Genomic DNA, 288358 nt, shown 5'->3' with positions numbered 1-288358 from the left:
AATTCATATTTCTGCCTTATCTCCCATTGCCACACTGCTCATTGGAAATGGCACCAGCTCCCCAAACAAGGAGGCCTGGCATACCTTCATTTTTTTTCTTTTTTTTTGCAGGTTTCTATTTCTCATTACAATGCCCATCCCAACCCTCCAGGAAAACCGCACTGCCTACTGCCTTCGAGGGTGCATAGCCTGGGGCTGACATCCTGGAGAGCTTGGCCGGGCTCCAGCCACTTGTGGAAATACAGGGCCCCACTGACCTGGAAGCTCTGCCCTAGCTGCCCTTAGAAGGGAAATGGGAAGAGACCGGGGATTAAAGCCCTCATCTCAGGTCAATGTCCCATTCCTGGCGTTTTTGTGAGGTGCCTCTCCGCAGTCATGCCCAATTGTCTGATGATTCAGCAACCATTTATTGAGCACCTACTATGTGCTAGGCATCAAGCTATGTGTTGGAGATAGAATAAATGAAAGGTCACAGCCTCTGCTCTCCATGAGCTTGTCTCTGCTCCTAATGTGAAATCTGTGTTCTTTCTGAGTGGCTGTTGACCTCCTTGTTCTATCTCCTCCTTCCATCCATATTCCAAGCCAACCCTGAAAGTGCAGGCAGAGAGAGCTTGCCTCGTATCAGCTGATGTCTCTGGTATTCCTAGTGTGTGCCAGGCACGATGCTGAGTGTTTTAGAGGTCTTATTTCAGTTCTCACAGAAACATGAGGCAGATGCTATGGTCATTATTCCTATTTTACAGACAAGGAAACTGAGGCACAGAGAGGATAATAAACCAGCAAAAGAACAGAGTCGGGACCTGGTAGAACTCAAGAACTCTGTGCTGCGCTCTCCTGCCTGTGTTGCGAAGTTGGGAGCTCATAGATCAACAGGCTATGGGTTTGGCCAATGGGAGGGGCTCAGGCACGTGAATGACACAACCACTGCAGTCCACCTGGAGACAGAGCTAAAGGAGCTGGCACAGTTGGTGTTAATTGAAGGAAGTCTAGTACACGCTTTTAGGCTTAAGTGATCTCTGCTGGGCTGTGAAGCCAGCAACACTGTTAGGAAATCCAACCAGAGGTGACAGGGCAGGCATCAGGACAAGTGGATGTCACATGGAAAAGGAAAAGCCTAGACACAGGAAAGATGCGACAATCTAGTTGGGATGCTGTTGGTGAGCAGGTGGTCACCATCAGAGAGGCATGGGGCAGGTAATAATCAGTGATTTAAGCAATTCTGGGAACACCATGGCTTCCAGGCTGATTATTACTGCAGGATCTCAGGTGTTAGGGATTCAGGGTCCTAATAAACAGTGCCCTTCTTTGCCGCCTAAGTTTGAATTCAATTGAGAAACAGGAATCAGGCAGCAGAGGCCAAAACATCATCTTTCTTATTGACAATGCTCCTATTGAAGGATTTGGCTGGTGTCTGGAGGTGAGGGAGCTTCCTAATAGTGAACCCCAAAATCAGGTGAACCTATCCCCATTTACGGCAACAGTGGGCCACGCTGGGCCTCCTCCATGGGCATCAGGTCTATTTCATCACAGGGAAGAAAGGGAAGCAGGGCTTGTGCTGTCTGCAGACAGGCTGGCCCCAAAGAAGAAGGCTGGGGAACGGAGCCAGACAGAGGCACCGCTGGCAGAACTGAGATGCAAAGCAGAGGAAAAGTTACAGAGACAAGGCAGAGGACCAGCTGCTTGAGCTGCAACAAAGGTCAGGAAGTCAATGAGTGTTGTAAGGTAGGTTTCCCAATACCGGGCCAAATCCCCAACCCGGAAAATTCACCAGTTGCAACAACCTTATTGGTTACTCCTGTTCACTTTTGCACCCCCATAGACGACAGCACGCATTTCCTAAAATCCCTCCAATGACTGCCCACTGCATGACTGCCAGGCTGCGGACCTCCGTCCCGCTCAGCCCACCCGGTTCACCTCCTGCTCCTCTCTATCCTTTTATTAGTCTCAGCCACACTGGTCTTACTTTGATCCCTTGAATAAGGTGACACTCATTTCTGCTTTGGGACTTTTGCATAGTGGTTCCCCTGCACTGTGTCCCAGTTTTCTGTCGATGCAGAACAGATCACCCCATAATATAGTGGCTTAAAACGACAACTAGTTTATTATTTATCATGATGATTTTGAGGGTCAGGAATTTGGGCAAGGATCAGCTAGGCAATGCTTCTATTCCATGTGGCATGGACGTGAGTCGTGACTAGTACTGAGCAAGGGGTGGGTTTTGTCTGCAGGTTCTAAGACAGTTCCACTCACATCCCAGTCTCTCGGCAGGGATGTCCTGAAGGTTCTGGAAGTTTGGACCTCTTGCCTTCTCCAGGCACTCTGGGGGACTCTGTGTTCTCTCCAGCAGGGGAGTCAGACTTCTCACCTGGTGGCTCAGGGTTCCCAGATGTAGGGTCCCCAGAGACAGGAGGTGGCAGCTGCTGGTCTCTTACAGCCCAGAAACTGTCCCAAAGTCAATCCTGCTGTATTCTATTGGTCAAGGCAGTTGAGCCCAGCTAGATTCAAGAGGTTGACCATAGACCCACCTCCCTATGGGAAGAGACAAAGCATGTGTGGCAGTCCAGGCACAGGGGCTTATGCCTGTAATCCTGAAATCCTGACATTTGGTAGGAGGATTGCTTCAGTCCAGGAGTTTGAGACCGGCCTGGACAGTGTAGTGAGATCCTGTGCCTACAAGAAAAAAAAAAATGACCTGGGTGTGGCGGTGTATGCCTGTGGTCTCAGCTACTCAGTGGGCTGAGGTGGGAGGATCGCTTGAACCCAGGGGTCCGAGGCTGCGGTGAGCTGAGATCACACTGCTGCACTGAAGCCTAGCCCTTCAGTGACAGAGCGAGACCCTGACTCAAAACATAAAAAAATAAAAAATAAAGAACATGTGGCCCCCTTCCGTTAGCTGTCTTCTGAAATGCTCTTCTCCCAGTCTCCACTTGCCTGGCTTCTTCATGCTCCAGGCCTCAGCTCACATGGCACCCCTGCCTATCGTATGTAGGAGGGGTGCTGCCTGCCCCCTCTACCCGCTCATATGTGCCGCCGTTTCTCCTCTTTGATTATCTTCAGAGCTCTCACCAACATTTGGAATTAATTTGGCTACTTGTCTTTCCTGCCTAAAATCTAACTGGCATATGAGCAGGGACATTGTCTTGTTCACTGTTTCACCCAACGGCCTTGAACAGTCTGTGACACGCAGTAGGTCCTCGACAACATCTACTGAATGATCGAAGGATTACAGAACTGAGCAGAGGGCTGGGGGGATTAGGATGTTTGACCAGTAGCACTGTTTTCACAAAGAGCTCCAAGGCTCTGGCATTCGGGCTATTATTCTTGTTCCCCAAGTGTCCCCTAGGGAGGAACAGGTGGCATGCTGAGAGCAAGGGGGAAGTCACATCTGATGAGACTCAGAGCTGGCAGAAACTGAGATACAAGAGAGTATTAGGGCATTTCTCTGTGTCCTGTCCCACCAAGGTCTCGTCCAAACAGTCTAGGCCAAAGTTAGGTGGAGAAGTGGGGGGACATCTGGGAGACGAACAGAGGAAGGTCTGAATACATACAGCACTTACTGTATTAGTTCGTTCTCACATTGCTATAGGGAACTACCTGAGATTGGGTAATTTAAGAAGAAATGAGGTTTAATCAACTCACAGTTCCAAAGGCTGTACAGGAAGCATGGCTGGGGAGGCCTCAGGAAACTTACAATCACAAGGAAGGGGACGGGGAAGCAGGCACATCCAACATGGCCAGAGCAGGAGGAATAGTGAGAAGGGGGAGTTGCTACACATTTTTATTCATTCATTCATTCATTCATTCATTCATTTGAGATGGAGTCTTGCTCTGTCGCCCAGGCTGGAGTGCAGTGGTACGAACTTGGCTCACTGCAACCTCCACCTCCTAGGTTCAAGTGATTCTCCTGTCTCAGCCTTTTGAGTAGCTGGGGATTATAGGTGCATGCCACCATGCCCGACTAATTTTTGTATTTTTAGTAGCGACAGGGTTTTGCCATGCTGGCCAGGCTGGTCTCAAGCTCCTGACCTCAGGTGATCCGCCCACCTCAGCCTCTGAAAGTGCTAGGATTACAGGTGTGAGCCACCGCGCCTGGCTGCTACACACTTTTAAACAACCAGATCTTGTGAGACCTCACTATTGTGAGAACAGCAAGGGGGACGTCTGCCCTCATGATTCAATCACCTCCCACCAGGCCCCTCCTCCAACACTGGGGATTACAATTCCACATAAGATTTGGGTGGGAACACAGAACCAAACCATATCACTGACTAATTTCAGAATCAAACGAGTATATTAAAATACCAGAGGTTATGTGGTCAGATCTCAGCCTACAATCACACACTGAACTGGCGGACATCAGTGCCATCTTGCTGACCAGAGGATCCCAGAGCTTGGACCATTGACCTTGCTGGCACTGAACCCCAATCCTTGAGACCCAGCAACTTCTGCCAGGGAGGCCTTCCGCTGTCCTTGCACTTCTGCATCACTAGCTCTTTTCAAAGTCTGGGATGGTCTCCTATTACTGGCCAAGTCAAATGATACAACCTTACCCTAGCAGCAAGGGAGTGCCTGGCATTTTCAGCTACCAGCATTTCAGTCCTGGCATTTTCAGGATTCACAAGGATGGAGTTCCTGAAAGGAAAAGGCTTAGATTCTGTGTAACCACATACATGCCAAATGGCAGAGACCATGTGAGAAGTGACTGCAGAGCCTGGTCACTAGAATTCCTTCAGCGCAGAATACAGAGAAGCCTATCAGGACCATAGTCACTCAACTGTGTGCTGGCTTCAGGACTGGTGGAAGAGGTGATCTGATAGGACAAAGCAGGCTGCAGCTGACTGGGGAGGGTAGGCACATTTCTGCAATGACATCAACTCCTTGAGGGAGGATTGGCAAGGCCTGGAGAAGCCAGGAAGCGAAGACAAAAGGCCTGTTGTATACACACAAAAAGAATGTTGCCTGGGCACTTCTATGCACTAGACAAATGCTACCAATTTCAAATCCCACTGGACTCTCAGAAGTGCAGGACATATACTAGCCAGTGACTCTATCTGTGGTTCTTAACCTAGCCTGCATATTGAAACCACCCAGACAGCTTTAAGCTGTACTGATGCCTGGGCTCCACTCCAGAAATTCAGATTTAATGGGTCTGGGGTGCCGCACTGGGATTTTTTTTTTTTTTTTTTTTTGAGACAGGGTCTCACTCTGTCACCCACACTGGAGTGTAGTAACACAATCACTGCTCACTGCAACCTCCACTTCCCAGGCTCAAGCGATCCTCCCATCTCAGCCTTCTGAGTAGCTAAGACTACAGGCACACGTCAACACACCAGGCTAATTTTTGCATTTTTTGTAGGGACAGGGTCTCTCTATGCTGCTCAGGCTGGTCTTAAACTCCTGGGCTCAAGCAATCCTTCCTCCTCAGCCTCCCAAAGTCCTGGGATTCCAGACGTGAGCTGCCACGTCTGGCCTGGGATTTTTTATTATTATTATTATGGTAAAATTCACGTAACAAAACGAACCATTTTAAAGTATATATTTGTACATTTTGAAGTAGTATATTAATATCTTAATATGCTATATTAATATTATTATTATGGTAAAATTCACATAACAAAATGAACCATTTTAAAATGAACAATTCAGTGGCATTTAATACAGTCACAGTGTTGAGCAACCATCACCTCTTTCTAGTTCTGTAGTTACGGGATTGGTATTCTGTACCCCTTAAGCAGCCACTCTCCATCTCTACCCCAGAGCTTCTAGCAACAACAGTTCTGCTTTCTGTTTCTATGAATTCACCTCTTCTGGATATTTCATATAAATGGAATCATACACAAAATGTGACTTGGTGTCTGCCGTCTTTCTCATAGCATGTTTTCAAGGTTCATCCATGTTGTAACATCTATCAGTACTTCATTCCTTTCCCTGGCTGAATAATACTCCACTGTATGGATATGCCACATTTTGCTTATCCATTCATTAGCTGATGGACATTTGGATTGTATCCACTTTTTGGCTACTATGCAGAATGCTGCTATGAACATTCATGTACTTTTTTTTTTTTTTTTTTTGAGGCAGAGTCTCACTCTGTGACCCAGGTTGGAGTGCAGTGTCGTGATCTCTGCTCACTGCAGCCTCGACTTTTCTGGGCTTAGGTGATCCCCTGACCTCAACCTCCCAAGTAGCTGGGATTACAGGTGTGTGCCACTTCACCTGGCTAATTTTTGTATTGTTATTTTTGTTTTATTTTATCAAGATAGAGTCTCACTCTGTTGCCCAGGCTGGAGTGCAGTGGTGCGATTTTGGCTGACTGCAACCTTTGCCTCCCAGGTTCAAGCAATTCTCCTGCCTCAGCCTCCTGAGTAGCTGGGATTACAGGTGCCCACCACCATGCCTGGCTTATTTTTTTTGTATTTTTAGTAGAGACGGGGTTTCACCATGTTATCCAGGCTGGTCTCAAACTCCTGACCTCAAGCGATTCAACCGCCTCGCCCTCCCAAAGTGCTGGGATTAGAGGGGTGAGCCACTGCTCCCAGCCTAGTATTTGTATTTTGTAGTACAGATGGGGTTTCATCATGTTGGCCAGGCTGGTCTTGAACTCCTGACCTCAGGTGATCTGCCTGCTTCCACCTACCACAGTGCTAGAATTACAGATGTGAGCCACCGTGCCCGGCCTCATGTACAAATTTTTGTTTTAATGCCTGGTTTCAATTACTTTGATTGTATACATAGGAGTACAGTTGCTGAGTCATATGGTAACTCTATTTTTAACTTTTTGTGGCACAGCCAAGCTATTTTCTACAGTGGCTGCACCATTTTACAATCCTACCAGCAATGTTCCTATTTCTCCACCTCCTTGCCAACAGTTGTTATTTTCCTTTTGTTTTTTATATGGCATTCTAGTGGATTTAAATTGGTATTTCATTGTGATTTTGATTTGCTTTTTTTTTTTTTTTGAAACAGGGTCTTTCTCTGTCACCTAGGCTGGAGTGCAGTGGCTCGATCTTGGCTCACTGAAACCTCTGCCTCCCAGGTTCAAGTGATTCTCGTGCCTACAGCTGGGACTACAGGTGTGTGCCACCATGCCTAGCTAGTTTTTGTGTTTTTAGTAGAGACAGAGTTTCACCATGTTGGCCAGGCTGGTCTCGAACTCTTGACCTCAGGTGATCTGCCCACCTTGGCCTCCCAAAGTACTGGGATTACAGATGTGAGCCACCGTGCATGGCGATTTGCATTTTTCTTAATGACTAGTGCTGAACATCTTTTCATCTGCTTCTTGGCTATTCCTATATCTTTGGGGGAACTGTCTATTCAAGTCCTTTGCCCATTTTTAAAATGAGTTGCTTGTCATTTTTAGGGAGTTGTAAGAGTTCTTTTATATATTCTGGATACTATGCCTTTGTACACCCAGATGTATAAGTTGCAAATATTTTCTCGCATTCTGTAGATTGTCTTTTTGCTTTCTTGCTAGTATTCTTTGATACACAAAAGTTCTTAATTTTGATGAAGTCTGATTTATGTATTTTTAATTTTGTCGACTGTGCTTTTGGTCTCCTATCTAAGAATCCATTGCTAAGTTCAACATACACGCTTGTTTTCTTCTAAGAGAAGAAATTTTCACTCTTACATTTAGGTCTTTGATATTTCGAGTTAATTTTTGTTTATGTCGGGAGTTAGGCACTGGGATTTTTAAAAGCGTCTTCAATGATTCTTTTTGTTGCTGTTATGGTTGTTGGTAGAGAGATATTTATTGGGGGATTTACGGAAGCACGGCCTTCGGTAGCAGCAAGCCAGGTAGATCTTCTGTAATGATTCTAACGGAAGCCAAGGTTGAGAATCACGGCTGCAAATGGCTGAGAAGGAGGGGCTGGAGGTTAGCTATAGATACCTATCTGAAGAAGGTGTGATGGAATTGGGCTGAAAGGCAAGAGTTGGTGCTCTCTGAGTTACCAGTTTCCTTTGGAGAGAATCAAGTTTGCTCCTGAAAGCCTTAAGGAGACATTTAAAGTTATCAGGAGGGCTCATTCCTCTGACAGCTAGAGCTGGGGGACTCCTTTGAGGGTGTCTGGAGTCTAGTTGGGGAGGGAACCAGCAGATGAGGTTAGTGGTTTCCGTGTGGGAGGAGAAACCACAACACACATGTTCTGAGACTTGCTCTGGATAGTCAGCAGGTAGACATTAGGCAACAGCAGGTCTCCCCACACCTGTGTCTAGTAACAGGTGACTCTGGTAGTGCAGCAGAATCACCCTACATGCTTGGGGATTGAATTGTTTTCTCATAAGGTACACTGATTGCTAAGAACTCTTATATGTGACTCATATAGGGATTACTAGCTTTGCAAACTTTAAAAGTCATCTGAAGATAATTTCATTCTTCCTTAATGATTCAGAAGGAACTGTGGCACCTTACAGTGCCTTAAAGCATCTCTCTCAGCCTGTAAAGAAACCATACTCATTGGGATCACTTAGTGTGCTTGTTAAAAATGTATATTTTTGGGCCCTACTCCAGATGATTGAATTCAAATTCCTGCATTTTGGAATTGGATTTTAAAACAAACTCCCATATTTTAAAATGTGGCCTTAAGTGCACTAGTTGAGAACCACTATGATTCATCCCTGTGAACAATTATAGAAGAACTATTATGAGCTTTTAACTTATAATTTGCACATTTGCCTGTAAAATAGGGGGTATAAAGTTCAATTATATACTGTCCTAACAAGTGCATTGGTGTCCACCTGAAAATGTATTCATATATTTGTTCCAAAAAGGTACTAACATTGTTTTTCCCAAATGATTTTGTATCTTCACCTTGTTTCCTGGTTTTTTTTTTTTTTTTTTTTTTTGAGAGTAATTTGTTCTTGTGAAATCTCAAACATCTCTAATAACAGTAATGGATGTCATTCCATCCTCTCTGCATTTTATTTTTCTGCACCTTCATGGTGGGCAACTAATTTTCTGCCAGCTGGTGCTCTCTTGCCAATGCACTTGGCCAAATTGAAATTAAGTGTCACCCATCAGAAAAAAAATACAGCACTATCAGTTGCATTTGTTTATTTTTCTGAGGATTTTTTTTTAATCCTCAGAAATGACTACTAAGTTGGAAATAAACTGGACTTTTCAGATTGTTTTTAAAAAGTCATTTATTTTTAAAATTTATTTATATTTATTTATTTTTTTTTTCGAGACAGAGTCTCGCTCTGTCGCCCAGGCTGGAGTGCAGTGGCGCAATCTCAGCTCACTGCAACCTCCACCTCCCAGGTTCAAGCAATTCTCCTGCCTCAGCCTCCCGAGTAGCTGGGATTACAGGTGCCCACCACCATGCTTGGCTAATTTTTGTATTTTTAGTAGAGACAGGGTTTTGTCATGTTGGCCAGGATGGTCTCAAACTCCTGGCTTCAGGTGATCCGCCCACCTCTGCCTCCCAAAGTGCTGGGATTATAGATGTGGGCCACTGCACCTGGCCAAAACCATTTAATTTAGATGTAACCCTTGTGCTATCATAATTTGAGGGAGATCTAGAACAAAACTGGAACAGTGTGGCAAGACCACAGAGGTGAGGGTGAGCTAGAGCGGAAGGTGCCCCATTTCCTCAGGTATAGCTTATAGGTCAGCAGGAGCACCTGCCCAGCTGTAGAGGCCATTCCACCAAACATAGACACGGAGGTTAAGATGCCGGGTTCCAGATGCTTGGCATGCTCTGACTTGATTCTGCTAAGAACCAAAAACTCAGATATCTAATCCAGAGGGTGGTGTATGGCAGCTGGAGGTTTCAGACAGCAGGCAACACCATGCCATTGGCTAGAGCTGTGCCATGATTCTGGAATACACATACATTCATGACTGTATCCCATCCAAGGCTGGTGATGGCAGGAAATAGGCAGTGAGCTTTGGCACCTGGGGGAATGATGGGGGCTGACAAAGGCACTGGGAACATGGCCAAGCAGGCGATGTTCAGCGCAGGACACAGACCTTGAGGGTGAATGGGGTGAAAGTCACAGGAAATGGGAATTAAGTCCAAAGCCCAAGCAAATGGGCCAAGCAGACATCATGTTCCGGGACTGTGGTGAGTCATAGCATCTACTGTCATACTTTGCTGGACTGGAACTCCTACCAAAAACCCTGGAGATTCATTGCATTCAATGGATGGGTAGACTTCTTGTAAGTAGTATTCATCCATGCTTCAGAGATTTGAAAAGAAAAGAGTATCAACCAATCAAGGCTTCACGATATTTCTTTTTTTTTCTTCTTTTTTAATTCTAAAAAAATATGGGATACACAATATTTCAAAGCACCACACTGAATTGTGCCTGAACCAACTGCGGCTTCAAGAGAGGGAGATTTTTAATGTGTAAGAGAGCACCTTGGTCTCTTTTGATGTGTATTCTCCATTTCTTTCTCTTCTCCCATCATTTCTCTCTTCCTTTCCTCTTCCTCTTCCTCCGTCTTTTCTTCTTCTCCATCATCTCCTCCTCTTTTCTTTCCTTTTCCTTCTCACCTTTCTCTTTCCCTTCTCCTCTGTGTCCTCTCCTCTTTTTCAGTTAAAATTGCTGGGATAAATCTCTAGTCAGATTCCTCTTTTAGGATGCTGTGATTCCCCTCATTACTCACCCCTCTAGGACAATGAACACTCACAGGGAGCGTTTTCTTCTCATGGATATTCCTACTTCTCTTTTTGTTTGTTTGTTTCTGAGACAGGGTGTATTAGTCCGTTTTCATGCTGCTGATAAAGACATATCTGAGAGTGGGTAATTTATAATGAAAAAGAGGTTTAATGGACTCACGGTTCCACGTAGCTGGGGAGGCCTCACAATCATGGTGAAAGCCGTGTCTTCCATGGCAGCAGACAAGAGAGAATGAGAGCCTAGTGAAAGGGGTTTCCCCTTATAAAACCATCAGACTGGCCGGGCACAGTGGCTCATGCCTGTAATCCCAGCACTTTGGGAGGCTGAGGTGGGCGGATCACAATGTCAAGAGAGCAAGACCATCCTGGCCAACATGATGAAACCCTGTCTCAACTAAAATACAAAAATTAGCTGGGTGTGGTGGCAGGCACCTGTAGTCCCAGCTAGTTGGGAGTCTGAGGCAGGAGAATCACTTGAACCCGGAGGTGGAGGTTGCAGTGAGCTGAGATCGCACCACTGCATTCCAGCCTGGTGACAGAGCAAGACTCCATCCCAAAAAACCATCAGATCTTGTGACACTGATTCACCACCATGAGAATAATATGGGGGAAACTGCCCCCATGATTCAATTATTCCCCACTGGGTCCCTCCCACGAGACGTGGGAATTGCGGGAGCTACAATTCAAGATGAGATTTGGTGGACGCACAGCCAAACCATATCACAGGGTCTCACTCTGTCCCCGAGGCTGGAGTGCCATAGTATGATCATAGTTCACTGCAGCCTCAAACTCCTCGGCTCAAGCAATCCTCCCACCTAAGACTTCTGAATAGCTGAAACTACAGCTTCACACCCCACACCCAGCTAATTTTTTTAAATTTTTATTTTTAGTAGGGACAGGGTCTTGCTAGGTTGACCAGGCTGGTCTTGAACTCCTCCTCAAGTGATCCTCCCATCTTGGCCTCTCAAAGTGCTGGGATTACTGGTGTGAACCACCTCACCTGGCCTACTTCCCTTTTACTCTTGTGCCTCCTTCTGGAATGACATTTTCCTTTTCTTGAGGATTATCCTTGAGTCCATTATTTGTGTGTTTACCCAAATGATGAGTGGTGTCATTTTTTTCTTCCTCATTTCCCTAGTCTCTCTCTTTCCTAGCACCTGGCTATTAGATTGACTGATGGTTTCCCCTCTTAGGTCTGGGTCTAACTCAAGAATTATATTCACAACTTCATCCCTAACATCCAATTCACTCTATGGGGAACAAGCCCAGGGTGTTACCCGTGCTGCATTTCACAGAACTTCTTTCTTCCAGTGTTGACCCAATTCACACTGTTGGGATCCTGTATTCGTTCATTTTTCATGGTATTTTCAATTTCTCTATCTACTGCTTCAAGCTCCCTGAAGATGCTAGTTTATTCTAGAAGCAAAAGATACTTTGTAATTGTCCTGTGTAGTTCTTGCGAGTTTCTTGCTCTAAGGTAGGTGGGATAAAAAAAAGGCTGGATCCGCTGCTCTTCTTAGAGTCCTGGTCACTTGCTAGTCACCTGGAGCTTCTTGACTAATCCCAAGAATGGCCACACTGCTCTGCCTGTGTCTCCAGTATTCCCCAAGGCTCTTGTGCCCATGTCCCACCCTCCTAATAGTAATGTTTTTCTTAATCACAGCTGAGCTTGCCACGGTTTCTTTGGACCTTCCTGCCACATTATCTGGTCATGTTTCATTTCTGCTTCCATATATGTAATTTAACTCAGTCCAGGTAAAATGCCCCAGCTATCCAGTTGTGCCTTTCTATGTTGCTGGTGTTTATAGTGGTCCCAATATTTTATAAGTAAAAAGAGCTGATGCTGGGGTGTATAATATTTCAGTGAGTAACAGGTTAGCAAATAGGGTTTCTAGATGTCAGAAAGAGGCAGGCCAATGTCCTACTGCAGAATGGCCATCTGTTTGGGCAAGTCATCTCTCAGAAAGGGAACCTTCTAATCTGGCACTTGCCCTTGCCATTGCCTTGGCTAGGTAGTTGCAAATGACCATGCAGTTCTAGCACTGTACACCTCCAGGGAGCAGTGTCTCTACAGACTTCAGTGGGAATCTCATCTCCTAAAGGTGAGCAGTGCACAACCTGCAAATGTCCTTGGAGATCCTGAGCCTCAATCACCTGGTGATGCCTCTTTCTAACTGTCCATTACACTGTTCAAAAGCTTTGGCACCTCCTGGGAAGCAGAAAGAGATCAGAGTTGGGGGTTTCAGGGTGGGGCTCAAGGGCCAGAGCTCCGTTTCTCCACACCCCTTCTCCTGGTTGGGACCCAGGACATTGCTGCTTGTCTTCTGAGGTCCTCTCAAACATGAGGCTGACCTCCCTTTATCTCAGAAGGTAGAGCATGACTGTCTCAAGAGATGGGGTCTGGACCTTCAATGCACCAAGGGTCAGCCCTGCTTACCAGCCTGCTTCTCCCTGTGGGCCCTTAATCACAAAAGACCACATTTCATTCTCCCACTGTACCACGGGCATTCCCATCAGCTTCTTTCTAGAACAGAAACTAAACAACACAAAATTAATCTTCAGCAGGTGTTCTGTCTGCTTAGGTCAAAGAACTGGTGAACTCTGAGTATCACAAAAATTACTGTAATTAAAACAAACAGGTCTTTCAACCTCAGGCTGATGGCTACTAGTCTCTTCCCTTCCCCATCTTCTACCTTCTCTCTACATAGGATATACTCTTGGCTATATATACTCTCTTGGATATATATCTTATATATCTGAATTTTTTTTTCTTTTTCTTTTTTGATATAGAGTCTCGCTCTGTCATCAGGCTGGAGTGCAGTGGCACAATCTCAACTCACTGCAACCTCTGCCTCCTGGGTTCAAGCAATTCTCCTGCCTCAGCCTCCCGAGTAGCTGGGGCTACAGGTGCACGCCAACATGCCCAGCTAATAGGCATGAGCCACCGCGCCCGGCCCTATAGCTGGCTTTTTTTCACTCAGTGTAATGTATTTGAGATGTATCTATATCATCAAGTATATCACTTGTATATATTTTTTCCTGAATAGTAATTCATTGTATTAATATGCCACAATTTTTTATCCTTTTCTTTATTGATAGATACTTGGATAGTCTATATTTGGAGGATACTATGATTAAAGCTGCTATATTCTTTTATAAATCTTTAAATGGACATATGTTTTCATTTCTCTTGAGTAAATATCTAGTAGTGGAATGGTTCTATCATAGAGTAAATGTGTTTCATTTTATAAGAAACTGCCAGTGGGGTGTGGTGGCTCACGTCTGCCAGCACTGTGGGAGGCTGAGGAGGGCGGATCACCTGAGGCCAGGAGTTCAAGAGCAGCCTGGCCAACATGGTGAAATCCCGTCTCTACTGAAAAATACAAAAATTAGCCGGGCATGGTGGTGGGTGCCTGTAGTCTCAGTTACTCAGGAGGCTGAGGCAGGAGAATTGCTTAAACCTGGGAGGCAGAGGTTGCAATGAGCAAGATGGCGCCATTGCACTCCAGCCTGGGCGACAGAGTGAGACTCCATTTAAAAAAAAAAAAAAAAGAGAAAAAGAAAAAGAAACTGCCAGACTTTTTCAAAGTGGTTTTCCATTTTCTACTCCCACCAAGATTGTACGAGAGTTCAAGATGCCTCGCATCACTGCCAGTTGGTGCTGTCAGTTTTTCCAGTTAGAGTCATTATAGTGGGTATAACATTGTATATCATTATAATTTTTAAAAATCAACTTTATTAAGGTATAATTAACAGAAATAAAATTTACCTATTTATATTTTAATGAGTTTTGACAAATTTAAACACCTATAGAGCCACTACCACAATCAAGATCTAGAAAATTTTCATCACCCAAAAACTCCCCTTATGCTCTTTTCAGTCGATCCCCCAGTCCTGTTTCCAGGAAAAGGCTGATCTGATTTATATCATTACATCACAGATTTGCCTTTTTAGAGTTTCATATTAATAGCATCATATAGCACGTATTGTCTTGTGCCTGGCTTCTTTAACTCATAAATGTTGTTGTGTGTATCATTCATTCCTTTTCACTGGTAAATAGTACTACACTGTAGAGATATATTACATTTTTTATTCGTTCACCAGTTGATGCAAATTTGGATCGCTCCCCCCCCTTTTTTTTGCCTATTATGAATGAATCTGCTGTGAACATTTGTGTACAACTCTGAGTGTACATATGTTTTCATTTCTCTTGGGAAAAAGGTTACCTAAGAGTAGAATTGCTGGCTTGTGTGTAAATTGTGCATTTACTTTTACAAGAAACTACCAGGCTGGGCTCATGCCTGTAATCCCAGCATTTTGGGAGGCCGAGATGGGTGGATCAGCTGAGGTCAGGAGTTCGAGACCAGCCTGGTCAACATGGCAAAACCCCATCTCTACTAAAAATACAAAAATTAGCTGGGTTTGGTGGCGGGCATCTGTAATCCCAGCTACTTGGGAGGCTGAGGCACGAGAGTTGTTTGAACCCAGGAGGCAGAGCTTGCAGTGAGCTGAGATGGCACCATTGCACTCCAGCTTGGGCCACAGGAGTGAAGCTCTGTCCAAAAAAAAAAAAAAAAAAAAAGCAAAATACCAAACAAACAAAACAAAAAAACCCCAAAACAACAAAAAAAAGAAACTACCAAGCTGTTTTCCACAGTATTTGACCCTTTTACATTTCTACCACTGATACATAGCAATTCCACTTGTATCACATCCTTGCAAACACTTGGAATTGTCAGACTTTTGGTTTAATCATTCTAAATTTGTGTAACAGGAGCTCACTATGATTTAATGATGTTGAGCATCTTTCATGTGCATATTCATCTTTATACTTTGTCTTTTGTTAAGTGCCTGTTAAAATCTTTTGTCCTTTAAAAAAATGAGTTTTTTTATTGAGCTGTTAGAGTATATTCTGAACATAAAATTAAAAAAAATTATAAATATCTCCCAGTTTGTGGCTTGTCTTTACGCTTTTTTAATAGTTCCCTTCAAAGAATAAGACATTCAATTTGAAAAAATCTGATTCAATCAGTTTTTTCCTTTTAAAGTATGTAAGTTCTTATGAGAAGGGGTTTCCCCGTGTTGGTCAGGCTGGTCACAAACTCCTGACCTCAACTGATCTGCCTGCGTCGGTCTCCCAAAGTGCCGGAATTATAGGCGTGAACCACTGCGCGCGGCCTGAATTTTTGTTTTACAATAATTTGTATTCATTCCTTTATTTATTTTCCAACCCACTTATTCCAGCTCAGGGTCGTAGGTGGCTGGAGTCTGTCCCAGCAGCTCAGGGTGGACAGACAGGATAGCATTCCATCGCAGGGTGCACTCACACACTCCCACCCACCCTCCTACACTCACTGTCACTCACTTGGACTGGGACAATCTAGGCACAGCAGTGAACCCGAGTGCACTTCTCTGGGATGTGGGAGAAAACCAGCGTTTCCAGAGAAAACCCACACAGACAGGGGAAGAATGTGCAAACTCCACATAGGCAGTGGCCTTGGCCAGGAATGAGTTTTTTTTTTTTTTTTTCTCATCAATGTTATAACAAAGTGATGTTGAATGAAACAACATTATCTGAGGACTTGCTGTGTGGATTTCTTGTGTCCTGTGTAAAATCTTTGCCAACTACCAGATCATGTTTTCTTCTAAAAGATTTATAGTTTTAGTTTTTGTGTTTAGCGCTATGTTCCAGCTCAGGTTTTGTACATGAGGTAAAGCATCGGTCAAGATTCTTTTATTTTTCTCATACGCTGTTTAGATATTCCAGCACAATTGGTTTCAAAGACTATTTCTCCTGCATTGAATTATCTTGAGACACCTGTAGAAAATCAATTGACTATATGTGTGTAGGTCTATTTCTGTTCTCTTAGTCTGTCCATTGGTCTTTATGTCTATTCTTTTTTTTTTTTTTTAAGTCAGGGTCTTGCTCTGTTGCCCAGGCTGGAGTGCAGTGGTATGATCTCAGCTCACTGCAACCTCTGCCTCCTGGGTTCAAGCAATTCTTGTGCCTCAGCTACCTGAGTAGCTGGGACAACAGGCATGTGCCACCATGCCTGGCTAATTTTTGTATTTTTATTAGAGACAGGGTTTGCCATGTTGGCCAGGTTGGTCTTGAACTCCTGACCTCAAGTGATTCACCCTCCTTGGCCTCCCAAAGTGCTGGGATTACAGGCGTGAGCCACCGTGCCCAGCCTCTGTGCCTATCCTTATGCTCATAGCACATTGTCTTGATTACCGAAGCTTATGGCAATATATAAAGTCAGGTATTGTAAACCTTCAAACTTTATTCTTGTTTTTCAAAATAGTTTTGGCTAGTCTAGTCTTTTCCATTTCCACATAAACTTTGGAATCAACTTGTCAATTTTTACAAAAAAGTCTGCTGACATTTTTATTGGATTTGCATTACATCATGTAGATTATCTTGGGGATAATTTACATCGTAGCAATATTTAGTTTTAAAGTTTATGATATGACATAACCCTCCAATTATTAGGTCCTTAATTTATCTCAGCAATGTTTTAAGATTTTCATTTTGTAGGTTTTATACATATTTTGTACTATTTGTCTTCAAGTATTTCATGGTTTTTGAAGTGTACAATTTAGTGGCATTAAATATATTCACAATGTTGTGTAACCATCACCACTATCTATACCTCAAACTTTTATCTATGAATTTGCTATTCTAGATTCCTATTCCAAGTGGAGTAATACAGTATTTGTCCTTTTATGTTTGGCTTAATTCAGTAAGCATAGTTTTCGAGGTCCAATCTGTCCATGTTATAGCATATATTAAAATTTTGTCTTTTTATAGTTAAATATATGCCACTGTATAAAACATACTGTAATGAATACTGTATTTTGTTTATCCATTCATCTGTTGATGGATACTTAACACTGTTTCCACCTTTTGGCTATTGTGATTAATGCTGCTGTGAACATTGCTGTGTAAATATCTGTTCAGGCCAGATGCAGTGGCTAATGCCTGTAATCCCAGCACTTTGGGAGGCTAAGGCAGGAGGATCACTTGAGGTTAGGAGCTCGAGACCAGCCTGGCCTACACAGTGAAACCCCATCTCTACTAAAAATACAAAAAGTAGCCGGGCATGATTGCAGGCACCTGTAATCCCAGTTACTGAGGAAGCTGATGTGGGAGAATCACTTGAAGCAGGGAGATGGAGGTTGTAGTGAGCCAAGATTGCACCACTGCACTCCAGCCTGGGCAACAGAACAAGACTTCATCTCAAAAAGAATCCTATATGTATATCATTTCTATCTCTATCTGTATCTCATCTATCTATATATCTATATCTATATATCTGTTCAGGTCTCTGCTTTCAATTCTTTGGATATATACCTAGGAGTAGAATTCCTGGGTCATATGATAGTTCCATATTTAACCTTTTGAGAAACTGCCCAGCTGTTTTCCACAGTGGCTGCACCATTTTTCATTCCTACCAGAAACATGTGAGGTTTCCAATATTATCTACACCTTCACCAACACTTACTATTTTCTGTTTTTTTCTTAAAATTTAAAAATTATAGCCACTCTAGTAGCTGTGAAATGTTATCTCATTGAGGTTTTGATTTGCATTTCTCTAATGCCCAATGATGTTGAGTATCAGTTCATGTGCTTATTGGTCATTTGCATATCTTCTTTGGAGAAATGTCTATATGAGTCCTTTGCCCATTTTTGAATTGGGTTATTTTTGTGATTTTTGTTGAGTTGTTTATATAGTCTGGAAATTAATACTATATCTGATAAAACATTTCCTCCCATTCAGTAGATTGTCTTTTTTGCTTTCTTGATAGTATCTTTTGATGCACAAAACTTTTTAACTTAAGTGAAGTCCAGTTTATCTATTTTTTCTTTTGTTGCCTGTGCTTTTGGTGTCATATCTAAGAATCTACTGTGAAATTCAAGGTCATGATGATTTACTCTGTGTTTTCTTCTAAGAGTCTTATAGTTCTAACTCTTAATTTTAGGTCTGTGATTCATTCTGGATTTTTTTTTATGTGTGGTGTCAAGTAAGAATCCAATTTCCTTATTTTGCATATGGATATCTAGTTTTCCCAACACCCCTTGTTCAAAAGACTGTCCTACCCCATTAAATAGTTTGGACGTCCTTGTTGAACATCAATGAACATATATGTGAGGGCTTATTTCTGGGCTGTTTTGTTCTGTTGGTCCATATGTCTGTCCTTATGCCACTGTTATGTAGTTTTAATTACTGTAGCTTTGTAATAATTTTTGAACAGAATGTGTGAGCTTTCCAACTCTATCTTCTTTTTTAGGATTGTTTTGGCTATTTGAGACTTCTTGTAAATTGACTCTTTTAATCATTAAACCAACCTTGCATTCCTGAAATAAATGTTATTTAGTCATAACATATTCTTGTAATATATTGCTGGCCTTGTTTTCTTGGATTTTTTTTTGCATATTTTATTGATGATTTTGCATCTAAGTTAATGAGGGATAAGCTGTAGTTTCCTAGTGTTATGAAATCTTTGTCAGATTTTGGTATATGGTGATACTATCCTTATTGAATGATTAGGATATATCTGCTTCTCTTCTATTGCCTAGAAAAGCCTATGAAAGATTGGCATTATTTCTTCTGTAAATGTTTAACATAATTCACCAAGGAAGCTATGCAAGCCTGAAGTTTTCTTTGTAATTTTAAAATTTTGAATTCAATTTCTTTTATATATAGTGCTATACAGATACTCTATTTCCATTTGAAACAGTTTTGATAATTTTTGTCTTTTAAGAAATTTGTTCCATTTTTCTAAGTTGAATTTATTGTTATTATCCTTTCTATACTTTTAATTTTTGTATGTGATTTATCAACTTTATTGAGCTTATAAAAGAGAATCAGTTTTGCTTTTATTGATTTTTTTCTGTATTATTCTTCTGTTTCTATTTCATTGATTTCTGCTTTTTTATATTCTATTCCTTATACTTATTTTGGGTTGAATTTGTTCTTCTTTTTCTAGCTTTTTAAGATGGAAGCTTAGACCATTGATCATACTACTTTTTTTGCCTTCTAAATTAGCATTTAAAGTTTCAAAACTCCCTTGGAGCACTGCTTTAGATGCATCCCACAAGTTTTGTGTCTTGTGATTTCATTTTCATTTAGTTTATTTACTGTGCATTTGAAATTTAGAAGGTATCTTCCTGTTACTAATTTTCATTTTCTTTTCTGTCATGGTTAGAAGATGTATTCAGTATGGTTTTAATCTTTAAAATTTGTCGAGACTTATATTATAGCCCACATATGTTCTATCTTGGTGAATGCTTCAGGTGCACTTAAACAAAAAGTATGTTCTTTTGTGGTTGGGTGAAATGTTGTATAAATGTAGATTGATGAAATTGCTTCATAGTGTTGTTCAAGTCTTTTATTTCCTCACTAATTTTTCCATGAAGTTGCTCTATTAATGACTGAAGAAGAAATAATCAACTCTTTTTCTCTAATTGTGGATTTCTTCTTTCAATCTTTTTTTTTTTTTGCTTCATTTATTTTGAAATATCTCTTTAGTGCAAACACATTTAAGTTTTTTTTTTACAACTGATTGATAAATAGTTCTCTTTATTTAATATGAATTTTCTCTTTTTCCTTCTAGTAATAGTCCTTGTTCTGAAATCTACCATTATTTTACTGTAGCCATTCCAAGATTCTTTTGTTTCATGTTTGTATGATATCTCCTTTATCCTTATGTGGAGGAGTATATTAATTTTCAAATGTTAAACTTCTTTATGTTCCTGGGATAAACCCTACTTGGTCATGAGGTATTATCCTTTTCTTATATTTCTGTCTTCTATTTGCTAGTGTCTAAAAAATCCTGGTCTGTAATTTTATTTTCTTGGAATGTATGTTGGATATTAGCCTATGGTTTTCTTTGCTTTCAATGACTTTTTTTTAGGTTTTAGTATCAGTGCTATGCTGGTTTCACCAAATGTATTGTGAAGTGTTCCCTCTGGCTGGAAAAGGTATTAAAACTAGTATTAATTGCTTGAGTTTACCAAATTATCTGGACCTAGAGTTTTCTTTGTAGAAATAATTTTCATCACAATTTCAATTTCAGTGATACCAGGCCATTCTTTCTATATCTTCTTGTGTCTGTTTTGGTGAGTCATATTTTTCAAGGAATTTGTCCATTTTATATAACTTGTCAAATTTGTTGTCATTTAGCCATTAATAATATTTTCTTATTATCACTTTATTATCTCTGAAATCTTATAGTGTCCTCTCTTTTTTCATTGCTGGTAGTAACTTGTGTTTTTTTTCTGATTTTCTTAATCAATCTTGATAGAGATTTATTAATCTTATTGATGTTTCAAATAGCCAAATTTTGGCTTCGTTTTTTTCATTTCATTAATTTCTGCTCTTTATTATTTCCGGATTTATACTTGTTGTATTTGTTTGTTCTCATGCTGCTAATAAAGACATACCTGAGACTGACTGATTTATAAAGAAAAAGAGGTTCAATAGATTCACAGTTCCACATGTTTAGGGAGGCCTCACAATCATGGTGGAAGGCAAAGGAGGAGCAAAGTCACATTTTACATGGTGGCAGGCAAATGAGTGTGTGCAAGCAAACTGAACTTTATAAAACCATTAAATCTCATAAGACTTATTAGTTTGAGAACAGCATAGGAAAGACCCACCCTGATGATTCAGTTACCTCCCATCAGGTCCCTACCACACATCGGGATTATGGGAGCTACAATTCAAGATGAGATTTGGATAGGAACACAGCCAAACCATATCACTTGTTTTGCATTTAATTTGCTCTTCTAGCTTCTGAGGATGGAAACATAGCTCATTAATTTTAACTTTTCTTGTTTTCTAATATAAGTATTTAAATTTCCCAGGAATCAGTGCTTTAGCTATATCTCACAAGTTTTTATATGTTGTATTTTCATTATCATTTAGTTAAAAGTTTTTAAAACTTATTTCATTATCTTATTTGGTCATTGAGACTATGCTGTTTAATTTCCAACACTTAGGAATTTTCTAGATATCTCATTGTTATTTATTCCTAATTTTAATTTCATTGTGGTCATAGAACATGTTCTGTATTTCAATCTTTTGAAACTATTGACACTTATTTTATGGCCCAGTAAGTGTTCTACCTTAACATTCCACATGCACTTGACAAATATATATATACATCAAGTGGTTATAAGGTATACGCTTCTATAAATGTCAGTTAAGTCCAATTGGTTGATGGTGCTGTTCAAATCTAAATCCTTACTAAACTTTTGTCTGCTGCTTCTGTCTATTACTAAGAGATTGGTATTAAAATCTCCAACTATGGGCCGGTGCGGTGGCTCAAGCCTGTAATCCCAGCACTTTGGGAGGCTGAGACGGGCGGATGACGAGGTTAGGAGATCGAGACCATCCTGGCTAACACGGTGAAACCCCGTCTCTACTAAAAAATACAAAAAACTAGCCGGGCGTGGTGGCGGCGCCTGTAGTCCCAGCTCCTCGGGAGGCTGAGGCAGGAGAATGGCGTAAACCCGGGAGGCGGAGCTTGCAGTGAGCTGAGATCCGGACACTGCACTGCAGCCCAGGCGACAGAGCAAGATTCCATCTCAAAAAAAAAAAAAAAAAAGCAAAAAACAAAACTCCAACTATGATTATAGATTTGTCTGTTTCTTCCTTTGGTTCTGTTAGATGTAGCTTATTTTAATTTTAAGATCTGATATAGATACATGCATATTTAGGATTGTTTGTGGTCTTGATGAACAGAACCTTTCATCATTACGAAATGACCTCCGTATTCCTGACAATATTCCTTGTCTTAAAGCCTACTTTATTTTGCAACAATATAGCCTCATCATCTTTTGCTTTCTGGGTACATGTTCCTTTTTCTCTATCTTTTTACTTTTAATTTGCTGTATGGTGACCTCATGGAGGGCAGGATTAACTTCGTCCCTCAAAATAGGTTTGCATGTCAAGACTGATGCTGCCATTCATAACAAGAGGGTATGAAAAAATTTATTACTCGCATAATGGGACTTTTTCAGGAGAGCAGGGTAGGTACAAGGGGCTCAAGAATGGCTTGAGCCAAGAGGGTGAATGGGACAAGCGAATTTGGTTTATGTTGTGGCTGGGGATGGGCCAGTGTAGAAGACTTGTGTGGTTTGAACTTTCAGTATCAAGGGGACAGAGGAGAGCCTGTGGGCTTTCTTACTGGTTTGCCTGTATGTGGGACAAAAGGGGCAAGGGTGGGGCTTGTAAGCTGTCGGGCAGTTAAACATCAAGAATGCAGTCAAGGCTGAGTGTGGTGGCTCACACCTGTAACCCCAGCACTTTGAGAGGCTGAGATTGGCGGATAAGTTGAGCCAAGGATTTTGAGACCAGTCTGGGCAACATGGCGAAACTCCATCTCTAGAAAAAAATACAAAAATTAGCCAGGCATGGTGGTGTGTGCCTGTAGTCCCAGCTACTCAGGAGGCTGAGGTGGGAAGACTGATTGAGCCCAGGAGGTCGAGGCTGCAGTGAGACATATGTGACCATGCCACTGCACTCTAGCCTGGGTGACAGAGTGAGACCATGTCCCCAAACACCCCCACACACACGGAGTAAAGACAGTTTATTGCAGGATCTAAGCGTTATATTTAAAACTTGTCTCTTGTAAAGAGTTTATAGTTGAGTTTTGATTTAAAAAAATTTTGTCTGGCAATCTCTGCCTTTTAATTACATTGTTTGTTTACAGTTAATAGAATTATTGATATGGTTGGATTGAAGTTTACCAACTTGCTATTTCTTTTTTTTTTTTCAATCTATTATTGCTTCTTTTATTCTTCCCTTTCTGTCTGCTTTAGGTGAATCAAATTTTGTTTAGCATTCCATTATACTTACTTGAATAGGTTTTGTTGTATTTCTTTGTATTTTTTTGTTTTAGTGTTTACTCTGAGGATTAAACCATGCATCATTATTTATTGTAGTCTACTTAGAGCTACTATAATTCTCTTTAAAACTCTGTGGGCTTGCTATGAATTTAGTAGGGATCACATTGTTATACGAAGTGATAATCCCAAATTTCCTCAAGATAAGATCCCCCCACCTCTTTTGTAGAGAGGGATCTTGCTATATTTCCCAGGCTAGTTTCAAGCCCCTGGCTTCGAGTGATCTTCTTACCTTGACCCCGCAAGGTGCTGGGATTATAGTTGTGAGCCGCTGTGCTGAGCCAAGATAAGCCCTTCTCTATCATGAAATTTTTGGAAGGCTGTTGAGGGTCAAAACCCTTACAATTCTTAGAACCTCTGTTGTCAGAGAAGAGGCTGTCTGTGACATGCTAAAATCCTTAAAGAGCTTTTGGTCCAACTGAACAGTTCTTGGAGGTGCCTGTTAAAATCTTTCTGAGGTCTAAACAGACCTCAGAAATGACCATATAATCCCACAGTAGATTTGGTCTTTGCTCTGAGGGCATTTTTAGATTTGAGAATTTTGGAAAGATTGGGAATAAGAAACAGATATTTTTACCCAAGAATTTCCGGCTACTTGATATTTTCTATAAACTTTTAAATGGAATAATTTATTTTTTGGCTCATATTTCTTCTTTTCCACTTTGCTATCTGGAGCTAGAGAATCCAGGCAGTACCTTCAAAACTCTTATTTGGAATTCTCCTTAGGTAAATCAGCCAGATTACTAGGTACAATTTATAATTTTACACATTATCACAGACAACATTTTGCAAAATATTCTACCAATATGTAACAAAGCTTCCTTTCTTCAATTTTCAATAATATTTCCTTCACTTTTCCTTAAGCTCATACTGACAATTCCTCAAGTAATTTGGCTTGTGCTAACAGTTGTTTTAAAGCCTTTCACACTTTCATTATTAACACTTTTTTTTTGAGACAGGGCCTTGCTGTGTTGCCCAGTCTAGAGTGCAGTAGCATGTCCATAGCTCACTGCAACCTCCAACCCCTGGGCTCAAGCAATCTTCCAACCTTAACCTCCCAAGCACCTAGGACTACAAGCATGCACCACCACACCCAGCTAATTTTTTTGTTTTAATTTTTTATAGACATGGTGTCTCACCGTTTTGCCCGGGCTGGTCTCAAACTCTTGGCCTCAAGCGATCTTCCCAACTTGGCCTCCCAAAGTAGTGGGATTAACACTCTTTAAAAGGTTATTCCAACTTCTCTACCCACTTCCTGGTTCCAAAGTCATTCCCACATGTTTTAGGTTTTTGTTGTTGTTGTTGTTGTTTTTGCTTTTGTTGTCACAAAGAACCCCACTCTCTGTTCCAGCCCGTATGGTTGCATACATAACAAATTAACCCAACATTTAGTAGCCTAAGCAACCATTCATTATGCTCATAAATTCTGTGGGTCAGGAACTTGGACAGAACACAGTAGAGATAGCTTGTTCTTGCTTTTGGTATTAGGGACTCAGCTGAAAGACTTCAAAGCTGGGGCCTGGAAACATCCAAAAGATTGTTCATTCAAATGTCTGGCAGTACATGCTGGCTTTTGGCTAAAATATTAACTGAGGCTGTTAGCTGGAGTCTTTACATGTGTGCTCTCCAAGTGGCCTGGCTTTCTTTACAGCATGGTTTCAAGGGCTTAAGAATAAGCATCCTGAAGAGACAGCAAGAGAGAACCAGGTGAAATTTCTATTGCACTTTATGATCTAGCTTTGATTGGTTTGCAGCAAGTCTTTTGCCACATTCTACTCATTGAGGAAATCATAAAGGGCAAATCACAAGGATTTCATCATAATTAGAATCCAACTTTTGAAGGAAGTACAATCTATTATACCTATCCTTTTTGCCATTGTTGTTGAGTATTTTACATCTACATATATTATAAACCCCACACAGTACTATGCTATTATTTTTGCTTTAAAGAGTCAATTATCAGAAGTCTAGCTAGAGCAACCAGACACGAGGAAGAAATAAAGAGCATCCAAATTGGAAAGGAAGAAGTCAAATTATCCTTGTTTGCAGATGATATAACCTTGTATTTGGAAAAACTTAAAGACTCCAACAAAATACTATTGGAACTGATAAACAAATGCAGTAAAGAATACAACATCAGCATATAAAAATCAGTAGCATTTCTGTGTGCCAACAGCAAACAATTTGAAAAAAAAAATCAGACTCTTACTAGGTGTTTGGGGATCTAAATTAGGATCTTCTTTTTTGGACAAGACCATTTAAAAATCCTTGTGATGGCAGTGAAACAGAAGGTACTAGACACTGGAGACTTGCCTTTTATTCCTGTTGTATACCGTGCCAGATACGAGCTACATTTCTTCTGGTTCTTTGTTTGTGAGTAGTAGTCTACCCTCATTCAAATAGTTTCTGAGCCCTACAACAGGTAGGAAACATTGATTTTGTGATTGGGAAAGCGGGTGAAGGGTTTTATCCCAAATCTTGACCTTTATATGTATGACAGGTGACTGTTCTGAGATCAGGAGAGATCTTGAAATTTTTTTTCATTTCACTTATGGCAAAAATTAAGGGCCTATTTATTAACCTAATTATGATCTCCTTTAATCTTATTTGAAATGCTGATAAAAACTTTTCCTCCAATCTCTCATATATAACTATATGTATATGCCCAGTAATGTTTTATTCATTCTATCACCCTTCCTTCTTCCCTTCCTTCCTTCCTTTCCTTCTTTCTTTCCTTTCTTCCTTCCTTTCCTTCTTTCTTTTTTCTCTTTTCTTTTCTCCTTCCTTCCTTCCTTCCTTCCCTCCCTCCCTTCCTCCTTCCTTCCTTCCCTCCTTCTTTCCCTCCTTCCTTCTCTCCTTCCTTCCTTCTTTTTCTTTCTTTCTCTCCTTCCTTTCTCTCTTTCTCACTTGCCTGCCTTCCTTCCTTCCTTCCTTCCTCCTTTCTCTTTCTTTCTCTTTCTCTTTCTTTTCTTTCTCTCTTTCTCTCTCTCTTTCCTTCTATCTATCTATCTATCTATCTATCTATCTATCTATCTATCTATCTATCTAGAAAGGGCCCAAGGCCATCTTGGCTTTCTGGTTTAAGAATGAGCATAATAACTTAGTTACTGATTGCCTTATCTTCCTTCCTTCTCCTCCAAGAATTTGGGTTTCAAGATCTCAGTCCAAACGCCCTGGAGAACATGGACCTGGCTTTCTTATTATTTCCCACTTCGCATCACATCACCATAAATATATTTCTGCATCACTGTTAACAAAGTGAGTTGGTTTCTTGAAAATAATTATGCTCCTTTAAATAAAGAATGTGAAACAATAAATAGAGATATGGTGAACAAAAGACAACATTCAAAGTCTTTTATCAATTTTGTTTGATTCTCATGAGAAGAAAAAATGCTTCTGTTTTGGAGTTGAGGTTGGGGGAAGATCATACTCTACGTGGAGGTAATTTTCCTGAGGGCCTCCCCAATTCCAGGTTATCAAAATCCTTTTTTTTTTTTTAGATGGAGTCTCGCTCTGTCGCCCAGGCTGGAGTGCAGTGGCCAGATCTCAGCTCACTGCAAGCTCCGCCTCCCGGGTTTACGCCATTCTCCTGCCTCAGCCTCCCAAGTAGCTGGGACTACAGGCGCCCGCCACCATGCCTGGCTAGTTTTTTGTATTTTTTTAGTAGAGACGGGGTTTCACCGTGTTAGCCAGGATGGTCTTGATCTCCTGACCTCATGATCTGCCCGTCTCGGCCTCCCAAAGTGCTGGGATTACAGGCTTGAGCCACCGCGCCCGGCCTCAAAATCCTTTCTTAAACATTATTTGAAGTGACCATATAGAATATCTATAGATGCACTAGAATTTACTTAATTCATCCATTAATAATGAACATTTAAGTAGCTTGCTTTTGTTTGTTTATTTTGTATTTATATACATTGCTTAGATGAACACCTTCTGGCAAGGGAGGCAGGAAAATGTAGTTTCCAACATTCTAATCTCTGGTCTACAGGAGGCACCATGGAAGGTGGGAGACCATGCTGGGCAGTTAAACCTCAGGGTTTCCACCCCTGTACATCTCCTTTGCCTGATTATCTGTTCTGGGCATGGAAGGCTTTGATCCTTTGATTATGGTCATTCTACCTTTGTCGTAATTGTTGTAAATATATTTCCCAGTTTGCAACTCACCTTTGAGAGTTTTGAAAAGTCAAATGATGAATTTTTTTTTTCACCATTTGACAAAATGAAATTGGGATTTCTTTTTACTTGCTTTTATGCTTAGAAAGTTCTTCCTCATTCAGAAATAAGATATTCTCTCTCTGTCTCTTTCCATATAATATATGTCTGTCTGTCTCTGTCTCTCTGTCTCTCTTTAGTTTTTAGAGGAGTTTTAGGTTCATAGCAAAATTAAGTGGAGGGTACAGACGTTTTTCACATACTCCTCTACCCCCACAGTACGGCCTCCCCTACTGTCAATATCTCCCACCAGAGTAATACATTTGTTATAATGAATGAACAATTAATTGACACATCATTGTTACCCAAAGTCCATAGCTTACATTAGGGTTCACTCTTGGTGTGGTACATTCTATAGATTGAGGAAAATGTATAATGACTTACATTCACCATTATAGCAGCATACAGAGTAATTTCAGTGCCCTTAAATTCCTCTGTGCTCTACCTGTTCATCCCTCCCTTCCCTGTAACCCCTGGCAACTGCTAATCTTTTTACTGTCTCCTTAATTTTGCCTTTTTCAGAATGTCATATAGTTGGAATCATACAGCATGTAGCCTTTTCACATTGGCTTCTGCTGCTTAGTGATATGCATTTAAGTTTCCTCCATGTTTTTCCATTTACCTACTGAAGGACATCTTGGTTGCTTATAGGATTTGCAATTACAAATAAACATACATGTGTGAGTTTTTGTGTGAAGATATGGTTTCAAGTAATTTTGGTAAAAGTCAAGGTGCGCAATTGCTGGATCATATGGTAAGAGTATGTCTAGTTTTTTAAGAAACTACCAAACTGTTTTCCAAAGTGGCTGTAGCATTTTGCATTCTCACCAGCAATGGATGAGAGTTCTGGTTGCTCTACATCCTTGTCAGCATTTGGTGGTGTCAGTGTTTGGGATTTTGGTCATTGTAGTGGTGTAGGTGTAGGTGGGTAGTGGTGACTCACTATTGTTTTAATTTGCATTTTTCTAATGACACATGTAAAAGGAAAATAAATCTTGGGGCCCCCAAATCGCTTAGCTCAAGGGAAAAGTCAAGCTGGGAACTGCTTAGAGCAAACCTGCCTCCCATTCCATTCAGTCATCCCTCTGCTCACTGAGATAAATGCATATCTGATTGCCTCCTTTGGAGAGGCTAATCAGAAACTCAAAAGAATGGAACTGTTTCTTATTTACCTATGACCTGGAAGCCCTCTCCCTGCTTCAAGTTGTCCCATCTTTACTTTGAGTTGTCCTGCTTTTCTGGACCAAACCAATGTTCATCTTACAAGTGTTGACTGATGTGTCATGTCTCCCTGAAATGTATAAAATCAAATTGTGCTCTGACCACCTTGGGCACAAGTCGTCAGGACCACCTGATGTTGTGTCATGGGTATGCATCCTCAATCTTGGCAAAATAGACCTTCAAAGTTAACTGAGACCTGTCTCAGATATTTGGGGTTCACACACATAGTGTTGCACATCTTTGTATATGTTTACTTGCCTCTGTATATCTTCTTTGATGAGGTGTCTGTTCAAGTCGTTTGCTCATTTTTAAATCAGGTTATTTATTTTCTTATTTTTGGGTCTTGAGAGTTCTTTGTACATTTTGGGTAAGTCCTTGATCAGATGTGTCTTTTGTAAATATTTCTCTCTGTCTGTGGCTTGTCTTCTCATTCTCTACACATTGTTTTTCATAGAGCAGATGTTTTTAATTGTAATGAAATTCAGCTTCTCAATTTCTTTCATAAATAATGACTTTAGTATTATATCTAAAAAGTCATTGCCATTCTTTTTGGAGTTGAGGTTGGGGGAAGGTCATCTAGGTTTTCTCCTATGTTATCTTCTAGGAGTCTTATAGTTTTGCATTTTACATTTAGGTCTACGATCCACTTTGAGTTATTTTTTGTGAAGGGTGTAAGGTCTGTGTCTAGATTAACTTTTTGCGTGTGTGTGTGTATGTGTGTCTGTTGATGTCTAGTCATTCTAGCCCTGTTTGTTGAAGACACTATCTTTGCTCCATTACGTTGCCTTTGCTGCTTGGTCAAAAATCAGTTGACTGCTATTTATGTGGGTCTATTTCTGAGCTTTCTATTCTGTTCCTTTGACCTGTTTGTCTGTTTTCTCACCAATACCACACTATCTTCGTTATCATAGCTTTATACTAAGTCTTGAAGTTGGGTAGTGTTTGTCAGTTGTCTGACTTTGTTTTCTCCTTCAATATTGTGTTGGCTGTTCTGGGATTTTTGCTTCTCCATATAAACATTACAATCAGTTTGTTGATAGCCACAAAATAACTTACTTGGTTTTAGATTGGGAATACATTGAATCTACAGATCAAGTTGGGAAGAACTGATACCTTGACAATATTGAGTCTTCCTATTCATATACATGGAATATCTGGATTTATTTATTTATTTATTGAGACGAAGTCTTCAGCTCACTTTCTTTCTCTCTTTCTTTCTCTTTCCTTCCAAAACATTTAACTCTTTAATCTTTCCAGAATTGATTCTGGTTTATGATATAAGAGAAAGGGTTATATGAGTTTTTATTTTTGTTAACCAAACAATATCTTAGCAACTTTTATTGAATAATTAAAATCCTTAAAAGATGAATTTTTTTCAAAGAGCAGATTCTGAGTTTCTGGTTCATGGCTCTTGACAACTGGTATTCTCAGGTTAAACAGAGTGTTCAAAGATTGGTTTCAATTTTTCAAAAGACCTATCAGAAGACAGTGCATCCATTAAAAAAGTTTATTCATGATAAAACTCAAAGGAATAACTACCTTTTTTTGCTTTTGATTAGAATTCAATCAACTCAATTCCATGTAATCAAATATTTATTGAACACCTGCTATGTAACATGTTCTATGCAAAGTCCTGGATTTTTCATGGCAGTAACATTGGTTAGCTCTTGGAAAAATAGAGAATAAGCAACAATTGAAGTTTTATGAGTAACTTCTTTCAAGACACAAGGTCTATAGAGGAAAAGTAATAAAATGAGAGAACATTATGAGGTTTCTTGAAATCATGGACTATTGAAGCAGTGTAGGGTCAATGAAGCAGTCTCCTTGTCTGAGGTGTTAACTGAGCTCTTTGTCTCATGACCAAGAAAATTAAGGAGCATGGACACCAAGAGTGAGGTTGGAATGAAATTTTAATAAACAAAAAAGGAAAGATCTCTGCAGTGGACAGGGGGCCTGAGAGGGTTGTCAGCTATGAGGCTGAGTCTGGGATTTTTATGGACTGAAAGGGAAGGAGTGTGCTGACTGGTCTGCAGGCCATCTTGGAGAAAGCACCACTCAGAAAGAGGTATGATAGTGTAAAGAACCAATTGGAGGCAGAGGTGAAGTCTTGGCCCAGGACCTTGGCCCAGGACCAATCGGGCTGAAGTGATGATTCACCCTATGTAAATGAAAACTTAGCCCCAGACAATTACAAAAAGGTAGGCATATGTAAAATAGGTGAAAAGTAAGAGAACAGTAGGTGAAAAGTAAGAGACTAAGATGTGCCGAGGAGAGAGAAATGTGTCCAAAAAAGAATGGAATTTGTTCATCTGGGTTCACAGAGTAAGCATTTCCATTCAAGGATGGATGTGGGCTCTTTCTTTCTTTGTTTCTTTCTTTTTTTTTTTGAGATGGAGTTTTGCTCTTGTTGCCCAGGCTAGAGTGCAATGGCATGATGTTGACTCACTGTAACTTCCACCTCCCAGGTTCAAGCGATTCTCCTGCCTCAGCCCCCTGAGTAGCTGGGATTACAGGCACCTACCACCACGCCTAGCTAATTTTTGTATTTTTAGTAAAGATGGGGTTCCACCATGTTGGTCATGCTGGTCTTGAACTCCTGACCTCAGGTGATCCACCCGCCTCAGCCTCCCAAAGTGTTGGGATTGCAGGTGTGAGCCACTGTACCTGGCCAGCGGGCCCTTTCTTATCTGGGGCCTGCAGTTTGATTGTCAGGCTCTTCTTTGTTGAAGGAATTTTGTCAAGGACCCACCTTAGTTGCCTGCCTGACTGGTTTCTTTTTTTTTTTTTTTTTTAATTTATTTATTATTATTATACTTTAAGTTGTAGGGTACATGTGCATAACGTGCAGGTTTGTTACCTATGTATACTTGTGCCATGTTGGTCTGCTGCACCCATCAACTCGTCGTGGTTTCTTACTTTCTTCTCTCTCATTATGTCTATTTATTTTTGTGCACTCAGCACCTAACTCAGTGCCTGGCACCTGGCAAGCATTCCAGTGATTTAAGGAATAAAATTGAATTGAAAAGAAATTCTGCCATGATGAAAAGGCTATGACCCTCAGCATTACCTACATCCTTTCTCCAGTGATAGAGTTTTTAAGCTTTTTGGGGGAGACAGTGAACCAAAATGTTGTATATTTGAGCATATTTTTCTAGAGAGAAGATCCATATTTTGTATCAGACTCTCAGAAGATTCTCAAACCTGCACTCTTCCTAATGAAGAAACACTGCCTTTACTCAAATGTACTCCTGTGAATAGGATTTTGCAAAAAAAAAAACCCCGCATTTTATTCACTGAATTACTCCTGAAGACATAGATTCAGGAAGGCAAGAGGGTATATTTTTCAGAGAAATATCACCTGGTTCTTTTCAGAAGTTCACAAAAGTGCTTACTCCCTTCCCAAGTGCTTCAGAGGCTATTGGTATGAAAAGTACCCCAGATGGAGAATCTGTGCTAATAAAATTCACCACATTGATTAACCAGCCAGAGGTATCGCCTATTCCCCAGTGTTCTGAATGTTCACACTGTAATTCACAGTACACTGTATTCGCTGCCATCGTAGTCTAGAAATGTCTGGAAACTTCCCTCTGAGGTGACATACCTCTGTGAAAACAGTCCCTGGCAGTGCCACAACCACTGCAGGGGATACATGAGCCTCTGGAAAGATCCAACTAGGACCATGTCAGCACTGGCTTGAGAAAATGAAACACATCCCAGCATCCCAGCCCCCACGCTCGGGTGGGACAGCCGCCATCCTGGGTGGGCTGTCTTAGGGTGGTCCGGTTTGCACGAGCTGCTCTGGGCGCCGTAGCCTCCTGGTCACGCTGCCATCTGTGCACATGCACACCCGGAGCTGCTTGGCAACTGCTGTACTAGGAACAATGGGCACTTCTTGTAAAAAAGAACACATAAAAACTCAGGAGTTAGAGCTCATAACTGAAGTTTTAAGGACAACAAGTCCAAATGGTCTAGGTTATGCAGCTACATCTTCAAAGTTATGAAAAGAAATACTAGAATGGGCTTTCCTGTGAAAATCAGTTTTTACCGCAAAAGCACGTCCTGGAAAAACAGAGACTGAGCAGGCCATCTTGCGTTCAGGGTCGGGCTGGGCTCTGCGGCGCGACCGAGGATGTGGAAATGGCCACTAGATGGCGCCCCAATCCAGGCAAATTATCTCCAATCTTGGCAAAGGGACAGATTTTGGTATTAATGCCAATATCCCGGAGGCAAATTAACACAAGGCCTATTGATTCTTCACCTAGATATTTCAGTTTCTGCTAGAATAATTCCCGTCTCTCTGACACCCTCTACTTAGCTTTTTTTTCCCCCCTCAAACAGGCAGCGAAAAAGAAACACCTACATTCCCTCATTTATTTCACGTTTAACTGTGTTCCTAAAAAGCTGCATATAAAGTCATATAAATTAATTACAGCACATTTAGGGAAATTATTTTTACATTATTTTAAAAATTATTTTAAAAATTATTGGCAGTGATTCCTAGCATGTTAGCTGTGGAGTAGAAACAGCCCTGAGTTAGGGTTCGGAAAAGCTGTTTGGGGACTTGGTTCTTCCCATACTCTGACATTAGCCAGGTCTTGGGAAGGTTCAGGGAAGGTGGTCTTGGTTTCTTCACTGAAGTTAATAGTAACAATACCTCATTAGCTTTAAAAAAAAAAAAAAAAAAAACATGCAAACAAAGAACTCTCCTTAGCTAGTGACATATGCTGAAATAATGACTAGTGAAACAAGATGTGGAATTTATGTTTTAAAATTCCAGGAAAAAAAGGAGATGGAAGAAAAATTAGCAAAGTTTTGAAGATGAGTAAAGGTTTATTATCTTATGGAGACTACTTTTGTGTATGTTTAAAAGAGTCTGTAATACAAAGTTAAATACTTCTACTGTAAGCTTGTTGTTTTAAGTATTAAACAAGTATAAGTTACTGTTCATCTTCTCTGACTTCAGTAGTCTGCAAAATGAGGGGTTTGGACTAAGTGAACTGTACTACCCTTTGGCCGTGTAATTTTTGTGAATTTCTACTCTCAGCCTGTCTTGTAAGGGATGCACCAGCCAATACAGATCCTCCGGGTCAGGCCTCAGCTGTCCTTGGAGACGGCTCGTTTGACCACCCTGTCTAAACCCTTGTCCCATGACCTCACTGTTGATCTTGTATTTATTTTATCATAATGTTTATCACTACCAGCATTATGGACCAAACTGTGTCATGCACTTTCCCTCCTCCAACCTCACGTCATATGTTGAAGCCCTAACCCTCAATGTGACTTGCATTGGAAGTAGGGTTTTTTTTTTTTTTGGCGGAGTCTTGCTCTGCTGCCTGGGCTGGTGGAATATAGTGGTGCCATCTCAGCTCACTGCAACCTCTGCCTCCCAGGTTCAAGCAATTCTCCTGCCTCAGCCTCCAGAGTAGCTGTGATTACAGGTGTGCGCCACTATGCCTGGCTACTTTTTGTATTTTTAGTAGAGATGGGGTTTCACTGCGTTGGCCAGGCTGGTCTCGAACTCCTGACCTCAAGTAATCTGCCCACCTCAGCCTCCCAAAGTGCTGGGATTACAGGCATGAGCCACTGTGCCTGTCCAGAAATAGCGTCTTTAAGGAAGTAATTAAGGGTACATGAGATTGTAATGGTATGGCCCAAATCTTTTAAGACCAGCACCGTTCTAAAAAGAGGGAGAAATACCAGGGATACACACACAGAGGGAGGACCATGGGAGGACACAGCAAGAAGGTGACCATCTGCTAGCCAAGGAAAGATGCCTTGAAAGAAGCCAACCCTCCTGACATCTTGGTCTTGGACTTCAGCCTCCAGACTGTGAGAAAATAAATTTCTGTTGTTGAAGCTGCGTAGTCTGTGGTATGTTGTTCTGGTGGCCCTAGCAGACTAATATAACCAGAAATTATCTTCCTTGTTTATTTCTTTTAAATCCAACTCCCCAACCAGAATGTAGAGGCTGTGTGTCAATGCCTGGCACATGGTAGAGTGCCAATGCACATATGCTAAATGCATACATGAATGACCTTTCGAATGCATTACAAGCACTCATTCTACACGTATTTATTTTGCAAAGAAAAGTCCTTTTGCCAATTAGAATGATCCTCCTTGAACAGTGAATTTTATAAATGCTAAGTAGAGAGTCTTAGGTCAGAAGGCATATATGCAGGAGGGGACAGTGCCACTACAGACAGTCCCCAATCATCCTACTTATCGGCCTCACCTCACGAGAGGCACCTTGAGTCATTTAAACAGCTCAGTTCTGCTTTAGAAACCAGGATATTCTTCTCCGGGGACGATGCCAGGCTGCAAATACACACTGTAGCAAGGCTGAGCTCTGTCCTGTTTGTTATAACCTACTAGATACTTTCATCAAGAATTTACATTATCTGAAGCTAAAAATGAAACAATTCAAAACCAGGACAATCCTGTTCACAGTGCTGTCAGGGTGTTAGAGGAGAGTTCCCTAGGACCCCAGAATGGTGTCCTCTGGGAAAAAACAAAACAAAACAAAAACGTTAATTACAGTTGCCATTTTCAGAATTAAAAACCAAAACAAAACTGCTTACCATCACATTTTGTTTATGTTTTCTTCTACATCTTGGTTTTTATTTTTATTTCGGGGGTTTCGCCATGTTGGCTAGGTTGATCTCGAACTCCTGACCTCAGGTGATCCACCTGCCTTGGCTTCCCAAATTGCTGGGATTACAGGTGTGAGTCACTGCGCCTGGCCTGTTTTATATATTTTTTGAGATAAGATCTCGCTCTATCGCCCAGGCTGGAGTGCAATGACATGATCTCGGCTCACTGCAACCTCTGCCTCCCAGGCTCAAGCAATTCTCCTGCCTCAGCTTCCTGAGTAGCTGGGACTACAGGTGCACAGCACTGCACCCAGCTAATTTTTTTTTTTTTTGTAGAGATGGGGTTTCAACATGTTGGCCAGGCTGAATTCAGGTGATCCGCCCGCCTTGGCCTCCCAAAGTGCTGGGATTACAGACATGAGCCATCATGCCTGGTCTATTTTTATTTTTTTTGAAAATAGGATCTCACTGTGTTTCCCAGGCTAGTCTTGAACTCCTGATCTCAAGCCATCCTCCTGCCTCAGCCTCCTGAGTAGCTGGGATTACAAGAGTGAACCACCATGTCCAGTTATCTTGTTTTTTTTAAATAAAGTTTTTATGTTGGATTAACCCGAGATTTACAGAAAAGCTACAATGACAGCAGAGAGTTCCCACGTACCCTTTGCCCATTTTCACTAATGTTATCATCTTGCGTGGCCATGATACCTTTGTCAAAACTGAGAAACCAACATTGATGCATTACCATTAACTGAACTTCAGACTTTGGACTTCACCAGTTTTTCCATTTGTGTCCTCTTTCTCTTCCATGATCCAGTCCAGGGGACCACCTTGCATTTATTCATCACGTCTCCTTGGTCTCTGTTGGGATGTGACAGCTTCTCAATCTTTCCTTGTTTTTCTTGACCTTGATGTTCTTGAGGAGTACCGGTCAGGCGTTTTGTAGAATGTTCCCGTATCTGCGTTGTTGGAGGCTTTTGTCATTATTCAGCTGGGGTTATGAGATTTTGAAAAGGATACTGCTGAGGTGAAGCACCGTTTTCAGAGTATATCAGGGGTGTGTGATGGCCACACGACATCACAGGTGATGCTAATAGGATCATTTGATTAAAGTCACATTTGCAAGTTTCTCTCCCGTCACGTTACTCTTTCCTCCTTTTCTTCAGAAGTTAGTCACTAATTCCAGCCCATCCTCAAAATCATGGAGAGTTAAGCTCTACTTCCTAGAGGTGGTGGTGTCCACGTGTGTTATTTGGAATTCTTCTGTAAGGAGAATTTTTTCTTTCTCATGTACTTCTTTATTGAATCATTTATTTATATCAGTACAAGCTTATGTAAAAAAGAACTATTTTAAACCATTGGCACGATCCTATCCACATGTAAACAGATGCTGATTTACTAAGTGGTTAAGAACTAAGCATTAACTGAAATGCTTCTTAAGGTGAGAGCAGGACCAGTCTGGCTGTCCCAGGGGGTTCCAGGCCTCAGCAGGGCCGCCCTCTGCACTCTGCTCCTGGGGCCTTGGGGCTGAGCTCTCAGTGGCCCCTTTGCTACACATCCTGGCCCAGCTGATCTTATATCCTGTGATGTGATTTAATGCTACCCTGCCCTTACTGGGGGTCCCCAATCTGCCCTCCTTTCTGACTCTCTTAAGTTAAACTTTGTAGGGGGTTAATTTTAGATTTATGGAAAAGTTGCAAAGAAAGTAGTGAGTTCCATTGTATTTCTCCCGCGATGCCAGTGTCTCCCATTGCTGTCATCTTACATTATTCTGCATATTTGTGAAAACTAAGAAGCAAGAGATACAGACGCCCAAAGGATGGGCCCTACGTGAGTACCCCAACAAGTTTCATGTTCAGACAGGAGCTGGTCCCAAGAGACACCCATCACAAGGGGCTAACGATTGTGCCCCAGATACTCTTTAGGTTTGAGGAAGTGCTTCCTACTTTAATACTATTTTCAATGAGGAAAAATTGATTTTAATAATTTAGATGTTTCAAAACATCAACCCTCTTAATAGATATCTGCATTCTTGGATAACATTTACCTTTAATCCAGGACAGATTTCCATTCTCTAAGATCCTGACACTGCTTCCTTTTCTAATTTTTAATATTTTAATGAACACATACACACACACACACACACATATATATATATATATATTTTGGATGGAGTCTCACTGTGTCACCCAGGCTAGAGTGCAGTGGCGCGATCTCAGCTCACTGCAAGCTCCGATTCCAGGGTTCATGCCATTCTCCTGCCTCAACCTCCCGAGTAACTGGGACTACAGGCACTCACCACCACTCCCAGCTAATTTTTTGTATTTTTAGTAGAGACGGGGTTTTGCCATGTTAGCCAGGATGGTCTGGATCTCCTGACCTTGTGATCCACCTGCCTTGGCCTCCCAAAGTGCTGGGATTACTGTTGTGAGCCACCGCACCTGGCCACAAATATGTTCCTTTAAGTTACTGTTGCCCTTTTTGGCTTTATAGTCTATAATCATAGAGTTATTAGCTTTCATTTTTCAGAATACAGTGATTAAGGATATTTTATTTCCCAAATTCAGTACTACTAACATTTATTAATTACTGCACCTGCTCTACCCTCCACATTAGGTCAAACATTACAGGGGCTTAATAAAAAGGCATAGACCCATGTACAAGAAAGTTAAAACCAAATAGGAGGGATGTTTCAAGAATGATAAACTGACCCTGCCACTTTTCAGTAAAGCCGTTTAGTGACTTCCAATTACTGTCGAGATTAAAATAATGTCCTTAGCATGCTTTCCAAAGTCCTTCGAGCTCTGAGTTTTCTTATTGTCGTCCCTCTCATCTTCTTCTTCTTCTTTTTTTCTTTTTGGAGGCAGAGTCTCGCTCTGTCACCCAGGCTGGAGTGCAGTGGCATGATCTCAGCTCACTGCAACCTCTGCCTCCTCTGAGTTCAAGCAATTCTGCTGCCTCAGCCTCCCAAGTAGCTGGGATTACAGGTGTGTGCCACCAGGACTGGATTTTTTTTGTATTTTTAGTAGAGACGGAGTTTCACCGTGTTGGCCAGGCTGCGGTCGAACTCCTGACCTCAGGTGATCCATCCACTTCAGCCTCCCAAAGTGCTAGGATTATAGGTGTTAGCCACTGAGTCCAGCCTGGTCCCTCTCATCTATTGTGTACCAGCCAAGGAGAACCTTCCTCAGACCCTTGAACGATGACCCGCCTTATCACGTGTCATCTGGGTCTCAGGGTAGTGACGCTTCTTCAGGGAGCTGCTCCTGGACCTGGGCCAGGTTAGACCCCTCCTGCCTGTCCTCTCAGAGCTTCCTGGAGTTCTCCTTTGCTAACTCTCAACCCATTTTTATGGTGCCCGGCATTGAGAGCCTACACTCCCTGGGTGTCTCCAAGCTCCCTCCTCCTGGCAGGGGCTCCATGCCTTGTTCTCTGTGGTGTCTGTGGTGCCCAGCAGGGACCCTGGGCCAGTGTGTGCGTTCAAGAAATATTGTGGACTGACTGAATGAATGAGTGAGTGAGTGAATGGGTAAATAGACTGACAGATATGTGGATAAGGAGTATAAACGAAGTGGTTTTTGGAGGTTTCAAAAGGGAAGGGCATTTAGTTGGAGAGAATGGGAAAATCCCAGGTGGAGCTGGTGTCTGCACTGTCTGGAGGGAAGAAAAGGCTGAGTTGAGGATCCAAGATACTGCTGATGAGAATCAGCACAAGTGTGAGTGCAGAAGCAGGAGGGGAGGGACGGTTTCAGGCAACAGTGAGGAACCATTGAGGCTGAAGTCCAGGAGAGATGTGAAGGAGAAGAGGAAAACCAGACCAGATTACGCCAAGGGAGCCTGGTTTACAGGACCGATGGGAGATGAACATAATAACCAGCTAATAACTATGTTAATTTAAAAAATAATTTAAAATTTTTTAATAGAGATGAGGTCTCACTATGTTGCCCAGGGTGGTCTCAAGCTCCTGAGCTCAAGTGATCCTCCCACCTCAGCCTCCCAAGGTGCTGGAATTACAGGCATGAGCCACCAGACTCGGCCCAATTAATAGCTATTTTAAAATGGAACACGACACCTCATGAAACAGTGAGCTTCCCATCAGCACAGACATGTAAGCAAAGACTTGATGACAAGCTGTCCAAAAATATTGTGATGGGCATTGCTACATTGGATCAGAGTTTCAACAAGATAAGAATCCTAAAGTCTCCTTCCAACTTCAGGTTCCCAGACTCCGCAATCCCATTCTGTTCTGTGGGTCGACAGGAGGAGCTGCAGGTCACTGAGCACGAGGGGAACGTGATGAAACTCAGCTGCAGGGAGGCACCAGTGCGGTGGCTTCGGGAAGGAAGGTGCTAGGCTCCATATTTGGGGCCGGGGATGGAGGTCAGACCGGAGGTATGAGCAGGGCACCATCTTCCTAGGGAGAAGAGAGTGGAACCTGTGGATTCCATGGAGAGGGGAAGAGGGTTGAGGGTGGGAAGAGGAGGTGCTTCCCTGAAGGCACCTGCGGAGGAAGGAGAGGAGCAGGCTGGGAGAACGGAGGCATGTTCGGGGGGGCGCAGAGAACCATGGCCACACGGGCAGCGGGGAGAGCTGCTCACCAAGGGATGTCATTCCTAGGGGTCAGGTCCTGGGGAACAGGCAGGTGGGTTGCAATGAGATGATGTGCCTTTCTGAAAGCAGTCTCAGGAGACCTATAGGTGAGAGGCCAGATTGAAGGCAATAAGGAAGGGAGGGGGCAGGGAGGGTGATTCATTTCTGGAAGCCGAATGGGAAAGAGCAGAAGCTGGAAGAAGTGCAGGAAAGGAAAGAGGAAGCCTGCTCCTGTGTAGATACGCAGTGAAGCAGGTGGAATCAGGCGAGGGGAGGCACAGGAGGCAGGGCAGAGAGTTAACAGCTCGCGACGTCCCAGAGGAGGGGAAGTGCTGGATGAGGGTTGGTTTTGGCAAAGGGGATGCTGGCATCTTGGCCACCTCTGCAAGGCTAGAAGAGGATGCAGGAATTGGAGGGTAAAGATTCAGGGACTGGAGGGAGGAGGGAGGAAAGCAAGACTCATCTATCTCCATGAAATAGAAGAGGAAGTTATTCCTAAGGGTGAGGCCAGGTGCCTCTGGAGGAGGGGACGGGGTCTGGAAGAGTTTAATAGTCAGCAAGAAATGAATGAAAGAACTACCGAGCATCACTGAGAGCTTGGCTGAAGTGAGCATGGCCTGGGAGTGGACGCGGCAGCAGGGTTTTGTGGCATTTCCTTGACAGTGAGAGGCAGCCAGGGAAGGAGATGAAATAAGTCTCCGGAGGCTTTCCCTGGGTTGGGAGTCATCAAAAAGGAAGGGTGAGGTAGAGACATGAGTGAGTTCAGGAGACAAGTGAGTTCAGGAGGGATTGGAATCTGCAAGGAGGAAGACAGTACACTCACAGGGTGGAAAGCAGGAAAGGGCATGGCCATGGAGTGGCACCTGCGGCACCGAGTCTGGGGCGATGCAGCCACACAGGCCAGCGCTCTCCATCCCAGCATGGGGACTCCCCAGCACGCTCAGCAGTGGATGGACACTAGGACTTGGGTGGTGACAGGGAAGATGGTAGATGCCAAGAGGATGGTCTGCAGGGTACAGGTAAGCCACCTTTTGAGGGGATCTCTGAACTATTTGGGGAAGGTGGTATCTGGGATTCGCAGTGAGGTTGAAGTCAGGGATGACAATCTTCTAAGAGTTTAATTGTGACTATTTTTATTGCCTCGCTGGTGTGGCCTGAGGATATAGAAAACAATGACCTTGCCGAGGAACTGCCATGACAGTTAATATGAGAACATGGGTAAAGCATTCACCCGGTGTTGGACTCATGGTGGATGCTCTGTAGATATCAGTTTTCTTTCTACCATGTGGTCAGCATCACACTAGATCTCATAGAGAAACAAAAGAAAGAATACAGCTGGTGCAGTGGCTCACACCTGTAGTCCCAGCACTTTGGGAAGCCAAGGCAGGAGGATTGCTTGAGGCGGGGTTGGAGACCAGCTTGGGCAAGATAGCAAGACTTGGTCTCTACAAAACATTTTGAAAACAGCTGGGCCTACTAGTGCACATCTGTGGTCTTAGCTGCTTGGGAGGCTGAGGTGGGAGGATCACTTGAGCCCAGGAGTTTGAGGCTGCAGTGAGCTATGATGGCACCACTGCAGCCGGCCGACAGAGTGAGACTCTGTCTCTAAAAAAAAGTAATCAATTGGTTTTTAAAAATAAAAGAACAAGTGGGCTCTGCTTTCATCAGATGCTCACATTCTAGCTGGGAAGAGAAAGCCCAGGTGGAACACACAGGATGATCCCACGAGGCAGAGAAGGCTGTGCTGTGTCCAGCTCTACATCCGTGAGCAACAGCCCCAGTCAGCGTGGTTATATCACAGTTATATGCCACACCAGGTAACACTAGGACACAGGGGAGGACGAGAGTTCAGCAGAGAGAGGTTGGCGAGGGCACAGTAATTCTCAAGGGCTTCTGGGGTGGTTTGATCTGAGGTGGGCCCTGTAAGAGGAAGGTGGAACTTAGCTAAAGCAAATGATGGTGTGTGTGCACAGCCAGAGGATTGGAACTGGTCAACATGCAGTTTGTTTTGATGCATCAATGTGTATTTAACAGCAATAATCATAATAATACTGAAGACAATGATGATGGGCAGGTACCCAGTGCTTCCCACGTATCAGATACTGTGCTAAGTGCTCTGCGTGTGCAATTGTACCTCCCGGCAATCCTGGGACATGAATCACTGGGGTTCTTTGGTTGCAAGTAACAGAAACCTTACTCAAGTCAGTTGGAAAATAAAGCTTTATTCCAGCTTGCAGGGCAAAGACTTGCTGAAGAGTGGGATCCTCGGGCAGAAAAACCAGGAGGATGAGGAAGGGCGGAAGGAAGACACCAACGCCACCCCCATAGATGGCTCTCCCATTGAATCCTTTATGTGAACATCCATAAGCCTATGAATCTAGGGCCTGTCTATTCCTGGGAACCTCCAGAACTGGCAGGGGCCAGCTGCATTTGGCAAAGGCGCGTGCCTCTGGCAGCAGAAATTCACAAGCTCAGTGGCGCTGACCCAGGGCCGGGCTCCCTCCCAGGATGCCCCGTTACCGGCACACGCTCGCAGCCTTGCCAGTTGTCAGTCTCCCCAGGAGAACCAGGCATAAACACAGGCTTTGGCTGAGGGGACCTGCTTTCTGAGCTGAGGTTTGTGGCCTTTGGTTTTTGTGTTTTCCCAGTTTGCATGTCTGTAGTCTTAGCCTGGCCTTCTTCTTTCATTTCCTTTCCACAAGTAAGTACAAGCCTCTCCTGCGTGTCCAGCCACATGCAAAGTGCTGGGAACTGGCAGAGAGGAGCCTAGAGTGGGCAGTGCAGCATCCTTCACCCCTCCCTCTCCGGGCAAGCGATTCCGCTGGGGAGACTTGTGTGTTCTGGTGTTGGTGGTGGAAGAAAATCAAGATACAAATAATCCAGTTTCTTACTGTTCTGTCTTTGGACTCTGGCTGATGGTTCCAGAAGCTCTTATAGCGACTGAAGCAGGTTTTTTTTAAATTTAAATTTTATCTTTAGAGTTATGTTCTTGCTCTGTTGCCCAGGCTGGAGTGTAGTGGCATCATCATGATTCACTGCAGCCTCAAACTTGAGCTCCAGCAATCCTCCTGTTTCAGCCTCCTGAGTAGCTGGGACTACAGGTGTGGGCCATTACACCTGGCTAATTTTTAAATTTTTTTGTAGAGACAGGCTCTCACTATGTTGCCTAGGCTGGTCTCAAACTCCTGGCCTCAAGTGATCCTCCTACCCAGGCCTCCCAAAGTGCTGAAAGTACATGCACGAGCCACCAGTCCTGGCCAAACTACTGAAGTTTTTGATAAGCCACAACCTAGCTACTTTTGAGCAGTTGATCTACTACCCTCACTCCAAAGTAGCCCTATTTGTCTTTTGTAGTTTTGCATTGTTGCATTGAGACATTCTCCAGAGCAAAAGGAAAGTGGGGGCTGGTGGCAGGAGGCGGGACAGAGCAGGGGACAGGGTGTCACACAGCAGTGAGGATACTGGGGACTGTCGCAGAGCAGGGGGCAGCGTGTCACACAGCAGCAAAGGTGCTGGATACCGCCCCCATGCCCCTCTCTGGTTTCCTGAAGTCCAAGTTCCAGGACTGTTAAGAGTGGCCTCCCTAGACCCCTGCATCACACACCCTGCTTGTCCCTTGGCCCAACAGACAGGCTGGGGCTAATTACCTCTGCCCCACACATGCTGCATGACCTTGAGGGAAGCATTTGACCTCTCTGGGGCTCTTCCCCTCTCTGTAAAATGGGGTTAATAGCATTGACCCATCTCAGAGAGTTAGCACAGGAGGCATCACTAATAAAACTTGTCATAAAAGCCTTTGTTCCCCCAAGGCTCAGCAGTTCGAGAAGGAGCCTGGAGGCTTGAACAGCAGCCCAGGGAACAGCAGCCCAGGGGAGAGGGAGCTGCTTGGAAAGCAGAGGTTCACTCTGTGAGCCACAGAGCAGGGAATGAAGTCCTCCACCGCCACACAGCCTGCACCGAGTGCTCCTCCCTTAGGGCTGCACAGAGAGGGACAGGGTGGCTCCGGCCTCTGACAGTGGCCAGTGCCAATGACCCACACTTGGTACCTCTGCAGCACTCACAGGGGAGATGATATGAGCTTCTCACACTTGTTGTCTGTCAAGTCCAAGAGTCTGTCCAACAACATTCAGTTGGAAGTTACGTGCATGAAAGAAAGGCCAAACTTGGCCAGGAGTTTGTTTTTGTACAGAGAACAATGGTCAGAGAATGCGGAGCTCCGAGGTGAGCGACTGAGCTGACCACAGCTCCCTACAGAAGGCTGACCTGCATCAGAATTGTGTGTGTGTGCATGTGTGCGAGTGTGTACATACGTATGCATGTGCATGTATGTGTGTAGGTGTTTTGTGTACATGTCTGCATGTGGTTTGCATGTATGTGTATGTATGTGTGTGCATGTGTGTGTGCATGTGTATATGTGTATATCTACATGTGTGTACTTATGTATGCATGTGCATGTATGTGTGTAGGTGTTTTGTGTACATGTTGTCTGCATGTGGTTTGTATGTGTGTATGTGTGTGTGTGCGTGTGTGTGTGCATGTGTATGCATGTATATCTACATGTGTGTTTGTGTGTGCACGGGGATGGCTAGAGGGAGCATAAATGTCTGTATACCTTATCTCAGGCCTTCTCAGGGTTGTGTCGAAGTCAGTAAAAGCTCCCACGACTCTTCCCCAGCAAACATTGCTGACTTTGAGATGCGGGCAGTGGGTACAGGGGTGTGTGTGCTGGGATGGTGTGGAGAGAGGTTGTCACTCGTGAGTCAGAGCCCTGCGGTCCCTTCCCTGGAGGGGGAAGGACAAGCCATTCCATGCTCATAAGCCAAAAGTTGCCCATGCTGGTCACCTTTTGATGCTTAAGATTTTAGACATGCCACAAATGTTCCAGAACACATCTTAGTGTTTTATATTTATGAAAACTAGGAAAATCTTTCGAGTTACATCTTATCAAGATAGTTTTTCAAAATACATATTTCAGAGTAGCCTTTTGAATCTTTTCTCACATTTCCAGCTAATAGACATGTTGTCTTCCTTGCTACTTTTTCTAGTATTATTAATTGAAATTCAGTGGATGAAGCCCAGGACTAAAAGCTGGCGGGCTTCGGAATGCGGTCCCTGAGCCAGACAGCTGTGTTTGAATCTAACAGGGTGCGTGCGTATCTGCATGCCTTATCTCAGGCCTTCGCAGGGTTGTGTCCAAGTCAGTAAAAGCTCCCACGACGCGTGCCCAGCAAATGTTGCTGACTCTGTTTGGCCGTGGGGAGGTTACTTGGCCGTTCTAAGTCTTCATTTTCTCATCTGTAGAATGGGGGTGCCTCATAGGAATGTCATGAGGATTAAATGAGTTGTTGCAGAGCTTCCCAGCCTATGTGCTGATGTGCAGTTTACTGTGAAATATGCACCCCCTCCAAGGGGACAGGGTCTGCTACAAGGCCCCAGCTACCAGTTTTGGGTGGTGAGCAGTGCTGGGAGGGCTGGCTACATAACCTATGGGGCCAAGTGTGAAAAGTAAATGCAGGGTCTCTTGTTAAAAAATCGTTAGGAATTTCAAGTCAGTGACAACAGAGCATTAAATAACTGCAAGGCCCTTCTGAGCACATGGCCCTCTGCGGTCACATCGGTTGCAAGCCCACGAAGCCAGCCCTGCCTGCAGGTACTGAGCATGACGAGTGACGTAGGCACTGGCTTCGCTGCAATGTGCTGAGGGTAGTCCTGCAGGCTGAAGTCCTGAAATCAATGACAACAGCTGGTGCTGAATGCTCCTCTGCCCCTCCTAGCCAAGGGGCCCAGGGGCCATATGGCGTTTGTGCTCTAGGTGCCCAAGGTACAGGTAGGGGACACAGGTGTCCTGCAGGTAGCCTGGCAGGGGACATAGGTATCCCTGGTATGCCCAGTTCTAGGTGAGAGACATAAATTTCTGCCTTGGCTGGGCAATGATGACATACATTTGTAGTCCCAGCTTCTCAGAAGACTGAGGCAGGCAGGTTGCTTGAGCCCAGGACTTGGAGGCTATAGTGAGCTATGATTGTTCCAGCTTGGGTGACACAGCGAGACCTTGACTCCAAAAACAAAACAAAACAAACAAATAAAACCTCTGCCTTTGCAAATCAGATGCTTGTCTGTCTGTGGTCTTTGTGCCCTTTTAAAATGTCATCTAAGCAAGCTGCAGGGTAACCACCCCGCAAATGCACATACATTCTACAAATTAGAGTTTCATCATGAAGTTTTTCTTTGAGAAAAGTTTGATGGAGTTCTGCTGCTCATAAGCCAAAAATCACCAACGCTGGTCGCCTTTTCATGCTTTATATTTTATAGATGCCACGAATGTGCCAGAACATGTTTTAGTTTGTACCTTATATTTATGAAAACTAGGAAAGTCTTTTGAGTTTCATCTTACCAAGATAGGTTTTCAAAATATGTATTTCAGAGTAGCTCGTTGAATCTTTTCTTACATTTCCAGCTGATAAATATGTTGCGTATATAGACCTGTCATTTGTATATGGTTTGTTTGGCCTCACCAAGTCTCATGTGGAAATTTGATCCCCAGTGTTGGAAGTGGAGTCAACGGGGAGGTGTTTGGGTCATGAGGGCAGATCCCTCATGAACTGCTCAATGCCATTCTCATAAGTTCTCATCATTTAGCTCCCACTTATAAGTGAGAACATGTGGTATTTGGTTTTCTGTTCCTGCATTAATTTGCTTAGGATAATGGCCCCCAGCTCCATTCATGTTCCTGCAAGGACATGATCTCATTCTTTTTTATGACTGTTTAGTATTCCATGGTGTATACGTACATATTTCGTTTATCCAATCTACCATTGATAGGCATTTATGTTGATTCCATGTCTTTGCTATTGTGAATAGTGCTATGGCATAGGTCAGGGAATGAGTGAGTTCTCACTCTTCGTTGTTGAAAGCAGCCTGGCATCTCCCCCTGACTCTTTGCCTCCTCTCTTGCCATGTGGTCTGCACACACTACCTCCCTTCACTTTCCGCCATGAGTGGAAGCAGCCTGAGGTCCTCACCAGCAGCAGATGCAGGCACTGTGCTTCTTGTACAGCTTGCAGAACTGTGAGCCAAATAAAACTCTTTTCTCTGTAAATCACCCAGCCTTGGGTATTCCTTTATAGCAACGCAAACAAACACAGCCAACATTATTACAAAAATTCCAGTGTTAAGGCCAGGCGTGGTGGCTCACGCCTGTAATCCCAGCACTTTGGGAGGCCGAGGTGGGTGGATCACAAGGTCAGAAGATCGAGATCATCCTGGTTAACACGGTGAAACCCCGTCTCTACTAAAAAATACAAAAAGTCCCAGCTACTCGGGAGGCTGAGACAGGAGAATGGCATGAACCTGGGAGGTGGAGCTTGCAGTGAGGCGAGATCACATCACTGCACTCCAGCCTCGGCAACAGAGTAAGATGCCGTCTCAAAAAAAAAAAAAAAAAAATCCAGTGTTATATTTGTCAGTTAAAGACTTTATGGATTCTTTAGCTATACTTTATTTAGATTATTATTTCAACGTGTACATTTCTGAATGGTTGTAAAAATGGCATAAAACTTGTTACCTATTTGAGTGAACAAAATTTCTCCCCAAAGGTGAACATCAAGAATTCAAGTGATCATCCTTAAAGAACAATTGGGTCAGGGATTGTGCATAGCCAATTCTTTTTTCTTTTTCTTTTTCTTTTTTTTGAGACAGAGCCTCTGTCTGTCACCTAGACTGGAGTGCAGTGGCACGATCTCAGCTTACTGCAACCTCCGCCTCCCAGGTTCGAGTGATTCTTATGCCTCACCCTCCTGTGTAGCTGGGATTACAGGCACCTGCCACCACGCCTGGCCAATTTTTGTATTTTTAGTAGAGATGAGTTTCACCATGTTGGCCAGGCTGGTCTCAAACTCCTGACCTCAAGTGATCCACCTACCTTGGCCTCCCAAACTGCTGGAATTACAGGCGTGAGCCACCGTGCCTGGCCATGCATAGCCATTTCCAGCGTAAAATGTAACATTAAAAAGATACGGTCAAAGAAGCAAACATTTGGAAGTTTTATACAACGTCAACATTGAATATCTACCCTGTTACTCTGCATTTTATTTTTGTCTTAATTATAAAATGTAAATTGAGTGTAATAGATTGTTTCAGATGGCACACTGGAGGGGAATAGTTTACCCCAGCTTACCCTGGTGTGCTGTATCTCTGGTTTCATTTTCTTTGAGTGCCACAATGTGGAAACGGCTGGGAAGCACAGAACCACAGATGTAACGAGCTTCCTCCTGTATAGCAAGCAGTCCATAATATTAATTATGCCGTTAATGCATTATTGTCATCATTATTATACAGATAGCATGGATAAAGCTCTGAGCGGGTTGTCAGAAATTGTGAGTTGGAGGCATGCTTTTCTCATAAACTACCTAATGACTATAAATGAGTCCGTTTATCTTCTTTATGTCTGCTTAAAATGCAGATAATATTGCCTGCTCATCCTGCCCAACTTGTGATGTTATGAGACTCAAATGAGAAACTCTACATCAAAAATCTCTGAGAAATATGAACTGTTTTGCTGGTTCTGTTATTTCTCTTTTTCAAACTCAGTGCTATCCCATCACAGATGTCTATTTAAATTTAAATTGATGAAAATGAAATAAGACTGAAATTCAGTTTCTCAGTTGTGTGAGCCACATGCCAAATGCTCAAAGCCACATGTAGCTGATGGCTACTATGTTGGACAATGTGGCTTAACTACTCATTGCCCTTTAATGCACAGTGGTCACCCCTATGTTTCTACTTCCTGCCCATCTTGTGAATCAGATAGGAAAGATTTAAGTTCTTATATAGTCTCAACCTATAATAGGTATAAAGTGTTAAAGATCCTGACCTCTGTCACAGCACATGTCATGCACAGTCATGCAATCGTCTATTCACAATTGCATAGACATGGAATCAACCTAAATGCCTATCAACTGTAGACTGGATAAAGGAAATGTGGTACATATACACCATGGAATACTAAACAGCCATAAAAAAGGATGAGATCCTATCTTTTGCAGGAACATGGGTGGAGCTGGAGGCCATTATCCTAAGCAAATTAATGGAGGAACAGAAACCCAAACACTGCATGTTCTCACTTATAAGTGGGAGTTACGTGATGAGAACTCATGAACACAAAGAAGAGAACAACAGACACTGGGGTCTACTTGAGAGTGGAGGATTAGGAGGAGGGGGAGGCCTGAAAAACTAACTATAGGCTGGACATGGTGGCTTACACTTGTAATCCCAGCACTTTGGGAGGTCGAGGTGGGCAGATCGCGTGAGCTCAGGAGTTCAAGACCCACCTGGCCAACATGGTGAAAACCCATCTCTACAAAAACATACAAAAATTAGCTAGGTATGATGGCATGCACCTGTAGTCCCAGCTCCTTGGGAGGCTGCAGTGGGAGGATCTCTTGAGCCTAGGAGGTGGAGGTTGCAGTGAGCCTAGATCACGCCACTGTACTCCAGCCTGGGTGACAGAGTCAGACCCTGTCTCCAAAAAAAAAAAAAAAAGGAAGAACAACAACAACAACAACAAAACCGAAAACAAAAATAACTATGCTTATTACCTGGGTGATGGAGTAATCTGTACAGCAAACTCTCAAGACACACAATTTACCTATGTAACAAATCAGCACATGTACCTAAAATAAAAGTTAAAAAATTCTGATCTCTGCTTCCTGTGGTATGGGAAGACGCCATTGCTAGCAGGATGTGCACCTTGATGGGTTTGTTTTGAATTCCCTGGCACCTCTTACCCGGATACTTGGCATTTTCAGGTGGCAGAAGGGCTGGAGAGTTATCAGCAATATTAGTGGAAAAGAAAGCTACCAGGGACAGCGAGGGTTAAATCCAGGACTGTGGCCTCCTTGCTTGTGATGTTTTCACCATCCTGACTGCCATCTGATCTTTACCATGACTAGATGTCACCGTCAAACTTTTTATTTAAATAACTCTCAAGGACTCTGATTTTTTTCACACTGGTTAAATACATACCAAATGATGGTAGTTCAAAAGGATTACCATCCATCCCCCTACCCACACCTAGAATTGGGCATCTGTTACCCCAACTATATGTGAGAACTACTTTGCTGAAGTTTTGGAACATAATGTGGCTAGCCAATCGATTTTTGGAATCTGCTAGAGTCATGACTGTTGCTACAAGGGCCCAGTGGAGAAGAAATATGGGACAAACACTGTGTAGTGCCTTCAACTGTGGGTAAAATATATTTGTGTCACTTCCCTATTTCCTCTAGGACATATCATTGTGGGCCAGGGTGTATTTGCATGACTGTCTTGAGGGGAATCTTTTCCCTGATCCATTCTGGAAGAAAATTGTGTTTCTTTTGGCTGTCAGTTATTAGTCAGTCAAATCTGCTGGGGCAGTTTAAAGAAATGCTGACTTTCCTCATTACCTTTGGAAAAGGCTCAAAATAGAATCATAGACTCCATGAACTCCCAGTGACCACATTTTCTTTTACATACAGACGGCAGTTGCAAAGACAGAAGTGACACAGTGCAGGTAACTACATAACTGAAAGTTCTCTTGCTGCTTTTTAAAAATCATGGGTTAGCAATATTTGCTACAGACAAAAATTTGACACATAAGCTTTTTTAAAGTTTAGTAATGTTTAGAAATAAAAGCTGACTTGGATAGTATTGTTTAAACATCAAACATACCTTTTGGTATACCTTTTGCCACAGACAAAAATTTGACACATAAGCCTTTTAAAAGCCTGGACAGGCCGGGCACGGTGGCTCAAGCCTGTAATCCCAGCACTTTGGGAGGCTGAGGCCAGGCGGATCAGGGTCAGGAGGTCGAGACCATCCCTGGCCCAACACGGTGAAACCCGTCTCTACTAAAAATACAAAAACTAGCCAGGCCCGAGGTGGCTGGCCTGTAGTCTCAGCTACCCGGGAGGCTGAGGCAGGAGGCGTGAACCCAGGGAAGTGGGGCTTACAGTGAGGCGAGATCACAGCCACTGCACTCCAGCCTGGGTGACAGAGCAAGGAGCTCTGTCTCAAAAGCCTGGTCCGGTATGGTGAAACCCACCTCCACTGAAAATACAAAATTACCTGGGCATGGTGGTTGCATGCCTATAATTCCAGCTACTTGGGAGGCTGAGGCGGGAGGCCAGCTTAAACCGGGAGGCCGAGGTTGCAGTGAGCGGAGATCTTGCCACTGCACTCCAGCCTGGGTGGCAAGAGTGAAACTCTGTCTCAAAAAAAAAAAAAAAAGAAAGCTCAGTAGCGTTTAGAAATAAAAACTTGAAGCTTGGATATATGTTTTAGGAAATCGTAGATTTAGAAAAATTAGCAATTCTCTTCTTACCTTTCTAACTGACATCTATTACGTTGACAGAAAGCACAAACTTTTTGTTTGTTTGTTTGTTTGTTTTGTTTATGAGACGGAGTATTGCTCTGTTGCCCAGGCTGGAGTGCAGTGGTGTGATCTTGGCTCACTGAAACCTCTGCCTCCTAGGTTCAAGCGATTCTCCTGGTCTCAACCTCCTGGGTAGCTGGGACTACAGGTGCGCACCACCATGCCGAGCTAATTTTTTGTATTTTTAGTAGATACAGAATTTCACTGTGTTAGCCAGGATGGTCTTGATCTCCTGAGCTCATGATCCGTCTGCCTCGGCCTCCCAAGCTGCTGGGATTACAGGCGTGAGCCACCACGCCCGGCCCAGAAAGCACAAACATTTTAACATGAATCCCGGAAGCCATTATTTCATAATACAATGTGTTGTGACCCATTGTTGGGGTGTAGAATTGCTGGTCTAAAAGACAGTTCAACTCTTTCAGCGTACTTCTGCTGGTTGTTTAGGTTTGACATACCCTTTTAATTTCTTTATGATCCAGTGTTTCATTTGCTAAATGGAAATCATTCTTCCTTCTGTAAGTTATGTGGCTGTTGTGAAGTCAAGATGGGATAATAGATGGAAAAGTGAAGTGCTCTGCCAACATTACAACCCGCAACCCACATACAGCTGAAGTTTGTTCTCAATTTTCTGTGCTTTGCAATATCACCCATTCTTCTTGGTTACTTAATAAATAGGGATCTAAGAAGTGGTTCTTTCTGTCACTGGAATGTGGCTTTGTGTTTTACTTGGAGAAGCTGGAGAGGGTGGAAAGGACAGTAGCTGAGGTGATGCCAGTGCCTTCTCATTCCCACAGTGAAGAGCTCATGCTGGTTCTCGACTTCATAGAACCCCTGCCCCCAATGCCACCCACTTAATGGTGGAGACAGTTGAGGAACTTGGTGGGCAGACAAACTCCACACTTACTGCTGTCTGAGGACTCCGTTCTCCAAGGTAGTAACATGCTGGCAACAGATGTCTTGATAAGAGGGAGTTGTGTGCAATGGCCCATGCCTGTAATCCAAGCACTTTGGGAGGCTGAGGCAGGAGGATCACTTGAGCCCAGGAGTTCAAGACCAGCCTGGGCCACATAGTGAGATCTTGTCTTTACTTAAAAAAAAAAAAAAAAAGGCTGGGTGAGGTAGCTCGTGCCTGTAATCCCAGCACTTTGGGAGGCTAAGGTGGGTGGATCACTTGAGGTCAGGAGTTCAAGACCAGCCTGGCCAATGTAGTGAAACCTCATCTCTACTAAAAATACAAAAATTAGCCGGGTGTGGTGGCATGGACCTGTAATCCCAGCTACTCAGGAGGCTGAGGCAGGAGACTTGCTTGAACCTGGGAGGTGGAGGTTGCAGTGAGCCAAGATCGCATCACTGCATTCTAGCCTGGGCAACAGTGCAAGACTCCTCCTCAAAAAAATAAGAGAGAGAGAGAGAGAGTTGGATGAGTGTGAAGGCCCTGCCCTGCCCTTCCTTCTCTCTCTTTTGCATAAATCTTTGCATTCTTGAGGGTCCCGCAGCTCACACAGCACTAAGGAGCATGAGAATATCCTGGAGTGATGCCCCACAGGCTCACTCGGGAGGCTACTCTATCAAACACACCCTGGGCACAGTTACCTATTACTCTGCATTTCAAACCAGACAAATACAATTGAGGACGTTGCGCTTCTTCCTCTGGTTTTGATAGAGCCATTCACTGGGGGAACATCCCAATCTGTTCCCCTCCTCATTCTCTACATTGACTTTATTTTCTTGCTGCAATCTTGCTGTACTCATTTCCTGTGGGTGCCATAAAAAAGTACCATGCTGCTGGCTCATACAGCAGAAATGTACTGTCTAGAATGTATTGGCTGGAAGTCCAAGATCGAGGAATCAGCAGGGCTGGTTCCTTCTGAGGTCTGGGGAGAATCTGTTCAGTGCCTCCCGCCTGGCTTCTGGCAGTTGCTGGCAGTCCTTGGTGTTTCTTGGCCTGCAGAAGCACCACTCTGCTCTTGCCCTCATCTTCACATGGCGTTCTCCCTGTGTTTGTGTGCATCTCAGTGTCTACATTTCTTTCCTTTATTTGTAAGGACATCAGCCATATTGGATTGGGGCCTACCCCAGTGATCTTACTTTAATTACATCTGCAAAGGCCTTATTTCGAAATAAGGCCACATTCTGAGATACTAGGGATTTAGACATTCACCATGTTGTGGAGTGGGGCAGGGGAGTCAAATGCAACCCATAACACTTGTCTTTAACCAAATAATGTTTATTAGGAGCAAGGGTGTGAGAGGGTTAAAAAAAAAAAAGGGAAGAGATGAGGAATAAGGCTGAGGAATATGTGGAAGAGAAGTGGTATAGCCAAAGGAAATTGGAAGAAAGAGATACAAACAGGATAACTACCCAAGGGCAGGGTTAGGGCTCTTTTTTTTTTTTCCCAGATAGGGCCTTGCCCTGTCACCCAGGCTAAAGTTCAGTGGCTCATAGCTCACTGCAGTCTAGAACCCCTGGGCTCAAGAGATCCTCTAGCCCAGGGGTGTGCAATCTTTTAGCTTCCCTGGGCCACATTGGAAGAATTGTCTTGGGCCACACATAACATACACGAACACCAATGATAGCTAATAAGCTAAAAAAAAATTGCAAAAAAGAAAAAAATCATGTTTTAAGAAAGTTTACGAATTTGTGTTGGGCTGCATTCAAACCCATCCTGGGCTGCATGTGGCCTATGGGCCACTGGTTACACAAGCTTGCTCTAGCCTTCACCTCTCTAGTAGCTGGGACTACAGGCATGCACCACTCTACCTTGGCTAATTTTAAAGTATTTTTGTAGAGATGTGGTCCGGCTACGTTGCCTAGGCTCGTCTTGAACGCCCGACCTCAAGCAATCTTCCTGCCTGGGCCTCCCAAAGTGCTGCTATTATAGGATTATAGGTGTGATAGGTGATTACAGGTGTCCCTGCCATCCCCCTGACCGGCAGAAATGTTTTTATCTCTTTTTTTTTTTTTTGAGATGGAGTTTTGTTCTTGTTGCCCAGGCTAGAATGCAATGGTGCGATCTCAGCTCATTGCAATCTCCGCCTCCCAGGTCCAAGTGATTCTCCTGCCTCAGTCTCCCAAGAAGCTGGGATTACAGGCATGTGCCACCATGTCTGGCTAATTTTGTATTTTTAGTAGAAATGGGATTTCATTCACCATGGTCAGGCTAGTCTCGAACTCCTGACCTCAAGTGATACACCCACCTTGGCATCCCAAAATGCTGGGATTAGAAATGTCATTTGAGGGTGGAGGGAGCATAGAATGGAGGGAGATGATGTGTGTCAGTTGTTGCCCTGAGACCAGCCGTAGCAGCAGACCTATCGTTTGGCTCATTCCTCTTCTTTCTGTGTTTCCCTTGAAAGGGAGACCATTCCAAATCCCAGAATGGGGGGGATCTTGCTCCATGAGAGAGGTAATCGAACGGCACAAGGAGTGGACTGTGGTGGACACTTTAGTAGGCCCTCCCAATGCTCCTTTGGGACCTGAGCACTCATTGTTCCAGGTGCTGGGTGTGTTGGCTGTTGAAGGTCTGCAGCTGCCTCCCTGTGAGGGAACTGACCTCCGTGGAAGGAGGCTGCCTCACCCAGGGTTAAGCTGCCTTCTCCTGGTCAGCTCACATCCTGTGACCAGTTGATGCAGGAGTACAAAGGTCTAGGCTTTTTGCCTTGATTTGGAATTTCATTGCAGAGCCATCCCCATTTCAGTTTTCTTTGGCCCATCACAGTTAACTTCTCCCTGTGCCCAACCTGACTTCTCTCACTCTCTCTTATTTACTGTTGACAAGAGCAGTCCACAGTAAACTTCCTGCATGCCAGTCTCTGGCTCTGAGTTGGTTTCCCAGGGAATCCAGGCATAGTATTATTGTTATTATTTTGAGACAGAGTCTTGCTCTGTTGTCCAGGCTGGGGTGCAGTAGCATGATCTTGGATCACTGCAACCTCCGCCTCCCAGGGTTATGCAATTCTCCTGCCTCAGCCTCCCAAGTAGCTGGGATTACAGGTGCACGCCACCACACCCAGCTAATTTTTGTATTTTTAGTAGAGACAGGGTTTCACTATGTGGGCCAGGATGGTCTCGAACTCCTGACCTCAAGTTATCCACCCACCTCGGCCTCCCAAAATGCTGGGGTTACAGACATGAGCCACTGCACCTGGCTGAGGCATATTTTTTCTCTATCATTCTTTCGCCCTATCACTTCTCTTTCTTCTCCATTTCCCTATGCATAGGGTGATCATATATCCCGGTTTTCTGGACTGTCCTGTTTTACTCCTGTTAATCTGTTGACCCACCTGGCCAGTAGCCCCTTTCATTCTCAAAAGGGTCCTGATTTTGACTATAAATTATGTGACCATCCTACTAATTCATCTCTTCATCACAGATGTTTTCTTTATACTTACTACATTTTACTAGGTGCTGGGAATACAGAGTTGAATATGAGATTCCAATCCTCTGAGCCCATGCTCGAAATTCCTGTTGAAATTGCCAAAAGAATGTAATTTTTAAAAGCCTATTATTGCTGGAAACTAGAGAAAGGTGCCATTCTCAAATCATAAACTTCAAGCAATTTCTCCAAGACATATTATAGGCATGAATGAATGAAGGAGAGGGTCTGCCTAGACAGGTGTTTCCTTTGCTTCATTTCACGCATTTTCTACAAATGAGAAGCTACCCAGGGACCAGTGGGAGTCACTCCACCAGCATGCCCTAACTCAGAGCAGACGGACCTGGAGATGGCATGGGGAGCTGAGTTCTACCTGTGCCTCCCAGCTGTGCACTGGGCACAGGGAGAAGCTCAGGGTGAGGGCCTACCCTGACATGCATAATATTCATCTGTTTGGGGATGTATCCTAAACACGGTATGGGTGTTACAGAGATTGGCCCTAAGGAGGGCAGAGGAACCCTAAATAAAACATCACTGTTCCAGTTAACATTAGGTTGCCCTAAGAAACATAAAGATAAAACTCTCAGACATGGGCTGGGCTTGGTGGCTCATGCCTGTAATCCCAGCACTTTGGGACGCTGAGGCAGGTAGATCACCTGAAGTCTAGAGTCCTAGACCAGCCTGGCTAACATGGTGAAACCCCGTCTCTACTAAAAATACAAAAATTAGTCTGGCATGGTGGTGCACACCTGTAGTCCCAGTTACTTGGGAGGCTAAGGCATGAGAATCACTTGAACCTGGGAGGCGGGGGTTGCAGTGAGTAGAGATTGAGCCACTGCACTCCACTCTGGGTGACAGAGTGAGACTCCATCTCAACAAAAAAACAAACAAACAAACAACAACAAAAAACCCCAAAACCCTCAGACATGAAGATGAAGCTCCTTGGTACGGCTGCTTGTAGTTGTAGCTGCCTTCCTGTTCTCCATAGGCCATTGGAGCTTAAATCTAGAAAAGTAAAATGCATAATAACCTAAAGCTTCCTATTCTTTTTTCATTAAGGCCTGATCTGAATAAAAATCCATCTGGGACTCAATCTCAACTCCCGTTACCTGAAAAACAATACAAAATTGCTAAACTATATCATCATCGTGTTTTATAGATGAGAACAGTGAAGCATGCAGATGTTAAGTAGCTCACCCCTAATATTCAAATTCACTCCCCTCTGTAGGAAGAGCACTGAATATGCAGTCCTTAGATGTAGAAAGAGAATTGGCGGTTTAAAGAAAGAGATCAATTTTATGAACCATTGTAGAACTACTGGAAAATAACACTAAACATCTTAAATTGTCATTTCAATGAGAGCAAAAATACTGGTAATTAACACTTAAAGATTCTAGACAATTCTTGGGAATTTTTACCAAACAGAACTATAATGGAGGCAGTGATACTCTTGCAAAAAATGATAATATGCACATGTCATTTCCAAGAAACTTCTCAAATACTGAGAAATATAATTTTTAAAAGCCCATTATTGCTGGAAACTAGACAGAGGTGCTATTCTCATATAATAAACTTCAAGGAATTTCTCTAAGACGTATTACAGACATGAGTGGATGGAGGGGAGGGTTCATCCATACAGTCTTCAGTTCTATCTAGAAGAAGAGCTGAAGACTATGTAGACTGTTGTTAAAGCACCCTTTCCAAAAAAATTATCACAAGCTCATGTCAAAGCTTTATTTCAGATTTGCCCTGGGGAAAGAAGGTCCTGAGCCATCCATTGCAGATTTTTTTCTTGGCAGAGGAGTTTGTAGAAAAATACAAGGCAGTGCCAGTTAATATTATCAGACCCTTCTCAAGACTGACAGTTTCGCAGAAGATGTTCTTGAGTTCAATAAAGTCTACCAAAAAATCACACAAGAATGCTAATTATTTCCCAGAAGGAATTATAAATTATATCCCATACATAAAGAAAATTCTGTCCCAGACTATATTTGGGACAATTTTCTTTCCTACTATGCTATAAAGCATTTGGTGGTATAATAGTTCAATTATAGCTCATTTAATGGAGAAAACAGAATCTGGACCACTATTTTAGACAATGTTGCAAGTTAATTTCATGTGCATGAAATTAAACATGTGGATGTAAAAGATGAAATTAAAAGTGTAGGATTTTTTTGTGTAATTTTGAGGTGTAGAAAAACTTTTTAAGTAAGATTCCAAAGCACAAAAGTGGACGGAATTGACCAGATAAAAATAAAGCATTGCTAATCAGCAGAGAACAACACTGACCAAGTTACAGACAAATGACAGATTGAGAGATAATATCTGTAACATCTAAAACTGACAATTAACATCTAAACATATAAAATCCTTCTGCCAATCATCAACATCAACAGCAGCAGAAGCAGCAGCAACAACCATCTCCAAGGCTGAAAATCCAGTGGAAAAATGCTATCAATAAGTGGTTAATTGGAGGGAGAGCAAAATGGTTAAAAAGTGTCTGAAGAGATGCTCAACTTCACCAGCAATCAAAGAAATGCACATTAAAAGAACAGCAAGATATATCTTTATTCCCATCAGATCTGCCAAAATTAGAAAGTCAGATAATACCAAAGTTTCTGGTGCACTATTGATAGGAGTATAAATTAGATAAGTCTGGAGGAATAAAAATAAAACAGGACATTTAGGTTGGTTCCAAGTCCATTGCAGGGTGGAGGGCTAGGGGAGGGATAACATTAGGAGAAATACCTAATGTAGGTGACAGGTTGATGGGTGCAGCAAACCACCATGGCACATGTATACCTATGTAACAAAACTGCACATTCTGCACATATAACCCAGAACTTAAAGTATTAAAAATAAATAAATAAAACAGGATGCAAAATGAAAATATTCAGCTCTGGCAATGGGAAAAATTGTTTCAGATACAGAAAATTAAAGTTATAGCAGAATGCAAGGTACAGCTCTAGGTAAAGCATTTAAAAATATTAATGATATAGATTGTTTTATATAAGAATAAAAATTATCCAAATATACTCAGTAAGCGATAGAAAACCTGAATAAATCATTAACTATCAAATAAATTAGATAATTTATCAAAGGCTCTATGGGAAAGTTCTGTTATATATATATTTTTTAATAGAGACTTGGGGTGATCTTTCTATGTTGACCAGGCTGGTCTTGAACTCTTGGTCTCAAGCGATCCTCCCATCTCGGCTTCCCAAAGTGCTAGGATTACAGGTGTGAGCCACTGTGCCTGGCCAAGTTCTGTTAATTTAAAGAAAATATAGATCCTATGCTATTTAAACTAAACTTGTATATTAAAAAAATCATAGAAATTATTTTTACAGAGCTTGTATAACCCTGATACCTAAATCTGATGAGCTAGTTCGAGTTTGGCATAAGAAGTAGAAACTCTTCCAAACATCATAGAAGAAGAGATTTTAAAAAGGGGGTCTGGAGTTTGTAAAATTGTTGGAAGAGTTGGAGAGGCAAGCTTCAAGCAGGGCCTTCGAAAATGATCCACAGAACACCAAAGAAGTAAATCTCCAGGACAGAAAGGCACAGAAGAGGAGATGAGAATAAATGACGGATGTCAGGTGAGTAAATACACAACACACCTGCAAAGACAGAATTAACATGAGAAAACTGCAGATCAATCATCATTTTTCCCTGGAATATAAATTTCTCAGGGGTGTGGACTTGGTGTTGTTTACCACGGTGTCCCTGGTAAGGTGAGTGTCTGATAAATTTGTAATGAATGCATAAATGGTTAAATGACCATGTTGGGCTTATTATAGAAATTCAAAAATATGTCAATATTAAGTATATTAATATCATTAATAACAATAATAGAAAGATGAGGAAAAGTCTATAATCACCCTAATGCGTGCTAAAAATATATTTGATACAATTCAACATCTATTTGTAATCAAAGTTCTCAGTAACCTGAGATAAATCTGTACTTTATAATATCAGACACCAATCATCAACTAACAACACATTATAAAAATATCCACAATATGCAGACACAAAATAAAGTGTATCTCTGATACTTCTACTCTTCACCATTGTATTAGAGATCCTAGCCAATGAAACTAAACAGGTAAAATAAATCAGGTTTACTTTACTAGAAAGAAAAAGACCAAACTATCTATCATTAAGTAGGTGATATAATTGTCTACTTGGAAAGTCTAACTGAATCAATTAAGAAACTAGGACAACTAATAAGAGCTAAGAAAAATGTCTGTGTGTGTAATAAATGAACAAATTCTCCATATTTCAGCAATAATCAGGAACTATAATAGAAAAAAATACTCACAAACTACCTAAGAATAACTCAAACAAAATTTGTGGTGGACCTGTATGAATAAACTACAGGGTTTATTTATTATTTTTATTATTTTTATTTTTTATGTGAGACACGCGTTCACGATGTTGTCCTGGCTGGTTTTGAACTCCTGGGCTCAAGCAATCCTCTTGCATTTGGCCTCCCAAAGTGCTAGGATTACAGACATCAGCCACCAAGACTAGCCAATACTTCAAGTTTTACTGCAGGACATAAAATAAAATGTATAAACTAAAAAGCATGTGGTTTTTCTAGTTTCTAACTGAGTTATAAATTTCCTGTTCTAGTTTAAAAATCTCTCTCTCTATATATATATACACACATGTGTGTGTGTGTATGTGTATGTGTATATATATACACACACACATATATATATACATATATAGAGAGAAATTAAGGATTATTTAATAAATGCTATTGGTACAACTAAGAGTTTAGTGACAGAAGTTTGATTTCCACCTCTTAATGTAAATGGAAATAAATTTCAGATGAACTATAGTTGATAAGCAAACATAAAATATTTTGAATAAAAAGGGGCCAGGGGTGGTGGCTCATGCCTGTAATCCCAGCACTTTGGGAGGCAAGCGGATCACTTGAGGCCAGGAGTTCAAGACCAGCCTGGCCAACATGGTGAAACCCAGCGTTTCTACTAAAAATAAAAAATTTAACTGGGTGGTGGCGCATGCCTGTATTCAGGAGGCTGAAGCATGAGAATCGCTTAAACCTAGGAGGTAGAGGCCGCAGTGAGCCAAGATTGGCAACAGAACAAGAATCTGTCTCAAAAAAAAATAAATAAATAAAATAAAATAAAAGATTTTGATTTTTCAGTATCTACAGCTAATCTATTTAAATTAGCCTTCTAAAACTTAGTCTTTATTGTTGAAAAGGGAACCAACCAAGACCGTAATGAACAAATCTATTTACTTAGGGCAAAAATTGTAATGAAAATAGAGAAATAAGAAAATATACATCAATATTTAATTTATCTTGGAATGGGGAAGGATTACCTGTGAAAAACACAAAAGGAACACTTTATGCTTTAAAATTTTTTATTTTTAATTATGGGTACATAACAGGTGCTAAATTTTTTATTTTTATACACAAAAGATATTATAAAGAAAAACATGGGTAGAGTTGACTACATACAAGTTAAAGACCTATTGCAGGACATAAAATGGGCTTGTCTAAGTCAGGCACGGTGACTCATGCCTGTAATTCCAGTACTTTGGGAGGCTGAGGCGAGCGGATCACTTGAGGTCAGGAGTTCGAGACCAGCCTGGCCAACATGGTGAAACCTCATCTCTACTAAAAAAAATGCAAAAATTAGCCAGGCATGGTGGCACACGACTATAATCCCAGCTGCTCAGGAGGCTGAGGCAGGAGAATCACTTGAACCCCGGAAGTGGAGGTTGCAGTGAGCCAAGATGGCACCACTGCACTCCAGTCTGGGTGACAGAGCAAGATTCTGTCCAAAAAAAAAAAAAAAAAAGGGGGGGTGGAGGGGAGCTTTTCTATTTGCCTAATCCAACTGCCATTCTCAACCCACCCTGAAGTGCCTCACAAAGGAGGCACTTGCTTTCCCAGATAAACGTCTGACTGTGGATGGCCACATGACTCAGTTATGGCAAAGGAGGCATAAGGACTGCTTCTGGAAAAGCTTCTACTTTGCAATCCACTGGGACAAACCTGCTGGTGGCTCTGTTCCTCTTGCTTCCTGCCTTGAATGTGCGCCACTATTGCTGCTGTATCCTCCGCTAGGAGGCAGTGACGGTGAGATTGAAACTCAACATGCAAAGCAAATGAACCAGATTTGTTTGTGGCAACCTAACTTGGGGCCATCTACCTCCAGGCTTCTTGGTATGTGAGACAATTAAATGATTTTATGGCTTAAATTGCTGTTAGTCGCTTATTTTGGTACTTGCAGACGAAAACATTATAACTAACTAAAGTACATCTATATTTCTGCCACCAAAAATGTATAAATAAAATTACCAACAAGCAAAGGTGGAAAAAAATATTTTCAACATACATGATAAATTAAAATTCAACATCCTTAATAAAATAATGTTTAACTCCCCAAAGATGTACACTGGCCAAAAAGTGTATGAAAAACAATTTCCCCTTACTGGAAATTCACTAAATATAAATAAAATACAAATACCAAAAGACATTTCCAATCTATCAAACTGGGAAAATTTTAAAATAAGACTATAACTTCAAAGATTCAGGAAAGTTGAGGGGTGAAGGCAGAAGGGGTAACCTCAGGTATCGCTGGCAAAAGTGTATATTTAGTCTTTCAAGAGGCCAAATTGTCAATCTGTATCAAGGTGTAAAAACATGCAAAGTCTTTGATTTTGCAATTTTACTTCTAGGACTTTATCTGAAGGAAAGAATCATAGTTATTGAAAAACTAAGCTACAAGGATGTTCATCATAGTGTTGTTTATAACAGTGAAGATTAGGAGCAACTTAAATGTCCAATCCAATAGACTGGTCAAACAATTTGTGGTATGGATAGTGAAATACTATGCAAATATTAAATGTTACTGTAGAAAAATATTTAATGGCATAGGGAAATATGCTATATTAAGTGAGCCAACAGGTTACAAATCACCATATAGTCTATGCTCCCATTTAGAGTACTGTATATAGAAATCTGTTTAAAAGAAAAGCTGGGAGAAAACCTATCCAAATATTAGCAATAGTTGTTTATGTTGATGCCATTGGAGTCGGTTATGAATTTCTTTTGTTTTTATTTGTATATATTTTTCTGCAATAAACATGCATTGCCTTTGCATAAAAGATGGTGCAAGTTTTAAAGGGTGTTCTAGTTCTGAGGAATGGAAAAGTTTGGAACCTCACCCCTTAACACCATCCCCCTCTGCCGCGCACCGCAGCCTCCAGTCAGCCACCTCCTCGCTGACAGTGTCTCGGTTCTTCCGCCCGTCAGCCAGCTTTCCTCCCTCCCAGCTTCGTTTAATGCGGGCTCAGGAAAGCGCCGCTCGGGGAGCTCGGCTCTCGGGAGACAGAGACCGGTAGTGTCAGGCGAGCCGTGTCTCTTCCTAAGGAGGGCGCAGGGCGAGTAGGGGCTCCCCAAGCTCTCTGTGAACCGCTCATCGACGGGGGTTTGTCATATAAACAGAAGACCCATTCCAGAGCTCCTCGCGATCTTCTTCAATTATCTAGTGAGTTCCGCGATCCATCCCAGCATGCAGCCGCGCAGCGAACCACAGTTGTGTTCGGGGTGCGCCCTACCCAGTGCCACCCGCACCGCGGAGCCCCCAGCGCAGCCTCCTACAAATGAAGTCGCATTCCCTCCCTGGGTAAGACCCCGCTCGGTGACCTACGGTGCCTTCTGATGCCTGTGTGCACCAAACAGCTTCCAACGCAAACAAAAAACTGAGCACCCACTGTGCGATCGAGTCCCTGTGGCAGGCAAAGGAGCTGCAAAGACAAGCGAGTCAGAATCCCTGCCTCAGGAGCGCATAGGTCGGGGGAGAGGAAACCCATCCCCATAGGAGACTCAGGACCCAGTGAATTCCATAAACAGATGTGATCATCCTCATCTTACACCTGCAGATGCTGGAGGAAAGCAAGCGTTTATTGAACACTTACTGCGTGCCAGACACTTTCGCCTAAGCTGTCTTATCCTTAAGGCAAGCAAAGCTCTGGGGAATAAATATCCCCATTTTACCAGTAAGGGAGCTGAAAGAGGAATAACATTCCCATTTAACAGGCTAGGAAACTGAGGTTCAGAGGAGTAAGATCAAATGCCAGAGACCTTATCAGTAAATACCAGCCTCTAACCTGGGTCTGCGGAAAAGTGGACCTCACGGCTTGTGAGGGTTTCTGGGCGTTTAGTCCAGCAATCCCTACGCGGCGAGGCCAGCATTGCCCTATAAACGTTGCTCTAAGCACTTCCCGCGCGGAGGGACTGTCTGAAAGCGGTGACCCCAAGCCCCGTGACCCCCGTCTGCTCTCCTTTGGGAGAAAAGAGTAAGTGGAATTGTGTTGCCCTTCGAGGGCGGTAGGGAGCTGCCTGGCCAGGAGAGTGATCTCTGTTTTCCCAGCTGGCTCTGAGGGTTTCCGCGGGTGCCACGTCCCGTGCGCCCTGGACCCACTCGTCCCGAGATGATTGCCCGGCTCCCGGCAGGTGAGGGGGGGTGGGGATGGAGGGTTCTGTGAGTCAGAAATGGAATTTCTAGGCCTTGGGCTGTGTTTGGGGAGATCCCATGATTAGAAGTCCAGTTTGCACCCTCAAAGACGTCTTGAAACCCGTGCACTCTATGCAAATGACTTTCCTGGATTTTCTCTCTTGCCACCTGAGGTGTGCCAGTGTGGGTGGAGGTGATCGTGGTGGTGTGCGAGTACGTGTGTGTGTTGGAGGAGGAGGTTACCCAGTGCTAAATGGAATGAAATTCTAGATGGTGCCGTATTTGCAGCTGCCCCCCGCCCCCAAAGTCTCCCCCCTCCTCAGATCCAGGAGGCGGGAGTCGCGGAGGCTAGTATATTATGGAAAAGAAAGTTGGATCTGAAAGCCAAGGATGTGTTTGTGGGGGCTTGGAGGAAAAGGCAGCCGCGTTGGCAGGGACGGCAGTGAGTGGGAGCCTTTTGTCACCCCTCCCTTATCCGAGGAGGGCCCCGGGGCGCGCGGGGCGCTGCGTGCGTGCGTGCGGGCCGGGTGAGCGCTTGTGCATGTGTGTACGTCAGTGTACGTGTGAAATGTGGCGGCGCCGGCCGCAGCAGAGTGTGCGCTTGGTAAAAATATGAATAATCAACACATCGCTCACACCTCCGCCGCGAGTCGAGCCGGGAAGGAGCTGGGAGGTCCCTCGGGCTTTCCCCTGCCGGCTGGCGGGCACTGCCAGGAAAAGGGGTGCATTTCAGAGTAGCTCTTCGGTTATCACTGAGCTAAGAAACCGGGGGGAAAAAAAGAAAAACAGTCACATTTAACTTTTTCTTTCTGAAGGCCTTCTGTTGCACCCTATTGTTATTAGAAATGGAAGATGGGGAGGATCCTTGTTCCCCATTCAGCAGTTGGGATGCCACTTGTCATCTCCCACCCTCATTTTACTCATCTGTAACATGTTAGGGGCAAACAAATCAATAACTTCCACTTGAAGTGTTGCTGTGAAGTTTAAGATCGAGAAAGGGCTTGGGCAAGTCCTGCCTCTGATCGTTAGTACCTTCCTCTCGGTCTTCCCGTTCACGGAGACCAGCGTGATCAGGCCTTTTAATGCGGGTCAACTTGCCCCCATCACTGCACCTTAAGTAGTGATGACAGATGCCACCGCCTTCGTGCACAGTTCCTTGAAAGGGGCTGCAACCGGCCGATTTACCCCAGCACGGCCCCCAGCAGGGGTTTCACGTGAAAGTCACCCCTCCCACCTGGGAAATCGGGTCCCCAGATTCCCGTGGAAGCTATCAATCACTTCTCTCTCCAGACAGCCTGCCCCGCAGCACACACACCTCCTAGGCCTCTATTTCCGCGTGGACACCCGCGCTCCCCAAGCTGCTGCTGCGAGAATTTGTTCTCTTGACCTTTCCGCTTTGCTTCCTCGCTCCTTCTGCACGCGGAATAAGGGGATGGGAAAGAGGGATATTTCCGAAGGAGAATACTAGGGGGAGGAGGAGCAGAGGAGAGGAAGAGGAGGAGGAAGACTTTCTGGAGTTGCCAAGTGTTAGGGTAGAGTTGAATCTGGTTCCTCCAGTCTATTTTGGGTAAACTCACTGCAGTGCCCCGGCTGGCCTCGATACAACCGACATCAAGTATCTCTAAAACGTTCCTCCACGACTCAGTACGACTCAGTACGACTTAGCATTTCTGCAGCTGTTCCCGCCCGAATCTCCTTCACTATGTGAAAACAAAAGAAGCGAATCCACTTCTTACGCAAATTGTCCTATAAGGGAGCTGTTTGGTATTGACGGCGGAGTCCCCCTGAGATACTTGTCGTGCATTTATGAATAGTTTCTTTTCTCCCACCCTCTCTAGGGAATTCACATTTATAGAACATACAAATCTAGTTACCGGAAGAAAATGCCAAAGTTGCAATTTGGTGTGAGAGTTAATGAAGTTAGATATTTTTTAAAAAATCATTTCATAAAGAATTGTGAGTTAAATATTCGGCAGGTCTCTGATATGTCAAGTAAAGCTATTTCTTTGTAGTCGGACAAAGAGTAAAGGTTCCAGTTTAAAAAATAAAAAACCCAAAATTGTAAAATTCACGTTCGAAGAGAGGCCACGGGGACAGCCACTTTTTCCATTTATAAAACCCAGACTGGCTCTCCCTGTGAATCGAATTCCCCGGCTACTGGTCTGGCTCTGTGCTTCGGCGCAGGGGGTGTGTGTCTGGAAGTGGGGGTGAAGGTCGTATTTAGGGGTGTGTTCTGACATCTCTGAATTCACCCCAGCGTCCTGCCAGACAGGATCACAGCCAGGAGAGCAGTTGCTAAGTAAAATTTCCGAACCTCTGATCGGGAGGAGAGACTTGGCGCCCAGATGACTGGACAGGATGAGACTGGGCAAAGGGGTTTAAAACCAATTACGAGGAAATCGAACATATCACACTGGGTTACAGACAGGTTGAAACAGGAACATGAAAAGAAAAAAAGGGGGGGGGTCATTTGGGTAGGGTAAATGAAGAAGAGGACAGGGTAAAAGACACCCCCAGTTTTGTATAAATAGATTGTGAATAATTTTAATCATAGTGTTCTTTTTGGATTTTTCTTGACCAGGGCTAGAGGCAGAACCGAGCTCTTTGGTCGGAGCCTGAGAAGCGCGTGGGCTCCGCCGCCCCGCGGGACTGCGCTTCCCGGGGCCGCAGCTGCGCCTGCCGGGCCCCCGCGCGGCTCCGGGCGGGTTTTGTGTTGCACGATCGAAAAGGAGGTTTGTTTGCGTGTAGCTGGGGGCGAGAGAGATGGGAGCGACCCTCCAGGCGCAGCCGCCGCTGCTCACTCCCCGAACCAACGCATGTTTCGCGCGAGTGACGGGCTCTGCGCCCATTCCTCCCCAAAACCTACACAGACACAATTAAGCCCAACTGGACTGGCCAAAATGCTACCACGCTGGGCCCAGGGCAATTCTTGTCCCCTCACGCTCGCGCAGGAACTCCAGCCTGGCCAACAATGAACTTCAGCTCCTTCAGAGAGCCACACAGGGAGCCATCCCTGGAGCTCCCATCAACATTGTCGCGGGGGGCGCCCTGAGCGCAGCCTGCCAGTAGTGGGGAGGCCCCACTCTGTCAAAGTTCGGGACCACGGCTCCCCCAGATTGCCTCCCAGGGGAGGAGCACCGTGGCCCCTGAATGTCTGGGAGGAGCGGTTGGCTGGGAGGAGGGGCGACCGCCAAGCGAGGCCCGTCTGTTTTGGGGCGGGCAGCAGGGAGCTGGGAGAAAGGAACAATTCATTCGCTTCCTGAGGGGGCATAATTTGGGTGGCAGCTGTTACCGCCGAGAAAAGCTGGCGCCCTCGACCCTGACTTTGCCCTTTAACCCCAGCCAACCTGAGCCTGAGGGGTAAACTGTTGGGGCTCGGCCCAGTCCCACTGCTGACCAGAGGCCTCTCCGGGTGCCCTGCGCACCTTTCCGGGGCAACGTGAAGGTGCAGCCCATCCAAGGCCCCTTGAAAAAAAAAAAAAATCACCGGGCTCACTGGCGTGTCTTGAAGGGCTCACGGCTGTTCCACACTCTCTGCCAAGGAACTCAAGGCTTTGACCCCGCTGGGCGCAGACCCCAGACGAAGGAGGCGGGGAGTTGCTTGAGGTTCGAAGAGATTTATAAAGAGAGACGGTGGAAGACTCCGGGTGGTCAGTTTTTGCTGGGACCGAAATTCTCCTTAAAACCTGCATGTAACAGAGAATTGCCGAGTTGAAACAGGGCAGTGAATCTCATCCCTACAAATTTTCCTCCCCGCCCCTTTCTTCCTTTGGACACTCCTGTCTTACTTGGCTTTTTACGAGCCACCCTATCCATTTCCCAAACGCCCTGTATGGCTCTCCCGCCCCTTCTAGTCCAACAGGGAGGACAGAGCCAGAGCTCTGGGGTCTAGGTACCATAGTCAACACAACCCAGAGGCGGGGGTTTTATCTTCTCTACCTTCCCCCAAATCAATGACCCCAGCCCCTGGATCCCGGGGCCTATGCGGAGACGGTCCGTGCACCGGCCCCCCAAACTCCCTAACCCCCTATCGGGTTTCAAGCGAATCTCCGCAGTTCGGACCAGCGCTTCCTGGTCTCAATCCCGGAGGTGGAGGCGCGCACCAGTCCCTTCCTCAAGAGAGCCGAGTTTTCTTGAAGTGCAAGCTTCCTGTCAGCCCAGGCAAACCAGTTGCATGGTGCTGTGTCCTCTAGCGGCAAACTCTAGCAGTTCATTTGTGAGCGCTCACCTACACCTAGGGGATCTGGTCTCTCAAATCTGAGACCTAAGAGGGAAGAAAGTGCCCTGAACGTAGCCCAGGCGCTCGCAAATGCCCTCCCCGTAATGAGGCCGGGAGACTCGGGCGCAATCGCTCGAACTACGAACAGCTGATTGTCTCCTCCACAGCAGATGGTCTTTGAGCACAGATTTGCATTCATTGTCTTCAAATCTGTTTTCGCGCTGGTGTTCTAGATTTCAGCAGCAGATCTATGCACAGATCAGAATACAAAAGGAGAAGCAAGAAAATGACACCCAGCCAGGAGGATGTTTAATAGGCACCTCGAGCAGCCCCGCGCAGCTAAAAAGCCGTCTAGGGTTTCAGCTGTTCGGTGAGGCTGCTGCCACCGCCTCCCGGCCACCAGCGTAGCGACCGCGCGCGGTGGGCGAAGTTTCCGCGAGTCTCCCGTCCCTTCTCACCCACTCCCGGTAGCTTCGGGAACGGAGAGGTGGGGAGGGAACTGGAGGACCCGCAGGACTACGCCCGGCCGCTTGCGCACTCAGCCCGCCTCGATCTGTCAGCAACCTCTCCTCCACACGGGTGCGACTGCTGCTCGCGCCCGATCGCCCGCGGGTGTTTTCCTTAGCTCCTGGACCGTTTTCCCCTGCATTGTATTTGAGCAGCACTTGCGCCTCGCTTGTCCACCCCACTCCACCTCCCGCCTTCATTCATATGTTCTCCACTCTCAGCAACGTGCAAGCCGCACACAACATCTGATATCACCATGGAACTCCAGGAGACCTGCGGGAGCCGTTCAGGGAGCTGGGTGTTCTGGGGGACGTTTGCACAAAACATAAGCATATGTGGCCACGCTCACAAGCATGCACACAGATCCGAACCCCGGGAACGAACGTGCCTCCTGGCAGGCTACAAAAACCTACATCTAGAGGCAAGATTCAGGGAGGCTTCCCTCAGCCAGGCCGAACCCCTGCGTCCCCAGCCCGCAGAGCCCCGCTACCCTAAGTCAGTGCAGGGTGTGGGGGACCCCCAATCCTGCGCACGCACACGGGGTTCGTGCAAGGACGCGACGCCCGCAGCTTTCTGTCCCCTTTCACCTCCCGGAGTCCCGGCAACGCAGAGCGTGGCGCGCGCCGCCTGAGGACGTCGGCCCGGCTTGCCCGGCGCCGGCCAATCCCGCGCGTCCATGCAAATGAGGCTCCTTATCGGGCCGCGGCTCCGCCTCCCGCGGCCAGGGCCGTAGTAACCCATTCATGGGGCCCGCGCGCGGCTGCAGCCGGGCTCCGTGGCGCTCGCAGCCACCGCCTCCACTCGGCTCCGGGTCTTCCCCTTCCTTTTACAACTGATCCTGTTGGGGATTTTTTTTTTTTTTTTTTTTTTCCAAATTGGAACTGTGGGGAGGAGCAGGGAGGGGGTATCTGGAGGAAGGGCAGAGATTAGGCAGCCATCAATTTCTTCCAGTTTCTCCCAGAACAGGTGATGCTTCTAAATTGTGATCACTTTCAGGAGGCAGCGCTGCAGCTGGAAGGATGCGAGCGACCTAGGGTGGAGGGGCTGAGGCGGCAGATCTGAACTTACGGAGGATAAGAACCCGAACTTTGGCTACATCAGTCCGCACCTCTCCAGTGAAGCAAAGGACGGGTTATCTTTTTTTTTTTTTTTTTTCCCTAAGACTCAAACTTGGGCACTTGATCCCTTTTCTTGGATTGCTTTGGAGGAGACGATTTGCTGGCAACGTTGGAAACAGTCAGGACTGTGTTGCTGTAACTCTTACTTTTAAAGCGACAGTAGAGGATCAGACTTTTTAAATGTTTGGGATTCAAGATACTTTAGGAAGAGGACCAGCTCTGAAAGAGAAATCGCTGGGCGCCGAGATGGATTCGGTCAGGTCCTGGGTCCGGAATGTCGGAGTGGTGGACGCTAATGTCGCAGCGCAGAGGTAACGACACGGCCGCGCAATTATTATACTCTCAGTCTCTCGCTCTTACGGTCTGTCTCTCCCTGTGCACCCCCACCCCTGCTCCCCGTGCCTTTCTCTCTCCCTGTCTCCCCATCTGTCGCCCAGGCCCTGCGCTCTGGGGCTCGCCCTCGGGCAAGCAGATCGCTGCAGTCAGGGGAACGCTCACCCGGCAGCCAGCACTCGAGTTTCTGAACTGCCTGGGTTGTAGGCGTTTCTCTCCTACTCCTTTACCGCAGTCCACTCTTTGCAAGGAAAAATAACAAAGTAGCACCCAACATCTCCCAGTTTAACCGCTAGTCTTGCAAGCGGAGCCGGCCTGGCCCCGAGCAGAGCGTGAATACCGGAGCTGGCAGTGGCGGCGCGGGAGAAAAGCTGGCTTCCTGGCCGCTCCCGGCTTCGCCACGCCGCCTGCAAGCGCCTACCTCCCGCATCTTGCTGGGCGATTCCTGGAGGCCGGCGGCCAGAGGGTGGCGGCGGGGAGAGGAGCGGGAGAAGCCGGAGCGGCTGCCGGGGAAGGCGAGGCGGCCGGGAGCTCTGGGAGGGGGGACAGGCTGGAGGGTCCCGGCTCAAAGATAAAACAGTGAGCCAGACGAACGGAGCTGGGGAGCTGGAGAAAAGAAGAGATTTAAAAGAAGAGAAAAGACGGAGTCACAGTAGAAAGAGTTGCGGAAGAAGAAAGAGGCGAGAAAAGGCGACCGGCAGCCAGACAGGCTCAGGGATCGCCAGCCTCTGGTTTTGCGGATCCCTGAAGGTGACTTTGTGTCTAGGCGTCTGCGTGCTGGGATAGTAAATACCATGTCCGGGGTGCCACCCTACGAAGACATTACGGTCCCATTCTCTCATTACCACTACTGAGTTGGAATTTGTGGCCTCCAGGTCCTTGTCTGCGAGAAGGCAGCCCTTCTACCCCAAAGAGCCCATGAACTTCTTCCAGGACCCTCGCTTCCCCGGCTGCCCTCCTGGTCACCCACATTTAAGTGCCAACATCACACGGAGAAATGAGCCCTTTCCCAAACTGGCCAGGTGTCCCGGGTAGAGCGAACCGGCCTCCATCCTTGGAGGAGAGGAAGCAGAAGTCTCATCGCTCCGGGACTTGGGCCGGCGGCCGCTCCCTCCCTCCCGTGGACCGGGGCGCGCGGATTTCCCTCCGGCAGACCGCACAGCGCGGCGGTGGCCGCAGCTTTCCGCAGCGCTCCGGGACTGGCCCGCCCGCGAGCTGAGGGAAATAAGGCAGCACCGCAGAGTCCGCTGCGCCGCGCATTTCCTTGGGCTGACTCCTTAAAGAAGCCTCCCTCGCTTTCCTTCCTTCCCGGCATCGAAAAGTTTGCTGAAGCTGAAACAGGCAGAGTGGGGGAGATCTTAGCTAAAACATCACCCCTTTCAAAAGAGTGAATGAAGGCGCTTGCGCACCGGCGTTCAACGCTGGGAGACCCCAGCGCCGCAGGGCAGCTCCCGCAATCTGTGTGCTCGCCTGAGCCCCAAGTCTTCGGTGAAATGGGATCTGATGGTCAAGTCGGCTGTGACTGCGACCGGTTGGCTGGAAAGTGTGTGCACACACTTGACACACTCGAGGGCGCCTTCTGGGCCCCCCAACTTGGGTTTCACAGTCACTGGGTTCGACTGGCGCCGCCGGAAAAGGCAGCTTGAGTGGGGATCGCGTTGGCCCCAGGAAAGGAGGTTCTCGCCCTTTAACGGTTTGGTTTTTCCCCACCTAGCACCTCTGGGAGCGAGGGTCCCCTATGTTGGTCATCTCATTTGCGGTGGCCAGCGATCCCCGGGGCTGGTCACGAGGATTCCGCCCTGTCTCTGTCCCAGGCACAACTTTTCGGAAGAGCGAGGCAAGCAGCCCAAGGACCCAGACTTGGACTCTGTGTTGCTCTCCCTCCTGCCCCTTGGGGTTCTTACCCACTACTTTTCCCAGTTAGCATTTGGGCGTTGTGGGCAGTGGGTCCAGGACGGGTAACTCGAATTAATACGAAATAAAAGGGTCGCTTCTTCCAAAGCAAAGGAGGCACTTATTCCCCTAACCCTGGGCCCCAGCTCTGCATCCTTATACACCCAGCAGTACCACCTGAGGGAACGGATGGAGACAGCCCCACGGTATAGGACGCGAGCCACCTCCTTAGGGGACCACTCTGGGCCTCTGTCGGCAGCCCGGGTCTTTCAGTTTCCACTAAAGACGGGATGGTGAGTGGCCCAGCGGTGGGATGCCGGACCACTGGGTGGTGTCAGAGACCCCAGGCATCAACCCTGCCACCCAACCCCCGTGGCCACGGTGACTCCTTTAAGGAGTCTCCTCTTCCTTATCCGAATTGGAAAAAAAGCCCGAAGGGTTCAGAACTCTGGACCTGGGAAGTGGACGCCTTACCCCTCTGCATGTTGTGGGCGGTTAGTAACATTGCCTTTTTGTCCTTCCCCGTGTCTTGTGTCCCCCGTTTGTCTCCCTGTGCAGCGGGGTCGCCCTGTCCCGGGCCCACTTTGAGAAGCAGCCTCCCTCCAACTTGAGGAAATCCAACTTCTTTCACTTCGTCCTGGCGCTCTATGACAGGCAGGGCCAGCCGGTGGAGATCGAGCGGACTGCTTTCGTGGACTTTGTGGAGAATGACAAAGTAAGCGGAACGTACCCCCCAAACCCCGCGGTCTAATAACTCCCTCTTTGCGAAGCACTAAAGATTCCATCTGTCACTCTCGCGACACTTTTTCACTCGCATCATCAGGGATGATAAATCGAGGCTTCTCACCCCCAGCCTCTAAATCAGTCGATTTCCCGAACCTCCTCCCACCCCCACTCCCCCCACCGGTGCTGGAGGAGCGCTCCCGGCTCTGCGCACCGAGCCCGGCGCCCTTAGTAGCGCCTGGCTGTGGACTGACGGAGGAGCAAACGCCCTTCGAACTAGTTAAAAAGTACACCCAAGGCCGCCGCTCCCCTTCTCTGGGTTAATTTGAATTATTTTGCACCTGTGAGAGCCAGGTGGGCTGAGTTGCAGTACTAAGCGGAAACCGGGAGCCCAGCCTTGGCCCGCCTTCGGGCTGTGCCTTCTCTCCGTTTCTGTTCTCCAAGGCAGCGCCTCCTCCAAACTCAAGCCTGGAACTGGGGCTGGATTCGATCTCAAATGAAGGACAGTTCGCTGAAACTCATGTGTGACCAAAGGAAACTCCCTTGCCCTTTCCGGGTCTCCGTGTCCCCAGCTGTACAATGTGAGCTTTAGAGCAGGCCTTCCCAAAGTCCCTCCTAAACCTGGAACTCAGTCCCTGAGCTCGTGGCCCTGTGGGCGCAGTCCTTGCGGGATAGGCCGGAATGCTGCCTTTCCAAATGACAGGTCCCTTTCCTTTTCTGCCAAAGGAAGCCCTGGGGCTTCCTGAGGACAGACAGAGCCCGATGGGTTGGGTGGTGCCTGTTTACAGGCAGCTTTGGCGAGTTGTCCGGTTGTCGCAGGCTCAAGGGTCACACTTCTGAGGACATCTTTAAGGGAGACAGAGGGCTGGAAAGGGTCAAGTGGCTTCGAGTCTTGGCAAGTTTCCGGGGGCGGCCAAAGACAGGCAGATGCTCGTGCCCTTTGACCTAGGGCTGAATAGGGGTTGTTCGAAGCTGCCTTTTGATGGGGAGAAGGGATGTGGGGTGGGGATTCACTGTCTCCTCTTTCCCTCATTTTGGGGGACTGGAAGGCAAGGGAATCGAACGCTGCCTGTCTTTTCAGGAACAAGGCAACGAGAAGACCAATAATGGCACTCACTACAAGTTACAGCTCCTCTACAGCAACGGTGAGCTCCTCTACAGCAACGGTGAGCCGGCGCCTAGCAGCCGGCTTCTGGGCCGCACGCGTTGATCTTGCCATGATCACTCTCAGGAATCGCATGGAGCCCAGGGCGGCGGGAGGCTTGCCTGGGACAGGGGATTGGGAGGTCACCGTCTCCAGGGCGGCTCAGCCTGGAGAGGCTGCTTGGGCCTCAGACTCATAGCAGAGACGGGTTTGGGGTGTCCGGAAGGGGCTCCACGACCCTTGACTGGTGCCTGTCCGGTCCTCGCAGGTGTCCGCACGGAACAGGACCTCTATGTCAGGCTCATCGACTCGGTCACCAAGCAGGTGAGCCCAAGGCCTCTTGGCTTCTCTTCACCTGTCTCTGACCCGTCCCCCCAATCCCCCCAGTTTGTTTCTCACCTGCCCCTCCTCCACTATTTCCTGGGTCAGACTCCACAGCCCCCCTCCACGTCCCCCTCCCAGCACCTTGTCCACTCGGGAAATTTTTTTTTTTTCTGTCTCACCAAGTGACCTGTTCTGTCTGACTCAGGGAAACCCTGGGGGCAGTAAGAGGCGAAGAAAAAGGATGGAGAGGAAACAATTATTGGGAGATTCAGTTCCCCCAAACATTCCATTTTGCTAAGAATGATGTTCTCACTGGGGCAAACTTCTGTATGCCTTCAGTCGAGTCCAAACTCGGCAACCGCTCAGGTTGTGCGGCGGGCGGGAATTCCTAATGCAGTGGAAGGCAGTGGGAAGTAAAGCGATGTTGTGCTTGTTCTGAAGTCCCTTCTTTCCTTGCCCCCAACCCCTTTCCACATCTTCCTTTCCTGCTACTACCTCCTTCACAGCCCATCGCGTACGAGGGACAGAATAAGAATCCGGAAATGTGCCGAGTTCTCCTGACGCACGAAGTGATGTGTAGGTAAGAGCCGCCTTTTCCCAGGCCTTCCTGGAGAGCCCGCAGGTGCTCCAGCCCGGCCTTGGTGCGCCGCGTTCCCGGGACCAACTTTCAGGAGTGAGGGCTCGCAGCTGAGAGGCCTCGCGGGCAGACGGGCGCAGAGTGTAGATCCACGGAAACCCTTTCATGCAAGTGTCTTGAAGCATAGCCGTTAGGACTCAGAACGACTCGGGACTCCACCTCTCTGATGTCGCAGGAGTTTCCTTCGGCCACGTGGAAGGTCTCCACTGTGCCCTGGTCAGTGGTAGTGGTGGAAGCGGGCTGGGCAACCCCGGGCCCGGTTTGGGATCAGCTGGAGTTCCCGCCCGGCCTCTAGTGGTAGATTTCCAGGAGGGTCACTTGTGGAGTTAATGAGTCAAAGCCCTGGAACGACTCCTCGTCTGGGCGAGGGACCACCAGAGGGTCCAGCGGCTCATTTCTGGGGTGCTTCCTGGCACCCTGGCACCTGCGGTGATGCGGGGGCGTTTCTTCCTCCCGGGAGGTTGCTCTCTTCGGAGTTCACGTGTTAGGGGAGTTTCTCAGGTCAGAAGGAACTACCTGGAAGAAAAATCTGTCCAGTTCCCACCAGTGCGTTAGGAGGGGCAGGGAGAGGACCCGCTGAGAGATCTGGAGTGTGGAGCAACAGCTGGATTCTGATGTTCACGTCTTGAAAGATTCAGTCTACTGGCCTTCCTGCACCTTTCCCGTCTTCCTTTCAGACACCAATCCATTCCACCTTGAGTCCTGTGCATTACTCCCTTTGTTTTCTGCCTGCCTGGAAGAAAATTTAAAAAATCAGAAGAATTGCATCCACCCTTATTATTTCAACAAATGTTTATTGAGTGCCTAGTATGTGCCCGGTGTCGGCTGGGTGCTGGGGATCCCACCGCAAACAAGATATAAATAGGAAACTCTGGAAAGAGTGTGGCTATTTTATTATGAAAATTTAAATGTCTATTCCATACATGCTTTTCTTCCTCCAAAAATCTCTGATTGGAGGGAAAGCCTCAATTCTTCCTTACTTGGCTATTGCTTTAGTGAATGTCTCCCAACTCCAGACTTAATAGTTTTGGGTAATTGCAGGTTATCTGATTTAGTGTGTACTGTTTTATGGGCAGCTCCCTGAAGCCCTGTCTCCCTCCCCAACCTAGTCAGGAAGAAACCATAACAATCAGACATGTTTGTTTTGGTTTTGACCAAGTATTAAAAAAACAAGCTTTCCAAATGCCAGTGGCTTCAGCTGAAAGCAATGGAGGCTTCCTTGCTGAAGTAGCTGGGGGAAGACATTGGGAGGAGTAAGAAGATAGATACTCTACTATCTCAGGGACCTTTGATAGATTTGTTCAGAAAGAAAATACAATTCTGAGATGTACTTTATATAATACCTAGATTTAAATAGAACGCTTTGATTAGGTTGGTTAGTTGAAGGGAGGTTTTTCTTTTTATGCCTTTGTTTGGAGAGATTACTTTCTGAAAAGGAAAGAAAACAAAACCAAAAACTGATCCATTGTCTAATGAATTATACCTATCATTTTAAATAACACTTGCATGCCCCATCCAGCTGTAGTTAAGACTGACATTTTTATTTTTAAGCCCAAACAAATCCTCCTCATTTTATGCTGTTTAAGTAGCAGCATCAATTTTTAAAGCCTCTAGTTTAGTCTGCATTAGTAACACAATATAAAAATTTAATGTACTGTAACTTCTCTGTGTTGGAGACCTGGGAAGATGCTCTGCTGTTTTCTTCCCAAACTAGAATTTAAAATAAATATTAATTATGTGTAACTAAATGATCCATTGAATGGATACTGTCTGCAGCATATGCATGTGTGTGTACACGTGTGCAGACGAGATGGGTGATGGCAAATATTAGATGCATCCAAAAGGGAAGTTCTCATTCCATCTGTCAGAGCTGGTTGATACTTCAGGAAGGGTGAAAAGTTCCTTCTCTTACATTTTAAGAGCCAGTTGTAGCAGTCAATGATTGAGAGATGACTCAGGTGCCCTGTTTCTTGAGGGTTACTGCATATACTTAGTTTCATTTGCATAGTGTTATTTGGCATACCTGGGCACTTCCCCGGATGGTTTTAAGTTCTGTAATCTTTAGTAAAAGGCTCATAAATCGGTGTTTAGCTTTGAATAGGGAACAAAGCAGAGACAAAATAAATCTCTTTAGGAATAACTTTTTCTCCCTTCCCCAATGGTCTCTGCTCCTCTCTTCCCTGCTTTGGTTCATTTTACCAATTATTAGCAAGGAGAAATCTAGTTGTTATGGCGCTGCCTGCCACCCCCGAGCCCTCAATGCTCAGAGGGTTAAAAGATATTATAATTTGAACAGAAGTCGTCTCAAGGCCTACAGCTGGCTAATAACAGAGTTGTATTGAGCTCGAGCAAACCCCACAGCTGTGACTTTTCGCCACAAGGCGCAGGCTAGACAGGGCCCTAATCAGATGGGCCAGCCGGGCAGTGGGGCCAGTGTCTTTATCGGCCAGATGGTGTGAATTTAGACACTTTTGTTATGCAATCGCAGGGAGGAGTTGGGGAGAAGAAAACAAAACAAAAGCCACCATGCTGTGCGCTTATTTGAGTTTGAAATTAGAGACAGATTTTTGAAAGTTGAAGGTTGAATTTTAAAAACTATTTTGGAGGGGATAAGAGACACACTTGCCGTGAGCTGGAGTTTGGCTGACTGGACACCCTCCGTCCAACGCTGGGGCTTTTTCCCCTTCCTCAGCCATCTTTTCTCTTTCCCTTTCTGAAAAATGCAGGTATGATTCAGGATTGTGATAAGAGTTCTCATGTTTCCCCACCTCCCACTTCTAACTTGTTTTATTTTTTTCTCTCTCCTTCAAAGACTCCGGGTGGAGATGGGGAGAATAAATTCAGTGTTTCAAGTAAAACGTTTTCCAAATAAGTACTAGAATAAAATAAACCAAACCACGCCAGAGAGAAACAGTGGAACAGCTTCCATTTTCATTCATTAAGAAAAAAGAGCACCTCTGAGTCTCTCTGGGGTTGTTACGAACACTATCTTAACCTATTGCCAAGCTCAGTTTCCTCTTCTCTTTGTTTTATTATTTTTTATCTTAGAGTCAGTTTTAGAAAACACTTACTGAGAATGTCAGACTTGCTTGTTGGAGAATAATCCTAGCCTTTTAACTAAAGTAGCTGAACCTGAAGTTGGTCACTCAGGCTTTGTCTACACAGCAAAGGGAAGGCAGAATTAAATTTATCTGAGTAATTCAGGGACCTGGTTTGTTAGCTGTTCCACACTGTTTGGGGAGTGTAAGTTCACAAACATCTCAGGTTCTCCACTTCCCATTGCTTGTGCTAATATTGCTGGCGGGAGGACTGAATGCCGTTAAAAACAAAGAATGACTAGAACATATTAATGAGAACTTTTCTCTAAAAAAAAAATATAATAATTTGCTTTGGCCAACTCACAGACCTAGAAAAATGTTAAGATGGGCTCAAATGGGGCTAATTCAACCAAGTTCTATTATTTTTATACCTTTACTATTATAGTTCAATGGCCAAGTGAGTGTCTTCTATGTATGTTTTGTGCTGAATATCAACATTAGAGATGATATTTAAATATGTTACTTTTGGAAAATGGAGGATTGGATCCTAAAGTTTATCTGCATTTTTCTTTGAATATCATTTCTTCCCAAGTTCATTCCCTACGTTATACTACACTGGCACCAGGCTTACATTTTTATCTGTTTTTCTTTTCCTCCAGAGGAAATCCCCACGGAAGGCAGCTGAATTGAGCTGAACAATTTTGCAAACTTACTCAGCCCCCTCAGAATCATTCCTACCCAAACTAAACAGATTGGCACATTCTGACAGTGTGTGCTCTTGTAATTAAATTGTACCCGGCATTGCACACATATTTGGGGTTAGGTTGACATGCTGGTGATGTCAAAGGGGAGAGTCTTGCTTGAAGGTCTGTAGGTAGCTAGCATGTATGGGTCTTTTGAAATTGTGTTGCTAAGAAAAATGGTTTGCCTTAACTGCAAAGGTATTATGTTGACATAAGCAATATTCTAGAAACAGGAAAGGTGGGAGAAATGGGTGGGGGCGTAGGGATTTGGGAAGAGAGACAAGGGCTTTAGGAGGTGGGAGAGCAGCTGGCCTGCATTTTTATTGGTGTTAATCTTGGGATGGATTGAAATTTTAAAAGTTAAGACCTAATATAATTTCAAAGGCCAAATATTATTTCAGAAAGTCCCAGTGGCAAACTCTAGTATTTAAGAAAGTTGAGACCATTTTTCTTTTCCTTTCTACTAATTTGATTAAATTTCTTAAAACCTCATTGTGCCCATTTGCTGCAAATGTTTAAGCATCTCTCAAGTATATTTCACTTTCTGAGGATGGTAGACTTATTCACTGGCGAATCCACACCCATGAAAGAGATGGGTTTAAAAAGTTTTAAGATATTTATGTTTAATTCTTGGAGAACCAGAGAGGGCAAATGAGCTGCAGAGAGCCACAGAGCTAGGACTGGGGCTGGGCATGGTGGCATACACCTATAATCCTAGCACTTTGGGGGGCCGAGGTGAGCAGATAGCTTGATCCCAGGAGTTCAAGACCAGCCTGGGCAACACAGCAAGACCCTGTCCCTACCAAAATAAAAAATCAAAAATTAGCCGAGTGTGGTGGTGTGCACCTGTGGTCTCAGCTACATATGGGAGTCTGAGAAAGGAGGATCATTTAAGCCTGGGAGGTTGAGACTGCAGTGAGTCATGATTATGTCACTGCATTCCAGCCAGAGTAACAAAGGGAAACCCTGTTAAAAAAAAAAAAAAAAAATCTAAGACTGGGTTGGTGTTAGGCCTTTGGGTTCCTGCTGTCACATGACTTCCCTTTTTTCCTTATGTGATCACCACTTTCAAAGGGTGCTCATGGAATCCCCTAGCGTCATGAACTTAAACCTAGAAGAGACTCTAGAGAGAATCAAATCCAACACTTCCACTTTATTCATAAGAAAGAAAAAGCCCAGAGGGGTTAAAGACATATGACTAAATTTGTGAAGCTGGTTGGTGACAGCTTGGATATCAGAACGCTGATTCTGAGTTCAGCAATCTTCCTAAGGTATCGTGTCAAACTTAGGCTACAGAAAAACTACCATGGAAAGGGCAATGCTCACATATAGTTTGGTTATTGTTAGCGTGCTTACTTCTTAGGCCTATTCTCCAACCAGTATGGATGATAAGGATTTTTTTTAAAAAGCCATGTCAAGGCTACATCCTTAGCCAACTATAGTTGATAGTGGACCATGTGCCTGAGATGAGCTGAGAGGTATTCAGAAGTCTGTACCTCTGATAAGCAGCAGATGGGCTACCTGGTTGTAAGGAAGTGAATTCCCAGTGCTTCTTACCAGCAAGCTTTCTTTGCCCTTCTCACATTGGTCTAGGTATTTTCGAATAGATACCTTTGGATTGCAGTGGTTTGCTCCCCTCTCAGGCCCTAGGGGGTACTTTCTGTTTGTTGTCATTGCCCCAGGGGATCTTCTTTATCTCCATCTCAGCTAATCCTATCAACATTTATTGAGGTCTTTCTACCAGGTACTCAGCACAAGGGGGACATCTTGGGAAGTGGAGTTTTCAGAACTGGGACTTACAAACAGTGGGATACCATTTCTGTTTCCGACTTGGTGAAAATTATTGGAGCTATCATCCTACAGCTCCTTGCCTCATTTTCCTCCTATTTTAAAATGTATACCATAGTTCTGGTCTTCCTCTTTAATCTTTGAAAAATGATGGAAATAAGTGAATGAATAAATGTTTATAAAGTATACCAAGATCTCTGGAGAAAGAAGTTATGTAAATAAGGTTTACAGTAATCCAGGCAGCTATTTACAGTCTATTTTATATATTTTCCTTCTTCTCCTTTCTTCAAATATTTATTGAGCCACAAAGACCTAAAATAATCATAAAATCATTGAATAGCAACCTGGAAGCGACCTTATTGACCTTTAAATCCAACCTTCTGTGGTTCTGATTACAAATATGGGTCATAGGAAAGTTGAGAATTAGCTTCTAAGTCATAGAGTGAGAATTTGAGTATATTTTGGCTTCGGGTTCAGTGTTTTTAATTTTTTATCTTATAAAACATGGTCACAAATCCTGCCCTCAAGCAGCTTATAGTTGGGAAGCTACCTTAGATTCATTCTGTTTTTCCTTCAACTTTTACTTTAAGTTCAGGGGCCCATGTGCAGGATGTACAGGTTTGTTACATAGGTAAACGTGTGCCATGGTGGTTTGCTGCACAGATCAACCCATCACCCAGGTATTAAGCCCAGCATCCATTAGCTATTCTTCCTGAGGCTCTCCCTCCTGGCACTACCCCTCTGACAGGCCCCAGTGTGTGTTGTTTCCCCCCAAGACAGATTTATCTTTGTGAATGTTCTTGTGGCCAGGTGCTACAGCTTATGCCAGTAATCCCTGCACTTTGGGAGGCCGAGGTGGGCAGATCACCTGAGGACAGGAGTTCGAGACCAGCCTGGCCAACATGCTAAAAACCCATCTCTACTAAAAATAAAAAAAGTTAGCCAGGCGCGGTGGTGCACACCTGTAGTCCCAGTTAGTCAGGAGGCTGAGGCAGGAGAATCACTTGAACCCAGGAGGTGGAGGTTGCAGGGAGTCAAGACAGAGCCATCGAGCCACTGCACTCCAGCCTGGTGACAGAGCCAGACACTGTCTGGAAAACAACAACAACAACAACAACAACAACAACAAAAATCCAGAATGTTCTTGTCATGTGCTCATTGCATTTTCTTGATTTAATAAATTTCTTTCATTCTTTTGGTTCCTTCCCAATCTACAGTCGATGCTGCGAAAAGAAAAGCTGTGGAAACCGAAATGAGACTCCATCGGACCCGGTCATAATTGACAGGTAGGGGGAAAAAGTGATTTTTCAATCATTTGCGGTTCCTTTTCTTCATGAACCTTTTGAGTACTGATCCACGGAGCTTTGCTGTCAGGTTGGTTTCATGTTATTTCAAGACACTAAACTCGTCCAACAAGGGCCTCCTCATGCTGGCCTTTCTTGCAAGAAGCTAGAATCTTCCTTTGGAACACGTTTCTGTAAATCTGTGGCGGAGTCTTTTCCAGGTGCACCAGCTTCAGCCTCAGAAGTAGTATGTGTGGTGCAGGATATAAGCAATGGCGCCTCTCCTCTCGGGCAGGGTATGGTCTCAATCAGTTTTCTAGAAGAGGCAGTGTGCCCCAAGTTAAGTGGCACCCGCTTCATTATTCTCCATGATTGCTGTTTGGCTGGAAGATTATCAATTTAGATTATGGTTTAGGGGATATGATAAGCTCTCTGTTGCGCTGAGGGAGATTCCTTTCTACTACGGAGGATTGCATTCTGGGTTCTATGTTATATTCAGAATGGGAAACATTCTTTGGGACAAGACACTAATTCACTGAAATGTGATTTAGGCATCCTCAGCTGTCTGTTTTTGTGATTGGAAACAGAACTTACAAACCAACGAAGAAATACCAAATTAACTTCCAGCAATCATGTAATTTTTAAGAAACCCCATATTCCCACCCCTAATTTTTTTCTCTTTCGTTAAAAAACGGAATAATTCCCTATTGCTTCTTTCTTTGGGTTTTCACATTTCTAGCCAGGTCCTGAAATGGATTGGAGAGACCACAGTCTCCAAAGTTGTTATTCCAATATTCCAACGAATTCTCAGTTGGGAGAATGGAACCTCTGGCATTCTTCCCAGAAAGCCTGCTTGCTTTCTTAGTGGAAAGTATAGCATAGCCTAGGAACTGAGGAGGCTGGAACTCTGATCTTGTCCTAGCTTCTGACCTTGGACAAAGCACTCAGCATCTCTGTTCTTCAATAATGTAATGATGGGTTAGGGAGTGCTGTCACTGCTGTAGGCTTCAAGAGGCTACTGAAATATCAATGGCAGCTTTGCAGTGTTCTCTGAGATGCTTGAAGAGGATGATAGGCAGATATAAAATGTTTGTTGGATATGTATAGTGTCTTTGCCATTTTAGAAGTTTCCAATGAGCTGCATTTTAGGGAGCTATTGGGGTCGCTCTGGTCTTTTTGAAAGTACGGAGAGGCTTAAATATAGAGAGTCGCAAGGACTATTTGGAGTCAGTCATCTTCCTCATCTTATAGATGAAAAGTCTGAACCCTGAGTGGTGGCATGACTTGCCCGTGGTTGCGCAGCTGGTTGGGCAGAACTGGCATTAGAACACAGCTGTCCTTACTTCCAGGCTGGGTGCCATGGCTCATGCCTGTAATCCCAGCACTTTGGGAGACCGAGGTGGGCAGATCACTTGAGGTTGGAGGCTTGCGACAAGCCTGGTCAACACAATGGAACCCTGTCTTTACTAAAAATACAAAAATTAGCCAGGCATGGTGGCACATGCCTGTAATCCCAGTTATTTGGGAGGCTAAGGCAGGAGAATCGCTTGGACCCAGGAGGCAGAGATTGCAGTGAGCCAAGATCATACCACTGCACTCCAGCCTGGGTGACAGAGAGAGACAGTGAGACTCTGTCTCAAAAAAAAAAAAAAAAAAGAACACAGCTAAGCTGTCCTTACTTCCAGACTGTGCTCTCTCCATGGCCACAACCTCATTCTCCCAGCAGTTTTTCTGTCCTGATGAGTTGGATCTGTTCATTTCTGTTTCCCAGGGATTCTCTGGGAGACTGGAGGCATATGAGAGCAGCCTAGACCCTGTCCTTTCCGGCCTGTCGACTGAGCTCACTAATCTTCATCTAGTCTTTTCTGCTATCTTTAGCTTCTGTTTTTAAGAAAGTACTCTAATCTCATGACTGTTACATCCTTTTTTGCAATAAACACCCTATAAACCAGCTTTAGAAATGTTTGCAAACCTGTAAATACTCATCTGAACCTTGCTTCTCGTAAGTACACACCTTAATGGCTCTGCACTAAGCAGGAGCTCCTACTTTAAAGAACTACATCTAACTGCATTCACCGATAAAGTTGAATATGCTCATGTTTTCTTCCTATGTAATACACACACCACATGAACAAAAGAAAGTATCTTTGCATCAATAGAAAGAAAAGATTTTCGTATTAGGCGCCTTCATAGTTTGTGCTAGCGTGCTTTAAATTCTTCTGAGAAAGTAGAAATTGTATCTTGGCTGCAGATTACGAGTTTTATGTGACTGTGGCCTTTATTTTTACTATCCTATGCACAACAAAATAGTCCAGTGATGTCTCTGCATCACTCGATATATGCGTTACTTCCTAAATGTTGCATGTCTACACATGGAAACATACATACCAAAGGGTACTATAAATTGTCCAGTATCAGGTTTTAAGGAAGCCCACTTTACTACAAACAGATGCATTTGTTTAGCTTGCTTATGGTAGGGCTTTTGTTTGAAGATAACTGTTCTCTCACTGAAACCTTGTCTTATCGCTCCTGAATGTCTTTTGGGTTTACCTTAGCCTTCTTGCCTTCATTTTCAGAAGTAAAATGGCATGAAGCAACCTGAGCACCATAGTGGGATCCCATCTTTACAGAAACTAAAAAGGTTAGCTAGGTGTGGTAGTGCACACCTGTGGCCCTAGCTACTCGGGAGGCGGAGGTAGGAGGATCACTGAGGCCCAGGAGGTGGAGGCTGCAGAGAACTGTGATCATGCCACTGCACTCCAGCCTGGATGACAGAGCGAGACCTGTCTCAATAAATAAATAAATAAATAAATAAATTTAAAAAAAGAGGTAAATGGCATGAAGTCAGGTTTCCATTTGTTGAAGGTGGGAATGGTGCTCATAGTATCCACTGGTTTGGATCAGCCTTGCATCTGGTCTCTGCGTCCATCTGCCAACTCAGTGAGTTCCCTCACAAGCCCCAAATGGGTGCAAAGTAGTCTATTTTGGATTTCCTCTGCGTAAATATAGAATTCTGTTCTTTGCCCTTGTTCCTATAATGCCAACTAATTATCTCCTCCCCCTTCTCACCTAACCTCACCAGATGCAGTTAATTTACACTGTCTGTCTTTGCATTTTCTCACACAACAGGCACGCTCCACTCTGGCTCAGAAGAAGTCTGTTTATTACCTTGAAATGTGCATGTTCCGGGGAGAGGGAGAGGATGGTTCCCCAGCTTTTCACCACCAAGGACCCCTTAAGCTTCCTCCTTGGTGAACACAGGGTTTTGCAGGACTTTGCCTTCCAAACTACTATGGACAAGTAATAATGCAGCTATAATTCCATTTTTATTAGTCAAAAACATATAACAAAATGGGAAGGAAAAACATCTCCTCTCAGAAATGCCCTTGATACCGTCAGTGGCCAATTAAGGGTTTTTGATTGGGGTGAGATAACCAGTGTAACCACACTGACTTGGGAGGCTTCCAGCTCAAACACAAAACAACTTGACTTTCTGGTGAGGCCATGTGACCATATCCCGGCAGATCTTCTGTTTCCAATAGGCTGTTTGAAATATGAAAAATCACTTTGACTACTTTGTGGCCCTTTAATTGAAAACCATTGGAGTTTACAATAGGAGATCCCCCATTAAGGACTTAGTTCTCCATTTCTCAGGACTTAGCCCCAGACTTGGAGTTTTTTCCCCAATACTAAATTTATTTCCTGCCTTAATCTCTCTCTAGAAACATAAATTTATTTTCTATTTTCAGTTTTTTTTTTCAGTATGCTTGTGTGAATTCTTGGGCAACTATGCCCCTCTCCAAAAGCCCAGGCCAAAACACAGTGCAGCAGGACTTGCTGCTGAATCAAGGGTCTCCTGATTAATTTTTAGTATAGAAATCCAAAGTCCCCATCAGGGGAAAAAATCCCCAAAACAGAACAGAACAAACCAGAAACAATAATGAAACATCATCCTTACTGTGGTCTTCAGCTGAGCTCTTGTCTATAAAGGCCTGTGTGGTAAATAAAAATAAAAGGCTTAAATGGATTTGCATTTGTGTTTTGGAGGGAAGCTCTAATTCAAACTTGGTTGTTATGGACTGTGTTCTCTTCAGACTCTCTTCTCTATCTGGAAGGTTCTCTGATGATCCGGTGAGCCTCTGGGGGGCTCAGGATAATCTGGTGATCTGTGAGAAGAGGGCTTTAGGGATACTCTGACTAATGTGGGAGAAGGAAGATGAGTCCCTATTGTTCCTGTCCTTGTCAACCCCATAAAAAGTCAGATGGATAGAGAGGGCAAGAATTTATTTTGAATCTTTGTAGGCTATCCATGTGTGTACTGGTAGGATATTTTCTAGTAAATAAATAAAAAGGAGGTCTAACCTATTTCTCACACACTAAATATCCCAATCTTTTGTCCCTGGACATTGGTCTCATATATTTCTGAGCTCTGTTCCCAGGAGGACCATTTTAAGCGTTGATGTGTTTTTGTTTATTTTCTTTCTTGAGAAATCAACCAAACAACAGAATGACCTTCATTCAAAAGGTTTATTCAAAAAGATCTGAATAAACTGAGGTTTAGCTGCCCATGAAGGGATTTCCTGACACCATTTTCTTTTTCTTTTGAATTAATTATGGTAAAATACATATAAAATTTACCATCAGTCATTTTAAGTGTATAGTTCAGTGGCATTAAATACATTCACATTGTTGTGCAACTATCACCACCATTCATTTATATAATTCTTTTCATCTTGCAAAACTGAAACTCTGTACCCACTGAACAATTCCCCACTACCCCCTCTTCTAACCCCCCCAAAAGCACATGGAAACCACCATTGTATTTAATGTCTCTGTGAAGTTGACTACTCTAGACACCTCACGTAAATGGAACCAGGTAGTATTTATCTTTTGGTTTCTGGCTTATTTCACTTAGCATCACCTCAAGGGCTCTCCATGTTGTAGCATGTGTCAGAATATCCTTCCTTTTAAAGGCTGAATGATAGTCCATTGTATGGATGAACCACATTTTGTCTATTCATCTGGCAATGGGTTGCTTTGACCTTTTGGCTACTGGAAATAATGTTGCTGTGGACATGAGTATCTGTTTGAGTCTCTGCTTTCAATTCTTTGGAGAATATATGCAGAAGTGGAATTGCTGGACTATGGTAATTACATTTTCATTTTCAAAAAGAACTTCCATATTGTTTTCTACAGCAGCTGTACTATTTTACGTTGCCACCGGTGTAAAACACCACTGCTATTTTACATTGCTGCCAATGTAAAATAGTACAGTTGCTGTAGAAAACAATATGGAAGTTCCTTATTGTTCTTCCATATTGTGCATAAGCACAAGCAAGGTTTCCAAATTCTCCACATCCTTACCAATACTTGCTTTTTAAAAAATTAAAAAAAATTTTTTTTTGAGAGTAGTCATCCTGACGGGTATGACTCTTGTTTTTAATGATGTTTTCCTCTTCACCATCTTGGTGTGGGCATTGTCATCTGCTGGTCTCATCTTTGCTCCAGGCTTGTCATTGGCCCTTCTCCTACTGTCTAACACAGTCTCTTCCTGCCTCTCTCTGCTTCACGGAGTACCTTGTTCTACTGAAGCATACGTTTGGATCTACTTTCCCCTGGGGCGTACTTGTTCTTCCTCTCTCTCAAGTGTATTTCTTCACTCCAGTGAAGTGCGATTTGTGGGATGGAAACTTTTAGAGAATCACTGCAGAGATGGAATTTTGGTAGTAGTTGGAGGTGAGCTGCAGGTGAGATTTATATCTACAAGGTGACCTGTGTCTGCAAAGTGACCATTACCTCCCTTTCCTCGGAAATGGGCAAACCAGATATATCAGTAGTGTTATCTCCTGAGTGAAGACTTCTGGCTCTGAGAAGGATAGATAAAACCAATAATAACATTGATCTAACAGTTAATTGGCACTTATTTTATGTTGGGCATTGTGCTATGACATTTGTGCTAGTAAAATAATCTGAATTCTCAAGGTTGATGAAAGTCTCAACTTTGAAGGAAAGATCAGCCTTAAGGAGTTATGTCACTCAGCCAAGGTCACATAGTCAGTTTGCCTGTGAAAGTGGAATTTAGTCAATAGGTAGAAATTACAGAGAGAAAGATTTTGGTATAATAGGAAGAAAAACTGCAGAGTTAAGAGCAGTGAAGATGGTAGGGCCTGGTGGGTGTGATCTGGAAGAACTGATAGGAACACTGGAGGGGGAATCTGTTATTGTAGAAGGAGTGGGCCCTGTTGGCCCCTGAAGTAGCATTTAACTTGAGATTGTGTGAGTCACATTCAATGATGTGACAGATTTGACAGAATGTCAGTTCTCGGCGTGACCGAGGAGTGGGTAGTGCAGTGCAGCAAAAAGGGCCTTGGATTAGGACCAGGAGACCTGTGTTGGGCCCCAGAACATTCACTAGTTAGCTGTCTAATGTTACAGAGGTCAAGAGTTGCCACTCTGTGCCTCAGTTTCCCTATTTGTAAAATGAAGTGCCTTGGGTTCATGGGTGACTAATATATTACCTTCCAGTGCTACTTTCTCTGATTCTTGCTGAAGCCTCAAGTTTGGGGGTCAGGTGTGCTAATTCATCCCTGCTCCTCAGTAATTTACTGGAGTTATTAATGTATATGTCTTCTCTGTCCAGACTCTTCATCTCCAGTATGGGAGAACCCAGTACTGTGAAGAGCCCACAGAAACCTGGCCCCAGGCTATTAAAAAAAATTTTTTTTGAGACAGGGTTTTGCTCTGTTGCCCAGGCTGGAATGCAGTGGTGCAATCATAGCTCACTTCAATCTCAAACTCCTGGGCTTATGTAATCCTCCCGCCTCATCCTTCCAAGTAGCTGGGACTACAGATGTGCCACGATGCCTGGCTATCTTTTAAATTTTATTTTTTTTTATGGAGATAGGGTCTTACTCTGTGCCCAATCTGGTCTCAGGAATTCCTGGCCTCAAATGATCCTACTACCTCAGCCTTCCAAAGTGTTGGGATTACTGGTGTGGGCCACTGCACGCAATGTATTTTTTTTTTTTTTTTTTAAGTGAAAATTTCATTCTCTCAGGGAGGGTTTAGATTTTCTCAATAAAAACCACAGATTATTTATCCAATATGAATGCATCATTCTTCCATGATCTCATTCCGCTGTTTCCTAGCAAAACCATCATTAGTTTCTTGGCCATTTCAGGGAATTACAGGTAAGGTAAAGGACTCTGTAGCTGGGAAAGAGTGTCCCTATGGATTGAAGCTCTTCACTGGAGGACACTGCAGCCAAGTGGTAAAAAAGAAACCAAATTTTGTTCGAGAAAATGACTCTCCTCCTCATGATTGCAGAGGTGGTGCTGCAAAGTTCATTCAAGTAATTGGGTTAGTGTTTAAGAATTACACTTATTCTGCTTGCCTGGCCAGCATCCTGACACTGGAGCTTTAGGATTTGATGCAAACTAGCTTAGTCGTGTATAAATGGGCTCGTTGCCTCATTTATTCACTTGCTAAGTCCTTGTGTTGTTCAGTCATCAGGCAAAAAATATTTGTGAATGGCAGTGAGAGATCAGGGAATACAAGAGGCATGGTTCCCGCTCTTACGGAGCATACAGCATAATAAGCACCCAAATAAATACATGGAGCATACAGCGTAAATAAGCACCCAATAAATACACATTCACAAAATACAAAAAGTGCTCCGAAGACTAGGTCAATGGAAGGTAGTTGGGTCCCAACATTCTTTCTCTGTGAATCCCCCTGTCCAGAACACAGATCTTGAATTTTTCCTCTTTTCTCCCTTTGTATACACTATCTCCACCTGGAATACCCACCCCAAGCACTCTGCCAATATAAATCCTATCCCTTTTTCAAGACCTAGTTCAGATTCTACTTCTTCAAAGATATTAATTCTTGTAGTGAAAATCTTTTTCCTTGACCCTTATTACAAATACTTACTCTTGTTCAGGGGTATGGGCATTATTTATTTATTTTACCTATTTCATGCTTGCTTTACATTTCCAATTGTATTATAATTCTTAGATATCAGACATCACATGCCATTTAAATCTTGACGCCAATATTTATTAGCTTTGTGATGGTGTTAATAATACCTCTCTCCTTGAGGAGTTGTGCTACATACATTAATGTAAGGTGCCCACATAGTGCATGATACAACAGATGCTTTAAAAAAAAGTCAGTGCAATTATCCTGTATCTCACGTGGCGTCTTTGCAGTGGCTTGGATGCTACAGACACTCCATAGATATTAATTCACAGATTAATCTCTGACTGCCAAGCATTGAAGAGTTTGGGTGATTGAGTCTACTGCCAGTTCATATAGGACCATTCCTGTGACTTCCTGCATTCTACAACCTCTTAGTGGTCTTATGTCCAGTGGCAGATAGGTACAGAACAGGCCCAAGAACAGGTATCTAGGGTTGTGAAGCAGAGTGAAATTCTTACTTATATTTAGTAAATATTTATTAAAGGCCTATTGTGTCATGGACCTTGCAGGAGGTCTTAGGGATAATAAGATTGAGTAAACAGAAACCTTTCCCATTAAGAGCTTGGGGTTTATATGGAAAAACAAAGGAGGTGCAGATATGAATATGATGCTATGCAAAATGCAAAAAGTACCATAAAAGAGATAAAAGGATAAGCACTCTGGAAGATCTGAAGTGCGGAGATAATTTCCATCGTGGCAGAGATAGGTGGGGTGATGGCTATACCTAAATATTTACAAATTGGGGCCGAATTGCCTTCTAGGAAGAAAGTGTGTTGGAAAAGACACCTGGAAAGGAAAGAATTTCCTAAACCTGCACATAGTTTTAGAGGTACATGGGTACATGTGAAGGGAGATAGTAAGAGAATTTGGAGACAGTATTTGGGCCCAGATTTTGGAGGACTTTATATGCCCATACAAAAGTATTTTGACATTACTTTGTTGGTGATGGAAGCTGTAGAAGGATTTTGAGTTGTGCCATTTCATGATCAGGCTGGTATTTTGGAGAGAGAGAACTCTGAAGATGGATTGGAAAATGGAGAATGAAGTAGGGGAACCTGCTAGAAAGTTTTTTCCCTGCCAGATACTCTGGTATCAGTCACTGGAGGGAAAAGGTCCTTTTTCTCACCTCTTTACACCCTGCTTCCTACCCCCCCCCCCCCCCCCCCGCGTACACTCACCACTCCAAAGCTTTTGCTGATGTTGCCACTTGTCCCCATGAGTACGCGTCTTCTTTGTTCACTGGGAAGCTCAGATTCGTTGCAGGGAACTGCTGTTATACCATCTGGCAATCTGTGAATTTTTTAGTAGCCTGGATGTTTGTGAGAAAGCAGAAACTCAGGCCAGAATCCAAACCATTTATAAGTAATTCTTTAGAAAAGAGGCAGAAAGATGAAAACCAACTCACCATGACTGGCATTCTCTCATTCAAAGCTCTTGCCCAAGACCTCTGGATCAATTCCCAGTGAAAATCCGAGGACCAATTGGATGTACATCATTATTAGAACAGATGATGCCATGCTTCAACTTCCAGCTTCTTCCTTATAAAATTGTGTGTTGTGATTAAATAGCAGATTTGCTAGGAAGTGGATGAGTCAAGGAGCAGAAGAACAGTACTCTAAAATTGTGCTATGCTGGAAATAAGAAGTAGGTATTTCTTTTTAGAAAAGGCATCTCTTTGCAAACTTATCCAGTTGGCTTTAGGAGGAACAAAGGTCCTGGAGCCTGGGAAAGATTAGGATAAGACTATATATTTACCCAAAGAGGACTTCCCAAAACTGCTGGTTATTATCTTTCTTCTTCTATTGGAGTGAACAGGGCTGGATAAGTTCTTTGGGTCTATTTTTGACCCAGCTAAGAGACTGGCATGTCAAATGGTTGGGAAATGAGACCTGTATACCAAGGAGAGAAGGAAGTTATCCACAGATGATTCACAGATTTAGGATTCTACCCACTAGGGATTAACTAGATGATTTGTTTGCAAATTAGAATCTTGTCAGAATTGTTCTTTGTTGCTGTCTTCTACACATTGACCTAGAGTTGAAATCGGAGGGGACATTTGATCAGAAAGAGAAGTAGCTGAGTGATGAGAGGCTCCAAGCTTGTCAGCCAACCTAGACCAAAGCTTATAAGGAGTCAGCATTTCATTATTCTGGACTGGGTCACTGATGAAATCGTTGTCCTCCAAGAAGTTTTGTTGTAAACTCAAAATTTCCACTGAAGGCAAACTTTCCTGGTCCTCTCGAGACCACCAAGGAGCAGGAGCTGGTGAGAAATGCAGCCGCTGCCCCCATTTAACAAGAGCCTTTGAGAGGGAAATAAGGGGAGAAATTCCTAACTCCACTGACGTGATGACAGAAATGGAGGAATTTGCAGAGATGGAACCAACACTTTGGGACTAGTATCTTAAAAAGCCGCTAAGTAGCCAGGACTTTTAAAACAGAGAACTCTCAAGATGGCAATGAGATGGGGGCTGGGGCTATTTGTCTTTGAATGCTGCTACTTCCATGTAGCCCCTCCAGAAAAGCCCCATGGTGGGTCTCTATGGAGATAAATGGTGAGCTGTTTTGGTGCTTTATGCACAATTGTACAGGATGTTCTTCTAATTAATTGAAAGCGATGTGCACAATTCATTTTAGCTACAGACTGGAAATCTATCCCACATTACACAGTAGAAAACCCAATTGAAGATCAACAATTTCAGGAGCTGTGTAGCTGGTCAAAGACTCAGCTAGGATAAGAGATAAGGTCTCCAGCTCCCAGAACAAAACTGGGGTGGTCTCTGCAAGGAAAGGGACAAGAGAAACAGCGGGTTTCACATAGAATAGATTGTGGCTGAATTACAAGGCTTCTAACTGCACTGAAGGCTTGGAGGATTTACTGAAGGTTTGAGGATTCATTACCTTTCAAGCACATGGCTTGGGGCAAACTGATGGCATTTCACTTTACTACAATCAGTGATTTTGTGTGGATCCCATTTCTTACATGCAAAAAGTATTTTCTCACTTCAGAAGATACACACAGGAAATAGATTTCTTACATGTGAGCTGAGGACTCAAAGTGGCTGTTGTTCTCATAGTAGATAATAACCACAGTAAAATTTGATAACAGCACTGGTTTGCTTACTCCTCTGTCATTCATTCATTCATTCATTCATTCATTCATTCATTTCTTCCCTTTCATTGAATCTAGAGTTGCCATATTTAGCAAGTAAAAATTAGGATGCTATTTAAATATAAATATCAGATAAACATGAATGATTTTTTTAGTATGTATATCCAAGTTAAATTTGCATTTCAGATAAACAATGAATCATTTTTCAGCATAAGTCTGTCCCATGTAATATTTGGGATATACTAATACAAAAAATAATTCATTGTTTATTTGAAATTTAAAATGAACTGAGCATCTTGTATTTTATCTGGCAGACCTATCTGAATCCTAGTTTCTTATGTGAGGAGTTGGAAAGTAATGGTCCTTTGTCAATGTGTGGAAGGGGAGAGGTGTTGTGTGGCCATAACTGACCTCGGCCAATCGGCATATGCTATGGTTCCTTTATTTTAGTGATTTTTAAATCTTTATCTGGGGCTCATAACCTTTGCCTTCTGATCTATGCAGAAGCTGATTCACACGTAGGAGATTCATTTAAAAGGCAGACAGGTGAGCAGAAAGCATTATTGGGATCCATCAGCATTTCCCTCTCTTTGTCAGTTTCTCCTCACAGACTCACTCCTCATGTTCAGTCTCTTCCCTCCTTTTTTGTCACCTCTCAATGCCTTGGTCTCATGGCCTGTCTAGACCCTGCTTTATGGACTTGTCACCTCCCCTGGATTGCTTTTGCTTAGTGTCCACTGTCCAGCCCCTGTGCACTTTAATTCTGACTTCCCTAAAAGCCTTTGTTTAGCATTCCCCAAGTCTCCTTCTCCAGCGCTTTAAACATGTGGGATTGTTTAGGCGCGAGTGATAAATTGCACAGAGTTAAAGGTGAAGGAGAAGCTCCACTCTCCCTTCTTGGTTGTGGCTGACGCTTGAACAAGAGCCAGACTTTACTTCGATTTAACGCTAACAGTCTGCTTGATGCTTGCCCAAGCAAATATAGAGTGGCTAATGCATTTTATCCTCCAGCTGGCAAGGCACAGGATGAAGAGTAACCACCCTTTAGACCTGTTTCTGGATAATGTAGTGAACTGAAGAAAAAAAAATCTGACTTTGAAAATATGATGTCATGTAGATTCAACCTATGTAGAAAAGGATGGCACAGTTAACCCTACCTCTGCTTTCTTTACTTGCCTTTAATTCACCACCCTTGTCTCCATCCCCTTTTTTTTCTTTTGTTTACCTTTCCTCTTCCTGCCTTCAGTTTTTGGGCCTCCCTTGCTTTCTATCCATTGCCTTGCATTTCTAGTGGTGTCTGACCTTGATTCCTACTCAGGCAATCAGAAACATTTACCTTAGTGACTTGCACCCCAATGCCTTTCTCCTAAAGACCTCCCTTTCTTCTTTCCACTCCCTGATGAAGAATAAAATGCTAGTTTCACTGTAGGTGTCCCGTTTATAACTCTGGGCTGGCGATTTTTACTTCAAGTGGCGTCCATTGAGCTTGTAAATTGTACTGGATCAGTGAACCCATAATGAGACCTCCAAACCCAAACACTGAAAGTCTGCTGGGATTTTATTGTTCATAAAGCTTCTTCCCTGGGGAGGGATAGAGTCATTAGGTGTGCACTGTGTTTAATATTTGGTCATGACAGGAAGCAGTAATTTTCTATTTTTATGGTAGCTTCTGAGTTTTTAAAGCAATTGTCTAATTCCCATCACTGAGACAAGAAGCAAATTAGACAGTGAGGAAAGCCTGAGTGACGCTGGTTTGGGTTGGGGCACATCTTTCTTATCTTTCTCCATCCTGTGCCTGACCTGCTCCACCCCGATGGCCAGCACCTGACTACACATGGGCCCACCTTATCTTTCGAGCCCCCTGAACTCTTCCTGTCAGGTAGAAACATTCCTTCTCTGCAGAGAAGGTGGAGCTGTGCCTCCCCACTTCTTAACCCCTGGGAAAGTAGGCAGTTTTGAACGTGATGTCCATTCTGAAGATTTTCAACTTAATCCAGCTTAAAGGTAGCTCCAAGTTGCAGTGTAAGGTCTCCCTGCCTCTTGGGGTGGGAGATGGCTTTGGCTTAGAAACTTCTGAAACAGAGACAGATCAGTTGCTCTCAGAAACCAAGCACCCAGAGACGAGGAGAGAAAGAGCTGTTGGTGAGTTTGCGTGGTCACCATCAGTTGACCAGGCTGACCCTGATGCCAGAACAAGAGGTGGGAATTTCTGAGGGCATGGGCTCAGCTGCTGTCTACCCACATCTGTACAGGGCCATAACCAGCAGATGACCCTATAGGTCCTAGGGCCAATGATCTATTGGATTCTGGCTGCTGGCCTACCCTGACTGTGGGATTTGTAGTGCCATGGAACCAAGATTTTATGATGTAATTCCAAGGACAAGGAGGAAGAAGCAGAAGCCCAGTTGCTTGGATTGAGATCTTTTCTGTCTGTAGAATATCTTGGTCTCTTCAGAGCGTTTTCCCTAGTAGAAAACTAACATTGAGGCTTCAGAGACCTGCTTCTTTGGGACGCCACAGCCAACCTTTTTTTTTTTTGAGTTTTACAGGCTCAGTGGGAACCAGCTGAGCAAAATTATCATGCTGGATCTGGCCCTTAAAGCTGTGGAACTAACTCTTAGCTGTTAATCAAATGGGATGACCCTGAGAAATACTTCCTAAAAGCTTCTTGGCATTTGATGCCTAAACTTGTTGCACATTAGAGAATTCCAGGGAAAGTTAAGAAACCTTGGCCTGAAGGCAGAAAGCCTGACCCAGGGAGTAAATGAAAGCCTCTCCTTTCCAAACTGAAAATCATGCATACTTATCCTCTGAAGTATGTTGTCTGCAAAGTGAGAGGATGCCTAATACCTTCCCAGTGTTTGGAGGTTCTTTGCCTTTTTTTTTTTTAATTGCCATGGATCCCATTGATGGTCCAGTGACTCCTATGGACCCATAATACTAATGTGGCTTGTCTACATTTAAAATGGAAGGAAACGGTAAATGTTGGTTGGGGGTCAGTGAAGATAAGATGTCATGTTTAACCAAGTACATGGACCTCTTCACACTCCAAATGCCTGGGAAGTGCTACCAACCATACATCAGCACACGGTGCTCTTTTCCTTCCTATTCCATTCCCAGCCCTTTGTTTCTCTCTCACTTCTTTACAGTCTCTCTACTCCCTTCCACTTACAGGCTTTTCTCTCCTTCCTTTCCTCTCATTTTATGTCTGTCTTGTTTTCTGTCTCTCCTCCCTCTGGCTCCCATCTTCCCCTCCCTAAGTTATCCAGAGCTTCTAGGGGAGCCAACTGACAGCGTGTTTGTCAGTAACTTAGCCTTGGCTGTTCTGTGGCTCTCAATGGGTCATTTGTTTGCTCCTGCGAAGGGGGGATAAAAAAAAAAAAAACAAAAAACTTTTCCAACCTATGAGGTCTGTTGTCTCCCTAGGGATCCTTGTTTGAATCTTTGCTGTAAGATTTTCTTTTTTCCTTCTACGAAGTACCAAAGAAATAATTGCCTTATCGTTAACAAACAGAACCTGGCTCTTATCACCCCATACCCCAGAGCCTTGGTGCGAAAGTTGGGCCGTGCCAAGTGCATGCATTAACCTGATACGCGAAACCCCCTTTCAAAGCCAGTCCTTGGAGGATGCTCATTGAGGGCGTTTTTGTCGAGAGGTGGCACAGTGAAACCACTTATAGCTCTAGGTGCCAAAAGAGATTGGCTGGCGTTTACACCCCTGTTACAACAAAAAAGAGTGTATTTTTCTGGGAGGAACATTTTCAGATTGTTCTAATTGTCACTGGCAGTGAGCAATACTTGGAACTTGAGTCTTGCAGTGGCCTTGCTGGAGTTTCCAAGCATCCTTTGGCACAGGAGATTTTTTGGTTGTAAGGGTATGCTGTGTCTGGTAAAAGCAAGCAGATTATAAAAAGGATGAGGCCTCGCTGCCCACGTGGCCGTGTGAGAGGACAGAACATGCCCTGGAACTCAGACCCAACTGTCAGCACGGTTCTGCATTTGTTTTGGGATCCCAGAGACGTCCTATGAGAGCTTATTTGCATCTAGGAACAGCCCCTTTGCTCTGACTTGTTCATAGTCTATTTTATCAAAAACAGGGATGTTCCTCTGGAAACGTTAGATTGTGGCATCTCACTTAAATCAATGGTATCATTTTCAGGCAAACCGACTGTCAGGCTGCTTTCTTTCTCTTGCCATCTAGTCACAGAGCAACACAACTCCTGGGGTCTTTTGGGTGTTTAGACAGGGTGGGCACACGAGGGACCTGGAACATCTTCACTTTCAGGTCAACATGAATTGTGATCCTTTAAAAAAAGTTTTCCCTATTGGGTCTCTTTTATTAAAATAAATAAGCGAACTGCATGGCAAAACACACGTGTAAAAGATGTACAATGTTGTATAGGCATTAGATACTGACAATGAGTCTGGAAAGATCCTAGGGGAAGGTTATGTTTGGGGTGGCGGGAGAAATCCTTCTCTTCAGCATTTCCCAGCATTCCTTCTAGACATCTGGTTCTCTCATTTTCTGACTTCTGCCTTTTAAAAAATGTAACTCCACTATTGTCATTATTTTTTATTATTTTTAACCATTTAACTAAACGTGCTGAATTGTGATTCCACATGACATCTTGTCTAAAACTCATTTGACCTTCAAAAGTGATGACCTTAACCAATTTTTACTGGCAAGTGTCTTGACTTTATTACTCAGGAGACAGTTTATTTTTGTTCCTTAAAGAGAGAGTGAGCAAGAGAAAGTGAGCTTTTCTTGAGATCAAAAGGAGGGAAAGAGTGAGGAGGTTCTACCCATCCATCTCTCTACTGGAGCAACATTTTTCTCTTTCCCATCCTGTTTTATTATTATTCTCAGTGTCCTTATAAAAGCATAAATAAACAAGGTGAAATCTCACCCATGCCTCCTGTAGTCACATTTCCCTCTTAAAGCATTCAGGCCCTGCTCTGTACTTTGAAATTGGATTGCTGAGTTGGAGTATTGTCTAATGTAACCATTGTATTATTTTCTTTGGCCCAATAAGTAGAGGCCAAATTGGTTAGATTTTGAAAAACGAATGAATGTGCAAATGAATGAATGCAACTGGGTTGAGTAGTTCTGCAATCCAATTTTAGTAGACATAGGTGTGAGTTAGAGGAATTAACTTTGCTGATATCTGCCTCCTGCTGGTCTATATCACTAAAAGCAAATATGATGAGGCACAGTGGTGTGCAATTGGTAGACTCTGGGTAAAGAGGCCCCAAGTGGAATGAGCACAATGAATGAATCGCTGTTCTATGTTCAGATGGGGTGGAGTGAGAAAAATCAGTAGAATAGAGTAAGACTGTGTTACCCCCTTCTCCCTGTACTAAAGAGCTGGTTTAGGTTTCTGGCATCATAAATCTCAAAGACCTGTGAACTATTGGGAGACAAGAACACTTAAGCTTTAACATCCTACCTGGGAATGAAATAATTTTAACCTTTCTAGGTTATTTGAGGTGATGTGTTGGGAAAAACATTAGGGCCTTGATCTGGAGCATTTTTTTTTTTTTTTTTTTTTGAGTGGGGCTTCTTTAGGTGGCAGCGGGGGTGAGGGCATTGTGATGTTGGGGAGGGACCACATCAGGTCAGGGCTAAGGAGCTGCTGCAGCTATCTGCTTAAAGCTGCTGCCCTCAGGGTCTCTTCTCTCTTGGGAATGTAGGCTTCATTGGCCTAGGCTTTGCCACATGTCAGGAAATGCAGTGATGGTTGGACAAAGGATTGACCAAGTCACCAGGAGTTTGTGCAGAAGCAGCCTTCATTATAGACCAGGCTAAAAAAGAAATCTCCTTCACATATGTAGATTAAAGTCTGGATTGCTAGAGCATTAATAAATACCATTTATACCATTTGCAACAAGAGTGACTGACTTATAGCTTGGAGCCTCAGCTTTAATCTCCATGTCGCCCTATCCCAATGTTCTTACTCTCATATCCTCCCAAGATATTGAAGGCAAACAAGGCTGTTGATTCAGTTAATCAATCAACTACTTGGTCAACCCACAAATGCATAGCGAGCACCTAGTTGCACTCAGCACTGTGGTAGTAATGTGGGGGTGGTGAGAGGATGTGAAAACTGCCGGTTAAAGATGAAAGGGCATGCCCTTGTGGCAGGGAAGAGGTGAGGATTTATGCATTCTTGATTCTATCCAGGTTTATTTGTGTGCCTATGAACTCTTAAGACACATTGCATGTCTCTGGGGCTCAAACTTAGCAGTCAGTTCTGGAAGTCATGTTGATAATGTTGCTGGATTGTTTTTTCTTCTGTGGTCACTATTATTTTCTTGGCTTACCCATCACAAAACAGAGGTCACAGCACCATGACCTTTTCCTGGTGGAATGGACTGCTTTAGAAGTCACATGGCCAAGTTTGTATCGGGGGTCCACATTTGTTTCCTCCACTCTTTTAATCAGAATGCTCATTTAATTCTATTCCAGCACCTGTTCAGCAATTAACACCCTACGATTTGCATCTTACCCTGACATTTGCTATCTTTCCAATTAGTTTTTATATCAGTATAATTAGGTAGGGTTATTACAGTGCATCAAGCAGGGTCATGGTTATTCCCAAGCCTTTAAGCGCTTTCCCAGATTTGTTTAGGGAAGCCACTAAGGGCAAATGGTTGATTAGGATCACTGTTTTTCTTCTTCATTCAGATCAGGAGAAAACTGTTTCCCCATGTGGCTCATGAAAGATCAGGGAAATATGTCAACCTATAAGAATTAGTATTATGTAGTTCATGACTTTTGGGCGAATTTACAGAGGATTATAAATAAGGTGTACAAGGTGAATGTACTACAGGCGTTTTCTATGCTGGGGCCATGACAAGGTCCTCTCATTGCTTGCTTTGGGTGATCAGTGGCAAGGACAAAGAGAAAATGTTAAGGGAAATCGAAACCCTCAAAGTCAACTTTTCAGTATTCTTGTGTTTCTGAGAGAAAGAAATGCTTTCTTTCTAATAGTGCAAAGGAATAAAGGAAAGGCAAATTCACATTCAGCCAGTATTTGTATTTAAACTTAACTTTGATTTTGTAATTTTTACCCACCTAGGGAGTACCTGAAGAAACAAAACCAAAAAGTCTCCACCAAAATAATACTAATAAGTATAAAGTCAGAGGGCAGAAGCTTTGCGAGATCCATTGGTATATCTCCTTATCATATCTCGGAACTTGAAACAATGCCTATATTTATAACATAAGCACGAGGGAATTGTTGCCTGTTATTAAATGGAGTGTCCAGGAGTGAATCTTTGATAAGTTAAGATTTAAAATATATGCCATTCATTAATATTATATATTATAATGTGTATCTATTATTTCTCCACATATGCCTTATCAAATTTATAGAGTTTTCTCATGTAGGTATAGGTTATTCATAAAAGTAGAAGTCAAATTTCATTTCACCTAATATGAAAGTCCTGGAATTTTGAGAGTTGATAATTGTTGGAAACAGACGAGGGCTTTGAACTCTTTTGGAAGAGCTTAGGTTTTGGTGGGCCCAGTATTGTCTGTAGTGGTGTCTGACTTCCATGGTTTGAAGGAAAGCGCTGGATGGTTTGGGAAGGTGTTATAGCAATATCCGGATGCTGCCTCTGATACAGTTGTTGGAGAAACAATGCCATGATTGATGGGGGATGTAATAATGCCAGATTCCTCGGGGAGAGAATTTTACACTGTCTGATTTCATATCGACAAGGTTTTCTTTTACCTGTGATACAAGATTGCATGGAGTCATCTTGTTGTGTCTTGCCTTGATTTTTTTTTTTTAATAGTGGGTGAAAATGTGATTTTAGGGTAGTGTGAATCAGAAAGCCAGGGAATGCACATTTTTATAACTGGAGTACCTCGATTTGCTATTTGGGGGTGCCTGAAATGAAAAATTCCAAGTACAGAATTGGGATGCTCTGAATGTTTCTGCCTTAATTAAGGAGAGGAGAGAGAGGTGCAGGATGGAAGGAAAAGACAGATGATTAGAACCGCCTGATATAGCAGAAGCGCTTCCACACTGCCTTGATATTCCTTCTTCAATGCACTCCACTTAGAGCAGGCACCCAGCAAATATTATTTAAAGGGATGAGAGAGCCACTGGGAAGACCACAGGAACTCGTGAGGGCAGGGTCAGTGGGAGAAGCAGCAGGAAACAGTGTGGCAAGGTGTGATCTGGTCTCTTGAAGAAATATGGGAAGAAATAGAACTGTTTTGCCCCTGGCTGTGATGGAAGTGACAAAAACTAATGGGGAAGTCATTGTCATCAGTTAATTCACATCTATTAACTGGGACTATATATTTCAGTGTGAAGTTTGGGGTCAGATGTCCTTTGGATCTTAATGTCCCTTTAGTGAGACACTCCTTCCAAAACCAGCACTTCTTAACCCCCTTCCCCACTTAATTTTCCTCCTAACACTCTTCGTTAACTAGAATGCCATATATTTGACTCATTTACTTGTTGATTGTCTATATTTCCAACCCCCCCACCCCACCCCACTAACTCCCACTACTCTGCTACAGGTGGGCAGGGATTTTTGTCTTTGTTTATCCTTGGCATCTAGAATAATGCCTAACACCGAGTAGGTATCGATGAGTATTTGTTTAATGAATGGATAACAGACGGCCTGCACCGTGGAAGACTTTGTTTGATGCTTCACAGAAAAGGTCAGCGGTACGGAGTTGCTGAGTGTACACGGCACATGCTGTGAGCAAGGAGACAGGGACAGCATTTTCTTCATCTGTGTGCCTCGCTAGGATCACCTGTTTGAAATCTGGCAAACGCCGCAAATATGGAAAATGTCTCAGAGGCAGAGCATGCATACATGCATAAAATGGTAACTCTGTCCATTAGCGGAAAAGCTAAGAACCTTATCTGCCCATCTCTGCTCACACTTCATCTTTGTCTTCATAGATTTCGTCTTGGAATGCAAATGCTCAATGCTCTTGTTATAAATGCAAGGGCCTGTTTTATATAGGAGATACTCACTGTAAGAAGAAGGCAAGAATAAGAATGAGAGAAATAAGCTTAGTATGCGTCAGGAATTACTGAAATGATTTTTAATTTAGGGTTAAGGCATATTTCTCCAGCTATTTCAAGTTAGTTATTTTTGATTGCATTTTTCCTTGTGTAATATTCCTATAAATCCCTGTTTTCATATAAAGTACACTTATTTCCATGTTCCCTATACTAGTAAGTATAATATGAACCTTAATATGCATATTTATATACACTAAGCAAAGGCAACCTTCCACAGAAAATCTCTCTCGTATGTTTTACCTGTGGCTTTCTCTCCCCCAACCCACCTTTAGACTTTAAGGACAAAAATAAAATCTCATTCCTTTAACCAAAATGTGTGACACAAGAACTCTAGGGAAATGATATGCTTGCAAAGAAGTGAAAAAATAAACAGGGCATGAATTTTTCTTTGCTGTCTTAGAATAGGAACGAATGGATTGGCTTCCTAAGGTGATGAAGTTTCTCTCCCCGCTTCAGTTTTCTCAGACTTCGGGGTCTTTCAAGGCTCTCTTTGTTAAGTTACTGCAGTGAGGTGGGAAAAGGTTAACCCACTCAGGAGGAGGCATTCCAGGAGGGGACGCTTGCCCGGGCATCCGTTTATGATTGATGTCACCATGCTCCTGGCTGTGCATGTGTCCCAGAAATATGATAACGTGATGCTTTTTTAAAAAAAAAAGTCCAAATAGATGCTATTCTCCCTTAAGACTGCTGACAGTTGGAGAATCATACCAGGGAGGGGTACCACAGAGTAGTAGCAGTGAATGAGGACTTGATTCTGCAAAGACACATTTCCAGGTCTTGCTCAGGGTCCTTTTAGTCAATGGTACCATCCCATGTTTACTTATGTGTCAGTTTACTAAAGACCTCCTGGGAAGCAGATCCGCATTTTAGCTGATGTCTCTGGCTTTGAGATTGTGGCATGGTCCTGGTTACAGCATCAGACCGAAGGAATACCTGGTCATTAGTATTTATTATTGGCAAACTTGAAAAGTTGAGGCAGGGAGAAAAAAAAAAAAAAAGAAAGCCACCTGAAGAGAAATGTTTATTGAGAATCCAATAGGTGAGGACAGCATTTAAAGCTATTTAAAATGAAATTTAAAACCAGGGAACTAGAGGCATGTTCCCCACACAGAAAATATGAAAGGAAAATGATTCTTGTCTTCCTCCTCCTTCTCCTTCTCTTCCTTGGTCGCTGCTATCGCTTTCTTTTACTAGAACAAGTTAGTTGTTTCATAAACACAACCTAAAAATAAGAAATCGTATCGTGTATGAGTGAGAGCAAGATTAGCAACATAATCAATATAAACAATATTTCCAACTGTATGCAATTTCCTTGGGAACAACCCCAAGTTACCGGGATGCAATTTCAATTGCTTTGATAAATGTGGTTTGCCTTTATCCATAAAATGCTAAGCTGATCAACTGCTGAGCTGTTGCTTAGAGTCCAAAGCAGTGGAGTTATTAACTTTCGCTGCAAATATGAAGGTAAGACTACCTTAGAGATATGGGTGTATGTGTGTGTGTGTGTGTGCTGGTGCATGTATAGGCACACACACATACGCACACATATAAAACAAAAGTTTATGCACTTACTTTAAATAATAATGTTTATGGACATTTTTAGGGCAGGCAGGTAAATAGCTACACATCGGTGCCCATGTTTGTCAATATCTTTTAAATATCCATTCATGGAACGCTCGGTGATGAAGGACAGAAAGAGCCGCTCTTTGAGTCTGATGTATCTGCAGGCATCAGGGAATGTTCCCCTCAGCACGGTGCCCTCGTATCGAGGGAAGGCATTCCAATATGTCATAAATAAATAAATAACATTTGCCGTTGTTTATAAATCAATTAATTTGTAAGTTGAAAGGTCATGCAAAATATTTAGAGCTTTCCGAGGCAGCTCTCAAGCTGCAGCACGGCGGCCCAGCAGCAGCTGTCACGATTGTGCTCCTCTCGGTGCTCAGCTGCGCGTCGCTGGGTATTTTCTGCCGGGAACGGGTGACCGCTTGATTAGCCGCTACTGGGTTTTGTTCAACGGAGAGCTCTGCATGGTTGCATTTTAACACCTTCTCCACTAAGCAGGAGGCCAGCACAGGGTGCTAAATTCCTGTCTGTGGCTGTCTGTGAAATAAATCTGTGTGTTGTGCCGTTCCAAGCTGTCAGCAGTGGTTCGCCCTGATGGGCCCCTGAAAGGAGTTTCCTTTCGGTCTGTGGAGCAGTGAGCAGCCACTAGGGAGCTGTCTTTAGCTCAGATTTCAGAGTTAGCTCATTAGACCAATAACAGCAGACACTCTCTTAAACATATTCACAAAGTTATATTATGAGAAGGCGGAAAAAATGCCACGGCCAGACAATGCTAATATTGGGTTTCCCCCTTCCCTTTTGTACCAGCCCAGATAGGAGACAGGACTCCATGACCTCAGGCTCCTTTTCTTTCTGTTCCCCCCGACTTTGCGTTCTGATGTGTGGCCTATCTCCGTGACAAGTTTATTTATAAAAGCAAAGTTTCTTCCCTTTCTGGGTAGGCAGTATCTCTCATCCATTTTCTCCATTCCTTCTTAATAGGAGTTCGAGCCAATGGTATCTGAAGTGGAGGGCGTCCAGTGAAATGATTATTCCATGTCCTGGCTTCTCTCCTTGTTCTTTAAATGCATGTTTTTCCTCTTGGCTTAGGATGTCAGCAGTCTCTTCAGATATTTATGTGAGATTCATGAAATGAAGCCAGTCACTGAATTTCTAACTGGGGTGTTTCCCTGCAAAACAGTTTTGTCTTCTACCCTCTATTTAACTTGTTCAGCTCTTCTACTTTAAACATTCCAGAATTTCTCTGCCCAGCTGTTATTGGCATGCGATCACTATAATGTAGTAGATACCACACAGATGCCGTTTGCCAAGAATCTCGGATACTTTTAATTTGCGGGCAGTATTTCTTAGAGAATCATAGCTGGAAGAAGCAAAATAGAGTCACTACCCAAGTTGCCCGTGTTTTGCAGTGTTTGCATTTCAGTAAAGGCTATCTACCTTTTGCATAATTATTCAAAATAATTTTAAAAATCAAATTCTTTTTGCCTGATGAGTACTAAGCACATGCTTGCTTTCTTATTCTTGCAGTTATTTGTCATTATGATGTGTGATCTGATTTGTGTCTGGTAATGCTAGTTTTACGGTTACGCATAGATCTGCCTTAAGAATTCCCTGGTGCTCACTTGGATAGAACATGCTGAATATGTTTATACTTGGCTTTAGCACAAAGGTGATTCTCTTCTTTCTGGGAAAAAAAAAAAGGAAAACTCAGGCAAAGTATGTTCAGCCATTGTGAAGTAATTCAAGGAAAAGGAAAGAAAGAGCAAAATAACTTTTTTCCTCTTTTATGACAAACTCAAACACCCACTCCGTGGTGGTTATTTTCTTTTTTTCTTTCTTTTCTTTCTTTCTTTTTTTTTTTTTTTGCTTTTACTCATGGATAACTTAAAAATGGCTCAACTTGAAATTTTCCATGTGTCCACGAAAGCTCCTGGGACTTCTGAGGATATGTAGGCAGGAAACACTTCAGAATATATAAGCAATCAAAATTTTGTTTTCAGTTTGTGAGCATGCTGTATAAAACATCACAAACTTTTTGGCTTAACAACTTTTCCTACAATTTTACACACACACAGCGTGTGTTGTTGTTTTTATTTCTGCTTTATTTTTGTTTTTTTTGAGAGGTTGATAAACAGGGGTAAGAGTAGTTGGGTTATTCTAGGCATGGACAGTTAACTATGTATTTCTATGCAGAGTAACTTTTTTCCTCCTTTCTGTTTAGTTTCTAAGGAAACAAAGGCCTGGGATATAAAAAGCAAACATGATAAAATGCTGCTAATTTAATATTGGCAGTTAAATTTCAGGCAAAAGGAAAAAATCAAATGGGAAGCTTTAATTCTCCTAACTGCACTTAGCACTTTGCAATAGAGAATTTTTCTCTATTAATTACAATGATCTCAGTCAGTACTTTGTTGGTTAATGTAGTAGATTGATGGGCTGAATACCTGTCTTGGAGTCCTTGGGTTCCAACACTGTGTGTCTCTGTGGCACCACCAGGCTGACGTTTTGCTCTTAAATAGTCGCTTAAACATTTATTTAATGGGCGCGGAACATGACCTTCCCAGGTCCTTCCCAGCTGAGGCTTCTCATGGTGATCAAGGCAGGACTTGTTTTGCAGTATTGTTGGTCAAATGCAGAATAGAACAAATGTGAAGGGAACCACAGGAAAAGGAGGAGAAAATATGGGAATGCAGGTATGATGCAGATTATGATTTTTCCATAGACTTCTTGAAGACTGGCCTTGTACTTACAGCTGAGGAGAGGTTGTGTGCTGTAAATACTGCTTGGGAAAATAGACCCATACCCGTGTATCACTGAAGTCCATCTTGTATGCAATTGGTGAAAACTAATATTGACCTGGAAGATCTCCCAGGCCCTGCCGGTCATGATGATTGCATTGGAATTGGGGACAGAGTCTCCCAAGTGGATTCAAATATTAGCCTCTGTGAACAGCCCAAATGTAGGACATTTAAAACTATTTCACTTGGAAACTATGCAGTGATGTCTTCTTTTTTTTCCGGGAAAAATGCTGAGATAAAATTATTATTTTTTTTTTTAGGGAAACCTGCTGTACTTTTCAAGTTATATTAGGCCAGTTTATATCTGTAATTGGGAGCTGCTTTCTCTGTAGTGTGTGTGTGTGTATGTGTGTGTGCACACATGTGCAAAAAGTGCAAGTGTATGGGAAAGCGATGGTTCTTTAGGGGTCAAAATCTGTGTCTGATCCGGGAATCCAGGATGACTGCAATATTGCAGCCTGGCTCCCGCTCTGTGGTTTGAAGGCTTGGTGTGAGCCTAGGAGCTTCTTGCAGGGGTAATGAGTGTTATTGTCTTTTAGACTTCTCCATATTCTCAGTGAAACCCTTCCCCAGCAGCCTTGACTCGTGCTTTTGTTTTCTAAATGAGACTGTTTTAGTTTCCATCCATTTCTTTAGCTGTTTGTTTGTTTTACAAATGGACCATGGATTAGATGATTAAAAAAAAAAAAAACTCAAATGAAATAGAGGAGAACAAGCAGTAAATGACAGTATTGGCAGGAAAACATGATGAAGCAAATTGCATCTCTAGTTTCCCAATGGGACTCGATACCAAAGTGATTCACGTTTCGTGAATGAAGAATGTCAGAGGCCACAGGGGGTGTTCAGGGGCTCCCTCAAGGCTGTGGAGTGAGTCAGTGCCCCAGGCAGGACACACGGCCTGGCGTCCTGTCCACTCACCAAGAGGCCAGGCTCTCTCCCTGTTAATCCAATAATTTAAAACATCAGGGATGGAAATGATCAGATCGCAGAAGAAAACTTCACGGAAACAACGTGGCTCCAAAGAGCCAGGAGAAGCAACAGTTCTCTTTAAGTCACACTTCATCTCTCAGTGAGAATATTTCTTAAGGATTGTGTGTATTACCTCCATCAATTTATTTGCTTCTGTGGCTGTCTAGAAGGGTCTGCTCCTTCAGTACCCGAACAACTTATTTATCCCTTCTGTTGAGGTAGACTATGCTGTCATCTGACAAAAGGTGAAAATGTAAATATGGCCAGAGGAGTGTTTTTGATAGTAGCTATATTGGATTATTGACCAAAAAGTATGAACCGAGTGGGTCCTGCTGTGTTCAGATTACTCAGTCCCACGGCCTTTAAAGGGAAAAGAAATTACTGTGGTTCTGAAGATTCACAACACAGAAGTTAAAATCCTATTTCCAGTCTCTTAAAAAGGAGGGATGGGGACTTGGCAGTGTGTCTTGTCTCACTATAGCCAGCATCAGCCTAGCTAGTGGGCTTCTGATTTTTGCTTTGAAAAAATCCCTGCTGGGCACTGGCAAGGAGACAGTGTGATGGAAATGTAATTAACTGAACAACGTAGTTTTCTCATCAGGAAGAATATAGAAGGTTGTTTATTTAAATATAGACTCATAAGGAATAATACAACAGAAAATTGCAACCCCACATCCATGAAGATGTTCATTCCATTGCTTATTATCTAGAATAGCAAAGACCTGAGCAACCTAACTGCTTCATAAGAGAAGAATGACTAAGCAAATGATGGCACAGAGATTTGATGCACTGTTTTACAGAGTCATTGAAAAGAATTATAGAGGCTGTCTAGCAATGTGGAAAAATAAATGTTTGGTGAAAAAGTAGAACACATGTTGATCTCTATTGTAGATACGACTCTGTGCAATGTGCCTACATACGTGCCTGCAGGAAGCAAGGAAAATCAGAGTCAGTGGTGAGGGTGGTTTGATGATGGCCCTGGATCTGTTTGTTACTTTCTGTTTTTATTTTCTATCCCTAATGTAATTATAAGCAATATTTCAAAGAAAGATCACCTGGATCAGCTTTTTGAGGACCTGCCTTAGAGTATGTTTTAACTTTTTATTCCCACTCTGCATTTGTCTCTGTCCAAGGATGTTTGGCTCCTTGTGAAAATGAACGTTTGTTCTGCAGAAAGGGCATTTTTTTCTTGTGTTCGGGAGGGAGCAGAGTGCCAATGGAGACATGCTACATGGATGCTTCAAAGCATGCGTCTTTCTTTCTATCATCTTAAATTTTTTTTTTTTTTTTTTTTTTTGAGACTCGGTCTTGCTGTGTTGCCCACGCTGGAGTGCAGTGGTGCAATCTTGGCTTGGAGACATGCTACATGGATGCTTCAAAGCATGAGTCTTTCTTTCTATCATCTTAAATTTTTTTTTTTTTTTTTTGAGACTCGGTCTTGCTCTGTTGCCCACGCTGGAGTGCAGTGGTGCAATCTTGGCTCACTGCAGCCCCCTACCTCCCAGGCTCAAGTGATCCTCCTACCTCAGCTTCCCATACAGCTGGGAGTACATGCACACACCACCATGCCCAGCTTATTTTTAACATTTTGTAGAGATGGAGTCTCACTGTGTTGCCCAGGCTGGTCTTGAACTCCAGGGCTCAAGTGAGCCTCCTGCCTTAGCTCCCAAAATGCTGGAATTACAGATGTGAGTCAAGGTCCCCGACCTGTGGACATCAAGATAGAAAATACCTCTCTCTCTCTATATATATATATATCTCTGATCTATATCTCATATACAGCTATATCATATATATATAGCTCTCACATATAGCTATATCCTGGATATAGATGTAGATATAGATATATCCCAGCTCTTCTTTAATATCTAAGTAACTTCTTAGCAGTGTTCCGTAGGTTTTCCCATGACTGGTAGGAAGCACAATAGACAAGAGAAAATCCTGTACTTTAATTTGATTTTTTTGCCATTGAACTTGTGTTTCTGGGCAAGTGGTTCTTCCCTTTGTGCCTCAATGATCCTCTTTCTATTTCTTGTCCACCTCAAAGGAAGACTAGCCACCATGGGACTGTTGTATATGGATCCCATTGTTCTAGATAAATGAAATTAAAGATAATTCTGTTGTATTCTTTAGGAATAGACTCTATTTTATGGAATGAGGTGGGGCTCAGTTTGAGCTATGGCACCCATCTGTCAGCCCTGGTTACGAAGTTACTACTTGGAAGTTGAAGGGTTTAGGTGCCTTTTAGGGGACTGTTATATTTTTTTAAATGATGTGATTAATTTTGGTCATGGGATTGATTTTATAGACAGCACTATAAAAGGGACCACTTTGATTTTAGCCTTGTGTGTGGTTTTTTTTTTTTTTTTGAGACAGTCTTGCTGTGTCACCCAGGCTGGAGTGCAGTGGGGCGATCCTGGCTCACTGCAACCTCTGCCTGCCTGGTTCCAGCAATTCACGTGCTTCAACCTCTCAAGAAACGGGGACTACAGGCGTACGCCACCACGCCCAGCTAATTTTTGTATTTTTAGTAGAGACGGGGTTTTACCATATTGGCCAGGCTGGTCTTGAACTCCTGACCTCATGTAATCCACCTGCCTTGGCCTCCCAAAATGTTGGAATTACAGGCATGAACTGCTGCGCCAGACTTATTTTAGCCCTATCTTAATAGTCAAAGTAAATTATACTTCGAGTACAATTTGGAAGTTGGGCATCAATGTAAACCATGATACATTGTACTCTGATCATCTTTCTTGCAACAATTTTACCAAATGTAGCAGGTTTAGAGACAGATCATTCACTGGGCTTGAAATTATGGTACAAAAAAGTCAGGAAACAACAGGTGCTGGAGAGGATGTGGAGAAATAGGAACACTTTTACACTGTTGGTGGGACTATAAACTAGTTCAACCATTATGGAAAACAGTACGGCGATTCCTGAAGGATCTAGAACTAGATGTACCATATGACCCGGCCATCCCATTACTGGGTATATACCCAAAGGATTATAAATCATGCTGCTATAAAGACACATGCACACGTATGTTTATTGCGGCACTATTCACAATAGCAAAGACTTGGAATCAACCCAAATGTCCATCAGTGACAGACTGGATTAAGAAAATGTGGCACATATACACCATGGGATACTATGCAGCCATAAAAAAGGATGAGTTTGTGTCCTTTGTAGGGACATGGATGCAGCTGGAAACCATCATTCTTAGCAAACTATCGAAAGAACAGAAAACCAAACACCGCATGTTCTCACTCAGAGGTGGGAACTGAACAATGAGATCACTTGGACTCGGGAAGGGGAACATCACACACCGGGGCCTATCATGGGGAGGGGGAAGGGGGGAGGGATTGCATTGGGAGTTATACCTGATGTAAATGACGAGTTGATGGGTGCTGACGAGTTGATGGGTGCAGCACACCAACATGGCACAAGTATACATATGTAACAAACCTGCACATTGTGCACATGTACCCTAGAACCTAAAGTATAATAATAAATAAATAAATAAATAAATAAAAGAAAAAAAAAAAAGAAAGGCCATTGTTTAAAAGATTTATAATATTGGAACCAATGGTAACAAACTCCACATATAGATTTTATTTTGAGTAGTTTTAATCCTTTTTTTTTTTTTTCATGTCAGTCTTGTCCTAAGGTCTTTGGACATGGGGAATATACAAATTCAATAATCAAACGACACCTAGAAGTTAAAGTCCTCCACAGAGTGGAAGGAAAACACCTCTCCTAATGAGACAGAAAACAAAGATGAGAGAGTTTTAGAGACAAAGAGCTTTGCTACAAACTACCCCTGGTCCCCCAGGAGCCCAAACTCTTGCTGGCAGGAGAGAGCACTTTGGTTAATCCCTAATTGTCCTCCTGGTGCTTTGCCAGAGAGGTGATTTTTCAGGAGAAGGCTATGATGGTTCAGCTCAGAGAATGTATGAATTTGGTGGGGTGGGTCGGGTCAGTAACGATTGCCCTCTGAGTTCTCAGCAATCCTGGCCATCGCCTCTTCCCCGTGGACGAATGATGGCCCAATGTTCTAAGCCGAATGACCTCGCAGCTCCTCAGTCAGTTTTCCTGAACACTTTCCAGGTGGAGATTACCTCTTAGGGCATCAGATTTCAACCTGAGCTTGCCTCAGGCTAGGGAGAGGAGCCCGCCACCCCACCAGTGCTCCCATAGGAACCACAGTGCAAACTCCATTCTCCTGAAGCGGGATCTGATTCCAGAAGTTCCAGTGCAGGAGTCTACTTACCTGCTGCCTTACCCACATAAAAGTCATTGTAAACAACTTTCATCTCCTTCTTTTGGGGACAGGGTTCGGAGTAACAAGAAAAGTTGAAGCTGTAAGAAACATTTTGCAAACTCTTTCTCACAGAAAATAATCTAGTAGCAGTGATGGAACACGGATGGGGAAGACACAGCAGCTCTCAGGGGGCATTCAGATCCTTTCTAAAAGGGCCTAGAAGTTTTGGCCACTTTTTTTTGCAAGTTTTCCCAGAGGCCCAGGGCCCAATACATACTTAGGTATCCATGGAACCCTCCCAGTCCGATGTTACCCAAAGCTCCCAGAGACTCCCAGGGTGGAAGCGGAGGAGCAACTCTGGATTGCCTCTCGGAGGACAAGTGACCCATTCTGCTTTCCACATGACCAGTCAGGAACTTCCTGTGTTCCTTGGGATCCTTGTCTGCAAAATGAGGCTGAGGACAGGGATGAGACCTTCCCCAGATGAAAGCTGTCTGGGAGCTGTCTAGGCCACGTGCCTGCCTGCCTGCCTATCCCGTTGGCTTCAAGATCAAATCTGCAACCACAAGCAGCCACGTTCAGACTTTAGAAGAGGTTCCACACCCAGGGGGAGAGACGCAGCCGGGAAGAATCGGGCCATTACTACCCTCATTATTTATTTCTCACCCAGCACTCCAAAGCCTGCAAGGAAAAGAAGGCTAATTCCCTCCGCATTTCCATCCTGCAATATTTACTCCAAGCCTGAGCCTCTGCCTGTTAATGTTCTCTCTGAGGAACTCTACTTGCTTTGAGGGAAGGGCCGCAGGGAAATAGAACACAAAGGGAAAAGGAGGCAGAGAAGTGCTCAGCCCCGGGCCCTCGCCGAAGAATTGGCGCTGTCATAATTTACACACCTTGTCTAATGCACAGCACATGTCTGGGCTACAAAAGGCGTTGGGTAGGCTTGGCGCTGGCTGCCTCGCAGTGAGCCTGCTGGGAATGTGTCAGCAATACTCTTAACGATGACAAAGTAGTTCATCAATAATTTTTTGCCTTACACCCTTATCTAAGAATGGAGCAACAAAATAAAATTCGTCTCCCATCCAGCCCTCCCCTCTGCGTGGTCCTACCCATCCCTCACCCCACCAGCAGATTTCATGTTGCCTTAGGCAACATGGCCACAAGCTCAAGCTCAGTCCCAGAAGTGGGATCCTGGCCCTGGGCTGGCACCTTTGATTCCACTTTCAGGCAAGCAAGGCGCCTGGGATCCTCATGTTCCTTTGCCTGAACTCTCTGTTCCCTTTGTCTGTGCTAAAGTCAGGTGGTACTGAGGCCTTTCTGGCTATTGTGCCTCAGAAAAGGAAGCTCTCTTAGTTTTCATCACGATCCTAGTGAGTTTAGTGCATTTCAGTTCATTTTTTATGTGTCATCCCCATTTTGGGGTTCCTATGTGAGCAGGATTGTTAGGATCCAGAGGCTGTGTGGGAGTGGGCATGGAGGAGGAAACTTAGGTAGAGCAGTTCTTTTTAAAAATGCAGAACTGGGTGTGGTGGCTCACACTTGTAATCCTAGTAGTTTGGGAGGCCGAGGTGGGCAGATCACTTGAGGTCAGGAGTTCCAGACCAGCCTGGTCAACATGGCGAAACCCCGTCTCTACTAAAAATACAAAAATTAGCTGGGCATGATGGCATGTCCCTGTAATCCCAGATACTCGGGAGGCTGAGGCAGGAGAATCGCTTGAACCTGGAGGTGGAGGTTGCAGTGAGCCAAGATCACACCACTGTACTCTAGCCTATGGGACAAGAGCAGAACTCCATCTCAAAAAAAAAAAAAAAAAGCAAATAAACTTATTTTCCTTTATATGTATGCCATGTTTAATGGAGAGATTATTTAGAATTATAGATATTGTAAAAGAAAAGAAAGCACATCTGCTAAGACTAACTGAATAATATTTGGCAAATATGTAGATATCTGTTCAGCTAGATATTGATAGATGTCTTCATAGATGTCTTCCAAGTATCCATTTAGTTAAATCTCTTTCCATCAACCTCTTTTTCTTCCTCTGTCTCATCCTTCCTCCTCCTTCACCTCTCTTAACTTTTTCCAAAGGTGGGAGCTGGTCTTATAAGACACAGACTATATGTCCCTTCCCTTCCCATTCCAGTGCTGGATAAATGTCTTGGCAGGATGATGCCCTTTGAGGGCCCAGTGAGCTGTTGCCAAGCACAGTGCCTGGCACTTAGCATGCACGTGGTGCTCATTGGGTTACATTTTAGCACATCTTTTTAGGTACCCCAAAGGCCATAAGATTGCTTCCCATGCTAGGAGTCATTTGCTAAAGACTGCATTATATCTCAAGCTTTTGTTAACAGTTATGGCCCCTTGTTGAGGTAGGTTTGATTTTTGCGTCGACCTCTACTTTCTAATTTCAATTCCTTGCTCGCTTCCTGCAGTATGACCATTGGCAGTCTATCCATAATACAAGGATTTTCCTTTATTTATTGGGTTAGCTCCTCGGCTGGCATTTTTACGGTTATGTTGTGCCTGTTGATTGTTGTTGGCTAAAGAACAAACGCCTGGCTAATGTCCACAGGGAAGAACAATTTGCAAATTTATTTTATCCTTTTGTTGATATTTCAGTTCCAAAGGCTCAAGGTTAGTTTGCTTAACTAATGCGTTATCCCCTTGATCCCAGGTGTTTCCATATGACAGTGTTGTCTAGGCTTGGCTCCCTCGTGTGACATTCAGGACTTGCGAGGACGCACACATCCTTATGAAATACTAACAATTCCATTTCTTAGGGGTTACAGAACCAAGATATAGCCAGCTGATTAAAGCAACAAATGAATAGTGAGTTTATTTATGCGTCAACAGGGGCTAGTTACTGAATTTGTCTTATTTTTCTCATACAATATGGCCTCAGTACTGGTGATCATGGCTGTTGCTGGTGGTTTCCGGGCTGTAAGTGCAGAGACAACAGGGACCATGTCTTCCCCATCTTCCCCAAGACTCACCACTGGACCCAAAATATGTTTGAGCTTCATAAAGGCCACTTAGTGATATTGATGATGATGGTGTAGCTAGCATTTGCATTGCTTTGTAATTGAGCAAGCCAAACTGTGGTGCCCAGTAACAAATATACACATCACTCTGTATCTCCCCTTGACAACACAAAGCCAAACAGAAGATTGGGCCTCTCCCAATTCCCCTGTGTGAGGAGGATTTGGGAGTAAGGACTCAAATGCCAGATTCTCATTTGACTGTAACTTAGGAAGTTCTAGGACTCCGGAAATACCCTGGGACAATAAAATTGTGATTTCTACAATTTTCATGGCCCACTGTTACGAGTTTCTAGCTGCTCAGGAGTTTTCTGCCGGGGTAGTCAGGTGCCTTGTTTTTGAGTTGCTGGTGCTACTGCCTTGAGTTCTGAGGTCCCGTGGACTGTGGCAAGATCCATTTCAGAGACTTTTGATGTCTTGGTCCAAGTGGAGAAGGGTTTTGAGCCACACAGCTGGTACTAGAGAAATTTAGTGGGAGGTGAGCAGCAAAGAAAACGATGAGGAAATAGAGAACTGCTGAAATGTGATGGTAGAAAAACTAACAGAGAAGAGCTGAGTAGACAGACCGAACACGATGATAGAAAGAGAGAATGGAGGGGAGGAACTTTCACAGGAGAGGGTGTGTGTGGATATGGTGGAAGGTTTGGGAAGATGGGAGGCAAAGGCAAAAAAAAAAAAAAAAAAACGAAAGACAAGATCCAGAGTAAAAATGTGAAAGAAAGCAGAAGACATGTAGGGAAATAGGGAAATGCAGGAGGAAATTAAAAACCCAGATGTAGAGAGACGAAGACTGCAAAGGGAAGAAAAGAAAAGGAATGGAAAATGAGTACAGGAAAAAAAAATCGCAAGTTCTCTTTGAGGGAGGTAAATAGGGCATTCGTCAGATGAGAGTTTTCATGAGACATGCTGCATTAACAAATGACTCTAGAAAGAGAGGGCTGGAAAATTCAAATACATCTTTATCTGATGAGTTTTTAAAAATAATATTTATTTATATTTTCATTGGCCCCCAAATCCACAGAATGCGAACCAAATCATCATGAATGTGTGTCTTGAGGAGAAGAAAATAGACAAAAATGATGGTGGCAATAGATTGTTTTTCATTTTCCATTTCAGAGACAATTTAATAACAATTTGGCTCGGATGGTTTTATTTATTTTGCTTTCTCTTCTCAAGGGCCTATTGGGTACATGTCTGTTTTTCTCTAAGCTTGTTTATAACTAAGAGGGAACCTAATCTTCTACTTCAGTAACATCAACCTAATTTTCTCTAGGATCCTGAGTTTCTCTCTTTCTTCTCCAGCCCTTCTACAAGAAATTGGCCACATGTCAGTCTTTTCCTTTTCTTGAAAAGTTTTTTCTTTCCCTACTAGTTACTCAGTGTCGCTGGCAAGTGGGACCCGGTATTTGTTTATTCAAAGAGAGACGGTGGTGACGAGTGTATTTCCTGTATTGTGAAATCTGAACTCATCTGTGCTCTTGTAACAAGATATCAATCTTTTGTGTAATGCCAGGTAGTGTGCTTAATTGCCCTCTTGTAATGTGTTATCCCTGAGATGATAATTTGAGTTATTTCTTTGTTAACCTTTACACAGCCAATAACAAATTAAACATCATTATCTGAGTTTAAAATAGGCTGTAAATCTCTAAGCCCTGGTAATACTCAGACACTTACAACCGGGGAGTCATAAAATGACATTAAATGACACTCTGAAACACAACCCAGAAAGTACTACAAATAAATGGGAAGAAAGTAGAACGTCACCACCGGAGTTTACATGGAAGGATCCATCTGAATCACCATGTGGAGATAATTCAAATGACAGCAGTTTCGCCCTAACAAAACCGCCCAAAATGCACTTTCTTCATCTTTCTTCCTACGGCTGGTGTCCCTTTCAGAGTCGGACATTCCTTCGTCTTCTATGGCTTGAAATAGCACGAGAAAGATTGAGTTTGCTTCTCCTGTGCCATCAGTTTCTCTCTTCTCCTGACACTGATATCCTTGTCTGTTTCCTTCACACCTATTGCTTGAACCACCCATCTGGTCACTTCTCTTGTTTTCCCTCCCACTGCCTGACATTGTAAGTCATCTCTCCTTCACGACACTGTGAGCTTGCGAGTAGAATTATGTCTTGCTCTTGTTTTGTAGAGTAAGTGTGCCACGACCCAGGGATGGTGATAGCAGCTAGGAGGGATGGGGAAGAAGGTCTAAGAAGACCTAAAAACACAATTTCATTAATGTTATTCACATCTTCTCCAACTTTATTTTTTAGTCTATTTTGTTTGCCAAAGAGCAAGAGGGATAAAAGTCTCTAGTTATAATTATTTTTCTGCCAATTTATCCTTGGAATTCTATGTATTTTGATGTATATTTTTATTTATGATTACTGTGTATTATTATTAATGTTAGCTCTTTTTATTATTATAAAATGAGTGTTTTTACCCAGTTTCATGCAGAGGAAACTGCTATTTGAACCAATATTGCTGTTCTTTTTCTCAGATTTGTTTGAAAACTGGTTCTATGGGATTGCAGCATGGTCTAACTGAGCCTTGTATATCCACTAATGGCCAGAGAGAGAAACTGCCTTCTCAAGATAGCATTGAAACTATAGTTAACAGTAGAACAGGTCTAGAACTCTAGCTTCCAGTCCCCAATTTGAATGTTCTTTCTGTTATACTCCATGTCAGATGGAGATGGTTAGAATGGGTCTGTTTGATTAATTATTATTATTTTTTTTGAGAGAGGATCTGGCTCTGTTGCCCAGAGCCAGAGTGCAGTGGTACAATATTGGCTCACTGCAGTCTCAACCACCTGGGCTCAAGTGATCCTCTCACTTCAGCCTCCTGAGTATCTGGGACTACAGGTGCACACCATCATGCTTGGTTAATTTTTGTATTTTTTATAGAGATGGGGTCTCGCTGTGTTGCCCAGGCTTGTCTCAAATTCTTGAGCTCAAACCATCTGCCTGCCTTAGCCTTTCAAAGTGCTAGGATTACAAGTGTGAGCCACAGTGCCTGGCCTCATTTTTTTTCTTAAATATTGCATGAACAATGGTGATAATCTGAGAGAATGTGTCTTTGGGACTTACCAACCTCAGTGGAATGAAACCATAGCATGAAATAGAGTGGATTTTAGCACAGAGTGGGTGGGAGGGAGTGGGTCGCACCATACCGTACCACCTGTGAGTTCTGCTCCAGCTGTGCGGTCTCCAGGATTTCGTGGTGACCCATCTCCATGACCTCCTATGCTTTTTGTTTTTTTCTGTTTGCTTGCAACACAAAATCTTTGCTCAAAGGCTGCCTAATAAAACTTGCAGTTTTATGAAAATTATTGCAACATCTTGAAAGTTTTATTCTGAAATTTAGTATTTTCCTAAAAATAGTGGATTTAGTCAACATTTTTATACTTATTAGCACATGATTATATGTAGCATTCTTCACAATTTAAAAACATCTCCCCCTTTAACTATAAATTCTGAATGTTTTTTATTCCTAATGAGGTACTTGCCTTTGTGTTCTCTTTTTATCTCATTCTCTTACCCTCCTTCCTCTTATCCTTGGCAGAAGTTTTTCTAGTTTATATTTAAATTATTTAATTTTATTGTCAATTCTGCTTAATTATGGTCTACTTTCATCTTTGTTAATTTCATTATTCTGCTTTCTGTGGGTTTATTTCATTTTTAAGTTTCTTTGATTGAATTCTTAGTTTATTTTTTAGTTTTTCTTTTCTTTTTTTTTTAAAAAAAACAAAATACTTTGGGCTATGCATTTTCCTCTGTGTGCAGTTTTGGCCATGATTTTTCATGAGTTTCAGTAATTATTTTTCTGGTTGTCATTTTTTTGTAAGTACTCAATTTGCAGTTCTGATTTTTAAGTGATTGATTTGTTAATTTGTTAAAATTTAAGAGATTACCTTAAATTATTCAGTTTGGTTAGAAAAAGTGATTTGAACAATTTTTGCCTTTTGGGATGCTGGAAAAGAATTTCATTAATGTTTTTCACATCTTCTTCAAACTTCCTCATTTTTTTTTTTTTGAGACAGGGTCTCACTCTGTTGCTCAGGCTTAGAGTGCAGTGGCACGATCTTGGCTCACTGCAACCTTTACCTCCTGGGCTCAAGCCATCCTCCCAGTGCAGCCTTCCCAGTAGCTGGGATGATAGGTGTGGCACCACGCCAGACCAATTTTTTTACTTTTTTGTAGAGATGGTGTTTTGCCATGTTGCCCAGGCTGGTCTCAAACTCCTCAGCTCAAATGATCTGCCAGCCTCAGGCTTTGGCTTCCCAAAGTATTGGGATCACAGGCATGATCCATTGTACCTGGCCCTACCTTGTTTATTTTTTAGTCTATTTTATTTGCCAAAGAGCAAGAACGATACGTTAAAATCTCTAGCTATAATTATTTTTCTGCCAATTTTTCTTTGGAATTCTAATACTTTAAAATTTATATTTTTGATGTATTTATATTTATGATTACTATGTATTATTAATATAAATGTTAGCTCTTTTTATTATTATAAAATTAGCTTTTTTACCCAGTTCATGCATTTTTTTACTTTTAACTTTACTTTGCCTACTCTTAGTTTTGTGACCTCTGCCTAATTTTGGTGTTTTTCTCATAATCCCTTATACATCTTTTTGCTTATAATTTTTTATTTGGGTGTTTTTTTAAAAACTGTTTATTGAGGTGTAGTTTACATACCATAAAATCCATCCATTTTCGGTGTGCACTTCAGTGATTTTTCATAAATTCATGGAGTTATGGAACATCTGAGTGTTCTTTTAAATAGCATACATATTTTCAATCTAACATGAATATTTTATTCAATTCCCTTTTAATGGGAGAGCTTAACTTATTTACGTTTATTGTTATAGCAGATATTTTTGGTCATGGATCTGTCATCTTGTTCCATTTTTTTATTGTTTTTAATTTCTTTTATCTGTTGTATTTTTGTGTAAAGATGTTTGCCTTAAATCTTTCAAAATACGTTGGAATGTATGTATCTTCTTTTTTTTTTTTTTTCGAGGCAGAGTTTCACTCTTGTTGCCCAGGCTCAAGTGCAGTGGCACGATCTCAGCTCACTGCAACCTCCGCCTCCCAGATTCAAGTGATTCTCCTGGCTCAGCCTCCCGAGTAGCTGGGATTACAGGCACGCGCCACCACACCCGGCTAATTTTTGTATTTTTAGTAGAGATGGGGTTTCTCCATGTTGATCAGGCTAGTCTTGAACTCCTGACCTCAGGTAATCCACCCACCTCAGCCTCCCAAAGTGCTGGGATTACAGGCATGAGCCACCATGCCCGGTGTATATATCTTCTTTAAAAAATTTTTTTTTTCATTACAAGGAATTGAAATTTTATTCCAGGTATTTATTTATTTAATTTTTTTTCTTTCTAACTTTTAAGTTCAGAGGGTACATGTGCACATTCATTAGATGGGTAAATTGCATATTCCTGGGGTTTGGTGTATAAATTATTCTGTCATCTAGGTAGTGAACATAGTACGCATAGGTAGTTTTTTTTCCCTACCCTCCACCCTCAAGTAGTTCCAGTGTCTGTTGTTCCCTTGTTTGTGTCCCTGTGTACTCAATGTTTAGCTCCCACTTATAAGTGAGAACATGCAGTATTTGGTTTCCTGCTCCTGTGCTAATTCACTTAGAATAATGGCCTCCAGCTGTATCCACATTGTTGCAAAAGACATGATTTTGTTCTTTTTTCATGGCTGCATAGTATTCCATGGTGTGTAGGTACCACATTTTCCTTATCCAGTTCACCATTTTGGGGCATCTAAATAGTTGGTTTGATGTCTTTACTATTGTGAATAGTGCTGCGATGAACATACATGTCCATGTGTCTTTATGGTAGAATAGAATGTATATCTTCTTTAATATTATTATTAAATTTTCTTCAAAAAGTTTTTTTAGCCTATATTTCTATTAGCATCAGTCATAAGTGGAAGCCCTATTTCTGTTTGACACAATAGTTTTATAAAATTTTGCCTTACATCATTCCTTTACTTTTCTTTGTTCTGTTGCCATTTCTTAGTCTTTTTAAATAATAAATTTAGCTACTATATCCAGATTAATATAATTGTATCAATTTTTCATATATCTTCCATTTTGATCATTATTTTTAATATTTAAGTTTTATAGTCATATTGATTATTAGGCTTACCTCTATTTTGATTGGTTTTAGTGTTCCTCACTAGTCCCCTTTATATTATGATATCTGCATTTTAAGTTTTTAATTTTGCTTTATTTTTCTGGTGTTGGATTGCATTTTTAATAATCTTGTCAAGAAGGGTATATACGTCCTATGTTTTCTGACACTTTGAATACCTTAGAGTCTTTCTCTGAGGTCTTCCTTTACAAAATAGTGGCTATCAAACTCTTAGGCCATACCATTTTCTAACTATTTAGACATTGCTCAGTATATTCTAGCATTTAATGTTGAGATAGGAAAGTTTGGGTACACCTATATTTTCATCGATTATTCCTGGAACATCATAAGCTTCCCCCCCCCCCCCCCCCAAATACATAATGGACATATAAAATTTGCATACATTTCTTCAGCTCAGAAAAATGTTCCTGTATTACATTTTTTAATGCTTCTTCTATTATATTCCTTTGTCTCTCACCTCTGTGTTCTAGGGAGAATCTCAAGCTTGCATTCCACAGAGTGGTTGCAGTTTCCCCCTGGTTGCTGCGTGAAGAATGGACTGGAAAGTAGCTTGAGACAGAGTGTAGCAGAAATGCAACTGGGAGAGCAGTTAAGGTGGCTCTTACACAGACATAAAAAGGAAATGAGCATGGCTCAGACCAGGAGGGTGGCAGTATAGATGGAAAGAAGTGAATGAAATTGAGATGCATTTTAGAAGTAATTTTCAGTGTTGCTATAAACATGTTTCCTTTATGTTGCCTCTCTAGGTCTTGTAGTAAGAGGCAGGGGAGACTGCATAGGGGCTGTTAGCAGAAGGTCATTTTTAACTGGAAGTCTGCTAACTGATGTGACAAATTTATAGGGAAGAGGAATCCTAATAGCTGAGCATTTGCAAAGTGCTTAAAAATTTATACAGTGATGTCTCATTTGCACCTCTTATTCAAAGGTGGTTGACAGTGCAGACAGAGCTAAGAAAACTAAGGTTCTGGGCAGTTCATTGACTTGCTTGAGGCCACTAGTTAGTAGAAAAATAATGACCTCATCTTCTGTTCTTCAGGGGAGTAGATTTTCCACTTTCCCAGTGTATTGAGAGCCTTTGGTGTCCACAGGGACTTCGGAATTATTATGTCATTGAAAGAGGTAGAGGCAGAGAAAGGTGGTGGATCAACTCAGCACACAAAGCTGGGCCCCTTTCCCCCACACATTGACCAGCACAGCTCCGCTTTTGCCTGTGATGTTCTTTAAATTTCCAAATATGATTTTTTTTTAAGACAAGGTCTCATTCTTGTCGCCTAGGCTGGAGTGCAGTGGGGCGATAGCTCACTGCAACCTCTGCCCCGTGGGCTCAAGCCATCCTCCCACCTCAGCCTCCTGAGTAGCTGGGACCACAGGCATGTGCCACCAAGTCCTGCTAATTTTTGTATTTTTTTGTAGCGATGAGGTCTCACCATGTTGCCCAGGCTGATCTCAAACTCCTGAACTCAGGCAATTTGCCTCCCTTGGCCTCCGAAAGTGCTAGGATTACAGGCATGAGCTGCCGTGCCTGGCCTTAAATATGAAATTTTTGATTTAAAGAAATTCTGTTGCCTTTGGGTTTGATGGGTCTGTGGCTTTAATACAAAAAGCACTTGAATGCTCTCCACTCTCTTAATCTAGATTCTGACCAAGCGCACCACCAAATGGAAGTGGCATGACAACCATGAGACGTGTTGTGCAGTTCCTAGTTCAGCTCCACTGAGCTGGTGTTTGGAAAAGACTTTCTCCACTCCTGGCTTGCATCTGTCCTTGGCCTATACACTGCCTTTTGCTTTTTTTTTTTTGAGACAGAGTCTCGCTCTGTTGCCCAGGTTGGAGTGCAATGGCGCGATCTTGGCTCATTGTAACCTCTGCCTCCCGGATTCAAGCAATTTTCCTGCCTCAGTTTCAGCTGGGATTACAGGCACCAGCCACCATGCCCAGCTAATTTTCTGTATTTTTAGTAGAGACAGGGTTTCACCTGTCAGGCCGAGGTAGGAGAATCGCTTGAAATCAGAAGGTGGAGGTTGCAGTGAGCCTAAATTGTACCATTGCACTCTAGCCTGAGTGACAGAGTATGACTCTGTCAAAAAAAAAAAAAAAAAAAAAAAAAGATTCATCATATTGATATCTGCATCCGCAGTTGTTCCTTTTTCATTGCCAAGTGGTATTCTGTTGAATGACTCTGCCACAGTTTGCTTAGCTAGTCTATTGCTGCTCAGTGTCTGTCAACATGAATTAAGTGGCTGTGAACTCTCCCTTTTGTTTTTGCTGCCCCTTATTTATTTTTTTTTAGACAGAGTCTCACTTTGTTGCTCAGATTGGAGTGCAGTTGTGCGATCTCGGCTCACTGCAACCTCGGCCTCCTGGGTTCAAGCGATTCTCCTTCCTCAGCCTCCCAAGTAGCTGAGATTACAGGCACCCACCAACCATGCATGGCTAATTTTTCTATTTTTAGTAGAGACAGGGTTTCACCATGTTGCCAGGCTGGTCTGGAACTCCTGACCTCAAGTGATCTGCCCGCCTCGGCCTCCCGAAGTGCTGAGGTTACAGGCATGAGCCACTGCACCCGGCAGTCCTCTATTTTCTGCCCCTGTTTCCAGACCCCTCCCCTCTTTGTTTCCAGAATACCTTCAGAATGCACGAGTAAAATGGAGGTGATAATTTCCAACTCACAGGATTGCGGTGGGAAGAAAGTGAGACCATCTATAAAAATCTTCCAGTTCAGTTCCTGGCACACAATGGGCCTTCAATAGGTGGTGGTTCTGATTAGACAGAATAGACACAAAGGCTTCTCTCTGCGAGGCTTATTGTGATTGGATTTCTGCGATATATTCTTGCTCCCTGGCTTTTGCCAAGTGAACCCCCACCTATGTGCTTTCATTTATTCCCCTAAAATCTCACCCTTTCCTCATGAATTAAATAAGGATAAAAATATAAACTTTCCCAGTATTATTGGAAGAGAATGCTGAGGAAAAATGATGGCAGAAGAGTTTGCAAAAGAAATAGCGTCTCCTTTTTTTTTTTTATTCACACTACTTGAGTTTTGCAAGAAATTGCTTCGAGATCCTTGGATGAGAAAACTGTATTCAAAAGCCAAGAGCTACAGTTTGAGGGATATCCTTTTCCCAGACCCATTAGCTGCCATTCAGCTAGGACTTAGCAGTTTCCACTGGAGCATAAAGAAGTTTATTTTACCATTTTAATTTGGTGCTGCTTTATTTACCCTGTTTGTGCTAACCCAAATTTGGCATCCACTCTGTACTCCAAGTGCTAATTTAAGTGACATATTTCCGTTCTGCCTGGGAAGAATACACAGAAGAGCTGAAAGACGTGTGTTTATAATTATAAGGTACCGTGTTGGCTCAAACAACATCGCATAGCATATGGGAACTATGTGGGCTAGTTAGCAAAAGTTTATGCTGAAGCCTGATGCTGTTTGGCTGAGTTTTGTAAACTCAGAGTTGTTAAGTTGTATCTAAGAAGACATGGGCTGAGTCAATTTAATATTTCCAGGCTGGTCCGTTGTGGTGGTAAGGACGGCCCCTTTTCTTGGCTTGAAAGCTCAGAGGACTTGGATTCTGTGCTATAGTTAGTAGATTTTGTTGGGATAAGAGAGGCAGGCTGTTTTCTTACAGCACAGTCTTAGAATCTGAACATGAGTGCTTGGCCCCAAGCTGGCTAAATCTGGCTTTTAATTTTTCTTCCCAGATTGACATTGAAGAGGGTTCTTAGATTATACTGAACATTGCTCATTTTAAGCTTTCTGTTTAAAACAACATTACATATGATCTTGTAAAGTTTTGACTTAACAGACCTTTCTTATTATTATATAATATAACAATCCACATATAAAAGGGTATTTTCAACTCAGAGGAAGGATGTGCTGGTATAGAAATGGGTCTATTGATTGTGTGTGTGTGTGTGTATAACCCATAGCTCTGTATTATATACATGCAGGTGTGTAAGGACATTTATTTATATAACATGATTGGCTGTGTAAAACTGGAGTTTCAGTAAGACGTCATTGTACACCTACTGCGTGCAGGTAGATTAGATCTTGCTTCCTGATCTCAGGTTTCCTTTTCTACCACAACCTTCAAGGCTGGGAAGAGGAGATGACAGGAGAGAGCCACTAGGGACGGAATCCCCAAGCCAATCCTAATGCAGCTTTAGGCTCTAGAAGTTGACCCCCAGGCCAAGTGAACTGGTAGAGAGGAAAGCCATTAGCTCTCAGTGGAAGGCTTCCTGGTGAGGCTGCCTTGCTGCTGCTGTTGCTTCTGATGTTTACTCACTGGTGAGTTTAGGAGCAAGGCCACCCATGGCTCTCTTAGCCAGAAAGCCAAATCCACTTAGCTTACGGAATGGGAGCCTCGTGTGCCCATCTTCCCGTTATTTACGTGGAATACACAATGTCTTTCTATTGCAGGCATACTGGAAAGAGACAGGCTCAGAAGTTTAAACTACTTGTAAATGTGGGAGAGTTGTCTGCAAGCCATTTGCATTGTCATGTATCTGAATCATGTTGATTCCCAAGCGCCTCCGGCATATGAGGCCAAATGGTAAAATGTCTATAGTCGCTGAAACCGCCTGTTTAAGTGGATATTTATTTAAAGAATCAGAGCTTCCTATGCCAAATAACATGCTTTATAAATCATGTCTTTTTTCATCTTTAGAGTGGATTAGATGAGGTCTTGCCCTTTTACAAGTTTGCTACGACACAGATCTTTATAACCCAGATTTGAATGTATTGCAAGCCAAAAGCTTGCCTTGATGTCACATGGGAGATGGTGAAAGCTGCTGTGATGTGGCATTGGCCCATCCTATGAGTTTGTTATCTGTCAACACCCAGCAGAGAAGGGCCTCTTCCTACTACTTCACCACCCATTCCTAATGAGTCACATTTAATTCATCCTTTTCCGTTTCTAAAGCATTCTCACATGCATTTATGCCTGTAATAACCTTCTAGGGAAGCTACTATTAGCCTTATTTTATGGAACACTGAGGCCCAAAGAGGCTAAGACGTTTGTGCAAAGCCAAATATTTTGTCAGCAAGTGACAGAGCCTAGGTTGCCTGACTGTAAGTCCAATGTGCTTTCCTCTATACCACAACCATCCCTTGTATTTGGATATCATATAATTAATTTAGTATAATAGGATGATACAATGTTACTAGTTTCGTTTTCATGTATTAGTCTTGTTTTGCAGAACCAACGTGGTTTTTTGGAAAGAGCTGTGGATTTGGAGTCTAAAGAACTGAGTAGGAGTTCTTGCTCTTCCACTATTTAGTTATGCGACTTGGGGCAAATCAATTCTGAGCCTCGGTTTTCCTCATCTGCAAAATGGGGCTAGTAGCAAATGTCTTGTGAATGCTGGAGGATGGTATCTGATAAAGCATTCTGTAAAATAGAAAATATTATGCAAAATGTAAAATGTTGCTCTTATAATTATCTCTCCAACTAGATTCTAGATTCCTGGCCGAATTAGATCACACTGCTTTTCTATTTCTATACTTAGCATAATGGCAGCTACATGGAAGTTATTCAATAAATAAGAGCAGATGATTTATTCATTGATCGAAGCTGAGATCATGCCTCCTAGTTGCCTTGTTTCTCATCCCCAGCGCATAACGTGGTAACACCCCAGAGATAAGTTTTGGCAGATTAAAATATGTTCCTTAATACATGTATCAACATTCATATTTGTGTACATGGACTTATAAAACTCATTTAAACATGTGCATGTGTGATCACCTGGAATATTTCTGTATGTTCATGGGGAATTCTCCATTAGTAGGGGCCCATTAATGGCTGGAGCATAGGGAATAATGGAGCCTTGGGAAGATCAAAGCTTGTCTGCTTGTCTCTGGTCATTGTGGCTCTGTGGGCAGCTCTTTGATGAGCCCAGGGCTCTCAGAACTGTGTTAAGAGCCCCAGGGTGGGAGTGTGTGCTCTCCCCTCTTTATTTCCGTTCTATCTACACTCCCCAACCTGCTATCCAGTGAGTGGCCAAATGGATCCATGGACAAGAAGTGCTAGGCTGGGAGGGACCAGCAATCCTGAGGGATTAGGTCTTTTGAAAAACTGCTGGACACCACTAAGCTGTCCTTGGAATGTACCTATGTTATGAAAAAATTCAGTGAATTATGAGAGTCTCTATAAAAAACCTAGCAAATTGGTAGATCTCCTCAAGACATGACAGTGAAGATGATTATGAGTTTTGTATATTACTGTAGTATATACCTGTGTGGTTGTGTGTCTGCAGACATACAGCTACTACCTGGATCCCACATGAATTCTTGAAGCCCCTGAGGGCAGGGGCTTCTAGGGAACACATTGAAAGCCTTTTGGAGGGCATTGGAATGGGGGTGGGTTCTTATGCAGTTTGTGTTAGAGCAGAGTAGCACGATACAGAAGCATTCAACCTGGAAGTTAGGAGACCTGGGTTCTGGTTTGATTGTATTATTCTTGTTAAAACTTAACCTTTGCGTGCCTCAGTTTCCTCAGCTGAAAAGCCAAGGCAGTAATCTTCACTCATGACTGTTGAAAGGCATGGATATGATACCATTCATAGACGTGCTTAGAAATCTGTAAAGTGTTGAGCACATATAAGGTGATATGATGGTTGTGTTTTGAAGGCGTAAATGACTTGGAGAGCCAGCCGTAGAGTGAGGAAGAGAAGGACTCTTGAGACTGCTTGGGGTCATCTCCCATACTACTTACAACTGTGTGACCTTGAGCAAACTACTGAGCCTCTCTCTGTGCTTCAGTTTCCTCATCTGCAAAATGGGGGGAAATAATAGTACCAACCAGTGTTTGAGCACACAGTTAAGGTCTCAAAATATAATATTTATATCATATGATACACCAATAATAACAACTTAAAAAAACTGACTTTCAAATAAAACATATTATAAATGTTATTATTGGTGTATCATATGATATAAAACAACATAAAATGTTTAATTTTATTTAATATAAAAACATTTCTATATCTGTGATGTTCATATACGTATCATATTATCCATATCATATATAACTAAGATTATTATCCAATAAATATGACTCTTTGGTAAGTCAGATTCTAACATCGTTGCTTTCTCTGTCCTTACCCTCACCTCTGCTTCTGTAGCCTTATCTTCCTCTTCTACTTTTATGAGAAAGATGCAAATTATCATTTTTGTTTTTTTAATTCCAGGGTAAAATCTAGACCAGTGGTTTTGGGATTGTGCTCAGCAGAGCCTCATGGGTTACAGAAAAGTGTCACAGAGCTGGTGGGGGTGGTGTGATGGCCAGGTAGAGGCCTGGGCTCCCCATTTTGCCTTTGGCAGAGCCTTTGTCCACATTGGGCTTCTTTACATGATTTTATTTAACAAGAGAGTTCAGTTGCTTAAAAATCTTGGAATCTGCTGGCTTACGATCAACTCTATTCTTATCAATTCAGCTTTTATCTTAGGAACCGTCTCCACCCAAGTCTATTACAACTGACAGAGTATTGTTAGTGATATTGTTGAAGCACAGAGTATTGTGCCATCCCCCTAAAAAGTCAGTTTTTTAAAAAGTTGTTATTATTGGTGTATCATATGAGGAAAGTAGAATAATCCAATTGAAAAAGATTTATAAAATAAAGGTTGACATAAAAATGAACTCTCAAATGAACAGTAAGCAGCCCACTGAATTTAACCAAGATTTTCACACAGCCAAACATCAAGTAAGGTGTATATATTGAGAAACTGGTGAGTTTGGTGCCATGGTGGACATGACAGAACTGCCCCTGTCTTTGCGAGTTTATAATCTAGGAAGGGTGACAGTTTGGGGGCACTTAACAGCAATTCAAAAGACATGTGATTTCACCTTCAACAATGCTTCTGTAAATACTACAGCCCAGTGAGAGAGAAGTTAGAGTAGACCGCGTTAGTAGTAGAAGAAAGCTTCATGAAGGAGCTGGGAGTTGAATATGGGTAGAATTAAAGTAGGTGAGGGGCATTTTAGGTGAGGGCTATTGCATGAACAAAGGCAAGGAAGGTAGACCCAGCCTGATAAATATAAGCATCCAACAAGAGACTCGATAGAGTCAGAGACAACTGTTATCTGAAACATAAGCTTCAAGAAGGCAAGAACCATGGCATATGCCCAGCATATAGTAGTTGCTCAACAAATATGAGTTGTAGAAATGAATGCATATCTAAGGCTATGTCACATGTAATCATTAAGCTCATGAAACCTTCCCAACACCTCGTGTACTTTTTTTTGTCTTTTTTTTTTTTTTTTTTTGAGACAGGGTTTCACTCTGTCACCCAGGCTGCAGTGCAGTGGTGTGATCATGGCTTACTGCAGCCTCAGCTTTCTAGGATCAGGTGATCCTCCCACATCAGCCTCCCCAGTAGCTGGGACTACAGGTGCATGCTACCATGCCCAGCTAATTTTTGTATTTTTTGTAGAGATGGGTGTCTCCCTGTGTTGTCAAGTCTGGTCTCAAACTCCTGGGCTCAACTGATCGGCCTGCCTCAGCCTCCAAAAGTGCTGTGATTACAGGCATAAGCGACCGTGTCTGGCCTCACTTACTTGTTTAAATAGCAAGATTCTCACACTTCCTGTCTACCTCAATTTCTCCTCTCCTGGCTGAGCCATGAACAATCTTTCAGTGAATGTCAGGGATTTGAGAATGACCTTTACTATATACCTGATCCAACACTTTGTTTTACGGAGGAGGAAACTGAAACCCAGAGAGGTTAAGTGACTTACCCAAGGCCACACAGCCATTTAGTGGCAGCACTATAGTGGTTTTTTTTTTTTTTTTTTTTTTCTGTTCAGAAGTCTGACTTCTCAAGTATGTGCCTGGCATTGTCATTAGGGCCAGGTTGACTCTGGAAACCTCTCTACTTCCCCAGAACGTTGGTTCTACATTGCTGTCTGGAGGCCTCCCACCTGGGTTTACTGATGGGGAAATTTTATGTGGATATCATATGCAAGTAAACCTGTGGCACTGTATATTTTATATATAGCTACTGGGTATTTCAGAGACGGCTGCAGCTAAATTCCCAGCCAATTCTAAAGGGCACTCTTACACTTGGTGTTGGCAGAGAAGTGAGGGGAGGCTTAGATGCATGGAACCATGGAGGGCTTTGAGACCTTGTTGGAGGCTTGAGTTATCCTGGTTAATTTCCAATTTGGTAAGGTTCTTCCTGGTTGCAGCCCATGCCTTGCTCAGTTCTGTTTTACCACTTTTCAAATATACAGTAATCCCCTGTCTCCCTTAAGAGCAGAGTTTACGGTCCCTAAGATCTTCTGGAGACAGAAGAAAGATACCTTTTCCTTTGCTTATTGTAGAGCTATGATTTTTTTTTTTTTTTTTTTTTTTTTTTTCAGAAGCTGAGTTTTTAAAGAAGTTTCTCAGTTTCAGGAGGTGGGTGGATAAAAATCTTTGAGAACACCCAGGAAGGGTAGCTGCGGATCTGAGCTGTGCAGATCTCACTCTATAAAAATCTCAAGGCCTCCATTGGAAGGAAAAAACCTTAGGCTGTTCCCAAAATGTAGATATCAAAGAACACTGGGCAAATTTCATTACCTGGAAGCTGGGGGTTTCTGGGGTGCAATCAGGCAAATGGGTCTTATGGATTTTTTTCAAGCTCTGTGCCTTGTAAATGTTGGAAAACCTGGATTTTGGGGTATGTTTACATATGCTTTTAATTATATAGTTAATGTAACTGTGTGCTAATCTGACATTCTCATTAAGTCAGCCAATATTGTTTCAGTAAAACAGTGGTTCACAGCGCTCTGTGAAATGCCTGAGTTGTTACAATCTTCCTAAATTTGGAAGACCCAGGCCCTTCTCGGTTTCGCATTCCAGAAATAATTTATTTAGATTCTAGTTTACACACAAGTACACATGGAATCACACAAAGGTACACACATTTTGGTTTACTCTTTCCTCTCTTTGACCTTGGTACCCACAACCATGTGCTGTTACAGGAGAAAGCCCCGCATGTGGCAGGGTGGCCAGTGTTGAGGGAATGCCGCTATCCACTACTAAAGAAATGCTTAGTTGTAATTTTCTGGGAAGCAGTCATTGAACAGTTATTTTGGGGTATCTTTTAAATAGCGCCCCACTGACATGGAAGGATAAAGTTCGCAAAGCAAAGCTTTTGATTTTTAAATCGACATTGATACCAAGCAGGGAAGTCCTTTGTTATGTCTTCAGCACTCGGGTGTCAGCTGATCCATATGCACTGGTAGGCACACCCAGCGAGTTTTCATAATTCATAAGCAGAGAGGCCCCTGATGAGCAGTGGCTATACACAGCTAGAGCCCGGGGTTGTGCTGAGGAAGCTGGGGCCGGCTGGGGTAAATGCTGGGGATTGGAACTAGGGAGTCCTGGCTTTCCCTGTCATTCCAGCTTCCCCGGTAGTGTTAGGAACCCACAACCTAGTACCAAATTAGTTCCCGGTGGACGGCTGGGGATGAGGGCAGGAGAGTGAATGACACTTTCTCATTGGAGGCAGTGCTGAGCCTGGAGTCAGAGAACTTGTGTTTAAGGTTTTCTTTTAAATTATAAAATGAAATAACAAAACAAAAAAGTCTGAAGCATAGAAGAAGAAAAAGTCGCTGTAACTTTCAGCCCTTTAGCATCATTATTTTCGCTTTTGTGTGTCCCCTTCTGTCTTTTTCACAGGCGCATTTTAACATGTTTGAGTCCGCACGATTTTGTGGTGTTATTTTAACTTTCATACTGAATGATGCACATTTTCCATGCTCTCATAGACTCTTCATCTTTTTAAAGTGGGAAATACTATTCCATTGGGTGGGTAGATATGACATAATGTACATGACCATTTCTACACTGTTTTTGATATATGGGAGTTCCGTCTTTGGCTTGTAAAAATGCTATGATTTGAATGTGCTTGTGCATGCGGAGAGGATGCGTTTGTGATTCCTGGTTCCACTGGAGGTTGGCTAAGTGATTTGTAGAAAGCCATTGGACCACTTTGAATCTTATTTTTTACCAGATAATTGAGATTATTATACCTATTTTATCAACAAATATAAGCCTTATCCATAGAAATTTATAAATTTAACATAATTTATAAAAATATGTTGATATATAATTATACATTTGTATATACTATGTTTACATATGTTATAAAATAACAGAGCACAAATTTTTGCATAGGCCACTCTTGTATGTTTCTGTTTAATTACATGGTGGGTTCTATAGTCTGAAAACCAAAATAATTTAAATCACCCTGAACTTTAAAAAAAGAATATAACACTTTCCCCCACCACCTCCCAGAGGTAGAGCAGAGAGAAGGTGCTGGGAAAATCGGGCAGCACTGCTGTATTACCATTCTTAAAAGCTTAGGGGCCACAGAGTAGCTTCAATGATCTTGGAAGGTGGTATAAACGCAGATCAATGAAATCGGCATACAGTTCTCCAACCTCCTTTTAGATAGAAATTTCCTTCAGTGTCCTGCCCATGGAGTCTTACATTAAAACTCTTCCCCTGGGAATGATCTGATTTTCACCTTTCACTCCCCATGACCACTTTTTGGTGGAGGTTCAAGGGGCAAGGAGTGAGGAGGAGGGTGAAGGGATGAGGGGGCGGGGCCACAGTTCTCTGGCTGGGGCCTGTGCTGTGGACTCCAGCTGACATAGTGTTCAGGCTCAGTCCCACCCAGCCAGCGTTCTGGGAACTGGGAGAATCAGCAGTTCAGTGTGGGTGTTCTAGGCAGTTTTCTCACCACTTCCCATTTAGCAAATGTCTGAAGAAATAGCTCACAGAATTGGCAGTGGAGTTCAGAACATTGGAGTATGGGAAAGAAGAACTTCAACTGTTTTTGAAGCATAAATGGGAACTGAAGCCCAGGTGTCCGAGCGCAGAGAACTAAAAATGCCCATCCTAATCCAAACTCTAATTGGGTCAACTTTATATGTAATATGAGGGGCTTAAATCACAGGAAACCTCTCTCCGTGACAAATGCAGCCAGGTACCTTTTGTAAAGTTTAGTTCATGAGCTATGTTAGACTCTACCAGACAGCCTTTGGTTCACAGAAACTTTTATTCTATTATCCAGTTATGAAGCCCTTAATTTGCATTTAACTGTCAGATTATTTGGAAAATTTACATCTAGATCTTTCCATTTAAGGAAAGGAGAACTGAGCGTCTATTCCATATACTGTTTTGCTGGATGAATAACTGCACAGATTTTTTTTTTTTTTTTTTAAGATGGAGTCTCACTCTGTCACCCAGGCTGGAGTGTACTGGTGCCATCTCAGCTCACTGCAACCTCTGCCTCCCAGGTTCAAGTGATTCTCCTGCCTCAGCCTCCCTAGTAGCTGGGATTACAGGCACCTGCTACCACTTCTGGCTAATTTTTGTATTTTTGGTAGAGACGGGGTTTTGCCACTTTGGACCAGGCTGATCTCAAACTCCTGACCTCAGGTCCACCTCGGTTTCCCAAAGTGCTGGGATTATAGGCATGAACCACCACATCGGGCCTTGCACAGGTTTTTACACTGGAAAATGCAGATGCATGTTGTCTGACTGCATTGGTTCACACATTTCCCTCCCACTTCTATTGCCCTATCCATTTCATTTTGGAACCCAGATGCTCCATTTTGCCTTGCAACAATTGACACGAATCACAGAGCATCAACTTCATACTCTTGATACAGTGCTAGGTGAGGGAAGATGGGATGGGGGCAGGAATCTGGTCAAGGTCTAGGCCACTCCTGCTGGCTAGAAGTTAGAAGCAAGGAGATGAAAAAAAATGCACGTGCAAAGAGAGTGATGCAAGACAGCAGAGCATTGAGACCTCACTGCATGGTTGGCACAAGGTGGTGGCAGCCAAAGCAGGGATCATCAGGGAGGATGAGAAAGGAGGCTTCTGGGGCAGAGCAGGGAGGAGCAAGGCTTAGAGAGGAACAAACAAGAGATGTTCTTCAAGTTTCAGGAGCTGGGAACCAAAACTGTGTGGTAGTTGAAGTTCTCTGCTCATGGACTTTCTACCACTGAGCTGGTTACACCTTCCCCAGGACAGGTCGCAGTTACTTCAGGGGTGAGGGGGCCACCCCCCACCACAGTGCTGGGGTTGCAGTTTTCTCATGGGTTCCCAATGACACCCCTCCCCCACTGCTTTCCTCCAAGGCATTTAGCATCTTTTTTTTTTTTTTTTTTTTTTTTTTTTTTTTTTTTTTTGTAGTGGTGGCCTCCCAGTGTCATTAGGCAAGTCAAAGGTCATCGGTCTAGAAATTGACACACTTGACCCATTTCCTTTCTGCGCTGGACCTGGAGTCTGGAGCAGCTCCCCCTGGGACCATGTGAAGGGCTTGAAGCCGAGTCTTCAGTGCTTTCTTCCCATGAGGTGTATAATTCGATATTTATTGCCTCTCTCCCCAACAAGGTCTATGATGCCACTGGGATCCATTCGGTAAAGAATGCTGATCCCCTTTATGAATTTTTGATGGTGGAGGAGGAGCATTGGAGGCCACTGGGGAACCTTGTGAAATGGAAATGTTTTTTCTTTTTGATCTTTCTTTTTCTTTTCTTTCCTTCCTTCTTTCCAGCACGCTTACCGTTGTTGCAATGTCTGGACTTCTCTGAATGTCAGTGTGTACTCTCTTTAAAAGAAGGAAGAATCATAGTTCTTTAAAGCAGCAGCCTCAACACCTCCTTACACATTTAACTGTGTTTACAACAACAGTGGAAACTTTATTCAGGAAGAGAGATGTTCAGGTCAAGAAACAAAAATTCAAAATAAAACAGAGCAACAAATAAGGTCCACTCTGGAATGGGAGAGGATAAAGGATGCCCCTCCCACCCCCGCTGTTCCGTTTTTTGGTGGTCTGAGGGGGTAGCACTCAAGGGACTGAGAGAGTCAGGATCTGTATTTCATTGCTGAGAATTTGACAGCTACAGTGCAAAGCAATACAGTCCTGCTTTTTATTAGCCTGTGTGAGTCCAGCACAGAATGAAGCTTTTTTTTTTTCTTTTCATTTTTCAGAGGTAGAAGTTTTTGCCAAACTATGAGATGATTTAACCACAATTTCCTTCCTGAATTTTTTTTCTAAAAGGGGGGAGGGGATAGTTGGGTGGGTGTTATTGTTTAATACGATTTAAACAGGGTCTCTATTTTGTGGCCGGAACAGCCTTTCATGCCCTTTATCTGTACTGGGATTTCAGCTGGGTTTTTATTTTGGTGACATATGGCCCATCGTATAATAAAAAGAGACGAACCATTCAGATTTAATTTGAGTGGCTAAGGACGTCAGAAGGGCTGCAAGGGGAGGCTGTACCTGAGCTTTCATTTGTTTTAAAAAAAAACGTGCAGAGAAGTTGAGAAGGTGACTTTTGGAATTAGTTTGGTTTGGAGGCATTAAGTCCCAGATCAAGAGAGAAGGTCAATTTGTAAGTTTGGGAGATATGCCAGCCCTGCTCGCTCTTTTATTGGAGAATTGCCTGTGGGGCCTTTCAGAGTATCTGCCCTTCAGGGGTCCTGTGTTCCACCTGCTTCCCCCTTAAACAGGGAAATGGGCTTTTAAAAATATTACGCAGCACGCCACAGCCATCTCCTGATCCAAATGCCGTGTGGCATGACACAATGTGACTCGAGGGCCGGGGGCAGGGCGAGGGTTTGCAGCTGCCACACGGAGCCCGTCCGGTGCAGGGACCATTTCTTAGCCCAGCGTGCAGTTCCCTCGGAGGCCACGGCCCACCTGGCCTCCACATACCCTGGCAGCCTGCCCAAATCATTTTCTCTCCTTTCAAACCCAAACACTGTCATGGAGGAAATGCTTTTTGCATCTGCGGGACACACAGCAACTTGTGATGGTTTTGTGTGCTTTGGGTGTGACAGTGACAGAGTCAGCAAAAAGATTCGTGCAGTCACACAGGAATCTCACCATCGTTTTCTACGTGAATCCTTCACACGGGTGTGTTTTCAGATGAGCTACGGTATTCGGAGAACCCTCCGTGTCACAAGATAAGGGTGCTGCGTGGTTTGAGCAGCCCGTTTTCCAGCCTGAAGCCACTGCAAGCTTCAGAATGAACCCTACCCCTCCTCCCCGGCCCGCCAACGTCAGACCCGTTATTTACCTTCCATGTCTTAGTGCGCATCTTTGGCATCGTCTTTTACTAGCTTTCATTACTGCATGGATTGTGTCCACTGTGCACTGAAGGGCCCCTTTGTGTTGCTTCCGATTAACTGCAACGACAGCATTTGATACCACTGCATTTGATACGGCACAAGGAGGAAGGCGCCTTGGTTATGTTTCCTTGGGCAAAGCACAGGCCATGGCGGGGTTGAGTGTGGGGGTCCCATTTCCTGGGTGAGCTCAGGCTCTGAACCTGCAGCCACAGGGCTAAGCGCACCTTTCCTCTTTCATTCATGTGGGGCTCAGGAGGGCTGCACCTTGTTTTCTTTAGTTCCCAGAGACAGCTTGGTTTCGACCATTGCTGCGACGCCCCTCATCGCCATCATGGGATAACCAGGATGACCATCTCCGCCGCTCTTCTAGCCAGCTGCCAATAGCATTCCTGATTTATTTGGAGCAACTTGGAGATCCGCTGCTAACAGCCATCTTGATGAGAAACAGCACTATAATTGCCTGGGGAGAAAGGCAGGCATTTAGCAGTCGTAAAAGAAAATCTGCCCACCACCAAACCAAATGCCGCTGCTCTCCGTCCATGTGGTGGCCACCTTACTCCCCACCGGAGGCCCCTGGAGGCGGGCCTGGGCCTTCCCTGGCTTCTTAATCCTCTCCATTTTGAATCTGGGGTTTGCCTTGATTCTTTCTTGTTCCTCTGGGGGTAGACCAAGCACATGGGGAGGGGGCTGCAGTATTCAATGCATGCTTTCTGGGGCTTCCAGTGTGATGAGGGTTCGGTGACAGGAGCTTCTGCCGGCCTCTGGGGCTGCCCAGCAGCCTGTGACCACAGTTGATCAGCTGGGGGTTTATGGTGCTCTCTCCCTCTTCAAAGTGACAACGGGATAGGGCCAAGAAAAAAAAAAATTACAGTAAAGCTCAAATCAAACCAAAAGTCAGGCTAGAGGGGAACATAATGAAATAATAATGGTCCCTAACTTTTTCCCCTTCTGTGGGCATCACAGAGGTTGCTTTCTTCCCTCAGGTACTCATGTTGTCTTAGTCTCTGTCTACAGTCCCCAACTCACCTTATATTTCTGTAGCTAGGAAAATGTGTCTTTGACACGTGTCACAGAAGAAACTGTCAGCCAATAGTATTTGTACATCTGCACTTCAGGCAAGGAAGTCAAAGCTGACTTGGAATGAACCCTGTTCATGCCAGGGGTCAGATCAGAGAGGACCACCACTTCCTTGCCCGGGAACAAAGGCATAACTAGCTTGTTTGAAGAAGGTGCTTTCTTCATGCTCTTGACCTCCTTTCTTTCTCTTCTTCCTCCTCCTCTTGCTCTTCTACTTACCTTCTTCTGTCATGGTCAGAACACAGCTGGGGGCAAGAGAGAAAATTCAGGGTTTTGTGGCTTGGCAAATCAATGATCACTCCTCATGCATTTATCAAGCACCCCTCTTCATGTGGGGTGCTGTGTAGAAAATGTGCAAAATCACAGGCCTTACCCGCTTTAACTGGGGAAAGGAAGCTCGTGTTTGATAGAGGAATTGGGTTCAGCTGGGCTGAAGTGTCTACGGCTCTGTCCAGGATTAAATGAGATAAACTATGGGGAAGTACCTGATCCACTGGGGGCATGCGATGTGCACGTATTAAGGGGATAGCTCTGAGACCCCGCCCTGCCCTTCACTGCACCCCCAAGCCACCTCTCCCTTGCACAGAGGTGCCTGATAGTCAGAGATTCATGCCAGGGAATGAGGGCAGGCTCTGGGTTTGGAAATGCCTCTGCTGTATTCCCTAATCAGATCTCAGTCAGATAACAGCTCAGACCTGGGAACATGAGATTTTAATGTGAAATGAATAAGTACCCTGAGACTGAAGCTTGTCACTGCTGCACATCTGGAATCACTTACAGCTGGGTAAATTCACTGGGAGCTGCAACTCAAGAGAACATGGAGTTTAAAAGGAGGTGCACAGCGCGTTCCTTTTAATGTCTAAACAGTCTGATGTTGACAAGCCTTTCACATTAACCCCAAAGTGGCAAAGTTTAAACCCTTTATTATCCGATTCTGTTTGGCAAATCATTTAGAGGCTTAAGGGTCTGTGTTTACCGGGAAAAGGCCAATCTTTATTTTTGTCTTCTTCCAACACAAGCAACCCTAATGTGTACACATTTATGTTTACTTAGAAGGTTTAAAAGACCTTCAGCATTAAGTGAGAATCAGGCTAGAGAAAAAAGTTATTTTTATTTATTTATTTATTTTTAAGAAAGCCCCTCATCTCTTTAGAACACAAAAGGCATGAGCATTGCAAACTCTGGAAACTATATCAGATTAACAAATAAGTAAAGAAGAAATACAGGAAATCGTTTCCAAATATTATTAGTCCTCAGTCGAAATATATTGTATCTTGGCAGCTCACCGCAACTCTGTGTCATTTTCCTAAGGATTTGCCCAGAATGTTATGAGTGACTCTAAAGATGGTGAATGGTAGTTTGGGTTCTATTGGGGACTACAAAATATTATGGAAGTTAGAAAGCTTAACAGTCGAACAGTGCTTAATAACCATCTCTTGGACCTGTTTCCAAATTGGCAAAATTATATAGATCTGCATTACAGCATGTGAAAGAACATGGAAAAAGACTGCAAGTGGTTTCAAGACCTAGATTCAATAATAATTTCATAATTTTAACCACATCCATGAAAAGCAATGAAGACGTTTTAATTTATCTTCATAAAAAGGATGATGCAAGAGAGTTGAATTTTTAATTTTCACTGGAGGAGGGTTTTCATAGTAATTGAATTTATTATTATTTCATTTTAAAGAAGACCCCAAACTAAGAACTTGGGTAAATCTGACTCTACAGAAGGGATCTCTGTGGACGTTTCTGGCATTGGTTTGAATCCTATCGAAGAAGTTCATGAAGATTAAGATTGCAGCATAGTTTTGACCACAGCTGTTCATCCTTTAGATGTAGTTTTTAACTTTTCTTTGGCAGCTGCTCAAGTTCAAATCTGAAATCACCAGTTATCAACTTTGCTGGAACAGAATTTTCAGATTCTGGGATAATTTTCTGCATATTAACCCTCCGTGGTAATCGTGTGCACTGTGTCAATCTTTACCACTCGGGATACTGTAGAGTTACTGTAGAAATGAAAATAAAACTTTTTAGAATGTTGCTTGGGAACATAAATACTCATTTAATATAATCCTGCAGGTCTGGGTTAGGCAAGCAAAAGATGAAAGACTCTTAGAATCTTGTTTACACAAAAATATTTCCTATAGCACAGTTTTTAAAACTGAAAATGAAATCAGGCTCTGTACATTTCAAATATTTCATTTAATAAAGCCAGTGCATATGATCGCATATTAAGAACCTGCAAAGCATATTATTCAACTGATAAAGGCTTAGATGTGTACTTAACCCTATCGCACTATTTAACCTGGAAAAATGTGCATCTGAATTTTATCCTAGAGAAGTGATAAGAAAGGAATCTGATACTGCTTTCAGTGTCTGTCTACATTACATTATGTGCCTGTGGTGTGTTTTACTGAGCCCGTTGATTCTGTACCAACTAAACTTCATCGAGAATGAAACCTCCAAGGCCTTTTCAGCTTTGCATGATGTAAACTGCTGTAAAATTTGAAACATGTATCGTTTCTTTCATTTTCCCCTGTAGTCCCTGCTCCCCGGGCTGAGCAGAGGATGTGATTTTCAGCGCAGTAGTTCCTGTGTTAACAGGAGCTTCTGAGGCCAGGATGTGAAGTTTCATTTTATTTTTTCTGACTTGGGTGTATGGTGTTTTAGGAGTGGGATTTCGAGCCGAGGCTGCAACGGCTTTAACTTTGTGGTCTCTGATTAATCTCTTTGCTTTGTGTTTCTGGTAGAAACACCACCACCACCGAAGGTAACGCTTATTTGAGAAATGGATGTCAGCTTAGTAACAAGAGGGGCGGGGCAGCCGGTAGCTTGATTGTTCTGGATGAGCTATCAGGGATCTGCTGGGAATACTGGTGTTTTGACCCTGATGGCCCTCAAAGTGCTGAGTGTGGAAAATGGGAAGTCTCCTCGGATCTCAAAATGCACAGGATGTCAGAAAAATGCAGTTCTTGGAAAACTGTATTTTTTTGGCTAGAGTAGGATGGGGGGCAGGGGGAGTTTGGCAGGAAGGAAAGCAGGGACTCATAATTATTTTGCTGTCCAAGTTCCAGTGTCTTTATTGTTACTATATTTGTATATCATCAGAAATATTTTTTAAAATACGAACTAAAATATGTTCTAAATCACTTAATTGAAGAGCCAAATTCTAACTCAGTTGTTTGTTTAGTCCACACCACATTAAAAGTTCAAACTAAGATTTTACCAAGTTTTCTGGCTCTAGGCACTAATTGATATCTAAATCAGCTTTTCCCAGTCAGGTAAAAGGATAGAAGTTTTCACTTTGATCACTGGGATACTTCTCCAGCAATTGTTTCAGCTATAGTCAGTGTAAGGAGATACAGTGTACTTGGATGAAATCTTTCATTTACTCTTACTTTCTGGGGATGGTCAGGCCTGCAGGATGAAGCCACTGGTTGCTCACATCAGCAGTGGGATGACCGGAAGTCAGTGGGAGATGCTGGCAAGAGCACTAGGTGAGGAGTCTTGGGTCCTGGAGCCTGGTCTGGTTTTGTCCACTCCATCTGTGACCTGTGCCACTTCCCCTTGGTGCTTAGTGAGCTCATTCGTAAAATCAGAGTCAGACAACATGATCTCACCTGCCTCTTCCTACTCTAAAATGTGTGTGTTTGGTAAGAACTGTAAAATCTTTTGCATTGTTTCCATTTGGAATTCTCATAGACAGAGATGTGGTACTCAGATCTCACATTTTCTGGAAATGAGCAGAGAGCCCTATAGGTTTTCTAATAGAAATGAAAAGCTTAGGCTGGATGTGGTGGCTCACACCTGTAATCCCAGCACTTCGAGAGGCTGAGGTGGGTGAATTGCTTGCTCCCAGGAGCTTGAGACCAGCCTGGGCAACATAGTGAGACCCTGTCTTTATAAAAAGTACAAAAATTAGCCATTTGTGGTGGCGCATACCTGTTGTCCCAGCTACTAGGGAGGCTGAGGTGGGAAGATCGCTTGAGCCCAGGAGGTGGAGGCTGCCGTGGGCCGTGATCACATCACTGCATTCCACCTGGGCTACAGAGCCTGACCCTGTCTCAAAAAAATAAAAAGAAAAACAGACTAGCTTCAAGGGGGAAAAACAGTCTAACAAAGCAGACAGATTTGAGGATGGAAATATGATTTGAGAGTTGTTATTTTCTTTTAAGTTAACTTTTATTAGCATGTAGTTTGCATTTTTAAAAAAGTTAAATTTGTCCCTTCGCTGACTTTGCCCACCTTTGGAAATTCCACCTCCTCCTAAATTTTCAAAGGGAAGTCCAAAATATTGCTTAACTGTGCATTGAAGCCAGTCCAGTGTGGTAGGAAACAGAAGATCTGCCCTGTAAATATGATCCGGAGTAGAACAGGATCAAAGGCACTGAAACGGCTTCAGTAATATTCTGTTTAGGGGACTGAGGCCGGGCAGGGGAAAGAAAGGTAATTAGCTAAAAGGATGGAATCAGCATTTAAAAATCCCCAAATACATATCTTAATGTTAACTTTTTATTTTTATTTTTTGAAGTCTGCCCAAGTTCATATTTACCTGAGAGACCAGTTGGCACCTAAGGACAGCCTGGTTCTCTCAGGTAAATAACAAACACTTTGCAGGCCGCCTAATTGTGTTCCATACCCTGGAGACTGCAGGCCTCCCGGGTAAATGCTGTGCTTTGGAAACTCAATGAAAAAGGAACACACAAATGTGCATCCAACTAGAGCCCAGGGCAGAGCCTGCAGAGGAAACCAAAGCTCCCACTCTTGGAGTGGGACAAGGTTGGGTGGGAGTTGGGGAAAGAGGGACTTACTTTGAAATGTAAGGCAAGCTCAAACATGATTTATGAAAAAGGTTATTTTCAAAAAATAAAAAAAGCCAAACTACATTGTATTGCATATTGTACCTGCTTGTTTTCATATGAAATATCATCTCCCCTAGTCTTTGAAATACAGCTTGTATTGCCTGTGATTTTACACATTGTGGCCCACTCGGCCCCCATCGTCCCCACGTATACTTTGAGCATGAGGCACAGTGCCTGGGAACATTGGGCCTGGGTCCCGGCTTCCTCATCTTCCTGTGTGACCCTCAGCAAACCACGTTTCCTCTCTGGCCTCCTTTTTGTTGGTCTGCAAAATGAGGCAGGGGTTTCCATAGTCTCTTAAATCCTTTTTTTGCTCCAACAGTCTATGAAATAATCCAGGGATTTTGCGTCAGGTTTAAAAGTCGTTATGTGTCCATTAGAGGTAATCTCACGCTGCCCACCCAGATTCTAAACTTTACTTCCACTGATGACAGAGGCGGTTCATTCAATCCTCCCAAACCACACCATCCCCATCCAAAATATACCACCCCAAAGCCACCCCCAGAGGAAAGTGCTGTTTGCTGGCGGAAGTCAGAGGCAGCTCTTCCCATCTCAGACCCAAGGCAAGGGACGGTGCCTCCCTCAATCCCTGGTCATAGGTGAACCAAGTTTGTAATTTTTGGCTCCCTCGGGTTCTGCAAAGGAGGGGACCTTGTGATCCGTGATTGCTGTCATCAGGGAGAGCCTGTCTGACGTGAGGCCTGGAAAGCCTCTCTCCAGGTCAGCATGCTCCTCTCTCTTGATTTCTGCAGCCTAGCTCTCCCCTTTGCATTCCGGGGAACAGCCACGCAGTCCCCACTCTCTGTCCAGGATCCTTGTCTGTCAGCTGGAGCCAGCTCTGCCACCCCCTTGCAGAGCACTAACCTTTTGATTTAACTTATTTGCCACAGCAGGACTATCACCGAAAGGGGAACAATGCGCCCTGGCCATCTGGCCTTGGCCGCCCGAGGCACCCAGCCTTGCAGCCCAGGGTTCTTGGAGGGGCCGCTGTGAGCTGTAGAGATTCCCACCAGCCTCCCTAGACGGGTGCCCTATTTTTGTTTTTTTGCAAATCAACCTTTTAAAATCCAGATGCAGGCTATAGCCAGTGACTCAGAAAACCATAAATAATACAGCAGCCTTAGCTCAAGGAAAAAAAAAAACTACACACACACACACACACACACAAAGGTGTATCTATCATTATACTTAGCCAGTAACAAGCCAAAGGTAAAGTTTTGTGGTTTTTTTTTTTTCTTCCCCATGACCCTTAAGCAAGTGTGACAGGCATTAACCTATCAATATTAGTGAGTGATTTAAAATACCAACCAACATTTGCCTGCAATAATTTCTGTTGTAAACGGCTCCTTCTGGGCCCTCCTACCAGTAATTCAGCGCTCATAAATCAGAACCCAGAACGCGGTGCTTGGCTCTTGCCCTGGGCGATTCTCGAGGTCTTTTTTTGGGGGGTGGGGTCTGGAATCCATTCACATTGTAGTGTTTCCCTCTTGTCTCTGCTGCCACCTTCAAACGGGGCATTGAAGAGAACATGGGTCTGCGAAATGAGACTGAACTCTGTTGCCCAGGATGCCTCCGAACTTTATTCTGGTGACAGGAAGTACTGGCTTCTTTTTTCATCACTCTTTCTGGACACACTGTCAAGGAGCTAAGCTGGCTTTTGGTGGAGGGAATTCCATCTAGATTTTTCCACATTAGCCAGGTGTGTTGGAAGGTCCACTCCAAGATGGGAATTTTTGTTGAGGTGAAACTGCTAAGAGTGGAGGTTGCCGGGTGCGGTGGCTCATGCCTGTAATCCCAGCACTTTTGGAAGCTGAGGCAGGAGGATCGCTTGAGCCCAGGAGTTCAAGACCAGCCTGGGCAACATAGTTAGACTCTTTCCTACAGAAAACATAAAAAATATTAGCCAGGCATGGTGGCATGTGCCTGTAGTCTCAGTTACTCAGGAAGCTGAAATGGGAGGGTTGCTTGAGCCCAGGGGTTCAAAGCTGCAGTTAGCTGTGATCATGTCACTGTACTCCGGCCTGGGTGACAGAGCAAGATGCTGTCTCTAAATAAATAAATAAATAAATAAAGTGGAGGTTGCAGATACAAGAACAAGAAGAGACGGAGAAGAACAGCAGAAGTGAGTGACCCAGCATGAGGGAAGCAGGCACAGGGAAGTAAGAGGTGATGGAAAGTTCTGGACAAGGCGTAATGCAAGCACCAACCTGGCCAGAACCAGCAGGCCTCATTTCTGCAGGCTGCATCCTTCTGACCCACATTCTGGCTCGCAGAGGCAACTTGGGTACAGTCATGCAACCAAATAACATACCCACTTCAAGTAAGGTAATTTCTTTAGAGTTAAGAGATTTATTAGGGGAGCCTGAAGAGTGGGGAGGGGGTGTCGGGGAGGGACTGAGACCCATCTGGTTTGTTGTGGGTCTTTTTTTATTAGAAGAGAAAAAAAATCGTTCTGTGGGTTCATATGTCTAAGGAGAGCTCAATTAAAGTTATTTGCTGGAGCTTAAAATATGCCCGCACCTGCTTCAGCGCCAGGCTCTGAGACCGACACATGCTCCCAGAAGGCGGAGCAGATGAAGGCTCCTGTCGAGGCGAATGGAAGAGCAGGGGACAGACTTTCACTCATGCTTTGGTACCAGCCTAGGATGGGGATGCCAGCAAGCAACCCGGAGGCAGCGTCCTGGTTCATCTGGAAACCAGAGCCTGTGGTCAGCCCTGCCTGGCTGCAGTCCTCTGCAGCTGCCTCTCTGGGTCAGGAGGATGCTTCTCTCTCTAAGCAGACTGGAAAGAATAGATCCAGCAGAGGGAACGACATAAAGAGACTGCATTACCTTAACCAAGTCACTTGCATCTCTGGGTGGCCCTTTCCTCTTGATACTAGGAAGGTCATAAAATCTGTTCCAGAGCTTCGTGGTGAGGATAAAAACTAATAATGGCTAACATTCGCCATGCATCACACACTGTGCTAAGCCTGCCTTACACATCATCCCGTTGACTTTTCACCGCAACCCCAAGAAACAGGTATTGCTGTCAGGCACGGTGGCATGTGCCTGTAGTCTCAGTTACTCAGGAGGCTGAAGTGGGAGGGTCACTTGATCCCAGGAGTTCAAAGCTGCAGTGAGCTGTGATCGTGCCACTGCCCTCCAGCTTGGGTGATAAGGAAACTGGTGCGAGGAGAGATTTTGCCTGGATCCATCTGACCCCAAACCTGACCTTTGAGCCACCCTGCCTCAAAGGAGACTCATGAGTGAGAAAGAAATTCCGAATAATACAACGATAAAGTTACTTGCCCTAAGATGGGCTCTAGTGAAGCAAACATGCTCTCATTGAATATGCTCTTTGCCCTGTTGCCATCTCAGTTTAGAAAGTGTCCTCCCAGGATGGATGCCCAATGGATGTGGGTACTGCACTTCCTGTCTCCCGGAAGGGAGTCCAGACCTGGAAGAACTCGGAAGGGTCAGCGGGCCTTCACCCCTGCTCTCAAAAGCACAGGAGAACTCTGGAGACAAGAGTCTCCATTATCTTCTATTTTCTGAAACAGGTGATTGATCTCAGAGCCTCGCTTTCTAGCTCTCAGGGCTTGATGAATTCTTTTATTCTGGATTCCTAGGCTTTTCACAAGAAATGGAGCCAGTTTTAGACACCAAGGAAGGAATTCACGAATGGGACAGAGAGGAATTTGCTAGCTCTCATTGATGGAGTTTGTCATTACACAGACCTGAACCTAAATCTTTTTAGACAATTCCTCCTTCGGGGTTTCACTTTGAGATGTCTTTTTTTTTTTTTTTTTTTTCAGCCCAGAGGTCTTTTATTTTATTTTTTTAACACTCATTATGCCATGAATTCATAGGGAATAGGTTCCAGCAGCTCAGGCTCCTTCCCATTGGTTCTCACAAAGTGTGCTTCTCTGGGTGGAGCAGGTTGGCGCTTCAGTTGAACCCAGGTACCTTTCTCTTTGGCTTCTTTCTTTTTCTGATCATTTTCCTTCACGCGTTTCAGGAAGCTATCTCAGCTCTTAGAGTGCTTAATGTGCTCAATACGTACATTAATTCTCTTGGCAAGAATCTTGCCCTTAACTTCTTTGTTTACAACAATGCCAACAGCAGTAGACTCTCCCAGTTTTGCCATGGTAACACTTGTGGGGCATTCCTTTTTGAACGGTACCCATTCCCTTGATGTCTACGATATCACCTTTCTTATAGATTCGCATATACGTGGCCAAAGGAACAACTCCATGTTTTCTAAAAGGCCTAGAGAACATATATCGGGTGCCTCTCCTCTTTCCCTTTGTGTTCGTCATTTTGGCAAATTACTGGAAGATGGCGGTTCCGGCTGAAAGGAAAAGGTGTCTCCAATCTGGGGGAGAGAATCCAGAGATCAATGACCATTAATCTCCATTTGAAGGGGACTTTTTGGTTGTGTGATTCACTGAGATTCTTTTTTTTAAAATCAAAACCTTTTGATCATTTTAAGTTTTTAAAAAAATTATTTGTGGTAAAATATACTTACCGCCTTAACCATCTTTAAATGTGCAGTTCAGTAGTGCTAAGTACATTATTGTGCAGCCATCACCATCATCCAGCCTCAGAAATTTCATCTTATAAAACTGACACTCTGCTGGGCATAGTGGCTCGTGCCTGTCATCCCAGCACTCAGGGAGGCCTAGGTGGGCATATCACTTGAGATCAGGAGTTCAAGACCAGCCTGGCCAACACAGTGAAACTCCATCTCTATAAAAAAAATACAAAAATTAGGTGTGGTGGTGCATGCCTGTAATCCCAGCTACTGGGGAGGCTGAGGCAAGAGAATCACTTGAACCCAGAGGGGTGGAGGTTGCGGTGAGCTGAGATCATGCCACAGCACTCCAGCCTGGGCGACAGAGTGAGAATCTGTCTCAAACAAGCAAACAACAAACAAACAAAATCACCTCACAATCTGTACCCATTAAACAGCAACTCCCATTTTCCCCTCCCCCCAGCCACTGGTAACCACCATTCTGCTTTCTGTGTCTATGAATTTGACTGTTCTATGAACCTCATGTACGTGGGATTATACAATATTTGTTTATAACTAGTTTGTTTCACTTAGCGTAATGTCCTCGAGGCTTATCCATGTTGTCGCGTATGTCAGAATTTCCTTCATTTTTAAGGCTGAAGACTATTCCACTATATGGTTATACCATATTTTTCTATCCTTTCATCTGTTGATGGACACTTTGGGTTGCTTCCCCCACTTGGCAATGGTGAATCACACTGCTTTGAACATTATACAAATGACTCTTCAAACCCTGCTTCCAGTTCTGGGGAGATAGAGACCCACAAATGGAATTGCTAGATCATGATTCACCGAGATTAGGTAGCTGTGAAGTGTCCTGTCCTTCATTAAATAGCCCACCCATGTGCAGAAAAAAGTACTGACTACAGCCTATACTTCGGGGACATTTAAAAAGTTTTTATGCTGATTCTCTCAGTTAAGCTGCATACTGTAAGTGCATATTGTATGCATGTACAAACTCTTGAGTATATACTGTGTGTATATATGCTGTGTGCACCAGGCACTGTAGTAAGTGCTTTATCTGGAAACCTCATTTAATCTTCTGAATGACACTCCTATTTGGCAGGTTCTGTCCTTACCCTTGTTTTACATGTGAGTTTCCTGAGGTTGAGAGATTAAGAAATTTGCCCCAGTTTTAAGTGGAGGAACATAAACTCAAACCTAGGCATTCTGACTTCAGAGCTGCAGTCTGAGTTGCTACTCTTTGCTGCATTCATGGAGACAGAGTAAGGAAACTAGTCCTTCAATGCATCCTCACTCTTGCCCCCAACACACATAGATTTATGATTTTTTGATTTTACAATGGTGTGAAAGTGATATGCGTTCAGTAGAAGCTGTACAAACTCCCATACAACCATGCTGTTTTTCACTTTCAGTACAGTATTCAATAAATGACGTGAGCTATTCAACATTTTATTATAACATAGGCTTTGTGTTAGATGATTTAGCCCAACTATAGGCTAAAGTAAATGTTCTGTACACATTCAAGGTAGTTTAGAGTAATAAGCTATGATGCTTAGTAGGTTGGATGTATTAAATGCTTTTTTGATTTGTGATATTTTCAATTTATATTGAACTTATTGGGATATAACTCCATTGTATGTTGAGCATCTGTACATGGATCCAATTCTCTACCCAAGAAAGAGCTCCGTTTTTCTTTGTATCTTCTAAAACTTAGCTACAGATTTTGAAGCTCTTGCCTTAGCCTCTGTTCTTAGCAATGGTTTAATAAACATTCATCTTTTCCTTTCCTGCCTCTCCCAATGTCAGTTCCTCTCTAGCAACATGCCGTGTGCACCATTAGTTGGAGGTTTGATTTCCCAAATACATAGACCCATCTGCATTTCATTGCATCATCTCTGATGATGAATTTGTTCATTAGCCTCCTTCTCTCCATTTATTGTAGCGGCATGCATGGCAGCTTTTCTATGGTTACTTCTATGCATTGTTGACATTGGCTCTAGGATTTATATATGTTCAGGGATGGTGTCTGGGCAGGCCCTCTAGTGACCGTCTATAGAAGAGGATCTCTGGCCAACCATGTGACGGGAAGGGCACCACAGCTTGTTGTGGCTGTAGCTTTGTTGCCTTGGTCTGGAGAATTTCTCCTTGCCTTCTCATACACCCCAGCATGCTAGCTATCTGGATTTGGAGAGAAAGGTATGTGGGCTGCCTGGCTTTACTGACTCTCTTACTACCCAAATGGCAAGAAGGTTTGCAACAGGAGAAGGCAGGAAGATCAGGTTCAGTCTTTTCTGAGGAACTCAGAGAGGAGAGGGGCCAAGGCGCTGTCTCATTAGGATTTTGAGAAAGAACTTGGGCTTGTTCATAAAGACCATTCAGAAACCTCTGTCCTATGCTTTGTGTAATAGAATAAAGCCCCCTCAGAGTTAACAGCAAATCTCTCAGGTTGCATTTACCTTCTTGCATCTACGGTTCCCTTTCTTTCTGCCTAAGTAGATATGCTATTGTTGTTTGCAAGGGTGTGGATGAAGGTAGAGTCCAGGAAGTGATTTCCTCTGAGTCCCAGGAGCTTCTAGGAAAAGGCTTGGGATGGTGTGGGAAGAGTAGGGAAGAAAAGCAGTGCCCTGCAATACGTTGCAACCACACCCCTCCTTCCTTCCGGAACAGGGTTGAGTGACTTATGCCACATACACCTGTTCTTAAATTGCCAGGTGATGAATCAAAATCTCCAAAAGCCTAGGCAGCCTCATCCCTGACTTGGAAAACCATGGATTGTCTCTAAGCCTTTAAATGCTTTGTCTCTAAAGCCTCAGGCCTTGGGCAAAAGCCCTCTTGCCCTTTGAGAAGGAGCCAGCCTGGCCCGGAGTTGGGTTGAATGGGTATCTCTGGTTGGATGACTGAACGTTACCTGTCCTTTTTTTCCTTCAACTTCTCCTACCTTGCACTGTTGCAACCTCTGCCCCAGATGATCAGTTGGGGAGGTGACAGTCCTCCACATTTAGTCATTCCTGGGTGAGAGGCTCCTTGTTCATAGAGTGCGGGGGCCAACTGCAGTCAGGATAACTGAGGGCAGGACATGCTTTGCTGATGCTCTAGCAGAGGAAATTGCAGCTTTGCTGCCCTTGGCCAGGTACGGATTGTTGGGGTTCACTCTGCTCTACTTGATCTGCTGTTTGCCGTTCTAGTAAATGCCCTCCCCATCTTTCACCCTGGGAGGGCTGTGGTGACTGCCTCAAGAGGTGACTCTAGGGCCCTACAATGAGTTCATGGGTGAGGCATGTCTCCTTCAGCAAGGGACCCTAATGTCCTCTGGTGGCCCTCATAGCAATGGTCCGCCCTTGTGTCTTTAGTTGGAATGGCAGGGATCAGACTACCCACAGTCAGTTTGAGTTTGTACCATCTCTGGTGTCTGTCATCTCCTGCTGAAAGTTGACAGATAGGATTTCTCCGTGAGTGCGTGCTTACGTTTGTTACATTTACTTTTCACTTCATATATTATTTTTGGCAAGTGAGAAAATATAGAGGACTTTCAATCTCCAAAGTCGTTAGCATTTCCATGCACACTGGATTTAGACTCAGCCTTGCCCTCGTTGGTGAGCTAGAGGAGATCAAAAGCACCCCAAATCTGCATATAAGCAAAGCAGTCTAACCAAGATCTGTCAGCGAGCGCTTTTAATGTTGCTTAACAAAATATGTTACACAAAATCTTTATAGACTGAATAGGTACTTTGAGTTCCAACAAAGTAAAGCAAAGTAAACATTGCTCTTATGGGAAATAAAGTTCTATGTGGTTAGGGGCAGGGCTGTGATTAATTCAGTGGCAATGAAAAGTCCATGAAAATATAGTAAGGTTACTAGCTCTGCTTGAGAAACAATTTAATATCTGCTATGTATTAAATATATATGTGTGTATATATGTTTTAATACCAAATGATGGGTGGTGGGAGAAGAACTGGTATTTCTCATCTTTAATTATAAATTAATGTGCTGATGCTCTAGATATCATAGCTCCATCAATTATTGATGTTGACCTCACTACAGAAATCAGTAAGGAAAACAGAGTGATGAAAGGCAGCATTGAAGAGATGAGGACTAAGTTTCTATGACAGTCCCTCTGTGTGTGCACGCATGCGCCTGTGTGCAAACATCTGCATGTGTATGTACATATAGATAACTCAGTTTACCTTTACAACAATTATCTACTGAACTGCAGATTTCTCAGAGCTCTCGAACTGTAGCCTTGTCCAAAGTGCATGCCTTCATAATGTGCATTTTAACGTTAAATGGTTTTTAATATTCTACATATGGTTTCATGGTTTTAACTCTCCTCTCTGGGAATGAACAGGGCTGTGGTATTATGAATAGTGGACCGTGTCCAGGACACCCACTTACTTCCCTACATATCAAACATGTGGCGCTCCCATTAAACATGGAACTGTCTCTAGAGATTACAGTTGTCCTATCTAATCCAGTCCTGTTTTGTTCCCTCGACCCGGATTGAGAAGGATACATTGTTCTCATACATTCTTTTTTTAATTAAATGCAGTGGACATGTCACGTCCATGAAATATTCCAGGTCTGTTTTCACATCTGTGGTCATTTTCTCCTCCTCTCCTTCCATTTGGCTTTTTGGAAAGAAAACCAACCCTAAATGTATACTTGGATTAATTGATTGGTTGTGTGCAATTTGCCAGGACAGTTTAGATATGATCTTAATTTTTTGTTTCTAATCCCAACAGAATGTTCTCTGTTGCTGCTCTTTCAGACACTCACCAAAGCTCTCGTCATTCCTGTCCAATGATTGTTTGAGTATGATATTCTTATTCAAATTGGTTCATCCAAATTCACTTCTCCCTCCCCTTGTACTGGGGTATGCAAGAGAACCTTTAGGTGCGAGGTATGCCTGTGTGTGTTTTAAGTTGTAATTGCTGGGATCATTTGCTAATTGATCCTATTGATACAAAGTATAAAACCTTCTATATAGACAGCACTTCATCAGCAGCAAGGAAACCTGATATCCCATAAAATTCTCCATTCAATTATAATTTTAAAATACTGGAGTAAACTCCTAGCAATTCACAAGAGGCTAAACTAGAGCCCCATTAGAAGGGTACTACAAGTAAACATTATTAATTATAAAAAATTGCCTAAATTAGATTTTTTTCACACCTGCTTCTTGCTTAATTAGCTAGCAATCCACATATTCCATTCAATTGAACTCTTACTATTTATTCAAGCATACTTGACATTAACATACTGTTTGATGTTTGATATCCTCAGTTTTAATTTAACCACATGACAACAAATGGTGTTTATGAAATACCAGTGAGCTGGAAAAATATCCTGTGTTGTAGTCGCACATGGGAGTGAATAGAGAATTTTTCTTTTGGAAGGGCTTGATGGCAGTAAGAAAATGAGACCCTCATTTTGTTTAATTTTTGAATGTTCTCATTCCTGTTCTCTATCACACCCTGTAAGAGGGCTTTGGAAGGTCCTGCAAGGACAGCATTGGGGCTTTGTTGCAAAAATATCCTTGAGAGCATTAATGATGGAAAAAAGTACTGTGCACCTGCTGGCACTTGGGAAGAATTTTACAGAACTGCCCTCCTATTAAAAACAACATGGCCATTCTTTAGGGATTAAAGAAGAGGGTGGCAGGTACGTGAAGATCTTACAGCTAAATAGGGCTGTCTGGTGTCAGGGAGGAGAAAAATGAAATGCAGAGGCCAAAGGCTAGAAAGAAGTTGGCCATTATCATGAGTCATTTTCCCTATGCCTTGGCTAAGCCAAGGTAACCAAGTAATTCCTGGGGTGGACCTGGCACTAAGGACCTCCTCACTGTGTTGCTTTCATACCTGAGAGTCCAAACTGATGCCCTGGAAACTGATATCAACAGGAATGGGATACACAAGTTCAATATAAACCTGCCAACAAAGGCCTTGGACTTGTTATTCGGAGACTCCCATGTCTAATTGGATTTATTCCTCAAACTTTTCCCCTGCCCCTCCAGAAGAGCACACGAGGGAGTTAGTGGTTGTGATTCCTGTCAGCCCCTTTGTAATGCGAGTACCTTGCAATCTGGTGATGAAACTCAACTTGGAAAATTCCCTGGGCCAAGAGACAAAAGAGAAAATTGTCTCCATAATGTATTGATTCTGACTAATGACATAACTTGTTGTAGGGGATTTGGATTGATAGCCACTGGCTTGTCTCCAGTAAGACACCATGTTACATCTGACTCTGATCAAACTGTCTGTAAATCACTTTTAACTTGGGTCCTGTAGATTTTGTGTTCACACCACAAGTACGGCTTGGGTTCGACATCATTATTCTTCGCTTGGACTGTCTTTGTTTAACAGCCACTTAAAATTTTTGGCTGCTGGTGAATAGAGAAGCTTGTTAGCTGAGGAAAACATGTTGATGTCACACACTTGCAGGATTTTTTTTTTTTTTTTTTAAATTTTGGTCAGGCTGTGTGGATCCAAGAAAGTGTGTGGTGTTACCTGTAATAGATGGATGGCTTTAGGTTCAGAGGCTAGATTCAGATATCCCTGGATAATAGTTGGAAGTTGGAAGCCATCTCTTGGGACCTGGCATATTTACATTAGGGCTGATACTTCTTGCTTCTGGAGGGGCTTGTTATTCTGGGATGAACTTGTTATCCGAGATAGCCCTCTTTGCAACTGAGGTCCACAAAAAACCAGGTGTGTCAGAGAGCCACCACTACCAACACCCTGCACTCATATTGCTTACAATCTTCCAGGAAATGGATCTTGGATAGGATTTGGAATCAAGATTTCGACTCCTTTTTTGCTTTTTTATTTTACTCTTCATGCACAGAAACACATGACCTCAAAATACGTGTTTGAATGGAGAAGAAAACAAGCAAGACTTGTACGTGGCATTCAGAATGCATGTTTCTCCCCAGCCCCCTTGTTATATGTGTTTAAATTAGGCTACTCTAATAAATTTGTATTCGTTATGCCCAGGTCAGTTGGGCAATGGGTAGAAGGGCGTTCTACAACTGTGGAAAATATAGCTTGGCTTATATATTCTTAAAGGACAGTTTGGAGAAGCTGTAATCTCCAGAAAGATAATTTTATTAACATTGAGCTTTTAACTTGATAAGAATAACGGCAAATGAATTTTCCACCTGAAGGGGAATTAGATACCTCCATTTGGTTCATTTCTAACTGTGGGTGCCCCTGGTGTATGAGCCCCTTCCAAAAGTTCTCATCATTCATTTCTGTTAAAGAAAAATTCACAGTTTAGGAAAACCAGCATTATGAGGAGTCATCTCCAAGTTGGTGATTATTTGATTTTTTTCTTAAAACCTCATATTAGGGCTGGGCGCCATGGTTCACACCTGTAATCCTAGCATTTTGGGAGGCCAAGGCAGGTGGATCATGAAGTCAAGAGGTCAAGACCAGCCTGGCCAAGATGGTGAAACCCTGTCTCTACTAAAAATACAAAAATTAGCCAGGCATGGTGGTAGGTGCCTGTAGTCCCTGCTACTCAGGAGGCGGAGGCAGAGAATTGCTTGAACTTGGGAGGCTGCAGTGAGCCAAGATCGTGCCACTGCACTCCAGCCTGGGTGACAGAGTAGGACTCCGTCTCAAAACAAAAAACAAAAAACCTCATATTTGAAGTGAGATTGTTTGAAATATCCCATAAATAGCAAATTATAAAATTTATTTTAATTACACCAGGGAAATGGAATTCCTATCTTTTACATTTAAATTGTAAGCCTTCTGTTATAGAAAATTTTAAGACACATGAAAGTAGCGAGAATAATATAAATGATATGTACCATATAATTCTAGCTCGTTTCACACACTTTTTGGTTTTTACTTGTTATTTTCTGCTATTTTTCTTCTTCATGCATATGTGCAATGCAATATAGGGTACAAGACACAGCTCTTCCCCACCATGTGCCATACATATAATGAAAGCAGAGCCTTGGGGTGTGTTTTTATGTTGATCAGTATAGGTACTTATGAATACACACATACTTAACACTTTTATACACATATGGATAAACACATTTTTATATTTATGTGTGCGCATTTATATCAGTAGCGTTATTCTCACCCACAGGTTTAACCGTCTAACACAGGGGAATTGAAAGAGATGAGGAAGATACCTTTAAGTGGACTTATTTAATTACATATTATAATCTGGTTTTCTAAAGAATTTAGCAGTGATTTGTCACGGTGAGAAATAATTCTGACCACCCCAACAGCTCCATCTCTTGAGACTTTTTGATAATGCTCTAGAGATGAAACAGCATCAAAGACCAAGGGCTCTTGAATATGCAAAACAGTGTCGGTGGGCCATTTCATCTTTCATTAATTCATCTAGTGTGAGGTGCATCTACAGGTGCCCCCAGCAAAGCAGAAAATGTACAGTAACTTGAACGTTTTCACTGGGGCCCATATTGATTGTTGATGTAACCAGTAGCACCTCTACAACTTTAGTCCCTCATTCAATATCTTGAGGAGATCTGATAGATATTTATTCTGGCTATTTGTTCATGTGTACATAAAGATTGTTTTCCAAAGCAGTGGTTTTGCTCTGCCTCCCATGGTTGGGATGATGGGCAGTACTACGTGTTTTACAAACTTGCTTTTAGGGGCTCTGTGCTGAGTTCTGTGAAGACAGCTGGCCCTTAGGGCATAATTGGTGCTTCAGTAGGAATCCCATTTCTTTAGAAATAGACTGCCCATCTGACAATAGACTTTCCTTCACTCAGGCACTCAAGTAAGGTCATGATGTTGAGGACTCTTGCATCTTTGAGCAAGGGTGGAGTCTGCCTATCCTGACTCAGAGACCCCCAAAGCTGGAGTAACAAAGAGTGGGTGTTCATTTTCTCTGTGTGGCCAGTGAAGTTCTCCCTGCTCCTCCCCTCCTTAGATACATGAAGATCACTGCTTTAGGGAAATAGACGCATTCAAAGGTAGCCCCACCAGAACCCAGGAAAGGTGAATAGTCTGGGAATTGGATTATTTGTGTTTATTCTGCTCTAGATTTACCCTTGGATATGCCCCTGAGCTGTTGGTGTCTCATCCATAGAATGGGACCGTACTACCTAATCCTTTAAACATTTGGGATGATTTTCTTTTCTTGCCCCTGGATGACATTTGCTTCTGAGACCTCCCCATTCCTGACTGTATGCCCTTCCATTTCGGATGCCATGTTTTGGACGAGACTCTGGAGATGTAATTCTAGGCAAGGAAACCCAGACGGAAAGGGTAAGGAACAGAACTTGGGGGCAGACACATCAGGACCTGGGGCAAAGATATTTGTGGCAAAATGGCTATAGTGCCGACACAGCTGGCTGCTGAGCTATGGATTTAGGAAAAAGAAAACCCAGATCAAACCCTCCCCCAAACAACAAATGAGAATCAGTCCTACTATGGGAAGAAAAATGGTGGTTACCATTTCACACCACAATTCATTTGCTTATAAAAAGATACCTTAGGCTGGGCCTTGTGGCTCATGCCTGTAATCCCAGCACTTTGGGAGGCTGAGGCGGGTGGATCGCCTGAGGTCAGGAGTTCAAGACCAACCTGACCAACATGGTGAAATCCTGTCTCTACTAAAAATACAAAAATTAGCCAGGCATGGTGGCAGGCACCTGTAATCCCAGCTACTTGGGAGGCTGAGGCAGGAGAATCGCTTGATCCTGGGAGGCAGAAGTTACAGTGAGCCGAGATCACGCCACTGCACGCCAGCCTGGGCAACACAGAGAGAGTCCATGTCAAAAAATACTTTAAACAAGCATTGTCTCTCCTTAGAAGCCAGAAAAGCAACCTTATGTTGCTCCTGGCTTTGTAGAACAACCCAACATATTGAAGAAATTCCTGAGCACCAGAAAAATGGAATGGCCATTCCTCCACCTTTACAAAAAGTCCAGCCTCAGCTCATCCTCCCCTCAGGGTCTGTGTCATTGTCCTTTGGCTCAGCCTAACCTGATGAGGTTCCCAAAGCCCTAGTCCTGACAGCAGCCGTTCAGCTTCGACTGAGGCTGATGGTGGCACTTAGAGCCGGGTAAACAAAGCTTCCAGACTCGATTTTATTTTTCCTGTCAAAAAGAAATGGAAAGAGGCTACTTCAGATTCTACTGAAGTCATAATAAAACTAGACCCACTGGGTCACCATATGTGGGGGGAAGTTCTCCTGGGCCTTAGTGTACACACTCAGGGAGGGAAATAAAGAAAGGGAAAGCCGCCGTTCTACTGGCAACTGTCGTTAGGTAGTATAAACAATGGCCCGTCACTGGCATGGAGTGGAGGCTCAGATTCCAATAGCACTCAACAGGGAGCCTTCCTTAAAAAATTAGAAGAAGCTGGGCTGGAGTTGGTCCATGCTGGGAATGGCAGAAGAAGCAAAAACAAGAGTAAATGAATGGAAATTAAGCAGCAGGAAATGGGGATTTGGCACAAAGCTGGAATTTGAAACTGCAGAGAGGTGTCAGTGATAAGGTTGTATAAAGTTTCTGGCCAAAAAAAGAGAGAGAAGGAATGCAGATGTGTTCATTGAATAAAGTGCAGATGGAGAAAGAGGCAGGAAGAAAAAAAAAATGCCGGGGAAATCATAATAAGTGGAGGTACATTTCTGTTTAGCAAAACTTTAAAAATTATTCTCCCTGCATGTCTGGATGAAATTGCAGGTTGGTTCAGATTGTTCCAATCTACTGGAGAGATTAAGGCCACGTTTATTTACTTTTACCTTTTCCTGCTCTGGGCAGACTGGGCTGTTTGTGCTGGGAGGCTCTGGGCAGGCAGAATCCAGGTGTGAGTCTCTGTTTGGAGTCTGCTCAGGAACTGCGGCCATCAGTTCCTCTTTAGACAGAAATAACTGGGATGTCTCTGGAGAGCTTGAATCATTGTGCGGGTTTGTTATCTGTCTGGGAGGCTCATGAGAAGACATGCAGCAAAGAGATCTGACCCCTTGCACACATGCGCCCTTTCCCTTGGCTGTGCAAGGAAGTCTGGTCTTTTGTGTCCTGCCTGCCTTCCTCACTCCCATCTGGCAGGGCTCAGTTACACTTCTCTTTGGCTAAAGATAGGCTGTGCATCACAGGGCAATCCTGTGTTTAAACATCATCTTATTTGGTAACTAACAGGCTGAAATTGGCCTCTCCAGTTGTACTTTGGTCATGAAATCATGGCTCACTATAATCTTGAACTCCTGGACTCAAGTGATCCTTTCATCTCACCTCCCGAGTAGCTGGGACTACAGGCGCGTGCCACCACACCTGGCTAACTTTTATTTTTATTTTTGTAGAGATAGGGTCGTGCTATGTTGCTTAGGCTGGTCTTGAACTCCTGGGCTCAAGCAATCCTCTTACCTTGGGCTCCCAGATTGCTGTGATTACAGGCACGAGCACTGTACCTAGCTGGTCCCCTCTATTTCTTGTGCAGCCTTGGATGTAGTTAAATAACTCAAGGGACCCATTCCAAGCACGAGTTGTTCCATAGGCAGTGGGGATGGGAGGCAGTGGAAGTGGTGAAGAGGTGGCCTGTGGCGGAGGGGGAAAGGTCTCTAACCCTGAACTAGCAGATGGGATGCTGGTCCAAGTCACTCTACCATCCTTAGATGTCAATTTCTCATTTTCCCAATAAGACTAACGCCTACCCAATGTATTTTAGAGCCTTTGTTTGGTGAAACTCTTGTGAAGACATGTGTATGAAAGTACTCTGTAGAATACTCTGTATTATCTTATGCAAAGCATCATCATCTTCGTTATCTGTGGGAAAGCAAGATTTGCTCTTGGAGGAGAAATGGCAGTTTTAGCAAAGAGGTGAGGTGTCTTGAGACTGGAAGGCAGTCTGGACATACGATTTTCAGAGCCTTCCTTCTTTCAAACCGTAAAAGAGGGTGCTTTTGGATGTATACTTCTGACCCCTCTGTCCCGGGGTTTTAAAAGCAATGTAAGGCACAGCAATACATGTGGCCCTTGCCAAATATTCTCAATCTGTCAGTGTGGATATTGGTAGATGCACAATGGTGGGTAATGCGTCAATCTGGCTTCCTTCCCTAGATGAGCGGTGTTTCCTTGGGGACAAGCACAAATGTCGTGTTTTCTATATCAATGCTGTTGATATAATAGTCTGGATTACCTTCAGTTCTGATTGTGTGTCATCTTGGGAGAGGATACTGTTTAAATGTTAGTGTTGAATAATGAAAATTAGGTGAGGAGTGGAGGGTGGGTGAATATTAAAATGTCGCCATCACAGTGGCCCCACCTGCCCTGTAAGGCCCTGTCCCTGTCTGTCTACTTTCTCTGCTGATTCTGGGTCAGAAATACAGCATGTTCTCCCTTATAAATGGGAGCTAAATAACTTGTACACATGGACATAGAGTATATAATAATAGTCATTGGAGATTTGGGAGGGTGGGAGAGGGTGAGGGATGAGAAATTACTTAATGCATACAATGATACAATGTACACTATTGAGATGACAGCTGCACTAAAAGCCCAGACTTCCCACTCTGCAATATATCCATGTAACAAGAGTACTTGTACACCTTAAATTTATACTTTATTATTATTATAATTATTATTTTTATTATTTTGAGAAGGAGTTTTGCTCTTGTTGCCCAGGTTGGAGTGCAATGGTGCGATCTCAGCTCACTGCAACCTCTGCCTCCCAGGTTCAAGAGATTCTCTAGAGTAGCTGGGATTAGAGGCATGTGCCACCACACCCAGCTAATATTGTATTTTTAGTAGAGACAGGGTTTCTCCATGTTGGTCAGGCTGGTCTCGAACTCCCAACCTCAGGTGATCTGCCCACCTTAGCTTCCCAAGGTGCTGGGATTACAGGCATAAGCCACTGCACCCGGCCAGCATTTTTTTTTTAAAGGGATAATGCTCTCCCTCCCCATCCCTGTGCAGACCTACACACCTGCCCATTTGGTACCACACCTATTAGGGGGGACAAAATGTACATTCATACTCCAATTCCTTTTTTAAAAAAATAAAGATGGGGTCTTGCTCCATTGCCCAGGCTGGTTTTGAACTCTTGTTCTCAAGCTGGGCTTACAGGTGTGAGCCACTGCACTTGACTAATACCTCAATTCTTGGGAGCGCAGCATTTCCTTGGGGACAAGCTATATTCCCAAACACAGAAGGTAGTCTCATCCAAAATATTAACTTATATTCACCAAACACAGAAGGTAGCACTTAAACGTAAGCAAGAATGAGAGTTTCAAGGGGCAAATCTAGGCACAACTGTAGTTAGGGACAAGTGCCCCTAAACATGTCTTGTGGCTCAAGCTGTTGGGAGCATAAACAGGTGACTCCCCAAGCTCTCTCCTTTTTCCTTCTTTCAAATCCTTTATTTTTTCTCCTTTTAAAAAATCAATAAGCTATATAAAAGTATAGAAAATGTGTTAAAATAACAATCTTTTAAGACTATCTTTAGAAAAATCCATCTTCTTTTTTTTTATATATGTGCCTGGACACAGGAATATTTACATTTATATACTGGTAAAATCTCTATTAGGTTATTCATTTTTAGGCCCCTCTAAAATGCTTAGAGTCTCACAAAATACATAATGCTACCCACAAAATACCTCTGGAGCTTCTCCCTCTCCTCTAATTCTCAAGGCCCCCGCCTGAATTTAGGGCCTTCCTCTCACCTTGGTGAATAGAATGACTTCCAAGCTGGTTTCTTGCCTCTAGGCCCTTCTTATACCCGCAGAATTAACTTCCTAGAGCACAAACTTGACCCTCTGCTTAATGCCTGGCAGCAGCTCCCAGCACCTTTGGAGGGAAGCCCTGTCCCCACGGGTCCTTGTCTGTGGGCCCAGCCAGGCTCCGGGAAGTGTGGCGCTAGCGTGGTATGCTCTTGTCGCTGTGATCAGCCCTGGCTTCTTGTGTCTGCTGTAGTCCACGCTGTTCTGGGGATGCGCTCTGTGCCCTCCTCCAACCCTCTCTGATCCTCCCAGCACCTACGGCCCCGGTGCGCCTTGTTTACAGCAGCTGCACAACCTGGCGCGCTGCGTTTGAGTCCTTACAGCACAGACCCCGGGTCCCTAGCCAGCCGCAGTCACTTGGTGAACAAATTAGGCACGGCTCCTACCTTCGCAGAGGCATCAATCCATTCGGGGAAGGCAGCCGTGGTATAATTAAAAGTGCAATGAGTATCCATGTCCTCCAGCACTGCGGGGTGCCATGGCAGCAAATAACCAGGGGACCCAGACAGGCTTGCGGAGCCATGAGGGCTTTCTGTGCCAAGGGAGGGATGTGGATGAGCGTCCTGAAGGCTCCCTGGGGGAAGGGGCGGGGGCGGTGCTGGAGGTGAGTGGGGGCACTTTCCTTGAGAAGAACCTTGAACTGTCAGTACGATCCAGATAAGCATGTGGGAAATGGTGGTGAAACACGACGTTTCCTCCGCATTGATTCCCTTCACTGAAGGCCCTCAAAATATGTAAATTTTTTTTTCTTAGTGCCTCAGAGCTTAAGGCATTTCTGAAAGCCAAGACCCATTGCCCTTGGCTTCTGTCTTTCTCTTTGGACCTGTGTTCTCTGCACCTGGCAGAGATGTACCCAAAGAAGTAGGAATGGGCTCATCTGCCTGCACGCGAAGCTGGGGGCGCTGAGCGGAGCGGCAAGGTGCCCTGTGGCTCTCCAGACTCAGGTGGTGCATTTAGCAGCAGGAAGCCACCAACGGGCAGCCCTCTGGGATGCTGTGGATGCCAGAATGGAGGCTCCAGGAAAGCAGTTTGGGTTCCCACGTAGCCCGATATCACTCTTCCTCCGCCTGAACTATTTTGAGACATTCCTGCCATCCTTCTCTCTCCCACACATACCCTTAATATGACTAGAATATAGCTAGTTCGAGCTAGCATATGTTCTTATAATTATGTTGCTAGCATGATAGATTATTTATTCTACTCACTTTTTTTTTTTTTTTTTTTTCCTGAGTCCCTGTACTGTGTAACCAAGACTAAGGAGCTTATTTAAATAAAGAGATACTAACACACCTTGACAGCAGCCTATAAAAAAAAAAAAAAGGAAAGCCCCAACCTTTAACAGGTCTCAAATCTGCATCCCATCTGTTTAATATGCAACCTAATGTGCTGCTGGGAGGCTCAGTTTCCTGGCAGCCGAAGGGAGAACCAGAGGCTCTGTCTACTAAGCCGCTGATCTCTGACGGTGGAGAGCCTTTGAGTGTCCAGCTCTGTGGGATGTTGCCCTAACTAGGCACTGTCATTCACCTGGAGGAGGGCTCAGTGAGTGGGCTTTGGATCCAATAGCACTGGAGCCAGAAGGAGCCTCCACAGCCCTTGGGGCAGCCTTCTCTTATTGCTGATGGAGAATCTGAAGCCCCAAGCACAGTGTCTTGCTGATGGAGAATCTGAAGCCCCAAGCACAGTGTCTTGCTGATGGTGACACAGAGACTCAGTGAAGGGTCAGATCCCGAATCAGCTCCTTGATTGCATTCAGTGTCTTTTCCCTCTGCGGTGTGGGACTGGAAGATCCATGGAAATGGTTTCCACCACCCAGTCTGGGAGGCAAGCAGAAGCCAGGAATCAACCACTCCATCCATTTCCTGTGACTTCTCTGGGGAGGAGTTTATCTCTTTTCTTTCCTGATTGATGCTTAGAAATGAAATGAAATCCAATAAAAGCCTATATTACCACCTTAAGGAAAACCATGTTTCCATTCATTCCTTTAATCATTAATTCAACTAATATTGACTGAGTGTCTGTTGTGTGCCAGACATTGAGGACATGGTGATCAATCCAAGAGAGCTCCTGTCCTCCAGGGCTTTCCAATATGGTGAACGAATAGCTAAGTAAACAAGGCGTTATGGTCCACTCACCATGGTCAAGAAATGCCACAGCGGTGTGTGCAGAGCTGTGAAGCACACATGGTCTCGTGGAGGCACAGAACAGGGGCCCCTACTCCAGGCTGTGTTAGAGCTATGGGTCTTAGGGAAAGCCCCTTTCTTTTGGAGATAAGCTTCTTGATCTCCAAACTGGACCAAATGGTCTCTGTGAAGTTTGTTTTTCTGTTCTAACATCTTGAATAAGGTGTGATGGGAAAGAAGAGGATGGGAAAGAAGTACAGGAAATATCTCAGGCTTCCATAAGTTTAAAGCCTAATTAGGAAAAGAACCCAATACTTATAGAATAAGTAGGAAAAAAAAAAACCCAAAGCCTCATTCTGTAGTTCAAAGCTATGTTATTTGATATGTACAATAGATACTAAGAAAATTCAGAAAGTGGGGAAAGTAGAATGAGTTGGAGTTGGCAGAAAGAGCCGTGTGGGAGAGATGGACATTCACTTGGGTTTGAAATAGAACATAAAACTTGCATAGATGAAGGGCTGATGGGGGAGGATATCTAGACATGAAGAGTGAGCAGGGGAGATTAGCAAAGACTGCGAAAAGGAGTGAGCAGGGCAGGTTGGGCATGAGCCAGAAGGTGAAATGATTTGTAATAGCTCCTAACCTAATGACTGCCCGGCCACTTTGCAAAATCCCCATGTAGACAAGGTGAGTACGTGTTCCTGTTCACCCTGGACAGTCCTGGTTCACATTTCTGTTGGCCTACTGTAATTATTTTTTTATAAACTATTTATTATAATTTAAAATTTATTTAAAATAAATAATTTATAAATGAATAAATAATTTATAAATAGATAAAATAATAAAATAATTACATTAGGCCAACAAAAAATAAATAAAAATGTATAAATAAATAATTACAGTAGGCCAACAGGCATGTGAACATACCAGAGTCTTGCTCTGTTACCCAGAGTGGAGTGCAGTGGCCAATTATGGATCACTCTAGCCTCCAACTTGTGAGCTTAAGCGATCCTCTTGCCTCAGTCTCCTGAGTAGTTGGGGCTGCAGTCACAAGCCACCATGCACAGCTAATTAAATAATTTTTTTTTTTTGTAGACACAGGGCCTCACTATGTCGCCCAGGCTGGCCTGGAACTCCTGGCCTCAAGCAATCCTCCTGCCTTGGCCTCCCATAGGGTTGGGATTAGAGGCGTGAGCCAGTATACCTGGTCCTTTTTGTAATTTTTAACAGAGTCCCCTTTGAACACTTTTCAACATGTTCATATTTAAAAATGATTAATATGATTGAAAATGATTAATGAAATATGAATCAATACATGATTAATGAAAAATGATTTCTGACGAATTCTGAATGTTCATCTTGACCTTGCCTGTTTCTCTTAGAGTACATTCTTGAAGTCACTGCTTTTCCTTTCTGTGCTTTTCCTTACCTGTCTGTAAAATGGGGGGAATGCTTGGTGCTTTCCCTTCTTCCTGGGAACATATGGAGCCAAAAGACATCTTCAACCTCATTCTTTCCTTGCTAAATTTAACAATCTACCCTTAGCTACAGAGAACTAAAAACTCTCTGATCTTTGCCCTAGCTAAGTGTGTGTATTCTCTCCCTTCCCAAGTGAATTTCCAGGTTCTCAGAGAGTCCTCTTTGTCTAAAAGGGTTGGAGCACTGAGTTGGATGACTTGGAAAGTATTTAAAAATTATTTGGACAGAGCCATCATGAAAATACCAGGTGGCCATTGGGAAGTGAGGGGGTGGATTCTATCCAGTGGTGCCACCATTTATCATGTTCAATTGGGTGGGCCAACTAGCATTCTGGAGCAGAGAATAAAGGACTGTACGTTGTGGGACTTGGTTTTGCTCTCCCAGCTGGTAATCTCAGCTGGGACAGGCCTGGGCTCCAGCTCATGTAATCACTCCTCAGGCTCCTGTCCAGCCAGCAGGGAAGATTCTAGTTGCTGGCACTGTCGATCCAACACCTATTTATGAGTACTAAATTTGCAAAAATAATATATGAAAATGAGGTTGTGTGTCATTTCAGCATGTGTTCTATATAATGAAATAAGATGGTGATATCAAATTACTGGCTAATTTAATTGCCTAGAAAAATTAATTTCTAAAAATGCCAAATAATTTTCAAATCAGAAGGATTAGGGAAGCAGCATCTATTTTTGATTTTCAGCTGGGGAGAAAGCTATACAGAGATTTTACTTTTATCCTTTAAAATCTATAAACATTACTTTGTCCTGGGCCGGGGTATCAGCCCATGAAAAAGGAGAAGAAAACCTTTTATCTTCATTTTATTTGGAACTGTACTTATTTTTTAAATTCTCTTCCTTTTTTTTTTTTTTTTATCAATTTGTGTTAAAACTGTAGAGGATTTGCCTCATTGGTTAACAGCTTTACTGGCCTGTGAATTATGCATTTATGGTACAATTCGAAGTACCAAGGGATGAAAAGATGGTCTAAAGTTTGCCCAAACGTCAAGATCATGGTTCCATGACTGAGGCAGAACAACTGGGAGAAACCTTGGACCCTCGGTCAGTGGCTTAACAGACTTTAACCCATTCCTCCTTGAAGGAGACCCAATCCTTTTGTTTTTAGTCAGGCTCCAGTAAATCTTACCCCTGTGCAACCACACTTAGGTGCAGCAGTGGTTCCCTTTGTCACCTCTTTGATGCAACTAGATGAGATTCTCAAGGCAGTGGCCAGTGGCGGCCTGGGTATCTGCCTCAGCAGCCAGGAATTTTCAGGAGCCTGGAAGCATTTAGATTCTGGGGACCTCTGCATTGCAGATGCATTCTTCAAGCAAAGATTCCACTTGTGCTTTCCAGCCTTTTACCGGAATTGAGAGACAAGTCCAATTTCATTGTACATTTCCATTACTTTTTTTAAAAGTGTGTAAATCTAATACGAAGTAGGCATCAGGAATGGCAGCCATCTTGTTTTAGGAAAATACGGAGTTTGAGAGCCTGCTGCAAGAGCTTAAAAGAAGAGAGGTCTTGGCAAAAGTAATGTAATCTAGCAAACATTCTGTTATTCATCAGTGAGGGATCAAAGGAGCAAACAGCTCAGTGGGGCACCTCATTTCAGATGCTCTGATTAAGGGGGCCATAGTTTATTGAAGCTGGTCTTTGGATGATGATCATTTATATGGTTCTAGACTGAGACTGACAATCTCTGCCAGTGTTGTCTTCCTCAAGTAGAATCCCAGATCTTCTTGGCCTCGTGCTTGCCGGTACAGTTTTCATTTCTAAAGGTGATGAGGTTAATATTGCTAGAAATAATGATTTAGCCCTTACCTGATTTAAAACATTTCACCAAAACTGTCATCCTGTGTGGTACTGATGAATGCCCGCAGGTCAGCTCGAGGCAAAACTGTGAAGTGGGCCAAGTTTATTTTCGACTTTCCTGACTGCCTCCCCAAGTGGTCACCTTCCATTCTTTTCAGGCCACCTGTCTCTCCTTCTTTTCCCTCACTCCCATGAGTTCCCTCCCTCAACTTTCAATACTATTTTTCTCACGTCCTTACTTTGTTTTTTTTCCTGATAACGAAGGAATTATTTGGAAACCTCATTCATACTAAGGTACTAGTGTCTTCTTATATTGCCCTTCTTAGGGATACTTGCATTTTAAAAGGACCTCATGGAGAGGACCACGTTCAAACCCATGGAAGGGATTTTTGGGGCAACTTTTGAGCATTGGTAGAAAGGATGTTTTGTCAGGGCGCACCTCTTGTAAACTTTTTACCTAGCCCAATTAGTAGTTAATGAATTGTTAATCTTTGAGTGGTTTGGTTTTTTGCAAACCAAAAGAGGACCTATGTTAAATATAACAAAATTTTAAAAAAATGATCAAACTTCCAATGTGATTATGGGGGTCCTCTTAGCAACCATTCGCTGAAAAGGGGAAGACAGCAGGATGTAGTAGTTACAGAACGTGCTGGAGTCAGATTGCCTGGCTCAAATTGTAGCTCCACTTCTTTCTAGCTGTGTAACCTTGGGCAAGTTACCTGACCTCTCTGCACCTCAGTTTTCTCATCTGTAAAATAGAAACAATAATGGTTATGAACCTCATGGGGTGGTTATGAGGATTAAACAAGTTAATGTGTAGATAGTATTTGAGAAGTGCTTGGCATATGGTAGGCATTTAATAAATGGTATTGATGATGATGGTGGTGATGATGCTGACTGCAAACATTTGAATAGTAGAAGAGTATATCTGTGCAAGACCTGTTATTTTTTCAGCCCACGATTTTTGGCATGTATTTGGATTCCTGGATGACTCACACGCAGTAACACACAGCCGCCTAGGGGTCTGCAACCATAGTTAGAGTTTGGATTAAAGCCACACCCTTGCTGGCCTCATTTTGCAGAGATAAGGAAAAGCTGAGGCAGCCAGCATCAATGTAGGATTAGACTTTGGAGCTCCCAGAGTTCCCCAACCTGGGAGTTCTGAGAGATATATTCATCTCTCAGTTAAGGCTCCATTTATTTCCCTTGTGTTCAGGGGCTCAAGGAGGGAACCACTGTTTCCTTTACTTTATGAGTCATGGTTCTGTTCTGTCATTTTGGGAAGGGCCTCAGGCCCCTCAACAGTGTCACCACTGTGCAATTATCTTGAGTGAAGGCACACAGCAAAGTGCATTTCCTTTTTAATGTAGTTATAAATGTCGCGTCACTTGGAGATTTAGAAATCCGATCAGGAATTCCATTTCCTAGTCAAATAGGGTATAATTAGAGTGGGACTCTGGGCCCATCCCTCACCAGGCACTGTAACTGGGGAAGAGGAAGCAAGGAGCGATTCTGCTTCCTTTGGATCCGAGGGGCATCTGGAAAAGGAGAGGCATCATCTAAGCTCAAAGCCATAGAGCTGGTTTGCTTCCCCAGAGCAATGAGGCCTGCTCTCCAGAGAAATAACAAGTTACAGTTTTCATTCATCCACAGAGCCCTTGCGCTGGGGTGGAGGTATGCGGCAGGAAAGACAGTGCACCTTGTCATTTTTGGTTTCTTCAAGACAGGCCAAGGAACAACCAAGTCATTTAGAAACTTGTTCCTTAGGATTAGCCCCTGATGAGATCCTATGTCCAATGTACAGGAGGCCTATAGGATAACTCTATGAAGGAATGAATGAATGAATGCTTGGCCACCTAAGCCTTTTGGAGGAATCTTCTGGCAATGTGCATGGCCTTAGGACACATTTATTATGCATCTTCCATGTATCAAACCCTGATCCAGGGATAAAGTTGTGTGTCATTGTCTTCTGCTCTGCAGCTGGGGAAACAGACAAGGAACCAAAAATGACAAAAGAGAAGGTCAGTGTTTATCAAGGTCTGCACTGAATTTGTAAGAAGGGCTTCTATTTCTGCCTGGGTAAAAAGTAGATTCCTGGGTAATTTTCCAGAGTGGTTGATGCCAGCCTGGATGAAGATGAAAAAGGGTTACCTGGGCAGGGAAGAAGGGAACAGCAGCCCAGGGAAAGGAACATACTCGCCTTGTGCATGTGCAAGAAAGAAGGGGAGTGTGTCGTGTTGCAACACTTCCAATAGGGTGCGCTCAGGGGTATGCAGAACACTGAGGCTGCAGAGGGTGGCAGGGACCAGACCATCAAGGGACTCCTAGGCCAAGCAAAGGTGTATGGATGCTGGTCTGAATGCAGTTGTGTTGGATGTGAGTGGTCAAGAACTGAAAGTCTGTACATGGAGATGTGATCTGATTGAACTTCCCTATGACTAGGGCTACAGCATGGGTGTATTAGTCTGTTCTCACACTGCTAATAAAGATATGCCCAAGACTGAGTAATTTGTAAAGGAAAAAGGTTTAATTGACTCACCATTACACATGGCTAGGGAGGCCTCACAATCATGGTGGAAGATGAAGGAGGAGCAAAGTCACATCTTACATGGCAGCAGGCAAGAGAGCATGTGTGTGGGAACTCAACTTTACAAAACCATCAGATATTCACTATCATAAGAACAGCATGGGAAAAACCCACCCCCATGACTGGATTACCTCCTACCAGGTCCCTTCCATGACACATGAGGATTATGGGAGCTACAATTCAAGATGAGATTTGGGTGGAGACACAGCTAAACCATATCAGTGGGTCATGGATTGAGCATGGAGGAGACAGCCTGGAGGCAGGACAAACAAGTAGGGGACCATCATCAGTAATCCAGGCAAGAAGAGCTGTGTGAGGACTAAAGTGAATCCAATCACATTATTGTATTAGGGATGTTTGTTAAATAAGTAGAATTTAGCTGAGCTAGTCACAAAAAAAGTAACCCTGTGAGATGATAGACTAGCTAATCCTCTTTACTACAGTAAAAATTTTACCATCTCTGTGTGTCCCATAGTATGTTGTAAGCCTCAAATGGATGGAATAACATTTATTGAAAAACAAAAAGAAATGATGGAGACCTGAACAAAGACAGTAGCAGCAGGGGTTGAGACTAGGGAAGGAGTTCAAAAGAGATTTTGAAGTTGAATCAGTAGGATTTGACTGGATATGAAAAGGAGGCAGAGAGACTTGTCTGGGCTGCTGTCTAGGTTTCTCCTGTGATGCACAGGTGGTCAAAGAGGGTGTTGTCATTCAGTGAGGATAGTGTAGGAGCAGGAGCTGGTTTGGGTAATGGAGATAAGGTGCATGGAGGGAAGAGAAGGATAAACGTGATGCCACCTCTGCAGAGTCCAGAAGAATACATCTTTACCATTAGTGACAATTGCCTCTCACCTGCCATCCCAGATGACTGCTGGGAAAACTGGGAGGTCTGTGGTACTTTTCCATTTTCTTTTCAGTCACTTCACTCTCAGCAAGCATATCTAGGTCTGGGGTAAGACACCATGCTAGGCATTAGAGATACAGTTATGAAGAAGGTACAGGTCTTGCTCCCATGGTGTTTGCATGGTGGTCTCTTTCCCGTGCACACTCCTTGGCCTGCTCATCTGTGTGCACAGTCCCATACCCCACTCCCAAAGTGATTTTCTTCTTAGTTATTGCCTCATTCCACATACAGTGATTGATGAGAAAGGCATAGAAGATTTGGCTGTTCTAAGTGAGTTTAGAGCTTTAACAGGAGATTCTAGAAGTTGAAGAACTCATTATCAGAAATGATTACTTCTGACAGTGGCATTTCCCCATCACACCAGGCAGTGAGAGAAGTGGCTGTAGTTTGGGATAACTTCCTGTTGCTCTGACAGGCAGACTGCCTAGGTGGTAGCTACTCTGCCACCTTGGAGAGTCCTTCCAGTTCCAACCCCTTGCTCATTCTGAAACCAGACTTCAGCATTCTCTATTAATAGTAAAAGGCTCTCCCACCTTTAGAATGAAAGAAAGACCATTTCAGTAGGTTTAGGAGTCCTGAGTGCTTCTAAACCTCCCCAAATATAAACTCTCTCTCCCCTGATCAATTTAGCCACCCTCCAGCAGCAGTAAAAATTTAACAGAGCTGGAATCAGAACCACCTTCCCTCCAACTCTGCATTTTCTTTTCATAATTTCAGTGACAGACCTATTATTCAGGCGCCTTCAAAGGATTGCATCTTCAGAAACAAATTCCACAGGTTCTCATTGTACCCCCGAAACCAAACAGACCAAGCAGAAGAGGCCTAGAGATAAAGAGGAAGAAAGAAATAGTTGGTTCTATGTGAATGATGCCATTCCTCCCATGTATTGGTACTTGGGACAAGAGACACCCTCAGTATTGAGTGAACCTAGGGAGGCTCTTTTTACTTCCCTAACCAGGTGATACAAGATGCTTCATTCAGGCCAAGAGCCAGAGAAAAAAAATAGAAAAAATGCAGACGAAGGAGGCATCTTTGCCTGGGTTCCCTTAGCCCAGCTACCCACAGAGTTGCAGAGGGGAAGAAATGTTAGAAATTTTCTGGTCTGAACTATAGTACTACAGAAATATAGAATGGGGGAGATATAGCTTAATAGAAACTCATGTGAAATAAAATACAGGTATTGAGTTCAGCTTGGGAGATATAGCAGAAGAACACTGAAAAATTGGGGGAGCAGCTGGAATCATGCAGGCTATGAAGTCAGGTGACAGGAACCGTAGCTCTGCTCACAAGGCCTGAAGAAGCTTGGAACATAGGAGTCTGGGGTGGGAAGTCAGGGGAGGAGGGGGGCAACAGAACAATCTTTTCACGCTTGAATAATTGTCCCATGGAATAAGAGCAGGCATCAAACCCTTTGGCTTTAAAATCTACTCCATTGCTTTGTTTTACTTTGGAGAAATCTAAAGCCTAGAGGGTTAAACAACTTTGTCAAGAGCAGGCCTGAACACTGGTATCCTGTCCTACCAGAGGCCACTTATCAGATACCACTGACTCCATACCTGGGTATACAACTGCATGTAATAATTAAATCACCATATGTGTGACTAAATAATAATTAATAATTATAATAATTAAATAAATAATAAATAATAAAAATAAATAAAAATAATTTAAACACCATATATACATATATACTTATATATACAATATAATATATATACACAATATAATTGTTATTACATACATATAATATGTATATATAATTATACATAATATAATTTATAGACTAATATTGTAATATAATATTCAATATATAAATCGTATATATATTCTATAATATTATATACTATATAATTTTCAAATATGTATTTATTTGAACGCCTACCATGTAGAAAGCCCTGTGCTAGATGCCATAGGGATTTCAAACCGTATACATTGACCTCTGCCTGCAAAAACGTCTAGTCTTATCAGGGGAGTGAAGACTGAGGCCCACGAGGGATGAGCTGCCTCCACCAGGCAAGACAATGGCCGTCTAAAGGGAGATGTAGGTAAGAAATGCTCTTACGAGTGCAGAGATGAGGGAGATCACTTTGGTGGAATGCTAGGTTATAAAGAGATGTTTATAAACTTTAGGATATGAGTTCATTCTAGCTTGCTATCATCTACGTCTTTTCCTTCCGTTAGCTCGTAGCTCCTTCCAGAGCTGGAACCCTGCCCTTTGCTTTTTCTCTTATCTCCATAGAGTACCAAATATGAGCCATACACAAGTGCTTAGCATAACTTAAATAGAAAACTATAAGGAGTTGACTTTTTAAAATAGAGATTTCCTCTTTCATAAAGCTCATCTGTTCAGATAAGAGCCCATTTCCGGGGATGGTTGGAGACCAAGAGTCTGGGACACAACTGGGACCCTGTTCTCACCTAGGTTTTCTCTCTCTGGCTGAAAGCTGACAGACATTTGTGAGGCCTCAAGCTATCAGGGCAGTCTTGGGGATTACCGGGTATCTTATTCGGCTCTATGTATTTCCAGCAAAAAATGGGAGGGAGGAAAAGGATGTTCCAAATCAAAATAAGCCCGTCTGATAGTGTTTTGGTGTTTCAGCTGAGAATTATACTGGAAAGAACTATATTTTTCTGGGGTTGTCAAGGCTCCCCAGCTAACCTCCACAGTTGCTGTTTTAAGGGATGAGGAGTTTTACCTCACCCATGAGGAAGGTCCCTGTAACTGAAGCAGTCACCATGTTTTCTGAGGGTAAACCAGGTACAAGATTCTGTGCTAGCAGGGTGATATAGAGGAAAGGACATAGAACTAGGAGGCAGGAACCCTCAGGTTTTAAACATTTATTTTAAAAATTTTTTTTGGAGAGACAGGGTCTAGCTCTGTTGTCCAGGCTGAAGTGCAGTGGCATGATCATAACTCACTGCAGCCTCAAACTCCTGGGCTCAAGGGATTCTCCTATCTCAGCCTCTGAAGTAGCTGGAACTACAGGTATGCATCAGCATGCCGGGCTAAATATTTTTCTTGTATTTTTTTTTTTTTTTTTTTTGTAGAGACAAGGGTCTTGCTATGTTGCCCAGGCTGGTCTCGAACTCTTGGCCTCAAGTGATCCTCCCACCTTGGCCTCCCAAAACACTGAGATTATAAGCATGAGCCATCCCGCCTGGCCTTTTTTTAAATAAGATGTTTCAACTAGGTGACCTGTGAAGTTTCTTCTAGTTTCACAATTTTGTTCCATAGGAGAAACAAGTATTTATTCACTCAATTCAGACCCTGCAGAGTTGCGACAACGTGCTCAGCCTTGAAGGGAGAAGAGCCCTGGGAACTTCCTCATTAGGGAAAGCTCTAGTTTTCACGGAGAGAAATCCTGAGCTCCAGGAGGTTACCACTGCACTGAGGTAGACCATGCACCACGTACTCATCAGTGACAGGTCCTATAGTTCATTCCATGCAAAAATCTGCAAAGAGGTCCGCGAACAGCAGAAGAGCGTGGAAAATGCTCATTAAGCTCTATGGTGCCCAGGAGGGAGCAGGCCCTAGGTGGGGAGGTGGGTGAGCCCACAGGAGCGAAGGGTGTTCCGGTTTTCACAGCTGCTCTGCACCTTGGCCACCCCAAGCTCCTCACTTTACTGTCAAGAAAAGGAGATACGTGCAGAATCTCCAATTTAGGCTGAAGTCTAGTTAGACAAGACTTTCAGTTTTCGTTGCCAGAATGACTTTGCCATATATGTCACTCTAAAGCCGCCTGAGGAGGGGGCTGGAGTTAGACTCTGCCCCGGTGACCTAAGATAGCAGTTAATCTCCACGGAGCCTCTCCATAAGGGGGATAGGCCCCACGGGGACGTTGCGTCCATTTACTAATGACTGTAAAAGGCTGTGAAAATCCCAAGTACTGGAGGAATGCTGCTCACAGCAAAGGGAGAAGGAAAACAATGTAGTTCCAGGACATTGCAGCCTGAAGACTTTCTCTTTGCTGGGAGGAGCAATGTGGACACTCTAAGTACCCTAAATACACTGACTTGATCACTGTGCATTATATACATCTGACAGAATTGCACATGTATTCCATACATTTGTACCAATAATAAAAAAAAAAAACTTAAAGAATACAGGTTGCTGGAGGTAGATTTAAAATGTCTAGTTTTCCAACGGGAAGGCATGCGAGAACCATTACATGTTCCCAGATGGGGCTTGTGGTTCCCCCTGCGTGTTTCTGGTGCCCTCTATGCTCACCTCTGTCTAGGGACTCAGTACATCATCCTCTTACAATTTTTCTCCAGTGTTTATCTTCACTGGACAGGGAGTTCCCTGAGGACAGGAACCAGGCTTTCTATTTCCAGCCTCTAGCACAGTGCTTCAGGTAATAGATACTCAAGTAAATGTTTGTTGACTGAAGAAGTGATCCACAGCATGGACTAAAGTGGATGAGAACCCTGGGCCATCTTAGGAATGGGAATGGTTCCTTTTGAATATCCACACTGCATTTCCACATGTTTATCAGGGTGTCATAAATAATGATTTGGTGAGAGCAGGAGGTTTTATAAAGCAGGGGAGGAGGAGGAGAAGCACCTGTAGGGGCAGGTGTGGGTCTGGGTCGGGCTCTCTGATGCAGCCAGTGGTCCAGGACCGCTGAGGAACCCTTCTAGTCAGTCTGCGTGTCTTTCACACCCCTCCGTGGCTTAGGGCACAGACTAGGGGCTCAGACGGAGGAGGAGTCATGGTTCCCATTGCCCCTTCTTTTCTGGACTCCTTTGCCCAGAAAGAGTCAGATGGGAAAGATGAGCAGAAAGGAGGGGAAGCACAGCTGGGCACAGTGGCTCACACCTGTAATCCCAGCGCTTTGGGAGGCTGAGGCGGGAGGATGACTTGAGGCCAGGAGTTTGAGACCAGCCTGGGCAACACGGCAAAACCCTGTCTCTACTAAAAAAACAAAAATTAGCCGGGTGTGGTGGCAGGCGCCTGTAATCCCAGCTACTCAGGAGGCTGAGGCAGGAGAATCACTTGAACCCGGGAGGCAGAGGTTGGAGTGAGTCCAACTTGCTCCACTGCACTATAGCCTGGGCAACAGAGCGAGACCCTGTCTCAAAAAAAAAAAAAGAAAAGAAAAGAAAAAAAAGGTTGGGGAGCAGCAATTGCTTTGGGGTTTGGGGGTGGGGAGGCCCCAGGGACTGCAGAGGAACGGCTACTACTGCTGCCATTAGTTGCCTTCCACTCTCCACACCCATGAGGTGTGATGTCATACTCCATCAACGAACCTTGGAAATAATGCACGAAAATATGTTTTAGACATAGAGTGCCCTATCAATAAAAAGGATCCTTATAATTGTTATTAAATCTTGCCAGAGTGAAATATTTCCTCTAGGATGAAGTTGTTTGGCACATGGGAAAAATAATCCCTGCCGTCAGCCTTGCAAATAGCTAGCAAACATTTACTAGTCTACCGTGTTTTGGGGGGAGGGGGAGGCACTGGTGGCTGGGGGTCTCTCTCTGTATATACATATTCCACATGCCTTCCCTCAAGAGGCACATGGAAAATGTAATGAATGAAATCATTCTTGCATTCACCTGGTTTAAATCATTACTTGCCAGTTCAAGTGGGCGGGTTGCCTATTTTAAGATCTTTGAGGAATCAAGCAGAAATCAAAGTTTTCATTTCAGATGGCCCACTAAAAAGATGACTGCTCCAAGCCTTGGTTTCCCTTCTTTTTTTTCTTTTTGTAAAATGAGGATGGAAAGAAATAATCACAGAGGTTCCTTTCTATCTCTGGTAATTGATGAACCTCTATGGCTAATAATGTTACATATCTCTGGGATGTGGCAGGAAATAACTAAGACTAAGTGCGAATGATTCAGAGATCCTGAAAGAAAAGCGTCAAAGGAACAAGTCTCCTGCATGGGGTCTGCCCTGAGTTACAGCCTTGACTCTTCCACTTGCTAACTGGGGGGACATCGGCAAGTCACGTAAACTCCCTGTCCTTGGTTTTTGCATCAGTAAAATGTGCAGCTAGTAATTCCTACCTCAGAAGACTACTGTGAGGCTCAGAAGAGGTATATGAAAAACTTCTGTGTAAAATATTCTTCAAACATAAGTCATGGCAACCCTGGTTCTGCCACTAGCTTTAGTAGAATGTAGGGGCTGCCCAGATCTTTTTTCCCCTAAGGTCTCTTCCAGTTCTAATAGTCTATTCTTTCATCATGATATTTCCAAGTGTTTTTGTGAAATACCCTATTGGCTTGCTATATGTTTATAATCAACAAGTGTATAATATATTGGAAGGGGCTTAGATATCATTTGCTCCAGCCTACTAAGTTATGCAAAAATTATCTTTATGGCATCCTTGACAATGGGTTCTTTATCATGATGGAGAAATCATGCCTAACAAGGCAATCTATTTTGATTTTGAGCAGCATCATACTTTCACAGGTTTTTCTCAAATTGAGCCAGATCTGCTCCCTGGTAAATCCTACCTACTGCCCCTCATTTCTGTTCTCTGGAACTGTGAACACTCCAAGCAATCAGTAGTCAGTTTTATCTCAAACTCCTCTATTTGTTAATTATTCTTTCCCTGATTCAGATATGGAGAAAGAACAAAAGTTAAGTGATTGGTTTCTGGTCATAGAGAGGGACGCATTAGAGTATGACGGGAACTTGGAGCTCTAGGGGTTTGAGGTTGTTTCTTAACCCTCCTCAGCCACACAGAAATAGTTTTTGAACTTCTGCAGAGAAGCCCCTGTTCCATTTTGCCAATAAACCACAATTCGTTGCTTTGTTTTGGAGTCTTCTGTTTAGCCAAATGTTTTCATTACATTAATTGTAAAAGGTTTTTCGGGCTGACCCAGACTGACTCACTATCACACAAGTGCACACACACACATGCAAAACACACACACACACACACACACACACACACCCGACATGTAACCAGAGTGCTGTGTCAGGAAACTCTAGGAAAAGCTGTCATATGTTAAGTTTTTTTCCATTAAGCTTCAAACAATATCAGGAAAATAGATTATATGTAAACATAGAAGAAATATCTCTAAGTTTTAAAACAATGTTCTCAACTCAAGTAAATCCAGTGATGTAAAAGAAAGCAACTAAGAAAAGAAGATCACAGAACAGAGAAGTTTGTAGAATTTGAGCTTTGTTTGGATAAGACATGGAATATCATCCTTGGTTGCTGATTTTTTAGTTTTTGATTTTTGTCTTGAGCATGAGGTCACCACATAGAAAAATGCACAGTAGTGAAGTTTGTGTAGGACAATGGGGAAAAGAGAGAGACTGTCCCATTTCCTAACTGTCCATGGAGGGGTTCCCAGGTCTCTGGGAAGCTCAGCTGTAAGAGGAAGAAGAACAGCAGTCCTTGACTCCTTGATGTGAATGGTGAGCTTTGCGCTTTGGAAGATTCTGTAGCATCCTAGAGAGAGAGCTATGTGGGTGACTTAGGAACCCCTGTCCTTCTCCCAATACCAACCATATTGTCCAAGTAATGAAATTGAGGCCCCCAAAATCACAGGGACTTGTGACCCACCATTCAGCAGAGCCAAGACTAGAATCCAGCCCTGAAGTCTTAGTCCAGGACTCTTTATACTGCATCCGTGAGCAGAGTATTTGACTTCCTTCTTATTGCCCGGAAGATGGAAACCCTAAAAACAGTGGTCCCTTCCATTCTTCTGAAAGCATGAAGAATTATGCCTTTCATTCAGGCACAAAGAAAATCATATCATGATTTCTGTCAATGATCATAGCTCAAAGTCACAATTGTTTCAGATCTATTTCTCATATTTAGACTTGGTATCTTACATGGTTAAGGTATTTGTCTTCTATATTTGCTGTAAATGAAGGAAGAATTTTAACAGCTGTCCAACTAGAGCAAGAAAAAAAAAAGAAGAAAAAAAACTAGGCTTTTTTTTCAAAGTAAGAGAGGAAAAATAACATTAACACAAAGGAACATTCTTACTAAGAGTAGGTGGAGAAAGGCATCTGAAAAATAATACCTCAAGATGCATTGAAACATTTTAGGGAATTAGGGAATTCTGATCTCTTGAAAAAAAAAGAAAATTAATATTAAAGACAAGCTGTGAGTTTCCATCTGGCCTTGCTGCTTTCCACTAACGCTTCCATGACGGAATTCATCTGTCCATCAACTGTCAAAAATTCTCCTGTCAGTAAATCCCACGATACCCCAGCAAGCCCACCCCGCTCAAAATATTCCATGCCACAAACTATTCCGAATTCTGAATCCTTTTTTTTCAGATCTCTGTATTATAAGACATAAAAGTTGCTGCTTTTTTTCTTCCCTTTTTCTCTTCCTTTTCCCAACATCTCTTTCACCCCACACTCTCTAGTATGGGGGTAAAGGGAACTTGGGTTGGAAAATTTGGGGAACCCTCAGCTATTGAAGATTATGTTCCCACCAAGTCTCTTCTAAGCTTTTTCACTGGAGTCTGACAACAGACAGCCCACATCTGTTTTAAAACACTGAGTGCTTGTGAAGTGTGAACTCCCCACTGTTTAATGTAACTACATGACTATTTAATGTACACAGTGGTAGAGCCACTCAGAATGCCAAACTGTTGTGACATGCCTGAAGGACGTATATAAACATAATATACTGTGGTTTATTGTGACAAAGAACATCTATGCCACAAATAGGAAGATCTGTTTGCTTACCAGTGTAGTCCAAATGAAGAAGGAAAAACATGTACAGTACCCTCTCCCCTGTCCCATCACCCATGTCAATAGTGAAATTGATACTGGATTGATGAAACAATACATCCAGAATGGGCATTTTATAATGTCCTACTGTAATACTTTTAAGTCCAGGATTTTGAAATGAGTCATTCATTAAATTAATCTGAATATATAACGCAGAGGGAATAGAGGGGAGGTAGAAAGTCACTAGAGGGAGGGCTGCCGAGAGTTTGGCCTCTTCTAGAAACTTTGTTCCCTTGTATGGGTAGAGGGGACATTTTCGGATGGCAGAGACTTGGTGCTGCTTTTGGCCAACTTGGAGATTGTAACTTTCTGTACATTGTTACCCATGGACAAACAGCCATGGCTGCTGCTTGTGTTAATAAACTAAGAGAAAAGATATCATGGCTTTGCAAATGCATTTCATTTTTAATATTTCCCCCAAAGGTGGATGCTTATATCTTCTGACATCTCATTAATCAATTGATCAGAATCTGTTCTCTTACATCTCATTGTTACAATTCTAATTAACCTTTGCTGGTTAAATACTTGCCAAAAATCAGCTCCAATTGTCATCCCGTTTCCTCTAACCCAAGCATTTCAGTAAAAGCTTTTCTTTCTATCGGTCTTCAATAGGAATAAAGTGGAGAAGAACTATACTGTGTGTGGTATCTGTTGCTTTTTAAGGGATTTTGAAATTCTAGAATAAAATCTTTAGGCATGAAACACAGATGAAGATGATACTTTTAGTGAGCCTCCAGAGTGTAGACAAGGGTATTCTTATATATACGTTTAGGAAAGTATTAACCTTTTTAAAATTCAAAGTTACCATTTCTCAGAAAATAATTACTTCCATGGAAGACAAAACATCCCAAAACAAAACAACAACAGCAACAAAACCCTCTTGTAAATGATACTGAGAGAGAGAACAGAGATCTAGTTTTAAAATAAAATTCAAACAGCTATTGTTGTTGACATTTAAGTTATACTGTTTTGGTACAGACTAATATTCAACTTCATCCAATATTTCTAGATTGAAAATACCAGTGCAAAGTCCTGGTCATTAGGAAAACTTACTCCTGCCTCTGATTATTACAATTTGGGGTTCCCGTGGTTTGGATATTGCTATATCCTGTGGCTCACATAATTTCCCTTAATAACTTAGCAGTCACTAAGGGAACAAATCTGAGAAGGCCTTTATAAAAAGCGGTACCCGCGTTCCTGTTTGCCTTAGAACTGCAGCCCACGTCCTGGAGCATTGGGGGTGCTAAAGACTTTTCTTATAATGGAAAATTTAAAAGGACAGTTTAAGGAAAGCTCAGTAGAGGAGCCAAAGATGGAGAAATTCAGCAACACAGCAGTGAGGAGCAAAACCACTTTTGCAGAGCAGGGAGAGTTTTGGTATAAGGTCTTTTGGGATCAGATTGTTGCTTTAAAAATGTGGTGAATGAGCCAGTTTTGCTTCCACATGATTTCACAGCATACTCTTCTCTACTCCTCTGCTGCCTTTAACCACACTGAACACTGCCATTCCTGAGCAACACTTCACATCGGCTCCTAATGCGGAGAAGTTTCTGGTTACACGGCTGCAGTTACTGTCTAACGTTACCACCCTTCCACAGCCGAGCGGACTTGAACAGGCTTTTATTTTAATTTCCTTTCTCCCGCCGGTCACAACTTTGGAAGGCCACGCAAGCCTCGCCACACAAACAGGGTTAGTGCCTCTTTAAGGAATATTTAAATTGCATTTCCTACTGTCAGTTAAATCTCATCAATCATGTTTTTAATTAAAAAGAAGGACATCTACATCCCACTTTCGACTCAAAGTGCATAATGAAATTGTAGATTGGGGCAGGGCTGGAGAGTTTCAGCTTTGCTGGGTGCATTCAGCAGAGATGCGGGGCAGGTCAGGAACACTGGTGCATATGCAAGTGGCAAACAAATAACACTCCTGATAGGGCCGGGTGACATGTGTCAACCCTTGTCATTGAGAAACAAGAAAGGCAATGTGCCCAGACAAAGGGTAGGGTGGAATCTCTACACACTGGCAGAACCTGACCCACGCGTAAGGGCTTTGTGTAGCAGATGCCGTTTCTCATTGTTCTGTGCCTCCCTCCCCAGTACCCCTGACAACAGCCACTGCCGCTGGCATTCCACCCTGACATCTGTTCAGCTTTATTGATGCGGCCCTGGAGGAATTCCCAGTGTAAACAGGGAATTCTCTAAGGGAACCCCATGTTGTAAAGGGATGAGCTGCATAATGCAAAGATTTAACCACTATTTAAAGGTGTGACACTTGATTGAAAGTGACTTGCTTTTTCCCCCCTTTCCAATCCCACCTCCCTCTCCACCCTTAACTGTATTTGGCACCAACTGGCTGCAGCAACACCCCCAATCGCTTTGTTTTCCTGATGCATAACTGTTAGGAAGAATGAAGGATGGGGGGCCTTGGGTACCACCGTCCAAAAAAGCCACTTAAAAAAAAAAATTTCTGGGTTACAGTCAATTGAGTCTAGTTGTCGCGTTGGGATCCTGCCCGCTGCCCACCCACACTCCTGGAGAGAAACAGCTTGCAAGTCGCTTGGTCCTGTGGCTGAAGCTAATGGGGTGGGCTTTGTGCTCCTTGCTAGAAGCAACTGTGGCAGTTTGCAGTCCCTGAGCAAAGTCTGGTGGTACTAGTTCTGGCAGTGCTAGAACGTAGGGGATTTGCCTTTGGGATTTTGTGTTTTTGGCAGTGATGCCGAAGGATATTAAGAAGGATTTTTTTTTTTTTTTTTTAAAAAGCAGACCTGATGGGATACGCGATGCATCCGTCATTGCCCCGGCAAACATACATGTGCTCTAAGGCACCTCTGAAGTGTCACACTCTCACTCAACTTCCTGGCCAATGTTCAAGTACAGGGAGTGTGGTGCGAGCTCCAGCCACGCACATTGTGTCACTTCGGTTGAGCATGCAGAGATCGGTGAATAGGGCCCTGTGCAGCAGGACCACCTCTATTAGCAGTGCACTTGACTTGTGATACGACATGGACAGGGTCTATTTTGTGAGGCCGTGGGCTGAATTTGGATTCGTGTGGTTCCAACTCTCTTCCCTTCCAAATGACTGGAGGAGAGACAAAATTTGAAAGCGGCAATGATGTCCTCCCGCACTGTTTCAGAATAAATGAGGTTGTGGGTTACCATCATAAGGGCAAAATAAAATAGAATTATCGGAGGATGAAGTCAAAAGTCATAAAGGGAAATCCATCTTTCTAAAGGCCTGAAGTATTGCTGACCTATGTTTTCAGAGAACAGATATCAAAAGCAAGATTGGGGTGTGTGTGTGTGCGCGCATGCGTGCAGATTAAAGTCAACAATAAGCAGCAGCCTGCTCCTTTACCTGGAGTCCTAAGATTTGCTTTTAGCTGGCCATTCTTTTCCCCTCAAAGGGAGGTGCACTTCCATTGTATAAGGCAGTGAAGCTTTAAGAAGCCAGCACATCGCTCAGGAATGCAGCCTTTCCTTCCCATTGCCACAGATTGAATTTTTACTTAAAACAACCAAAACCCTCTAGAGAGATTTTATCTTTAAAATGAATTTATGTATTTTCTTCTGACCCAAACGATGTATGGTCATTTTAAAAAATATGGACAAATAAAATAAAATGAAAATGGCCCATTAACTTACCGCTCAGAAATAATTGGTAATTATTCCAGGTTTGTCTCTTCTCTCTCTGTCTGTATTTAAACAAAAACGTGATTATCTTATGTTTACTGTTTCGCACTTTTTTTTTTACTAGACTATCTCTTGGTATTATTAGATGTTATTCTATAACATAATTTAAATAATTATGTAGTATTTCTTAGTATATCATAGTCAATTATCCATTTTGGGACAAATTTGTTTTCCACCATTGTATTTGTTATAAACAATGCTGCAAGGAACATCTTTTGTAGATAAAGCTTTGGGTATATCCATGGCTTTTTTTTTTTTTTTTTTTTTTTTTTTGACAAATTCTTAAAATAGAATTCCAAGGTCAAAGGCTGTATGCATTTTTAAGACTTTTGATCTATATCGCCATATTGCCAGAAAGATTGTACTAATTTATACTCCCACCAGCAGTGGATCAGAGTTCCTCAAATGGAAGTCTTCAGGGCATATTCCTGTGTGTCCCCATAAGGTGGAAGTTTGTGTGGTGAAGCTACAGTCCCTTTTCCATAGATGCATGGCAGCATCTCTAATTAATGTGTCCATTCTTAATGCTTTCCCATCTGTATTTCTCTACATGCAGTGATTGAAAAATACCATCAACAGCTAAGTGCTGATAGATGGTTCAGAGTCCAGCAATGTCCTACTTTCCTTCCTGTCCACTTTAGAGTGAAAAATAAGTTAACTTTGACATTTTTAGTAGTCGCAGATTTAAAACAAACTGGAAATAGAATGCAGGCCCAGTTCTAAAAAGGACACGCGAACGCTCCAGCGTGCCTACAAGACCTGTTGGAAGGGGGAGAAAACAAAGCAACTCACAACGTTTCCAGTGAATGCACTTCCATCAGAACGTGCTATTGATGGGCTGCCCCTTTAAGCACAGTTTGCCTTCACTGAGTTTGAATATACCTTTTGGGATTCAAAATAATTTTGCAACAGTGGATACAGACCTTCTTTATGTGTTATTGGTCTGGGAACAGCAACAGATTAAAAAAAATATTACCAGGTCAAATAACAGCTGTTATTATTAAGTTCAGCTTTTATTATCAATTTTGCCAGTAGATTCCGGCAGTGAAAAAAAAAAGTCTGCTTCTGAGCTTTTTACTAATCAGTACTCTCATTTTGCTAATATTCTAACGACTGTCAATTTACTTCAGTGCCGCCATTTGCAGAATTTTCCAATTAGCAGCAAACCTGTTCCACCTTCTCCTGTAATTACTGAGGACTCAGTTCAGATCAGCTGCGGCCAGACAGCATATGATGTAGTTGCCAAAATCTGTGCAATGTTGTTTTTAACCTTTGCATGTGCTGGCACAGTTTTAACATCTCTGTTTATAGGCAGGAGGCTTCTGCCGTAGTGGCATGTGTCAAAATATCAAAATTATTTTTAATAAACACACGACGACTATGAAAACACAAATAGGAGCATATTTGGGTTTTGGATGAATTTAATGTCTGCTCCAGATTCAGTAGCATCCCCCACTCTGCCCTTTCTTTTTTTTTTTTTTAATCAAGAGACTTTTGATAAGGAACAATTGAGAATTGCTGAATTGTATTAATTTCAACCCATTTCCTTTCCTAGTTAAAAAAAAAATATTAAAGAGTCTGACAATTTAGAATGGAGGGGTCCTAACGATCATTTATCATAAACCTCTCATTTTTATAAATGAGGAAACTAAGGCTTAGAATGGAGGAAGGACTTACCTAAGGTCACACAGCTACTTACGTGCAGATCTGGGACTAGAACCCAGGTCTTCTGCCTCCAGTCCAAGGTTTGTTCCACTAAAGCATACATTTTCCCCCTTCTCCTGGTGGCTTCTAAATATGGCAGAAGACAGAACAGGGAAGCCTCACCCAGATCCCTTGTTTCATAGAATGCCTTGCTAGCAAGATCAAAGCCAATCAAACTCTCTGAAAGCCGCCTAAACAGCTGACATTGCAGTAATAACAATAGTGCAGCAATAACTATTATTGCTACATGAAAAAAATATATTTAATAATAAGCTCATTGATTTTTAACAACATATCTGTGTTGCCTAATTGATGGGAAGTTGTATGTTTGTGTAGCCGTTGGGCGTTATGAATTAAATATGGCCGTCTTTCCTTGAGGGGTTCGTGTCAATGCACGAAAGACGGAAGATCTACATTTCCCCCAAGCAAAATAGTCCCCTTGTACCAAAGCAGGGAAGGCTGAAATGCGAACAAAAATAAAAACCATCCATCACTGTTTATTAAGTGCTGCTACTTGAAGGTAAAAGGGATATTGAACTGTTTTTAAATTGGAAGGAATGTAGCTGGACAAAATATTGATGGTAATATTAGCTAGGTGACAAATTTTATTCTTTTGTCCACATTCATCAAAGGAGCAATTTGGAGTGAATTATTCTCTCCATGCCCATAAACCAATTTTTCTTCCCTTTTTATTTTTTAAGCACACATGTTTATTAAGGAACAGGGCATAGCAAGGATGCTATCTTCTGGTTTAAGTCGTCCAAGCCTTGCTGCATGAGTCAAAGGCTCCACAATTGCTTTAGACCAGGCCACGCATTGATCTTCAAGGTGCTTATATTATTATTAAATTTTATATGTGCTTAAAGATTGAGGCAGACTGCGTCTGTTCCCACAATTTAAAAGAAAAGGGGTGGGTCAGATTTGATTTCATTTTTAGCTGTGGTTTTCAAGTGGAAGTTCTGAAGCATTTATTTATTTTTCCAAATTTATAGTGTGCCCCTTCAGTCCAGTGTTCACTGGCTGCTATTCAATGAAAACATCCAAGTTTCTATGGCAAAATGGGCTGAGGCAGGGAAATGAAAATTGAAAATGTCGGCTGACAATGGGGAGAATTTCAATAAAAATTTAGTTTGAAGTTTCGTTCGCTTCAACTCTGTTCGACTTCAAGTCATTTTTGTTTTTGTGAGGCCATATAATCTCTGAGACGTTTCATGAAAATCTTACCAGGCAGTCCATCGTACTCAGTGATAGAGGGGGACTGCTGGACTTAAGACTCAATCCAGTCCTCAGTGTTGTTCTATATGCCTACTGTGTGTCCAGAGCTGGCCAGGAGGTTGGCATCCCTAACTTCTTCATTTGGATTTCTGGAATCAAGCCTCTTTCATCCTCAAATGTGCAGGTAGCCAAAATGACAGTCTCTTTACTTCTGACAGATCTCATCATCCCAACTAAAGTCAGTCATTGAGCATCAGAAAGAAGTTTGTTTGCAAGTACATTTATAAACCTAAAAATCCCTTGGATGAGGCTGCTGTCAAGCTGAGTGGATTTTCTTGGATGTCATTGACTTCCATAGGTATCTCTTTCTCAACTAAATGAGGACACTTTTAAGGAAGCTGGCTGGAGTTAATCAATCAGTCGATCAATCACCAAGATTTTAATGAGTCCCTGCAAGGCACTAAGCAGTGGTGACATTTATGTAGCACTTTTCGGTAGCCAACGCACTTTCCCACGTATTGTCTTATAGATAGATATTCTTATAGGTAGATACGAGTGAGGCTTAGAGAGGTTCAGTGGCTTCCCTAAAGTCACACAGCTAGGAACTAACGAGGCCTACTTCAGATCTTCCAGAACTGTTTTGCCTACACTACTTGAGACAGTGCAGGTGACCATAAGATGACCAGCCAGCTTCCTTAAAAGTGTCCTCATTTAGTTGTGAAGGAGATAGCTAAGTCCCAAATGAGTAGTACGGTCAAGAAGTATACCTGATCCTGGATGAGCCTTGGAGATGTAACCTGAATAAAACCGGAAGTCCATGTGTCCCTGCCACAACATGATGTCACGCCCAAACATTTCAGCAGCTGAAAGTAATTGAAAGCGGTTCTAGTTTTTCTCTGTATTTTTCATAGAACATTGAAGTAATTATAGAAAATTCACTTCATAGGATATTGCCTCATTATTTTGTTCTCCATTCGGCTCCCGCATTAGCCACCGTAAAGTCTATAACCCTCATTCTCCATTGTTCTTCCCCAGTTCTCACCCTTACTTTTTCGCTTCTGTTTTTTCCCGTCTCTCGTGTGTAAACCTTAGCCCTTTTTACCACAATTCCACCATTTTCCCACTGATATCCTGATCTGAGCCAGGCCTGCGAGCTCAGTGGTGGGGAAGTGGGTGTGTGGAGAATAAGACTGTGAAGACTCAATCAGGATCAACATTGCCTTCCTCGTGTGTGTTTAGACGTCCCAAGGAGGGAGTCATTGTGGACCAAAGGATCCTGACTTACAAGGCAGATGGCATTTGTGTGTGCTCTGAAAGAGGAATAGAACTTAGAAGACTTCTTAAAGCACACATGCTTATTAAGGAAGATTTCAAAAGTGGAGAAGAAAAAAAACCTACCCAATAGGAAGAAATGAAGGCACATAGTGAAAAAATCTTGAAATAGAGAAGCTCCTTGCCTTAAAAACAGAAAAAGCCCACAATAAAAAGCCTCGTTGAGTGTCTGCTCTCAATAAACATCGTACTAAGTGCTGTAAGTCACCATAGACCCTGATAAAATATGTTCGGAAGGGAAAAATTTGCGCTGATTACTTCTCTCTCTAACAGGAGTTGGATTAGGACAGTGTGTTTTTTTGTTTTTTTGTTTTTGTGTTTTTTTTTTTTTTTTTGAGATGGAGTCTCACTCTGTCGCCCAGGCTAGAGTGCAGTGTCCGGATCTCAGCTCACTGCAAGCTCCGCCTCCCAGGTTCACACCATTCTCCTGCCTCAGTCTCCCGAGTAGCTGGGACTACAGGCGCCCGCCACCTCGCCCGGCTAGTTTTTTGTATTTTTTTTTAGTAGAGACGGGGTTTCACCGTGTTAGCCAGGATGGTCTCAATCTCCTGACCTCGTGATCCACCCGTCTGGGCCTCCCAAAGTGCTGGGATTACAGGCTTGAGCCACCACGCCCGGCCACGACAGTGTGTTTTAAACAGCAAAATGCAGAGCCAGGATGCCCTGTTCACATCCCATCTCCACCATCTGGTAGCTGCGTGACCTTGTGCAAGTTCCTTAATTTGGGTTTCCTCGTCTGTGTAAAATAGGGACATTGATGTGATAATATCTCACAGGACAGTCGCGAATATTTAAATGAATCAACATGAGCAGATCGCTGCTCAACACTCAAGAAGCATTAGTTGTATTCTTCACTATTATTAGTTGTAATATTACTTTCCATTGAAATCTGTCTGCGTAGTTCTTTTTGAACTGATTATAATAATATAATACAACTCCTGGCTATTGAGTGTGGAGATAGAGGCACCTCACTATGTCAGCAGTTAATACATGAGATTTTGTTTAATCCTTGAAAGCATTCTGCATGGTAGGGCCTTCCTGCGTAGCAAGGAGGGACTCTTTCCTAGTCGGTTTGTAGTTTGGCCAAACCTGGTCCACTTCCTGGTGGAAAGGGATGTCCTCTACTTCCTTTCTCCTCTCCATCTCCCTGTTTGTTTTTGTTTTTTTTTCCATTTAAAAATCATTTTATTATTAATATCATTATCCCATGTAGCCTAGTGCCTGTCATGTATAAGGAATGTCGGTAAATACTCCATTTGAAGCTTCTTTGTACACATTTCCATTGTTAAATAAACTCTGAATTCACATAAAAAGCTGAACTTAATAACTCATATTTCCTTCTCTTGTAACAGGCACGTATTGGTAAAATATAAATATTCTTGGGCTCAGGCTTTGTTCTAAGGTCAGTAATTGATCACATGGTACAGCTCTTGACAATAAAACCAAGAAAGTGTCAGCCAGTGTCCTGGCATGAGCTAGTGCTGAGGTGGGAAGCAGAAAATTCATGTTTGGTTTCTGGGCCAAGGTGGGGCAGGAATGGTGGTGGGGAGAAGAGGACAGGGAATGAGTCAGATGGGCGCAGACGAAAGATCTGCATGGGTTCTCTTGCTGTCTCTTGTAGCTAACCCAGATAAGTCTTAAGTTTATGAAGACCAGGTTTCTAAGAGGTTCTGCTCTTCCTGCAGTATGTGGAAATCTAGCATGTGCATCTTAGATGCTAACGGTCTAAAGAGAGCGGGTGCATGTCTCAGGAATCCACACTAGCTGTACTTTTAATTTTTTCAGTATGAATTTCGGAAGGAAAAAAATTGCGCTGATTACTTCTCTCTCTAACAGGAGTTGGATTAGGACAGTATGTTTTAAACAGCAAAATGCAGAGCCAGGATGCCCTGTTCCTGAAGAAAACTAAGAACAACCTAAAGAAAAACTTTTATTCTTGCAAGATTTTAAATTTATTCCTTTTCTCTTTTAATTAGGGGAAACCCATTTCTAACAGATTCTGGAACTTTTGGCTACCTTTGTGTGGAGGATAGGATAGGAGACAAGCCTTGTTCCTTATTTGATGGACTTTTAAAAAATATATATATATATATATTTCTATTTTCGTCAAGTGGAGTAAATACATTCTGGGCTTTTCCTGAGGCAATGTAGGCCAGCTTTTATTCACGACAGGGCTTTCTTAGTAGAGTTATGTAATCCTTGTAGAAGAGTAGAGGATTTCTCAGAGAAGATTTTTTAAAAAATGCAATACTTGACACACTTTAATTATTTCTGCACTATAATAACAATATCATATAAACCCACACTGTTTAGGACTTCAGTTCCAGTTGAGTACATTTTAGCCTGATATGTACAAATAAGAGTGTTCTAAGGCCATAGCCAAGCCAATCACAGGACTCTTCTGCTATCCTCTCCCTTGTTCCCCGCCGCCTTCTAACACTCAGAGAGAAGGTCCTATGAGGTTTAATGTGCACCAGGAACTCCAGCAGGAGTTGCCCACCCTACCAGAAAGGACCACATTATTTGGTGGTTTTAGCTTCTTTTGTGTTTTCAAGTTTCTATAGTGACAGAAGTTCTCTCTAGAGAGGACATTTCCTGTTGGTCCTTGTATGAGCCAGGGTTCTCCAGAGAGAAAGGACCAATAGGAAATGTATATACATCATATATATGATATATAGTATACATGATGTATATATAATATATAATATACATATGATAGGCATATAATATATAATATACATATGATAGGTATATATTTATACATATATAAATATATATGATATCTAGATATATATAATACACAATATCTAGATATATATGAGATAAGGAATTGGCTTATTGTGAGGTGGGGTGGGGTGGGAGCTGGCAAGTCTGAAATTCATAAGACAGGCCAGCAGGCTAGAAACCCTGGCAGAAGTCAATGCTCCAGTTTTGAGGCAGAATTTTTTTTTTTTCTCCAGGAAACCTCAGTTTTTGCTCTTGAGGCCTTCAACTGATTGGATGAGACCCACCCACATTATCAAGGGTAATCCCTCTACTTAGAGTCAACCAATTTGTAGATGTACCTTCAGTGTAACACCTAGATTAGTGTTGGACTAAGTAACTGGGTGCTAGAACCCAGCCATGTTGACAAGAACTAACGATCACAATCCTGAAACTCTTTCATCTACGGAATGCTTGGACTTCTGAATCTTCTTGCTGGCCCAGAAAAGATCATGTGGACTTCCTCCTTCATTCCAGGGGGATAATCTGATCTGTTGGAGGTCCTTTGCTGAGACCTTCAGGGCAGTTTGGTCATTTAAATTGCCTCAAAGGTGATGAATAGAACCCTCGAATGTACTTTCAAAGTCTTGCTGAGAAATAAATCAACTCCTGTTTGTGTTGAATGGTAGTAAAATCTCTTAGGAAAGAGCCCGGGAATGTGGAGGGGACTCATGCTTCTGGGAGTTTTTATGCCTGGACTTTGACAAAGTGGAACATATGGAGGAATCAATGAGTGTCATAGAGATGGAATCAATATGCAGACTTTCTGACTAAATGGACACCCTCAATACGGCACACTCTGAGTCAGAGAAGGTGAAGCATAGAGACAAAGATACATCCACATTGTGAAAGTGTAAAACCCATGTCCAGCTCACAAAGGCAAGAGTCTTCACCTTTCTGAGCCATTTCCTAAGAGACTGGATCATCATCTCATCTAAGCAATAGTTTATTATTTCTTAGCCAACTTGGGAAGATTATTAGAAAGGTGGGGGTGAGGGGAGACACGTCCCAGGCCCGACACAATGTCTCCAAAATACCCTCTTTTCCCAGTGAAAGTCAGGGAGCCAGCCTGCCTTGGATTCAGGGCCAGAGAATACACAGAAACCCTCGACTTCTCATCCAGGCCACCATATGGCGAGAGCAATGAGATCCCCCTCCCATGTTGTATTGTGGTCCACTGGTACCTGGGGACACAGAGCCCTCACGTGGTGGTCTTGCTTCATGGTAGAAGGACTTGTAGTTCTCTAGTTCTCTTAAGCCCTTTGAGCTGACCACGTGTTTGAGGCAAGACTCTTTAGAACACCTATTGGGACTAGGGGACTGAGGGATAGCAAAGAAATAGACAAAGGGAACATATCAAGGAATTGGCTGGTACCTGCACATATCAGTTGCACTTCAGGAAGATTTATAACCAGAATCTGTGAATTTCCAAACCCAAATATAGTGATAGTCACATTTGACCTTTAAAAAGCATTCCCCACAGGGGCTATAAGGGCTCTGCAAAAAAATCTTCCTTTCTATCATGAAAACGAAAAGCTGCACGCTTTCTCCTTTGCCCCAGATCGACTGTGAAGGGATTTGAGGCCCCACAGCCCATCGTGACTCACAGGCAGCTGCTCTGACCTGAAGTTTGCACAGACCTCCAAAGAAGACCATCCAGAGGCTCGGCTGCCCAGTGATTAGGCCCCAAAGAGTGATTCTGTGTTCCTGGCAATCGACACACACACATGCACAGGCACACATGCACGCACGCACTGCACAAAAGCAGGTGAAGTGCATTCATGAGGCTTGGCTGAAGTGATGTGATGGTGGGTTGGGGGGTGATAGTATACACTCAGGAATTAGAGAAACGAAGGCTGACAAATGATAACTTCCTCGGAGCCCCCTCTGCAAGGTTTCAGGTGCTCTGTTGACATTTTGCCGTATGTCTGCATGTTACACTCACTGTAAGGCACCTCAGGTTCTTGGTGGAACCCAAGACTCTTGACCATTGCCCCATTTTTGTCCTCACAAGTCACACTGATGACTCCTCTCAGCTCCTTCTGTGCACCCCAGGTTTTCTGAAGTTCTCAGGACTATTTAGGGATAAAATATATCACAAATATAACTCTTCAAAATTGCAGGAGTTACAAGGGAAAAGATATGTCAGAATTTCCAAAAAAAGGAGAAGAATATTCTCAGGACTGAGGTGAAAATACCACCAGACCCCTGAGTGTAGTGCCCCGCTCAGTTGTGTAATCCCAACAATAGGAAAATGACCAGGGTCACAGAGCTGCTGGGGGCTGTGAGAACAGGACTGGCTTTTGAAACCCCTGTGAAGATTGTCTCCCCAGGGCCAAAGCAGGTGTTTCCAAAGCACCCAAAAACAGGTCTGGGAAAAGGCTCAGTCCTCTGTTAAAGAGTGAATTCCTTATTTTCTGTGCATCTGGTGTGTTTTCGGGCACCAGTGGGTACAATTGTAGCTATATAGGCGCTTCCAGGGGCAACTTGCTGCTCTGATATTCAGCATGGGTGTTAAAGGTGCAGAAATAGCTGGACTTGCAATGTCTTGTGCCAAATCATGTATTTGCAAGAATCAAAATTCAGGTTTAGACGTCTGATTACCAAACCACAGAACTTAAGGATTAGTCATGCTAATGAAAGCCATTTGGCCCTGTTTTCTCTGCGAACAAAGCTATCTGTGTTGGTTCATTTAATCTAGCTTATATCTGGCAATTATTGATATTAAATTGATTTAGTGTTTCCAAAGATGTTTCAGACACCCAACACAAAACTCCCAGTTTATTTTACAGCTGAATACAGAACATGAATTCCTTCCTGATGCAATCAGCTTTTCGTTTAACCCCTAAAGTGTAAGCATTGATCCCTCCTTAACTTGGTGGCTTAATTACCAACCATCGCGCCCTCCTTCCATGTAATTTATTTTCTGGAAATAAACAGAACCCTGTGGGTGGAGGGTCACTTGCCTAAGCTCTGGGGAGGATCACTTTTACTGAGTAGGAAGACAATTGCTAAGTGTGTCGTGGTTACTTACCAGAGGCTGAATCTATGGTAGGAACATTAACGATATCTGCTATTTCGCAAGAAAGTTCTAAAAGGTGTTCTAAGTTGTTTCCCAAAGCACCTAGGTAATTCTCCCATCATCTCTCAGAGGCATTACCCAATTTTACAGGGAAGATATGTGAGGGAACTTGTACGAGGGATGACAGTAGGCAAGTGAGACACAGAGAGGTGAAAATATTGTCAGTAATATAAACTGTAATTGAACATGAGTGCCTGCCTCTTAAGTTTTATCCTCTAGGTCACACTGCCTCCTACATTACATTATCGGTATTAACATAACCATGGGAGATTAATTTTATAGATCACATGAAAAGCAGATGACATTTATCTTCACTTTTCAATGCATCATCTCATTAGGAGAAGCATAAACATTCAGCCCAGGTTAAAAGAGTTAAGAACAAAATTAATCCGCTAACTGCTTTATTATTAAAAAAAATCAAAGTCAATCAGCCTTTATCTACCAAAAAAGGCTTTGTTATTATTGTATTGGGTTAGAAAATTTTCCTAACAGAACAATAAGCTTCCAAATGAGGACAAATTGTGAAAACCCATGAGCTGGCCCTCACTAGGCCTGTTGGTTGAATTATATCAAACTTGAATAAAAAAGTGCTTCTGTGCCCACGACTTTGGTTAACAAAGCAGGGAGATGGGAACAGCTTTTGATCAGTTTAGAACTTGTATTGCAAAACGAAAAACACAAAACAAAACTTGAAGCAGGCTTATCACTAGGAGTGATGAAATCTGCTTTTTACATAGATATATATGTGTGTGTATGTTTACAAATAGAATCGTTGCCTGGTTGTGTGTTCAGCATGATTTTGATGTGATCATCCTGGCAAGCTGAGAGATGGTAAAGAAAACAAAACAACCTGATTTTTTCAGGTTCTGTCTTAATTCAAGGCACGGTCTATCAGGAGGAATGGTGGAATCGTAGCTTCAATTTGGGTTGAATGAGAAGCTCATAAATTCTGACTCATGTATGAAACTAGATGACTTCTTTGTCATGGTGTTGGGCCACAGGCCTCTCTGGGCCATTTCTGGGAGTGCTTATCCTGCCTATAGGCTCGCCAGGGAGAGCCTGATGTCAGATCCCTGCACAGACTGGCCTTTCTCCCAGCGCCGCTGGAGCGACTCCACTGTGCGCCTTCCCGAGGGACCTGTGGCTGTCTCTTTCCCATGCTTCCGGACCGCGTCCTGCTGCTCACTTGAGTCCTGGCAACTCCCTGAGAAAGCAGAACAGGCTCTGTGGCCTCTGAGTAAAGGGCTGAGATGTTTTACTTCCAGGTCAGCTGCTGATTCTCCAAGGGATGCATTTTTTTTTTTTTCCTTCAGTAGTTGTATTCCATTATTCACTGTGTAGGGAGAAACCACAAACCCAACTCTAAACTCCAGGGTCAGGAAGAATCATGTCAGTAAAATGGTCTCTGGCTTTTGCAGATTATTGGATACTGAGCATGTCAATTAGGCCTTTCCCCACCACTGATGTGAAAACATTTGTCATTTATTTAATTCTCTGCCTCATTCCAAAAAGAGCTTGAGAAAGTTCATTTGGTTTATCAGCACTCCTTTCAAAGGCAGTAGAAGATGAGAGAGCCAATGACACTGAAAGTTCCAACTTTTGGGGACTAGATGCAACTTTTATATTTTTTGTGTTACCCTGCCTTTTATGATATACATGGATGTGAGTGTGTTGACTTAATAATGATATCTGTTCTGGCAGAGGAAATGGGTGGCTGAACTATTTTAAAGTTTAGGATCTATGTAGATATCTAAAAGCCCCACATTCTTTTCCTCAAGAAAGGTTTTCTTATTTGACTCATCCTTATTATGTGATCTTAAGTGAACGTACTGTGTAGAAACACATTTCTACCACACCAGGCTTTGAGAACCAATCTCATTTGATGAAGGGTAGGAATAAGTACCTAAAATAAATGCTAATTTTTAGAAATTATCCAGATTTATAAAACATGGTGTAACATAAAACCAGGTTTTTGTGTTTTGTTTTTAAAGAAAAAAAGCAAAAAACAGCCTCATCAATTTGGAAGTTATTTGGAAAGCTAAAGTTTGGGCTGGGCTCAGTCAAGCACTTTTGAAACTTCAATATAAATTCAGGTTCTGGTTTTCAGCGAAGTGGGGCTGATATTTGGGAGTCCCATGAATCTGCCCCATTTACATTGAGCCTTTCTTTGAACCTGAGTGAGAAATCCTCGTGACTCCAAATGGGATGGGAGATTTCATGCCTAGCCTCCATTTTTGAAATAAGATGGCTCAGTTTCACCTTGTTCTAAGAATCCAGCATATTTCTGAGCAACAGTGTAATATGGCATGGAAGGAAAGATGAGAAATTCCAGGTACACAGAAGCAGTGCCCAGGGGCTGTGCCTGTTCTCACTGGGCGCATCCTGGGGTCTGGTGTAGGTTCTGGTTCTCCCGTGAGACTTTTCGTTTGAGCAGCAATTTTTTAAAGAGAAAATGAAAGAAGAGATTCTGGACATCTACTTAGGAGCAAAGTGAAAACTAATTAGGTAGTGTCCTCTGCAAGATGACCAGAATCAGCACAAAATGCAATGGTATTACAGAGAATAAAGAAACGTGAAACAGATAGCATTCTCTTGTGGTATATTTAAAAAAAAAAGATTACATTTTTGGTACTAAGATGTGGAAACCTCCAAAAAGTTGATAATTCCCATAGAGTTAATAGAGGCTTTAGGATCAATAAAGTTCGAATCACAAAGAGAACAAATAACTGATTACTGATTCCTGGAACGTTGTATAGATATAGGGGTTGGATAGAGCTTAGACCGATGTGATCATTGTCTACTCCATTGACTATACTCTGGAATATTATTAGCCTTATCTGAATGCCTTTTGTATCAAATTCTTGACCTGATTTTTGTCCCAGTTTCCCTTTTATATCATCTAGGTTTAGTTCTTCTTTAAGGAAAAAAAAAAGTTAAAAAAGTTCTAATGAAAGCCGGCTGACTCTACTATGAGTAATATAAGAAAATCTGTTTTGCTTAGGGAACGACAAAATATTGAAATACCTGGTTTTATATTTTTATGTGGGTTTGGCAAATGTGGTCTGAAAGTGGCTAATATGATACCTGACCCAGTGTTAGTAGCTAATGATAATTCCATATGTACCAACTGCTACCTGTTAGCCTACAGGTGCTTTCTTTTTTCCTTTTTTTGGCACAAAGGTGTATGCACTGTGAATGTGGATCTTCATGGCTGAAGTGGCAGCAAGCCGCCATAGTTTTCAGATAAAATTGAGCCTAGCTGTAATTACTGTCTTAGTTTCTCTATTTCAGTCATCCCTTCTTCCCAACTTACTGCCCCCCCCCCGCCCTGCCGACCAACTTTTAGGTAGCACATAAAAAGCACAATACATCACTCAGAATTTGCAAACTGGGGAGAGAGCAAAGATAGGCGAGAAAGAAGGAGGCAGAGAGACTGTATCACAAGAATAAACTAGAAGTGAGGTGAATGGAGGAAAATCCTCCTGCCAAAATAAAAATGAGAGAAATTTTCCAGAATGTGTATATTAGGTGAAAAAAAAAAAAAAATCCATTAGCTAAAGTGCAGCTTTGTTAACTAACTGCTTTATACCTTATTGCTTAAATGCCACCAAATTTCTCTTTCTCCCTCACAGCTGATTAGGAATTACTCAAAAGCTGACTAACTCTGCATGGGTCACAGTCGCTTTCTCTCCACCTGCTCTCCCTGGTACATAGTTTGAAATTGGGTAGGCAAAGCTGAAGAAAATAGCCAAACGAAACACAACCCCAAACACAAAACCTCTTGCCTGTCAGTAGGTGGGACTTGCTTGAAGGACCTGCCTAGCTCTTTCTGACTCAATTCTGCTCCAGTCTCAGGCCAGTGCTTTATGGAGTAAGTGGCGAAAGTCACCATTTCGCCCTGTGAGTTTAACCATTAAGCACTTTCTTGCTTTATAAAAACAGACGCGCACGTGTTCCTGACTACAGGGAAACCAGGCCTCCTATTATAACCACTCAAAACGGGATATGAGGAATCTGAAAGAAAAGCACAATAGTTTCAAATGACTTTCTTGAAAGGTGAGGGCATTATTAAAGATTTCCATGACCCTTTGTGTATTCTTTTGAAAGAAAATAATTTTGGCCTCTTATTAGTCTTATTATTCCAGCTGCTGTCATGTTCCTTCCGAGAAACTACTAGAAACACAGAAAGCTCTTTTTTGTTGAAGCTTTAAAAAAATTCCTGAACCATTTAATCTCTTTAGATGGGTACTGATGCAAAAGCTATGGTTTGGCTTACAAAAACTCTCCGAAAGTGTTACGTTTCCAAACTACCCAAGTAATAACATTGCTTAACTCTGAAAACCTGTGACAGCCTTTTCCAGGTGCTTTCAAAATATTTTTTGCACTTGAGTTAGTTGTTGCAATAGATAGCCCCAGGAGGTAGCTGTCCTGGGTTCTCCTTCCAGATAAGGAGAAGAGAAGGCAGCTCACACAAACGTCTTTCGGGGAAGAAGCAGAAACAGTGCCCCTGGCATCTGCCCCCAGCTTTGGCCAACAGCCTCCGAGGTGCTGGTGTACTTTTCAACTTTCTTAACTCCCAAGCTAGCTTATCTTGTAGCTTTGTTTATTTAAAAAAATTTTTTTTTTTTTTTTTTTTTTTTTGGCTGCCTGGTATTGAGAAGGTGTGTTTAGTACGGTAATGAGCCTGGGAAAATGGTTTCCATTCTTCAGAAGTTTCTATTTATAGACTCACTATAAAAAACTGAGTTAATAGAAGGCTAGGCACATTTCAAGTGGCTTCATCTTTTTGACTTAACAATCTTTTGGCCACTGATGGCACAGTGATTTAGCTGAGTGGAAGGGCCAGGGAGCTCTCTCTTTGCCCTAAAATTATATTTCTCCTCTCTTTGAAGGTTGACTGACTTCTCCTTGCCAGAACATGCATTTCCCACTTTCTTCCTGGAGTCTTCCTCAACTTGCACGACCACTAAGCTTCCCTTGCCCTTCCAGATTTCCACCCTGCTCTGAATTTTCTAACGAGTTACCTACCCAAACCTTGGGCTCTCCTGATCCTGGTTTATTTTTGGGAGACAAAATGAAGCTTGATGCTTGGTTGGAAAACTCTATAGTTTTCACAGTGCACAGATGCATACTTTTCTTTGAGACTCCACTCTCCAGCATTAAAGAGAGACCCTTCATTGTAATAATTACCGAATGGATACAGTCCTAATGGAACTTAATTGTTTCCACTAGATGGATCTCGGGTGTTTTTGGCAGCCAAAATGAAAATGATTCCAAATACCATCAAAGGAGCTTATAAGCACCCAGCATGCACAGAGTGTTTTGATATACAGTGGAGTGTTAATATCATTATCTCTCCTAATACAACATACGGTTACTTTAATCCTTTCCCGCCTCTGTGATCTTGGAAGATCCGACGGATAGAAGGCAAAGAATAAAACATTATATACAAGGAGACAAAGGGAGAATTAGTCCCCATCCTCTGGATATGACTTTTTTTTGATTGTTTGAATGTTGGCTTCAAATATGTACCTTTATCAATACTGACTTCTGTATCTTCCACGCTAGTTTGAGTTTGTATGCGACATCAAACATACCTTTTCACACATGTTCTTTCCAGATTTTTTTTAACACTTACTTAGCAGTTTATAGAAGGAAGTGAATGATCTCCTCAAGCTGCTTACAAATTAAAAAAAAATCTGTGCTTATTAATTATGCAGGATTAGTCTAATTATAATTCAGCAAATTAATTAGCGACAGAAGGTGTTCTGAAACATTGGAGTACATTTGCATGTTAAATGGAGAGGCTAGTCTGTAATATATGTAAATTTATGCATGGCTTCATAGTTTAATTTAAAAATTTGCAGCTGCATATGGTATGGGAGCAGGTGAAAAGTCAGTTTTAGTTTAATGATGCTAACAAACATTGGATGGTGTCCTGTCTTAGCAAGAGAATGCACTCATATCTGCTAATCTATGAATCTGTCATAAGAATATAACGTTACATAGAGGCACAATCTCAAGGTCATTGGAGAGTGAACCCATAGGTGCAATAGGTATAAAGGTGAAAACTGCAGAGAGAAAATGATGCCAGGAGAAGCCCACACTCTGAACTTTGTCCGCCACTTTCTCCAACGTTGCATGTTGCGTCATTCCGCCTTAGTTCAGGGAAAGTAATGCTCCAGCCTGAGTAAATAGGGGTATCTTTTTGTCTCGCTGGTATCTGTTCTGGCAGGTGTGAAATAGTTGTCCAACCTTGATTCCCTTTCCAAATCTCCACATTTGCACTCCATTTCAATTTCCTGGAGTCGTGGGAAAGTTATTACCGAGTTATGAATTAATGGTAGGGTAGAGAGTTTTACACATTGGCCTCAACCATCTGGCAAAACAGTAAAACCAGCGGACCAGGCAGCAGCAAAGGGCTCTGGGTGTAATTGGTGTTCACTGCTCAGCCTAGCATAGATGAGCTCTGCCGGGAGGGCAGAGAATGGGAGGGGGAGGGGAAGGATGGGGAAGGCAGGATGGGGAAGGGGTGCTGAGAAAATGGGACGGTGAGGACCCATTAAGCTGATGGCTGACTAATAACTTCATTTCTCTCCTTCACCCGAGAGTCATGGTACTGGAAAGGGAAATAGATTTGTATTCTGATTCTGAAGTCTCACGGAAAGATTTTTTTTCTCAGTCCGTAGTATGATTCAGTTTTGCTGAGTTCTTTTTTCTTCTCTGGATGAGAAGACAGAGGAAAGGATAAGGGCAAAGAAGAGGACATGGGTTGTTTCTTTTTTAAAAAAGGAAAAGATGGAACCTTGTGCATTGCAAAGAGCCCTCCAAAGACATTTTATGAGAACAATTAGAATTACAAACATGCTCTTAGTGTGTGTTTCATTCCAATTCAAGCCCAAAGAGTTCGATTATTATTTTCATTAATGGTGTCAGACTTTTATCTGAGTACAAAAACAAGGACTTTTCCTTAGAGATTTTTTTTCCCTGTGAGCCTCATGGTGTCGAGGAATAGAGTTCAGGAGAATGAAGATGCGTCTGAATATAGAAGGGGGGGAAAAAACCAAAACCACAAACACACAAAAACCTCCCAACATCTAACCCCAGGTTCTCAGAAACTGTAGTGTGTTACCAATCAGAAATAAGTGGAGAATCAAAGTGGCCCCTTGTTTTTGCACTTCAGCGGCCTTTTACAGTCAACTGCTTGCCATTTGGGATATGGGAGACGTTCCCTTCAGAGGAAATCGTGAAATTCCTTTGAAATGAAGTCTATCGGTATGGAGTCAGGGAGTCAGATTTACATAGTGGGGGAAGTAGCTCCTTCCTGATACCTAAATGAATGCAGCAGATTCTACTCGGGAGGCAGTGTGTTCAGTAATGAAGGAGCTCTTGCCAAACTGAAACGCTACTTCCAGGGACTTGAGCACGGAATAGAAAGTGACTCGATGGGGCCTGTTGCCAGTCAGAAGCCAGCATATTGTGTGGGTAGCTCTGAATTCTTTTGCTGGCCAGGGTTTACTGAAAGCAGGAATGAGGACTCCCATCCACCACTTTTTGTGTTGTTGTGGTTCTTTTTTCCCCTACTATCTGTGAGAGCGGATTAATTACATGTGGTTTTTTTTTTTTTTCTTTTACTATCTGTTTCTTAAAAATTAAGGGAAGTTCTTCCAGTGGAGTACATATTAATATTGGAGAGATAAGCAGGGTAGAGAGGACCAGATTTAAATTTGTGGCAACTCCTTCTGGAATAATTTTGTTTGGAAAATTGTCTGTTTTAAAATGTTGGGGGGGAGAAAGGGGCAATACATGGGAAGGGATCATAAGGATGTGTAGAAAAAGATGAAGAAGCAGACTTACTTTGTACCAGGCATTTACCCAAACACTTTGCATGAGTAACTAGTCCTCCCTATTGGCCTTGAAAGGTGTTTTTTGTTTTGTTTTGTTTTGTTTTGTTTTGTTTTGTTTTGTTTTGTTTTGAGATAAGAGTCTCACTCTGTAGCCCAGGCTGGAGTGCAGTGGCACGATTTTGGCTCACTACAACCTCCGCCTCCCAGGTTGAAGTGATTCTCATGTCTCAGCCTCCCAAATCACTAGGATTACAGGTGGTGTGCACTACCACACCTGGCTCATTTTTGTATATTTAGTAGAGACTGGGTTTTACCATGTTGGCTAGGCTGGTCTCAAGCTCCTGATCTCAGGTGATCAGCCCGCCTTGGCCCCCAAAGTGCTAGGATTACAGATGTGAGCCACTGCCCCTGGCCATAAGGTCTTTAATTGTTACTGAAAGTCCCTAATTTTTACAGTAAAAATTAAATCATCATCATCACCATTGTAGAAGCCATGAAATCACATGGGCTTGGTATGGACACCCCAATTAGTTGCCGCATATAAGACTGAAATTATCTGCTACCAAAGGCATTAGCTTGTTGGTCTATTTAAAAATCTCCATCATGGAGATCCTGCTCTGTCCCTTGGGTAAGTGCTTCCAAAATTTAGCCTTGGTGACTTGATTCCCAAAAAATGTTTTCCAAGATTTAATTCAACTTCTTTCATTCCACGTTCGATTTTCAGCTTTTCCCCTCCCATTGTCTTGATAGACAAATGGCCCTGAATCTTCCTCATGCGCTTGAATAATCTTTTTTTTTTTTTTTTTTTTTTTTTCCTGAAAAGGCTAAAGCTATTTGGGTTATGCCATCTTTGGACAATTTGGGTTCTTGGGAAGTTTTGTTTTCTGAATATCTGATAGATTTACTTATCTTTTCCTTTGTGTCCTCCAAAATAGTCACAGAACTTCTAGAGAGTGCACTCCCCAATAGGAATGGTAGATATTTTTATTCGTTTGCTTATTTTGTTTAGCAACATGAAGGACTGCACTCTTATTCCAGCGAAAGGGAAGAAAATGACAGGATTCCCCTGTGTGGATCAGTAAGGCAGTTGTCCCGTGAAACAGTGTCATGTGGCAACATGTTCAGCCTTTTTTTTTTTCCCCAAAGCTTGGCCAAGCTTTCACCAGACCAGCATTTTGCTAAGAGTCAGACAGACTGACTTCCACTCTTATTTTTTCTGCTTACTAACTGTTTTGCCTTGGGTAAGTCATTTAACCTTTCTGAATCTTGTTTATCTCCACTGTAAGGTGGGGATGAATTTTCCTACTCCCAAAGTTGAGAAGATTACATGAAATCATGCCTGGCAAATAATATAAGTTCAATGAATATAGGCTATTATTAATTATAATTATTATTTCATCATAGTCTTTTAGGCAAGAGGAATTTGAGAAGTTGAGTGTAGTTGGAAATAAGAAAATTTATTGCTTAAAACGTTTCTGTAAAGTTAAATTTTTCAGATCTGAAATGGCCTTTTATTGAAATAATCTGGGTGAACAAGCATTAATGGTAATAAGTCCCTGCCTTAGGAATGTCTGTGGAGATTAAAGATTCTATACCTCTTCTGTTCATGTGTTTATTTTTACAGTTTTGGGGTTGTTTAACTAAATGGATTTGATAGAACATCAGCTTACAAAAATGAGTTTAAACTTCATTTCGTTTAAGCCTAAAGAAGCCAGTAAGTCAAAACTATTAAGTCATCTTTCCTTTCCATGAATCTTCTTGGGCTTTTGTGCCAGCCACCGGCCATCTTGCCAAGCAGATCTCAAATACTAAGCCAAGTGTTCTCAGATGCGTCATCACCAAGTTACTGTAGGGTGTAACAAGAGCCCACTGGGAGCTTGACCTCCTGGAGTCTTTTCATTCTTGTGGACTTTAGTCAGAGTCTTCACAAGATCTTTAAAGCTTCAGGGCCCTTTGTAGCCTGGGCTGACACCTCAACAACCAATAGATGTATCCAACGTACTTATCTCCAGGCCAAGGCTGGGTCCCACTTCTAACCTTCACCTTCCCTAGGGCTGCCTGGGTGTAGACTCTGCTGGGGGATCTTGAGGGAGGAAAGGATGTTCTCTGTTGTTGGAAGGATCAAAGAAGATATTACAGTGAAGATCTAGATTACAACTAGAACATCATTGTTGAGATTTTCTCTAGTCTCGGATGGAAAGCAATCACTTGCGAGTTTTCCTACCATACAAAGCTGAGTGAGCTACTATGAGGGCTGTTCTTAGAGTGAGAAAATGAACTCATGGGTGTGGATACCCAGTAGGCTTCTCAGTCTGGTGTGAGAGCTTGGATTGCCTAATCCCCCAAAGGATGTAAACTTGTGGAGAGGATCCTAGAAGAAGAGAGGCAACTGCCCATTCCTTTCAAATGTGATTCTATGACCCAGCTATCCCTATATTGCATAGTTCTCAGAAATGGTATGAGAGTGTTTTAAGGGAAATGGGCTATCTCCTTTTCAGAAACATGCACAAACAGTGAAACTCAATTGTATTTTAACTTATTGGGTTGAAAACAAGGAGGTTTAACAGCTAATCCAGACAGAAAGTGTCTTCTGCAAAATAAATGAACACACGTGGTTAAGTCCCTATGTGGTTTGTGAGGCCATATCAACTGTATGTTTGACTCAGTCTTTAGTGACCTAGCCTGCTTATGTGACCATCATGGCAGAGAAAGAGAACTAGATACAGCATCCCCTCTCTTGGTCTTTGGAGAGTCTGGGGTGTTCTCATCTCTGTGGTGTATAAAATGTGGCCATATCATAGCAGAAGTTGTTTCCAGGGTAGGCAGAATTAGATTCTTTTTTAAGGGAGTAATGAACTAAGTTTTCAAAGTGAAAGGCATTTTGCATATTATTTTGTATACAGTGAAACTCTGTATAATGGTAGCTGTTGACTACTAAGTTCACATTCCTTCGATGTGAATTACCTTTTTTTTTTTTTTTTTTTTCCTGATACGGTCTCACTTTGTCACCAGGCTGGAGTGCAGTGGCATGATCTTGGCTCACTGCACCCTCCACCTCCTGGGTTCAAGCGATTCTCCTGCCTCAGCTTCCTGAGTAGCTGGGACTACACGTGCTCGCCACCACGCCCAGCTGATTTTTGTATTTTTAGTAGAGACAGGGCTTCACCACGTTGGTCAGGATGGTCTGGATCTCTTGACCTCGTGATACCCCCACCTCAGCCTCCCAAAGTGCTGGAATTACAGGAGTGAGCCACCGCGCCTGGCCTTATGGACTTTTTTTATATTAAAATTTTTAAGGAGGGACTAGATCTTGTATTCCAATTTGGAGGTAAATTGAATGACTTCTTCCATAAATCCCAGAGAAATATTGTGCTGGGTTTTGTGATAGACCATTGGTGAGAATTCCAAGTCTGTCAAAAATATTAAGTAGTTACCTTTCCTGTGATTTCGAGCCTCCTGTCCCCACCACGGAACCTTAACTCTGCACAGTATTTGTGCATCTACTTTGAGATGGGTGGGATGACGGAAGACGTGTGGAAGCCACCTACACACTTTTACTGTATTCCTGAATAGTACAGGATATTCCAGTATTTTAGAGATCAGAGAGGAGGGTATTCAGTAATAGATTCAGGGGTCTTCAGACGCATTTCAGAATCTGGGGAAACATATTTAAATAGTTTGGTTGGGGGATCCTTGGCACCAAGGACTTTGTTTGCCACTGTGCCTGAACTTTCTGGCATACAGAGCACAATACATATTGATCAAATGAGTAAGTAAATAAATGCAGCAGAAATTTTCAACATTAAGCATTTAGTTCCATGTTTCCATATGTCTACCTTTGACCTACCGATTTCGACTTGGGACGCTGCAGTCTCTTCAAGAAGCCAGAATATTTCACTTTTTTTTTCTCCTGATTTATTCTTCCTGTTACGTGTGTGTGTGTGTGTGTGTGTGTGCGCCATTTTTAGACCATTTTGAAGTATTTGTTTTTAACAGGTTTATTGAGATATAACTTACATATTACAAAGGGCACCCATTCAAAGTGTGTAACGCGATGGTTTCTAGTGCATTCACCGAGCTGTGCAGCCATCTTCACAGTGTCATTGGTGCAGGAAACATGCAACACCACATGGAGCTTGTTGCCACAAAGATCCAGGCTTCAGTCCTTGTGTTCACCACTTACAAGCTTGTGATCTTTGGCAGGTTTCTTAAATTCTTGAGGCCTTCATTTTGCCCAGCCGTAGGATGATCCGTCACTCATGGGGTTGTTGTGAGAATGAAATACGGTATTGTGTATTGGGCAGAGAGTGGCTACTCAGCAGACTGTGTTTCCCTCCACTCTGCGACCCCTGTATCCTTCAGCTGCTGGACCGTGCAGGATGGCTAGAGGGGACGTAGGTGGCTCTGATCTGTGATATTCCTGAAGCACCCTCCCTGCCTCAGAAGCAGAGAGAAAGAGTCCTAAAGGGACAGTGCAACTCACCCAACAATCTGCCCATCAGCCTCAGGGCACCGCCCACTCTGGACAAGGCGTCACCCTGGATGTCTATTTGCAACCTGTCAGCTGTCCCCACTTACTTATTTTTCACAGTTTTATCTTGGTGGGTTTAATCTACCTCTCAGAAACCCTCACTCCCACCTCTGCCACACCCACTCAGATTTCAATAAGTCGTGGTCTCTTGTTTTCAGTGGTTTCTTTCCCCACTCTAACCCTTTTTGGAAGGTTCTCAACTCTGTACATTTTTCTTTGCAGTCATAAAATATTACGGTTAGAAAGAACCCTAGAGATCCCGTTCAACTCCTTTGTTAAGAGAGAACGAATGTGAGGTAACTTGGTCCCGGGATCAGTTCGTAGCCACAGGTCAAGGCTAACCCTTGGGGTATTTCCAACGATCTGTGGAGTAAAGGAATGCTCTGGTCCATTCTCCTGCCCCACTGACCTAGGGACCAGATTGCTATCTGAAGGTTTGAGATGATGCGTTGACTCCTCTTTCGATCCTCTTCGTCCCTAACACAAGGATAAACCTGTGGTTGTTAGTGTTTGCTCTTAAGGAATGGATCAGAAGCTTTGTCGTGTGCAGCATGCTCCGTAGTTATGATATTTACGTCGTCAACATTGTTTGGAGAAAGTGGAAATAGACTTCATCCTGATGAGAATTTGCACATTTGGTCTGAATCTCATAATTTATTTGGGTTTCCCGTTTCTTAGTGGAGAGCACTGACATTTTCCAGGCAGCTCTGGCTTCGGAGGGATCTAGACCCAGGGGATTTGGAGAGAATTTGTTCCCTGTAAGTTACCCCGTGGCTAAATGGATGGTATGATTAGTGAAGGTTTTGTATCAAGACGCTGAGCATGGTGGATGGAGAGAGTGGAGGGCAGAGAACCAGAAGACACCAGTTAAAGGAAGAGAAAAAAAAAATGGAGATGTCAGTAAGCCCCAGAATTTCTTTTAATTAATATCTAGATCCATATATTTAAAAATCCAGGCCCTAATTTCTGGTGCAAGCCATTTAGAAGTAGCAATACCTTCTTTTAGGAGATATTATATAATGCAAGAGAACTTTCTGCCTCTTTCTGTCTTCTCTCACTCACCTCCCTCGTCCTCCTTCCACTTAACCTCCCCTTCTCCTTCGTGAACCCAGTGCTAAGTCCTTAGAGTGCATGGGGCCGTGTAGGTTACAAACTCAACCCCCCAGACAAGTAAAAAGTCAAACTAGGTGTTTTCCATCCAAATCACTGTTAAGGGTCCTAATTTAAAATGAATAAAGCCTTTCAGCAGGCTCCACGGTTCCCTAAATCAATTTGATTTTATGTAAACATTTATCTCTTTTGCACTTTTCCACCTACCACACCATTCATATAATAATGCCTTCATGAACATTAATGTTTTCACCAGATACATTTTGGAGCGGGGAGTGGGGGTAGTCTAACACACACAGAACGCATTACAAGGAGCCCAGTTGTGGCAAAACTTTCCAGAAATCAAGGGCTAAATGAGAAAAAGCACTCCATTTGGGTTTAGTAGGGGAAAAATGTAAATTGTAAATTGCCTCCGGGAGTGGTTGAGGGCCAGTGTGGGGTGCAGTGGGGGCTATTGTTCAGAAACACACACGAGTGGGAAAAGGCAATATTTGCGTGCATTGTGAGTGTCCGTGCCTGGCTCTGAACGAGTGTACAAATGGAGGGGATCTTTACCCTTCAAGAAATAAAATGTTTGAATTCTGATCAATCTTTACTGAGATAAAAGCAGCTCTCTTTTCTAACACACTCTGGTGACCCGGGCAGAGATGCCACTGCCTTTCAGAAAGCAGCGGCAGGTTGTGAATTTGAGCACTGTGGTCGGACAGCCATGCACAACATTTTCTCTGCCTTATCCTTCCACAGATCTCTTCCATAAAGACCCCAACACCTCCGGGGCACAGGAAGCAAAGCCCAACCTCCCACCCACCCTATAAAAGATTGAAAGAGAGAAGTGAAAAGCAGATGTTATAAAATCAGGAAAAAAATATTTAGCTGTTGCTTCCAAATTCACACTCAACCTTATTCATGGGAGCATGTGGCCAAATATTTCTAGCAAACAGAGTAAAAGAGCCTCAAATACAGAAAATACTCTGAAGAGCCAATTCCCCTTCTCCCCTCCTTTGTCGTTTACTGTTTATCTCCTCATCAGTTTTTTAAAGTGATAAATACATTTAATTGGAGAGCTATCTAATTCTTTTGTGTGATTGTTAAACAAAAAATAAAAATCAGAACGTTGCAATGAGAACACTTCACCAACCATTGCTTTAGAATAGAATTTTTGGAAGCAGTGTTGATTTCTACTTATTTTTGTTTGTAAATCCTGAGGAAAATGTATATCTTTTCCTTTAAAGTTCTAATTCAAGGCATGGATGTGAGAGTTCTGAAGGGACTTTGGGACTGCGGTAAAATTTCGTTGTCATAGTAACAGAAAGGGAAATAGGCCTAGCTCACCTGGGACTTTAACACTGCAAAAGCTGGATTTTTTTATTTTTTTATTTTTTTTAAGGAAAAGGACTCTGCAAGTGAAATAAATGAAAAACTTACTGTATTTTGAAACAAATTTTCAAACATTAACTAGGTGAATTGCTGGAAAGGCCACTTCTGCCACTTTTCTTGGTTAACGTAGTTGCCGGATGAAAGATGCCCAATTTTCAAATTGTACAGATAGGCCATTTAAGAGAGAATATTGGCTTCAAGAAATATGTCTGACAAATGCTAACCTCAGACCATGATTCTGTGCTTTCGTGTTTCTCTGAATAATCTATACATGATCTGAGAGGGACATTCACACTTCTTACTAATCATAAAAACTCTGGCATATACCTGCACCGATGGACTTTCTCTTTGGAGGATAACATACCATTTTCTGATTTTGTAAACATTGGTTGAATATATCAGGCCATCTTCACGTATGAGCATGAAGGTGTCTGGGGCCAGTGGAGAGCCACACAGACGAGACTCTCGCCCTGGGATTCTGGGGTCAGGTCCTGCCATTTTTAACTCTGGAGCAAGACTTTCTGTACAGCAGGGGTCACTGCTGCATTTGAAGCCTTTTAAAAATTTTTTTCCAAAATGAGTGCTCTAGAAACTCCGGGGGCCAGTGTACAAACCAAAGCCCACTTTGTGAGCCGCTTAACAATCCCCCACAGTGATGGGGAAGCGGGTGCTGGGCTTCAGATTGAAAACATCCAAATTTGCAAATTGCAGAAGGTCAGCAATGTTCCTTCACAGGCAGGGCAGGTTGAAATTCCCCAGATCTGAAATATAATCGCTTTCAAATCAAATCTAATGGAATGCAGCTATATTCTCCCTTAAAAAATGTTTACTGAAAAATGTAACACATTGCTTTCTCTTCACAGATTCTTTTTAAAATTTTTCCTCAAGTGCAATCAGAATTGTTTGAAAACAGCAGGAAACCCAAGGGACATGAGACGGTTTCAGGTAAGGGGCCCTGCAGATCTTTCCTGTTAAATAAGTCATCCTGTTTTCTCTCTCCTTCTCACTCTTTTTATTTTCTTTTTCTTTAAAAATTATTATTCACTGCTACTGCTAACAATACAAAAGATAATGGTAAACGATGACCCTCAGCCACTAGCGCCGAGAGTGTCTTCATCTTGTAGTGTTTAAGCTTTCTGCCCCCATTGCCAAAGCCCTAAGGGGAGAGGCACCAACCGGTGCTGGAGACTTGATTTTCAGCCCTCGGGCTGCCCACTGCACACACAGCTGCCCACAGCAGGAACCGTGTTCTTGATATTCAGCCACCTTGGGATTTTTCAAAGCAGCTTCTCTGTATTTTCTGCAAGCAACAGCCCCTGTCTTCCCTTTTCCACCGGTTAACTATTCAGTGGTCTCTCTCTGAGCTTTCTGGAAGGCAGCAGGCCAAGCAGCGTGGTCACTTTAAGATCGCAGCGTGACAACAAGACCCACGGGACGGTGACCCAGCTGCCTAGCAGTTAAATCTGCCACCGGTTTCATCACCCTTGCCACTGATGTACTGAAGAGACGAGCTAATAAAAACAGAGCGAGGCAAAGTGTATCAGGCTGGAGACGAAAGCAAGAGCAGCTCCTCTCGGCCCCCTTCCTTGAGCCTTGAAGGACCCGTATTTAATTCACCAAATGGCTTTCCTGCCACTCACACCCCGTGCTAGATATGTGGCACCTCCTCCTCCATAGAAAAATTAAAAACAGGTTAAACGATAGTATGCAAGCTTGAGACTTCAAAAAAGAAATCCTCGCAGCAATGAGAGAGATGGGGAACCTTAGCCTCATGCTTCGGGTGAGGCACGTGAGTTTCCGGAAGGTTGAATAACTTGCCCCTAATCACAGTAAGTAGGTGGGAAAGCCCGGAGCCAGGAGCTGGCGGGGGTTTATTTGATCAAACTCTTTCCAGCACACTATGGGCGTGCGACACGTTGCAGCTGCTAGGTTTATGCTTTGCTGTTGTCTTCCTGAAATTCTGAATTTTATATATATATATAATATACAAAATATATACATATTATATATGTATATATGTATATATTATATATACTCAAAATATATGTATATATTTTATATATATATATATATTATATATATAGTATATAATTATATATTATATAATATATATTTATATATAATATATACATATATAATATATATATTTTGAGACAGGGTCTCACTCTGTCACCCCGGCTGGAGAGCAGTGGTGTGGTCTTGGCTCACTGCAAACTCCGCCTCCTGGGCTCAAGGGATTCTCATGCCTCATGCTCCTGAGTAGCTAGGACTACAGGTGTGCACCATCATGCCCTGCTAATTTTTGTACTTTTCGGTAGAGACAGGGTTTTGCCATGTTGCCCAGGTTGGTCTTGAACTCCTGACCTCTCAAAGTGCTGGGGTTACAGGTGTGAGCTACCGCATCCGACCCTGAATAAATTTTGAACAAGGAATGTGACATTCATTTTTTATTGAACCCTACAAATGATGTAGCTGGTCCTGCTGGAGAGTTTCTGTGGTTAGGCCACAATCAGACAGATGTTTAGGAGCAGAGCCATTCAAGAGTTAACAGGGAAGATGGCCAAACACAAGGCTACTGAGAGTTACTTTGAAAAACAATCTAGTAGTATTATTTTTTAACCCCATCATGGCTATCAGTCTTGCTGTGACAGGAACATTTTTTGTTACAACACTTAACACTATTAACGGTCTCCCTTTAAAAAGTTGGAGACTTCTTCTCTCTTGGATAGGCTCTTTCCCTGCCTTTTTTTTTTTTTTTTTTTTTTTGAGATGGAGTCTCACTCTGTCACCCAGGCTGGAGTGCAGTGGTGTGATCTCGGCTCACTGCAACCTCCGCCTGCTGGGTTCAAGCAATTCTCCTGCCTCGCCCTCCTGAGTAGCTGGGACTACAGGCACATGACACCTTGCCCAGCTAATTTTTGTATTTTTAGTAGAGACAAGGTTTTGCCGCATTGGTCAGGCTGGTCTCAAACTCCAGACCTCAAGTGATCCACCCACCTCGGCCTTCTAAAGTGCTGGGATTACATGCATGAGTCATTGCTCCTGGCCCTACTTTCCTGTATGAAGACAAACAGAAATAAAATCAGCCTTCTTGGGGGATCAAACAGGAACCTTGTACATGGTGGAAGTTCACTGTGCTCAGTATTCCAAATAAAAATGTAAATAATTGCAGTCCAAAGAAGAGTGAAATTCAAAAGAATTCCAAAGTGCCTCCCTGACCAAAGCTTAGCTTCATTTCTGGAAGATACAGAGGCAGAGAAAAGAGAGTTGGCAGTTTGGATATTTGTTCCATCCTATTTTCTACCAGCATTTTCAAAGAGTTTTAAATTGGAGAATGTGAGGATACTCATATAAATATGAAGAGGCTTCTATTGTAGGAGAATGTCTGCTCATTTTCTTTCTCCCAAAGTTTAGAAATATATTCAGAAAACAAGTACATGCTAATATTTCCTCTGCTTCTTTAGTTGTTTATTTAAGTGGGGTTTTCATGGTGCCTGAGTTTTTCACTGGCATAGAATAAATATTGTTGATCTCCAAATGATATAGAATTGTCATCCTATGTGAAAGTGTTTGACTTTTGCGAAAACAAGGGCAAAAAGAATTGTTTAGACTTTATGGATTCTGTGATTCTCTTATTTCTAGGGTAGAGCTAAAGTCAACTGGTAATTTGTTTGCATTTTTTATTGAGATAAAATTAATATAACATACAATTCGCCATTTTAACCATTTAAAAGTGTAGAGTCCAGTGGTTTTTAGTACATTCACAGTGTTGTGCAACCAGCACCGCTGTCTAATTCCAGAATATTTCTATCACCCCAAGAAGAAAACTCACGTCTCCCAGTTCCTGTTTCTCCCCATTTGCTGACAACCACCAATCCACTTTCTGCCTCTATGGGTTTGTCTATTCTGGAAATTTAATATAAATAGAATCATACAATATGTGGCTTTTTGTGTCTGTTTTTTTTTCTCTTAGCATAGTGTTTTCAAAGTTCATCTATGTGATAGCATGTATCAATATTTCATTCCTTTTCACAGCTGAATATTCCATTGTATGGATATATCACATTTTAAAATTCATTAGTCAGTTAGTGGACATTTGGATTGTCTCTACTTTTTGGCTATTACAGACAATGATGCTGTTAATATTTGTGTACAGTTTTGCTGTGTGAACATATGTTTTTAATTCTCTTGGGTATACAACTAAGAATGGAATTTCTGGGTCACATGGTAACAGTTTCTGTAGGTTTTCAAGGAACCGCCAAACTGTTTTCTATAGTGGTTGCACCATTTTACACTTCCACTAGTAATGTGTGAAGGTATCAATTCCTCGCCAACACTTATGATTTTCTGTTTTAAAAAAATTCTAGTCATCCTATGAGTGTGAAGAGGTATCTCATTGTGGTTTTGATTTGCATTTCCTTAATGGTTAGTGATTTTGAGTACCTTTTCATGTGCTTATTACTCATTTGTATGTATTCTTTGGAGAAATATCTAAATCTTTTGCCCATTTTTTAGTTGCATTATTTGTCATTTTATCGTTGAGCTGTCAGAGTTCTTTATATATTCAGGATTACTGGCTCCTTCTCAGACATGTATTTGAAAATATTTTCTCCTGTCCTATGAGTTGTCATTCACTTTCTTGATAGTAGTGTACTTTGGTGCACAAAAGAATTGGCAATTTTTTTTTTTTTTTTTGAGACGGAGTCTCGCTCTGTCGCCCAGGCTGGAGTGCAGTGGCACGATCTCGGCTCACTGCAAGCTCCACCTCCCGGGTTCACGCCATTCTCCCGCCTCAGCCTCCGAGTAGCTGGGACTACAGGCGCCCGCCACCACGCCCGGCTAGTTTTTTGTATTTTTAGTAGAGACGGGGTTTCACCATGTTAGCCAGGATGGTCTCAATCTCCTGACCTCGTGATCCACCCGCCTCGGCCTCCCAAAGTGCTGGGATTACAGGCTTGAGCCACCGCGCCCGGCCGAATTGGCAATTTTTATACTGTACTTAGCTTCTACTAAGAATATAACCTTCAGTGAAAGCTCTCTCATATAGAGAAGGTTATTAATAAGAAAGGATTAGCAATATGCTATCATAGTCAAGTAAGAAACTTAATTCAGGTTCCAAATATGAAACAAAACCAGAGAGAGTGCATACTCATGGTGGTGGAACAGTCATCTGAATGGATGATGACTTTCAGAAATTCCTAGAATATGTATCTCACTCAGAAGGACAAAGATGGTCATTTAAAGCCATATACACATTCCTTCAATTCTCTACTTTTATGATATGGTCAAACATAAATTTAATATGAAGGATTCTTTCTTGAGGATTTGATCTGAATGGAATAGAAATATGAAACATTTCTAATCACATCCTGAACTCAATAAAACTCCCTCCTCCTTCCCTTATCCCCCAAACACTGGTGGAACCTGGATTCTTTTTACAAAAAATCATCCAATCAGCCCAAAATTGTTACATCAAGATTATTTTCAAGCTTGAACCAATCCTCTCTTTAATTCCATTCAAGTCCTAAGTATTATAGGACATAAAAAATACTTAGTGAAACACAAAGAGTTTTGACCCTTTTAACCCTTTTTTACCTTTTTATGGGGGGGGGGCAGACCCCTTTAAGAATCTGGTAAAAGCTATAGTCTGTATCTCATCAAAATATTACATTTAAAGTTTTAATTAAAATTTCAGGGGTCTCCAGACCACTTGAAACATCTCAAGCTTCCATGGACCTCTAATCTAAAGAAATGGCATTCATTTAAAATCCAATAGGCATCCTTCATGTAAGGTAACCTTTAACAGTGGGGATCTGTCCACTTAGGACTTCTCCTGGTGATCTCTCATCCACTCTCTTGACTTCAAATGCCCTCTGTTCCTGGATGATTTCTGTATCCATATTCTCAGACTTCACCAGAGCAACAGGCATATAACGCTAGCTGCCTCCTGGGCATCTTCCCTGGATGACTAGCGAGCACATGTTCAAAACAGAACTCAGTGCTTGTTCCCTGATTCATTCCCTCCTCTTTCATTGTCAAAGTGCCGCTTCCTCCTCCTAAGTATCTACTAAATCCACCTCTTTCCTGAAAAGCTGCCATAGCCCGTCTTTATTCCTCCCCTGTCTAACCCGTCCTCAGCATGAATGCCAGAGTTACCTCTTAAAATATGTCATGATGCTGGGGAAAGTGGCTCATGCTTGTAATCCCAGCTCTTAGGAAGGGAGAGGCAGGAAGATAGCTTGAGCCCAGGAGTTTGAGACCTGCTTGGGGAATGTAGTGAGACCCTGTTCTTCACAAAACAAAACAAAACAAAACAAAACAAAACAGACAAAATGTCATGAGGATGCCCCATTTACCCTGATGTGATTACTATACATTGTATGCCTGGATCAGAATATCTCATGAACCCCATAAATATATACACCTGCTAAGTACCCATAAAAATTAAATATATACACCTACTAAAATGCGTCATGGATATCGACTGTCCATGGACACAAAACTTGGATTTAAAAAGGCATGGCTGAGAAGGCTGCTCAGCCTCTGCCTACCTGGAACACCTGCCATGCCTGTCCCAGAAGTTCTCATCTGCCCACTGCTCACCACATACCCATCTCTGATTTCTGTTCCATCTGGGAAGCTTTCCATATGTTCACCCTTCTGCCTGGGAACCCTTCACCCCTCTCCAACTTGTGACTCCTTTTCATGCTTTAAGGCTACAGCTGAATGTCACCGCCTTAGTGGTGCATTTTCTGACTCTTCCAAGTGGAGTTGTTGGTTCCTGGGTCCGTGCCGACGCACCCTTCCCTACAGGCCCCTACCCTGCCAGTTATCACATCATCTTGCAGTTCTTGTTTGTCTCTCCAATAGACTGTGTGCTGCTTGAGGGCAATCGGTATGTTTTATTTATTTTTGTAGGTATTGCCAATGTCTAGCACAATGGCAGGCATTCTGTAGGGCTCAATAGATTACTATTAAATACATTTTCAAGAGAGCAAAAGAGAAAAGGAAAAAAGAGAAAAGAAACTTAAGATTTCCAGGGCTCTCCAAGTATCTAAATCCATGGGTCATGCATGCGGAAAATCACTTCTGCCCTCCTTGAAATGGAACAATTAGGTGAAACACCCAGATTAACAGCTCAATGAAGGAAAGGAAAAGAAATGTATGTCTAGTTTAAGCTGACAGGCCTGTTACGACATAATGAATCCCATTCTTTATTTCTTTCTGCTTGTGTGGGCGGAGAGCAGGCAGTTTTAAAATCCAAAAGAAAATCAAGCTAGGAAGAGAAAGTCAGGCACACGGTCATTTCCCACGTCCAAATCCTAAAAATCACTAGGAGTTGACAATAATTTAGAGCTTTTTGTTGCTAATTCACTGTCATAGATGGGCTGGCTGGGTCTGTTCCAAGTCATAGTGAAAACATAGAGGTACTCATTCATTTATTCATGGACGCAGCCAATATTACTGATGAAATTCTGTGCGCCAGGCACTCTCCTAGGTGCTGGAGATACAGCAGAGAACAAATCATAAAATTCCTGCCCTCGAAGGGCTTGCGTCCTAGTGGAAGGATATAAAAAATAAATGAGTGGTTTGCATAGCTCAAGTCTGCTTCTCTGTGATGTTCAGGTGACTTTCCTGGAAGCAGCGGGCTTCTGCACAGTGCCAGCTGTGTTCTTGGTGCTTCTTGGAACTCAGCGGCTTGGTCAAGTGTAGATGTTTGTGGAGCTAAATGATACCCACCATTATCGTAACAGCAGGTGCTGAGGCTCTTCTGAACAGTTTTCTGAGCCTTCCACCGCATCACCTATTATAGGACACAAATGTCATCAGATCTACTTGAGATTGGGAGGCTTAGAGGCCTGAATGCCCAGTTTCTACCCTCTGCTTCAGAAGGACTTCATTTTAAAAAGACATGATCACTGGGTTGTTCTCCATCCTATGGGCAGCACCAGCTTGTACATTAGGTCATTGTGGACTTAGTAGCATTCTGGAATTGATAACCTTGACACATATCCAACCTTAAAATCATTAATTTTTTTTTTTTTTTTTTTGAGAGCAGATGTCACTTTTTTGCTCAAGCTGGAGTGCAGTGGTGCCCTCTTGGCTCACTGCAACCTCTGCCTCTCCAGCTCAAGCCATCTCCCCACCTCAGCCCCTTAAGTAGCTAGGACTACAGGTGTGTGCCATCAGGCCTGGCTAATTTTTCTGTTTTTTTATGGAGACAGGGTTTTGCCACATTGCCCAGGCTGGTCTTGAACTGCGATCAAGTTATTCACCCATCTTGGCCTCTCAAAATGCTGAGATTACAAATGTGAGCCACCACACCCAGCCTAATTGTTTTATTGATACATACTGTTTGTAATCTTTATGGGGTACATGTGATATTTTGTTACATGCATTGAATGTGTAATAATCAAGTCAGGGTAGTTAGGGTGTCCATAGTCATTATCCATCATCATGAGAATTGATCATTTCTCTGTGTTGGGAATATTGCAAGTTCTCTCTTTTAGCTAGTTTGATATGTACAATACATTGTTGTTAACTGTAGTTACCCCACTCTATCAAATATTAGAACTTACATCTTCTAACTGTTTGTACCCATTAACCAACCTCTCTTCATCCTGCCAAATCATTTTTATTGAACTTCACTCTAACTGAGAGCTTACTTGTAATTAAGATAAAGGTGCTTGCTTCCATTTGCTGAACTTCCCTGAGAGACCCTTGGGTGTCTCAAATTTACCCCCTAAATTACTCCCTATTTAGATTAGGTCCACCAGAATAATCATTTTTAATTTACAGAGTCGTGCTAGGGAGAGGACTGAGATATATGTGCAGGTCGTGCCATCCTTGGCCTCAAGAGATATGTCAGTAGATGTGGAAGGACAGACATATTTCTTTTTATTTCTTTTTTTACAGACAGGGTCTCACTCTGTCACTGAGGCTGGAGTGCGGTGGTGCAATATTGGCTCACTGCAGCCTTGGTCTTTTGGGCACAAGTGCTCCTCCTGCTTCAATCTCCCAAGTAGCTGGGACTACGGGTGCATGCAACCATACCCAGCGAATTTTTGTGTTTTTTGTTGAGACAGGGTTTTGCTATGTTGCCCAGGCTGGCCTCGAACCCCTGGGCTCAAGTGATTCACCCACCTTGGCTTCCCAAATTGTTGGGATTACAGGTGTGAGCCACCACACCTGACCAGACAGACACATTTCTAATGAAAGAAAAATCATTCCAGGAGTCAGGCTGGGGAAGGCTTCAGTGCTGAGTTGGTTCTGGGTTGCACACAAGCCCAGGATGGGCCTGCTGGAAGGGCATCTTGATGGGGATTTGAAGGGTTCGAGGGAAGGGGTTGGAGCTCTGTGAAAACACACCTGGCACATCTTCTGGGCCTGTGAGAAAGCAAGAAGAAGCGCACGGTGGGGGAGAGAAGGGAACCAAGGGCAGAAAGATCTGCCGGATGGGAATGGAGAAAGGAAGTGAGGTCCCGTTGGGATTGACTGGCATCCACAGGGTGGTTGGATCATGTGAGAGGCCTCATGCCTGTTGCTGCAACATGCTGGATGCGACGAGTGCAGAAGAACGATGGGGGAAATGAATGGCTCTGACAAAGACACCTCGTACACACAGCTGGGCACGAGCCATTAGTCGGGTTTACTAAACGACGCGAGAGCAAAGGGCATGGCTACTCATGTCTTGGAAAAGAGCCAAGCTCCATCCAGCAACCCCTTATGATTTTTAAACCCCCAGCTCTTATATAAAACTTTTTAATGGCACCACCATCTATTTTCCTTAAATAAAAAATGTTGAATGTTTCTCTCACACCCGTTGGAGAGGGAAACGAGAGTTTAAATTAACTCCAAATGGTAAAAATTTAATACAGCTCCAGCTGCCTGCAGGTTTCTTCAGTTCACATCTTTCAGTGTGAGAGCTGCTCCAGCTGCTCTGTGATCTCATCTACCATTTGAAATCTGCAGTGCTACTGAGCAGCAGTTTTAAAGCACATAATGGAAATCACTTGACTTATGGCCTCTCTGATCAGCAGGTGAGTCTATTATCTGATGATAAAACAAACCAGATAGTCCGAGTTAAGAAATCATAATTATCTATTTGGAGTCAGAAAAAAAACAAAAAAAAAAACAAAAAAAAAAACCAAAAAAAAAACCTTGGAGGGTCGGAGGATCTTTCTCTCAGTCCAGTGCTGTAAGCTTGGGGAAGGCTCTCTGGAGTGACTTCAAGCTTTTATCTGATGTTAGAACCTTCTGCCGCCTCCACCCCTAAATTTTGATGTCTTGAATGGGAACAAGAATCAGGGTGACAGAAATCTTGACTGACTCACCCAGGAAATGAGTTTTGAGTTCTTTGTAAAAGGGCAAGGTGAGAAATGAAAAGCAGTAGTTACCTGGGGAACTTTTGGGAGAGGATATGTCAGACTTCAGTGAGCTGGAAACACAGTCTAAATGCTCAAATATTTTAAGGGACTCTAATTTGGACACAACCTGCCCCTGAACCCATTCCAGGGCTATCGAATGCAGAACTTCCTGGAAAGCAAAGTGTTCTTAGTCCTGCAATAAGAGTGCATAGTTCCTCAGCTGCTTCCAGGGCCTGTGTGCTCCTGATTTTTGATAGGCCACAGGTGATTCAGGCTGTCCCTGGGGCTAGAGCTTTGTAGGCAAGAATGCCCAAGCCAAACAAAGAACTGCATCAACTATGTTATGGCTCCCCTGTGGCTCTCAAAACTTTCGCTAGTAAAATATTGCCCTTGACCATAACCATCCCACTTGGCACAAATTTTAGATGGGAAAAGCAATGGGTTAAATGGAATAAAATGAGGTAGGGAGGGAGTAGCAAGTATCTGTGACCTTTAAAATGAAGGGACATTCAGTATTGCAAAGCAGATGAATGATCTTCACACTCCTCACTGATATGAAAAGTTGATTTTTTTTTAATTGCCACTGGAATTCTCAACTGGGTTTTAAAAAGCAAGCTCTAAAAGGTGTTTACTCTAAAGCCAAATTGGCCAAAATACACCAGCAGAGAGCTCTTGGGCATACTACTTCCTTTATGCCAATTAGAATTTTTTTAGGTGCCAGAATAATCATCTTAGTAACCTCAAGTTGTGTAATTCCCCCAATTCTTCAAGGCCTGTTCTTAAATCTCACTTTCTTGATGAAAATGGCTGTGATCGCCTTCAATTCACGCTGATTCTTCCCACCATTGGGCCTCTACAGTACACAGTGGCCACACAGCTCAATCCTCCATGACAGATTACCATGCAATAATATTTTCTGATTATGTCTAGTGTTTGCTATGCTTTGTCCACTGCAGGGTGAGCTCCTTGAGGCTGCGACAATATTTTCTATAAGCTTCCATTGCATGTAGCAGAGCACCTAGGGGTCCCAAAAAGTACCCAATGACTGACAGAAACACAGTGCTGGTTGGTTCCTTAAGAAAGTATCTTCTCTAGTTAAAATGAAAAAAATAAAATTGAACTGTTATTCGACCCAGCAATCCCATTGCTGGATATATACTCAAGGAAAGGAAATTGTTTTACCCAAAAGACACACACATTTGTATGTTCATTGCTACATTATTCACAACAACAAAGACATGGAATCAACCTAGATGCTCATCAATGGTGGATCAGATAAAGAAAATGTGGTACGTAGACATCATGGAATACTACACAGCCACAAAAAAGAATGAAATCATGTCCTTTGCAGCAACATGGACATAGCTGGAGGCCATGATCCTAAACAAATTAACATAGGAACAGAAAACCAAATACTGTGTGTTCTCATTTGTAAGAGGATGTCCATTGGTTACCAATGGACATAAAGATGGGAGTAATAGACACTAGGGATTACCAGCAGGGAGAGAAAGGGATGGAGAGGACTGAAAAACTGCCTATTAGGGATTATTCTCACTACCTGGATGACGGGATCATTTGTATCGCAAACCACAGTGTCACACAACATATTCATGTGATAAACCTGCACAGGTACTCCCTGAATCTAAAATAAAAGTTGAATTTACACACACACACACACAAAGTAAAATAGTTAAATTACTTTAAAAACTGAGTACATTGACCAGTGTTTAATTTATATTCTTGTCATCAAGTGTATCAGTTTAAACTTGACAGAATTAAAAATATGTATGTTTTTTAAAAAAGGAAAAGAACACATCTTCTCAGGAGTAATACCGTTGATGCCCAGTCCCCTCTCTGCTGGAGTAGTCCAGAACCTCTAACATCTGTCTCTATGGCAGTCAACTCTGTGTTCTCCTGTCTGGGACTTGATCCTTCACTGAACAGAAAATTTAGCCTTTGGGAATATGAAACAACAACCATTGCTGAGAATTCTGGGAATTCCTTTTAAAGAAAATGACAAAATCCATGCTTGTGGGGTAGGTGTTTAAAGGTAATTTTGGAGACTCTGGAGTCCTGTAACAAAGAAGAATCTGGGCCTTAAATCTGGCTTGAAAATATGTGTGCCAAGAATAAAGTGGTAGGGCGGAACAAACTGCAGTAGCCCATTTGTTTGTTGTTAGCTTGGATTGAATTAATGGAGGCTTAGACAAAACTGTGTCATTAGATTCACCTTGTCCATGATGAGAATTTGGGATTGTGTAAAAACCCGATGTGTATTTCTCCTTGCAATATGGACTTGCAGCTTGGTTGCCCGCCATAGCCAGAAGTCTGTCTTGATTTTCTCTGTCCCTTTAATGGTTTCTGTGTCCCTTTCCTCCTTCCACAGGTGGAAAATAAAATCCCACATAACAGTTATGCTTTGGGAAAGCTGAAATAACATATATGGCAACTGAACAGTTATAAGGGAAAAGCACATCATGAATTTAATTCCATTTCCAGATGTAAAATGTCATAAAGAATTTTTTTTCCATTCTTGGCAAAATAACAGGAATTTTCGAGACCATTTTATTTAGCTGAGTGTATGTACATTCATAAGTAGGGTATCAGAGTCTTCAACGTGGAGTGTGCTATAAATGCGATGTGTTATAGCTTTACTGAGATTAAACTACGAAAGGCCCCACATTCAGCTAGGAGGTGCATGACCCTCATTGAAAGGGTGGGGAACTGTGTCTGACTAATGGTAGAACTTGGTGTGTTTTCAAAGCAAGGACTCTGGCCCATATGGGGAGGTTTCTAACCAGTGTAATTATTCTCTAGTGACTGCAGACATTGGAATTGTCGTCTGTTTCAAAGAGCAGATCATTTGGTCATTCCACACATTTTTCATTTTGACTTCTCTTTTTCTTTTAGCCTCTTTGTATGAGACTTAGGGTCTTTGTAGAAACACCTGGGTAGGAGCTGAAATAAGCCTAGCTGGGAGTAGGGCCCAACTGGCCATTCCTCAGACTTATGTAATTCAACTAAATCATAAAGTTAGAGCTTTGAGAAGGATAAGTACTTAAAACACACACACGCGCGCGCGCGCGCGCGCTTGGTGTTGCAAAAAGCCAAGGACATTTTAGAGAAAGGCATAAAAATAACCCAAGGGTGGGAATAAGTCAGTTTGGTAAAAGTCTCCATGGCACATGCTATCATTCTGATAACTAAAGAAATAACTCCTCTATTGGAAAATTAGCTGTTCAGGCAGATTAACGGATGTGTCCACCTGAAGGGTGACTCCCACTGTGGCCTTTTATGAGCAGGAAAGGGCTCCTTTACAACTCAGCTCCTGCTTTGTATAAATTATTGGAGTGAGGGACATGGGAGAACTTTTGGGTAATGAGAAGAAAAATAGAATTTGAGAAAGCCGATCAGTTTTCTTGAGTACTGGTAGAAGACTGCTAACGTATTTGTAGATTCCGTTCTTAAAACTTTCTTGTATTTTTCAAGGGAAGATACAGACTTTTTATTCATGTTTCTATTTCTGTATAACCAACTAACACTGCCATATAATTAAATGATTTAAAATGGAACCTACCACCGTCACTCTCCAATTGGTCTGTTTATTGAGTTGGTGTTACTAAAAATGAGAAATCACATCAAAAAAAAATAGGGAATGGCAGAAAGCGAAAACCACTTTTATTTAGGAAAAAATGCAAGCAATTTCAATTGATCCTGATTTCTCTCTCTTGGAACCTTGGGTTGAAGGTACTTTGTCCTAAATAAATTGGTTGTTGCTTTTGCGTTGAAATGTATCAGTTGAGGAGAGCTATCATTTACCATGACTTAGTTTTCAGATCTGCAGGCTTTGAGCTATAATACAGATATATCAACTCTAAGAAATAAATGAAAACTGTCACCAGTGTCAGCAGCAGAAACTGGGGGTCCATCCCACGCAAATTATGGACATCTGTATTCCTAATTGGCATTCTTTAGGGCCATGCCAGCAGAATGGCAGTGCCAATAGAGTCTGACAGCCTTAGAAAAGACGCGTTATCAGGTCTAGGTGACAGGAGACGATGAGGCATAGAAGTTCCTTTGTATGGAATACTCTCCGTATGTTTGCTAATATAATGCTGTTGATTTTCAGTTTCAGGCATCTCCGAATGGCACCTTTTATCCATACACATTTGCTTCTTTTAAATCAGATCAGTTGATCGTAGGTGAATAAGTGGTATTGATGGTTATATGATCAGAAGACCCTTGGCAGAGATGCATACAAATAGTTAACAAGGTAATGGTAAGAAATGTTGACCTTGATTTGTTTAGCTAAGATGTAAAGATTTTTGAAGGTCAAAGGTGTCCTTGTGTAGTGTTTTGGAGTCTAACTGTGCCTGACCCTCTAACATTAAGCTGCTGTGGCCTGCAGTTTTGAAGAGTGAAGCAAACCAGGGGGAAAACGAGAAGGGGGAGAGAACAGGAAATGGAGTGAGGTGTTTCAGGAAGTTGTCAGGGGTTGACTGATTGATTCCAGATGGGAAGGGTCAGCCTTCGTGACCCAGGAAATACTCACTAGGGGAAAGAAGTTGGCTTGTGGAAGGGGAAGGCCTGGGAGTAAGATGATGTTGGAATGCGCATTCCACTTCCTTTGGTCCTAAAACATTCAGAAATCTTAACTTCTCCAAATAGACGAATATCAGCGTTGTCATTGTTCATCAGTAAACAGTGAAGGAATTTAAATTTGAAGTTTTGACTGTACCAAATATATCTTCACCTGTATAATGTAGTTCATTCTTCTAGAAGTAAAGCAAATGTATGTAAAAGTCAGTATTTAAGTGCGTGTCTCTATGTATAGAAACAACCACCAAACAAGTCTGGTTTCCTGTTGCGGAGTTTATGAATTAAATCCATCGCATTTTGCAAATTCAGTTGAATTGGCAGGCTCTTCCAGCTACCTCACCATCTAAGATATTTGGAATATTAAAACCTGGAACTTGCCTCATATCTATATGTACAGATGCACACGCACATACATTTGGACATAATTTAAAATCTTGTAATAAATTTTGCAGACACTGACATAATTCAGGTTAATTCCCTAGCTGTCATGAGAGGCCAGCGTGAGCCAGCAAGAGATTAAAATTTATTTCTATTGTTAATAGAAAATAATGAAGTGCATCTGAACCATCAGGGTATGTCATTCGGGAAATGTTCACTTTGGAACTAAGTCTCACTCCACCCAAATGGACAATGATGAAATCAGCTGGCTCGTGAAAGCCCCATATTTTGTGGCAGGAACGCGTGGGGAGTATTAATGGATGGTATGACAAGGGGCTTGTGGAGTGAATTAAAGCAACCTCAGAGAGAAGGCTGTTTACCTCCACGCAGTCCTCAGAGAGGGCCCAGGTTCCCCTTAGTGTGCATAGGAAAGCTCATTAAGACTTAATGCCCACGGCTGGGCACGGTGGCTCATGCCTGTAATCCCAGCACTTTGGGAGGCTGAGGCGGGAGGATCACTTGAGGTCAGGAGTTCTAGACCAGCCTGCCCAACATGGCGAAACCCACAAAATACAAAAATTAGCCTAGTGTGGTGGTGGGTGCCTGTAATCTCAGCCACTCGGGAGGCTGAGGCAGGAGAATCGCTTGAACATGGGAGGCAGAGGTTGTGGTGAGCTGAGATCAGGCCATTGCACTGCACTTCAGCCTGGGTGATAGAGCAAGACTCTGTCTCAAAAAAAAAAAAAAAAAAAAAAAGAGAGAAAAGAAAAAAAGGAAGAATTAAAGCCCAAAGCACCCTCTCCTTGTTTTCTCTCTTTTTTTTTTTTTTCCAGAGATGACAGTTATGTCTTTGAAAATGCATTCACACACACAATTTGTAAGAGTGGTTTGATTCTTCTTTCTTCTCTCTCTTCTCCTATTATTTTCGGATGGTAGGCAATACTATCTTCATGTTCATCTTAACCTCATGGCCATGAGGCTCTACCTCTCCCTTCGGCTGTGACATGACCTTGTGTTTTGCTGAGATCACTTTGATAAGAACATGAGAACTTGCGGGGAATGATGGATGCTGCCATCTTAATGTTTGCCACTGTGTGATAGGAACTTTCTGGAAGGAATTTCCCCAGATTGTAACATGTTAACATGGACACAATTGAAAACAGACCCAGCACTAGACAGGATGTACTCCTGAATTGTGAGCAATTATATTGATAATTTTCTGAATGACAACTGAAGTTCCTTTAAGTTTATTCTTTGAATCTCTGGGGCCTGTCACATAGTAGAAGCTCAGTCAATTATCTGTTGGGTTGGATGACTGACACTCACTTATTCATGTAAAATTTTGCATAAGTTACCACCATGTTCAAGGTGTGAGACTATATGAGATGATTTGTGGACTCATGGGTTTTAGGGATTTTCCCAAACCTATTACGCTAAAAATATGTAATAACTTAAAAAGATGTCATTGAAAAACTCTTTAGGGCAAAGAAAAAAATCAGAAAAGTATTGCTTTGCTGGTGGTGGAGGTAGGATGGACTGGGAGGGAACACAGGATAACTTTTTGGGGAGATGGAAATAGTCTTACTTCCTGATTTCAGTGTAAATTGGACAGCTAAGATTTGTGCATTTCAATGCATGTAAATTTTACCTACAAAAAAACCCAAACCTGTGATTATTATCATTGTTGAGTAGAGGGTTGGGAGTGGGTGGTGGTAAACAGTAGTCCCCCCGCCCACTTTTGAGGTTTTACTTTCTGTGGTTTCAGTTACCCAAGGTACAGTACAATAAGACATTTGGAGAGAAAAAGAGAGAAACCACCTTTACATACTTTTATTTCAATATCTTTTTACAATTGTTATATTTCAAATATTAGTTATTGTCATTAATGTCTTACTGCGCCTAATTTATAAATTATACTTTATCATAGGTATGTATAGGAAAAAGCATATTATAGGGTTTGATATTCTCTGAGGTTTCAGACTTCCACTGGGGTCTTAGAGCATAGACCTCTTGGATAAGGGGTCTACTGTAGCTGAGATGAGAATGGCAATATTTTGACAATTCTTGAAGCTGAATGATAAGTACTGGGGATTCATTATGCTATCCTGTTTCTTTTGTTTGCTTGAAATTATTCATAATAAAAGGTTTTTGAAATGCTGCCTCATTCCCTCATATTCAGAGGTAAAGTAGGGCTGGGCACTGTGACTCACTTCTGTAATCCCAGCACTTTGGGCGGCCGAGGCCGGTGGATCACTTGAGGTCAGGAGTTCAAGACCAGCCTGGCCAATACGGTGAAACCCTGTCTCTACTAAAAATACAAAAAGTAGCTGGGCATGGTTGCAGTCATCTGTAATCCCAGCTACTTGGGAAACTGAGACAGGAGAATTGCTTGAATCCGGGAGGCAGAGGTTGCAGTGAGCTAGGATGGTGCCACTGCACTCCAGCCTGGGCAACAAAGTTAGACTCTATCTCAAAAAAAAAAAAAAAAAGATATGGCAGGATCAAGCCCCCTGCCCTCCATTTAATAAATAAGAAAGGACAAATACATGTAGAATATCAACCGTTTTAATTTGGGAGTAGACAGGAAGAGTCATTTTTAAACACGACTCTTCATTTTGTACCTATTTAGTGCCCTTTCTCAAAAGGTCCATACGTGTGTGAGTATGTATATAACAAGTTATTGTTCTTTTCTCAAAAATAATAATAATAATGGCCAAGCATAACTGATGTGAACTGAGAAGTAGACCCATGTCTAGAGTGGCTCGTGTTCTGGGTCAAGTGATTCGGTGGGAACACCACCCAGGTCTTCTCCCTTCTGCTATGCTTGGTCAGCCTTTGCTGATAGCCACTTCTTTGAGCTTCTCCCCCACCCGGATCTGCAGTACACATGCTGGAACTTGATTCGATATCAATCTTTGTGCTACTTGTTTCCTGTGTTAACTATGATTCTCCAGCCAGAAAATGAACTCTTTGAGGTTAGGGACCATGCCTTGTAACTGTTGGTACCTATTTCCTATCTGCCTCTTTCTAGGACTTCCCCCAGAGCTTAGGCCATGGGATAACCTCTGTGTGTGAGTAATGTCATCTATCTTATGGTCTGGTCAAGCCTAGCATGGGCAAGGCAGTTAGGACACGAATGCATCGCAGTTTGGCACACACAAAGCACTATGCTGAATCCTTTATATATATTGCAGGTCGAGTATTCCTTATCCAAAATGCTTGGAACTAGAAGTGCTTCTGATTTGGGGTTTTCAAATATTTGCATCCTGTATTTACTGGTTGAGCATCCCTACTCTGGAAAATCCAAAAATCCAAAATACTCCAATGAACATTTCCTTTGAGCATCATGTCAGTGCTCAAAAAGGTTTAGATTTTGGAGAATCTTGGATTTCAGATTCTTGGACTAGGGATGTGTGCCTGTATCTCATTATGCCTCATTTAAGCACTGTGAGATACACATTGCTATTTATATCTTACAGATAAGAAAAACTGAGATTAGACAAGATTAAGTTTTTCATGGTTGCAAGTTAGGCGACAGCAGGCCTAGGATTTGAATTCTGTTCTTCCTGACTCCAAACCCATGTTCTCCCACTGCTCCACACCACCTCTCCCCTCGCCCTCATTAGATGCTACACGTCCTGTGTTTTCAACACTGAATTATGGCAACCTTATCTTCTCAGCAAAAGTCAAGGCATCACTGCCACCACTCTCTACTGTGCAGCAACACCACAGACAATTCACCAGCCGGCATCTCAGTGCTGGGCATGATGTCAGGACCCGTCTGAAGTGCAAGAACCCATTCCGGAGCTTGGAGAAGTGACTTTCCAGCTGGTGTGTAGATCTCAGCTTCCACGTGGCACACAACCAGTTTTCTGTGGTGGAGGCTCTACTGGCAGTGGTGGTCCAGGTCTTTTGATAGAGAACCAGGTTTCTGGAAGCAGCAGGCAGATAGCCATTTTCTCCACTTCATTACATGGGTGTGCTTTGAGCAAAGATTCTTGACAATGCATGGATGAAGGGCAGCCACTTTTTCTGTAAAGTTCTGACATAATTACAGAAGGAGAAAACTCTGTTGAGTCCCAAGTTCTGTCCCATCTCCCCTTTGCTATATGGAATTGTGGCAAAAAAGAATTTTGGTGCATTTGCTACTTTATGTGAAACTAATTCCACTGCACCCGCTTTTTCCTTTTTCCTTTCAATATGCAGGTTGTGTTGTCAACAACAGTGAACGTGGATGGACACGTCCTAGCTGTTTCTGACAACATGTTTGTTCATAACAACTCCAAACATGGACGGAGAGCAAGAAGACTTGACCCATCAGAAGGTAGGGCTGCCTGCGCTCAGCATAGTAGACACATGAAATTCTCCACGAATTTCCTTGTTCGAACTTCAAATTTATGTCTCGCAGTCAGAGAAGAGAAAGTACACAGGACCATGTGTGTTTTTTTCTTAACGAAGTTGTAAACACGGACTCCAGCCTGCTCCACTGTAAGCCCCACACGTCTACCAGCCCGTGCCAAGTCCTCATGCCTCCCACTCTCTTCCATTCTGTTCTGTGTTTTCCTTTTTGCGAGACGGGCATTTCAGGCAAACGTAGACCTATGACATCTTAGTTAAACAGGAACACTGCAGTGCCAGACATGTATGAATAAGTGTCAGATGTGCCCTTAAACAGATTGTAGGCAAAACAAAACAATGTTTGGAAAGAAACTGACGCTAATTGATTTTTGTTTGCTTGGACAAGAAGAAATCATGGTCTGTTCTGGGTAGTTTTCCAAGTGCATTAAAGTAATTAGAAATACTGGTAACTGTTAAACTTCAAGTTGTCCAAAAAATTCAAGTATATCGATGAAGATAACTGACAAATCTAAGTAAATTCCATTTTAGTTATTCCCCTTCCTTCTGCACGCCCCAACTCAGTGGTATAGAAAGACCTTATAAGACAGAATGTATGGTCAAATTAGGCTACTATTCTAGTGTGATGTTTTGTTATATATTACCACCGAACCCCCACCTCCCACGCTAACTCAGCCTGAAAATGTATCTTGTATCATTGTAAACAGGAATTAATGAACTGAAAGAAAATGATTGAATCAGTAAAGAATTTGGAGTGGTGTTAATTCTCCCACAGTGAGCACTGAAAGGGGAGAAGAAAATCCCAGAGTTCAGGACTAGGAACCCATCCAGTTTCTTTTGACTGATTGGATGTGATTGACTGGCTGTTCAAAGGGGGCTCATGTTTTTGGAGTCCTGCCAAAGTTCTCCTCTACCTTTGACCCTGTCAACTTTGGAAATGGAGTGATGGATTGACTTTAGTTATGGCCTGAAAACCATATTGGGTTCCTGTTGGGATATAAAGTCCAGAGGCCTGGAGCATATGGAAGAAGTGGGGAAAATCCTTCCTACAAAGTTAGTAGAGTGATTAGAAATTGTCTCTTGATAGAGCTGAAAAAAGCCTTCAACTATGATAGATTTTGCTTTCTCCCTCTCTCTCTGGCCCATTAACAGGCCTTGTAAATCTTAATATCTTAGGGCAGAGGAGGTGGGGAGAGAAAGGGGATTTACACATTTCCAGTGTGATCAACTTATAAAAATATGGGCAAAAACAACAGGGTTTTTCAAACACCCTTTGCACAATTGCCTAAGTGTTTTACTTTTTCATACATAATGGTCAACTCATTAGGCTTTAATGACTCGGTGAAAACCAACAGCCAATTAGGGAATGATGGCAAGTCAACAAATCTCAGCTTGAACTTCTTGGAATGACCAACAGCTTTCAAAAGCAGCCCATCCCCAGCACTCTAAGCTTCAACCATATATGGTGTCCAGCCCTTCGAATGCAAGGGCATTTTTGTTTATTTGTGGTTGTCCAATCCTTTGAAGGCAAGGATTCTTTTTCTTATCTGTGGTGGGGGATATCACAAAAATTATACATGAACCTTTTTTTGTTTGTTTGCTTTTAGCTCATCAGTTATCATTAGCATTATTGTATTTTATATGTGGCCCAAGACAATTCTTCTTCTTCCAGCGTGGGCCTGGGAAGCCAAAAAGTTGGACACCCATGAAAGAACAAACCTGACTTTTTCTTTCCTGTCTTCTTAGCTACCCCCTGCATCAAAGCCATTAGCCCGAGTGAAGGCTGGACCACAGGAGGAGCCATGGTCATCATCATTGGGGACAACTTCTTTGATGGTCTCCAAGTGGTGTTTGGGACCATGCTTGTATGGAGCGAGGTAGGCAGAGGCACCAGGCTTACTCTGATTTCCTTTCGCCCAAAGATTGTTTTGATTTGGGAAACTAGTCATTCCTAGAGCATCAGCAGCACAAACACCAAGGGTAAAAAAGCATAGAAGTCATAGCAAATCGGGCATGAGTTTCTTAAGAAGATAAGTATCCACTGAAGTATTATTTAAAATGGTGAAAACTTAGAAATCTAGAATTGTAAAGTGATGGAATATCACTCCACCGTTAAAAAATGTTTTGGAAAACTTCAAATGATACAGGAGAAAGGATATGCTCACACTGTAATACTAAGCAGAAAAAAAATAAGGATAACAGTGCCTATGGATGTAAAATCTAGTTATATAGCACACATTTATAGAAGGGTACTGGAAACAAAACAAATGTTGATATTGATCATCTCTATGATGTTAATTTTTTAAAAATATTTTTCTATAATTTCCAAATGTTCTAAATTGGATGTGTTTGACTTTCATCATAATATAAAACATTACAAAAAGATCAGTGACAGTGCTAAGTTGGAGTTGGAACTTGCCAGATCAATATTTGAAGTCATAAGCAGGATAGGAGTTCAGCAGAGGAAAGGATTCCAGGGATGAGGGTGGGGTTGGTAGCAGGAGGTGAGAGGGACTTGGGCTGGGCTTGTAGAAATAAAGGACCTAGATTGGTTGAGTTGAGAGGAAATTCCAAGGTTGTGGGGCAGGGGGTGGGGCGTGGAGAGAGAGAGACACACACACACACACAGAGGGACGGACAGAGACACACACACACAGACAGACAGAGACAGGACAGGGATGTTCAGAGTGTATTTGGAGCTAGAAGTACTACAGTTAGAGTAGAGCAGAGAGAAAGCAGCCCCTGGGGAACAATAGTGGGAGATGCTGTACACCTTATGTCCTTGGTGATGGCTTGTCTAATGGGTATTTTATTTCCCTGCCTATTCATTTCTCAGCTAATAACCCCTCATGCCATCAGAGTACAGACTCCTCCCCGGCACATCCCAGGCGTGGTGGAGGTGACATTATCTTATAAATCTAAACAGTTCTGCAAAGGAGCCCCAGGAAGGTTCATTTACACAGGTAGGTGAGAAAATGATGCCAAGAGAGGCCGGCTTCTGGTTTGCCTTTGCGCTAATTCCCAGTATCTGCACTTTATAATCATCCTGATGTTTCTAGGTCTTTTTACTGGTGTGGAAAGAGTGAGCTGAGTGATAGATGTTGAATGGTGATGTGAAGGTTCACTTCTCAATTAGTATTTTATTTAAGCAACTTCTGCATGATCTGGGAGATCACAGCAGCTCATTTCAGGAACACACCTCTACAAATTTAACTCTGTTGAAACCATGCTAGAACCGTCTTTTATCCACGTGGTCAGATTAAACAATGGACAGTTATTGGCTGTAACTACATTTTCTTGAAAAGATTCAAGAGAGTTGCCCAGTGATGTTGGAGAGCAATTTGAAGTATTTTAAAACTTCAAGAAGGTAAAAATCATATATTAGTCAATATTTGTTGAATTTCTACTTTGTATCAATTGCTTTTTCTAAGAGAAGGATATGGATGACATGTAAGACATGATCCCTTCCCCATTTGGAAGTTTAGAAACTTTTGAAGGAGACAACGGTATATTGCGAAGAACAGCTGGTGAATTCATAAATTTGAAATGTTTGGTATTTCCAATGAATGGAATATGAGTTTCAGAAAGACAGAGTCTAGTATGGGCAAGAGTAATGGGGTGAGGTGCCAAGGAAGATATGAAAATTGAAGACCATATTTAAGGACAGGGAGAATTTGGACGGGCAAAGAGAGAAAGGGAGAATGTTCTCACTGTGGTAATCACATAGGCAAAGGCCACAGGGTGAGGTGAGCACATTCCTACAGGACCAAAAGCTCGTCTGACAGCTGTGGCAATGCATTTTGTACTTACACTGGAACTTATCCTACATGTGCTGGGCATGTGGAGTCCGTTTTCATGCTGCTGATAAAGACATACCTGAGACTGGGTAATTTGTAAAGAAAAAGAGGTTCAGTGGACTCATAGTTCCACATGGCTGGGGAGGCCTCACAATCATGGCAGAAGGCGAAAGGCACATCTTACATGGTGACAGATGAGAGAATGAGAACCAAGCGAAAGGGGAACCCCCCTGTAAAATCATCAGATCTCGTGAGACTTATTCACTACCATGAGAACAGTATGGGGGAAACTGCCCCCATGATTCAACTCTCTCCCACCGGGTACCTCACACAACACATGGGAATTATGGGAGCTAAAATTCAAGGTGAGATTTCGGGGGAGTCAAACCATATCAGCATGGGAGGGAAACAAAGCATAAAACAGCTTAAAAACCTTATGTAGTACCTAGTGTAGTCAAATTCCTAGAGACGGAAAGTCAAATGGTGGGTACCAAGGGTTAAGGGAGGGGAAATTGGGGATTTGTTTAATGGGTCCAGAGATTCAGTTTTGCAAGACAAAAAGAGTTCTGGATATGGATGGTGATGATGGTTGTACAGCAATGTGAGCTACTTAGCCCAGTTGAGCTGTACACTTAAAAATGATTAAGATGGTAAATTCTATGTTATGTGTATTTTACCACATTTTTTAGAAGTTAAAAACAAAAGAAGCCTTGTAAGGGAATTTAGACTTGACTTGCCAGGAAATAAGAAGGCATTGAGGGTTTCTGTGCAAGGAAGAGTAACTCAAAGATAATGTCTTCAAAAAAAGAAATGGTGTTGATATAAAGACTGAGTTAATTGGGGAACAACCAGAGGCAGGAAGATCAATGAGGTATTATACTTTGACAGAGAAAATAAAGAGTATAGAGAAAGAAATACATAAACCAAAAATTATAGCAGGCATATTATAAATTTTTAATAATATTATTTTATAGATACTATAGTCTCTCATTTGCACTCTGATTCCTACTCTTGTTAAAATGTCAATGTCTGGCTAGCTACCAATTAGGAGTAGATGGAAAGAGGTAATGTTTAGGTCTATTTATTTAAAATTCAGCCTTTGAATTTTCTGTCCTGAGATAAGCACATCTCAGGTGTTATTTTCTGTGGATCTATGGGAGATTCTATTGCAGTCACAATAAAAAAAATTACTGGTCCAGCTCCAAAGGGATGTAGTTCATTCATTCAAACTAGTATTTATGACCTGCCTGCCATGGGCTGGCACAGCTCTAAGCTCTGGGGTATAGAAGGGAGGAAGGTAAAGCCCCCATCTTCATAAAGCTTATATTATAGAGGGGAAGACAGACAAGAAAGAAAATAAGTGACATAATTTCAGATAGTGAGAAGTAAGGGAAGGAGAGTGAGGGAGGGTTGGGCAGGCTGGTTAGGGAGGCCTCTCTGAGGAGGGGACATGGAGCAGAGACCTGAATCCCAGGATGGGGCCAGCTGTGGAAATCCATCCCCCCTTCTCTCCTTCCTCCGTCCTCCTCTCCATCCACATTCCCTCCTCCATTGCAGGAGCTCCCTGGGGCTGGGTTTTCCATTTGGTCCACTGGTATTCACTGGAGAAGTGCTTGGAAGTCCATGAATCTGGGGGAGGGGGTTGTCACAGGTAGAGGGTACAGCAAGATTACAAGTGGGAGGGAGCCTGGTGTTGATGGGGAAGAGCAAGAATGCCCGTGTGGCTGGAGTGGAGTCAGTGGGGAAGAGAGTGATGGGAGATGAGGTTGGAAAGTCAGGCAGGGCAAGGACTTTGGATGGGAAGACATGGAAGGTGTTGAGCAGACGAGCAACCATCATCTAGACAGGATTTAAAGCCACAGGACCGGATGAGATTACCATGATAGGGTGGAGAAGTCCAAATATGGTGCTTGGGAACACCAGCATGCAGGATTAAAGATGACAGGAGGAACTTGGGAAGGAGCCGGAGAAAGAGTGGTCAGAGTAGGAGGAAACCAGGAGCGTAGGCTGTCCCTGAAGTCAGTTGGAGAGTGGGTCTTGTTCCAGGACACTTTTTGCATGTAGAGCTTCTGGTATCTCTAGTGTTTCAAAGACACCCGTAGACGTGGGTGATGGAGCTGGCCTATAAGGAGATGGGTAGGTATCATAACAGGCACATTGCAGTCAATCCTCAACTCTCTATTGAAGTAAAGAACAATCTCAATAATAAGTAGGGCCATTGATGTAGACGTTTGGAACCAGGTGTTGTGTACGTGTGTGTGTGCGTGTGTAAAAGGGGTCCTCACCCTCGGCCACACTTTAAATGATCAGTGCCTAGGTCAAACCCCAGACCAATTAGATATGAATTTCTGAAGGTAGGACCCAGGTAGAAGTGTCACCCATTTATTTACTCAACAAACACATGCTCTGAACACACAAAATCAATAATATCAGTACACCTCTATCAGCTTACAGTTCTAGAATGGGAGATGACAAAAGTTTAAAAAAAAAAAAAAAAAGGGGAGATGGCTACTGTTACATTATAATAATTAGATTCAGCCCCTAAAATAAAAACAGGGTTATAGGGGCACTATGCAGGGAGTGACTAGCTTTGGGCAATCAGGGAAGGCTTCCCAGAGGAGGTAATAATAGATGACATTTTTGAAGCAAAGTAGGAATTTGCCAGACAGAATGAGGAGGCTGTGGTCGACAGATCTTGGAAACACAGTACCTAGCAAAAGAGGAGCCCATACACCTGTGAAAATAACAGATGTTATGTTATATGTAAATTCAAATAATTTGAGAGATTAAGGGACTATGAAGATCATCTAGTCAAAGACCTTCTTTTGCAGGAGAGAAAACTGAAACCTAAGCAGAAGTGATTTGCTAGTAATTGCCTGTTGAATTAAAGATGGCGTTAGAACCAAAATTCAGGCCTCTGGCCATCGTGCCTGGTGTCTTTCTGATGCTACTTTAGCAAGTCGTATCAGAAAATATCTCTGTTTTCTTCATGTGCTGAGACATGCACAACTTTTGCGTGAAGTGTATATTTATTGAGCAATGCTCGCTGTGCTCAACATTGAGCTCTATGCTGGGGCTATCGGAGAGAAGTCAAACCAGTGTTTCCCACCTTCCTGACATTACAACGCGCTGACGTAAAGGTGAACTGCTCATGCTCTGGAATTAGATACCTGGACTCATAGCGTGGCTTGCCTCCTGAATTGTTCTTGAATCTTGGGGAAGTGACTTAACCTCTTTTTCCCCCGTCTGTAAAATGGGCTACCTACAGAGCTGAGGACTAAAGGATACAGGGCATGGCAACTGTGGTGGGCTGGCAAAGGTTTAACAACGGGCTCTTCAGGAAGAAGGTGATTTTCTTTTTTAAAGCATGGGTTTATACCATTTACTGATTTCCATGGTCAAATACTCTCACCATGGCAGATTGCAAGTTACCACTCAAATAGCTCACAACGTTCCTGAAAACTTCACCACCTGCCTTCACAAGCTGGTGCAGCCAGGTCTCTTGATGGAAAGTACCTGGGATAGAGAGTGGACAAAATGGCCCATATCTTATTAGTCAAAAAGTGGTTTATTATTTATATTATTCTTATTATTACTGAAATGGGAAAAGTCCCCTTGTCCCCCTCGCAGGGTGTGCGATGGGTCTGTGGCTCCCTTGTTCAGTGTCCCACTGCTCAAACCTCTAGGGGAGCATGCACATGGGCAGGCTGTGGGGCTCTGACCCCATGGCAGTGTCTGGGGTGAATGTTTACAGCTGAAGCCCCAGTGGGGGTGTGTTACAGGTGTTCTTTTAATTTAGCTTTCCATAGGCGGCTTGTGTTACTCACCTCAATTAGACCCCTGTCTTATCACAAGGACAGAGGGCTTTCATATTCCAGGGTTCTTGCTTTGGTGTAGCGGAACAATGGGATCACACCTGGGCTTGGAGAATGAGTGCAAGGTTTTATCGAGGGAAGGTAGCTCTCAGCAGATGGGGGAGCCACAAGGGAGATAGATGGTTTTCGCCTGGCCTTTCGGCAGCCCAGGTTCTCCTCCGACTGCCCCAGCCACATTCTGTGTTGTTCTGCCGGTCGGTGGCCTGCCAATGCCTGTCGGTGCGTTCCTCTGGATGTCCAGCTGGCCAGGTGTTCCTCCGCTGATGTATGTCTGCCTTCTAGGGTCTTGGGGTATTTATAGGCACAGGATGGGGGCATGGCAGGCCAGGATGGTCTTGGGAAATGCAACATTTGGGCAGGAAAGCAAAAATGCCTGTCCTCACTTAGGTCCATGGGCACAGGCCCAGGGGTGGAGACCTAGCCAGGGACCATGCCTTCCCCTCCCCAGCACTTCTGTTCCCCACTTCCGTACCATTTAAAGGTACCACACCCTTCCTTTGCCAGCACTTCTGTATCATTACCACTAGCCTTATCAGTATGGAGACTGACTTAAACAAGGAATTGCAAACCTGATGAGGACTAAAAGGAGTTGTGTAGGATGCTGGGAACATATGCCAGGGGAATTGAACCTCCTTAAACTGAGTTGATGGGGGGGATTTAGAATAGACGAGAGGAAACAGTATGTGCAAAGGCCCTGGGGTAGGCAAGAACATTGGATATATTTTATGAACAGAGCAGAAAGAATAAGTTTAAGAGAGGCTGCATTCAAGCTGCAAGGGAGGGCAGGGGCCAGGTCACATCAAGGCTTGTTTTTTTCAGCTCTTCTTCAAGCGTGGTGGGAAGCTTTGGGAATATTGCCACCATCAGATCTGCCTTTTAAAAGATCATTTTGGCTACAGTGCAGAGGATAGCTTGGAAGCCAGGTTGGATGCAGGGAGGTCACTTGGAGGCCAGTGGGGTGGCCCAGGCCAGAAATGATGGTAACTTGGAGCAGAGTGCTGGCGGTGGGGACAGGCAGAAGTGGATAAAATTTAGGAGGTAGCATTGACACAACTTGATTGATTGGATGGGGTGAAGGTTGGGGAGGGGAGGGAGGGGACAACGCTCAGGTTTCAGAGTTGAAAAATTGGGTGGGTATAGTTTAGAAAGTGATTTTTTTTTTAAGGTATAACGTGCTAAGGGAGTTCAGAGGAAGGACAAAATACTTCCAGCTGGTGGAGAGGTGGGAAGATTTAATATTGTAAAGATGTCGATTAATGAATACATTTAACACAGTGCCAATCAAAATACCAACAAAATGTTTGGGGAAACTTTACAAAAGTTCACCTGGGAAGGAAAGGTGCTAAAAGAGGATTTTGAAAAATGAGAGGCCCTTGCCCTGCCAGACATTAAAACCTATTTTAAGTTTCAATAATTAAAAGAATATGGGGCTTTGTAGGAACATACAGAAATGTCATGCAACAGAAGAGAACATTTAAAAAATAAACACTTTGCACACATTAAGGGTATAAATACTTAGGTATTAGTAGGTGAGGGAAGCCAGGTCAGGTCAATGTAGAAAAGATGGAATGCTTAACAAATGTGCTGGGCCAACTAGTTAAGCATTAAAAGAGACAGTTAGATTTTAAATTTCATAGCATATAAACTAAAATGTATTCAAATTAAACATTTTTATTAAAAATGTAGACATTTCAGAAGATTATAGATTTAAAGAATAATTATCATTTTGAGACTTGTGAACATTGAGGCTAAAGACAGGCACCATCAAGCAAAAGATATGATTACGTAACAGGAAAATGTTTGCGTCAATATGCCAGGCATTAAAGGGAAAAGGACAACCTGAGAACATATTTGCTCTACGTGGCCTATTATCTTAGCTATAAAAAGATTTTTTCCTTTATTCAGAAAAAAATTTATTTCGTGCCTACTGTTTGTTAACTGCTATGTTATACATTGTGGAAAAAGAGGAGAACGTTAGGTATCTTAGAAATTAAAGAGGAAAAGACAAATACCCAACTAGAAAGCTAGCAATGAACATCAAGAGTTAAATTCAGGAAGGAAGACAAGTAAACAAATAAACCTTTTATAATAAAAAAATCCCAACCACATTAATAAATAAATGCAAATCAAGGCAACAAGATCATCTTTTTTTCCCTATCAAGTTGGCAAAGATTTTCTTTTAAACAAATGAAAATACTCAGGTTGACAAAATTCAAAGACAATGGGGACTTTCTAAGATACTACTGCAAGATACTACTGCAGGATACTCTAGACAGGATTTAAAGCCACAGGACCAGATGAGATCGCCATGGAAGAGTAGAGAAGTCCAAATATGGCACCTTGGGAACACCAGCATGCAGGATTAAAGATGACAGAAGGAACCTGGGAAGGAGCCTGAAAAGAAGTGGTCAGGGTAGGAGGAAACCAGGAGTGTGGGCTGTCTCTGAAGTCAGTTGGAGAGTGGGTCTTGTTCCAGGACACTTTCTGCATGTAGAGCTCTGGTATCTCTAGTGTTTCAAAGACACACCTGGACGTGGGTGATAGAGCTCTAAGGAGATGGGTAGGTATCATAACTATCTAAGATACTACTGCAGAAGTGTAAATTTGATAAGAGAACACCTGAAGATGTATGTGCCCTTTGACCCAGCAATTCTACTTCTAGAAATGTCTACCTAGGAAATAATTGAGTTTGCTGGAAGACCGTTCATGGGAGTTTATTATAATGAAAAATTGAAAGTATCCTCAGTGCGAATCTTAAAACCAAACAAGTTGTAGTAGGGAATTTCTGAAATAATCCTGCAACCGAGGAAACACATCTAGACTAATACTGGGAAGTGTACAGTTCTGGCGACTGGGAGGAACAGAGGCGTTGACATGCTGGAGTCAGCTCACACAGGCTCACGAGAACTGGCAAAGTTTCAGCAATTTTGCTGTTAAATTATGTAAGCAAATTGAACATTATGTTAAAAACAAAGGTAATACATACTCAAGACTTGTCCTTTCATACTACATTAAAAAAAAGAAGAAGAAAATATCCTCATTGCACATTAGGGGATTCATTAAACAAATAAGAGAACATCTATACTTTTTTAGAGACATTCAAAATAATGCCATGGATGGATATTTATTTACATGAAAGGCATCTGTGATACGGGTTTTAAAGGAGCTTTAAAATAGTCTGCATGATATGACCCACTGTTTAGATATATGAAAAATGAGTAGTTTTACAAGCAACCCTAGTAGGGTACAGAATTCTGCATGCTGAGGTGTTAACAATGGTGGTTTCTCAGTGTTGTTGTTATTTAAATTTTTTTCATGTTGCTTACTTGTATCTATTTTCTAGTACAATTAAATAATTTAAAAATTAGAACCAGTCGGGCGAGGTGGTGGGCGCCTGTAGTCCCAGCTACTCGGGAGGCTGAGGCAGGAGAATGGCGTAAACCCAGGAGGCGGAGCTTGCAGTGAGCTGAGATCCCGCCACTGCACTCCAGCCTGGGCGACAGAATGAGGCTCCGTCTCAAAAAAAAAAAAAAAGAATTAAAAGAATAAAGTATGGCACAATATAGTGTCACACGTTTAAATACTGAAACAATGCACATTAGTAAACTTGATTTTTCAGGTACAAAGTATTTCTAGCCTGATAGCTGGTGGTACTTCTTCCAGAAACTGCCTTTGAGAAGGAAGGGCCTTCAGGGGCAGTCGGGGTGAGGAGGGGAGGGACTCAGGAGTTTGTTTGTTCACAAATAAAGAAGAAATCAAAACTACAAATGCTATCAGGGATGGCTCAGGAGTCTGGCCACTCTCTCGGAAAACTTCCACCCCGAGGCTACTGAGCGAAGTACCGCCTGGGTTGGCGGAAACAGGAAGCTGATGTCATCCATGGAGGGTTCTAGACCCCACAGGAAATGCTTTGGTGGCCTCCTGTCTTTCCCACTGAACTGGCAGCTACTGACATGAAAAACCAATTGCCTCTTAATCCACCATCAGTGCTTCCCCAGGAACCTGCTGATGGGCTGTTCCACCTCAGAGCTGAGTCTTCACTCAGGTCACCTGGAGAGCCATGTCCTCTTCCCTAGGAGGAGAAGGACAAGGCCCTCCCGTCTTTCCAGCCACCCTGAAGCACTGACCCACGCACCCTGGACGCCTGGGCCGCTTCACTGCAGGACAGTGCTCCTAGGCTGCCGTAGGCCTAGACGAACCACTCAGCTCCAATGGCAAGGTGGACAAAAAGTCATTCTGGTTCTGGAGGAAAAGGCAAAACTTGAAACCTAGAGAGTTTAAAAAGGTGCAGAGTGAGTGCTGTGAGCAGGACAGGATCTGAGAGGAGATGCATTGGACCAGCCGGAGGCGCTGCCTTCAGGGGCTGGCCTTGTGGTCCACTGCTTGTGTCTACTTTCACCCGATCACTGACCTCTCTGAGCCTCATTTCCATTATCTGTAAAGCTCTGGTGCCAATTATGCTGTTACCCAAAGGTGTTTCCCTAATTTGGCCGATCATAAGAATTATGCTTGGCACCATTCTAGACAATACCAAATCATACTCTTCTGACAGAGTCTGGGAATCTGTATTTTAAACAAAGAAATGAGTTTGAGAAACCTGAGTTCTGCTCCTGAGGCTGTTGGAGAGGCTTTCTGGCCTATAAAGCACTCCACCCATGGGAGGGTTCTTATGAGACTGGGTCCGTTCACCAGGAACACAATATTAGTGTTTACTCTTATGTAGAACCCTCTAGAGGGAGAGTCCTGCAGGAGACTCCAGAGAACCTTTCCTCCTTCCACCCGTGCCCCACTGCACACACTCTGTGGTCTGTAGTCCAACGGTTGACATTTTCTGTATCCAAGGATACACCACCATGACAGAGCCAAGCCCATTATTAGGTGTACCTGGTTAATTAGCCACACCCGCATGGTTGCCACTGCCAACCACAGCACAAACAACCTCAGGGCTCTGAAAAACAACACATTTTCTTTGCACATGTGACTTTGCAGGTCTATTTTCCACCAACCATTGTTTGCTAACGTGCAACTTGCTGCTGCACAATTGAGAGAGCCACATGAGAACAGGGCTCATTAGGGAAAGTCCAGTTGCCTCTTAACTGGTTTAAGACCTGGAGGAAGTATGCCAGGCTAGGCAGAGAGAAGAGGAGAAGAGATCCTCTGTTTTCCTCCCAGACTTTTCCACAGAGAACTGGCAATGCAGAAAAATAATCCTAGTGGGGCACCCAATAGAACCACAGTGTCTGGTTGTGCAGAGACTTCTTGGCTGTCTTGACTTCAGGTGGCAGCGAGTATGCAGGGAGAGGATATCAGAGCATGGTATTTGAGGGTGGAAAGGTCATTGTCTCTAACTGTCAAATCTGCACCAACCACAGAATCCAGGGCAAAACACAATGTGTGAGGACATGGGGGTAAATGAGCATAGCTTTTCACTATTGTTCCTGTGGTTCTTTGCAGAACCTGGGCTACACATTAGACAGCTGGTTAATAAGTCTTTTGTAAGTTCTATCATAAGACAGAATAATAAGCAAAAATGACAGTAGTTCAATAATCACATCTGTCATCTATTAAGTACGTAAGGCAAGGCTCTGTCCTACAGGCTCGAGTATCACCACCTTTGTCTGTGATGACAGTTCAATGAGTATCTCAACTTCATAGTTGAGATCCTGCTACTTAGAGAAATTAAGTCACTTGCCTAATGTCACCAAGCTATGATGAAACCTAGATGTCTTATTCCAAAGTTCTGCTCTTAACACCTAACCTGTACTACTTCTCAATACTGTACAGTTTGTTAGAAAAAATGATACCAAGGCCATCTGTTTGGTCTTGTCTTGTTTTACTTGGCAGATGATGCCTTGGCTCTCAGGCTGTGACTCTGGAGAGGTGCACAGGAAATAGGCTGTGGCTGGTGAGCATGAAGGGGGTCTCAGAAGGTGCCTTACCTGGGCCCTGGTTTTCAGATTGCAATATGGGAATATTTTTTCTACTCTCCTGAGAGTGTCTGAGAATCTGTATTTTATTTTAGTTTTTATTGTTATATTTTAAGTTTTATTTTACTTTAAGTTCTGGGATACATGTGCAGGACGTACAGATTTGTTACATAGGTATACGTGTGCCATGGTGGTTTTCTGCACAGATCGATCCATCGCCTTGCTATTTGCTATTATAATGCACCCTGCATGCATTAGCTACTTGTCCTGATGCTGTTCCTCTCCCTGCCCAACCCCACCTGCCAACAGTGCATGCTGTTCCCCTCCCTGTGTCCATGTGTTCTCATTGTTCAGCTCCCACTTATGAGTGAGAACATGCGGTGTTTGGTTTTCTGTTCCTGTGTTAGTTTGCTGAGGATGATGGCTTCCAGCTTCATACATGTCCCTGCAAATGACATGCTCTCATTCCTTTTTATAGCTGCATAGTATTCCACAGTGTATATATACCACATTTTCGTTATCCAGTCTATCATTGATGGGTATTTGGGTTGGTTCCAAGTCTTTGCTTTTGTGAATAGTGCTTCAACAAACATATGTGTGCATGTTACTTTATAATAGAATGATTTATATTCCTTTGGGTATATACCTAGTAATGGGATTGCCAAGTCAAATGGCAGTTCTGGTTGTCGATCCTTGAGGATTGAGGACCTGTCTTCCATGGTGGTTGAACTAATTTAGGGAATGTGTATTTTAAAGAAATGAGTTTGTGAGACCTAAGTTCTGCTTATGAGGCTGTTGCAGAGACTTTTTGGCTTATAAGCACTCTACCCATGGGAACGTTCTTATGAGACTGGGTCCTTTCACCGTAAACACAATAGTAATGCCTGCTCTTAGGTGGAACTTTCTAGAAAACTCAAAAAGCAGGAGTCATGAAGGGGAGGCTCCAGTCACTATGATGTGCTAGTCTCACAGCCTGTGAAGTGCCTTGAATTCTTTAGAAGTCATAGAAATTATCCTCTCTACAAATAACTGAAGTTGCAGGAGGCCAAGAAATATGAACTCCACATTTTTATTAAGCTTGAGAGAACTTGGCGCCGGGGCAGGCTGTTGTATAGAAGAGAGCCGATGACAGAGTGAAGAGGCAGGAATTTGCATTCCAACTTTCAGGAAAAACAACTATTCTTTGTGCCATTTTTCTAACCTAAAAATGGGGATATACTTACCCCATTAGAAAGATAAAATTATATACATATGTAAAGGTATTTATGTATATAAATATAGAAGCACAAGCACAATTCACTGTTGTAAGCATCTGGTGGGAGGATACATGCAGCTCTGGGAAGCTCTGGGCAGCGTCCTCCCTCATTGCTGTTGCACCAGTGCTGGGCTTCTTTGTGTGTCTTTCGGAAAATGTGGATTCTTCTTGAAAGACCTACCACATCGTGCCCTGAATATCTCGATCTAGATTAGAAATCAGGTTTTTGCAGGAGACAGAGAAGGCCAAGGCAGCCCAAGAATATGGACTTTGCAGGTGAGGGGCAGGGGGTCACAAGGAAGCAGGTATTAAAGGGTGGAAGCCTTTCAATACCTGAAATTCCAGTACTTTGGGAGGCTGAGGCCAGAGGATCACTTGAGGCCAGGAGTTTGAGACCAACCCAGGCAAGATTCCATCTCTAAAAAAAAAAAAAATTAGCCAGGCTGGTGGGGTGTGGGGACTATAGTCCCAGCTCTTGGGAGCCCAAGGTGGGAGAAATATGTGAGCCCAGGACATCAAGGCTGCAGTGAGCTATGATTGCACCACTGTACTCCAGCCTGGGCAACCAAGGGAAACCTTGTTTCTTAAATAAATAAATAAATAAATAATTTTTTAAAAAGAACCCAGAAGTTCTTGTAAGAAATAAATAAATAAATAATAAAAGGTGGACCAAAGGAGCAGAAGAGATTGACCATGCCCCAGCTGGCCCAGGTACATGCAGAGTAGGTGCTTGATAAGAGGTGTGCAGGAGAACTTAGAGGTCTACATAGACGACCTGCTAATTGAGATGCACCAAGAAACCAGAGAATTCATGCCAACTAACCCTCTCTCCCAGAATACTACTTATCTTCTACTTTAGCAAAAAACAATTTTTTTTTTTCCTATTCGTTATTTGGGGGAAAGTGTTCAACAGGATTAAGGCAAGAACAGGCAGCAGCTGGGAGGAAAAATTAGAGACTGAGGTTTTTCCACATACCCCCAAATCATACCCCAAACAGCCTCCTGCCGGAGGCTCTGTGCGAATTGTGGCGCCTGCCTTCATAAAGCTGTGCTGCACAGATGTGCAAACTGGATTTCAAATGTTAATAGCTCATCCACTTCGCATTTTTTTTCCCCCGTATAGCATTATCCTGGAAAAAAAAAAATCCCATTGAAGAAATGAATCTGATTTTTAGTTAAAAATACCCAATTCAGACATCAGAAACTGGCCCGAGTACAACTATTCCCTGTTCAAGCTGGAGACAGGTTGAGTCAATAGCCCCCCTGGTAGCCTACACTTTTACTGAAGTTGTCTCCACTCCCACTTCTTGTGAAATTCAGATACATCATTCAGCTGAGTCTGAGGAATGATGTCTCTGTTGTTAGCCCCAGAATAGGGGGCTGTTGTTTCACTAGAGACATCCCAGCCCCTTAATGGACTGGTGCACTCGGCTGTAATATTCTAAATACACATTACAGAGAGCAAGAACGTATTTATAACTGCTCCGTTGTGGCATTTAGATTTACCCTTGAAATTTATCTTTAATTTTTACAGTTGTCTCCTTAACCATGTATATTATTCCCTTCTTCAAATAATCTGTCTTGCTGCTGCAGTTTTTCTGGAAACCAAAGTGTAATTAAATATTAAATTAATATTTCATTTAAAATTAAATATCAGAGGCTTCAGTCTAATCTTTTGCTTGTGCACTGTTGGTTCTCTCCTCGTATTCTTGTTCCTGTGTCCACAAAGGCAGGTACCACCTCTTAATAATGTGTTCCTATATTATCTCTGTTCCTTTTTGTTTTTAAATTGGTGACACTGAACTTTTGCTACATTGAAACAAATGGATGTGGGAAGAGAGTTCAATGTAGCCAAGGTTAAAGACAACTTAATTCAACAACTCTTGACTTCAGCTCTACCCTGCACTCCTCAGAGAAGAAAACTGCTGCTCCAAATCAGTGATAGCCTTAGAATCATAAAATGTAAGAGCTTGAAAGGGGTCTTAGATGCCATTTACCCCAATCGTTTGTCTTCACAGATAAATAAACCAAAGCCTCACCTGGCCAAGTGACCCAATAAAGGTGGCGTCATTTGTTAGTGTCAGGAACTAAGGCAGCTCCCAAGCTAGGACGAGCTTTATCCCATCACACCATCATATGCAATGAAAAACGTAGGAGCATTTAAGTGCGAGTTTAACGTAGCCTTTGCATGTTGGACACATGAGGAATAGGGCAGAAGGGAGATGATTGGACAAGGAAATTGGAAGAAGGACGAGGGAGAGAGAAGGGAACCCAAATCCTAGCACATGGAAGACAGACTTTATGGGAATGAACATGTGGGAACAAAGTACTATGTAAGGAAAGAGGACAGAGATGTCCTAAAGTGGCATGAGGGCAGGAGCTCCTCTGTGTTTATCTAAATTCCTCCCAAAGCCAGATCATTTCATGCCTTCCTATGCTGTCAACAGAGAGTAATTCTCCTTGGCCAAAGCCACGTGGCAGGTATTGTTAAAGCATGTTTTCTCTTCCATTGCCAGTCAATGTCTGTCTTTTGGTCTTGTGTTTATATGGCAGTCACATTATATAGATTTAAGGTTTTTTGTTTTTTGGGTTTTTTTGCTTTGTTTCTTACCGTGCAAAGAAAACCTTTCAGTGGTTTTCCTTATTCTTGAAGAAAGTTGGAATTTAGAGTTAGGACTGTAGGGATTCTCTAGTTCTGTGGGCTGTCACCATTAGGAGACCATGGGCTCTGTGAACATCTGATGAAATGAAGCTCCCTTTCTGCAGATAATGCACAGATGCAGAAACACATGGCTAGGCTTAGAATTTCTACTTTTATTGGCCTCCTGATGACCATCTGCAGACTCCATGGTAATCCTAGGATCCAAGGGAAGACTCACTGGTGAGTAAAGCTGCAACCGAGGCCAGCGGTGTGATCCGCCAACATCCCCAGAGTGGCAGCCCGGTTGAGAACTCAGATCTTCCCTCACCCATCGTCATCCTCTCTCACATTTTTGCAAAGAAAAGCGACCAGGCCTTGATGTTGCCATCTTTGCGATCAGTACCCTTGCTGGTCAAGAGCATAAATGACCTCCAGCCTGCAGTGTCAAGGCCATAATTGTTAAGGGCTGAACAGGGTTCTAACCAAGGGTCCCCTTCATTTTTGTGAAACAGAAGTAGAAGTATAAGATGGGGTAAGCATTATCTGCTCCCTGTGCCTCCTCTTAAGGAAAGAAAATTAAAACCATGTAGCATTTTATATCTCACTAATCCTTTGGGAAAATTAATATTGAGCACCAGCCAGCTTTTTTTTTTTTTTTTTAAAGAGTGGTTCCCAGTAGATATTTTTAGTTAAATACTATTTACTTAAAAAAAGAAACCATTCACACATTGCTTATAGTTTATATCTATTTATTTGGTCCAAGATATATGTAAGTAATCTCATATATTATACCCGCAATCAAAATGAGAAATGGCACATGAGATCCAGGCTCTCAAGAGAAATATTATGAAATCTCAAGGTATTGATGAAAGTTTTTTAAGGCTGATCCAAATGGGATTTAGATTCTGTGGCAGTTGAAATGTGTATTATTAAACTCCTTAAGCAAACCCGAATGACTCCCAGTGGAGGATTAAGACATTCTATGTATAGCAAAGACGAAATTCTCATGTCTGAGTTTTCTCTCTTGAATTCCCTCTTGATTAGCTTCTGTAATATTTAACTTCATGCCATGCCATAATTATTTAATAAAAGGTAAATATAAATTATATTTCAGTGGGGCGATGACCTTTTACCTTAATGTTATATTACTAAAGAAAGACATAGATAAATAGAGCCTATAGATTGAAGCATATTTTTAATTTACTCTGTTTTTGCCTTGCCAGCACTTCTCTGTATCCCTGTCAGCCAAAAGGTTGGCAGAACTTCACAGCATCCCTGCACTCCATGTGGTAGGCGAGGTTGTAAATTTACACTGATGATGGCAGTTAATGGCCTGGTTGGCCCTTGGAGACGGTCTTGGTGCTGGTCTTGGGCACCTCATTAGTTAATTGAGCTTTGCTTGGCTCACACCAGGGCTGAAAAGCCAGAGAACGCCCAGGGAGGTAGCGAGGGGGAGGGAGGAAGTTGGGATTCAAGGTGAAGCTGAACCTAAAAGACGCAAAAGCAACTGGTCAGTTGGGAAAGTCAGTCTGGAACCAAAGAGTTGTCAAACCCGGCCATGTGTTAAAGGCTGAGGTCCCTCTTATGGTTTACTGTTGGCTAAACAGAGCTGGAGTACTTTCAGCTTCATGCTTTCTACTTCCAATGTGCACTTGGTTAAATGAAATTCTGTGTGTGTGTATGTGTGAGTGCGATTTTCCCTGTCTGTGTAGACAACTGTGCTTTACTGTCCTCTCTCTCATTTTGATGCACACGAGATGTATCCCATAGCTTGTGCCTATGAAGTCTGGCAGGGACCTGCCAAAAAACAACATAAAAATAGACAATCATGCCTTATCTACTTATTCAGTGTAAAACATGAATTGCCAACCCAGTGTGGTCAAGATACTCTGCCGTGTCTAATTTGGGAGCTGGGGAAGGGAGGGCAGGAAAAAGAAATCAGACATGACCCTGTATCCTGGTGGTCTGCAATCTGGTTGGGAGAACAATGGGTGCAAATGTGTGATAAATTGTATTTTTAAAAAATTCATCTCTATCCCACCTCTGTGCACTGATTAGAGCCCAGCTCCAGAAAATTCATCTGCGAGCAGTAGGGAGGACCAAGGGATAAGGACGGTGGTGTTGGGGGTCCCTGGCTGGACCCCCACAGTGCTCTTGGGAGAGGCAGGGCACTTGCCAGGGCGGGGGACAGCCACGCAGATGGAAAGGGACAAAGACAGAAATGGAGACAGGGAGGGGTTAGATTTTCTGCCTTATGGGATATCTGTTTAGTTTGCATTCAGCACGTTGTGAGTGTACCCATATCAATACTTTTCCTATTTTCTCTAAGAAAATCTGCACTTTGGCTAGCAAAATGGTGCATATTTCTAAAAAAAAAAAAAAAAAATTAGGCAACAATGAATTTTGAGAATTTCATCAAGTCTGTTTGCCCTGCAGCACCGGGCAGCTGTTTATGTTTGCTGGTCAATACTGCATGGGGTCTCCTTCTGGTCTCAGTGACGAAGTCAGGCAATACAGGCTGGGCTTCATTCATGCTCTTGAATCTGTAGCTCTTGAAGCTGAGGAGGATGCCCAGAGCGGGATGCAAGGATCATCGTCTCCAGTTCTGCAGCAGGAAAAGTTAAGAGCACAGGCTTTGGAGTTAGAGAAGCAGGATACAGATCCCACCTTTACCACTTGGGACTGCATTGAAAATGGGGATAAAACCCACATCATAGGATTGCAATCAGAATCGAATGAGCTGATGTGCCTAAAAGGCTTAGCCGAGTACCCTTAACATAGAAAGGCTTCAGTACATCCTAATGGTGGTAATAATGATTTTCACTATTGCATATTACCACCACTAAAAATCACATTATTAAAGAAAAAGTCTGCCCAAATTGCTGACATTATAATGCTAAGTGGAAGCAAAACATTTATGGAATGATTCTACTTAAACATACGGCTATTCTTACATGTGTTTCTAGGTAAGATGACCTTGTGAGTGCAAGTGTTTAATCGGTCCCCACTCCCAGAATATATCAGAGATACTTTCAGGAAAACATAAAAATAAAGGAAATCTGGTAATAATGCATGAAGCTAGGCTAAAGTCATTAATATGCCAGAAATTTTGCACTGTTGTGCTGGTATGTGCACACAGGGTCATACTGGTGGACATGTGAACTCCAGCTGGCCTCCTCATTCCCCCTTGGGAAAGAGCAGCAGGGCAAGGAAGTGATGGAAGACCCCAACAATCACCCTGAGGCTCTCCTGTCTCCACCTTGAGGAGCGAGAACCAGTAGCATAAGCAGAAAGTTGATCTTGAATGGGAGAGTATACTTAACTATTCTATATCCAGAGCAGCTGCCATTTATGTGTGAAAAAACCAAAAAGATACTCTCTTATTTCAATGGCCCAGACAGCATTTAACTCATTCTTATTGATAGCACCTGACTGCAGGAGAATTGAATCAATGAAGAATGCAAGATGGGAAAAATTGTGCTATGGCAGTATTGGTGGTTGGCCGAGAAAGCAGTTAAATATAGAGTGTCTAAAAAATTATTGTTAATATGGTGATGAGACTTAGTGGAAACATGAAAATTAGTTTCTAAAAATATAGATCATAGAAAATCTAAGAATAGTAAATCAGCTTGAAATGATAAACTGCCAACAAAAATGTATAAGTGGAGAGAAAGAGGTGGGAAGATTGAAGGCAAGCAAAACTCCTTATATATGGAGTGACTCAACACCTCAAATAATTAGGAAAAATAAAATATTTTCAGAGAAGTCTAAAGATACTTCTGTAAATTAAAATAGCATGTACAGACCAGGAGCAGTGGCTCACGCCTATAGTCCCAGCAATTTGGGAGGCTAAGGTGGGCAGATTGCTTGAGCTCAGGAGTTCAGGATCAGCCTGGGCAACATGGTGAAAACCCATCTCTACCGAAAATACAAAAATTAGGCATGTGGTGCATGTCTGTAGCCCTAGTTAGTCAGGAGGCTGAGGCAGGAGGATTGCTAGAGCCCAGGAGGTGGAGGTTGCTGTGAGCCATGATCATGCCACTGCACTCCAGCCTGAGTGGCTGGACTTTGTGTCCCTGTCTCAAAAACAACAACAACAACAACAACAACAAAGTGTGTCTATCTCTCAAATCACTAGAAAAATGTGTGTGTGTATATATAACTATTAGAAATGAGAATGTGGCAAGACAAATTTATAGTAGCAAAAATGGACATGTTAAGTAATGTGATCAAAAAGATAGATGAAATAAGACATTAAAGCATTGCCCATGAAATGCAGACAAAACTAATATGTATTAATTCAAAACTCAATAAATTCCAAAAGGCAGATACTGTGCAGGACACCTTTTTAAATCCAGGGCAGTGGACTACAATAAGCATTTAACAGTTTAGTACTCAATTACCTAGAAATTTTAAGATACTCTTCCTGGAACTAAACGAAGTCAAAATTATAAATGGGACTAATCAGAAAATTACAACAAAATTGTGAAATACAGTAAGTTGTGGCAAAGGTAAGTACCTAATGTTACACAATGAAATAAAATCCAGATAGGTTAAATAATTTAAACATCTACCTATATTTGTATACATTTCAGTGGGCGGCGGGGGAGGGGAACTCTAGATAGGTTAGAAATTTTAAACAAATACAATATAGATTCTATGCTAAAACATTTACAATCTTGACGAAATGGATGATTTTTTTCCAGAAAAAATACAATGATATTGAGAAACAATGAATTCGAGGTTTCTGATTGGCAGTCAGTCATTTGGATGATGGTGCAATTCAGAGACTCTCATGAGCTTGGGTATCTTGGGTGAAAGGAATCTATGGAACATCTGAGTGGAATTTTCTAGCCAACAGCTGGATATTTAAAGCTGCATCTCAGGCCAGGTATCTAGTCTAGAGATCAAGATTTATGGCGATTAGCATGTAGCTGCATGTGGAAATCATGGAGAACTGATGAAGTTGCCCAGGAGAACGTGCAGCTAAGCTGAAGGCTGCCTGGCAACCATCTTGAGGAGCATCCTTTACAAGACAGGCAGAGAAAGAACAGTCCGCAAAGTAGTCTGACATGGCCAAAGAGGTAGGAAGGAAGCCGGGCAGTGTGAGTTCAGGAAGCCAGTGGGTGGAAGGGTTTCTAGAAGTAGAGAATATGAGTGATGTCAAATGTTAACTCGGGGTTAAGATAAGAATGGAAAAGTTCCTGTTGGTTTGGCTAAAATGCTATTGGTGACCTTAGTATGAACAATGTTACTATGGTTCTTTCAAGTGTTTAGCAAAGAGCTGCTATCCATGCTATGTAAGATTTATAGAGCATAGGATAAAATATAGAAAACTTCTCAATATAGTTTTCAAAACCGGTATAAAATAAAAATCATAAGTTGGACAGAGCCATACACACAATCCTAGTTATTAATATGGACAATAACTGACATCTGCTTGCTCACCAAGTGCCAGGCACTGTTCTTATGAACTTAATTGATTTAATCCTTGTGCCAGTTGTGTTAAGGAAATATTAATCTGGTATTAATGGTTGAATCTGGTATTAATGGTTATATCTGAATTTAGATATATACCAAGAAAATGATACATTACATCCATGAATTAATGTTTAATTTTGAAATATTAGAAAATATAAAATATAGGCCAGGCATGGTAGCTCATGTCTGTAATCCTAGCACTTTGGGAGGCCATGATGGGTGGATCACTTGAGGTCAGGGGTTCGTGACCAGCCTGGCCAATAGGGTGAAACCCCATCTCTACTAAAAATACAAAAATTAGCCAGGCGTGGTGCTGCGTGCCTGTAATCCTAGCTACTAGAAAGGCTGAGACAGAAGAATAGCTTGCACCTGGGAGGCAGAGGTTGCAGTGAGCTGAGATCATGCCATTGCACTCCAGCCTGGGCAACAGAGCAAGATTTCGTCTCAGAAAAAAAAAAAAAAAAAAAAATCTATATCTGTATGTCTTATATATATATTATATATGTCATATATTATATATGTCTTATATATTATATATATATATCTTATATATATATAAATTTGGCCAAAGGAGAAAATTCATGTGATTGTGATTTTCTAAAACTCCAAGAAGTCCTGATAACCCTTATTGAACCGTGATAAATAATGTCTATCTCAAATAGCCAACACCACATTTGCTAGTAAAATATGTCACTCCCATTCAGAGAAAAACAAGAATATCCAACTTTATCCTCATTTTGGGGCACTGTTTGGGAAGTTTTAGCCAACACAAGAATAGGATTAAGAGAACTAAATGGGATTAATACATCTATCAAAAGGAGACAAAATGATCACTGTAAGTAGATGATATGAATGTACAGGCCTAAGAGAAGCAATAAAAAAAAAAGTGATATCTGTCAGAGGTTTGGGCTACAAAATAACACTTACCTTTGGTTAAGATCTTTTATAGGCCAGGCGCAGTGGCTCACGTCTGTAATCCCAGCACTTTGGGAGGCCAAGGCGGACTATTGCTTGAGCCCAGGAGTTCGAGACCAGCCTGAGCAACAGGGTGAAAACCTGTCTCAAAAGAAAAAAAAAAATGATATTTTATATGCCAAGCACCACGCTGGGGACATTATAGAAATGGTTTTGATTCTGAAGCCAACCCATAAGATGGATTTTAAACTGCTCACATACATTGTGGAGCTGGAATTCAGATGCTAGATCTACTCAACTCTAAAGTTGATTGTCTTCATCTCTATGGCATGGACTTCCTGCACAAATGTATAAAACATAAAAGTGTTTCTAGACTCTAATAAAACTCTTGGACAGTATGATTAATGAACAGCCATATTCATAGTAAAAACAAAATGGAATACATAGCAAAAAAATTAAAATGGTAAAGAAAAAACTTAGCACCTACATGATGAGCAGTACACAGTTTACTGAGGGATCTAAAGAAGGTGGAGTGTTGCTATTGCAAAGCCATCCGTTTTCTCTCTAGCTGTAGGTTTAATGCAACTGAAATTGTTTTGGAAATTTCCCTAAGGTTAATCTGGAAAGAATAAATGGATAAGAATAATTGAGAAGGCCAGGTGTGGTGGCTCACATCTGTAATCCCAGCATTTTGTGAGGCTGAGGCGGGCGCATCACGAGGTCAGGAGTTCAGGACCAGCCTGATCAACATGGTGAAACCCTGCCTCTACTAAAAATGCAAAAAAAAAAAAAAAAAAAAAAAAAAAAAAAAAAGCTGGGCATGGTGGCACATGCCTGTAATCCCAGCTCTTCAAGAGGCTGAGGCAGGAGAATCGCTTGAACTCAGCAGGCAGAGGTTGCTGTGAGCTGAGATTGCACCATTGCACTCCAGCCCGGTGACAGAGTGAGACTCTGTCTCAAAACAAACAAACAAACAAACAAACAAAACAGAATAGTTGAGAAAATGTAGTTTTTAAAGACTGTGTATTTGTGGAAGGACACTTACACTATCAAATATTAAATATGTATTACAACCACAATAGTGTGATTTTTACCCAGAATAGATCAATAAAACAGAATATATGTATAGAAACCGTTCAATAAATTGTGAAATAGTTAAGTTGTGGCAAAGGTAAATTCTTAACATTACATGACAAAGTAAAATCCAGATAAGTTAAACAATGTAAGCATTCATATATGTATACATATGTGTGTACATATACATTTGTGTGCGTGTCTGTGCGTTTGTGTGTACCTACCAGTTCTTGCAGTAGAGGTGGTCTTTCTATACATAAAATACTTAAGGACAAATTGGGATGTGATATTGCAACATGATGCCACAGTATGAAAAATCTCAACATATAAAGTATTTTTACAAGTGAAAGAAGAGTGCAGAAAGTATTAACATGCAGTTTATAAAAGAAGAAATTAACATCAGCAAATATATGAAAAAATTCTTCAGCCTCACTGGTGAGTAAAAAAATGTAAGTTAAAATGAGCACACGCATTGCTGGAGGGAGAATAAACTCATGCACTCTTCTGAGGAGTGATTTGACTGAATGTCTGAAAGGCCTGAAATATAAATCATAATTTTTGGTCCAGTAATTCTAATTCTTGGAATTTTCCAATTGAAATAATGAAAGTTATGCACAAAGGATAATTATTGCTCTGATATTTATAATAGTGAGAAATTAGGATCACATTAATTGCCCAATATTAGGAAGCCATTTAAATAAATTATAGAGCATGTCGTAGAAAAATATGCAGGAATTTAAAATAATGTTATAAAAGAATAGTTCATCATCCCGGGGAAAGTTTACGATATATTGTTAAGTGGATGAAAAGTAGGTTATGTAAGCAAAAAATGTTAATCCAGCTCATCTCTTAAGTGGGTTTACGGTAATTTTTTACTTCTATATTTAATGTTTTAATAGTTTTTTTTTTAAAAGGCATTGTTTTCATAGAATAATAGCAACATATATATAAAATATATATGAAAAAACAAGATTAAAGAGGAAATACACATTACTGTGTTTATTGATGATAACAGCAATGCAGGTGATTATTATGTTATTCTTTGTATCTTTTTCTTTAATCATGCATTAATTTTAAAACCATGACATTTAAACAAGAAACTTTTTAAAAATAAATGAAAGGGAAGAAGAAGGAGAAAGAATAAAAGCAGCACGTGAAAACTCTAGAGTAGTGGAAATGCTAAAGTATGCCATTCATTAATTCACTCACTCACTCGTTTTATAATTACTGACACTAAGTGCCTACTGTGTGCCAGGCCCTGTCTTAATGGGAACATAGTGGTGAAATAAAATTTGCAGTATTCATGGGGTGGGGTGGGGTGGCGTGGAGTGGCTGACAGTTACCAGATGTGGGTGTAATTAAATAGAATTGAAAACTGTGGAAGCATATTATGCATAAAACAGGTTTTATGAGAATAAGCTCATAGAAGGTTTATATATGTATAAATGTAAATAAGAGACTGGTTAAGAAAAATATTTAGAAGAATATTTAGAAGATATTTAGAAGAATAGTCAATACAGTCCTACTTAGGAAAGAGACAAAGGAAAGAAAGGAAAATAATATAAAAGTAGTTTATTATCTTCATAAGAAATTGAGATATGGTTGCTTGTGCCATTTTTAATTTTATAGGGAGCAGAGAAGTTTACGTACACTTAAAGCAGAAATGATAATTGTAATCTGAAATTTTGAAATGTTATTCTAATAGAAAAATATAAAAGTACTATAAATTCCAAATTTACATGTGAATTAACCAATGTTGATAGCAAAAACCCTGATTACATCCATTATGCATCCAGAACCTTCTTATTACCTGTGGAAGAATTAATTAGAAGGTTTGCTTCATGGCCAGGATACAAACTCAGAGAGAGGATTTTTTCTCTTTCAGCATTAAATGAACCCACCATAGACTATGGCTTCCAGAGACTGCAGAAGGTCATCCCTAGGCACCCTGGAGATCCTGAGAGATTAGCTAAGGTAATGTGCTTTGGAAATGGACATGTGAAGCCATTTGTGTAGAATTTCAGCAAACTTAGACACATGCAGGCATTTATATCCCATTAAAATTAATTAGGCCTTGAAATTTAGCTAAGCTTTACATACAAGATGCACATAAAATATCTGCTAACTCTGAAATATACTACGGTCGTATTTATCTCTGAGGAAATACGAAATCTGAACATTTGGGCCTATAAAATAGATACACAACAGGAGTATTCAGTTTTAAAAACATTGCCAACTTTCTGAAAATAAATATCTGCATAATTGGTTAAAAATATAAGCTTTGGCGGCCGGGCACGGTGGCTCACGCCTGTAATCCCAGCACTTTGGGAGGCTGAGGTGGGCGGATCACGAGGTCAGGAGATCGAGACCATCCTGGCTAACACGGGGTGTCCTTAACTTACCAAAATACAAAAAACTAGCCAGGCGCGGGTGGCGGCTCTGTAGTTCCAGCTACCGAGGCTGGAGGCAGGAGAACGGCGTGAACCTGGGAGGCGGAGCTTGCAGTGAGCCGAGATCGCGCCACTGCACTCCAGCCTGGGCAACAGAGCGAGACTCCGTCTCAAAAAAAAAAAAAAAAAAAAAGGTATTAGCTTCCACTCCTTTGTATTTAAATGTTTCTATTTACCCATAATTTCAGGGACCCATTAATCCCCAATCGGTATTAATCATTGAGGGCCTACTATGTACGTAGGTATCTAATGAGGAGAAAATTGCTTCTGTATAAAATTACTATGAAATACATCACCTTCAAGTGAACTTCCTTATGAAAATTACTTTATGAATTTGGCCCATGTTGTTGGCTTTATTTAAAAAGTACATCAATTTATTAGTTGTCATTTAGCTGATGAGAAACTATTAAATTTTCACATTTATATTTGCACTTTAAACATACAAATTATAAAATGCCGTGTTCTCTTTTCCATACTGTGAATAAAATTTAAGCACCACAGTTGCTTCTACATCACACCTTTATTTTCCTCCTGGAAAAATCCCTAGCCCCACCATTAAATTAGATGATATCTGGAAAGTAGGTTAATAGCAATTTAAAACGCTGTAAAAAACAGGAGGTGGAAAAGGCAAAATGAGAGGAAAGGGATTCGTGATTACTAATTCTCTCTGGTTAAAATGTACAGGGGGAAATATTATTGAAAGAATTCATCTTTATTAGAATAAAATTTTGCAGAAGGCATTGCCAAGATCATTTCAGTACTCTGGACAACTCCTTGGCAAGGAGCTAAACTCAAATCCATCAATCATTTTAAGAATATTTGGTTAATTAGAGACCCAGATTTTTAAAACAGAATGGGCTGAAAGTAGCATTTAGTAGAACTTCTACGACATTATTAATTTTAATCAACTTCACCCTCAATTGGGTTGGTTTTTGTTTTGGTAACACAATCATTTATAGAGGCAAATTTCAGATAGATAGGTATTTATAGAGAGATTTATATGTATAATTGTATTTTACTTGTCAAACCAAATATAGGACCTCTTGACTAATTACTTACATTTTGGGAGGGATGTGTGGATTTCTCATTTTTGCCTATAATTTTCTTTTGTTTGCCATTTTGGATTTTGCCTTTGACAATACCCCACCCTCACTTGTTTTCCAGGAAATGCTGTTGAAAAGAGCTGCAGATCTAGTGGAAGCTCTTTATGGCACACCACACAATAACCAGGTGAGATACTCACATCCTACCTTTTCGTGAGTGTTGCACTTTATGCTGGATAGAATGCTCACATTAATCTGCTGTTTTGTAGGACATCATTTTGAAGCGAGCCGCAGACATTGCTGAAGCCCTCTACAGCGTCCCCAGGAATCCCAGCCAGCTTCCAGCCCTCTCCAGCTCCCCAGCACACAGTGGCATGATGGGAATCAACTCCTATGGCAGCCAGCTTGGGGTCAGCATCTCAGAGTCAACACAAGGAAATAATCAAGGTACCACCTTTCTTAGAGTCAAAATCCAAATATGTCTAATTTTAAAAGTTCTGCTGGAGTAGATGGAGTCAGAGGTTGAGTCATAATGGTCCAACAGAGTGCGTCCGCAGATAGGCAATACAAGCATAGATTGCGTTATTTCAAGATTATAGATGGTACATTATTAGAGTTTGAGCTTCTTAGGTACCAGGTAGAATGTCTGGAAATATTTAAGGAGAAGATTGAGTATTACTACCGGGTGTTGTGGCTCACATCTGTAATCCCTGCACTTTGGGAGGCTGAGGCAGGTAGATTGCTTGAGCCCTGGAGTTTGAGACCAGCCTGGGCAACATAGTGAAAACCCATCTCTATAAAAAATAGTCAGGTGTGGTGGGCAGATGTAGTCCCAGCTATGTGGGAGGATCACGTGAGCCTGGGAAGTCGAGGCTGCAGTGAGTAGTGGGGTGAGCTGGCACACTGCACATGAGCCAAGGCTGCATGTGAGTACATGTGCAGTGTGACAGTGCACTCCAGCCTGAGCAACAGAGCGAGACCCTGTCTCATAAAAAAAAAGGATTGAGTATTATCAATTTGGAAAGGTTTGGGCTTATAGAAAATAGGTTTACAGGTATTAATTGAAAAGAAATTTATGCTTCTGTTATTGTGATGATCAGATTGAATACTGGAAAGAAGCTGATTATTGCCATTATCATTTATGATACCCAAATTTCTCTTCCTGGTAGCCAAGAGTGAATGGCTTGGTTTTATTTGGTAACTTCTATTTTGTATGATCTCATATATATAACAACAAACAAATATAAAGACAACTGTGCTTTTACATGTAAAGCAGACCATGCAAAGATCTTTGCATTGAGATTGATTATTAAAGTGCTAAGTCGGAATCTGTCACAAATCATTTTTAAAAGGAGTAAACGTTCCTAATGAGGTCCTTAACATTGGGAGAGTTTTTTTTTCTAATTTTATTTATTGGAAGAGAATTCCTCATTTTTTTGCCCAGGGTGAGTTCTTACAAAAGAGTAGGTGAGCCGGGTGTGGTGGCTCACACTTCTAATCCCAGCAGTTTAGGAGGCTGAGATGGGCAGATTGCTTGAGCTCAGGAGTTTGAGACTAGCCTGGGCAGCATGGTGAAACCCTGTGTCTACAAAAAATACGAAAATTAGGCAGGTGTGGTAGTGCTCACCTGTAGTCCCTGCTATTTGGGAGGCTGAGGTGGGAGGATAGATTGAGTCCAGGAAGTTGAAGCTGTGGTGAGCCATGACTGCCACTGCACTCCACCCAGGGCAACGGAGTGAGATCCTGTCTCAAAAAAAAAAAAAAAAAAAAAAAAAGACAGGGCATATTATTACTTTTGTTTTTGTAGACATGAGGCCCATAGACCAAATGTCAAATTGTTTTTCATTTGGTAACAAATTTGGATTGTTTCCTAAATAGTTTGAGAGACAGTAATCCAAAGTGGTTTATTCCAGGACACATGAGACGTTTCTGAGCTGTGGTTTCTCACTCCTTCCCCTGTTCCAGGCATAGGCTGGGTCCCCCACACTCACTGCTGATGCCCCAAAGTCCTAGGTCAAAGAATAGCACATTTTAGGGGAACTCATCAACACTTTTTGAATGAAATTGACCCCCACTTGCACCTAGGGCATGGCAACAACTTTGAACTAACATTTCTAAAACTGTGTTCCATAGAATACAAGTGGCCCCAGACAGGTTAAGATACCTTTCCCCTCCAGGCCTCACCAAAAGATGCTATGGCATGTTAAATTTGGTAAACACTTAAGCTAGCAAAGTTAAACCAGTTTGTTTATTCTCTAGGCCTTCTGTATATGAATCATCAAGAAATGGCTATAGTGCATAACATCTACCCAGCCTAACTTGACCACAGAATGCTTTTCTCAGTGACACCAATCATATCTCACTGGACTCCAGTGTCATATGAAGTATGATTTGGGAGAGGGAACTCCACACTGCCATTAGCCATTTGCTCTTTGGTGTGAGCTGGAGGTGCTGAGTGCAGGTTTGAATGAAGGGGAGTAGCAAGGGCATGGCCTTGCATAGATGGGGAAGAGAGAGGAAGGTATAAAAGGCTGAAGATGGGCCGGGCACACTGGCTCACACCTGTAATCCCAGCACTTTGGGAGGCCAAGGCAGGTGGATCATGAGGTCAGGAGTTCAAGAGCAGCTTGGCCAACATGGTGAAACCCTGTCTTTACTAAAAATACAAAAATTAGCTGGGCGCGATGGGAGGTTGCCTGTAATCCCAGCTACTCAGGAGGCTGAGGCAGGAGAATCACTTGAATCTGGGCAGTAGAGGTTGCAGTGAGCTGAGATGGCACCACTGTACTCCAGTCTGGGTGACAGAGTAAGACTCTATCTCAAAAACAAACAAACAAACAAAAAAACCCAACCAAACAAAAACTGAAGATGGACTGCACACTTCCCACAACTGCCCAGGGCACCTGGTGGCATTCTATAGCCTGGGGCCAACGCAGACCTGTGCTAGCCACATGTGGCCTGACCGTGCACGCCTGTTGATTTACCTGGAATTTTTCTTTGTTGCCAAGGGTACATCCGCAACACAAGCAGCATCTCTCCGCGGGGATACTCTTCCAGCTCCACGCCTCAACAGTCTAATTACAGTACCTCCAGCAACAGTATGAATGGTTACAGCAATGTCCCCATGGCCAACCTGGGTGTTCCAGGATCACCAGGATTTCTAAATGGCTCACCCACCGGCTCTCCTTATGGAAGTAAGTGACCTCTCTATACCTCCGGCTCTCCATGCTTTTTGGTCTCTGGGTTTTACTATTTGGCCTTTTGGGAGAAAGTTGCATTTGTAAATCTTCCTAAGTCGTCAGGGAGCAGCCTAGTTTCCTGATTAAGCGTCCTTCCTGTCTTTGGTTCTTTTCCCTTAGCTGGACTTTGGCTCACGTGGCTACTCAAGGCCTTTTGGGGAAAGAAAAGGATTGAAACAATTCCCTTTTTATAGAGAAAGAGCATGTGTGGCCTGTGTTAAGTGGGAGCAAGGAATTAAAATTCCATTTCTGTTAACAATACGTGTACTCTTAGGCACTTTCAGATGTAATCTTTAATCCCCATAAGAACTTCCTGATAAGAACTTTATCTTCATGTTATAGACAAGGAAGTTGGCCTTGCTGCAGTTTTCTGACTTAATCAAGATCACATAGCTAGAATAGAGCAGGGTAATAATTTAGGCATAGTCCTGATGACTTTGAGTTATTTTGTATATCGCACCATGCTTCTTTTTGACTTTGCAACCTGGTTTTCCCCTCCCTTCAGTACCTCCAGAGAGGTGGAAGTTGACTGCGTGCAATCATGTGATTATATTGAGACAGAACTTCTTCGTCTTAATCTGTGGTCTAGCAGCAAAGTCCCTGCTCTGGGAAGTTGTGAAAACCCCGTTTGGGTTGCTTTGGGAGGTATGCCGGGAAGTTACACAATGGTCCCAGGAGCCTGAGAGAGTGCATTTTTCAAACCTACCTAGGGAATACTTTAGGCCAGGGGACAAGATGACATGGAGAGGCTGAAGTGATTGAGTAGAGTGTTCTTGAAATGCTGGGTCTTGTTGCAATTCTCTGCACCTTGCCCTCTTTTTACCCCACGTGGTTCCCTTGTGCCAAGAGCAAGGACGTGTCAAGGGCAGCACGTAGCCACGTCACATTGACATGTCACAGAAACTGCCTTTCACAGTCTTTGGATTTTGGGTTCCCTGGGGAGACACACCTATGAGCTATTTCTGGATTATCAGTTCGATGCATACACTCTACACTACACGGCAGGATAAAGACATAGTACCAAGCAGCTAACGGTAGTAGAGGTCAGTTCTCCTAGTATGATGAAAATCTTGTTACTGCAAAGACATGAGTTCTATGTTGTGTCTTGTCAGGTGGCCCAAGTTCATTAGATAACAGTTAGTCTGGAGAAATAAATGATTGCTTGATTTGTTTCTACCTTATCTTGGTCCAAAAAGTGTTTGGGGGAATTATTGCAGTCAAATAGGTAGTATGAAAGTATAAAACAGGCTCTAACAAGAAACTGAGCTAAAAGAAACAAATATGGTTCAGCAAATTAGAAAATGCCAGGGCCAGCATGAATACCATTTGGTCTGTTTACTTCGTTCTGAGTTTACAAGAGGCTAAAGCAAAGAGAGAAACACTATTTGTTGTAAGATTTTATGTCCACACGTTATTTTTTAAAGTAGCTCAGAAGAAAGGTGGCAATTTCTGTTCCTGAGATGTTGGAGAGGTCTCTCCCTTGCTTTCTCCTGGAGAAGGTGTCTGGTGTGGTAAAGAGATCACATCTTTAACAACCCCTACAAATGATGCAGTGGCAAGAGATCCATTGTGTAAACAATGTTATAACAGTGACAATAATAAGATGAATTAACAATTACATTCCGCTTTACAGCTTAAAAAGCATGTTGACATCTAGAGTCCAGTCAGAGCCTCACGACAACCTTGTGACATGGATACTATCATTTTTATCATTATCCCTTGTAAGAGATGAAGAATTATTAAATGACTTGAAAGTTCATAGTAAGTAGTAAAAAGGGGACTAGAATACATCATCACACTCAGAATACCACATTTTTAAATTAATAATGTAAGAATTATTTAATGTATTTATAGTGTAATATTAGGTTAAAACGTATGAAATTCCCTCTATTTGACCATTTTTGATTTACGGAAGTGGCAATTTCATATCATTCAATCATAATTTAGGTATGAATAAGGTTGAATCATAATACTTGTTTTTGTACATAAAAAATGATCAGTTTTATAATACAGTATGTAGTGTGGTAGTGAAGAGGATGGAGAAGAGAAAAAAAAGAGGAATGAAAATGCACAGTTAGGTGTTAATTGCTTAATATTTCTTCCTAAATAATTCCTTTGGTAGAGAGAAACCCTTCCCACTCCCACTAGAACAACTTCCTTCTGTTCTTTCATGATCACCCAAGCCCACTGCCACCAGAAAACTAATAACACCCCAAATCTTCAAATTACCCATTAAAATGAAGTGGTAGACATAGAGCAGGGAACAGAGGAAGGCAACCTGCCCAACTGGGAGAGAGAGAGAGAGAGAGACTGGAGAAGACCTCCTCCCTGTACCTATTGAATCTGGTGTGATGGTTTGCACCTTCACTTTTGGAGGGAGGGTCTGAATGGGTTGCAGGCTAGGAATGAAATTCCAAACAGTGCATTCATTACAATCAAATTCCCCTACTCCACAAATACTGACTACCCAGTGGAGTTCATTACAATAGCACCTGACCTGTATTTCTAGCCAGCCAAGTCTTTACATCTCTGGGAAATACAAAAAAAAGAAAAGCCCCGGGGAAAACATTTTGTCAATTCAGTTGTTTGTGTCTGAAAACACAATTCTATGATTTTAAAAAAATGCATCTGATGTGGCTGGGCCATGCCATGGAGCAAATATTTGCCAGAGACTCTAAGAAAGAAATAGAGCCAAGCTTCTTGGTCAAATTTAACTTGCATGACAGCCAATGCAGAGTATCAGAAACCTGCATCTTTACTGTTTTTGCTCTCACACTACTTCAAAAATGGCCAAACAGATGTTTTTTCAATTTTACATACAAACTTCACTTCCTGGCAGTAGCAGTGTGCCAAGTTCCAGCTCAGTGCAAGTTTTTATGGCTGAATTCTAAACCCCTGACAATAGGGGGTTATAATGAAATGCTGACAGACCCCTTAGCTCCAAAAAATGCAATGGCTCAATGCAAAGGAGGATATGTGCCCGGTGAGTTCCAGCTGAGACTATGCAAGCCAATCAATCCTTTTACAAAGAAAAGTGGTTTTTCCTTAACTCCCCATGTTCACAGAGATTTCTGGGCCAGACGTACTTGTCTTTACTTTGGCCCCTATCCATAGAGAGATAGATGTCCAGAGAAATTCTCAATTGGAAGTACATGCAATCAACTTTCCTAAAATGGTTCTCTCTGCAGTCCCAAAAGATTGTCTATTTAACAAGCCTGTAACACCCATAGGGACCACTTCTTCCAAAGCAGAATAGCCACCAAGCCTATGCAGAGTTTGGGACAGAATCCATACAGGCAGGAATCCAACCTGTCCTCATAGATTCCTACATTATGTTCAGAGCCTGAGACCATGCTCCGGGGTTCAATTGTTTTATAGTTTCAAAAACAAATATTAAGACATTCTCTATTGTAAAATATTAAATGATTACTACAGAAAATGTAGAACGTATAAAAATCGTTTTTTAAAGAACGCATACTCCCACCATAAGAACAACCTCTTTGAATTCTGATATATTTCTACTTCTTCAGAAAAGAAAAACAAAAGCCTATTAAAATAATAGTATTCTCATTACAGACAACTTGAAAAGCACGTATAGGTAAAAAGGAGGAAAGAAAAATGGCACATTCTGTGTCTACGCGGAGGGAACCATTGTTAATTTTTAAAGGATAGTCTTCCAGTCATGGATAGATACATTTTGAAAATTGCAGTGTCTGCTCTGATGCACAACTAATGAGATTCTGCCATAAGATCAATGAAAGAGAGGGTGGAAGGAAAGCAGTAAAATTACCAAAGTCATAGATATGAAGCTGGGCGCCATAAAATCCTTCAGTGATGCAGACCCAGATCGTAAGAATAGGGAACAGAGATATGAGGAGTGGTGTTTGCTTTTAAAAGTTGACTACAATCATCAGGTGTTTCCCAGGAATGTGAGGATTTATTCATCTCTTGCTTTTTTTTTTTTTTTTTAAAATAGGTGGGGTTGTTATTAGAGTAACAGACAACTTTGTTTATAGGCAGTACAGCCTTAAATGAAAGAGAAAAGTTAAAATTATTTGTAAATGCTAATATGTCTATTGCTAAGGATTGTATTATTTATTTCTTCCCAAAGAAATCGAGATTTTCCCTTTTTAAAATGTAATAACCTTTACTGGTTTCTCCTACCATGTATTAAAAGTAACACAAGTTTGTTGTAGAAAATTTTGACGATATGGACAAGTGAAAGCACTACATTTAAGGATATTCATAATCCCATCAGCCAGAGATACCATTGCTAAAATTTTGGGTGTATATCATGTCCTTCTAGACTGTTGCTGCTATTTGCATTTCTAAAAATTAAAGGGGGCTTAATATGTGTTATGCAATTTGTTTTTTTCATCTGAAGAGGTGTATATTTCCATGGGATTAAATATTCTATAGCACTAGTTTTAATATTGGCATAGCATTCTATTGTATACTAAATACAATGTACCCTAATGCAGGACACTTATTTTCCAATTTTTCATTATTATAAAAATGCCCTTGGACCTATTATTTTTGGCACAGTCATGACTATCTCCTTGGGATTAATTTCTAGAGATTAAATTAGTGGGTCAAAGGATGTGCACATTTTAAAATACTTTGATATATATTGCCAAAGACCCTCCAGAGAGGTTAATTCTTCCCTCAGAAAAGAAAGAAAATTATATGTTTCCCCGCCCTGTTAATTTTTTCTTTTTCTATTTAGTAAGTGGAAAATAAGATCTTGTTACCGTTTTAATTAGCATTTTATTACGAATCAGTTTGATTGTTTCTATATGAGTCTCTCTTGGTCATTTTTATTCCTGATTTTCTTTTTTTGTGTCCCTTGCTTATTTTTCTCTTGGGGCGTTTTTCTTTTTCCAGTTAGGAAAACTTATGAGCTATTGAGGATATAAGCATATCTAAATAAGTATTGCAAATATTTTTCTTAATCTGTCATTTGCCTTTTTGTGTTTGTTGCAGAAGTTTTTCATTATGCGGCAAATCTATCTTGTAAACTTCTAACCATCCTCATAGCTTCACTAGCACTGTTACACTTTTGCTTTTAAAAATAACTCTTTAATCTACTTAGATTTATTTTGGTGTTCAACAGGAGAAAGTACTCTAAACTTAGTGTTCAAATGGTTAGTGTATTTTTCTATTTTCCTACTAATATGAAATGTCACCTTTATTAAGTATTAATTCCCGTCTATACCCAGGTCTGTTTCTGAACTCTGTTTTGCTGTAAAGATTTGTCTGCCTATTTCTGTGCTAGTACAATGCTGATTTCACTGATGAAGATAAGTGCCTCTTACTACTTAAAAAAAGTTTTTAAACAAAACTTCCTGTCTTTTACAGCGTTATTGTTTTTTGAAACAGATAAACATAGTAATTGTGTTTGCTGAAATGCACAAATTAAAATTCCTTTCAGTATTTTTATTATAGTTGCACTGAATTTTAAATTCATTTGAATGCATTTTGGCATTTTTACAGAATTGTAAGAACTATTTAAAACGGACATGTGCTTACTCAACTGTGCAACAATTCCTCCACGTCACTTAGTAAAGCTTGAGGTGTTTCCGCTGCCACTGCAAGGGAACCATTTTTGATCTAATGGGCCCTACTTTCTGTTGAAATCTGTTATTAGAAAATAATTATCTGTACTAGTGAGTCACTTGCTGAATATAAATGGAATGGAGTATGTGTGAATGCCTAATTCACATTATACAAACCTCTTCAATGATGATGTCTGAGAGGAGGTTCTGCTGCTGTAGACACCATTTGGGGGACCGTGGTAGAATACAGGCCCCCTAAGTCCCAGCTTTTCTTTGGCCCCTAATTCTGTACCTTAGAGAAAATGAAAAGTTGGGGATTTTTTGCTTGTGGACTTTTTTGTCTTTTGTTTTTCTATTTCACTAATGCCAAACCCAAGGCTAGAAGAGATTTTGCTCAGAACCACGAATAAGACCCACTCCTCATGCTTAACCCTGTGTCCTATCTTCTTATGTGAATTAACCCAACAGTGTTTTTATTCATTTACATATTCAAGTATTACATGAGATTCTTCCAGAACTTTGTTCTCCTTTCCAATTTTTTTTCTTTTAATTCATATTTGAGGAAAGACAGATGTACTCAGATGCATAGCTCCTTAAATCAAGACTACTTTAAGGATAAGAAGTTTTTAGGGAAAGCTCTCCTTTTGAAGTCTTTGGATTTCAGTTCAGCGATAAAAGACATCATATGGGACTTGTGCTATTTAAGTGTTTATACAGGCAATTGGGTGGACTCGGCCCAAAATATATTTTTATAGGGAGGGAGGGGAAATGAGGGTGGAGTCGTCCATGGACATCAGAACATTTGACCTTCAATTCACCTTGTACTTAGTTGTTCAGTCATAAGTCTCGCCCATGTCCTTACTTTCAAATTTACTTTGAAGGACAATTGGTACATTGAAAACACAAAGCAAGAAATAGCACTGCTGGGCTTGGTCATTAGGCTCCAACAATACTTTTATCAAGTCATGTGACTCGGACAGTTCAGAATCTGGGAATTATACTAACACAAGTGCCTAAAACTATCAGGTGCTATATTTAAGAGTTTTGCCCTTGTGTGCTCTAGTTTACCCCTTTCTTAAGTTGAACATAGAAGGTAAAATTATCATCTTGCATGATGTAACTTGGTGGAGTATCTGACATGAAGAGGTGGGGTACTTCATCGTGTAAATTGCTTTTATTTTTCTTAGAAATTACAACACTTGGCTTTAGTCTTCCCTTAAGTCATTTTAATGTTAATACCACTAATAATGGTGTTTTTTCCTAAACATTATGTCAGGGGAGGCCAACTTGCAGCTATATTTCCCAAGAGCACTGAAAGTACGGGAGAGGAAGACAATTTTCTGAATGTTAATAAACTTTTACATTTAATGAGCACGTGGCCCATAGAGATGGCACTCTCAGAGAAGATGTTAACTCTACAGACCAAACCTCTGGAGCCTTAGGAGTTACCGGGGAAGCACATAGCTCCCAAATAGGACTTTTTTTGTAGGGTGTAAAAGTGATTTCCATTGCTGGGTAGATTTGATGATTTTTCAGGCATGTTTGGCCTCAGTCTTCTCTCTTGCCAAGCTGCTGCTTGTGAATGAAGACCTGTTCCAACATCACTTCCTGAAGCTGCCTTCCCGACTCTCCCAAGCATTGGGTACCTTCCTCTAATAGCATCATTACCATATTAGTTGTTTTATGTGTCTGTTCCTCCCACTGGACAGGGTGGCAATGTTGTCACATTCAACTTTTTTTTTTTTTTTATCCCTGCAATCTGAAACAATGCCGGGAAACTAACAATTTCTCAATAAAGGTGTGCCAAATATGTGAACTGAAGGAAGATCTTAATTTCTAAACGAGGATTGTGCATTTGCTTTCCAGTCATGTCATCGAGTCCCACCGTCGGGTCTTCCAGCACATCCTCCATCCTCCCATTTTCCTCTTCAGTTTTTCCTGCTGTCAAACAGAAGAGTGCCTTTGCCCCTGTCATCAGGCCCCAAGGCTCCCCTTCACCTGCCTGCTCCAGCGGCAATGGAAATGGATTCAGAGGTAAGCGAGGGTTCTATTTTGGGGTTATACATGACACAATGTACCATAGGGTTGGCAAAGTAAGAGCAAACAGGACATTGTTGTATAGCTCAGCTGTTTACCTGCAAAGAGATGCTTTGCTGTTCTCATCATGGGATATAAATGGCTTATACAGTCAGGCAAGCGCTCCATCTAAAAGCAAGATGGAGCCAAGCATGGTGGTTCATGCCTGTAATCCCAGCACTTTGGGAGGCTAAAGCAGGCGGATCACTTGGAGGTCAGGCGTTTGAGACCAGCCTGGCCAACATGGTAAAACCCTGTGTCTACTTAAAATACAAAAATTAGCTGGGTGTGGTTGTGGGTGCCTGTAATCCTAGCTACTTGAGAGGCTGAGGCAGGAGAATCACTTGAATCGGGGAGGTGGAGGTTGCAGTGAGCCGAGATCACGCCATTGCACTCCAGCCTGGGCAACAAGAGCAAAACTCACTCCATCTCAAAAAATAATAAAAGTTTTTTAAAAAGCAAGATTGGGGAAAACAGACATCAGCAAACTCTGCAGGCAATGGAATTAACCATGGTAGAGCCATACATACAATTGAGGAGTGTCTGGACTTCCCAGCCCTATGCTGTCCACAGGGCCATTCTGCTACCTCTCAGAAATTGCCCAGTCACCCCATGGGATACCACGTGGTGCTTTCTGCTTACCTAATCCGCTTGCCATCATGGCCTCTTGGCACACATGGACAGGAGCCAGCAGGAGCAACCAACAAGTTCCGAGAATTCTGGTTACATGCAAGTCAAATTGATAGCAGGTGCCTGATTAGGTGGTTGTGGAGAATAGAAAGAAAAGACATACCGTTTCTAAGAACAAAAATTATCCATCCATCAAACCCATTTTTGAGCAATGTTCTAAAATATAATATGGCATGATATAACACAAATGTGATGAATATATGAAAATCAAATCATCTTATCATGGATTGGGGGCAGCCGACAGCAAAAGAACAAATTGGAAACTGCTGAGGACTGGGGCTCACCGGCAACCCACATTATTTTTAGGCTGCTCCTCTCGTGTCTTGGCAAGAAAATATTTACAACAAGTAGGGTTGGGTAAAATGAAAAAGGGAAGAGGTTTCATTAACCCCTCATGGATCAAAGGCTGTGAGGTCAGCAGTGCTTTATGGGGAACTTTGGATGGGCTGCATTGTCCTTGGGATGGCATCTGCCTGGTGGTTTGATGATAGAGTGGAGTGTGGGTTCTTAATTCTTTTGGGACACCTGTGAGAGGTCATTCTCTTGTGGCTGAGCAGAGCTCTGGGAGGTACGTTAGGTTCCTGAGCCATCCAAACACTGGAAATGGTGGTGTCTTCTGAAAGTCAAGTGACTCGACAGAGAAACTGTCAAAACCAGAATGGAAAACCCAGCACTCAGAAACATTGTTGAAAATTATTTTACTTCTAACTAGACGAAGCAGCTGGGTCTATATGCCACCCAATGTGTGGGTAGCTGGAAACATCTGGAAATTTCATGGATTTTTTTGGCAGGGATTTTCACCCAGATGTCTGATTCATAGAGAAATAGGCTGAGCCTGTATCTAAGTGTCTCCACCTGCCCCGTCTTTCATCAAAGACCAGTGGTTTCCATCCCATCCTTAGGGGATGTGCCCAGAGTTTCTCCATGATGCCTTCATCTCCAGACAGGGAAATGAAGACGATAGCTGAATATGCACTGTACTTTCCTTCCTCTTCCCCGTGACCTCTTCAGTGCTGATGTTTCTTTTTAAGTTCTCTGGTTTTATTCATTGACCTTAACCCGAGTAGAGGTCCAGCAAGTCTAACTGGCAAAATGCAGATTGAGACAGACCAAGGAGGGGTGCAGGCTTTCCTCCACATTGGACAGGAGGAAGACAGGATGGATGCGGCCCTTTCCTCATTCCTGGCCACTTAACACATAGGTTCAGTTTTACTTAAAGGAAAAAAGGATACTTGACTTCTACCTGTCACCCTTTCCCCACCTCCTCTCTCAATGTGGAGCTGGTTGTCTCAGATCTTCTGTTTTACCCAGCTCTCAGCCTACCGTGTGGCCAGGACAAGTTTCTTACAGACTCCAGGGCCTGTCATCCCCACCCCACCTCTTGCTGCATGCCCACGGCTCCTGTGGTGTTACTGAAGTCAGGTTTGAGTCAGCCCAAAGAGCTGGAAGGAAACCTTGCTTGGTCTTAGTGAGGTTCCCTCTGAGGGCAGCTGCAGCAGAAACAGAAGACCCTCTCCAGGGTCCCCAGCCACACAAACTTCTGGTCACCACCCCTCAGGGTGCTCGGGCTGAGCGGCACGTTCCTGATAGGTTTATAGGAGCAGTGAATTGGTGAGCTGCATGTAGGCACAGGCTCTAGGCTCTAGGCTCTAGCTTCATTTCTAGAGTCATTGCAAAGTTCCAAACCTCATTTGAATCCTTCAGTTCCCTCCACATTCCTCTGGTGATTTGAACCTTTAAAAGAAGAAGGGGCCAGGTGTGGTGGCACACACCTATAGTCCCAGGTACTTGGGAGGCTGAGGCAGGAGGATTGCTTGAGCCCAGACTGTGCAACATAGTGAGACCCCATCTCCAAAAGATTTTTTTAAAAAAGTTTTTATAGGTTTTTTTTAAAAAAGAAATTAATTTTGGGGGTACAGATGGTTTTTGATTACATGGATAAAATCTTTAGTGGTGATTTGAAATTTCGGTGTACCAGTTACCTTAGCAGTATACACCGTAGCCCATATGTAGTCTTTTTAAAATTTTGGAGTAGGTTGGGGAGGAGAAAAATAGAAGCACCTGTCGATTTAGGGCAGTAGCCTAAAAAGGAATTGCAAAAAAAACTATGAAAATATCAAGTGAGGTATGGAGAAATAACAGAATCCTGAGGACAACCTCAAAGAGGATTAGCCACGGGAAGAGCGCGGGCCACAATCTCACCAGTCGTGTGTTGAGTTCTAGTTCAGCTCTTTCCAGGCTGTGTCAATCTGTGCATGCCCTTATCCTCTCAGAGCCTCAGTTTCCCAGTCTGTTAGATAGAAAATCGACAGCTATCCCCAAAGGTTGTTGCGGACTAATTTGTGTAAAGAACTAGGCAAGGTAACAGATATTTCCTACAGCCTGGCTGAGAGGAGGCGAGGGTTCACAAAGGATGCCCTCAGAGACCTTACCTTCTGCTCTTCCTCATTTTAGACCAGGTACGTGGAAGCTCAGTGTCCAGCATTGTGAAGTTCCCTTGAGTACAGAGAGGGAGGAAATGAAGCTGACATTTAATGCACAGTCACTGAACAACAACAACAAAAATCCTGGGATCTCAGAGGCCTGCTGGGCAGGGAGCTCCATCTCTTTAGAGATACAGTGGGAGGGTGACAATGTGGGCTGAGTGCCTGGGTGATTGCAGGCTGGGGAGGAGCCCTTCTCTAGACTTCATTGCCTGCAAAGGCATGTGCCGCCCACACTCTCTGAGGCTTGCTAACTATCCTGAGCACTACAGGCAAGGTGCCGAACTGAGTGCCTTAAGAGAATTATGTCTAAGTCATGCCATTATCACCATTCTTAGTTAAGCAGTTTACCCAAGGCCACACAGGAAGAGTCTGATGACTTGAACCCAGACATGTGGACTCCAGAGCTTGTGCTCTGGCAGCCCACTGTGTCTCCAGGGACAATAAGAGTGAAATTCTTATCTTTACCCTATACCCATACCTACTTTCCACCTGGTTCAAAGGGAGATAATTGCTTTCTGTCTGTTGGCTATGGTTTCTACAAGCAAAAAGTCAGAGTCCCCACCTAGCAGAGATCAAGACTACCCAGTCTGGATGTCGGACTAGGAGGAAGGGATATATCTCAAATCTGTTCTTCTCTGTCATTCAGGGGATCTTGTTCTTTGAGCACCTCTGCTGTTCCATGAGCCCCTTTGGTATCTCTCTGAGCATGCAGAAAAGGAAGGGGTTGAGGATTTTTCTTTTTGAGACAGGGTCTCACTCTGTCACACAGGTTGTAGTACAGTGGTGCCATCATGGCTCACTGCAGCCTTGACCTCCTGGGCTCAATAAGAGATTCTCTTACCTCAGCCTCCTGAGTAGCTGAGACTATAGGCATGTACCACCATGCCTGGCTAAGTTTTGTATTTTTTGCAGAGATGGGTTTTCATCATGTTGCTCAGACTGGTCTTGAACTCCTGGGCTCAAGTGATCCTCCCACCTCAGCCTCCTAAAGAGCTGGGATTACAGGCATCAGACACCGTGCCGAGTCAGGAGTTTTAAATATAGTAGACAAATTGAAGTTCAGAATGTGAGTCAGAATTCCATGCCAGAGAGCTCCACATACAGCATGGTTCCACCTTCTACCTCATTTATCAGCTGCTTCCAGTTGATGAGTATAGATTGTCGAGATAATATTACACACTATGTGTCTGATTCCTTTTCCAGCTCCCTCCAGGAAAAAAAAAAAAAAAAAAACCTCCTACACTCTGGGATAATTACTAGGGTTGCTATATCTCTAAGTCATCGGGGAGTGTCCAGAATTGAACCGCCTTTATTGAAAAGTTACATTGATTCAATATATAGTAATACAGGCAAAAATAATTAAGGCTTTGCTAGCTGTGTAAGACCTTAATCCAGATCTCACAAACATTCAATAAAGGCTGTATGGGCAGGGAAATAGACGGCTGACAATTTTGCCCGAGAGGACTAGCTGATGTGGAAAAAAGGGGCAGAGAAAGAGATGGAAGCATTGAGAAAAGCAGAGAGAATTTCAGCCATTTGCTTGGAAGCTTAGTAAGCAACACTCAGCAAAATGCTTCTATTACATTGACTAATTCCTTAGATGCAATGTAGATAATAAAATGCAAAGGATCAAATTCTAGATGTGATTTTAAAGGTTCTGATGCAAGGAAACTACTCTGCCATTTTCCAAGAATGTGAAAATCCCACGGGCTCATCCTCTGAAAGCCAAGGCTGGCAGAATACATTTTGCTGTGGGACTCTTCCACATTGTGCTGGTGCTGCTTTATTTGCCACATCTAGGGAAACCCTGGGAAGTGATTCCACCCAGAGAGGCACTGTCTGAATCCTCTTGGTCCAATGGAGGGAGAAAGAATTGGATTACTCCATTTATATAGGGTGATGAAGAGTAGGAATTGGGGGCTGAGCATGGTGGCTCATGCCTGTAATCCCAACATTTTGGGAGGCTTAGGTGGGTGAATCACCTGAGGCCAGGAGTTTGAGACCAGCCTGGCCAACATGGCGAAACCCCATTCTCTACTAAAAATACAAAAATTCGCCAGGCGTGGTGGCATGCACCTATGCACCTATAGTCCCAGCTACTCAGGAGGCGGAGGCTGAGGCAGGAGAATCATTTGAACCCGGGAGGTTTCAGTGAGCCGAGATGGCCCCGCTGCACTCCAGCCTGGGTGACAGAACAAGATTCCACCTCAGAAAAGAAGAGTGGGAATTAAGGAACTAAATGAAGTCTTCTATTCCAATAATCAGCATTCATTTGCAATGAGCATCAGACATGAGCAGTGAGCACCAAAGGAAGATGAGCTAATTTAAAAAAAAAAAAAAAAAATGCACTCACCAAAGAAGTGAAGGGGAGATAAAAAGCTTGATTTGTAATCAACGATGCCCTGGTAAATCAATAGGCTCAGCATCTGGAAGTTCCTTTCCTGTTCCACCTAAGTGATTTGGAGGAGTATAATCTGGAAGTTATTTTAGTCGAATAAAAAAATATATCATGCATATATTACAGTTTAGTTTACATGTTTACATCTGTTGTCTCATTTATACAACCCATTAATATAAAACAAAACCAGGCAAAACTTCATCAAGGTTTCCTTGTACTTCAGTGATTCCATAAGGCTTCAGTGCCTTTAATGGGCTGTCTGCTAGGAGAACCGGTCCTCATATCAGCTGAGGGCACTGTGTCCTTGAATGGCATCAGACTCTATCATTCCCATCCCCTGCCCCTCACTCTGTGTCATAGCCTTGAACATAAAAGGTCCCCAAGTCTCATTCCTGTGCCACTCTTTCCTTGCAGCCATGACCGGACTTGTTGTACCCCCGATGTAAAGAAGAACTGCTTTCTTATAGCACAAAACTACTTATTCTGATGGACCAATAATGAAGAAAGCACTATGAGCTCTTACGGGGGTGTAGTGGTGCCCCCACATGAACACGATGGACACCCTTGGGTCTGCAAGGAGCCGGCATCTTACTTGGTCCCACGTCCTCCTATAGCTCTGACGGTGGCTACACAAACTGACCCTCTTGGGGACAAGGACAAAAGGTGTCATTGATGTAGTCAGTGCTAAGAGCAGAAATGCAATTCTTTGTTACGAACATTATGAAAACCACCTTCCTATGTTTGTAAAATATTTAAGAAAAAATTGGCAAACAATTAATGCTTAATATTTTGGATACTATTTGTTTTTCTTTGTAGGAAAAAAAAAAGTTGAAAGTTTCTATTTTCTATGAAGCCTTTCAGATACCAATTTAGTTTATGCAGAAAAAAATTGAACAAAACAGGGTACCAGCATGGAAGACTTTCTTAAAACGCAACCTGAATTGAATGATGAAATGTTGTATGTGTGTTTGCTTATAGCTTAATCTCTAAAAAAAAAAAATGAACAAAAAAAGGGAAAAATTTTAAAATGTTTTACAATTATTTAAATAAATAAACGTGTAACTTATTGTAAGTAGAGGTAGAAATTAAGACCTTTTTTTTGGAAGAGAGAGGGATTTCTCTTCCTGATGTAAAATGAAAATGATGCAAACATGTAGTAACAAGTTTTAAAGGTGTGTGATTATTACTGCAGTTACTTACTAGACTCTTATCCCCTGTCCTGCACCCCCTCCTTTTCCATCATTTTATTGACCCAAGGGCAAGAACATGTAGAATCCCACAGAACAACCTAATGCAGAAACAGAGACTGTAGCACATGCACACACAAATACTCCAACCCATCAATTCATTCCCAGTTCTGTCTGATTTCTAAATAGTCCACACTCTGTGAATATTTTTAAAAAATTCATATTATTAGTTTTCAACATTCTCTCCTGAGCAATCCAGAGAATTCTTATCTTTGAGTGTGTCTCAGGCTTTCAGCATCCCAAGGAAAGAAGCGTCTCACCTTCTAGCAGAGCCAAAACCACAGACTCTCTTAACCAAGGGACCCTTTGGGAATTCCTCACCAGAACCCCACCACTCCCTCCTCTTTGGCTGCCTGGTTCAGTACAGAGGTACACAGCCCCATAGAACTTCAGAAACAGGGTTTGGAGAAGATAACTGTGTTTGATGGACTGTTTAGAGTCAGTCTTAGAACATCCAAGTCCTTTTCTAAATTTCCTCTTTTATGGCATGAAAGTCTCTTGAAAAACAGCTATCCCACTCAACACTGTTTCTAGTCAAGAATGACATGGGATGTGCGAGAGGGATATTAAAAGCCCTAATTCCCTCTTCTGATGTTCAAAGAAAGGCAAGACCAGATTCTTGGGACATCCAGAGATTAGGAACGTCGGTGTTCTATGCAGCACAGTTACCCAGCCCTTTGATGGGCTCTTCATAGCTCTTAGAAGGGAAGAACCTTGCCTTAGCTGCTAACAGTGGTTGATTCTTGAAAGCCTATGTGATCCTAGAGACACATCCAGGCATATTTGGATTGCCAATAAGGATGTCACTTGTTTCTACACTGGGGTTCTCCTTATTGACTCCTGAGCACCACAGTAGAGTCTATACACAGACTTAGTTTGGGGATCTTAGTTGGGACTTCAGCGTTAGAAATAGATGCAGCACTCATGGAAAAACATCATGAGTGCATCTGAGCCAATTTTAGATTACTTCATTAATTCTGCATACCTTCTCTTTGACCCATTGAGGCAGGCCCACACCTATCCAGCCCCAACTGTCTTATTTGCCTTTAACCCATTCTGGAATTACCCAATATGACTTATACTATTTCTATGCACATGAGAATTCAAGGTTTTAGAAACCTGGCATGCTTATAAGTACTGCTGACAGTCCCTCATAGTCAGGGCTTAATGCGCCAAAATACACGGAAACATAAGAGAAAAAGTCCCCCAGTGAGAAACCTGATTGATGGAAGGGGAAGAATGTGTGGAATACGAACGTTACCTTCCAAAAGTGAAGGCAGAGCAAAATTAAGCATGTTTAGCCCTGGATTTGAGCCAATCCAACATAAGGAAATTTTTTTTTTAAAGTAGCATTGCTTTTAGAACCTGTGAATTTTCCTCTTGCATGAAGATGAGTGCAGTACTGTCTTCAAAATGATTGTAGAATTTGTTGGTAGCTTTACACCGAAAGATGCGTGTAACTAAATACCAGACATCCTTGACCATTCAGCTAGAACCCTGGCAGCAACAGAGCTATTTAATTGTACAAATGTGTGTAAGGATTATTTTTAGTGTACTAATAAATTAAAAACAAAGCTACCCTGTCCTCGTTAGTCATTGCTATTCAATCATTCCAGTCCCAAGTTATTTTTGTGCCACTTGGAATACGAGTATTTCTACTGGTAACTAGAAAATCTATCCTATGTTTGTAAGAGGAGCTGTGTAAGATTTTTTTTCATTTAAAGGGACAATTTACTTCATTATTTATCTCATTCTTTTGTTATAGCATTGTAATTCTTCTCAGTTTTTCTTTGCACATTTCAATATGCATGGTTTAAAAACCATTAACTTCTCTACCTTTTGTACAGTAAGGTTTCATTTTCAAACTGTATAGTTTCATTTTATTGTTTTGCTTTGTCAGTTATATACAGTATAAAGTTGCTATGCACAGAGCTTTTTGTAAAGACAGCTTTTTTGTTTACTGTTTTTAATGGTCTTACTTAAAGAATATCTTGTTTGTAAAATGAATATGTCTACTTCAGTTTTAAACTTTAAATTATCCTAACAAAAAAATAAAATTTTTGTACTGTAAAAATGAGTGGACCTTTGCTTTTTCTTTTTTTGGAGTAGTAGTTTGGAATTTGTTCTTAATGTTGGCAATTTTCTCATAACTGCTGGTCCCTGAGTTCTATTTGAGGAACTCTTACTATAGATTTTGTTTAAATGGAATGTGTACTAAGTTATTCCCTTAAAGGAGAGCATATGACTTTTGTTCATTTTTCTGTGTATATTGATCTATATATCCATCTGTTCAAATTCATTCATAAAAATAACCTCAAAACTGAAAGGATCCTGTTTGCTCTGTCGGATTTTGGCTATATAGAATTCCTGAGGCAGGTGGGCAGTCTCCTCTGATTTGAAATTGCTTGTCGAACAAATGTTAAAACTTGAGCTGTCAGACACTTGGTGAAGAATCACAGGCTAGAACACAAAGACTTGACGTCTCTTCTTAAATCATAGGAAAGGAGGGAGATGTATACTCATGGAAGAAAATAATACATAGACGATAGCTCACTCAAGAAGACAGGGCACAGAGGCTTGGAGAAGACACCCAGACAGAGGATTGGAGCTGTCAGAGAGGGTTCCTTCGTGGGAGGCAGGGTTGGACCAGGGCTCCAAAGACCAGCAGGAGTTTTGCAGTAGAGGAGGTTAGTAGCGAGCCCTCCAGATGGGAAGGACAACACAAAGGCATGCGAAGGGAAATTCACAAAGCAACTTAGGAGAACTGGATCCTACGTGTGATTTTTCAACCAGAGTATTCACAAGTGTACTTAAAATTGGATTAGTTCATTTCTCTCTAGGAGGGTACAGATATCTTCAAACCACACGCATTGCCCTCCTCACAGAAGTGGATGAAATGCTGCTTCTAAACACTGAAAAAGCCACTGTGTTTTTGACTTTCTCAATGAAAACTAGCTCTCTGCCTAGTAGGACGTTCTTCCCTTCGATCTCTGCATGGCTGTTGCCTTCTCATCCTTCAGGCCTCAGTTTAAATATCACCTACCGAGGGAGGCCTCCAGTGACCACCTGCGATGCAGATTCCCCTTCTTATTCTCCATAATTAAACTCTGTTTGTGCCCTTGTCACACTTTGCATTCATTTGTTTGTTTCCTGCTGGCTGCTCCCTCCACTTTAGACAGAAAGCTCATAAGGACAGGGACCGCATCAGTCTCAACCCCATATGTGACCGAGGTTCTCAACACATGCTTGTTGGACGAGTGAACGAGCGGACTCAGTTCTGACTCCCAGAGGCAGCCCTGCCTTGTCATGTGGGAGAGGCCGCTGATTTGTTACAAACGACAGAAAATGGCATCATTGGCAGAATCCACTCTTTAGGGACTCTCTTGTCAGTCAACTAATCAAAAGAATTATGAAGTGTGTCTATAATGTAATGTGGCTGGATGTTTAACAGAGAAAACCCAAAATGGGAAGGAAATGAGGAGGAAGCAAGCTCTGGCTGGTCGCCTGTTGGAGAGGTGGTTCAGCCCTGGAACTTACCCCGTGTGGATTCTCTCACTCAGATGTGATTCTAGAACCAGAATCTGGGTCTTTTAGGGAAATGTACATTCCATTCCTGTTCCAGGTAGGACAATGTTAACCACACACTTGAATCTCAAAGAGTCTTTGGTGCATTTACCAAATGGCAAGAAGTCCAGAGTGGCTGTTGGGCACTGAACATGAGAGTGTTAAAATTTGAAACTTTAAGAATTAGGTGAGGACTATGTCCTAAAAGACTTTGTTCACAATGCCAAAGACTTTAGACTTCATACATTGATCTATACTGCAGGTAATGGAACTAAAAGAAACTTACGGAGTGACATGATCAACTTTAGGCTTTAGATAAATCATAATAACTACAATATGGGTGATGGATTGGAGATTGTAGATATTAGAGGCAAGGAGACCAATTAGGCAAGGACCAAAGACAGTTGATGAGCACCAGTGTGCTGGGCCATTGTTTATGACTGGTGTCCTTTCTAATTGCTCAGCACCTGTGTAGCAACGGTTGTGAAATGTTTTAAAATTGCTCCTGCAATTAAGATACTATTGCAATAGTCTAAACACAAATGACTCATACCTGAACTAAGGCATGACAATAGAGATGGAAAGCAGAGGAAAGATTTGAGAGAGAACGTTTTACAGTTTGATAAGAGTTATCGACTAATGAAACGTTGGAATGAAGAGAATGGGGAGACTAGAATAAATCCCAGTTTGCCAGTTAGACAATCAGATTTTGGGATATCATTAACTGAAATAGGGAGTACAGAGGGGGAATATCTTGGGAAAGGTGGAAAGAAATGATTTTAAATTGGGGCACACCTGGCACACATCTTCCTCTTCCTTCTTGGTTCGCTGAAGTTTGTTTTCTAGCAGTTCAATCAAGAAGGACTTAGGAGAATTATGCTCCTTGGTTCATGCACACCAAAAAGAGATTATTTCTATTTGAATGGCTATTTGGTTAAGTATTAAATCTAAAATTGGGGGGGTTATACTTTGAGGATTCACAGGAGTTTTTGTTTATTTGCTGTGTTGCTGTGGCGATGTCTAAAGCCATGCTCTTCTTCACCTCTTATTTTCCTTATTTAAGCAAGGCAATCCTATAATTTTTTTGTGTAAGTCATGACACTTTTGAGAGTGAGGGGGAACACAATACATAATTATGGCTGGAAAACAGATGCAAATTGAGACTAACTCAAGGTCTCTCTATTTACAAGTGACTTGATCTTTTTGTCTGCCAGCCCCAGAGGCTTTCTATGGGAAGCCAGTCCCTTTACCAGGATACAGCTGGATGTTGATTGTCCTGTGTCATTTTTTTTCCCCAGTATTCCCTTTCAATGTGTAGATTCAAGTCGTCTTTTATTACTGGAAACATTTCTTTAATTATGATGTTAAAATATATTCTCTGTTCCTTCATTCTGGTCCTTCTGGTCTTCCTTTCTGGTCTTTCTAAAGACACAAGTGAGGCTCTCTAGTGTCCATCGTTTCTGTCCGTCACATCCTCTCTAAATGCACACCGTTTGCTTGCCTTTCTCACTCTTGTCTGCCTTTGTATTCCAATTTCTCAGTGGCTTTTATTTTTTCTTTCACTATTTTCACGAGTTGTTCCAGGTTATATTTCATCGTTTTCATTGTGTTGCCCAGTTTCATGGAACTACTGCATCTCTGCATTGAGCTACTGTTTCACAGAAATATTATTTTTTAAAATTATTAAGGCAATGAGCTTGATCAGAATTACCACCAGCTCCATGAGAACCTTTTTCTTTCTGGTGAGTGTCCATCAACTATCCATTGTTTTCCTTTCCTTTTTCCTTCCCCACTCCTTCATAGTGTATGCATATATATCATATTATGATACCTTTTTGATAGTATTTATCTTTGATTGAAGTGAACTTTTCCTGGACCAGCTATTTGCCAGAAATTTGGGAGGGGAGGGTCAGGGCTATATATTAGGATAACAAAAATTCTTATTTCAGAATTCTTATGTGTATACATGCGTGTGTGTGTGTGAGAGAGAGAGAGAGAGAGTGAGAGAGAGAGAGTGTGAGAGAGAGAGAGAGTGAGAGAGAGAGAGTGTGAGAGAGAGAGAGAGAGAGAGGGAGGGAGAGAGAGAGCGCGCCTTTTTTTTTTTTTTTTTTTTTTTGAGAAGGAGTCTTGTTCTGTCACCAAGGCTGGAGTGCAGTGGTATGATCACGGTCCACTGCAACCTCTCCCTCCTGGGTTCAAGTGATTCTCATGCCTCAGTCTCCCAGGTAGCTGAGAGTACAGGCATGCATCACCACATCTGGTTAATTTTTGTATTTTTTAATAGGGTCAGGGTTCGCCATGTTGGCCAGGCTGGTCTCGAACTCCTGGCCTCAAGTGATCCTCCTCGGCCTCCCAGAGTGCTAAGATTATAGGTGTGAGCCACCGCACCTGCCGGACCACTCTTCCTTGCCAACTGGCCACTTCTTACATCTATGGCTTGTTTGGGTGATTTCCTCATTCAGTTCTGCCTACTGAGCTTCATCTTTCTGCTAGATGAGGCCCAGAGATATGTCTGCAGTCAGACTACATGCTCATCCCAGTGGCTACAAACAAGAGGCTGCTGGTTTGGGCCTTCAAGATAGTCCCACTGTTTCCCCTCAGCTTTGTCTGACATTGCAGCTGAAGCAGACTTTCTCAGTCTCTCCACATTCCTGTTTTATTTTCACAGCCATTGCCACCCCTTTCTCATACATTGTGATTTGGGGTAACCTGTTTTCCCAGTTTCATCAAAAAATAAATCCATGCCTCTCTTTCTCATCTCTCTATTTTCTTTTGAGTGATTCTGAGAGGGAAGTGGTGGAAAGGTCGTAGAATGGCACTTTAGCCTGGATGTCAGCATCATGGTAATTCAAGAAAAAGGGAGAACTACAAAGCACCGTGAACTTCATTCTACCACCGCGTATCAGCTTACCTCTGACCTCGCAGACTACCCTTGATAACCAGCTCTGTGGCCCAGCTCAGTGACACTTTTCACTTTCTCCATTGGATCCTGCCAAATACAGATAATACAACACAGGCAATTTCCTAAATAACAAATAAAAGTGATCATCCAGCTGAAGTTTATTATGCTGAATAATACACAGAAAGGAATTCATTGCCTGACTCTTGGAAATCTGTTGAAGGGCACACAAACTGTCACACCATTGGGAATATTGAAGGAGGTGGTTTTTTATTTATTTCCCTAAAACTGAGCCCACCTTTTACAGCAAAACCTTATTTTCAATTCATTTTATGAATAGAAGACAGTGTCATAATGTGGAAATATCTAGGACTCAGAGATCTGGATTCAAATTCAAGTTCTAGAATCCTTAACTATGCAATCGTGAATAAATCACCGCATTCTTCTCAAATACAAAACAAGGACAAGGACAACTACACAGGCATATATGTATACGTAGATACATGCATATGTGTGTATACATATAACTACATTCATACATAAAATAGTTATTAGGATTAAATTTTTAAAAATATGTATTTTAGAGAATGTAAGCTCAATGAAGGTTGAATTCATTTATCTGGCTATTTCCTTCACTACTGTATTCCTAGCACCTAGCCTAGTATAATACTTGACAAAAGCAGGCACTCCATAAAAAAATTAACAATTTATTGAATATGTAAAATACTTACATGTGACAGAGATTCAGTAAATCCAGCAACAAGAGCAGCTTCAACATGGGCTTTTGGAAACACAGACTTGGATTTGAATCCCAGCTTTCCCACTTGCCGGTACCAGCAAGGGAATGGAACAAGCAGTGACACAGCATTCTCTGGTTCATCATCTTTGAAAGAGCAGGATGTCAGCACCTGGTCCTGCCTTGGGGGTCAGTTAACATCTTCCCCTCAACAGCCCCGCTTGTTTATCTAATGGGTGCTAAAAAGGAAAGCAGTCAAGATACGGTTTCACTCTAGTTCATTTGTGGACAAAAGAGTGACTAGCAATAGGACCATTATTTGGCCACAGATATTCTTTGATCCAACAGTAAAAATTAGGTTAGAACAATGGGCCCCATACCCAGGAAATAGCTCCCAAGCACTCAGAGTGCTTGGAAGTGAGTGGTACAGCCAGGAGAAACCACAGTCCCAGGTCTTTGTAAGCAATAGAAAAAAAAGAGTAAAGATGTGTCCTAACCACCAGTCCATTTTCTTCTATTAAAAGTTAACAAGAATTTTTTATCAGAGACTACAACATCTGGTGTGTCATGGCTATGACTTTTGAGAACAAAGCAAACATTGTTTTCAATCCCAGATTTTCACAAGTCCAAGAGTTTGAACCCATGAAAAATTGCTCTTAAAACAAGAATGAGACCAAAATGACTTTTAGTACAAAATCCAAATATCACCACTTCTGAACTGAGCAAGAGCAGAATAGTTGCATAGCACTCTAAGTGTCCCAAAGATTAGGGTTACATAAATTTGAAATATTATGGTCATTAAATATAAATAATAATACTTGTTGATAATAATGATAATGACTAATACAGTGGAAATGCTAAACTTCCACTCTTTGCACTGTGGAGTAGCAGAATGAGTGTGAGCATTGGAAACCAACAGAAATGAGTTCAAATCCTATCTCCATCCCTCACTATAATTACTTTACAAGCTGCAATTTCACCATCTGTAAAAATGGTGATAAGAAGACCTTTATGCCAAGAGTCTTTGCCTGCCAAGGTTGTTGTGATGTTTAAATACAATAATGAATGTCATAGTGGCAGACACAGTAAGTGTTCAGCTCTATATGTTTGTTTCTTTCCCCTTAGCCTGGGATAAAAAATTAACATGTGTTTATCTGGAAAGCCACCCATCGCTCTTTCCTTACAACTCCTCCCTGGCAGCACAGAAAAGAGGATTATTAATTAGCCAGTGTTTGTGAAACACTTAGAAGATGAAAGTGCTGAGTGCGGAACAGCACCATTTACATCACAATACATGGGTTGGCTGCTCCTTCAAGTGGATCCACTTACAATGTAAGGCAGGCCTAATGGATGTGTTCCTGTCATTCAAAAATCAATGTGGGAGTCTCTGGAAAAGGCATGTGTCTGCCTGCTGTGCTATAGCCAGTCCAATGCAGTAGGCAGACAATCTTGAAGAGGCAATAGATGGATAATGCTCTAACACAGTGATCCTTAACTTTTATGGCACTAGGGACCAGTTTTGTGGAAGGCAATTTTTCCACGGACCAGAAGAGGGGGATGGTTTTGGATGATTGAAGTGCATTACACTTATTGTGCACTTTATTTCTATTATTACATTGTATTAATAACATGTGATGAAGTAATTATAAAACTCACCATAATATAGAATCAGTGGAAGCCCTGAGCTTGTTTCCCTGCAACTAGATGGTCCCATCTGGGGGTGATGGAGACAGACACAGATCATCAGGCATTAGATTCTCATAAAGAACACCCAACAGAGATCCCTCACATATGCAGTTCCAATAGGGTTTGTGCTCCTATGAGAATCTAATACTGTCGCTGACCTGACAGGATACGGAGCTCAGGCAGTAATGCAAGAGATGGGAGTGGCTGTAAATACAGATGAAGCTTTACTCGCTCACCTGCCACTCACCTCCAGCTGTGTGGCCCTGTTCCTAACAGGCCATGGATTGGTACCAGTCCATGGCCTAGGGATTGGGGACCCCTGCTCTAATAGCCATGGTAATGAGAAACCAGAAAGGAGGTCAAAATTGTATCTAATTGAAACCTACAAATAGCCCTAAATTCCCTTTAGCAACAACAAGGGTATCTGGTGGATTTTGTTTTCACATTGTCTCCTTTCCCTGGCAGATCTTAGGAGAAGAAAATCAATTCTACATAAATGGCAAAAGCAGTGTTCCCCAAGCTGGGGCCGACAGACCCCTAGGAAAAAAGCATTATGTCCTAGTGGAGGAGCTGGAAGTTGTTGATCTCCAACACCGATTTCCAGTATTTGGTTCTCCACTGCTCCTGATCACATGGGAAGATTACACTTTCCCCTGTTGTTTCAGCAAAACATCATCCATCACTGTAAATTAATGTTGTTAATATTGAACTTATTGATTTTGTGGTTTTCATGGTTTTTACTTTATGAATTATTTTTATTAAAACAAACATATATAAAAGCATTTGAATTGAATCTTAAATTTTAGCTTTGTGCAAATTTTAATACAATTCCAAATAATTTACAAATAATTTAAGAAACACCACAGCCTTTTAAAGTTTAAAAAATTTTTTTCTTAATCCTAAATTCTTAATTTGGAAATATATTACTCAGATTTGAGGATCACTGAACTATGAGAATGAGAAAAGGGAGGAAAAGTCTTAGTAATCGACAAATTGGGTCATCATTCCTTGAATACTCAAGACTTGGCTGCGTGTTGATTCCGGTGTTCTGTACTTCTGCACCAATAGAAGAAACCTCCATGTATTATTCCAGTATTTTACTTTTACCTCTGAATTATGTTCATATCCACAAATCCCAGCCAAGGGCCTATTGAATAATTGTCCCCACATGTAACATTTTCCTGGTGATGTTTTCCTTTCCTTGATCCTATGAAATATAGAAATGTGTTTCTAATTATTAGCAGAACCACCTGGTAACTGCACCGTATCATCTCAATAATATGACTCATTTAGTATACAGTTTGGTAGAACTCAGTCATGTTTGACGCCATCCAAGAAAAATTAGTTAGGACAATAACCTCACATAACACAGGCTCACCTGTAACCAAGGTGATCGTATTTTGTTAGCCAATAGTAACAAATTATGACTTGACAAGTATAAATATATCTGAAATTGGAGTTGTCCTGGAAAATCCAGGACATACAGATTTCTATGGCATAAGGCACAAAAATCACCTATGAAGTGATGCTGTGGTGTCTTCGTTTTCTTAAGAACTTAAAGCAACTGGTCCTTCTATCCATTGTCCTTACACCTGTACGTGTGGGCGGAGGCCCAAGAATCTATCACTTCCTTGAATTCACTGAGTGTGAAGGAGGTGAGCAAAGAAATTAACCAGCTCTTCTGGGAAACTTACCTCTGCCTTTGCAGGGAAACTGAATAGAAATCTCGTCCTGCATAATAAGGATTTTACAAAACTGACCCCTTCTTTAGACTTGGCAGGGTTGGCATGTTGATGAGGGAAGAGGTTGTCCAGATGCCTAAGAAAATGCTTATATGTCAGGCTAAATTTTTCTTCTATGTTGAATCATGACCCAAGGACCCCCAAATTTGTAAGCCTGTGCTAATTTGCATCGATAGCTTCCATACTCTTTCTTAATTCTTTGTTTTTATTCTTACTGTTTTAAGTATGAATGTCAGAGAGTGGAAGAAGAGATCAAATGAAAACAGGGCATGGCATAGATTTGATCTCCCAATAGAGAATAGAAGAAAGGTTTCCTAGTATAGCAGTCCATTCTGGCATGGAACTGAGTACCATGGAAAGTTCAGTGAAGGAATTTTGAGAGACCTTGGGCACAGGAAGGAGCAGTCAAAGAGAAATCAGAAGTAGCACCAAAATTCTAACCTTAAGACATATTTTGATGTTGGGAGTGGATGGGGGCTATAGGTTCATTATAACACAGGAGATGAGATTGATGGCATCCACCCACAGGAAATGATAGCAGAAAGTGGAACCGCACCTTGAGGTTCATCAGAGTGGCAGAGGAGAAGGCGCCTGTGGCACAGGCAGCAGCTGGAGGAGGTGCGAGGGAGCTAAGAAGATGCAATAAAAAGATGAGGGATAGGCCTGGGAAGGATGATTTCCCCAACATGTTCCAACCTGGTTTCCAAAAACCAGTGACTCCAACAATGGTAACAAAGAAAATGACATAAACTACATGAGTACTAAGAGCCAAGCCAGGTTGGCACACAAAACCAACATAGAATACACAATTTAATAGTTGTAGTCTACTTATGAAAGTTGTGCCACCACCTTCCCAACCTAATTTGAGAACAGCTCCATCACTCCAAGGTCTTAAATGCCTTTTCCCTTGGATCTATCTTCCCGTATTTCTTTAAGAAGTGCCCTTTTTTGGTGTCCTGTCTCAAGCATGGGTGGAAATGCCAGGTGAGCCTGCCTGTTGTGCCAACCTCCATGCAGTAGAGACCTTCACAAGGTATCCTTTCCCCCAGCAAGGCTTAGTCACGTGCACATGACGCTGTATGGGGCTCTTTTAAGTACATAGGGTACCTTATGTCTGAAGCAGGCAGCTGGGCTGCAATGGAAGGACTTAGAATCAGAAGGGCTACCTTCAAATCTCAGTTGAACTCTTGATTGTGTCAGCTCTTGCCCTCTCTGAGACTCCATTCCTTGTTCTGCAAAAATGGGCCAACTTCTCCTCATCTTGTGAGGGTAAGAATGAAATGAGGTGACTCCTATGAACACAAGTAACACGGAGAAGGGATCAACACACATCAGTAGAATTCAATGTTCTTGAACGTAAATGAAGAAATCAAACTTTGTTAAAAAGGGATTGTTTTTCAATTCTACCACACAGATAAGTAATAAATCATCAGCAGGCAAATATGGAAAAGTCTTCCTAAAATGAGATTAGGGTGGGGGCAGGGCCAAGATGGCAGACCAGAAGCAACAATGTTCGGAGGCTCCCTTTGGGGAAAAAAACATAATAAGTGTGTGAATCCTTCACCAGCAACCAAGGTATCCATGTTCTCTCCTCAAAATTGACTAGAGGGCTGGTGTCACCCACGGAGAGAAGGAAGAACAGTGTGCTGCAGCGGCACACCTCAGAACCACACAGGGAAGGGGAACCTCCTCCCCGCAGCCAAGGGAGGTGGTGAGTAAGCATGCTACCGGTGCTACCCAGCCATGGAAACTATGCTTTTGCCATGGACCTGTGCAACCCATGGATCGGAAGATCCCATTTGCGAACCCACACCACCAGGGCCTAGCATCCCAACCACAGAACACACAGATGCTTACAGCCTCTCAGCTGGAATCTGCTTAAGCCTAACTGAACTCCCCGGGGGAAGGGCGACCAACATCAGCTATGGCTGCCTGCTGTCTAAGCCAGTTGAGCTTCTTGGGGGAGAGGCAGCAGCCAGCACTGGGACTCATAACTGCCTAACATGCTAAGCTCCCTGGGCGGAGGAAGGGCAGCACTCATTTCTATAGCTCCAGGCTATACTTTTCCCCTGTTGGAGCCAGGGAGACTGGACAGCTTGGCTCCAAGACTTGTCCTCACAGCCCAACACACCGGCTGTGGCAGTCTGTGGCCAGAGTGCCTCTTCAGAACTAACCCTGACCCATCTTTCCTCGTTGGGTGGGGCTTCCCTGCAGGATTTCCAGTAACTCCAGCCAGAGGATCAGGGACACAATTCAGATCTCCCTGGGCATGAGCCCCCTAGCGGGAGGGGTGGCCATAGCGGACTAGCAGACTTAACCTCTCCTCCTGGTAGTTCTGAAGAATCCAGGCAGCCCAGATGAGCAGGTTTACCCCCAGTGAAACACACCCTCTCCACCAAGAAATGAAGAACACAGTGCTTCATTAAAGGTGTCCTGCTCCCCATGCTACCCAACTGGATGAGACCCTCCAACAGGGGTTGTCAAACACCCTATATAGGAGCAATCCTACTGGCATCAGGTTGGTGCTCCTTGAGGTCAGAGGTCCCAGAAGAAAGAGCAAGCACCTATCTTTGCTGTTCTCCAGCTCCATAAGTGACATCTCCAGGCTTGGGAAAGAATTGGATGAATAGGGCCTAAAGTGAACCCCCAGCAAACTGCAGCAGCCTTACAGAAGAGGGACCTGACTACTGAAAGAAAAACAAACTAACAGAAGGCAACAACAGCAGCATCAACCACAACAAAAAGGCCCCCACAAAAACCACATCCAAAGGTCAGCAGTCTCAAAGACCAAAACAAAACAAACTCACAAAAAGGAGAAAGAATCAACGAAAAACTGCTGAAAACCCAAAATGCCAGAGTGCCTCTTTTCCTCCAAATGATTGCAGTGTCTCTCCATCTAGCATTCAGAACTGGACAGAGGATCAGATGGATGAATTGACAGAAGTAGGCTTCAGAAGATGGGTAATAACTACAATGAGCTAAAGAAGTATGTTCTAACACAATGAAAAGAAGTTAAGAACTTTGATAAAAGGCTAGAGGAATTGCTAACTGAAATAACAGTTTAGAGAGAAACATAAACTACCCAATGGAACTGAAAAACACAGCACAAGAACTTTGTAAAGTATACACAAGTATCAACAGCCTAATTGACCAAGCAGAAGAAAGGATATCAGAGTTTGAAGACCACCTTACTGAAGTAAAACATACAGACAAGCACAGAGAAAAAAGAATGAAAAGGAATGAACAAAGCCTCCAAGAAATATGGGACTTCACAAAAAAGACTGAACCTATGATTGATTGGAGTACCAGAAGGAGATAGAGAGAATGGAAACAAGCTGGAAAACTGCAGGATATTATCCAGGAGAACTTCCCCAACCTAGCAAGACAGGCTCAACATGCAAATTCAGGAAATACAGAGAACACCATTAAGATACTCCACGAGAAGATCAACCCCAAGACATGTAATCTTCATGTTCTCCAAGGTTGAAATCTTCATTTCAACCTTGAAATGACCTAAGAGGAAAACCTCTTAAGGGCAGCCAGAGAGAAAAGCCAGGTCACCTACAAAGGGAAGTCCATCAGACTAACAGCAGACCTCTCAGCAGAAACTCTACAAGCCAGAAGATATTGAGGGCCAATATTCAACATTCTTAAAGAAAAGAACTTTCAAGCCAGAATTTCAAATCCAGCCAAACTAGGCTTCATAAGCAAAGGAGAAACAAAATCCTTTCCAGACAAGCAAATGCTGAGAGATTTCGTTACCAGGCCTGCCCTGCAAGAGCTCCTAAAGGAAGCACTAAATATGGAAAGGAAAAACCGGTACCAGTCACTGCAAAAACACACAAAAAATATAAAGACCAATGACGTTATGAACAAACTGCATCAATTAGTGTGCAAAATAATCAAATAGTATCATGAAGACAGGATCAAATTCACACATAACAATACTAACCTTAAATGTAGATGGGCTAAATGCCCCAATTAAAAGACAGAGACCAGCAAATAGGATAAGGAGTCAAGACCCATTGGTGTGCTGTATTTAGGAGACCCATATTATGTGCAAAGACACACAGAAGCTCAAACTAAAGGAATGAAAGAAAATTTACCAAGTAAATGGCAAGCAAAAAAAGCAGGACTTGCAATCCTAGTCTCTGACAAAACAGACTTTAAACCAGAAAAGAAGGGCATTACATAATGGTAAAAGGAACAATTCAACCAGAAGAACTAACTATTATAAATATGTATGCACCCAATACAGGAGCACCCAGATTCATAAAAAAAGTTCTTAGAGACCTACAAAGAGACTCAGACTCCCATACAATAATAGTGGGAGACTTTGAAACCTCACCGTCAGTATTAGACAAATCAATGAGACAGAAAATTAACAAGGATATTCAGGACTTGAACTCAGCTCTGGACCAAGCTGACCTAATAGACATTTACAGAACTCTCTACCCCAAATGAACAGAATATACATTCTTCTCAGCACCACACCGCACTTATTCTAAAATCAGTCATAAAATTGGAAGTAAAACACTCAGCAAATGAAAAACTACTGAAATTGTGACAGTCTCTTAGACCACAGTGTAATCAAATTAGAACTCATGATTAAGAAACTCACTCAAACGCACACAATTTCATGGAAATTTAACAACCTGCTCCTGAATGACTCTTTAGTTAAGAATGAAATTAAGGCAGAAATCGGCAAGTTCTTTGAAACCAATGAGAACAAAGAGACAACGTACCAGAATCTCTGGGACATAGCTAAAGCAGTGTTAAGAGGGAAATTTATAGTACTAAATGCCCACATCAGAAAGCTAGAAAGATCTCAAATCAACACCCTAACATCACAATCAAAAGAGCTAGAGAGGCAAGAGCAAATTAATCCAAAAGCTAAAAGACAAGAAATAACTAAGATCAGAGAAAAATTGAAGGAGATAGAGACATAAAAAACCCTCCAAAAATTGGCAAATCCAGGAGCTTAAAAAATTAGTAAAATAGGTAGACTGCTAGCTAGACTAGTAAGAGAGAGAAGAATCAAATAGACACGACACAATAAAAAATAATAAGGAGGATATCACCACTGACCCTACAGAAATACAAACTACCATCAGAGAATACTATAAACACCTCTACATAAATAAAGTAGAAAATCTAGAAGAAATGAATAAATTTCTGGAGG

The 288358-nt window shown here is 42.5% G+C and overlaps 1 protein-coding gene, 1 long non-coding RNA gene and 1 pseudogene across 3 annotated transcripts; 1 reads left to right on the top strand and 2 right to left on the bottom strand.

Annotated features, from left to right (window-relative positions):
• The first annotated feature begins 69891 nt into the window (after positions 1–69891).
• On the top strand, positions 69892–272374 carry EBF2 (EBF transcription factor 2). 2 transcript variants are annotated; one of them, XM_009212724.4, is made up of 16 exons: positions 69892–70592; positions 73066–73222; positions 74312–74375; positions 74643–74698; positions 75205–75278; positions 82122–82190; positions 207564–207645; positions 226251–226368; positions 228147–228277; positions 229237–229363; positions 253251–253339; positions 254980–255045; positions 255128–255305; positions 257867–258052; positions 265519–265686; positions 271717–272374. In XM_009212724.4, exons 1-16 carry the CDS (start codon positions 70462–70464, stop codon positions 271746–271748), a joined length of 1728 nt encoding a protein of 575 aa, XP_009210988.1. In that variant the 5' UTR covers positions 69892–70461; the 3' UTR covers positions 271749–272374. The 2 variants fall into 2 exon arrangements, with proteins under 2 accessions (XP_009210988.1, XP_017817362.1); XM_017961873.3 differs by having other exon boundaries at positions 69908–70592; positions 226251–226392.
• On the bottom strand, positions 146015–146557 carry LOC108587187 (annotated as a pseudogene).
• Positions 256562–282199, bottom strand: LOC103886694. Its single transcript, XR_650474.3, has 5 exons — positions 279025–282199; positions 271258–271354; positions 268851–268914; positions 266371–266481; positions 256562–256601 (listed from the first exon to the last, which is right to left on the bottom strand). It is a non-coding gene; the product is annotated as an uncharacterized LOC103886694 (long non-coding RNA).
• Positions 282200–288358: the final 6159 nt, after the last annotated feature.

This window comes from Papio anubis, chromosome 8 (assembly GCF_008728515.1).
Source record: "Papio anubis isolate 15944 chromosome 8, Panubis1.0, whole genome shotgun sequence".
Lineage (NCBI taxonomy): Eukaryota > Metazoa > Chordata > Mammalia > Primates > Cercopithecidae > Papio > Papio anubis.
This window is presented reverse-complemented; position numbering and strand designations above follow the sequence as displayed.

What these genes read in the sequence shown, in the direction of transcription:
- EBF2 (XM_017961873.3), top strand. Translation starts at nt 70,462, where the DNA reads ATGTTTGGGATTCAAGATACTTTAGGAAGAGGACCAGCTCTGAAAGAG. An exon ending in ACAGCTCCTCTACAGCAACG is followed by an intron (nt 74,376 to 74,642) that starts GTGAGCTCCTCT and finishes CGGTCCTCGCAG; the next exon opens with GTGTCCGCACGGAACAGGAC. An exon ending in ATCCTGAGAGATTAGCTAAG is followed by an intron (nt 253,340 to 254,979) that starts GTAATGTGCTTT and finishes CTTGTTTTCCAG; the next exon opens with GAAATGCTGTTGAAAAGAGC.